This window comes from Cavia porcellus, unplaced genomic scaffold, assembly GCF_034190915.1.
Source record: "Cavia porcellus strain 051 isolate PalLab524CR breed Dunkin Hartley unplaced genomic scaffold, mCavPor4.1 scaffold_9, whole genome shotgun sequence".
Classification (NCBI taxonomy): Eukaryota; Metazoa; Chordata; class Mammalia; order Rodentia; family Caviidae; genus Cavia; species Cavia porcellus.
In genome coordinates, this window is record NW_026947492.1 from 50,500,739 (window position 1) to 50,758,910 (window position 258,172).

General features: G+C 38.0%; 3 protein-coding genes, 3 long non-coding RNA genes, 1 other non-coding gene and 2 pseudogenes across 17 annotated transcripts; 3 read left to right on the forward strand and 6 right to left on the reverse strand.

The window, feature by feature from the left end:
• Positions 1–10,764: 10,764 nt before the first annotated feature.
• On the reverse strand, positions 10,765–10,871 carry LOC111756396 (U6 spliceosomal RNA). Its single transcript, XR_002790880.1, has one exon. It is a non-coding gene; the product is annotated as a U6 spliceosomal RNA (small nuclear RNA).
• A 47,685-nt stretch (positions 10,872–58,556) lies between these two features.
• Positions 58,557–115,878, reverse strand: LOC106027387 (uncharacterized). Of its 5 annotated transcripts, none has more exons than XR_010049813.1 (6): positions 115,690–115,854; positions 79,392–79,511; positions 77,490–77,642; positions 71,593–71,690; positions 69,222–69,276; positions 58,557–60,331 (listed from the first exon to the last, which is right to left on the reverse strand). It is a non-coding gene; the product is annotated as an uncharacterized LOC106027387 (long non-coding RNA). The 5 variants fall into 5 exon arrangements; XR_010049811.1 differs by having other exon boundaries at positions 115,467–115,796; XR_010049814.1 differs by lacking the exon at positions 77,490–77,642.
• On the reverse strand, positions 96,133–115,473 carry LOC134477679 (osteoclast-stimulating factor 1-like; annotated as a pseudogene).
• Positions 115,879–115,922: 44 nt separating the features above from the next.
• Positions 115,923–154,175, forward strand: Ccdc90b (coiled-coil domain containing 90B). 2 transcript variants are annotated; one of them, XM_063256377.1, is made up of 9 exons: positions 115,923–116,110; positions 122,514–122,633; positions 123,763–123,866; positions 127,093–127,194; positions 128,261–128,302; positions 128,390–128,461; positions 128,557–128,610; positions 129,576–129,690; positions 151,517–154,175. In XM_063256377.1, the coding sequence occupies exons 1-9, from the start codon at positions 116,011–116,013 to the stop codon at positions 151,714–151,716; spliced, it is 909 nt and encodes a 302-aa protein (XP_063112447.1). In that variant the 5' UTR covers positions 115,923–116,010; the 3' UTR covers positions 151,717–154,175. The 2 variants fall into 2 exon arrangements, with proteins under 2 accessions (XP_063112447.1, XP_003468567.1); XM_003468519.5 differs by lacking the exon at positions 151,517–154,175 and adding an exon at positions 134,314–134,659.
• On the forward strand, positions 116,177–118,990 carry LOC106027398 (protein SGT1 homolog; annotated as a pseudogene).
• On the reverse strand, positions 138,696–205,178 carry Ankrd42 (ankyrin repeat domain 42). 3 transcript variants are annotated; one of them, XM_005003176.4, is made up of 11 exons: positions 204,158–205,178; positions 200,574–200,737; positions 183,123–183,242; positions 172,841–172,976; positions 164,867–165,067; positions 162,055–162,180; positions 159,538–159,643; positions 154,890–155,065; positions 152,248–152,374; positions 148,912–149,056; positions 138,696–147,299 (listed from the first exon to the last, which is right to left on the reverse strand). In XM_005003176.4, the coding sequence occupies exons 1-11, from the start codon at positions 204,213–204,215 to the stop codon at positions 147,213–147,215; spliced, it is 1,446 nt and encodes a 481-aa protein (XP_005003233.1). In that variant the 5' UTR covers positions 204,216–205,178; the 3' UTR covers positions 138,696–147,212. The 3 variants fall into 3 exon arrangements, with proteins under 3 accessions (XP_005003233.1, XP_063112445.1, XP_063112446.1); XM_063256375.1 differs by lacking the exons at positions 200,574–200,737; positions 204,158–205,178 and adding exons at positions 187,688–187,795; positions 188,719–188,962; XM_063256376.1 differs by lacking the exons at positions 183,123–183,242; positions 200,574–200,737; positions 204,158–205,178 and adding an exon at positions 165,798–165,864 and having other exon boundaries at positions 172,841–172,953.
• A 48-nt stretch (positions 205,179–205,226) lies between these two features.
• Positions 205,227–212,043, forward strand: LOC106027388 (uncharacterized). 3 transcript variants are annotated; one of them, XR_001200985.3, is made up of 5 exons: positions 205,227–205,427; positions 206,953–207,175; positions 207,952–208,142; positions 208,795–208,883; positions 211,633–212,043. It is a non-coding gene; the product is annotated as an uncharacterized LOC106027388 (long non-coding RNA). The 3 variants fall into 3 exon arrangements; XR_010049809.1 differs by having other exon boundaries at positions 205,231–205,700; XR_010049810.1 differs by having other exon boundaries at positions 205,231–205,656.
• On the reverse strand, positions 210,625–235,967 carry Pcf11 (PCF11 cleavage and polyadenylation factor subunit). 2 transcript variants are annotated; one of them, XM_023564606.2, is made up of 16 exons: positions 235,442–235,967; positions 231,668–231,793; positions 229,792–229,980; positions 229,254–229,448; positions 227,260–228,377; positions 226,692–226,872; positions 226,103–226,586; positions 224,009–225,570; positions 222,078–222,177; positions 218,354–218,473; positions 217,655–217,760; positions 214,531–214,714; positions 213,822–213,977; positions 213,329–213,421; positions 212,801–212,836; positions 210,625–211,730 (listed from the first exon to the last, which is right to left on the reverse strand). In XM_023564606.2, the coding sequence occupies exons 1-16, from the start codon at positions 235,631–235,633 to the stop codon at positions 211,518–211,520; spliced, it is 5,055 nt and encodes a 1,684-aa protein (XP_023420374.1). In that variant the 5' UTR covers positions 235,634–235,967; the 3' UTR covers positions 210,625–211,517. The 2 variants fall into 2 exon arrangements, with proteins under 2 accessions (XP_023420374.1, XP_003468569.1); XM_003468521.5 differs by having other exon boundaries at positions 226,496–226,586; positions 235,442–235,966.
• Positions 235,968–253,120: 17,153 nt separating this feature from the next.
• On the reverse strand, positions 253,121–254,267 carry LOC134477561 (uncharacterized). The gene is made up of 2 exons (XR_010049575.1): positions 253,967–254,267; positions 253,121–253,761 (listed from the first exon to the last, which is right to left on the reverse strand). It is a non-coding gene; the product is annotated as an uncharacterized LOC134477561 (long non-coding RNA).
• Positions 254,268–258,172: the final 3,905 nt, after the last annotated feature.

Genomic DNA, 258,172 nt, shown 5'->3' on the forward strand with positions numbered 1-258,172 from the left:
AAAAGAAAATAAAACCCACCCAACAAAACTATGTAAATTATATAGGATTTCAAAACAAGACCACATGGAATTATCAATGGCTACAACCCTCAGAAGGATATTCCCACTAGATGCCACACTGCAGACCGCTATCCTCTGAACCTATGATCAGATCACTGGCCCTAGATCTGCAATGTTAGTGAAACATCAAAGCACCACAGGTATCCAATTGCATTTCACCTCCACAGCTATTATCATAGCCTTTGTTTCTCCAGTTAAACCAGTCACTTTGGGGTGAGGGGTGGATTGATACTTCTTGTTTGCCAGCCCACGCAATAGAAGGGACTGGGATCTGGCTGTTCCCAGTGCACCAGGGGCCCAACCATGGTGCTGGTTCCCAGACTGGGCTTGCTTGCTGGTCTCACCTTTAGTTTTTCAAGTCTCACAAACACCCATAAGAGGTATCATTCCCATTCTACAGATGACAAGGCTAAGGCAAAAAAGAGATGACTGGCCTAAAACTAAATAGAAGAAACAGTTTAAAAAATAATTTAAGATCTTTTTATTAAAATTTCAATGTCTCAACCATTAAAACACTAGCCATCTAGAGATTATTATAATGGTAATAGCTGCCATTTATTGAGACTAATATTTCCAGTGGGCTAGAAAGTTAAGGGTTCCTTAAATATTTTCTCTTGTCTTCACTGCAACCCCATGCAGTAAATATTATTGTTCCCATTTTACAGATTAAGAAACTGAATTCAAACAAGTGAAGGGACTTACACAAGAAAACATAGTATGCTCACTGTGAACTGTTTCTCAGTAGCAGGGCATACTTCTTTTTTTACTTTAATAAATGTAAAACCCCACTGCCTAAGAGTGTGGGGGAGAGAGAGAGACAGAGAGAGACAGAGAGAGAGAGAGAGAGAGAGAGAGAGAGAGAGAGAGAGAGAGAGAAGAAGAAGAAGAAGAAGAAGAAGAAGAAGAAGAAGAAGAAGAAGAAGAAGGAGAAGGAGAAGGAGAAGGAGAAGGAGAAGGAGAAGGAGAAGGAGAAGGAGAAGGAGAAGGAGAAGGAGAAGGAGAAGGAGAAGGAGAAGGAGAAGGGGAGGAGGAGAGAAGGGGGGAAAGGAGGGAGGAGAGGGAAGGGAGAAAAGAGAAGGGAGGGGAGGGAAGGAAAGGAAAGGAGAAAGGAAAAGGAAAAGGAAAGAAATATAATATGATTCTGATGATTCTGGTATAAGAATCATCAGTGGAATTCAGTGGAAATCAGTGAATTTCCACTGAATTTCAACTCAGGCACAGCTGATTCCAAGACCTGAGAATTATTTTAGCTAACACTTAAAATCTTCTCCACAACAAATTCAGACATGTAAAGAATAGCAAAACTGATTTCTCCATACTGGGCTCACCCATAGATTGCTCCACTTAGTACGTCCTCACTTAGCAAACTCAGGCTCTCTCCTGTTTACATCAGATTTTTGGTGCATGTGACCCAACTAACAGCAGCTTAAAGACTGGACATTATTTTTCCTTCTCATGAGAAAGTTACAGAAGCAAGTAGCCAAGGGCAGGCAGGGCCAATTCAGTGTGATAACAACACAGGCTCCAGCCAGCTCTCTCTCCTCTCATCCCTATGATGTGGTCCTTACCCTCAGGGTCCAAGACGTTGCTAGAATTCCAGTCATTATGTCTAAATTCCAAGCAAGAAGATGGAGATAGTGCATTTCTTTTGGTTAAAAGGCTTCCTGAAATTACTATGTAACATATGCCTGCCAGACTCCATTACATGTAGCTGCACCCCTTTACCTGAAAGGAGCTACCAGGCGTGTCATCCTACGGGGCCGGCTGTTACGAGGAGGAAGGGCAGCATGCATGCTAGAGCGGGCAGCTTCCCAACCAGTCACACCACTGCCCGTCAAGGCTCGTTTCAAGCCCTTCCTTCCCTGAAGCCCTTCCTGCCTTCAACACCAAGTCTCACTCTTCTTGGACCCTTTATCACACTTAACAATGTGGCTTTTAGCAAGCATTCTATTAGCTCTTCATTACTTATACACCAAATACCATGGTAGAGATGACAGGTAAATAGAACAGTAAGCCAGACGAAAGGATGTGAGTATGGATATGGATATACAGATATGGATATGGATAAAGACATAGATATATACATGACTATATATGTATATGTGCAGAGGAAAATAAACATATATTTTACATGCAGCAGTCCAGAAAAAGCATAGGCTCTAGAGTTAAACATAATAATTCCAGTCAAATTTCTATGTAAATTAACTTAAGCTGCAAATTCCTAATCTGTAAAATGAAGAACACAACTATACCATCCTAAAAAGGTTATTGTGATAACTACAATAATGCACGTGAAGGCATGCAATATTATGCCAGATATACAGTAATTGTTCATTGTTCATCACAGGCTAATGTGATTTAGTTCAGTGGTACAAGGTAACTGCCTGGTAAGCACAAGGTCATGAGTGCAATCCCCAGTACCAAAAGAAAAAACAATTAGCCACACTTTTACTTTATTCTTGCCAACAATTCTGTGAAATTTATATTATCCTCACATTTAAAAAGCCAAGGTTCATGGAAGTGAAAAAACTTGTCCAGTGCAATAATGCCAGTAATGTTATTACTGAGACATGACCTCAAACCTAACCTCAGAGCCTGAGCTCTTGAGACCCCTGACTTCTGTCCCTTTTCACCTTGCCACATCTATTACATATTTGTGGAGGACTCCAACAAAGACCTCAACCTCCTGTTTGGTACTATGATACAAGGCTGCCAAGGAAAACTCAAAGACAAGATAAAGGTGACATGGGGAACTGGGATAGCCAGTGCTGGAGACAGAAAGACCCCCCAACAGCCAGATCCGCACTATTTACTGGTTGTACAGCCTGTAGACTGGGGTGAGGAGGGCATGTGTGGTTGCTGGGGATAAGATGCTGACTCTGCCAGGGCTTGTAAAGGAGAGAACAAAACATTCTTGTATCAAGAACAGAAGAGACTAGGAATAGGTCATGATTAATGATTAACCATTTCCAAGTAAAATAAACTGCAATTCTGCGGAAAGAACTTGGGAAGTCTGTGTTTCTTCATGTCAGAGCCGGATAGCTCCATGGACCATACCTCTGGTCTGTACTGCAGCCACTGAGGGTGGTGGGATAGTAATCCTCACACTATCCACAGCACACTGAGGTGTTGTGTCATAGCATGATGCACTTCAAACAAGCCAGTTGTGGAATTAAGTCCGAACAGCCTGCACTGCTTACAGCCTGCTCTGAGCATGAAAAACAGGGCAGTCTCCTGCATGTAGTAATATTTCCATAATTGCCTGCTCTAGCAATATGAAATCAACTGTCATTCTGTCTTTTGCTCTAAGGCTTGTCAAAACTTTTATCTCCTCTGCACATTGGCATACAGGGGGAAATATTTTTAATTTTCATGATAAGAATCACTTTTATGTGAAATCCACATAGGGTGAAAAATCTGATTAGAAAGATTTTCTTTAAAAAGAAATTAGCTCAAGGCAGTGTTTTAGACTAGCAGAGAAATGATGAGGAAAACCAGATGCATTAAGCCACTAAGCTGCTCTTCCTTGAGATGAAGTTGCCTACTTGATTTGTTCCAGGTACAAAACAATTTGAGTCACTTTCTTACTCAAGAATGAAGAGGTTTTCATAAGGAATAATACAATTTTTAGAGAAAATCGCCTTTGGAAAGAGGGATTAGGTACTCTCACAGCATTTCTAAAAATTAAGAGAGAGCCTTAGCCACTATAACTGATAACAGAGCAGGCGGGTACTCCCTAGCATGTGTTGGGCTGTGACAGAGGGCAGGTACCGCTTCTTCCTTTGTCCCCTATACTGGGTCCTTTATTGTGGTGCAGTGAGAAAAGCTTCGATTTAAAGTCAAAATCCCTAAGATTTTGTTTTGGACTTCGTAAAATTATTTGCACCATTTGCATTTGCATTTCCATTGGAGTTTGAATGAAATGAAAGAGTTGGAGTAATTGACCATCTAGATCTCTATGAGTTGAAACGATCTTATATAAATCTGGGATTAATTCTGGGCACTTCCAAAGGATTAAGTAATGTAAATTAAATGTTGTAGGTCACATTATAATTTGTTTTGTCTGCTGAGGTTATTTTTCTTTCATCTTTTTTCTCCTTCAAGGAGAATAATATTGCATATTGGTGACAAGTTAATGAGTAGGTTTTTTTCGAATCTAACATCTGTATAGCATTTTACACACTTCAAAACAATTTCACTGTTATTATCTCACCTGGTGTTCTCAATTAACCCCTGAGACTGGAACAATATTGTTAGTACAGTGGAAAAATCATGGAGAATCACAGAGTCTAAGGCCGAATTTTGTCTCAAACCTTTACAAGTTAAGAGAAGTTGAGAAGTTAACTTAATTTTGTGGAGCTTTTCCTTATCTGCAAAACTGGGAAAATGGTAACAATAAAATGAGGTTTTAATATTAGTATCTAATAGCCTGATAACAGGTCTTTTCCCTTTATTTTAGAGAGAAGCACTAGAAAGTTAAAGGATTCTCCTGAAGGTAAGAGCTATGTCCAGGCAACATCAAACTAACAGGAGGTAAGAGATGGATCAAACACGTGACATCTGCAAAAATTATATTTTGGTTTTCTCATATTTTTGTTTGAAATATACATAATGGATTTGTTTAGTATTGAAGGACTGAGAAGAGTGTTAGTCTGCACAGGGAGCCTGGGAACTCTGAAATATCTGGGGAGTCCAACTATTCATCTTCGCATCAAAAGAACACTGATGGAAAATGTGATTTGGGCGGAGTGGGAGTGCTACTAGGTCTTCAGAAAAAAAGGAAGAGAGGGATGAGGAGGAGAGAAGGGTAAGGAAATAGGGAGAGGAGGAGGAGGGTCTTTAGGTTTAGAGCAAGGTCTAGAAGGCTGGGAAACTCATTCAACTTAGGGAGCTGATAGAGTCCATGGGACTGATGGGCTCAGTTCATTCTTCAGTCCCTGGTGTAGTCAGATATCATTGCTGGGTACCAGAGGCAGCAGTACTTGTCTTCCCAGAGCAGTGGCAACAAACCTATGATATGCATATTATGTGCTTTTCTTTTAAAACAAAAGATGTTGGGATGGCACACAACTGTAATTCCATCACTGGGGAGACTGAGACCAGAGGATTAGCAGGAGTTTGAGGCCAGCCTGAGTTACATAGTGAGTTCACAGCCTGCCTGAACTACATAGTGAAACCCTGACTCAAAAAAAAAAGACAAAAGATGTTAATGTATAGCTGTATTTTCTAAACTAAAACCTCAGCATTCAGGTTTAAATGCATTGCTGGCACTTTGCAATAAATAAGGTAAATAAGTGGGTTTGAGGTTTCAGTTTGGGCGCTTGCCTGTAAAAGGTTCACCATCACTGGCTGCAGCATACACAGCAATGACCCAGGAAAGAAATGAATATTCAGAGAGATCAGAAGAGAAAGTGTTTCCCTAATAGCAAAATTATAGAATAGCAAACATAGAGAGATTATATAGCAGAAATTAAAAATCAGTTAGTGGCCTGTGACTATGCTCATGATGCCTGTAACGCAGACTGCTCAACTCAGTTAGCCTTGACTGAATGCGTCCAGCTGTTCCTCCCAGATAACACGTTAAGTCAGCCTGACTGCATCCAGCTGTGATGCCTATGTTTTCCTACCTAGAAAAATATACGTAGTTTTTCCAACTTGCTTCAAGGACTTCATTTCTGGGACAGACTGGCTCAGTTAAGGATGTGTTTCACTCTTTTCTCCACCCAAACCCTCTTCCCTTCTCCCTCCCTTCCAGGGTATTCCTGTCACATGGTAAACAATTCCTTTAGAAGTAAACCTGCTTAAAACTAGTCCACTTGGGGCTCTAAGTTTAGCTCAGTGGCATAAGCGCCTGCCACTGAGGTCATGAGTCCAATCCCCAGTACCCACTCCCCCCCAAAAAATATAGTCTGCTTGACAATACATGACTTAATTCATACAAGCAATCGTGTAATAATCTGCTATCAGCCATGTACTTCCTGCTTGCAAAATGTATTTAAACCCATGGCTAGTGATTTGGAATCCAACTCAGTTGCCTAGCCTGCAGGCATTAATAAACAAGTTGTCTTCCAAACTCCTCAATGCAGAACGCTTTCCTTTTGGTCCAGGGTTTTTCCACAACATTTCTGTCCAGGAAAGTCACATAGGCTTCCCAGAGAAGGTGCTGTGATAACTCAATCTTTATGGTGAGGCTCACGCGGAGATTACCAAACCCACAAGAAGAGAAATCATTCTAGACAGTGAATCCTAAGCATTTAGGAAAATACAACTTACTAGCTAGGGATTTAGAGGGAAAGTAAAGAAGCAGTACTAGAGGAATAGATGGTCATAGTAACATACCAAAGACTTGGGGTAGAACTTGAAATGATATCACACAGGAAGTAAGAAGTAGTCTGTCAGGTTAGATGAGGAAATAATATATCAACTTGGTCTCTGCGACAGATACACTGGCCACCATTCATAAATGGACCTAGGTGGGTTTAGGAGGACCAACTAAAAAACTAATTAATGCAAACTTGGTGAAAATCCTAATCATCAAGATGGCACAATACTTTAATTATTCTACATAAAAATTTTAGAGGGAAATTATTTTATTAATATTTCACTTTTTGCATCAAGGAAGCTATAGTTTTGGCTGAATTTCAAATTAGATTAAATTCTCATTTTATCATTTACTATCTAAGTGAAAATAGTCAAGTTTCTTAAACTGCTTAACTCAATTTCATAATCTGTAAAATGGAAATAATATAGCTTATTTGGGGTAGTTGCTGTGAGATTAGGATAGTATTTATAAAGATCTAACATTCCATAGTCAACTTGAAAAATTATATTATACAAATGTTTTATTTTAATTTGCTACAGTCATCCCTCTAAATGTATTTAAATATGACTTAGATTATACCACCTTTACAAAATCATTTACACATGACATTCCAAAGACATATTTATTTCTTTAAAAGGCACTTGTTAACATCTTCTTCTTAGTTTTCTATCTGTCCCTGTTGTGGTTTAGACTGGAATGTCCCCCCCAAACTTCATGTGTTCAAAAGTGGGGCTTTTGGGAGATGATTAGATCATGGAGCACTGTGCACACTAGTGGATTCATGCAAGTGAGCTCACAGCTGAGCATGCTGTTGGCAGGAGGGTTCTGATTGGAAGATGAGGGTATTACCCAGAAGGGTTTATCTCCTTCCTCCCCTCCCTTCCCCTTTCTCTATCTGCTTCCTGGCTGCCATCTTGTGAGCAGCTTTCCTCATCCAACCCTCCCACTGTACTATTTAGGCCTTAAATCCAGCCAACCAGGACTGTAACTGTGAGACAAAATAAACCTTCCAGTTGTGTCAGGTATTTTGTTGCAGTAATGAGAAAGTGACTAAGGTGGCCCCTAAAGAACAGATTTTAAAATGTTGGGTAGGAGAATGGAGAAGAAAAAATAAGCAGGCAGTTGCTAAATTACTAAATTATATGTTTTGTCTAAATCATTTAAATCATAGAATGACCCTTAAACTTTTTCAATTTGCCTTTGATTTTCCTCCTTATAGTTCTAGTCACCTCAGACAAACCAATTAAACTTCATATCCTTGAAGAATTATGTGTTCCCAGCTCAGCTCACTTAGAATTTCAAATGAGATGCCATATTCTCAGAGAATACTCAATTGTTCTTTTATCAACTCCTGTGATTTCCTAATATCAGTCATTCAGCTGCCTTTATTAGATGATTTCTATTCTTGGTAGGTCATACAAAGAAGATAAAAAAGACAAATCTTTCACATACAGAATTAACAGCCTGGGCTCTTGGCAAAAGTTCCTCTCAAAGGGCTTTTTGTCCCTCACAGGTGAATACCGCCTTATAGTTTAGAAATTACCTTGCAGTCTTAAAATACTTGTAGATCTGTGTGATAATCAGCATTCTGTAAATGAGATGCTGTTATTTAGAAAAGACTTGTGACCTTACTTAGAGGTTTCAGAATTAGTAAGAGACAAAATTGGGGCTTCAACTCAGGTCTCTCTGACTCTGGGTCCTGGTTTTCTAAAACACAGTGACCTGAAAAATGAGCCTAAGAAACTTTAATAAAAAAACAAGTTGTTCCAAATTTATTTAAAGATCTCTGCAACAGATGCAGCTATATAAGCTACAAACTGTATTCTCCAGAAGAAATGAAAGTTGACTTCTTCTCTTACCATGAAATAAAGGCAAGTTTTAAAACATGTCAGTGTTCAGTAACCACAAATGTTTTAAAAACCTAAAAGATGTATTCAGTTAACTCATGTTTACTGAGTGCCCTGCACTTCTGTACACATTGAGAACATGGCAATGAACACAACATCCAAAACCCTTGCCTTTGGGAGGCTGGTATAAGAGAGAAGGATGCACAGAAAACAAAGAACCAAATATCAGTTGTTAACAAATGTTGTTGAGAAAAATAAAATAGGGTGAGGGATTATGGAACATTGGAATGCTGTAATGGTTAACTTTATGGGTCACAGTTAATTTGACAATGTCACAGAGTGTCCCTGTCACAGGGATCAAACATTATTTCCCAGTGTTTCTGGGAGTTTTTCTAGATGGTATTAGCATTTGAATCAATAGACTCAGAAAAGTGCACAGCCTTCACCAAGGTAAATGAGTATAAGCTAACCTGAATAGGAAAAAAAAAAAAAAGAAGAAGAAGAAGATACCCCTTTTTAAGCCTACTTGCCCTCAAACTTAGATTGAATTGTACCATCCACTTTCCTAAGTCTTCAACCTGTAGGCATCAGATCCTGGGAATTCTTAGCACTCATAGTCCTGTGAGCCAATTCCTCATAATAAATCTGTGCTAGTTTAGGTCTAGAATGTCACCCCAAACCCTCATTCCGAGGAGGGGCTTTAGGATGGTGATTGAATCTTGGGGCCCAGGATTTATCAGTGGAATTATCCATGGAGTTCAGAGCTGGGTGTGCAGTTGGGAAGTGAAGTCTGTTATAAAGAAGCAGATCACCGAGGGTATGACCTGGAAGAGTATATCTCCTTCCCAGATCCTCCTTTCTCTCCCTGCTTCCTGACCACCATGACTTGAGCAACTTTCCTCTACAATGCGCCTGCTATGCCATTTCTGCTTTGAAACAAGCTGAACCATAAGCCAAAATAAATCTCTCCCTAAGTTGCATTTGTCAGATATTTTGTCCCATTGACAAGAAAATGGCTAACTTGGACAGAAAGCACTGTTCCCATATGGGCCAGATAATAGGAATATTCTGTACCTGGGTCATGCTACAGTTTAAATCAGGACATCATTTAAGCATTAATGTATGTACAAAATTTTGTTTTGGAATTTTTTTTTATTTTTTCCTAAGTAAATAGTATAAATTTTTTAAAAAAGAAAATGACTAAATCTCTTCAGATATATTTTGTTTCTCCAGAGAACCCTAATATAGATGCTAATGGAAATCAAGAAAGCTCATCAATGGAAAAAACTGAGGAGCTGACATGGATTCAAATCCAGGCTCTATCACATAGTACTTCTGAGTTTCAAGAGCTATTTAATTCACCACTGTAAGCCTCTATTTCTTCATGTCTAAGGCCTCTCAGGATTATTGGAGCACCAAGTAATGAACGCAGTGTCCCTTGCACAAGTAAAGCCTTCAATAAACATCTGTGCCCTGCACTTTTTCCTCCTTAGCATCAATCATCCTGCTCCCCATAGATACTGGCTTTATCAGAGCTCCTTCCCAGCCTACTCTCTCCCTGCTCCCTATAAATAGCTTATCCTCCCCATGGCTTTTTTTATGTTTTCGTATAAAAACATGAAAAAGAAATTTCAAATAGTAATAAGACAAACACCTATGTATATGTCAAATTAACAAATGCCTTAATTTTTAAATAAAAACATTGCAAATAAATTAATATTTATTCCCCTAGTCATATTCATTACTTTCTGTTCTTTCCCCTCAAAGAAAATTATTATGCTGAGTATGTCATTAATTCATCCAGTTTACTACTAATACTTCTACTAATAAGTATAATTTTACAAATTAGCCTATATTCCCCATTTCTGAAATGCAAAAACAACTTCATACAGGTCCAACTACTACTTATATATGAATTCATAAACATATCAAGAGCTATCATATTTTAATGCATATAAATGGCATTCTGTATTTATCATTCTATAGTTTACCACTCAGTATTTTTTGTTTGAGATCCATCTATATTTTTACATATATATGCAGTTCTTTTTAGATCAATATTTATTTAGGCCTCTTCTTTTTAATTTAGATTGTTTCCAGTCACTTTCACTATAAGAGCTATTTGTAGGTACATATAGATACAAAACTTTCTCTAATATATTGGATGGATAAATGAATGGATGGGTGGATATAGGTAAATAAATAAATTAGAATAGCTAAGTTGTAAATTACTGCTATGCAAATTTAAGTCTATGCTTTCTCCATTAGTTAAGTCTCTTATGATTTGGTATTCTGTCTTCTTAATACATTGTATTTTTTCATTCTAAAATTTCTGTATGATTCTTTTTTATACCTACAATTTCTTTAGTGAGAATACCTATCATCTCACTTATTACAATTATACTGGAGGCTGAGGATAGCTCAGTGGTAGAGTATTTACTATGTCTAAGGTCTTTTGTGTTTTATGGAAAAAATACTACATTTTTCTTTAACTATTTTAACACATTTATAATAACTGTTTTTAAAGACTTTGCTAAAAATATGGGATGCTTCACGAATTTGCATGTCATCCTTGCACAGGGGCCATGCTAATCTTCTCTGTATCGTTCCAATTTTAGTATACGTGCTGCCGAAGGGAGCACGACTTTGTCTGCTAAATCCAACATCAGGACCATCTTTTACTGACTTCCCTATAAATCACATTTGCCTGGAAGTTTTTTATAATATTTAATTTTTATATTAAAAGCTTTGTTATATGTCGATGTCCGCTCCCGGCCGGCAGGAAAGACACACGACAAGGTCTGGCGGTGGTCAGGCTTTTCTTTATTCTCTCCTTATACAGTCTGCCCCGAAGCCTCTACCGGTCCGCTCTCCGCGGCTCCTTCCGTGCTTCAGTCTGCCCCGAAGCCTCTACCGGTCCGCTCCCCGCGGCTCCTTTTGTGCTTCAGTCTCTCTCTCTCTCGGGGGTGGAGGCACTGGCTATATATAGGATTAATAGCTAGGCAGACTACCCTGTGAGGCGGGAACTTAGTGGGGTGATAAGAAACAGGTGCCACACAGGCGGGCTCGATGAGAGGGGTAATCTAGCCCAGGCTTTTGTACTTTCCCACAGGCCTCGCAATCACCGCGTCTGATGACTTGACAGTGCCACGGCTCCCAACAGTTATACTTTATAGAAGTTCTTAATTCTGTATCTTCCTATGAATAGTGCAGATTTTTCTTTTGTACAGTAGTGTGACTACTGATCAATCACCTTGAAATTGCATAGGCTTCATTTATGTTTGACTAGTGAATATCTGAGGAAAGCTTAAGGTTTGTAAGCTCTTTTAACTTAGTAGGACCCAGCCTCCAAATTCTGTCTTCCCCGTGGTTCTTGTCATGACTCTAATTTAGGCTTTGTTATGTTGAGTGTAAACTAGACCTTACTCCTAAAATGTGTCTTTCTGGATTCTCACATCCTCAGAATAACTATAAGATTTCCTTCCTGTGGAAGCAATAGTCAGTAGCTAATGGCTCCTAATCATGCTTGACCTTTAATATTTTGTTCCAGTCTCAACTCTATAGCAACTCCTTTGTCAAGTTTTTATATTCTCATTCTGCATAGGCTCAGTTTAAGCCTACGTGAAGGACTCAGACCGATTCATCTACAGATTTCTGGACTCCTACCTCTGCTCTGTTCCCTCCTGTCTCGTGCTCAGGCCCAGAGAATTCAGCTATTTCTGGTGCCTCAAAGTCTGATCTCTGTCATCCCGGTTATGTCTCTATTGGATCGCATGAATCTACAGTCAGAACACCAGCCCAGAGAGATAACCCATGAGACAAGAGGTCACACCCTATGTAATTCTTTCCCTTATGTATTAAAGAAGAAATTGACTTCATAGTCAATTGTCCAATGTTTGAAATTGATGTCCCTGTATAGTATTTTGTTCAGTTTTATGGTTGTTTGTGGTTTGAGGGCTAGCCAATACCAGTTTCTCTGTTATGGAGAAAAGCAGAACTCAAGTAATATCTTTTTTTCTTTGATGAGATAATTTCATAATTATAGAACGGTTACAATATCCATCAGAATTCTCTAGTTTGTCCTAATGTTAATAATTATATAACCAAAGCACAAGTATCAAAACTATTAAACTATTAAAGCACAAGTGTTAAAATTATTAAACTTTAGACATTATTCAGATTGCAACACTGTTCGACTTACGTCACTTTTCTGTTCCAAGATCTCACAAGGATCTCTTATAGCATTTAGTCATCATGTCTCCTTATATGGCATCTTATCTTCAAGTTGTTACAGTGCCTCAAACTCCCTATCTTTTCATAATATTGAGACTTCAGAGCACTGGCCAGTTACTTTGCAGGGCATTCCTCAATTTAGAATTTTTTGATATTTTTTAGGATTATATTGTAGTTATACATTAAAAAGAAGACCATCACAGAGGTGACGCATCCTTTCTAGTGTATTTCTGTCAGTGGGTCCCTAATCTCAAAACATTACTGGTGACATTAAACTTGATCATTTGACTGAGACGGTGGCAGCTAGGTTTCTACACTGTAAAATTACAATTTTATCTTTATAACTAATAAGTATTTAGGGAGATACTTTGAGATTATGCAAATATATTGTTTCTCCTTAAATTTTCAGCCATTTGTTTAGCACCTACTTATGAATAGTGTCTGCAGCCAACGCTGTGCTATTCTAATAGTAATTTTCCATTTCCCTTATTACTTCTATATTAATCAGTAGGAATTCTCTAAGAGAAAAATCATTATTTTTCTCCTGTTTCATTAATAAATTTTTAAAATTTTTATATTGACCAATATAAAAATGGTATATGGTATATGATATATTTTATGGTATATGATATATTTTCAAAAATTGATCAATATATATATTTAATATATCAAACTAATTAAATATATATCATTTATTTTTTAAAGTTTTTTCCAATTAGTTTTTAATCTACTCAAATAATATTGGTATAAATATGATTTTTTGCAAAGGAAAAAGGAACTAAGAAATAATTCTAAGAGAAAAATAAGAGTAAAGAATTCTGTCATTTTCTGAATAGTTTCTACATTAATCACTGATTTGTAATGCCATTTATTATTTATCAACCAGCATTACATATTTTGAGCAGCTTCTGTAGTCCCTCTTCTGTTTTACTGACTGTAAGGAATCTGCAGAACATGTCTGTCAAGAACTCCTTTGCCCACCAGGCATGGTGGTACACACCTGTCATCCAAGCACTCAGGAGGCTGAGGCAGGAGGATCGCTGCAAGTTCAAGGCATACTGAGCTACAAAGTGAGTTCAAGGCCAGCCTGAACTGCATAGTGAGATGTTGTCTTTAAAAAAAAAAAAAAGAACCCCTTTGCTTCTCAATTCTGTGAGTTGATTCACTTTTTGGTGTAACCTCTCTCCTCTGGCTTTTTCTCCTCTGATCTTTAAGATGACATGTTCAATCATGACTCAGTTTCACCTTTTGGCTGAAGTGCTCATAATCAAATAACAAGTGCTTCTGGATCTTTCAGTTCTGATCTCAAGAGAAATGGAAATACTAACTGACCCAATCCATCATAGATTCTTTTAATTTATTAATCATAAATTTTAAGTTAATGCTATTTGGTTAATGATTAGCCTTTTATGTCAAAATTGTGATTTTTAAAGCAAGTCTCTCAAAATTATTTTATGAGTGTACAGTCTCAAATATAGCCTTCAAAAGTAGCAGAATGGGATGAATAAAAGTGTAGACTCTGAAGTCAGCCAGAACTGGATTTGACCCTGTCCCCACCGTATTATGTGTCTTTAACTCTTTCTTCTTCTTTATCAGAAACCTAGGGAATCTACTACACAGTTTCAGAATTAAATATTATATGCAAAATATATATGGTGCTTGGCATTAAATATTAGTATTTATATTATGTAGCAGAATTCTGTTAAGAAGACTCAGATTAATGAACAGATGATTTGTACTTAGCTTTAAAATATTACAGATCTTTCCAAGTCTTGTGATCATCATCTCTTGCAGACTCAAGGCTTATTTTTGCTTGAGCAAATCACTTAATGTTGTTTCACTTTAGGCACAAATATTTATCATAGCCTCTCTGATTGGCAGTTTTAAATAGTGGGGTCCAGTTAGTCCCACAGGCTGGAGTTCACGCCCTTGTATATAACTTCTACCCATCAGTGTGGGTTGAACCTCTGACTTGTTTGTAAACTGTAAACTATAGCAAAAGTGATGGAGATTTGTTTCAAATTTAGGTTACATTTTTGAGCCTAACTTCCTACTTTCCCTCCCATTCATTGTCTCTCTCCTCTTTGTCTCTCCACTCTTGCTCCTCTCACTTCCTCTTCTCCCCTCTTTCCTTCCTCCATGCTTTTCCTCCTCCCTTTCTCTCCACCTGTCACATAGTGATTCCTCTATGAAAAATGGCCCATGATAAGGAATTACAGGAGGCCTCCAGCCACTAGCCAATAAGGAAGGGAAGCCCCTGATTCAACAGCCAATGAATAACAAGATGTTGCCAATGGCCTCATGAGTGTGTTTCCAGAGAATCCTCAAATGGTTCAGGCTTCAGATGGGCCTGGTAGTATACATCTGTTGGAAGGTAAGACAGGAGGATTGTGGCAAGTTCAAGACCAGCCTGGATTACATAGTGAGATTATGTCTCAAAAAAAAGAGAAAAAGAAAAAAATGTACCTTCAGCCAAAACCTTGACCACACACTCATAAGAATCCTAAGTTACCAACGGACCACAGACACTGTGACATAATAAATGTGTGTTGATGTAAGATAAGTTTTATAATAATTTGCTATGCAGCCACAGATAATAAAATTCTCTTCTTTGATCACATTTTTGTTCACGTTTTTAATATGAAAAACCAAACAAATAATTTAATTTTGAGCTAATTAGAATTAATATCTGAAGTGATCAAAATCTTTAGTCATCTAACAAGATCTGTGTGACTCAGAGATGTGTGTGATTCTTAGATTTTAAAAAAAATCTTGAGTCTGAAAATTTTTCATTAGAAATAAAGCATATATTTTAAATAAAAGAAACAAAGGTACATGATTGGAAAGTATGTATAGTTCATGAAAAGAATTAAAAGCAACAGATGTGGGCCTAGGGATTTAGCTCTGTAGCACATGCACCTGCCTGGAAGTCTGAGGTCATGAGTTTGATCCCTGATACCAAAAATAAAAATAAAAGCAACATATGGGCTTGGTAGCACACAACTATAATACCAGCACTCAGGAGGCTGAGGCAAGAGAATCACCATGAGTTCGAGGCCAGTTTGGGTTATGTAAGTGATTTCAAGGCCAACCTGAACTACATAGTGAGAGCTTGTCTCAAAAAAAAAAAAAATGTTTTTCATACTGACCCCAGTATTATTCTCAAGAAATAACGATGATGATTAATACACATTAATACAGATGATTATTAAAAATAAATTCTATAAATTTTCATGTCTTAAGAAACACATAGTCAATGATACAGAGCTACTGCACTTAAAATAATAGTGCAAGATTTTGATGAATTTCACTATCGGTAAACTCCCTCTTGTCAATGAATCCAGATATCTTAATAATTCATCTTCACTGAGTGATGTTCACTGCAGTTGAGACTCATTAAGAAAAGCATATTTTCCATTTAGAAATAGAAGGAAATACAGGGAAGGCGTTAACAGGCCATTAGATGACAAAAAAAAAAGTCTTCAGAATGCTTGTAATCTTTCTTTAAGACTCTGTTTTGTTTTACATATTTCAAAGTAAATCACACTTTTGTCTTATTTGTTTTACTTAGAGAAAAGATTCAGATCTTTAAAAATAAAAAATATTTAAAATTTTCTTAACTCAAAATGTCCCTGTTTTTAAAAACATATTTTAAAATTGGGAGAAATAAAAGAGGTTAACAATACAGAAAACTGAGGGGAAAAGGAGATGATAGTGAACATTATTTAGGTTTCCTGTGTTTTACATACATTATCTCTGAATCTTTGTAGCTTCCTGTGCAGTGATCTTACTGTCCCTGTATTAGTTTGTTAAGGCTGAAACAATGTACCACGAATTAGTGGCTTAATCAGTGCCTTAGTGTTCTCCAAGAAACTAGAAGTTTAAGATCCAGTTATCAGCGGGTTGATTACTTTCTCCTCCCCTGAGAGGTGACCAACTTTTTCTGTGTCCTCACAGTCACAGTATTAGTCTGTTCTCAAATTTCCTCTTCTAATAAGGACATCAATCACATTGGTTAGGGCCCACCCCAGTGACATTTTATTTTAATTATTACTGTAAAGACCTTATCTCTAAATACAGTCACATCTGAGGTACTGGAGTTCAGGACTTCTGTACTTGTATTTGGGCAGGGACACAAAACAGCCCATAATAATTTATACTTTGTAGATGAGAAAAGGGAGGTTCAGAGAAGTTAACTCAGGTCTCAAAACTTATTTTGATGGTAATTATCAGGGCTGAAATGGAATCCAGAACAATTTATCTTCCCACAAAACTAAACTTTCTCCACTAAGAGAAGTTATAAAAGACAAGAAGAATATAATCTGAAGCCTAAAATCAGCTATCAAAAATGACAAATGATTCCAAACACAGGTATTGCCATTTCATTGCAAAATAGATCAAAATTCTTAGTTCAAAAGAAAGCAATCTGGGTTAATTTAAGCAGAAATGAAATTCAGAAGAATGTGGGCCAACTCGTAGACCTGATCGTAAGTTAAGCAACAACGATCAGGAAACAGAACCAAAGAAAGCTGAGCAGCCAGAATGATGGCCAAATCGCTCCCAGTCAGGCTTTGAGAACCACTGTTGCTACACCCTGGTACTAATGCTGGCATGCGGGCATATTACCACTACCTACCCCTGGTACTCCTGTCCCCACCTCTCCAAATTCAGATCTCCATAGCTTCTTTCTTTAACTGGCTTCAGAGTCACAGCCCCAAACTGAAGCATCTGGTTAGCCCATCCTCGGCCGTGTTCCTACCGGGGAGCTGGGAACAGGAGGAGAATCTGCCATGTTAGCTTCCAGTCCAGGAATGAAAGATGAGAATGTGTGGATATAAGACAGCATAAATGTGCCCTGCAGCGACTTGACAAAAGTTTTAGTAATGATCAAAATGGGGATAAAGCAAATTATAGGCCTTCCACACAGAAGAGTACCAGCTTTAATCTTGTAATGACATCAACAACACTGCAAAATATCAGTGGATGAACATGAAAGGAGACCTGAAAGGAGAAAATAATATAGAGGCCAATGCCTATATTTTTAGAAATTATACTAAATTTGTACCCCCAAATCTGAGCGCAAATTTAATACAACACTCTAGAAATGTGTATTTTAGAAGCCATGTAACAAAAAGCACAATCTGTCTTAAGAAAGCAAAACTTACTCACTAGCTGAGTTTTCATTCAACCCAAGTGCTGGGTTCTAGAAATAAAAATATTAGCATAACATAGGCTTTGCTGGCCGAAATATTACAGTCTAATGAGGGGAGTGACTGCGACATCAAGTAGAGATCTCAAGGGCTCTAGATGAAGCCAGACAAAGGAGGGTTCGCAGAGAAAAAGTTCTGTGAGTAACGGGAGCTGCAGAAAGTTCTACCAGGGAGGCAGTGATGAACTGATCCTTTCACACCCATGTGTACTTCAAGGCTATGAAAACCGTAGGGCTTTACCTCTTCTATAAACTAAAAAATAGCTATGCTCCTCCCACCCCACCCCCTGTGAAACCACATGCTGCAACCTGATCCCCAAGGTGAGGCTCTTTGGAAGTGGGGTTTCAGGAGCTGATTGGGTCATGAAGACAGAGCCCTCACGAGTGAGTTCAATGCTGTTATCAAAAGAAACCACATAAAATTCCCTCAGCACTTTCTACTGTAGGAGGCTGTAGTGAGAACACTGCCATCCGTGAAGGAGGAAGCAGGCCCTTGTCAGACCCTGAACATACTAATGTTGTGATCGCCAAAGCCACCCAGTCTATGATAATTTTGCTATAGCAGCCCAAACAACACAACTTCTCTTATCTCATGAAAATGTTCACTTCATGCTTCATGATGTATCAAACAGTGAATCACTGATGGTCAAATCTTTGAAGACTAGAAACAGGTCTAAGCCAAATATTTCACAAGAATATAATTGGTGTTAAGAAATTTTTAAAAATTTTATCCATATATATGGTATCCACAAACATATAACTAATGCATATTAATATTATAAAATGTGTTTTACTGTGGTATTTTCATTCATGAACATGACATATCCATTCCCCACTATTTTCCCTTATGTCCATCCCCCTGTACGGAACTACTTATTCTCTTTCTCTTGTCTAATAGTCTCCTTCCACGAAAACATTTTTTCCAATCAAATGAAACTACAAATACAAATTAATGCTCTTTCCAGGTTTAGAGCTCGATTTTCTTCACTGTAAAATAAATGGTATACCAGTTGATTTCTGAGGTCCCTCCTAGTGCTAACATCCCATGACTCCATTGTACATACAGAATATGCAACTTCTCAGTTCAATTCGAGTCATTCAAGGTTTTGCAAATTAATGGCTTATAAGTTTGTGGATACCAGCTGTTGTCAAATTTTTGGTAGATGGCTTACTTCCTTCTATCTGGAGTGGCTGAAGCTGTCTATAAAATGTCAAAATAACCAATGAGCTCTGTCAAACAGTTCATCTGTGCAATGGAGGGGAGAGCAGTCAAATCCCCAATCTGGAGGAAACAGTCAGTTCTGTCAAAATGCTTACAAGCAGATACAAGTCTCAAAGGGTGGATCTTTACTTTATCAAAGATAAAAGCTCAACGTTTCCACTAATCACAGGAAAAGCAAATTATGGCAAATATGTGTGCCTTGAGATTATTTATGTGAAAGTATTTTGCAGCTACCATGGGCTCAGAGTGTGACTTTCCATATGATTGCTAATTGTGGTGATGCTATAGAAAAATATCTGGGAGAACACACAGCAAACTGTTAACAGCATTTATATTGTCACAGTGAAATTAGACTTTTGTTTCCCTTGTTGCAATTTAAAACAACAAATCTATATTAACTGCATATCAGAAAACTAGTCAGGAGAAAAAGATCAACTAGGTGATCCCTTCTGAGTGCAATACTGTCATTTAAATAATTTTAACACTACTGATGCTAGGCAGGGAGTTGTCTGAAGTCCTGATACTACCATGTACTAACTGGATAGCAATGACCCATTCACCTAAATACCAAGGGCTTTTCATTTACATGTAACATAAGTATAAAGCCCTTCACTGCCCAAAGCCAGTGAAAGAATATGGGAGGTAAATCGGAATACACAAAAGCCTCATACTAACAGGGAATATTGTTGTCTTATTGGATTTTCCCAAAACCTTGATGTTTTTTACTCAATTTCTTATTTCCTATTTATAAATGATACAACAAAGTTATAGGTAGTTTAAGCAGATGGTTTCAGACAAAGCTAATTCCCCTAGAGGTTTATTTTCCTACTTGCAGATTATATACTTATGTTTTATGCATATTCTTGTTGGCTTAGGGCTAGTGTACTACTTGCATATCATTTTATTTTACACTAATAATAAAAGAATGCAACTATAAAAGAAGAAAATCTCAGATAACAAATCTACCGTAAACAAAATAGTTGTCACCATCTTGGGCAGCACAGACAAAAGAATCACCAATCTAAACTCCATTGGAGCCTAAAAAATGTAATATTCCCTGGCTTTGTTTATCTTTATAAAGCAATTAAACAGAAGGTTGAAAAAAAGATGTGAGAAAAGTAGCTCATTTCAAATTAACACAAGCTGTATTCTTTGTGCTCTCACCTCTCTTCCCCTGAGCCCTACTTTAGCTGTGGCCTCTAGAAATTCTGTGAATTATTAACATATGGAGGCTTGTCTCATATTTCACAGTTCTTAAAATGACAGATAGTGCACAGGTTGTCACTGTGAATGGCAGATGCAAAAACTGGGGGCTCAGCTGCCTCCATCACTCAGAAGGGAATTGCTGAGAGGTATTTCTTTACCACTCCAGACGGGCTTGCCAGCTGTTGGACATTGTATTTCCCTTGTTTAAGCCTCTGTTTTCTCATCTTTAGAATAGGTATTGTGATATCTGCTTCACAGATTGGTAAGAATAAATGAAATAGCATGAATATAATAAAATAAAATTAAAAGTAGGTACCTATCACGAGGTTTGGCATTTGGTAGGTGCCCAAAATTTGCTTGCTGCCTTGTGTTGTAAGAGCTGAGTGCCTGGGCTCTGACCCAGCAACCAGGGTTTGAATTCAGGCTCTGCCAATTACTGCTGTGTATCTGACCCACTCCTCTATCCTCCTTCTATTCCTTTAAAGTGTGGAGAGTCAGAGTGTCTATGTCAGTGGTGGCAAACCCATGGCACACGTGCTGCAGCAGCTGTTTCAATCGCTGAAAATGTTTAAAAGCTCGCCATTACTGGTTGACATAAGAGTATAAAATGCTTAACTGTGTTTGGCACTACGAAAGTGTTAGTAAAATAAGTTGCAAAGAGCTCAGATATTATCTCACCTGTGTGTGGGAAACAGGGAAACAGAGGGAACAACCTCAGCCACGGCCACTCAAGGCACACCACTCTTCTTAGCTCCCTCCCTTCCCTCAACTCCGTTTCTGTTTACTCTGGCCCCATCTCACCACTCGCTCCTGTGTCAGCCTCATTGCTCTGTCACCAGCTTCTCTGTGCTTAGCTATGAACTTCTCTGTCAATCATTTTCTTGTCACTGAGACATATCAAACACCCACAATTTAAAGGAGGAAAGATTTATTTTGGCTGATAGTTTCAGTGAATTCAGTCCATGATCTGCTCATCCAACTCAGAAATGGCACGGTAGAAGGTCTTGATTGCATGATGGCGGCCAGGAACCAAGAGAAGAGGACCTGGAGACATGAACACACTTTTTCAGGCCCCAGCCCCAGTGGTCCACTTCCCACCAAGAACTGGCTCCTAGCATCACATTCAGCTACTGAAATTATCGATGGATAAATTCACTGATGAGTATAGTACCCCATCGTCCAACTACTTTTCACATATATGAGGATTTGGGGAGCACATGTTATATCTAAATCGTAATAGCTGCACCTTCTGTGTCCAACTGTGTCCCTTCAGGTTTCTTGGCAGAAAAGGTTGGGATTGGCATCATTACCACCTCATGGCTTCCTCTACCTCAGGTACAGGCCAGGCCACCTCTATAACCAAAGGGCCTCCTTCATGTTCACAGTTAGTTATGACCATGACTACAAAGTTATGTTATTCAAAACCCAAAAATTTTCTGCCTTAGGAAGTTGGTGGTGGAAGTAGTGATAATTAAGTTATTATTTAGTAATAGTAACAAGTTATATTTTTTGTTTTGAAAAGAACAAAACCAGATGAGAAAGAAAACAAAACAGGGTCATTTGAAACAAAAGGATGGACATAGCATGAGATTAAAACTACAATATAAAGTGATCTACAATGGTTACTATGATGTCTCTTGTTATCTTCAATAGAACTGTCTAAATCATCAGGAATAGTAAAATTGAACATAACAGTACATAACAATATCAATAAAAACAAAACATTGGACACATTATAGGACTTCAAAAGCAGGTAATAGTCAAACCAGAATGGGTATCCTAGTGAATCTTGTAGTCTTCAGAGTAGTTGCCTATACTCTCAGACTTGATACTATCAAACATAACAGATTCGATTAAATCAGTCAAAATAATACAGTGATTAACAAACCAGATTTAAATAAGATCAGGCATAATAAGACAGTGTAGGTAATACAGGGTAATAGGCAATTAAATATGGTTACTGTAGTATATCCTGCTATTTTTAGAATAGCTATCTGTGTCTTCAAATCTAGTACAAGTAGATAGACTGGAACATAACCAAACCAAACAGATTGATGAGAATAATATGGGTTTTAAATCATGATGCAATATTAACAATGTCCTCTGCCTTCCTTTATTAGACAATTCCTCCCCTATCACTTTCACAGGATGCATTGCACATTTTGGGTTCCACTAACTCCTTTAGTTTTTAGATTAGGGGGGCAACTCGCTATTTACCTAAGTGGTTCTGAACATTTTTACCCCTGAGCCTGATCTTAAGTTGTATTCCTTTACCTGCAAAAGCCTCCAGGTTTTCCTTCACTATAGCTAAGTAGTTCTCCACTGCACAAAAGTGTCGTGTCGTGCCAACCTATCTGCAACTGCTCGACGAGCTGCCCCTATTTCTCTCTGACTCCCTGTCCATAGAGCATTATTTTCTCATCTTTGACTTTCAGTCCATTAAACCCTTTTTCAGGTTGATTATATTTCATATACAGAGCATCTTGATGGACCCTATCTCCTGATTTTTGCTTTTTGCTTTTTGTTAGTGTATCAAGGCCATCTATATTAGAGATTATAGCCAACCTTCTCTACCTCATCTCTGCTATGCTATTTTTCTGCTGTTGGTTGTCTACTTTTCTCCTTCATTCCACTGTCTGCACTGTTCAATGAAGCCTTTCTGCCACTGTTCCTGAAACCCTGGTGGTTTTTTTTTTCTCTCTCTCTCTCTCTAGAATGTCCTTCAGTATTTTTTGTAGGGTTGGTTTGGTGGTCATGAACTCTCCCAGGTCCTCTTTGTCATAGAAGCATTAATTTTTAGACATAGTTTTTCAGGGTACAATCTGGGTTGGAGGCTATTTTCTTTCAGGGCTTGGAATACTTCACTCCAAGGTCTTCTTGATTTGATGGTTTGTGATGAGAAGTCTACAGTGATTTGATGGGTTTTCCTTTATAGATGATCTGTTTCTTTTCTCTGACAGCTTTTAATATGCTGTTATTGTGATGAATTTCTGGGATCTTGATTATTATATGTCTGAGTGTAGATCTGTTTTAGTTGTAGCTGGCTGGAGGTCTGTATGCCTCATATATCTGAATATCATTTCCTTTTCCTATGCTTGGGAAGTTTTCCATAATTATTTTTGTGAATAGCCTTAGTATTTCATTTGTGTTTACCCCTGTTTCTTCACTCACATTTTTTATTCTTGAGTTATAGATCCTCTTGTCATCTTCTGGTCTTTGTATTGTTACTTCCTGGTTCCTTGTTATTTTTAAGAGATCTTTTTTTCACAGTCACACATTGCAAACTTGTCTTCAAGGTTTGATAGTCTATCTTTAGTTTCTTTCAAGCATTTTTGCCAGCTTTCAATGGAGTTTTTAATTTCCTGGTAATCTCTTTGAATCTGTTTCATGTATTCTAGATTTTTTTACATTCTTCATAGAAGGTTTCCCTCCTTTTTCTGTGTTCCTCCATTCTTCCATCTGTGTCTTCTTGAGGAGTGCTTAGCATTTCTTTTATTTATTGGTCTATAGGAATGCTATGAATTTCTATGTGTTTATTTTGTATCCTGATACTTTGCTTATTTGCTTATTAATCCTAAGCCTTCTGGTAAAGTTTTTGGGATCCTCTATGTAATAATAATTTGATTTATTCCTTTCCTATTCACATTCCTTTTGTTTTGTTTTGTTTTGTTTTCCTCTCACTTAGTTGCTGTAGCTAATGTTTTAAGTACTCTATTGAACAGGAGTGGTGGGATGATGTTAGCAGTGAGTAAGTCATAGTGGTTTTTATTAGTTTAAAGTAAGGTCCAATTTTTATCATGAGTGGATATTGGATTTTGTCAAAGGCTCTTTCTGCATCTATTGAGATGACTGTTATGATTTTTAGCCTTATTTCTGCTTGTGTGATATTACATTTACTAATTTATGTACGTTAAACCATCCTTGTATCCCTGGAATGAAACCAACTTGGTATTAATGTGTGATCTTTTCAGTGACTGTTGAAACAACTACTTTGTTGAGAATTTTTACTTCTATGCCCATTAAGGATACTGGTCTGTAGTTTTCTTCTTTTAAGTTTTTATCCAGTTTTGGTATGAGTAATGATCATCAGGGAATGAATTTGGCAGTGCGCCTTCCCTTTCAATTACATTAAAGAGTTTGAAAAGTACTGGCAATAGCTCTTCACTAAAGTTCTTGTTCAAGTCAATAGTGAATCCACTGGATTCACCCAGCTACAAAAGCAACATTAGAGTGTTCTTAGTTCTATTTATGTTGCAATATGAATTCAACCGGTGTATTCTCCTTCTAATGTTCACACAGCGAGAAACTTTGACTTGCAGGGTATCTAGGAGGACTGCTGGGTCTGGGTTTTTCCTGCACATCCTCATTCTATAGAGTACCACTGAGTCCACAAGGTGACTTTTCTCCTACCAGCTTATCACTTCACACACTGCCCCTGCAACTCACTGAGCCTGGGTCCCCTCCTATGATTTTCTCTCTTGCCTATCAGTACGTGAAGGGGCTTGGGACTCCAGGCGGACCTCAAAACCCACCTCCCCTTTGCAGGCAGCACCCTGCTTGGTTTCAGTGTCACTCCTGCAAGAGTAGCTAGCCATAGGTTGTTGCTTTTATCTCATCATGGGACAGTTTCCCTTGGGGGGGGGCAGGTACAGTTGTAATTGTGCCAGTTCTCGTTCCTTCACTGATTTTCAAAGAGGCTTTGTTGATCTCTGCTACCTTCCGTCCTGGATAGTCCAGGTGCCTTTTTGCTCTCTTCTATAAATTCATGTTGAGTGCAACTTTTCACACTGTCTGGCTGAGCTCCGATACTCCTCCTCACACTCCTCAAAATGTCATTTTCTGGCCCATGAACTCTGTAGTGCCTAGGGCTTGTGGCTGTTAGCAGCCTTTGGCTGGGGACCAGAGCGATCAGTTGTGGGCACCAAATGGAGGGCACAGAACTCCCCAGTGTTTGGGAGAACAATGAAAGAGTGCTTTTACAGTGTGCTGCTGAAATTACTCTTTCTCCCCTGTGTTGCAGATTGCAGCCTGTGACTCCCTGAGGCACAGTTGGCCTTGTGGCTAATTCCAAGGCCCTAATCAGTGCTGTGCCCTTGTTCTTTAGTTGTCCAAGGGCCTGACAGTGCTAGCTCAGTCTCTGTCCTCCAGTTGAGTCTGGAACTCTTTCTCTGATACCCTAATCTGTGAATATTTTGCTAGCTGGATTCTCTCTTCCAGAGGGTCAGGAGAATAGGTAGGAGATAATCACAGGGATCTGGCCATTGCTACAATGTAGCTCCTTCCCTCAAGATGTTAGATCCACTCCTAAGACATGATGTAAAGAGTGCTATAGTCCAGAGGCACCACTTTCTTCTCTAAATCTTGCTAACACTGGATACAATCTGACAAGTCTACTTCAGAGTGGCTCTTCATGTCTGGGTTTGTTTGCTCCCCCTCATTCCTTTGTACCTGCACTTCATGGTGCCTCCTCTGTGCTTTCCTCACATACCTCTGCCTCTAGTCAACCATGATGGGAAATCTCAAGAGCAGACCTCTTAATACTTTTGCACTGGGCATTAAAGTTCAGCATGGATTTTGGAGGGACACAAGCATTTAAACAATAGCAGATGGGAAACCAAGCTCCAGAAGCATGATGAATTGTCTAGTGTAGCAAAACACAGATGAGGACAGGGCTGAAATAAAAATGTATCTGGGGTTGGGGGATCAGGAGAAGAAACAAGAGACAATGAATGCTGATTTACAAGTGAGTGTCCAGAGCATCATAATCACAGCCATCACATTCCTTTATGTCAGCACCTCTGCATTTGCTCCTGTTACCTTTGCCATCTCAAAATTCATATTTTAAACTCCTCCCTCTTCTGTTTTCCCACTGGTCTCACTTAGTGTGCTAAGCCATCAACCTGACTAGACTGTAAATCCCTGAAGGCAGGGTCCTATCTTCCTGGTCTGTTACTGTTTCCTCAGTGTCCAGAGGACCTCTAAAAACAGCAAACTGTGGAATAAGTAAGTAAATGATTAATAATCCAGTGGATTAACAAAGGCTGTACAGGACTTAGGTGGGAGAAAATATCTCAGAAAGGTAGCTGTAGAGTAAGAGTACTCTTATTTGAGGATATGTGCACCAATAATTTATTAGTTAATAAAAAAATTGGGGGAGCAAGTCAGAAAATCATAGGGAGAAAAGTGCCTTTACATAGACTATTTGCCTGCAATAACACTTCTCTAAATCTCTCTTAAAGTCCTATTAACTCAGATTTGGGCTGGGCATGTGGTCTCCTAGAATAAACATTTCATTTTTCATCCTGCATGTAATCACAAAAAAAAGTGCCAGACATTGAGATTTGATAAAAAGTTGCATATGCAACTCTCATTATATCATTGTTTCACCTACATCTTTAATAGCAATTTTGTAAGTTTCTTGCTCTCAAGACTTCCAGAAGAACATGGTGGATAGATAGCAGCAGCTATGGAAGCTCTCTGAGATACCCTGCTTAAAATCCAGGAATGGTGCCGTACAAGGAGTCCTAAGCAAGGGGAGATACACCCTGCCAACCCAAGAATGAACTAAGCTAAGAGAAACCAATGGAAATCCAATCCTGGTGCTATAACAGGAATAGATAAAATCTCAGGATGGAAGCTAGAACCCACGCCACTGGAAGCCACAATTAGAACTTCCTGCTGCTGCTGTGTCCAAATCTGCAGGGGAGGGAGAGAGACACGCGAAAGCTCTGAGAACTGGAATCTGCAAACTGAGTTGAGAGCAGGACTAGCGGGGAGCCCTACATCAACTTGTGGTGAGTGAGCAGAACGGGGACCCTTTCATACAGTAGGAGGCTCCAGCAAAGGACATACTGGGACCGGGCAGACTTGCCAGAACAGGGCACTGCAGTGACATTAATCGCATATTCCCCTCTCAAGCGGGATTGGTGGGGAGTGCCTGGCCTGCATGACGCCACTGATTAAGACCCAGTAGGCTTGCCCAAACCAGGTCCCAGCTCCTGGAGGTGCACCCTAGCAGTGAAGCCTTTGGTAGGTTGAACTGTAGGGGTGGGCCCAGCAGAGGCTGCCCAGGTCTATCTCCCTAGTACACTGCAGTGGGCAGGAACACCTAGCCGGTGGATTCAAACATACTGTAACCGAAAAAGAGAAAAAATTGGGCCTCCTACATTCGCTTGTATGGAAGGAACAAAAAGTATGGGAAGAGGAAGCAATAAGAAAGGGTCCTAAGTTCCCAATCTTGAGAACACTGATCTAGGAAAGGGAAATGCAAAAGAGAATGAAGACAGAAAATATGCAATAGACATAAAGCGATATCTCTGGGACCGCATAGATGAGTTTAAAAATGAAGTATTTAATGAAATAAAGCAAGATATAAGTAGAATAGTTAGAGAAATGCTGAGCACTGCCCAAGAAAAAACAGATCATGGAATGGAAGAACAGAAAAAAAGGGGAGAATTGTTTGATGGAGAAAATAGAGAAAACATAGAATACATGAAGCAGGTTCAAAGAGATTACCAGGAAACTAAAAACTCTATTGAAAGCTGTCATAACAGCTTGAAAGAAACTAAGGATAGATTATCTGAATTAGAGGGCAGATTTGTAATATGGGAGCATGAAATGAAAAATTTTTTAAAAATAACAAGAAAACAAACAGCAATAATACAAAGGCTAGAAGATGATAAGAGGATCTATAACTTAAGAATTAAGAATGTAAAAGAAGAAGCAGGGACACAAACAAATGGACTACAAAAGCTACTCACAGAAATAATCCAAGAGAATTTCCCTAATTTAGCAAAAGGTAAAGATACTCAGATGTATGAGGCATACAGGACCCCAGTCACCTGCAACCCAAACAGAGCTACACCCAGGCATATAATAATTAAAATTCCAGAAATCCAATGTAAGAACAGAATATTAAAAGTCGTCAGAGACAAGAAATAGATCACTTACAAGGGAACACCCATCAGAATTACAGCAGACTTCTTGGCACAAACCATCAAATCACGAAGAGCGTGGGGGAAAGAGCGTGTTATCTATGTTATTGAATTTCAAATTCAAGGTTTTAAAGATAACAACCTCCAGCCAAGATTGATATATCCTGCACAACTGTCCCTAGAAATTGATGGAAAAACAAGGTGCTTCCAGGGTAAAGAGGAACTAGGGGAATTTGCAACCACCAATTCAACTCTACAGAGAATACTGCAGGACATTCTAAAAAAGGAAAATACCAAGACTTCAGAAACAGTGGCAGAGAGGCCACAATGAATGGAGCAGAAAGCAAAATGAAGAAGACAAACTGACAACAAGCAACAGAAAAAGAGCCCAACAGAAATGAGGCAGAGAAGATTGGATGGTAGGAACAGCTATTTTGGAGAAAACAAGACATCATAATGGTTAGTGCTGATTTAGTATCATCTTGCTTTGAAGTCCCATCAAGCTTTTATTCTTCTGTCTCCATCGGTCTTAAGAGATTGTATCTTATTGGATTTTATTATATGTGATAATATAAGCAAAAACTTTTATAGACAAGGAGATTATACAGAAACCATTGTTCATTTTCTGATAGTTGATTTTAAATACCATGTAATACTGTCATTCTCTTGAATGGTTTTACATTGTTTGATATGTTTGGTGCTACAGTATATGAAGTTATACTCAAAGATTTCAAGGAAAGAGACACTATGGTAACTACTTTTATGTCAGGATATCTTGCGGAGAAACACTATTTTGCTTAAATGGTTATGCTTTGACCTGCGCTATTTTGTTGTTATGCCCTCTTTTATCTCAGTCTCCTTTTTAAAAATTATTTACTTTTTTATTGTTATATTTTTAATTAAGGGAAAAATAAAAAAATAGCAGGATACATTATAGTAACCCACTTTGATTTCCTATTAACTTAATTTGAAACCCTGTATAGCCCTCATCATCTTGCTTTGACTGATTTTCCTCTATTCTGCTTTGATTGATAGTACCAAGTTCGAAAGTATAGGCAACAACTGTAAAGACAGTAAGATTCATTATGACGCCCATTCTGGTTGACTATTATCTTCTTTTAAAGTCCTGTAATATCTCCAATGTTTTGATTTTATTCTTTACTATTTTGTTCAATTTTATTATAACTGATGATATAGGCAATTCTTTTTCAGATAGCAAGAGGCAGTATGGTAACCATTGTTGATCACCTTGTATTTTGTTTTTACATTATCTGTTGTGTCCATCCTTTTGATTTGACTGACTCTGTTCTGTTATGTCACATCTGGTTTTACTCTCTTCAAAAAAAGTAATAAGAACTGTGGGAATAATAAAACCCAAAATGTATAATTATCATTGTACAAAAAAAAAGGAAAAGAAAGTGCTCTAAAGAATATAACTGCATATATATTTAAGTGTATAAGATAGATAACCATATTACTGAGTTTTGTTGGGTCATTGAACAAAACTGTTTCCAGTCTCACTGTTTGAAAGTCCACTTTATATGCTTTAATTTTGTAACTTGAACAACTATTTCTGATAATAATATGTAATCTATTAACTAGTGATTTCCTATTGTTTATTTTTTCTGAAATTCTGTATAACTTGTACCCTCTTTCTGTTTTTCTTTCCTTTTCTCCTTAAACAAAAAAGTAACAAAAGTTTCTTGCTCTCATTAAAGCTCTCAAAAATGCAACTCAGTTCATAAACTGTGTCTTATTTCATTGATTTATATAATCCTGTGTGCTAAATTATAAAACTAGAACAAATAATTTAGTATCAAACAGACCTAACTCCTGGTAAGCAATAACTAATAATTTGTAACAAACAACTTAGTGGAAATAAGAGTCTGCTTGCAGACCTCAAGAGTAGTCTTAGCTTAGTAGTCAAGAACTCCACCTCCCATGAGTTTCATCATCCAGAAGATTTACAGAAGAGATAGAGCCCAGATATCTGGGAAGATAGTAGCATGAACATTAGTTCACTGAAAAATGAAGGGCACGGGAATGCATTTGGAATCTTGATGGGGGGCCGGATTGAGTACTATAAATACAGCAGAAGGGATATAGCTTAGCGCAACAGCACCTGCCTGGCAAGCTCAAGGTTGTGAGTTCGATCTCTGGTACCAGAAAAAAATAAAGGAGGTTATTCCTCTCTTTCAGGAAGTTATACTTGCTTAGAGGAGTCATCAGCAGGTAGTGTCACTGTCTGTCACACTATCAATCTGGCCTTTCCCACAAGCTCACTGGTTCCTAAAGTCACTCCCCTGATCTCCTACAGGCTTACTTCCTGCCATCTGGTAGGATGTAGTGGCCACAGGGCTCAATCAGTGCACAACTCCTTATTTACTGGTAGTAATAAGGGAGTTTTGCATTTAACAGAAGCAGGAGGAAGAGTGGGGGCCTCTGGGCTCTTTTCCCAAGGAATACCAAAACTTTGAAAACCATACACGTGTAAGGAAGCATGTTGGGCTTGGCAGCCCCTTCACTTGCAGCAGTGTGCACAAAGAACAGCCTGTGACACCAGGGAAGCTGGCTCTACTCCTTCTGGGACATTTGCCCAAGAAAGGGCAACAGATCTGTTCTGCCCTGGTGGAGAAAAAATGGTGACATAAGAGCCAAGGAAGCTCATGCCTCAACCAAGAGATAAACATACATGCATTTAGAAGATTCTTCTATAAACGTTTGTGGACTAGATAAATCCTATCACTATCCCCATAGATGTATATATCAGCTTGCCATTGAAAGTAATCAACTCTTCTGTGGTCTTCATTAAGATGAGTCACAGTAATTTAATTATGTACTTAGTTGCCCGGGGAAAAACTTAATATTTCAACCTTGATGTCTCCTGCTGAAAGCCCCTCCTTTTTCCACACCAGCTGCACCCTGGCCTAATAAGCAAGCAGCTTCACCGCATCTTGTCATATCACTTCCTGGCCAGCCAAGGCCATCCAGATGTGCAGAGCTGTAAACCTGTCACCTCTGAGTGACTGTCTTTGTTCTGCCCCTGTAACTTAGCTTGCTTGTCTCTTCCTGCCACGAGTCTATTTAAGGCTCTCATACCCCAGGCTTGGGGCTCAGAGTTTGGAGTGCTGAACTCTTCTGAGCCTGTTAGTGTAATGAAGCTTGGTTCCTTTCACTTGGCCAAATGCTGCTCTGTTTCTTAGCATCTAGTAAACCTAAAATTGCTGCAACACTTTCACATAAAACCCAAAGTTCCTTGGCCAGCCATTCTGAGAGACTGAAGTGGAAAGATTCTTGTTCAAGCCCAAACTGTACAACTTAGTGATTTAGCAAGTCCCTGCCTCAAAATGAAAAGGGCTGGAATGTAGCCCCCATACTGGGAGAAAAAAGGTAAGAACTACATCTCAGTATTACATTTCAAGAACCAACATATACATAGATGTTTGTTAATCATGTGAATGAATGAGTAAATAAATAAATGAATGAATGACTATGTAACTTATAGAGCAGTTTTACCAATATCTCACATGGTAGTCACCCAAAACCTTGTCAATTAGGAACAGTAGGTGTTATTTTCCTCTTTTTATGGATGAGAAAGCAACGAGCAACTGCTACAGTCAGTGACAAAACCTTTTCTCAGAACTTCAGTCTCAGATTGGGTTGGGGGATGAGAAGCACCATCTCCTAACATGAGCAAAGAGACAGAGATCTTTGAGTCTCTTTTTCTTATTCAGTGGATGAGGACTCCAGAGCCAAGGTATGAACACACACAAGTTCCTACCTTGTGACCCAAAACGTCCTATTTAGCCCACAGAGCCTCTCTCCGTGTGTCTGGATATCTGTTTACTTGTTTGGATACCGACACTGGCAGAGTGATAGAGAAGGAAATGATTGAAAAAGACAAGGAAAGCTGGAAGCATCGCACCTGGGTCTCTGTCACCTGTGCCAAGCAAAGAGGCCAAGCATTGATCATCCAGCTGCATCGGGCCCTGCTGGGACTCTGGCAGCTGAGGGATACATGAAACCCAGAGGGGCTGAGTGTGTCTTCCTGGAGCCCCTAGCACTTTCATATAGAATTCAAATGGAATTGTTTATCCTCTCTCCATTGCATATAAACTATATTAGCAAATACTTATCCCAGTAACAGGAAAAACATATCCACAATCAGTGCTCTAGCTAGCTCTCATTGCATCTTTTCCACTGCAGTTCACTCTAAATATTTGCTTGTGCAATACAATCATTTGACATGAACTTGTCATCTGTGAAAGGCTCATCTCAACTGCATAGTTACCTGCAGCCTCATGTGCATGCTAACACCTGGGAATGGTGAGCAAGGCAGTTGGCACCTAGAATACTGACAGGCCTCAATCAGCAGGCAGGCTCTGGTAGGGGAGCAGTTGCTGCCAGTCTTGTCCTCCCACATCCTCTTCAAATACCTGGCCTGCTCACAGGGCTGTGGATGTACTCAGATGTTTCTTTGAGACCTGGTCCTGGTCCTGGGGAAGTTTCTGGGACAGCATTCAGGATTTGGCTAATTCAATTACTGGGGCTGTGCAACTGCCTCTGTTTTGCCCCTCATCACCCCAGAAGTTCCTCTTGGTCCCTTCACTTATTTTCCCGTGAATATCCACATATGTCAAGCATTTGACACAACTCACCAGACAAAGTGCACACAAAGTTCTGTCTCCCAGATTGCACCCTATAATAGACACTATTGAGTGCCCAGCAAGCATATCCTTGGTCCACTTCTGAGTCCACCAGCAACTGCAATGCAGTTTCCAGATCACTGAGCTTTGTACATGCATCTTTCTACTTACCCACCGGGGCTTTCTCTAGAACATAATTTTTTTTTCAACCCAGAACTACCAGCCAAGGACTGTTATTAAGGGTCAAGAGTCTAAAAAAACAAGCAAAATCCTCCATTTTCCTCAATTCCAGCTGGGACCATTTTGAAGCCTATTAATTAAAATTTCTTATCCTTTGAGGCTGAGCCCCAGAAGCCAGAGTGAAACTTTCTCACTACAGCACCTCTGATGCCTTTTCCATCTTCTGCCTCTATCTTCCTCAGTTGTAGCCCCTAGATCACCTTCAGAGGAACCACCTGCATACAAGCCTTCATCTCTGTGACAAGCTGTTACTCCAGAAACCTCTTACCAGCTCTAGAGGTTCTCTTGTTAATCATATGGTTCAGTCCCCTTCTCTGGTACTGCACATTTGATTTGCTAGAAGGCTTGGCATTGTGTTTTCCCATAAGAGATGACTCCCTCCAAGGATTGCAAATAATGTAAGTAAGGCACCGAGCACCCAGCACATGATCAATAAATTGATGCAGTTACTAAATAGGCACAAACAGTTCTAGCAGGGAAAAGAATGGATAAACGGAAATGAACAAACTGGATGTTAGGGATGAAGCAGAAATGTCATGACTCGCGCAGGACTATAATCACCAAGGAGTAACGTATTAGCCAAAAATGGTAGACGTACTGCCCTGCAGTCTCCTAAAAGCATAACACACATTACCAGTCAATCACAGGATTCTTTCCTGCTGCAGCAGATATGGCCTCACAAGCTTCACTGCTTTGTTCCAAGTGGTCCTTGTCAACTAAAGGAAGTTGATGTAGATGAAATCTATTTGCTGCGGGAGCCCCAGGGGGAGAACCACCAGCAACTCTTGAGATCTGTGCCAGGGTGAAACTTAGGATGCTGGGAAACTAAGCAAGCAGCCCACCTCCCTGGTAAGCAGCTGTAGTGTGGCAGGCTGCAGAAGCCCCAGCGGGAGAACCACCAGCATCTCCTGAGATTCACACCATGTTGGAACTTAGGACACTGGGAAACCAAACAATCAGACTGCCTCCCTCTTAAGCAAATAGTGAGCCTACCAGTACACAGGTTTAGTACACATCCCACTTGCCCTGCCCCCCCTTTAGCAAATGGGAACCAGAGGTCTGAGCATCTCTTGGGAGGTTGACCATATGTAATATAGCGAATAAAGGGGATTTCCTTCTACCATCTTTTTGAAGGCAAATATTTTTACTACTGTTTTGCTTTATTCTGATTAATGGTACTGTTCTATTCAATATTCTGTTTTTGATAAGTTCTATAATGTTGTATACTTCATTTTATTTTGCTACATGTGATTGAAAGAACTAATGTGATGATAAAGAGATATGCTGTGAAACTATTGCTGTTATCCCAGTAACCTGCTGTGAAGTTCTGTACCAATTTCACTACACTGTCTCAATTGGCTTTGTTCTGTCTTATTCTATTGTATTTTACTACCTTCAAAATAATAAAACAATAGTAATAATAATAATATTTATTAAGGTTATTGGTACCATTTAGATATAAAGAGAGCACCTCAATCATAAGGAATTTGTACCTGTACATGATATATCTTGATTCCTTTTTTCCTATTCCCCTCCCCCCTTAACCCTTCTTCCTCTTCCTACTTACAAAGTTTTGTTTCTTTTCTCATTGTTCTCCTTCCTTCCTACCCCCTATTCCTAGTTCCCCTTTCATTTTGAACAATTTCTTCCTAGTTCAGAATATTATACATTTTGGTGCTTATTTACACTTACAGTTTCTCACAACAGAGAGACAATTCAACATTTATATGTTTGTCCAATTTAAGAGTATGGTCTCAATTCTCACAACAGAGAGACAATTCAACATTTACATGTTTGTCCAATTTATTTAAGAGTATGGTCTCAATTTATTTAAGAGTATGGTCTCTTAGCTATAAATATCTCAAGGTTATCCTTCTTTACAGATGAATAGTACTCCACTGTATAGAAAAACCACATCTTTTTATGCATTCATCAGTTGATGGATATTTGGGTTGTTTCTAAGATTTAGCTATTCCAAACCACAATAATTTTTCAGGGTATACTGACCTAGTAAGGAGGTTGTTTTTTTAGGATCTGAAATACTTCATACCAAGCTCTCCTTGATTTAAGGGGTTGTGTTTTAAAATCTTCAGTTATTCTGATAGGTTTTCCTTTATAGATGATTTGTTTCTTTTCTCTAACAGTTTTTATTATTCTGATTTTGGGGCTGAATTTCTTTGGGCTGAATCAAGATTATTATATATCTTGGGGTACATTTACTTTGGTCAATTATAATTAGAGTTCTACATTCGTCACTGTCTTCATGCTTAATTCTTTTTCCGTGCATGGGAAGTTTTCTGGGAATTACTTATGTGAACAGGCTTTTTATGTCATTTGAACTGACTTCTGCTTTTTTCATTCTGCTATTCTTATTTGTGTCATCTTGCAGTTGTTGGATTGTTTTTGCTTTCATGGTACCTTTCTACTTTTAAGAGCTCCTTCTTTTTGTGATCACTAACCATGGTCCTGTCTTCTAAGTCTGATATTTTGTTTTTACTTTCAGTCAATTTTGTAAACTTTCAATGGAATTTTTAATTTCCTAAATATCAGTTTGAACCTGTTTCATGGATTCCACTTCTTTTCTATGTTGGATACTCATGATTTCTATTATTTTCCTATGCTCCTCTATTTTTTTAATCTGTCTACTTTAAGCTTACTGAGCAAGATCACCATTATGGTCATCCCTTTTTTTGCCTGGGAGATTACTTGTAATCTGATTTTCTCTATAGCCTCATGAATTTATTGGTGTTTTGTTTTTGCTCAATTTATTTTTTAAATTTTATTTAAAGAGAAAAAAGCAAAACAAATAAAAGGATAGAAGTAATACAGAATTTCAAAAAACAAACAGTAAAAATCACTAGTTGATAGATTACATATTGTCATCTTAGAAGTAGTTGTTCAAGTTACAAAATTAAAGTATACAAAGTGGACATTCAAACAGTGAGACTGCAAACAGTTCTGTTCAACAATCTAACAAAAACTTAGCAATATGGTTATCAATCCTGCACACTTAAGCATACATGGAGTTATATCCTTTAGAATACTTTCTTTTCCTCTCTTTTTTACATAACAATTACACATTTTGGGTTTTATTACTCCCACAGTTCTTAACACTTTTTTGAAGAGAATAAAACCAAATGTGACCAAACAAAATAGAGTCAGTCAAAACAAAAGGATGGACATAGTACATGACTTAAAAACAAATACAAGGGGATCAACAATGGTTACCAAAATGCCTCTTGCTATTTCAAAAGAATTGCCCCCCAAAAAAGAATTGCCAATATCATCAGGTATAATAAAATTGAACAAAACAGTACAGAACAAAACCAATAAAAACTGAAAAACTGAAGACATTACAGGACTTCAAAAGAAGATAATAGTCAAACCAGAATAGGTATCATAGTGAATCTTATTGTTTTCAAAGTAGTTGCCTATACCCTTAGACTTGATACTATCAAACAAAGTAGAATAGAATAAAGTCAGTCAAAACAAAACAGTGAAAGCAATATAGGGCTTCAAAACAAGTTATAGGAAATCAAAATTAGTTATAATATCTTTGGAATAGCTGTCCATGCCATCAAATCTAATGCAAGAAAACAAACTGGAACAGAATAAAACCAAACTACACAGAATGATGAAAACAAAATGGATTTCAAATCATGATAAAATATTAACAATGGCCACTGCCTTCCCTTTTTAGATAATTATTCCCCTTTCACTTTCACAGGGTGCATTGGACATTTTGCATCCCAGTAACTCCTTTAGTTTTTAGATTAGGGGGGCAGCCCGCTATTCACCTAAGTGATTCTGAAACTTTTTTATCCCTGAGCATGATCTCAGGTTGTATCCATTTACCTACAAGAGCCTCAAGGTTTCCTTCTTTATAGCTGAGTAGTTTTCCATTGTACAAAAGTGTTATAGCTTTCTAGCCAATCTTCAGCTGATGGGTAAGCTACCCCTCACTTTTATGCGATTCCCTGTCACACAGAGCAGTGTTTTCTCATCTTTGACTTTCAGTCTATAAATCCTCTTTTGGGTAAATTGTATTTCTTATATAGAGCATATTGATAGACCCTATATCCTGATCCTGTGTTTCTTTTTATTATAACCAATAAAAAACAAACTCCAAAATCTATAATTGTTATGTAAAAAAGAGAGGAAAAGAAAGTATTCTAAAGGATATAACTCCATGTATGTTTAAGTGTGCAGGATTGATAACCATATTACTAAGTTTTTGTTAGATTGTTGAACAGAACTGTTTGCAGTCTCACTGTTTGAATGTCCACTTTGTATACTTTAATTTTGTAACTTGAACAATTACTTCTAAGATGACAATATGTAATCTATCAACTAGTGATTTCTTACTGTTTGTTTTTTGTTTTTTATTGGTTATTGGTTTTATTGTATTTCTTATATAGAGCATATTGATAGACCGTATATCCTGATCCTGTGTTTCTTTTTATTGATGAATCAAGACCATCTATATTAGTGATTGTAACCAAGTTTCTCTGCCTCATCTCTGCCATGTTATTTTCTACCATTGCTTGTCTACTTTTCTCCTTCATTCCACTGTCTGCCCACTCAGTGAGCCCTCTCTGCCACTGTTCCTGAAATCATAGTCTTTTTTCTCTTTTCCAGATGTCCTGCAGTATTTTTTGTACGGTTGGTTTGGTGGTCATGAACTCCCCCAGTTCCTCTTTATCATGGAAGTATCTTTTTTTCACCATTAATTTTGAGAGATACTTTTTCAGGGTACATCAGTCTGGGTTGGAGGATATTTTCTTCCAGGTCTCGGAATACTTCACTCCAAGCTCTTCTTGATTTGATGGTTTGTGTAGAGAAGTATGCCATGATTCTGATGGGTTTTCCTTTATAGGTGACCTATTTCTTTTCTCTGACAGCTGTTCTTGTGTTAATTTCTGGGATCTTGATTATTATATGTCTGGGTGTAGATCTATTTTGGTTATAGCTAGCTGGAGCTCTGTATGCCTCATATATCTGAATATCATTTCCTTTTCTTGTGCTTGGAAAGTTCTCTTTAACCATTCCTGCAAATAGACTTTGTATTTCATTTGTGTTTACCCCTGCTTCTACACTCACATTTTTTATTCTTAATTTATAGATCCTCTTGTCATCTTCTAGCCTCTGTATTTTTACTTCCTGGTTCCTCATTATTTTTATGAGATCTTTGCTAGATAGGAAAAGAGGAAGTTAAATTATCATTATTTACAGATGACATAGTACTCTACATAGAAGACCTCCAAAACGCCATTGAAAGACTCCTAGACATCATAAATAAATTCAGCAATGTAGCTGGATACAAAATCAATACTCAAAAATCAATAGCATTCCTATACACTAACAAGAAAATCAATGAGAGAGAAATAAGAGAAGCCACACCCTTTACACTAGCATCCAAAAAATGAAGTACTTAGGAATTAATCTCACAAAAGAAGTAAAACATCTATACAGGGAAAATTATAATACCAATAAAAAATTGAGGAAAATCTCAGAAAATGGAAAGACATCCCTTGTTCATGGATAGGAAGAATAAATATTGTAAAAACATCCATTTCCCAAAACTGTTATAGAAATTTAATGCAATCCCAATGAAAATACCATTAACATACTTCATAGATCTTGAGAAATCACTCCTAACATTCTTCTGGAACCAGAAGAGACCTAGAATAGCAAAGGCAATTCCAAGCAGCAAAGGCAAGGCAGGAGGCATCACAATCTCTAACTTGAAGTTATATTACAAAGCTACTGTAATCAAATCAACATGATACTGGAATAAAAACACACCTGAAGATTAATGGAATAGATTAGAAGATACAACCACAACTACAAATACACTCAACCACCTTATCTTTGATAAAGGGGCCAAACATGTTCACTAGAAGAATGATAGTCTCTTTTCTAAATGGTGCTGGAAAAACTGGCTTTCCATATGCCCAAAACTATAACTAGACCCATGCCTATCACTATGTTAAACTAAAATCTAAATGGCTCAAAGATCTAATTATTAAAGCAGAAACACTAAATCCATTGGAATACAAATTAGGTAAAAAAATCTTGAAGACATAGGGGTAGGTAGAGAATTCATGAACAGGAATCAAAGTGCATGGGAAATATTTCCCAGAATCAATAACTGGGGTCACGATGTATTAAAAAGTTTCTGTATGTCAAAAGAAATCTCCAGCATAGTGAAAAGAAAACCCACAAACTGGGAAAAAAATCTTAATGAACTATTCCTCAGACAAAGGACTTCTGTCTAAAACATATAAAGAATTTTAAAAAATCAGACTCCCAAAATTCAAAGACCAAACCCAAAAATGGGCATCTGAGATGAATGCACAGTACTCAGATGAAGAAATACAAATAGCAAATAAATATATGAAAAAATATTCATCATCATTAGTCATTACAAAAATGTAAATTAAAACAACACTGAGATTCCATCTCACTTCAGAAAGAATGGTCAGGATCAAGAAAACTACCAACAACAGATGCTGGAAAGGCTGTGGGGAAAAAGGAACCCTCCTGCACCATTGATGGGAGTGTAGACTGGTGCAGCCATTGTGGAGGTCAGTCTGGAGATTTCTCAGAAAGTTGAGATTGTAAGTCCTATTTGTTCCAGCTACTCCACTTGTAGGCATATTCCCAGAAGAACTGAAAATTTCATACCACAGTGATATATGTGCACTCATGTTTATAGCAGCACAATTTGTAATAGCCAGATCTTGGAAACAACCTAAGTGTCCATAAACTGAGGAATGGATTTAAAAAGCTGTGGTATTTTTATACAATGGAGTATTACTCAGTATAAAGAATGTTCACATTGAGATACTTATAAATAAATGGACACAACTTGAGACCATACTCATAAGTGAAATAAATCAAACTCACATGTATAAATATCATATATCTCTCTAGTGTAAAAAATGGTAAGAGTACATAAAATTTTATGGTAATCATAATCCCCTATTACATTGCTTTGAAGCCTTATAATGTCTTCATTCATTAGTTGGAATGGTTTTATTCTGGTTTGTTTGATTTTATTATGTGTGATGGTATGAACAGCTATTTTGAAGAAAACAAGACATTATAATAGCCATTGCTGATTTAATATCATCTTGCTTTGAAGTCCTACCATGCTTTTGTTCTTCTGTTTCCATTGGTTCTATCATGTTGTATCTTACTGGGTTTATTATGTGTGATAGTATAAACAAATTTCTTATGGAAAATGAGATAATATAGTAACCTTTGTTCATTTTCTGTTATTTGATTCTGAATGCCTTGTAATACTTTCATTCTCTTGAATGGTTTTATACTATTTTGTCATGTTTGATACTATTGTATGTGAAGTTTTGCTCAACTATCTCTAAGAAAGACATTATGGTAGCTACTGTTAATATTGGGTTGTCTTTTAGTGAAGTATTGTGTTGCTTGCATTGTTCTGTTCTGATCTGCTTTGTTCTGTCCTCTTTTGTCTTAATCTCTTTAAAATAAAAATTTTAAAAACAGATCTTTCCTTTCATGATCACAAGCTGCAAACCTGTCTTCAAGGTTTGATAGTCTATCTTTAGTTTCTTTCAAACATTTTTGCCAGCTTTCAATGAATTTTTAATTTCCTAGTAATCTCTTTGAATCTGTTTCATGTGTTCTAATTTTTTTGTATTCTTCATTGGAAGTTTCCCTCCTTTTTCTATGTTCCTCTATTTTTTCATCTGTGTCTTCTATAGAGGTGCTTAGCAATTCTTTTATTATGTTTCTCATATCTTCTTTTACCTGCAATCGTTTTTCTGTTCTAAGTTCTTTTATAGCTTCATAGTTGCTTCTTTATTTCAGGTGCTGTTGCTTCAAAAACTATGATGTACAACTCCCAATCTCTTCTGTGTTTACATCTTCTGGACCAGTACTGCTTGGATTGGAGGCCAGAGACTGTCTTTTTCTTCTTCTTCTTCTTGTCATGTTCCTGGTTTTTTTCTGGACAAGTGGGTAGCAGGGTCCCTGGCACTTCCTGTATTAGTTATAATTACTCTGAAATATATTGGCTTGGTATTTCTGCTGTTTGCTGCTTTCCCCAATCTGTTGGTGGCTACTGGAATGTAAGTAGAGGCAGGGCAGGCTGGCACCTCCTTTCTTAGCTGGTTAACCACAGGGAGTCTTCACCATGTTAGGTGGGGTTGGTTAGCAATAGCTTTAGGGAAACCTTGGCAGTGGCTATTGGACCACACAGAGGGGCAGGACTCAGTCCAAGCGATTTCCACCAGTCTGCTCCAAGCTAGGAATGGCTGGATAAAGCCACTCCAGGCTTATCCTGCCCAACTCCAAAATGGCACCTGGCCAATCTCCCACTCCTGTGGAAGAACTGAGTCCCACACCCTCATTGCCAGCCAGTGCAGTTCTCTGGTCTGCTGCTCCCCTCTGCCACTGCATCTCCCCACCAAGGCCTTTAAGCTTGCTAGCCACCAGCTTCACTATGCCCATGTGTCTCCGGGTTCCAATAGTGCTTCTGGTATGGTGGTTCCAGTTCTGGTGAAAGCACCGCCAGCTATCGCCTTCTTCTGTTTAAGGTTTTCTTTGTCTTTTTTTTTTTTTTTTATTGTCTCAATGGGCGTCAGTTCTCACTTTCATTTCTTCCTGGGTTGAGGGGCCCCACTTCCTTCCTTCTTGTCTTCTCCAGAATGCTATATTCCAGCATCTGGACTGTTTTTCTCAGAGAGGCTATTTACTCTGCTGCTTACTGTTCCAGCATCTTCCCAGACCTCTCCCATGCATTTATTGTTTAACTTCTGCTATCATTGCAGAAAGTTCAGGTGGGTGGCTTCTGGTCTCCTCTCTCTCTCTTTGTCCCCTGGGTTTGTCCTGGATGGGTTGGAGGCCTGGGGTTGCTTTTTTCTTCTGTATCTTTTCATTTTCTATTTTTAAACTTTCTTTTGTTTTCTGTGTTGATAACTGTAAGTTTCTTATACTGCATAGCTTTATCACTAGTACCAAAGCTTCCTAGGGGATATCTGTTCCTCAAAGCTGTCTTCTAGGTGTAGATGGTTCTTGGTCATTGTGTCTGTCTCAAGATCCTACCTTACCAATTTATTAAGGATGAGATGTTTCCATTTATTTGGCTCAGTACTCGGTCCTTTTGTACTGGACTATGGTGATGGTTATGACCCCAGACAATTAGTTTGTCATACAAGACAGAATAGCTGATTACAATATGTCTGACATCTAGGATAAAGTGGTACAATTATTAATAGCAGTAGCATCAAGTACAGCCTAAAACCTCACAAACCGTGGCAACTATTTGGTATCTTTAACCATAGGGACAAATCTACAGTTATATAACAAAATTCAACATTATTCAGGAACTTGTATACCAAGATTTTTCCCTTACAAGAGTGATTTTGCCCTATTGTGGGGAAATTTAAGAGGGCTAGGTGACAAAACAGAAAGATAATTGAAGAGAAATACAGTAAAAGTAAGGCTAGAGGACCACAGATGATCACCCCAGCTTTGGGAAACTGGAAAAGGGAGCAGGAGAGAGAAAATTAGGGAGAAATCAAGATTACTGAAGCGGATCAGAAAGTCTTAGAGAGAAGGTTCACTCACATGTAAATATCATAAAATCAAAAGAGACAGTTGAGTACATAGAAAGAAGATGAATAGAGCACAATAAGAATAAAGGTAAAGGGATAAATAATCTAAATTTTAAAAAAAAAAACCTATTTGTCTCTGTGTTTCTCTCCCAGTTGCTGTGGCACCCTCAGACTGAGACAGCCCAAGGCTGCTCCCACTGTGTACAGCTGGCTCCTTCTGGTCAGACCAGCTCCACATCCACTGGTACATATCCGTCCTCTCATGACACTTGCTGCTGGGCAGGGTCAGGGGAATGCTGTGGGCTGTCTGTCTTCACTGCACAGAACCAGTCCCACCTTGATCCCCTTTGCTGCAAGGGGAGTGACAACCTTACAGGTCACACAGTGGGTTCTACCAATTTTGCCAACACTGCCACTGTCCTGCCCCCACCACCCCACTGTGGTCTGTAGCCTTACTGCCTCACTGCTTCTGCCACCATGTGGAAGACAGCACAAAGCTACTTGGTCCACTTCAATCTCCTCTCCCGTGGGGGAGTGCCACAGCTGTTTAAATCCCAGCCTCTCGTGGGCTGTAGGGCAGGAAGGGTCATGGATCACCTCCACTGCAGTCCCTAACTTCCCCGTCGTTAGGGATTCTAGTTAGTTAAGGAGCATGATAAAAAAGAAAAGTTGGTGGCCCATTGGTAAGGGAGGGAGCATTGCTGACAAAATTTGTTGCCAAGCTGCTGTGTCCTGCATGTAGAGAAAAGCACAAGAGTCAAGGGGTCTTCTATCCCAAATCTGTCCTATTTGGCTTGAGTTAGACACACTTTTGCAATCAATTCCTTGGTGACTTCCCTGTATAGTGAATCTTGCTTGGCACATGGGCAGCATGCATGCCTCCAGCAACCCTGTGGGCTGGATCACTGTTTTGTACACTCCTGTAACTATGTTTTTTTGATCTACAAATCTCTTCCTTCAGATTGATTTGAGCATTAGGATGTATGTATCAGGAATGTATGTCCCTATTGTTTTTAGTTGATTTTCTGAGTAGCTCCTCTATTCAGCCGGGTTGAATCTTGTACATATGATTGTTTCACGTGCATCTTGTACAGAAATGTGAAGAGTATGTGCCTAAACTGAACAAAGTGAATGCAAGTCAGCAATAAACACTACTTGTCCTCATTCAGCTAATGCCTAGCTGATACTGGAGGCTAGAAGGCCTTGTTTCTAGTCCATTTGTTTCATCTACTTATTAGCCTTGGCCAAGTCACTTGTACTTTTTGTATCTGTTTCATCATCTCCTCCCGTCCAGGCACACTTTTTGGTGTGTGTATGGGGGGTACTAGGGATTGAACTAGGACCTTGGCACTGAGCTGTATTCCTACCCCCTTTTCAAAATCTTTTTAATTTGAGGGTCTTGCTAAATACTTAAATTTCCCAAACTGGGTTAGATCTTAGGATCTTCCTGCTTCGACCCTGCAGAGTGCTGGGATTATAAGTATGTGCCACCATGCTCGGCTTGCTTGCTTCTTTAATTTTTGATTGATTGATTGATGATTGTGCTTGGGTTTGAAGCCAGGGCCTCATTCAGGCTAAGTGTGCAGTCTGTCACTATGCTACATGCCCAGTCTTCAAGAGCACTTAAAAGGAGCTGGCCTAGGGAGAGCTAAATGTATAGATAGCAAAAAGAACCCAAAGTGACACTACTTTCTGGAGGAGCAAGCGACGGCTGCTCCAGTTCCTCAGCATCCTCAGTTCTCTTTACTTGTAAAGCAAAGGAATCACGAGGTGAGGAACAGGCCTCACCATTTCCAGCTCTAAAAGCCACAGAATCTAGGTCTGCTTTCCTAACATTTGGGGACAATTACCACCAACAAAAAAGATAAACCTGAGTGATACAGTTGGTGCTATTTTCAAGTAGGGTAACCTGCCCCAATACACATGAGTAATTAAGAAGAAAAATGTTCCATTCTCTGAGACGTCCCCTGTGGGCACACGGAAGGAAAGGCTTTGAAGAGTGCCTGCTGATCAGAAATACTGAGTGGTTCTCAATGCCTCTAGGAACTTCACTGCATAATCCACATAACAAAACTGTTAATGAAGAAACTGAAAAGGCACCTGGATCCCCAGATAACCCTATCACACAGTATGCTGAATGCTTCCTGCTGAATACAATCTGCCCTCACCACTAAAGGATCACTACAGGAAGGAGGAAAAGTCATTTTCTCTAATTCCATGCGCTTTTTCATTATTATAAAAGTAGTCTGTGTTCCCTGAAGGGAACTTTTAAGCTACAGCACAAAGAGGTCTGGTTGTGGGCCCAAGACCAGGCCCAGGACACCCACCTGATGGGCAGATCCTTTCATATTCCAAAGCCACATTCCTCACTTTTAAAATGTAGCAATGACAGTACCTTGCAGAACTGTTGTGAGGGTCAATTGGACTGTGTGTGCCAGTACATGACACAACATGGTCACTTCCTTTGATGCTAGAAAGGTGCAATGGTTGAGGCTCGGTACCCAGATGCTGCAGTCTAAAAGAACAGTATGGCTTTGCCTCCAGTCACTACAAGATGATGATAAGATCTGCAGCAAGATTCTTAACTGCTGTGCCTCTGCATTATGACCTCCCAAAGGAGGATAAATAATCACTGCCTCATCATGGACTTGGTGATGGGTGTGATGGTCAATGTTAGGTCTCAACTTTACTATATTAAGGAAGATCTGGACACCTAGGGAAGCATTATTCAGGGTGTTCCCAGAGGAGGTCAGCATGGAATGAGTGGAAAAGACCTCCTCTCAATGTGGGTAGCACCATCCAGACAGCCAAAGGCCCAGAAAAAACAAATACAGAAGGCAACTTTGTTATCAGGCCTCCCAACCACATCGAATTAGAACCTGTCTTGAACACGGAAACATCCAGGCCTTTTGGCTTTGGGACTCTAGAATATACACCAGCAGCACCCTCTGCAGATGACCAGACCCTACAGTGGTTCCCTTCACATTGTGAAAGTGAAATCAATTTTTACTTTCACTGCCTCCTCTCTCATCCACCATGTGTTCTCTATGAAAAACTTCCTAGTACATTTCATTGTGATTCAGCCAACGTGGGCTCCATTCATTCATGCCTCTACAAACATAGTTCCCAGCCTGAGAGAAGGGCTGTGTGTTGAATGGGGGTCCAGAAATCATGATGCATTTTGGACATCATGTATTCAGATGCTGGTTGAACTGGGCTAGCCGTGTGCCCTAGCCATAGGACTGTGACTTTGCTGGAAACATAGCAGTAGAGCCCATTGCCATAGCCTGGATTAGGAGGCACCAGGCCAGAAGCTATGTCCAGAATCTGCAGACAAAACCAGAAGCGGCCTCAGTCCAGGGACATTTCAGGCAGATCTGTCTACACCTACAAAGGACAAAGGAAAATGAAAATTGCCATTTAAGCGACTTGACACCACACAAAAAACACACACATACACACAATCAAACAAAAGAATCTGAGGATGAATTAAACAGTAATCATCATGCTTTCTGTTGAATGCAAAAGGCTGCCCTTGAGAGAATCGACTCCCCGTTTGTAATGTAACCCCCCCCCCCGAGCTATAGAACAGAGCTATAAGGAATGTTTCACTCCCTAAACCTTTCCCAGGAGATAATCAGAGCAGGGCAGAAAGGAATGTCTCTGCTAGTCATTAACCACTAGATGTTCTGTTCTCTGTAAAGATAGAGATAAGCAAAAGAATGTACTGCATAAACAGGACCAGGGGGCACCTGGCACTCTAAGGTCAACCCAAGACCCTCGGTCTCCATGGTTACTCAGCCCCAGACCCTCAAATCAGCGTTAGCCAAGTCCTGCGCCGTTCAAAATTAACCAATGCGATTTGCTTCTGTAAACTTGCTTGCCTCCTGCTTGTACCTTTAAAAACCCTGCACAGATTCCCCTCGGGGCCCCTCCGCACACGTTTGCCTGAGGGACCCCATGCGCATGGAAATAAACTTTTTTCCCTCACCAAGAGTTGAGTCCTTGGGGTCTCTTTCCCTGCGGCGTCGGCCCTAACACCCTGTATAACAGAAGAGCCCTGGATGTCCCCTACACAGACTCAAGTTCTTCTCTATCTCCTTACCTGGAAAACAGGATAATACTATCTGCACTATTTCTTTTCTTACTTATTATAAAAAGCAGAATAAGATAATGAGCCTGAAGATCCTGGAAACTGTACGTGCCTGCATATGTTTAAGGAAGATAAAAAGGACTTTTGTAGAAGAAAAAGCAGATGGGGGAAGAAAGATAGGTTAGGGAAGGGGAAAATATGATTAAAATATGTTGTGTGCACATATGAAAGTGTCACATTGAAACCCATTATCCTGTGAAATTAAGATGAGCTAATAAACATGTACTTTTATGCTTCTTTTTAGCTACAAGGTATTCAAGCATCGAGGGCTGCTATTAGCTACATAAGGATACCTATGGCACACCCACCTGCTGATCAGAAATACTGAGTGGTTCTCAATGCCTCTAGGAACTTCACTGCATAATCCACATAACAAAACTCCAGAGTCTGGCACTGTAGGTGCTTCATAAATATCTGATCATTTAAAAACTCGCAGCTACTACCAGCATTTCCATTTTCTTAATCTTTAGGACTCAAGAAAATATTTCCTACAGTAAAGGGGGGAGCATAATTTAGTGAATTCTGCATACCCAGGTTCAAATCTAGACTCAGTCACTTACTAGTTACCTGGGGATAAGACCTCATTTTGCCAAGTGGCTGGGAAGCACACTAATGAGATAATGTGTCAGATTCTTAGTATTTATGATTATGTCTCCAATGCTCTTCTCAACTGAAGAAAGGTCAGAACCTACAGATTCTTTTAAAAAATTATTATTCAATTTTATGAGGGAAACATAAGGCCAAGGTGGCAATCTAACTTGCAAAAGCTAGTCTCAAACGTATGCCTTCTCTCTGGGCCAGCTGGGTATTGGGGAGATGTCATAGCACACACAGGGGCTCAGCAGAGGCCTGTGCTCACTCTTTCCCCAACAGCACATGCTTCCTGCTGCCTCCTTCTGTCTTAGGGATTATAACTATGAGGCTCTTATGTAGCTGTTATTATTTGGGTTCCCCTGATCTACAGATTTCTTTGTAGATATTTGTACCTTAGTAAGAGCAGTTTCCAGTGTTTGGAATAGAATATAAAACCACAAAGTATGGCCATTATCCTTTTAAGAAAATAATTCAACATTTTAATTACCATAATACCCATCTGCTTTTTCTTATTTTTCACCAAGCGGGAAAGAAAAGGAGCAGTTATCCTAGTCTCTCTAAAAAAACTTGGATTTTGCAGAGCTCGCTGTGTTTCCTTTGGAGTGTGCTAATTACATTTATCCAAGCCATGTGCTCCCCATTCCAGTTGAGAAACATCTACACTGAAAAGCTTCTGCTGCAGGAAAGAGCAGATGGGGAACCGGCTGATAAAGGAGGAGCTCCTCTGGGGAAAGGAGCCCGAATGCCAACCACTGAAATTCCTTCTGTGTCTACCAGAGCAGAGAGGTGATGGTGGGAAAGCATGAGCTCAAACCAAGTAGAAACTTATCTAAATACAGCACAAGCGTCTTTTAACAGGACACACAGCCTTGTGATGCCAGGAGATACTGAGGTATTTTAATTGGTTTCTCCTCTTTAAAGGTCCTAGCTGAGACTGATACCCATTTTGAGCAACCTGGTAATCACAGTGATGTTTACTGTTATGCACTAGATGGTCTCTGTTGTTAAATATCTTTGTTCTAAGTCTCACAACAGCCCTATAATCAAGGTATTATGCTTCCCACACTGACAGATGTGCAAAACAAGACTTGAAGAAATATAAGTAATTTAAAAATTAAATTGCTCAAGATTCTACACCTGGTAAGTGGCAGAAGAATCAGAATGCAAACCTGGCTCTGCCTGATTTTGAGGCCTGTGTATGCTTTACATCTACTTCACCCCATTTCTTACAGCCAAGATTGTGCTCTTTCCCAGAGTGCACCACAAGAGAATGCAGCTTCCAATCAGAATGGGAAGTCCAGCTACAAGGGAAAAGTGTAATTAACAGTGTTCAAGGATCATTCCTAGTCTGAAGTTCAAAGACAACAAGACAGCATTTCCATTCATGTGCTCACAATCATCCAAGTCCTGTACAGAGACAACCCTTGACTCTTTCCCTGGTTCCCAACTTAGAGTGGCCTCTGATTCTTTTCTTTGCTACCTCCTCACCTCTGTACCCTATCCTAATGAAAAGAAGAATCTAAGCTTGTGAACTCATCATACACAAACTTTCTGGAAGAGAGAACTCGGCAGGAATGAGCTTCCCTCACCTGGAGGGATGAAGCAATGGTTGATTCCTGTCTGTACTTGGGATGGAGTAACATTTGCTCTAAAAAGGTAATCCAGGTATTCCATCAGAAACGCTATAAAGAAGGTATCATTAACCCCCTTTTACAAACCTCCATTTACAAAGGAAGAAAACTGGAGTACAAAGAGTTAAATAATTTATCCAGACTATAAAGGGCAAAACTAAGATTTTAAGTCCAAGCACTCAAGCTCCAAAGTGCAGATCTTAACCACTGTGTATGGTAAAATGCTTGTTTGCTAATGCAGTGTCTTCTTACCCAGTAGAAACCAGCCTTCAAGAATCCAAAGGGCCAGAGATGGGGATGTAGCTCAGTGGCATAAGCGCCTGCCGCAAACAGTGCAGTCATGAGTTCGATCCCCCATACTGATAAGAAAATATATATATCCAAAGGGCCTGATCAGGATTGCATAACTAAGTGGTAAAGCACTAGCCTAGCATGTGCAAGGCCCAAGGTTCAAGACCAGCGCTGCAAAAAATTAAAACTTAAGAAGGTCCCAAGTAGACAAATTGAGCAATGGGAAATACACAAAGTATAGACCAGCAGTCCTTAAACTGGTCTCCATAGAGCACAAATTTTCAAGGACAAGAGGTATTTAGCAAAGGTATATGGGGCGAGTAGGTTATTGAATTGAGAATTGTTCTAATAAGCAAAATGGCAACTATTTTCAGAGTTTAATGGTAGGACATGCATATTATAAAATCAAGGAGCTCTTTTTATCGGGGGAAGTTATAAAGAGAAATGCAAGGAAGAATAACACACACACACATACACACACACACACACACACACACACACACACACACACACACACGACTTCCTGCATTCCGTTGCCTGGAAGGTAAGGAACTTGACAAAGTGCTATAAACCTCCAGTTCTCAATTCCCCACCCTTACAACATAGAGTGTCAGTTTGGATGATATCTGAACCTGCTTATTGTAGCTAACAGTGGTGATTTATAGATTTCACTATTTTTAAAAATAAATGATAGATAGATAGATAGATAGATAGATAGATAGATAGATAGATAGATGATAGATAGATAGATCTGGCTATTTCGAACAAGGAGATGGTTCCTAGGTATCTACTCTGCCTCAAATCCAAGGAAGCAAATGCATCTTGGCTAATCCTTTAATCTTAAGTAAAAAGAAGCCTTAAAAGTGAGTCAACTGGGTGGTGGCACAGATCTGTAATCTCAGCACTCAGAAGGCTGAAGCAAAAGAATCATGAGTTCTAGGCCAATCTGGGCTACATAATGAGACCGTGTCTCAATCAATCAATATACAAATACACAAAAAGCAAAGCAAACAAAAACAGGAGGCAGGGGAGAGGTTAGCAAGCCAGGAATAACGGAGGTACACATGGCCACTCAAACTATGGAGGAGGCTGCAGCGCTCCCTCTCAGAGACTGAGACTTTAGCTCGCTCCCAGCACCAGAGAGTAACCTGGTGTCCATGAGAACAGGCTGCAGAGAGCTAAAGACATGCTGACATCTTTCCCAGACAGACTCTAGGCCCAATGGTCCTGGGAGCAAGCTATTCTGTATATTTCCATTATACATCACTGCCACATGGAGTATATTTAAATTGTCTTTTTATAATTTTTGATCATGAAAAAGCTGAAGCATACAAAAATTTAGTCAACATTGTAATGAATTTCCATGCATTCATCAACTAAATTCAGTGAGTTCATGGTCAGTCTTGTTTCATTTTGTTCCCCATCTGTATCTCTCTCCATTATATTTCATTTTTATTTTGAGGAGAAAATAATAAAACAGAATTTCAAAACAAGAAAATAGGAAAGTAATAATAAGTAATGCATTGCATTTGTTATCTTCAGAGTAGTTACTCTGGGTACACGATATAGGCATGACATATTGTCCAAACAATATTAACACAACTCTTTCTTTTCAATCAGTTAAGAGAAACTAGCAGTACACTATCTTAACTATCTTGTTTAAATATATTTATTTATATTTTCTTTCATTTTCCCTTCCCTCCTACCTCCTTTCCCGCACTGCAGTTTCTTTTCTTTTGAATAGTTTATTCCCAATTCACAGTATCTATTATAAATTTGGGCTCCTAGTTATTCATTCAGCTTCTCACATTAGCGAGTCTATGATGTTTACACACTTGATGTCTATGATGTAGACACACTTGAGTACGGCCTCAAGTTGCATCCATTTAGCTATAAAAGCGTCATTTATCCTACTTTATGACTGAGTAGTACTCCATTATACAAAAAAACTACATCTTTAAAAATCCATTCCTCAGTTGATGGGCATTTGAGTTGTTTCCAACATTTAGCTATTTCCACTATATTGTTTTTAAGGAAATCCCAAGCATCAAACCATTTCATCACATAATTCTCTCATATGTATTATATATCTCAGAAAGAGGACACTTCTCAGTGTAATCATTGCAATTAAAAAGTTGCAAGTAATTTCTTTATTTTAATTTTTTATTTTAAAGAGATTAAGACAAAAGAGGACATAACAAAGCAGATCAGAGCAGAACAATGAAAGTAACACAGCATTTTACTATAAGAAAACCCATAATTAACAGTAACTTCCATGTCTCTTTCTTTGAAATAGTTGAGCATAGCTTCATATACGATAGTATCAAGCATAACAAAACAGTATAAAATCATTCAAGAGAATGAAAGCATTACAGGGCTTTCAGAACCAAATAACAGAGAATGAACAATGGCTACTATATTATCTCATTTTCCATAGAAAATTTGTTTATAATATCACACATAATAAATTCTGATGATATAACAGGAAAAATTAAAGGCAACAGAAAAACTAAAGTATAGTAGGACTTCAGAGTAAGATGATACTAAATCAGCTCTGGCTATTCTAATGTCTTCTTTTCTTTAAAATAGCTTTTTATACTATCACGGATAATAAAAACAAACAAACTAGGATAAAACCATTCCAACTAATGAATTCAGACATTATAAGTCTTCAGAGCAATGTGATGGGGAATCATGATTACAATAAATTCTTATGTACTCTTACCATTTCTTACACTAGGGAAACTATTCGGTATATATACATTTGAGTTTGATTTATTTTGCTAATGAGTACGGTCTCAAGTTGTGTCCATTTATTTATAAATATCTCAATGTGATCACTCTTTATAGCTGAACAGTACTCCATTGTATAAAAATACCACAGCTTTTTTATCCATTCCTCAGTTGATGGACACTTAGGTTGTTTCCAATATCTGGCTATTACAAATTGTGCTGGTATAAAAATGGGTGCACATATATCACTATGGTATGAAATTTTCAGTTCTTTTGGGAATATGCCTACAAGTGGAGTGGCTGGAACAAATGGGACTTCCAATCCCAACATTCTGAGAAATCTCCACACTGACCTCCACAATGGCTGCACCAGTCTACACTCCCACCAACAGTGCAGGAGAGTTCCTTTTTCCCTACAGCCTCTCCAGCATTTGTTATTGGTAGTTTTCATGATCCTGGCCATTCTTTCAGGAGTGAGATGGAATCTCAGTGTTGTTTTAATTTGTATTTCTCTAATGAGTAATGATGATGAACATTTTTTCGTATATTTATTTGCCATTTGTATTTCTTCATCTGAGAACTGTGTATTTATCTCAGATGCACATTTTTGGATTGGGTCTTTGATGAATTCTGGGGGTCTAATTTTTTTTAATTCTTTATATGTTTTAGACAGAAGTCCTTTGTCTGAGGGACGGTTCACTAAGATTTTTTTCCAGGTTGTGGGTTTTCTTTTCACTATGCTGGAGATTTCTTTTGACATGCAGAAACTTTTTAATAATCCCAGCTATTGGTTCTGGAAAGTATTTCCAGTGCAGTTTGATTCCTATTCATGAACTCTTTATCTACCTCTATCTCTTCAAGATTTTTACCTAAGTTGTCTTCTAACAGATTTAGTGCTTCTGTTTTAATATTCAGATCCTTGATTCATTTAGATTTTAATTTAGTATATGGTGATAGGCATGGATCTAGTTTTAGTTTTCTGTATGTGGAGAGCCAGTTTTTACAGCACAATTTATTAAAGAGACTGTCATTCTTCCAGTGAACATGTTTGACCCCTATACCAAAGATAAGGTGGTTGAGTGTGTTTGTACTTGTGGTTGTATTTTCTAATCTGTTCCATTGATCTTCGGCTCTGTTTTTATTCCAGTATCATCTTGATTTTATTACACTTGTTTTGTAGTATAACTTCAAGTCAGGGATTGTGATGCCTCCTGCCTTGCCTTTGCTGCTTAGAATTGCTTTTGCTATTCTAGGTCTCTTCTGGTTCCAGATGAATTTTAGGATTGATTTCTCTAAATCTATGAGGTATGTTGATGGTATTTTCATTGGGATTGCATTGAATCTCTATAACAGTTTTGGGAGAATGGTCATTTTTATGATATTTATTCTTCCTATCCATGAGCAAGGGATGTCTTTCCATTTTCTGAGATCCTCCTCAATTTCTTTTTTTTAGGGTATTACAATTTTCCCTGAATAGATCTTTTACTTCTTTTGTGAGAGTAATTCCTAAGTATTTCATTTTTTGGTTGCTAGTATGAAGGGTGTGGATTCTCCTATTTCTCTCTCTGTGATTTTGTTGTTAGTGTAAAGGAATGCTATTGATTTCTGAGTATTGATTTTGTATCCAGCTACATTGCTGAATTGATTTATTATATCTAGGAGTCTTTCAATGGAGGTTTGAGGGTCTTCTATGTAGAGAATCACGTCAGCTGCAAATAACGATAATTTAACTTCCTCTTCCTATCTTTACCCCTTTTATTTCTCTCTTGTCTTATTGCTCTGGCTAGTATTTCCAGTACTATGTTAAATGGGAGCAGTGATAAGGGACATCCTTGTCTTGTGCCTGATTTTAAGTTAAAGGCCTTCAGTTTTTGGCCATTTAATATGATGCTGGCTGTAGGTTTGTCATAGATAGCCTTTATCATATGAGGTAAAGACCATCTATTCCAATTTTTTGTAAGGTTCTTACCATGAATGAGTGCTGGACCTTATCAAAAGCTTTTCTGCATCTATAGAGATGATCATGTGATTCTTACTTTTGGCTTTATTGATATAGTGGATTACATTTATTTACTTATGTATGTTGAACCATCCTTGAATGCCTGGGATGAATCCCACTTGGTCATGGTGTATAATCTTCTTGATGATTTGCTGCATCCTGTTGGCCAATACTTTATTGAGGATTTTTAAATCTGTGTTCTATAGGGAGATTGGCCTGTAGTTCTCTTTGTTAGTTAGGTCTTTCTCAGCTTTTGTTACTAGAGTACTATTTGCTTCCAGGAATGATTTAGGAAGAATTCCTTCCCTTTCAATTTAATTGAAGAGTTTGAGGCTTGACAGCATTAAGTCTTCTTTGTAATTCTTGTAGAATTCCACAGTGAATCTGTCAGGGCCTGGGTTCTTCTTTGTAGGTAAGGACTTAATTACATTTTCAATTTCATTAATAGAAATTGGGTTATTCAGCAGTTTTACATCTTCTTGACCCAGCTTTGGTACTTCATATGTTTCTAGGAATCTGTCCATTTCTTCTGTGTTATCGAACCTATAAGAGTAGAAGTTTTTGAAATAGGTGTTGGTGATCTTCTTTATTTCCACAGAGTCTATACTGATTTTGCTTTTTCATTCCTTATTGCATGAATTTGAGATGTTTCTTTCCTCTTTTTTAATAAGGATGGCTAGGCATTTATCAATTTTATTTATTCTTTCAAGGAACCAACTCTTCGATTCATTGACTTTTTTGGATTGTTTTCTTAGTCTCTATTGTATTAATTTCTGCTCTTATTTTTATAATTTCCTCCCTTCTTTTGGCTTTGGGCTTGACTTGCTCTTCTTTTCCTAGATGTTTGAAGTGTAGCAACAGGTTGTTTATTTGTATTCACTCTGCTTTCCTGATGTGGGAACTCAGTGCAATAAATTTTCCTCTGAGGGCTGCTTTCATTGCATCCCATGGATTCGGTAAGTTGTATTTTTATTTTTTATTTTTTTGCTTGTAGGTATTGTTTAATTTCTTCTTTAATTTCCTATGTAACCCACTGATTGCTCAAGAGTGTATTATTCAATTTCCATGTGTTTGTGGGGTTTTTGCAGTTTCTTTTATCATTAATTTCCAGTTTCATGGCGCTACGATCTGATAACATGCATGGAATAATTTCAATTCTTTTGCACTGACTTAAATATATTCTGTGAGCTAGTATATGGTCTATTTTAGAGAATGTCCCATGTGCTGCTGAGAAGAATATATATTCTGATGTTGTTGGATGAAACACTCTGTATATGTCTACCAAGTCCATTTGTTCACAGGTGTGATTCACTGCTGTTATTTCTTTGTTGATTTTCTGTCTGGTTGATCTGTCCCTTGGTGTCAATGGTATGTTAAGGTCTCCTGTTATAATTGTGTTATTGCTAATTTGATTTTTCATTTCTATAAATACTTACTTTGTATAGCTGGGTGCTCTGGAGCTTGGTGCATATATATTTAAGATAGTTATCTCTTCCTCTTTAAGTTTTCCCCTAACCAGATGTAGTGACCTTCTTTATCTCTTAGGATCATTCTTGGTTTAAAGTTCACATTATCTGCTAACAAAATAGCTACCCCTGCTTTTTTTTTTTTTCAGTTCCTCTTGCATGAAGTATTGTTTTCCATCCTTTGACTTTCAGTCTGTGAGTTTCCTTTTGGGTTAGGTTTGATGTTGTTTCTTGATCCATTCTGCCATTCTGTTTCTTTTAATTGGTGAATTGAGACCATTTACATAGATGGTTATAACTGTTATATACTGGCTTATTTTTGACATATTATCTTTCTGCTGTTGCATCTTAATCTTTCCAATCTGTTTAGTTGTCTACCTTGCTTAGTGGTTTTTTCCTATGTGTATCTAGACTGTCTTTCAGTATTCTTTGCAGGGTTGGCTTGGTGTTCATGAAATTCTTCAGCTGTTCTTTGTCATGGAAGTATCTTATTTCTCCATCCATTTTGAAGGACAGTTTTTCAGGGTTCATCAGTCTAGGTTGAAAATCATTTTCCTTTAGGATCTGAAATACTTCACTCCATGCTCTTCTTGACTTCACTGTTTGTGTTGAGAAGTCTGCTGTGATTCTGATAGGCTTTCCTTTATAGGTGATCTGTCTTTTCTCTCTGACAGTTTTTAGTATTCTATTCTTATGTTGGATTTCTGGAATGGTGATTATTATATGCCTGGATGTAGTTTTATTTTGGTTATGGCTATTTGGAGTTCTATATGCTTCACTAATCCTAATGTCAGTTTCCATTCTCATATTTGGGAAATTTTCAGCTATGACTTTTGTGAATAGCCTTTTGATATCATTTGTGTTGTTCCTTTCTTTTGCATTTATCAGTATTAATCTTACATTGTTTTTCTTTGCATCATCTTACAGCTGTTGAATTATTTCTTGATTCCTTGTTTTTTTTAAAAAGATCTTTCCTGCAGGGGGAGAACCAGCAGCAGCTCCTGAGATCCATGCCATGTTGGAACTTATGATGCTGGGAAGCCAAGCAAGCACCTCCCCTTGCTGGTAAGTGGTGACAGTGTGGCAGACTGCAGCCCTTCCAGGGTGAGAACCAGCAGCAGCTCCTGAGATCCACACTATGTTGGAACTTAGGACCCTGGGAAGCCAAGCAAGCACCTTCCCTCCCTGGTAAGCAGTGGCAGTGTGGCAGACTGCAGCCCTTCCAGGGGGAGAACCAGCAGTGTCACCTGAGATCTGCACCATGTTAGAACTTAGGACGCTGTGAAACCAAACAACCAGCCTGCCTCCCTGCTAAGCAATAGTGAACCTACTGATGCATGGCCTAGAGTCAAATATCCCACTTCCCCATCCCCCTTCTCCCCCCCCCCCCCCGCCACCCATTAGCAAATGAGAACCGGAAATCTGGGCATTTCCTGGGAGGTTGACCATAGCAAGTAAGGTGACTTCCTTCTACTATCTCTTTGAAGGCAATTATTTTTATTACTGTTTTGATCTTTTCTGATTAATGGTACAGCTCTATTCAATATTCTGTTTTGATAAGTTCTATAGTGTTCTATATTTCATTTTGATATACGTGATTGAAAGAACAACTATTATAAATATAACAAAATATACTGATACCTATTACTGTTATCCCAGTAACCTGCTGTGAAGTTCTGTACCATTTTCACTGTACGATCTTAGTTGGCTTTATTCTGTCTTGTTCTGTTGTATACTTTCAAAATTAAAAAAAAAAAAGATCTTTCCTTTCCTGTTCACTAGCTGCAATCTTGTCTTTGAGGTCTGAAATTCTATCTTTACTTTCGTTGAGTCGGTTTTGACAACTTTCAATGGAATTTTTGATTTCCTGTATAACTCTTTGAATCTGCTTCATGTATTCTGTTTGTTTCTTAAATTGTTCATCCAGGGATTCTATCTTTTTGTATTGTTCCTCTAATTCTTTAACTGGGCCTTCTTTAGATGTGTTCAGCATCTCTTTCATTACTTTTATCATTTCTTCTTTTACCTGGGAGATTATTTCTATTTTGAATTCCTTTAAAGCTTCCCAGAAATTGCTTCTTTATTTCAGTTGCTATTATTACAGGTATATCAGGTGTATGGCATAAATTTTCTGCTATGTACATGGCTCCTAGGCTTTCTTGGAGGTTTGAGATTGCATTTTTGTCTTTTGTTTTGTCATTTTCCTATGTTTCTGTGTTCCAAGTGTTTTTCTAAGGCTTGGAAAACTGGATGTGTTGCAAATTGTCTCCTATGCCCTAGGCTCCTGGGACTGAATGGAGGTTGCTGAGCGTGGTCCAGTCAGGCCCTCAGGCCCTCCCATGCTGCCTTCAGTGTTCAAGGTAGCTGGGCAGGCACCTTCCCACTGTGGATGATGGGCTAAAGCTCTCCCTGGGCAAAGACCAATGCCCTGGAACTCACTTCACCTGCTCTCAACTCCCATAATTGAAGAAGGTTGCTGGGGGTAATCTACTCAGGCTGCAAAACCTCCCAAGGCTAGTCTAGTGTGGCTGGGCTCTGAGCAGGTCCTTGAGATCTGTGAGCAATGATCTTAACACAATGCCCCAGGCTTGGGATGGCATGTGGACTCACCCCAGGTACCAGCTGAGTTTCCCGGTTCCCAGTTCCAGAGAAGGTTGCTGGGCATGTCCTGGGCAGTCCTGAAACCTGCCAGGCAAGTGCAACCTAGTGTGGCTGGGCTCTGGGCGGGCCGTGAGCTCTAGGAGCAATGATCCTAACATAGTCTCCTGGGCTCTGGATGGAGAGCAGACTCACCCCAGCCGCCAGCTGAGTTTCTGGGTTCCAGGTTCCAGAGAAGGTCACTGGGCATGTCCTGGGCAAGCCTAAAACATGCCAAGCAAGCACAGCCTAGTGTGGCTGGGCTCTGGGCGGGTCCTTGAACTCTGGGAGCGATGATCTTAACACAGTCTCCCGGGCTTTGGATGGGGAGCGGACTCACCCCAGCCACCAGCTGAATTTCCTGGTTCCTGGTTGCAATTTCTTAATTGTCAAATATCATTAAATTTCTAATATGTCATAAATGTCCTATATTGCACTAGGTTTGTGTTGAATAAAGAATCCAACTAACTTCCATCATTTTAATTGGTTAATATATCTCTAAGACTCCCTTAATCTACAGATTCTGCCTCCAACTCAACTTTTTACTTATGATTTATTTTTTTATTTAAAAAAAGTAAAAATGATGATACAGAATTTCAAAACAAAATAATAGAGGATTAACACTGGTTAATATATTGCATATTGTTATCTTTAATGTACAGTTTACTTGTTAAATACAGCGGGTTATTCATTCTATAAGACTACATTTTGGTAATAGAATTTCTATGGTTTATATCCTCTGTATTTCCTATGGTTGGATCTAGAATATTGCCATATTAAGGAAAAATAACCTTTGACAAGTAATTATTTTCTCATTTATATTCTCATCTAATAGAGAGATATTTATTACATAGCTACTAAAAGACAAGACATTAAACATGCAGTAGTAAAACAAGATAATCCTCCTAATTTGTCTAGTATTTAGTAAGTTAGCCCAGACTTCAACAGTTATCAATATAAATATTAAATTACCTCAGATATACATATATATAGAATATATAAAAAGAAAATAAAGGACCTTACTTTTTCAATTTGTCAGTTATTTTTCCTCCTAGATAGTATTTCATTGCATGACTACATGACATTTCCTTTTTTAGCTTTTCTTCCATTGATAGGCTCTTAAATTTCCCAGTATCTTTTGCTGCTGAAGATTATGCTATTAAGAACACAACAGTATGACAGCTTTGTTTGGCAGTGTATTTTAAGACAGATTTTAACATTTTTATTTATTTTTAGTGTAATTACACTGAGGTCAGATAAATGGTCAAAAGCAGTTGACTCCTCTCTCTGAAATTTGATGAACCTTTCTTTGCTCTTATTATGTGGTGACTTTTGAAGATGACACACAGGTATTTGATTTAAATGTTTTATTCGCTGGGTATACAAGTTTCCCATGTTGCATTAGATCAGACAGACAGAAGATTATGGAACTGGAGCCAAGTCTGGCCTGATGCTTGCTTTTGTAAAGTTAAGCTTGAACACAGGCATACTAGTGAATTTAGCTGATTCTCATAGAAAACAGTCTGCCTTCCCTTCATTAGATGAAGCTTTTAATTATATGATTTAAAACTTTGTATTCTATCCTAATTTTAAATTTGTTTAATCTATGTTCCCAATACTGGTATGATTATTTCATACTTCTTCACTTGGGGATATTCCCATTTCTTCTCATAATTCTGACCAATTTTGTTCATATTTTTGGGCCTGGATATCCAAGACCCTTGCTCTTGCCATTCTGCTGTCTTCAGCCACCCACTTTCACGTAGACTTCTTTTAGACATGAGCCATTCATCATTCCCTGTGGCTCCACCTCTAAGAGACAAATGCCAAGCTTTTGAGTGCTTCTCTTTCATCTGACTAGAGAAAAGTATTCAGTAAATGGGAGCTGTCAGCAAAAGACAAACTAGAACATTTCTATGTTCTGCTGGCTAGCTGCTGGCTCTATCTGCAAGCCCAGCCTCCCTCTGACTCCAAACAAATTCTCTCCCTTCTCAAAAAAGATATCTAGTGCTGGCTAGAAGCATGACCATAAAGTCACGAAATGTCAGCGATGTGCTCCACACCGAGCAGAGCTAGCACATCTGGAGAGTGACTGCTGGGATTACCGGAGGGAAGACAATCAGCCACAAATCAGCACATGAGCTTTTTACAGTTGCCAGAGACAAAGCTGGTCTTGGGAAAGACAAGTAAGTCCCACTACAGATGTCGTTGCCTCGCTGAGGACACCAGGAGTGACCCAAATGACTTCGTGGATGATGTGACTCTACTTTGTCCTACTCTTCTCAGGCAGGAAATATATGGATTGGAATCTGTCAAAAATAGGTTAAAAAGTGCATTTTATTTTATGTCAACTATGGTATATAAAATGTGTATACTGCAAATGCTGTGTGCCAGGCAATGAGCAAGCCCGTTACATGCTTTATCTCATTCAAATCTCACAAAAGTTCCCATTCCCAATGAGTAAACTGAGTTCACACAGCCAGTAACTGAGTTACATGATGAGAACAAGTCCCGTACTACCTTCTTTTCAAAAGTGAAGACACTCAGACCTGGAAGAAGGATCACATCAGAGCACAAAGAACTACAGAGCCCAGGGAGTCACCTTGGGAAAGGTACAACCCTTCTGGCAGTGGAAAGAGGAGGAGCAAGAGAACCTACACTACGGTTTTCTTTCTTACTTACTTACTTATTTAGTTACTTGCTTACTTACTTACTTACCTGAGTACTTGTCAGTATTCTGACTGTGTTACACAGTCCATCCTTTTAAAAACAGTCCTGAGGAGGTATTTGATTCTACAGATGAGGAGACTAAGCCTCATAACTTAGCCAGATTGCACAGTTAACCTTTAGGTTAGAACCAGAGTCTGAACTCATCTCACTCTAATTACCTTCCTTTCTACCATGCCATTTCTGAGAAATTACATCCACATGTTAGGGGGAAGGAGGGGGCTTACGTAATCTTTAGGGAGAATACGTTCTTTTTTTTTTTTTTTTATTGGTACCGGGGATCGAACTCATGATTGCCTGCTTGCAAGGCAGGTGCTTATGCTGCTGAGCTAAATCCCCAGCCCGAGAATACGTTCTTATAGAGGATCTGTGGAAAGACTGGCAGCATTTCAATGAGTGGAGATTGGATGGGTGTTACTCTAGACAAGAGACAGCAAAAGCAAAGGCAGAAAAGCTCAGGATGACTGTGGAACAGAGATCCATGGTTGGCATAAGCTTGAGGTACAGGTGGCAGAGAGGAGGCTGGGAACGTGGGCTAACAACTTAAGGAGGACCTTCCCAGGCTTGAACAATATTGATTTCTCTTGGTTTTGGAAGCTGGGAAATCCAGTATCAAGGTGCCAACTGAATTCAGTTCCAGGCAAGGGCTTTCTTCCCTGCACACAGACAACCTCAGTATACCCTTGCCTGGTAGAGATACTGCTACAGTGCCTCTTCTTTTTCTTATAAAGGTATTAATCCCACCATGGGGTCTCTACCATCACAGCCTCACTGAAACCCTAATTTCTGATACCATCACATTAGGAGTTAGAGCCTCAACATCTGAGTTTCCTGGGGATGCCAGGGAACATGGTGAGCATTCAACTGCTAAGAGATGCTAATATAGTACTAGCAATACAATGTGGATGAGGAGCCTGCAATATTATGCTGAGTGAAAGAAGACATGAAAGGTCACACGGTATACTATTCCAGTTTTATGAAGTGTCTAGAATAGGCAAATCCACAGAGGCAAAAAACAGATTCATGATTATCAGGAACAGGAGGCGGGAGAGATAGGGAGGAACTGTTTAATGTGGGTACTGGATTTCCTTTTGGGATGATGAAAATGTTCTAGAAATAGTGGTGATAGTTATATGACCTCTCTAAATGTAGTATCACTGGATTACACACTTTAAAATGGCTAAAAGGGTTTATGTTACATGTATTTTACCACAAAAATTACTATTTATCTTTTTAAAAAGGTGACTGTGGCCCCAGTGTGGTGGCGCACACCTGTAATCCCAGCACATGGAAGGCTGAGGCAGGAGATCACCACAAGTTCAAGGCCAGTATGGGTTACATAGTGAAACGCCATCTCAAAAAAAAGAAAAAAAAAAAAAAGGTGACTACTCTAGAAAAACTTTTTGTAACTGTGTACAAGAGGACATATTTATAATTACTATTTTAGTTACTTTCTTATTCCTGGGATGCAATCCCCAATGACTACAATTTAGAGGAGGAAAGGTTTATTTCCTCTTATATTTCCAGTCTGTGGTCAGACAGAGGGCAGAAACGGCCTGGTGGAAGGGCACGGGTAGAGGAAAGTTGCTCACACCTTGGTAGCAAAGAAAAGGGAGGGGAAGTGGAGGGAGACACAGCCTTCCAGGTCACGCCAGGGCTGCATCACCTCCCACAGCTCTCAGCTTCCAGCAGCCACTGAACACAGCAGGGATCTACTCCGAAGCAGCATCCCCACAACCCTATAACCCTCCAAAAGCCTCTCGTGAGTGCAACAGTTTTAGGGGACACTCCAGACCCAAACTACAACAATTATGAAGTTTAGCTAATAGGAGAAAAGAAGAAATCTATTTCTCTCAGAAGGATAACAAATAAGCAAATTGTGGTTCATTCTTACTCTGTAATACTAAACAACAGTATGTGCATGTTCATAGTATATGAACCCTTAGCCAAAGGTTGGAAACTGTCCAATTACCCATCAGTTGATGAATGGATAAACAAAGTGTGGTAAATCCACCGCCCCACGCCCATCAAGTCTACCCTCCTTTTCCACTCTCCTCCTTTCTCCCCCCTCCACTAAGCACAAGGAGTATGAACATACCCCTGCTTCTCCAAGCTCTGTCTGTTCTCTGCTCCCTGAAAAGTCCTCCCTAGCCACCCCTCAGGCCCAGTGGAGCACACCCCAATGGTGAAGTCCTCCATGGAATGGGCCTGGGAACAGCCTGTGCAGAAAGGGACATTGGGACAGTGAATTCTGGAGTCCTGAGTTTCCAGAGGTCTAGAGGGCTGTTACCCTGTGGAGAGAGGCTTGGACAGAGAACAGTTAAACAGAGCTCTCTGTGTCTTAGAACTCAGGGCAAACCCTGGGTGCTCAGATGCATACTTGGTACTGGATTTAATTAGCCATGGTCCATTGCCCCCAGAAGTTTACAACCTAGGCAATATTATAAGACTTGGAATCTCAGCATGTCAGCCCTGTTGAACATCAGTGAACTTAATGTACTCCCTCTACAGGGCAGATTTTGCAGGCTGATTCAAGGAGCCAGAAATGATGCAGACAGGCTTACAATAGCTGCTAGTTAGTGCCACATGTTGTGCTCCAGCAGTGACCCTTGAGCAGAATTCTGAAAGCTGCACTCCCATGTGGCGCTCAATGGTTACAGCAGTTTTATTTCTGGAAGCAGCCATGTCATTTCTGCCAACACCCAAGCCACCAGTTTGTCACACTCTCTCATATTCCCTGGGTAAAAGTGGCTGAAGCTGAATGATAGGGTCACTCTTGGGCCTTCAGCTTTCTGTGAATCCTCTCCCTATTTACAGAATGGCTTTTTCTCTGCAGCTTCCCATCAGTAAGGACCAACTAGGGCTTCGTGCATCAGAAGTACCCACAGTTGGCCCAATTCTCTGCCCACCCCAAGTCCTCACAAGTTTGGAGAAGGCTTCAAATTGCTTGGTTCCCTCTCTCAAGCATACATATTTGCAAAGACACTGGTCAAGAAAACAAGCAGGATCTCTATATTATTGTAGAGGTATTGAGATATAATACATCATTGAAATATAATAGATTCTACCTCCCTGAATGTCCATAACCCCAAAGTTATAGACAGACATATACTGCATTTTCAGTTCTGCCATCTATAATTATAACCCCTCCCTCACGTATTCCACTGCATTTTACAAAATGCTTTCACACAAATTATTTCTTCTCTGATATGGTTTTTCTAAAATCAGACATTTAGTTGATTAAATATCCTTTATCATAAAATGTAATGCTATAGATTTCTACCTACTGATTTATCTGGACATCAAAATATACTTTCATGGTCATTCTGTTTTAAATGTTTACTTTTGATATGGTTTCTTAATTTATAAATATTTAAATTTTCAATATTTTTAAACTTTCCTTTCCAGTTTCATTTTCATTATCACTTCTCATATCCCTCCTCTTTTCTCCCGAGTTCACTTTAAGAACTTCATTTGAAATGGTTCAGAGGTCTGTGAATGGCAAATTTTCTCAGCTTTTACTTAAAATTGTCTTTTTTCCCTCACCAATGAAATTTTAACTATGTGTAGAATTCTAAATTGACAGTTACTTTTCTCAGCACTTACAAGATATTTATCTTCCTGCCTCCTAACGATAAGTTGCCTAGAGTTTTTTGCTGCCATCAAGAAGTAAGTAATCCATCTCATTAGATATTATAAAGCCGGACAAAACAGTGGAGAACAAGACCAATAAAACTTAGGCATTGTGAACATTACAGGACTTCCAAAGGAGACAATAGTCAAACCAGAATGGGCATCTTTGTGAATCTTATTGCCTTCAAATTAGTTGCCTATACCCTCAAACTTGATACTATCGCACAGAATGGAACAGAGTCTAATCAGTCAAAACAAGATCTTGTAGTTATGTATTATGTGTAACCTTACACTGCTTTGTTTTGTTTTGTGTTTTTCTCTTTTTCCTCTTAAATAAAAAAAAAAAAAAAAAAAAAAAAAAAAAGAAGTAAGTAATCTATTCTTTCTTCTGGTTGTGGTATTTAAGGTTAATCTTTGATGTTCTGCATTTTGACTATGAAGTATCTAGGTGGTGTGTGTGTGTGTGTGTGTGGTGTGCGTGCGTGTGGTGTGCGTGCGTGCGTGCGTGTGTGTGTTTGTGTGTGTGTGTGTGTGTTTAAATAACCCTGGGGATTCACTTTAAATAACGCTGGGGATTCACTTGGCTTGACTCTGAATGATACCTTTGATAAGCTCCAGAAAATTCTCAGTCATTATTTCTTAAATGCTAACCCTTCTCTTTTCCAAGCACTTACTAATCTTCTGCATCTAACCTTCCAATTTATTAATATTTTCATTAGTTACTCCAAGTTTGCTTTTTGATCTTTATTTTCTCTGTGCATATAGATTATATTCAGTTTATACTATGAAAAGTAATATTAAAAACTGGTTTCACCCATGTATTTGCAGTTTTAATGAACATATCTTTCCTTTTTTAGAACTGTAAATAATGTCTTTTCCTCTTGTTATAAACACAACTTAGCACTTTTCAAAAATTTTTACAGTCTTTTTTTTCTCTTAGAGTTTCTTTTTTGTATTTGTTTATTTATCTTTTAAAATGCCTGTAGTCTGACATTATTCTATATTGTAAAATTCTTGGAGCTTTAATTCTCCCGTTTTTAGATCTGTTGGTTCTTGCTCACCTGCTTTCTGGTGGGTTTTTTGGGGGGGGGCGGGGTTTGGTACCAGGAATCAAACTTGACCCCTTGCTTGCAGGCAGGCACCATGCTGCTAAGCCACATCCCCAGCCCTTCCTAGTGGAGTTTTAAGTTAGAGACTTTAAGCTCATTTCCCACTAGGCTTTACCTGGGAGGATTCTGTACAGTTTGGACAAGGAAATATTCCCTATGATGGATGGGATATTTTGCAGCAAAAGGACTCAGAAGCTACCTTAAAGATGCTTCCAGAGTCAGTGTCTCTCATTCATGTTGGAACTTAGGTCACTGAGCAAGAAAACAACACCCTGTCCTCCCTGGTAAAGTGGCCGTGGCGTGAGCAAGCAGCCAGTCAGTGAGCCAGGAAGAGACCCAGTCAGCGTCTCCCACAAGCCTACTGGTGAGGGGGCTGAGAATCAACCATCCCATCCCTCCCCCTCCCTTCCCCCGTTAGCAACTGGGGGCCAGAAGTCTGAGCATCTCTTGGGAGGATGACCCTATGCAATATAGCAAATATGGGGGATTTCCTTCTATCTTCTCTTTGAAGGCAAATATTGTTTTCACTGTTTTACTTTGGTCTGAGTAATTGTTTTGTTCTATTCAATATTTTGTTTTGATAGGTTTTGTAATGTTCTGTTTTTGGTTTGATTTCACTATACCTAACTGACTGGACAACTATTGTGAAGATAATGAGATATACTATGGTACCCATTACTGTTATCCAGGTATCCTACTCTGAAGCTCTATACCAATTTCACTGCACTGTCTTGATTGGCTTTGTTCTGTTGTATTTTTAACCTTCAAAATTTAAAAGAAAGGATCTTTCCACTCAGAAAAACTGGAACAACCTGAGCTTCTATAAGACTAACACCTGTAATTTATGACAATGTATCATATATGTTTAAAGACATGAATCATGATACTTTTAAGAACCTTTATTTTTATACTATTTCTATTAGTCATTTTTGCCTACCCTATGCCAAAACTGTAGTCGATAAGAATTATTACTTTATAGAAGTATTTTAGTTAGCAGATGAATGATAGAATAAGAAATCATTTTGCAACTTCAAATAATATAACCAATCTTCAACGACTGTCAAAGTCACAAAAATGGAAACAAGTAAAAAATAATGTGTGTTCAAATGGAAATACCGAGTCCCACTATGTTACGGTTTAAATAGAGAATATGCCACATGGAGTTGTGGAAGGTGATTGTATTAGGCTAAACCAAGGCACAGCTGAGACTACTGAGGCAGGCAAAGTTGAAGCAATGTGTGAGGACTTTATTGCCAACTGGGTGCAGTCAGGCCAAGGGCAAAAAGACTGCTGGCCCTGAGCAAGGGGTGAGGGCATGTTCTTATACAGGGTTTTAGGTAGGCGAGGCACATACTGCAGTGGGGGGTGCAAATTTTGGGTCTCTGAGTAGGGGGTCTAAGTCTAGTGATGGACAGGGTGTAGCAGATGCTGGCAGGCACAGCATATCTCTTGTGGTTTTTGATGAAACCAACTCTTTGCAAGTTGAGCTATGTGGCAACAGCTGCTGGCTTCCTGTTGAACATCATGCACCCCCAGGTGTGAATAACACACCTCTTTGGGGAATTTTTCTCTCCTAGTTGTGTAGGGGTCTAGTTCAGAGACCTGACAGACTGGATCATGGGACCTCAATACTCATCAGTGGATTGAATGATTGGGTGATTGATTGATTGATTGACTAATGACATCACAGCTAAATGAAGGTGAAGCCTGTCTGGCAGAGGTGTGTCACTGGGCATGTACCTCTGAAGGGTGGATCTCTCTCTCCAGCTCCTCCCTTCTCTCTGCTTCCTGGCTGCCATGAAGTGAGCAGCTTTCCTCCGCATGCCCTTCTGCCATTTCAGCCTTAAAGCCAGCTGACCACTGACTAAAACCCCAAAACTTAAGCCAAATTAAACCTCGCTTCCTTTAATCTGTGGATGTCAGCTATTTTGTCCCAGAATGAGAAAGCTGATAAACCCTGTAATTAGTGTCAAAGTGTAACACACGTTCACTACATAGGAGACTATGGTGACTAGATAATTCAGGTTACTTTTACAAAGCAGTCCATATAAAAAAGGGACAGTCTTTGAGACTGAATCATTTTACTCTAACATGAAACTACACAATTAAAAATATATACAGAGATCCGATATTCTGAAAATTATTTGAGTGCACAAAATTTTAACGCACTTCCTTTATGTGCTTCATGGGTAACAACTGTGTCTATCCATTCATTGAGTAATCAAATGGTGCCCCAAGGCACTTCAATGACAACTTCCTATTATCACTGATTCTGTCCCTACTTATAGAAGTAATCTTAGCCTTAAATGACCTCATACAGATAAACAGATTAAGAAGCTTTAAAATACTATAAACATCAGCTCTTCTTCACTTAAGGATTCATTTTGGGAACAACAAAATAGCATCCAGATTTTCTATGAATCCAATAGTAATGAAACAAGAGCGGTCTATTTCTCAGTCATAAGGGACACAGATGGGAAGTAGCCAGGCCTTTGCTGAGAAATAAAATCAGACTTTCAAAAGAGAAGTTCCTAGAAAAGCTCATTATAAATGTCCTCTATCCTTATTGATAACAATCAATTTTGTTAGCTCCTTCCTATAAATAACGTGGGACCTAAGCATTTTAATTAAAAGTCACTGAATCCTCGATGCCATTTGTTTCTGGTACATTTAGTTCCTGGGCCCTTGTGTGAAAAGGTTGGGATGAAAGGCAGAGTGTTACCATCTGAACGGAAATCAAGCATGAGAACTGATTATAAACCCGGGTGAGCTGGAAATGGAATAAACAGTCACTATCCCCTAAACAGGAAACCACTAATGAGATTTTTTTAACTCAGCATAAATGCCTCCTAAACTGCATGTTAATACATAGCCTCACTGTATATTGGCTTAATTTTCCTGATTCAAAAGGATGTGTTGGCTGGATATGTCCTTGCAAGCTTAATTGTGCTGAGTATCCTACAAGAATGGTTGTATTGAAATACAAATAACAATGCTGTGAGCCATCTTTTATGCCTGCAGTGGCTGAAAGTTGGCATTTCTAAATTATTATTTTTTACTTTCTCTTGTCTTGGCCTTGGGAATATAAAAAAAAAAGGCCAAAACTGATTCCCAGGTCAGACAAACAAATAAATCTGTACTAAACACAAAGTCCTTGCATCAGTGTGACAATGTATTAAGAAACCCCAACAGTCAAACTGTCCTCAGTCAGGACATGGGGTCAACAAGCCTCAGAGTTGACACCAGGTCACTGAAAACACTTTTGGCAATTACATTATCCAGGACAGCATGGCCTACTTTTGACAACTACATCATTTGAGGAGAGAAGTCAGAAGGATCTAAAGGGAGCCCAACAAGGACATACATAAAAGAACACAGAGAAAAGTAAAAGTAAAGTGGGAAAACTGTTTGCTTGGTAGAAATGCAACACAGGAAGTCTACAGCACTTGAAGATATAAGCCTAAACATTTCCTCCTGACACAACAAAATTCTATCCACCAACATGAACTGATAGCCAATTAGACATACTCAGAGCTGATGTGGGTGGGGGGGGATATTTATAAATCATTGTGTCCTTGGTAGTTTTTAGTTAGAACAGCCTTCTTCTAGGATCTTCCAGACTCCAGAATGATAGTAGCTGCTTGATTTTGAATCTCTACCACATATTACTCCCACCTCCACCCAACTCACAGAAAAGCAAAATCAATAGTGACAATAAATAAAACCTCACCTGACTTGGATTTTCAGCATATCTGGAAGACAAAACATGATGACCTTCAAGTTATCTGTAAGTAGAGGGGGAAAATTCTATAGTTATTACTACTTGCTTATCATAGCAAACCAGTAAACTGGGAGACGTTTAAGAAATTTCAGTAAAGAATAAAGAAGAGCAAAGGATTTAGACAAGGCAGAAGCACTTCCAGAAAGTTCAGGTCCAACATCACATGCCAAAATGCTGAATATGGACCTGTCTGACTTCAACAAACACATCTCTTTTTATATGGAAGGAGCCTGAAAGTGTGACACCAGAGGGACAGCCCCAGGAAGAATTGTTTTTGGGGAGACATTATTATTATTATTATTATTATTATTACTATTATTATAGATAGCTAAATGAGAAATATTATAGGCAATCAGACAGGGAAAATTTACAAACAAGCATCATTAAGGTAACGTCAGTGCAAAAGACACATGAGACTGTGGATGGAGGCACATTCCTTAAAAGCCAGACCTCAAGACAAAAGATAAAATGAATATACCTACATACTTTCCCTAGGGATAAACAATAATGATTGATATTCTACATAGGCATCAATCACCTGGCTATGAGGCCAGGAAGAGTGCTGATCCCATCCTTCCCAGACAAGTTCCTTGCTCTTTCCTGTACACTTGCTAGCTTTCCCATTAGATCAATGTTACCTAAACTTATAATCCTAGACTATACTTATAATCTTATTAGTTGACGTAGTTTCATTTCACCTCACACTCACCTCCTAATGTTGCTCTATAAAGCTTTCGCTTAAAAGTGGGGTGCATGACAACCCACTTTCTGGGTCCCCTTCTGTCTCTCCTAGACAGAAGCTTTCTTTCTCCCAAGAAATATTTCCTGCTCTTTGACACAGCCCTGCTCCTCAAGATTTCTCTCCTACTAGGTTGTCCATTCAGCCTATCTGTCAAGCAGAAAAAAACCATAAGAACTGGGGCCCATTTCCCCTTTTTATTTTTTTATAATAACTAAAAGATAGAAATGTAAGGTTTGAATCAGACCTGACTCCCCCAGCCCTCTACCTGCTTGCTAGGAGAGGTACTACTCTCTGCAGGGAACTCAGGTCAGTACAAAAGTTGTCATCAGCAAGCACAGAATGTCATCAAGGAGTTAAGATAGGACAAAGAACTGTGCAGGTCCTGGGGGCATCTAGGGACATCTGGAGACACCCAAAAATTTACACCGGACACTTCAAGAAATGAGGTGCAAGGCTGCCATAGATGTTTATTACAATCTTCCCACCTAATGCCCCCTGCCTTCTCTCCATCCTTGTAAAAGGAGCACATTTCTCTTTGTTCATGACAGATGACCTTATCACTGTCTGCCTGCCTGCACCCAGGCACAATAAATTCCATGCCATGTTGCCTTTACACAAGCCTGGTAGTCTCAGCTGATCTCTCCCCTACCATCAGTATGTTACACTCATAGCTTAACACTTTGTGGAATTATGTTCTGAGCCTCAAAAGTATTCTATGTCATTTCTTCAACTCTACAGTAAGGCACAATTATTCAGATAAATAAAGCCTGTTAAGTAGAAATCTCCTAGATAAGTGTGCAGAAATATCCAGAACCTTAACACAGATTGAGGGAGATAATTTAACAAACAATGTGAAAAAAAAACTCAAGACTCAAGATCAGTGATAGCTGAAATTAAACCATTAGACATTGTTTCATATTGGCTTCACTTGAAGATTTAGGAAAGCTTCTATTTGAGAACTTTCTCAACAGTCTCTTACTTTAAGTACCCTGCCCTTTCACAGTGTGTTTGTAAGCTCCATCCTTCTTAGCTCACTCTGGGTCATCTTCTCATTGTAGTTAAAGACTGATGAGTTGCTTCCTGGTTTGGTCCCACCAGGGTTCTCGCTGAAATTACTAGTCCTTTGAGGTCACCAGAGTAGGTGGTCTGCCTGCCCTCTACCAAGCACTTCTTTACCTCTGCCTATTGTAGAAAACCTTTGACCTTCTGAAATTATAAACAAGCATCATCAAGGTCCTCAATGCTCAAGAGCTACACAATGGCTTCTGGATTCCCTAAAGCACAGACCATAGGGAACTAAGATCTATCATTTAGTCATCTCCCTTAACCATTCCTTGTCTACCATCTTTATACATTATAGACAGAAGTGCCAGCTCAAATTCTGGGCTTCTCTGTGGGATTTACAATGCTTTGGACCATGTGTGAGGGAAGCAAGGCACTAGGTCATGGTTTACATTTAAAGTTTTTATCATTATATCCACCAACCCACACCATCTTCAGTGTCTGATACCACAGAGAGGAGGGAAAGTCATCTGCATGTGAACTTTGCCTCTCACACCATCCTCTCTCACATCTTACATCCAATACCAAGTCTTTGCATTTCCTTTTCCCTCCAGGAAGTAAGTTCCTTATGTCACAGTCTCCTCTTTTCCTCATTTCAAAGTCTTAGTCTCATCCTAAAAGAGAAAACATTAGAAGAAAAGAAACAATTAACAAATCATGAAAATGCAAAAGAGTTATTTAAAGATATTATCTCTGTTATAAACATAAAATATCAAGCCATCCAAGGGGCTTGTGTTAAATACTAATTAAGGTGCCAGAAGGGTTTAGAAGAGTTCCAGGGAAAAGCAATTGTCAGTGCTTAGGTAGTTCAGGAAGGTGACATAAAGTATATGGGCTTTTCAAGCCAGGCTTTGAAAAGTTCATATTACTCAGACAAGCAGGGAAACTGGAGCTGGCATTCCAGGTGGAAAAGTGAGGTGAACAACAAAGTGGCACGTTCACCAGCTTGGATGAACCAAAGGGTTTGTTTAAGGGGAAAATGCAAGAGAAGGTGAGAGAAGGCATTGACACCAGGTTAATGCCGGACTTTGAATGCCAAACTAGACACTATCAGCTGGGCGTGGTGGCGCATGCCTGTAATCCCAGTACTCGGGAGGCTAAGGCAAGTGGATCCTTGCAAGTTTGAGACCAGCCTAGGCTACAAAGTAAGCTCAAGCAGCCTGAACTGCATAGTGAGAACCTGCCTCAAAAAAAAACTAGACACTATCATAAATGCTTCCTTTTACATCCTCAAAAATAACCAGTTGGGTAATAATTCCTGTGTTATCACTATGTACATAAGAACCCAGAAGCTCCAAGAGAGTAAGTGACTTGTGTAAGACCAAACAGCCAGTTACTTGCAAAACCTCTATTTATCAAGTCTGAGTTACCAGATAGATAAGCTTACAGTTGACCAACACTCATCTTCCTGATGGGGAAAGGGCTGCTGTCCATACAGAAGGTATTTTCAGCCTTACATCATACCACAATGATATTTGGATACCCATGTTTATAGCCACATAATTGATAATAGCTAAATCCTCAGAACAGCCCATATGCCCACCAACAGATGAATGGATAAAGAAAATATGATTTTAGGGCCGTGGATTTAGCTCAGTGGCATAAGCGCCTGCCTGGCAAGCACAAGGCTGTGAGTTCAATCCCAAGTACCAAGAAAAAAAAAAGAAAGAAGAAAGAAAATATGGTTTTTATATATAATGGAATATCACTCTGCCATAAAGAAAGACAAACTTGAATCATTTGTAGGTAAATGAATACAATTTAAGACTATAATCTTAAGTGAAATAAACTGGACACACAAGTTTAAATACCATATTGTTTCTCTGATATGAGGAACAAGGGTAAATAAGGAGCATAACAAAGGATAAACACTGGGAAGTAGGAAGGACATGCTCAAATGGGAAGGGGAAAAAATGGAAGGGAAGAAAGAAAAAAGAATGGAAGGAACACCTTAGGAACATTTTTTTTGTAATTGAGAATGGACAGACAGAGGGTTGAAGGGAGAGGAGGAGAATGAGAAAAAAAATTAAGATATATTATATATGGGTAGAAATTCCCTATGATGAATACAATCAATAGTGTATGACAAATATGTACTAATTTAAAAAATAAGAAATAACGAGATGGAAGTAGATGGAATGGAAAAAAAGGATAAAAAAAGAATTACAATGTGTTATGTACATGTACTAATTCCACACAATGAATGTAAACATTACATACTAGTAAAGAAAATTTAAGTTAAAAAAAAGACACTTTAAGACTCACCAACACACACAGTCCCTCTAAGGGCAGTATAAGATTTTTGTCAGTTTGAGCTTCATGTGTATGTTGTAGGCATGATAGATACTATTATTATCAACAATTGAAGCCAAATTTAATTCTCCCCTCAATATCCCCCAGGATGTAGTTAAAATCTTTTCCTGCATGTCACAGGCTCTGAAACCATGACCATGTGAGGTAAAATCATTGCTCTTACAAGCTCCATTCAACTTACTTTGAAATGTTATTAAAAATTTCTCCTGTCAGAGTGCAGATTCTGGAAATGAGACAGGATAAAGAGGCACTGAGGGAATTTATGTGCAATCATTGCTGTAGCCTATGGACAAATTTAAGACAGAGAGCTCAGTGCAGGCAAAGCATCTGTGCAGATGATAAATACGAGGATACAGGAGAACTAACCAGCACCTGGATGGTGGGTTACATGCTCAGAAGGAGCCCAGCTAAAACACACTCCTAATCTCCACTCTACCTTTCAATACCCCTACACTGGATAAGACTCTCAGTGTGATCCTCCTCTTCAGCATCTTCACTTTGAAACTGATACAGATCTAGGAGCCCTTGAGGTGATAACATTCTAAATTTTCCCTAACCTAATTACAGCTAGTACATCACAATTAGGTTAAGTGTATCATCCTTCGATACTAATCAATCTCCTGCCTCGAGGTGTGGATTTTCTATTCACATTTCTATCATTCCCTTGTCAGTACCTATTTTTAGCTTTTTCAGTGGAACTCCTCTCAGAAAATGGGGCCGAATTCTCAATTGACTCTATCTTAATGGACAATATGTTCTCCTTTTTAAAATGCCCATTTATTCATTTTAATCATAACTACAAGAATAAACCCTCACTTCCATGCACCAATGGATTTGAGACAGTGAGCAAAGTGCACTAAATATCAGTAATTTAAACAAATATTCACAGTGAGATTCTGCCTTGGAGTGCCACTTAAAGAAGGGAATTCTAGTCATGAGGGCTTGTGTGAAGACACTGCCGTGCCTGGAGCTCCCTCCAGCTCCCACATTCTGTGAGGCACTCCAGCACACTCAGGTTTGACACAGTGCTGCCTCAGCATTTATTTGTTTTCTGTACTAGACTCTCATGCAAATGAGCCCCTTTCCAATTCATGTCCCCAAGAAAATTCTGAACATTTTGTTCAATAGCTACCACTTGAGTTTCTATTTAATGTCAATTCCTCTGGACAGATGGTCCTCAAAAACATTTCCACATCTTTGGATCTTTGCACATGTTTTATCTTAATGTCCAAGGCACTGCCTTCCAAGAATTTATATCCTAGGAAGCCTTCCATAAATCTCCCCAGAGAAATACAAATATTTCTCTGTGTTCTAATCATACGTTACACATAGAGCAGTTGCTCCTTATCCTCAACTCTGTAGTTTCAACTGGCAATGGCAACAGTCTGAAAATAGTATTAAATAGAAATTTCCAGAAATAATTCAGAAATTTTAAATTGTGTGTCATTCAGGGCAGTGTGATAAAACCTCACAGTGTCATTTTGTACCACCTAATATATAAATTATACAGCTTATCTACACTATATATATGCACTACCCACTCACTAATCACTTTAGTTCATATCCGTCATTAGACTGTCCCACTATTATGGCTTGTATTTAGATATTCCTGCAAAAGCCACATGTGATCATAGGTGGGGCCTTTTGGAGGTGGCTAGATCTAAGGTGCGTGACGCTGGGATTACAGACCAACTGAACGATATAAGTGGTACCTCGCCTAAGGCTGAGTAACATGGATAAGATAGAAGGGACAGAAAGATGGTCTCTGCTTACTACTTTGCTGCTTTGGTGCCTTCCTGCCTTCTGCCCTCCATGAACTGTTTCTCCTCTGTGATACCCCACTGCTATGCCAGCCTGCCTTGAGTCAGACAACTATGAACTGAAACTTCTACAAACTGTGAGCTACAATAAACTTTTCTTCTTTAACTTTGTATTTTGTCTCAGCAAAGAGAAAACTAAGACACCCAGTAACACGGTGTGCACGTTCAAGTAGCTCTTGTATATAATCCTGAATCGTGAGAGTAATGATAGTGTCAATTCAGATATGCCAAAGAGGAGTCAGAATGCTTCCTTTTAGTGAAAAACTAAAGATACAATAAGATCTTTTAAAGAAAGAGGCCATATTTACATACCTTCTCTATAGTATATTGTTATAACTGTTCTAGTATATTGTTGTTGCCATGAATCTCTTACTGTGCCTACTTTGTAAACTTTAACATGGGTATTGTATTATAAGAAAAACACACCATGTGTAGAGTTTGATACTATTTATAGTTTCAGGTATCCACTGAGATCTTAGAACTTCTCCCTTGAGAATAAAGAGGGACTATTATACCATCAACCTTTAAAGTAATCTTCACACTGGATTAGAATTGTTTACAAGTCCATTTCAAGAGATAAGCTGAGATTCGGCACATACAGGATGATATGGCCTGGAGACATCAAGAGATATTGAGGTGCTTGAGAACAGGAGCTGTGTTAGTCAGGATTACCAGGGAAATGGAGGCAATGGAATGTACATAAACAGAAGATCCTTGACTTATGATGGAGTTACATTCCAACAAACTCATTCTAAGTTAAAAATACCATAAGTCAAAAATGAATTTAGCTGAGTGTGGTAGCATGGGCCTGTAATACTAGCACTCCAGGAGGCTAAGGCAAGATCACTTCCAACTCGGAGGCCAGACTGGATTGCGCAGTGAAACCTTGTCTCAAAAAGATGAAAAAAAAATCGAATTTAACACACCTAACCTTCCAAACATCATAGGCGAGCAATTAAGTACACTGATACTGTACACCGTATACTGTGGCAGTTGTTCAATCCTTGTGAGACAGTGTGGCTGATTGGAACCTGCAGCTCACTGCTGCTGCCCATCACTGCATGATAATACTGTACCACGTATTGCCAACCTAGGAAAAGACCATACACCAAAATTCAAAGTAAAATTTCTACTGAATGTGTATCACTTTCACCACTGTGAAGCTGAAAATTTGTATGTTTAATTATCATTAAATCAGAGACTGCATATATGCATAATGGTTGTGTTGATTTATTTTAAGGAACTGGCTCACACAATTTTGAAGACTTGGTGAGTCCAGGTGGAGATTCAGGAAAGAGGTAAAGTTCAAATTCAAAGGTAGTCATCTAACAGAACCCCCTATCGCCCATGAAGTTTCATTCTTTTGCTGGATAGGAATCTTGAACTATTGGATGAGGCCTACTTACATTATGGAGGGCAGTCTGTTTTCCTCTAAGTCTATTGACTGAAATGTAAATCTTATCCAAAAACAGTATCACAGAAATATCTGGGTATGGTGGTTCAGCCAAGCTGACACATAAAATTAACCATAATAGAGAAACTGTCCAATTTGCCTTTGACATTGTTAGCATTGTGCAAAGAATACACGGAGTGTTTATTGAAGGAATTATGTCCAGTGAATATAGAAGCTACACTGGAAACTTGATACATCCAGTCAGTGTGCCTTATACATTTTCTGTTTGTTTATTTCTCATTATAAAAACAAGAAATCCTTAAAAGAGTGGCAATGTTCTATTTAGTGAGTGATGAAAAATATAAACCCTTTGGCAATAATGTTAAGAAAAAAATGCCATGAAAAGAAAAATAATCCTCTGACCTAGACTTAGAAAGTGCTCTTTTCTGGGACTTTTATAGAGCAAAACCACTTTTTATCCCCCAGTGACTAGCACAGTGCTTAGGACATTTTCTAAGGAAAGAATAAGTGGATAGATGGATGGATGAAAATCTGCAGTGAGTACAATCAGGACTATGTGATAAGTATTTTCATCATTCTATCATATCTTTATTTCCCCTAATTACTGATGGTAGCACTGGCATTTAACTGTAAGACTCAGGACATTTCAGAATTCTGCAGTTGCATCCATTACAGTCAGATTGAGTAAGGTGGCTTGTGTATATAGAAGTCAGATGAAGTAAGGGGGCATCAAGTAGAAACTGTGATTAGCTTTTAATGAGGCAGTTTTGAATATCAAGTTGCTTTGCCTTTTCATTAGCAATCTTCATAACTGTTTGATGTTCCCATAAAGTCAAGATTGTAAGCTTGAGATGAATCATTTATACCTTAGTTTCCTGTTGAGTGGAGATTATTAATTGCATCCTTTCTCATCAGGGCTTTCTGAATAACTGCAGCCTTTATTTTTAGCTCATTCTATGTTGCCGGCTTCCATTTCAACAAAGTCCACTTTATTCTTGTCAGGGGATTTGAAGTTAAATCTCAGGCAAAAGAAAGGAAAATCTTAAAAACTGAGTCAACAATCTTGTTGGACAGTTTCAATACTCCAACTGGAAAAAAAAGGTAGCCATGGGGCCTACAAACCCATCCCACAGCCCAGTGAGCCTTTCCTGAGCCGAAGTGAGGAGCCTGCCTTGCAGAAACCTCAACAAGCATTTGTGCTGTGTAGTGCCAAGACACCACCTACCCTATCATTTTCAGATTGTGAGTGCCTGCCCCTAGAGAAGAGTTACCAGTAATAATCTATTTATAATTGCTTTATTTATACTAATTTATAAAGTGTGTGCACTTCTAAGCATGAATATTTCTACTTAAAAGGTACAAAATAGTCATACTAATTATAGCAATAGAGATTAAATAGCTTCTGTTAGTTCATTTCAGGCTTTGCTTCCAAATGAGTTGTGGAGTCAGTTAGTTTTTGGAGTTTAGGGACTATGGGCCTACTCAAAAATTAGTTTTCTATTCTATTTTTGGTGAAGACATTTGGTTAGTTTCCAACTTGAGATACTCTTACCTCAGTTGCCTGTGTTGATGAGATTATAGGCATGTGTCACTGCACATCACTCTTTATAAAATTTCAGTTATCAAGCAAACTCTATTTTGAAAAGAAGAAAACTTCAAAAAATTCAACAGACTAGGAATATTTAACTATCCTGGGAAATGTGGAATTTGAAAGTCTAAGAGGGAACAATCATTTAAAAATAATAAAAATAGCTCCCATTACCTGAGTGTCAACTCTGAACCAGGCCCAGAACAAGATACTTTATAAATAACAACCTAACAAATCCTTGAAAAGCCCAAAATGGTGTGTTTTATAGACACTGCCACTGAGACTCAAGCAATAATTTTACCCGCCCAAAGTTACAAAGATAGTATGTGGAAGACCTAAATTTTTTTTATTCAAAAGTTTTGTTGTTGAGAAAACAAAATGAATGAAAAGTAGTAAAGCTTTAAGAAATCAGATCAAGTTCTCCCTGTTGCAAATCTGCCCAAATATAGTTTTGTAGGGGAATCCCATTCAGTCTCCCACCTACCATGAGCTACTTAAAGGAGCCACTTCACCATCCACAGGTGAAGGAGAGTAAAATAGTAACCTTGCATCTCTGAGGATACATTTCTGAGAAGGATTTCTGATACTTCCTTATAGGTAGAAATCATCTTGTAAAACTTCCAAAGAAACTACTGAACGACAAAACTGCCTTTGACAAAATAATTAGAAGTTATATTATACAGTGAATTTTATTATTAGCACTACACAATAATTCTCCACTCCACTTTCTCTAATACACAATAATAGAATCCTAGAAGGACTTTGTCCAACATTTTAAAGGCAGAAATAAACATTAATATTGAACTGTAATAGCCTGTGCCATAAACAGAAAAATAAACTTTCACTTTCGCTTTTAAAAAAATCCTAAAACATGGTTCAGCAAACCATTTCTGAGTCACAAACCTAAACGAAAATAAGGTATCATCCTATATTAGGACTTTTTAGAAGAAAAAAATCAACAAAATATATACATAGAGAAAGATTTTTTTAAAAAAGAAGTTGTTCACGTGATGGGATGTGAGGGGAGATCCTGGCAAGTCTGAAATCTGGATGGCAGGCCAGCAGGTTAAACACCCAAGGGAGAGTTGACGTAGCAATTCTGAATCTGAATGTAGTGGGAAAGAAGAATTCCTCCTTCTTTATTGGATTTCTATCATTTCTTTTAAGCACTGTCTCTTACCTGAATTGTTAAAACAGCTCCCACAAGTCTCCTTGCCTTGAGTATCATCCTCCTATTCCATTTTAAAACCACTGAATTCATTTGCCATCTGAAAATGCTTCAGTAATTCTTCATTGTTTACTAGAGACAAGACAAACTCACTTGTAACATATATAAAGGCCCTTCATGACTTAATCTTTCCTTACGTATTCAACTCTATCTCCCACCACTTTTTCAAAGTTGTAACTGACAAATACTAAAATAATCATTACTAAATATATGTGATTTGACGTAGGTATACATTATAAAATGAGCCAATCAAGGTAATTAACATTCATCAACTAACCCACTTATTATTACTTGCATATAGATGGTAAGAACATGAAAATATATTCCAGCAATTTTGAAATGTACAATATGTCATTAGTAACACTAGATCCCATTCAGTGCAATCATTAAAATATATTCCCTCAGTCTAACTGAGACTTATTTAGCCCACCAGATCTGGACAGCTACTTGCAGGTGCCCAACGCCCCATGACAAGCTACATGCTGCTTCCTCTGCTTACAGTATCTTGTCCACGGGGAGAATGCCCACTCTTCCATTATCACAACCCAAATGTTTCTTCTTCCCCAATCATGCCCACCTGTTTTAGTTACTTTTCTCTCACTGCTGAGACAAAATAACCGACACCCAAAGTTAAAAGAATTTGTAGATGTTTCAGTCCATAATTATCTGACTCCAGGGCAGGGTTGCATATCAGAAAGGTGACAGTTCATGGTGGCAGAAGACAGCAAAAGCATGAAAAGCAAAAGGGGACAGAAACCTTTCCCTCCCTTACATTGTATGCAGGTTACCCACCCTAGGGTGCATGTAGCACTCACTCTCCCGATCTCAGCATTAGACAATGGACCAATCACAAACTCTAAATTTAGCCACCTCTGAGAAGTCCACCTCCCGTAACTGGATGAGGCTTTCAGGGACAAGCAAACACAGTAACACCACCTTTAACACTTACACTTCCTACAGTACAAACATGTTCTTTTTCTGAGTTTCCATAGTACTCAGCTCACATCAATCACTTTTCATATGTACATTAAAATATATTTATTTACATAGTTATCAGCTTTATGCATATGATCTTATTCAAGAATTGCAGTTTTGTCTTTATTCATCATTTTACTTTCAGATCAAAAGACAAAGCCCAGTGGAGTGCCCACTACTTAGCAAACACCTAATAAAGCTTTGTCATGGTCCTTTTACTTGTTTGTAAATAGATTCTTCTAGACTTAAACTTCTTAAAGAGAATTATTACCTCTCTTGGTTTACCCACTGCTTAACATAATGTCTAGTACATACAAGACATAGAAGATCTATTCCATAACAAGCACTTTAACCATTAAATTTGATCATCTCAATGTCTTTTTCTTGTACTGAAGATTTCAATGAAGTAGAAAGGTTTCTGTTGGTTAATTTTGGCAAACCAACCTTCTATTTTTGTTTGTGTATTTTTTCCTCCCTTCTTCCACCCAGGTTAGGGCTTCACCAATAGTAGATATGTGCTAAACCTGCAATTATACTTGTTGATTAAATGATGAATATGTTTTATATTTGCACATTCTTTTCTATGAACCAGAGCTTTCTTATGTCCAAACCTGTCCCTGACCTTGATGTAGTGAACTGTGGAAAATCAGGCTGAGTAAATCTATCCAATTAGGTCAACTCTGCCCAGGAGAGATGGAGTGCGTGTCTCTTGTGATTATCCTGTACATATCTCGGGAACTCATCTCATGCACCCATACGTTCCATGAGGATTATATTTCTCCCTGATGATCAGATAAAGGATGAGGATGAGAAGAATTAGCAGGAGGAAAGCTACATCTAAAGAAGAGAGCTCCATGGATGTATCTTGGGACTAAAATAAAAATAGAGCTCAATGAGATGAACTAAGTCAAGAGAAGTCATAGTTTCATCTAAAACCAAAATGCAACAGCTGACACTGAACCAGAAAAGTCAGATATCTCTTGGGCAAGCAGCACCTTGTTCTTCACAAGAAACTTGAGTGTTTTCTCCATTTCTTAATAAACATTCTCAAATACTTATGGCTCTTGGATGATAAATAAGAAAGTAGGAAGAGCCACCTTCTCAGAAAGGACTGAAAGTCCAGAGTTGATAGAGATCCAATGCCACTGGTTTCTGATGCTAAATCTCAACCAATTAGATTGATTTGAAAATCAGTATCTTGGGAGATATTAATCATTCCCTTTATCAAAGATAAAATCTTTCTCTACTGATCCTGGGCAAGAAGCTCTCCTAGAAATGATCTAAGATGATTTTCTTTAACTTTCCTATCTCACAAAAACAGTTTTTCATTCAAGAGTTCAGCCTGCATCCTAGCATTTATCTTCATAGTTTACCATTATATTCAAAGAGCTTAAAAGTCATGTAATTCAATCCCAAATTTATAAATAGAGAAACGGAGATTCAGATGTTTCAGAGCCAGACTCAAGTCAAGATACCTGTTTTAATAAAGGACAACCATTCATTTTTATTGTTTCTTCTCCTTTCTTCTTTTATTTTTTCTTGCTTTTCCTTCCTTCCTTCCTTCCTTTAGATTTTTGTAAGTGCTCTACCACTGAGCCATATCCCCATTCCCAACCCCAACAATGTATTTTTGATATTCTACCACATCTTAAAAGATGTTGCAGAGACTAGGCTTTAAAGATCTCCTTCTTATGTATTATAGAACTGTGAACAGGTTACTTTCCTGGTCCTCAAAGTATTGTGTCTAGGCTAGCAGCCTTGACAACAAGCGAGAACTTGTCAGAAGTGAAGAATCCCATGCCTCACCTCTGATCTACTGAATCTGAGATCTCTGATGACTTACTGAATAACCTTGTAATTTGCCTGAAATTTCACAGTTGGTTGTATGGGACAACACTCAAGTCTTATATAGGCCAGTGTTTCCCAACTTGTTAACCAGGTTTATTCTATTATTTAAGCTAATCTCTTTTGATTTGGTTCAAAACTATTCACTCTTATCCTGCCACATGTTACAAATATTTGGTAATTCCTTTTTAAATCTAGCCCTGCCCTTCACCCAGATATTTTCCAATCAGTTCAACCCCATGAACCTCAGAGTCTACCACCTTTGAGTGGGAAGAGGTGAACCAAGTGTGCTATGCTCACTCCATTGAGGGATAGGGCCCCAAAGGGGGCAGCCTTGAATTGTAAGCATCCTGTGATAATAATCATGTAGGTCTTTGTCTCCAAGCAACACAGAGCACAGGGAGTAATTATAGGCTCTTCCTATGGTGCTCAACAATCTACTGTCTCACAAGGACAGCAGGAAAGAATATAATTAATAAGGCTCAGAAAAGCTAAACGATTTTTCCAAAGTTACAAGGCTAGTGAGTAGGGCTGGGACTAGAACCTGAACCACGTATTTTTCCCAGGCATCCTCTCACACACATTAAAAAAGAAAGCTCAGGACAATCATGCCTTTAGCTATTCTTAGAAATGCTCTGATCATCAATGTTTTCATGGGGATAAACTAACGGTCAGCTGAGAACAAGACTGGTACACAAAACCACTGCATCTTGGGAAAGTATGGGAAAAGACAAGATGGCAAAAAACGTAGAAAAAGATGGCCCAAGGGCAAGTATTTCCAACTCTATCTCTTGCTAGAATGAACCAACATATTTGTAAGGGGTTTTTTTTCTTATTTTCAACTGTACTTTTAAATATAAAATTAATATTATACAATATAGTGTATTTTCATATTCTATTTTTCTTATTTCAAAGAAAATAAAATGGAATAGACAGAACAACATTGGATTTCAAAAACAAGACAAAGGAAATCTCCCATAGTCACTGTATCACATATTATTATCCTCTGAATAGATACTCAGACTATCGGCTTTAAGCCCACAAAGTCAATCAAACAATATAGGCATTAAATTGTTGTTTGTTTGGTTTTTTTTTTTTTTTTACTTCAGTAGCCTGTGTACATCTTAGCCTGTGTACCTCTGAATCAGCTGGGGGTGGAAGGGTACTCTTGTTGTCTCCCAGTCCATGCACCAGCTGTCTGGTGTGGGATGGCTTCTTGATTCTTCTGGCCCATGACTGCTGCTGGTTCATGAGAAGGCACACGATGGCTTCCTGGTTCTCATGACCCAAATGGCTGCCAATGGCTCACAGGAGAGCACAGGTTGACTTGGTTCTCCTCACAACCTGCATGGCTGCCACTGGCTCACAGGAGGGTGCATGTTGGCTTCTTGGTTCTCCTCCTAGCCCACAACTTCTGCTGGCTCACAAGAGGGCACAGATTGGCTTCTTGAATCTCCTCCTTGGCCTACTTGGCTACCCTAACTTGTAAAGTCTTTTTGCCTCTGGTCACCGATCAATTGTTCCAGAGGAATGTAAATTTTGTTTCATCAATGGCCAAAATCTTGCTGAACACAGGATAAATTCTCATACAGGTTTGATGAATAAATAATCACTAACTGTGCTAACTCCCAAGCTTGTCGTTCATGAAGTCCATTATACATGCCTTGGTTTTTCTTCCCTGCAATGTCTCCAATATCTCTGTATCCTGTGTCAGTGTGAGGGATGTGAGGGTGGGAGGCCAGACATGGCATCCTGGCCTAGCACAGAGCAAAAGCCCCTTAGGTTCTGAAACAGCAGTTTTAATTAAGCCAACCCAAGCAGTTCTATTGGTCATTCCCCTTAGACATACCAGGTGGATATGTGGCCAGAGCCACACAGACACAAACACACACACACACACAATCAATCAATCAATATCGATTTATTACCATCCATTATAATAAACTTGCCTTAAATGACAGCCCATAAGCCAAATTCTGATCAATCCTGGATATATCTGAGATATCAAAGAATACCAAGTAGTATTCATCTCTCCAACCCTCCCTTTCCATCCCAAGAATCTTTACCCTTATCCCATCCTTTATTACCTTTACCAGAACTTCTACAATGTCTCTTAATCATTCTCCAGGCTTACTGGTCTATAGGCTCTTAGTCCTTCAACCTTCCTGATATCTGTTCAGAGTATCTCCCCCTTCCAATGGTGTCCACGATCCTTGTCTGCCTCTCCAGAATGATTTTTAATCATTCCTCTCAATCATCCTACAGATCAATGGAGTACTCCCCAGAGTACGAGTTCCCCATGTCCCGACTTTTGCTCATGCTGGCCTCTCAAATTCAAGAGTGACCAGGTTAACTATCAAGAAGAATAAACCTGGTTTAAAAACGTTGGGTGACACTGGTCTGTGTAATCCACCTCAGGATTATTGCCAACAGCATAAAAGAACAGAGTGGAAGATTGTATAGCTAAGTTTCCAGGAGAAGCTTTGTTGTGGCTGGTTTTCCTGACATGAACCTGGCTATTCTTATTCTCTTTGGGGCAGCTCTGGTCTTTACCTTGAATGTTATTTCCTGGCTCCAGTGTAGACCCCTCTGCATTCTGGCACAGATCCTTCACCCTGCCAGAAGACATTCTTGCTTTTACCACTGACCCTTGGGCCTTTCCAATGCAGACCATTGATACAGACTTGCATGAGATATTGCCATTGACTCTAGGACTTCAGGTGGACTCGTGTGACACATTTTTGTGGGATTTAAGGCCTCAGCTGGATTGTAGTATATGGACAGATTTGCACTCTTCTGCATTTGAGTGAATATTATAAGACACTCCTATAAATTTATGTATCCTGTGGTAAATCTGTTCTCTTGCAAACCCTGACTATAACACTCAGTTATTTATTATTTCTTCACCAGAAGGACTGCTCATCTTTTAAGGTGCATTTCCATGCACCTTCTTCAAAGGCTCAAAAGTGAAGCAGTTTCTCCTTCTCAATCATCTTTCAGTGTTTCATCTATATCCTGATGATTTATAACTGTCGATGTCCGCTCCCGGCCGGCAGGAAGGACACACGACATAGTCTGGTAGTGGACAACCTTTTCTTTTTATTCTTCTTCTCCGTACAGCCTGCCCTGGGTTCTCCCAGCTGAAGCCTCCTTTGGTCCGCTCCCCGCGGCTCCTTTTGTGCTTCAGTCTGCCCCGAAGCCTCTATCGGTCCGCTCTCCGCGGCTCCTTTTGTGCTTCTACTTCCGGGCTTCTACCTGGCTTCTACTTCCTCCCAGGGGTGGCACCGGTATATATACGGATACAGTGTCCAATCATGTTAAAGTAAGCAAGGCAAGCTGATTGGCTAACATCATCAGTTGCCAGGCAGACTATATTGTTGAGCGGGTTGTTTACGCGGTAAGCAGGAAACTAACATATTCGATGGGAGGGGTAATCTACCTCAGGCCTCACTCTTTACTACAGGCCGCACGTCCGCCAAGTAAGGCGAACTATCACAGACGCGGCTCCCAACATCTCCCCCTATTTTATTTTTTATGAATGTGCGCATCGTAGCCCTTCCTGGACTGGGTGCAGAGGCTTATGCCCTATGCGTAGGCCCACCGTAGGTCCTTGGCTTAGACCCTGGTTGGCCGTCCCATGGTCTGCCAAGGCCCTGAGGCCCTCGTCCTTTTTCTAGGGCCAGGCACAAACTGGACGGAACCTGGATGCACACAAGCTTGCACTCATTTCCTCTCCGTAAAGAAATCCCCTTGGAGAGAAATTTAGACCTGGGCAGCATCTAACAGTCCAGCGGCTTACGTGCAGGATGGGGTAGGGCCTGGCTTAGGTCGAGTCGTGCTGGGGAGGCACGCTCTTACCCGTCATTGACTCATCTACCCTGCTATGTATTGTCACCTTATGGAGGAGAATGAAGGATGCCCGCCATATCTAGACTCGGTCGTGGGCCAATCGAGCAAGCCATGCATATGCCTGAGGATCTTTTTGTCCATTTCGGGCTACCGCTATTTCTATTCATCTTGTTGGTTGGTCTGTGATGGATCTCCAGTAGGGCAGGTCTGATCTTCAGTCGAGGGCTTTGTTGCCCGTGTCAGTCTCTCCGGTATCCACAGTGGTTCTCGTCCCGGTTCCTGTGGGAAAACACAAACCGCGCCTCGGTTCCAGCTGATTACCGGATCCGGGCCCATCCACTGTCCTGTCAGGACATCTTTCCACTTCACCCACCCTTTATGGTTGGGGGAAGGGTTGCAGTGCTCCACAGCTGGGGAGCGATTATCATTATTTAAATTTAAAAAATTGTGTGTGAATAGTGCCATGGATAATCGTGCCTTTGGGGCCAGGCCTTGGCCTACTCCCCCTTTTTGTTTTTGTAAAATTTCTTTGAGGCTTCTATGAGCCCTCTCAATGATTCCTTGACCTTGGGGATTGTATGGGATACCATGTTTTAATTGAACCTCCATCATTTTGCAGAACTCATTGAAAGCTTTGCCTATATAGGCTGGTCCATTATCAGTTTTTAATATCTTTGGTTTGCCCCATGCGGCCCAAGCCGCCAGGCAATGATTGATCACATTAGACACTTTTTCACCTGTTTCTGCTGTTGCAAATATGACGCGAGAACAGGTGTCTGTGGAAACATGAACATATTTAAGAGTCCCAAACTCCTGTATATGTGTGATGTCCATCTGCCAAACATCACCAGGGATCAAACCTCGAGGGTTTACTCCCCCTTTTTGTTTTTTATTTTTTATTTTTATCTTTTTCGTTTTTTTTTTTTTTTTTTTTTTTTATTGGTACCAGGGATCGAACTAACAACTGCACACTTGCAAGGCAGGCGCTTAAGCCGCTGAGCTAAATCCCCAGCCCCTTTTTCCTCGACCGGCGTTTTTCTCAGCCTGCTCGGCAGAGAACTCTGTGTACCAGGCTCGCCAATCCAGGTAACTGCCCGAGGGCAGACAGGCCTTTGCCAGCTGAATCCAGTCCGCGGGGGTGAGGGGCCCAGAAGACAGATTCTCCAGCATGGCAATGGTGTAAGGCGCAGTCGGCCCAAAAGTTGTAACTGCATTTTTAAGTTCTCTAATCTGCTTTATCTCAAAAGGCTCCCATACATTGCGTCCCTGGCCCATAGCTACTTGTACAGGAAATATCTCGTAGGGGTCACTATCCATCCCAGGTGGTGGATGTACCTCATGAAACAAGCGTCTCCCCTGCCAAAGCCACCTGTGAAAATACCGATCCGCCGGCGGCGGAGCATAAAACGGTGGCCGTGATTGGTCGGAGAATGGGGGCCCGTGCATCACTTCCTGTTCTGACGAAAGGGGGGGGGGCTCCCAGGCGGCCGCCTCGTGGCGAGGGATCGCCTCCGGAAACGGCCCCCGAGGTGGGGCGGAAGGCTCTGCCTCCCTCTCGCGCCGGGGCGCACTCAGGAGCTCTCTACTCTTCCGCAGACCCGACTCCTTATGGAGCGACTTAGGCTCCTGACAGCTAGTCTCTTTGGCCTCCCTGCCATTCAACTTTCCCTCGTCCTCGGAGTCAGACGACTCCGAGGCTAGAGCCCCGTCCTCCTCCTTAGCATCCTTGTTCCCCTTGACAGACACCTCTCGGGAGCTCCCTGACTGGGCCTGCTCAGATACCCTGCATACTTTTGTAAGCTCTTGAGAGCTTTCTCCACAACCACCCTCGCTCTTAGTGCCGCTACCTAACATGTTTCCCATTTTTTAATATGTTACTCACCGCGTGAGGCCCAAAAATCCGCCACTTACGCGTGAGCCTGAGGGGAGTCTAAAAGCCCTGTAGGTGCGCGCCACCCAGAGCCCAGGCTTATCCCCAACTCACCTGTCTCGCAGCTCTGTACTGGAGCGTTGTCCACTGTCACGTCTCGGGGGTGATCAGTCCCCGGGCGGGCCTCCAAATGTCGATGTCCGCTCCCGGCCGGCAGGAAGGACACACGACATAGTCTGGTAGTGGACAACCTTTTCTTTTTATTTTTCTTCTCCGTACAGCCTGCCCTGGGTTCTCCCAGCTGAAGCCTCCTTTGGTCCGCTCCCCGCGGCTCCTTTTGTGCTTCAGTCTGCCCCGAAGCCTCTATCGGTCCGCTCTCCGCGGCTCCTTTTGTGCTTCTACTTCCGGGCTTCTACCTGGCTTCTACTTCCTCCCAGGGGTGGCACCGGTATATATACGGATACAGTGTCCAATCATGTTAAAGTAAGCAAGGCAAGCTGATTGGCTAACATCATCAGTTGCCAGGCAGACTATATTGTTGAGCGGGTTGTTTACGCGGTAAGCAGGAAACTAACATATTCGATGGGAGGGGTAATCTACCTCAGGCCTCACTCTTTACTACAGGCCGCACGTCCGCCAAGTAAGGCGAACTATCACAGACGCGGCTCCCAACATATAACCACTGACTACTTGTGTCTTCCCCTATTTGTAAACTCTTCTAAGATGAATATGGAGGATTATTCAATCTTTGGACATCTTTGAATATCCCATGCCTATCATAGTATCTGTTCTAGATACACAAAAGTATACTCATTTCCACTGAAAGAGAAACAGGGGATTGTCCAAATCTCTAGGGAACTCAGAAACTATTAAAAGAGCTATTAAAACATGTTGTATGTTGGTAAGAACTACTTAAAGTTAAAGAATAACTACATAAGAATATTAAAACCTATTAAAATTTTAGAATGCAAGATAGCAATATTTTCATTATTTTCAATGTGTAAACTCTTTGACTCAGCCATTCTACATCTAGAGATTCTCTTTATAGAAACTTTCACATAGGTGCACTGAGAAATACCACAAGAATGTTTGGCATAACTTTATTAATGGCAAAACAAAAAACAGTTACAACCTACATATCCATTAATAGGAACACCAGTTAAAAGAAAAACATTATGCCGATGTTATCTAGTATCACTCAGTTGCTGTTATCATTTGGACTCAGAATGTCTCCCATAGGCTCATGTGTTAAAAGCCTGGTCTTCAGCCCATAGTGCTATTGGGAAGTGGTAAAACCTTAAGAGGTAGAGCCTAGTGGAAGGAAATTTAGTCACTGAGGGTATCCTTGAAAGGGATATTGGAACCCAAGCGCTCTTTTGTCTTTCTTTTTGTTTTCTGACTACCATGAAGTGAGCAATATGCTCTGCCATATGTACTCCCTCATCACAGGCCTAAAAGCAACAAAGTTGGCCAATTATAGACCGAAACCTCTAAAACTCAAACTGGAACATTCTTCTTCATAAGTTGATTTTTTCAGGCGTCTTGTTACAGTAACACAAAGCTTACTAACAGAGTAACCAAGAAGAATGAAACAAATCTATACATACTTTATTAATCCATTTCCACTGCCATAATAAAATTACTGTGACTGGCTACTTTTCAAGGAAAAGAAGTTTATTTACTTTACAGACTGGAAAACAGAAAATCCAAATAGCATAGTACCATTTCTGGCCACGACTCTACAACAGATGAAATCGTGACAGAAATATGTTCAAGAGGGAAGGATCACATAACAACACAAAGCCAAAGGGACAAGGGAAAGACATCTCTCAAGAACCAACCATGATCCCATTAGAACTATACCAATTCCTTGAGAGGACAGTGACCTTGAAGACCTCATTACTTCCCACTAAGCTCTTGCTCTCAAGGGTTTCTCCATCTCTCAGTATAACTGCACTGGGGACCACACTTCCAACACCTGAAAGTTTGAGAGCCACATTCCAATATCCAAGCCACAGCATGAGCTACCTCAGACAGGTGTTCAAAGATAGAAAACCAAGAGAAACATCAAGTCATAGTACAATGGACAGGAAATGCTCCAGACATCAACTGTGGTTATCTTTAGGGCATAGAATTAGAGAATGATTCATTCCAAACACTCTTTGTACTTTTTTATTTCTAACCAACCAATACATTTATAAAACACATGCACTTTTTAAAAAGTAGAAGCTACCTCCCAAATGCCCTTGCACACACTCTGCCCAGCTTCTGTTTTGGAGGCTGGGAATGATACATCTCGGGCCAGCCACAAACTAGAAAAGCTACAGCCTGCTTTTCTGAAGATGCTCCATATGGTAGGCATAGTTCTAATAGCTGCTCTTTCCCAGATGCCAATCATACCCCTCCTCAGGAGATCCAAACAGGCAGAGAAGGGAACAGGTAGGAGGGAAAACTCTGACATCGAAAGCTGCCTCTGCCTCTCTCTCTGTCTCTGTAAGGATGCCTTGTCAAGCTCAAAATTAGAACGGAAGTGAAAGGCAAGAATATCAATTAACTGCAAAAGTAGCATCCCTCATCCTCTCTTCCAATGGCATCCTAGGTCCTGGGCAGGGTGCCCACCAGCATATAATTCTGCAACACAGCCTGGCCTGTCTGGAGCTGTTTGTTAAAGTCAAATAGGGATACAACTTCTTGAAAAAATTCCATGAATTAGCATATTGCCTAATCTTTTTATCTGGATGAGTGGCCATTCTGGGGTTTTTGGTTTTTGATTTTTGTTTTTGTACCAGGATCAAACTCATGACCTCACACTTGCCAGGTAGGTAGCTTGTGCTACTAAGCTAAATCTCCAGCCCCTATATTATGGTTTTAAGTGATGGAGAATGGCACCAGAGTACAACTGTCACCAGCTTTCCTCTCATTAAAGAACGCCTGGTGTCATCAATATTTCAGAATCTGATGTAAAAGTTCTAAGCTAAGTGAGTCCTTCCCTCCCTCTTACTATGTAAGTTCTAGCATGTAAGCTGGACTAATGCATCTGTGGTAAATAAAACTAACCCTAATCATGCTATATTATTGGCTCTAGTAATGCCATTATTGTTATTAGTGATATAACAACTCAATAAAAAAATCTTAACTGTATGTTAAGTACTATACCAAATGCTTTGTATGCATTATCTCACTTTAAAACAATCCTCTAGTAAGTACTATTATTCTGGTTTTACAAATGAAAACACTGATGGTTTATCAGATCACTTTCACAACATTACTAAACTTGTAAGTAGTTATACCTAGAGTAACTTAGAACCATTCTTAACCACTCTACTACAGTGGTTTGCACAGTAGGCTCTTGGGATTCATGAGGGATATATCAACAGGAAACCAAAGCATTACACTACTGACAAACTTTCTTTCCCCCTTAAAATCCTATAAAAATACAGGAAAGATATTTTGAAAAAATATATTAAAACAACATTAGAGGTAGTATACTTCATTGGATAAGTACATAGACAGTGGAGCCAGACTATCTAAATTCAAATCTTGGCTTTCTACCATCTACCAGTTGTGCGACCTTGGACAAATTGTTTAACTTTTCTATGCTTCAATTCATTAAAATTCAATTCATTAAAATGGGTTGTTCTGGGAGTTAGAAGAGTTAATATAACAGACACATTTTTGATTACTGCTGTGAAAAATTACCACCAACTTAGTGGTTTAAAACAATACAAATTGGGGACTCTGGAGAACATGGCGGACAGACAACAGCAACTACTGAACGCTCTCTAAAGGCTCGGCTCAGAGGCCAGGAATGATGCGGACTAAGGAGATACGAACCAGTAGAGATATGCTCTGCTGACTCAGGAACAAACTGGGCTGAGAGAATCCAACTTGGAATACAGTCCTGGCGCTAAAATAGGAACAGAAAAATCTCGGTGTGGAGGCTCGACTCCGCGCCATTGGAAACCGCGGTTTGGATTTCCCGCCACGCGGCGGCCGGCTACCTCCACAGCGGCTCAGCAAGGAGAGACGCGACCGCCGAGCTCGGGAACGGAGTCGGAAACGCGACGGACAGGAAGGAAGGCTGACTGGAGGCGAGGTGAGCGAGGAACTGACTCCCTACCGCAGTCTGACTCCAGCGGAGGATTTTCTGGGCGCGGGCAGTCCTGTAAGAGCAGGGCGCGGCGGCAACTGCAGCCGCACGGTTCCCTCTCAGACGGGATTGGTGAAAGGTGCCTGGCCGGAGGGACGCTGCTCGCAGACCCCCTAGGCTGGCCTAGCCCAGATCCCAGAGCCTGACGGTGGCCCGGAGGAGCGACCGACTTCCGCGTAGGCTGCCTCCTCCGCAACTCCCTGGGGCGCAGCAGTGAGCTGGAACAACTAGCCAGCGCAATTCGATCAAGCTGTAGCTGACAGGCAGGGAAGCCGGGCCTCCTGTGTAAGATTACATTTCATAATGAACAGAAAATATGGGGAAGGGAAGCAACAAAAAAGGCTCCTCGACCCCCAATCCTGAGAATCAGGCAATAGTGGACACTGTACCAATATACATTAAGCGCCATTTAGAGAGCCTCATAGACCAATTCAGGAATGAAGTTATCAATGACCTGAAGCTAGAAGTATGCAGAATAGTTAGAGAAATGCTAAGCACCACCCAGGAAAAAGCAGATGGTGGAGTGGAAGAACAGAAAAAGAGGGGAGAATTGCTTGATGGAGAAAACAGAGAAAGCATGGAGTATGTGAAGCAGGTGCAAAGGGACTATCAAGAAATCAAGAAGTCTACCCAAGACTGGCATAACAGCTTGAAAGAAACTAAGGACAGACTATCTGAATTGGAGGGCAGACTTGAAACATGGGAGAATGAAATGAAAAACTTCTTAAAAATAACAAAGAAACACACAGCAATAATACAAAGACAAGAAGATGATAAGAGGAGCCATAACTTAAGGATTAAGAACATAAAAGAAGAAGTAGGGACACAAACAAGTGAACTACAAAAGCTACTCACAGAAATAATCCAGGAGAATTTTCCTAATTTAGCAAAAGGTAAAGATACTCAAATGTATGAGGCATACAGGACCCCAGCTACCTACAACCCTAACAGAGAAACACCCAGACATATAATAATAAAAATTCCAGAAATTCAATACAAGAACAGAATATTAAAAGCTGTAAGAGACAAGAAACAGATCACTTACAAGGGAAGACCCATCAAAATTACAGCAGATTTCTCTTCACAAACCATCAAATCACGAAGAGCATGGGGAGAAATAATTCAAGCTTTGAAAGATAATAATCTACAGCCAAGATTGAGATATCCTGCACAACTGTCCCTGGAAATTGATGGAAAAACGAGGAGCTTCCAAGATAAAGAGGAACTGGGGGAATTTGCAACCACCAATTCAACCCTACAGAAAGTATTGCAGGATATTCTAAAAAAAGAAAAATACAAAGAACCCAGAAATAGGGGCGGGGAGGCCACAACGAATAGAGCAGAGAACAAAACGAAGAAGACAAACTGACAGCTACTGACAGAAAAAGAGCTCAACAGAAATGAGACAGAGAAGATTGGATGATAGGAACAGCTTTTTTTGGAGAAAATGACATCTTAATAGGTAATGCTGACTTCCGGGAGAACATGGCGGACAGATAACAGCAACTACCGGAGGCTCTCTGAAAACTAGGCTCAGAAGCCAGGTATGGTGCGGACTAAAGAGACATAAGCAGGTGGAGTTATGCTCTGCTGACTCAGGAACGAACTCGGCTGAGAGAAACCAACTTGGAATGCAGTCCTGGTGCTAAAACAGGAACAGAAAAGCCTCGCTGCTGAGGCTGGACCCCACGCCATTTGGGTTTCCCGCCGCGCGGTGGCTGGCTGCCTCTACGTCGGCTCGGCAAGGAGAGAGACGCACGGAAACTCTGAGAACGGGAGTCTGTGAACGGAGTTGAAAACAGGACAGGCAGGGAGGCATGTTCTGACTTGTGGCAAGGTGAGTGAGAGAAACTGACACTCCACCACAGTTTGACTCCAGCGGACTTTCTGGGCCCGGGCAGTCCTGTGGGAGCAGGGCGCGCTGGCGACTCCAGCCACACATTCCCCTGTCGGGCGGGATTGGTGAAAAGTGCCTGGCCTGCGTGACGCTGCCGGCGGACCCCGTAGGCTGGCCCAACCCAGATCCCAGAGCCTGACGGAGGTCGGGAGGGGCGGGCCCCCGCGTAGGCTGCCTGGTGTGCAGCAGTGAGTGGAAACACCTAACCGGCACAATTCGATCAGGCTGTGGCTGACAGAGAGAGAAGCTAGGCCTCTCATATAAGCTTGCATATATAAGGAACAGAGAATATGGGAAGAGGCAGCAACAAGAAAGGCTCCTCGGCCCCCAATTCTGAGAAACAGGCAATAACAGACACCGCACCATTACACATAAGGCGCCATATAGAGAGCCTCATAGACCAATTCAGGAATGAAGTTATCAATGACCTGAAGCTAGAAGTATGCAAAATAGTTAGAGAAATACTAAGCACCACCCAAGAAAAAACAGATGGTGGAATGGAAGAACAGAAAAAGAGGGGAGAAGTGTTTGATGGAGAAAACAGAGAAAGCATAGAATACGTGAAGCAGGTTCAAAGGGACTACCAAGAAACTAAGAAGTCTATCGAAGACTGGCATAACAGCTTGAAAGAAACTAAGGACAGACTATCTGAACTGGAGGGCAGAATTGTAATATGGGAGAATGAAATGAAAAACTTCTTAAAAATAACAAAGAAACAAACAGCAATAATACAAAGACAAGAAGATGATAAGAGGAGCCATAACTTAAGGATTAAGAACATAAAAGAAGAAGTAGGGACACAAACAAATGAACTACAAAAGCTACTCACAGAAATAATCCAGGAGAATTTTCCTAATTTAGCAAAAGGTAAAGATACTCAGATGTATGAGGCATACAGGACCCCAGCTACCTACAACCCAAACAGAGCAACACCCAGGCATATAATAATAAAAATTCCAGAAATTCAATACAAGAACAGAATATTAAAAGCTGTCAGAGACAAGAAGCAGACCACTTACAAGGGAGCACCCATCAGAATTACAGCAGATTTCTCTGCACAAACCATCAAATCACGAAGAGCTTGGGGGGAAATAATTCAAGCTTTGAAAGATAATAATCTCCAGCCAAGATTGAGATATCCTGCACAACTGTCCCTCGAAATTGATGGAAAAACAAGGTGCTTCCAGGATAAAGAGGAACTGGGGGAATTTGCAACCACCAATTCAACTCTACAGAGAGTATTGCAGGATATTCTAAAAAAAGAAAAATACAAAGAATCCAGAAATAATGGAGGCCACAACGAATGGAGCAGAGAACAAAGTGAAGAAGACAAACTGACAGCTACTGACAGAATAAGAGCTCAACAGAAATGAGGCAGAGAAGATTGGATGATAGGAACAGCTATTTTGGAGAAAATGACATCTTAATAGGTAATACTGATTTAGTATCATCTTGTTTTGAAGTCTCATCTAGCTTTTGTCCTTCTGTCTCCAATGGTCCAAATAGGTTGTATCTTACTGGATTTTATTATGTATGATAGTATAAGCAAAAACCTTTTAAAGACAAGGAGATTATACAGAAACCATTGTTCATTTTCTGTTAGTTGATTCTAAATACTCTGTAATGCTGTCATTCTCTTGAATGGTTTTACATTGTTTTGATATACTTAATGCTACAGTATACGAAGTTGTACTCAAGGATTTCAAGGAAAGAGATAATATGGTAACTACTTTTAGGTCAGGATTATCAGGTGGTGAAACACTATTCTGCTTAAATGGTTATGTTTTGATCTGTGCTGTTTCGTTGTTATGCCCTCTTTTATCTCAATCTCCACTCCATTATTTACTTTTTTATTTTTATCCTTTTAATTAAAGGAAAAAAATAGCAGGATATATTATAGTAACCCACTTTGACTTTCCATTACCTCGATTTAAAGCCCTGTATTACTCTCACCATCTGGTTTTTAACTGATGTTCCCCCATTCTGTTTTGCTGGATAGTATCAGGTTCGAAAATTTAGGCATCAGCTGTGAAGATAATGAGATTCATTATAACGCCCATTCTCATTGACTTTTATCTATTTTTGAAGACCTACAATGTCTCCAATGTTTTGGTTTTGTCGGTTTTATTCTTTACAGTTTTGTTCAATTGTATTGTAACTAACAATATAGGCAATTCTATTAGAGATAGCGGGAGGCATTATGGTAACCATTGTTGATCACCTTGTATTATGTTTTCACATTATCTATTATGTCCACCCTTTTGACTTGACCGATTCTGTTCTGTTATGTCACATTTGGTTTTACTCTCTTCCAAAAAAGTAATAAGAACCATGGGAGCAATGAAACCCAAAATGTGTAATAGTCATTGTACAAAAGAGAGGAAAAGAAAGTGCTCTGTACTATATAACTGCATGTATATTTAAGTGTATAAGATAGAAAATGATATCACAGAGTTTTATTGGATCATTGAACAGAACTGTTTTCAGTATCATTGATGGAATGTCCACTTTACAAGCTTTAATTTTGTGACTTGAACAATTATTTCTAAGATGACAATATGTAATCCATTAACTAGTAATTTCCTACTGTTCATTTTTTTTTCTGCAAATCTGTATAACTTGTACCCTTTCTCTGCTTTTTTTTCTTTTCTCCTTAAATAAAATTAAAAAAAAAAAAAAAAAAAAAACTCCAGCACTAAAGGAAAAAAAAAAAAAAAATAGGTAATGCTGATTTAGTACCATCTTGTTTTGAAGTCTCATCTAGCTTTTGTTCTTCTGTCTCCAATGGTCTAAACAGGTTGTAGCTTATTAGATTTTGTTATGTACGATAGTATAAGAAAAAACCTTTTAAAGACAAGGAGATTATACAGAGACCATTGTTCATTTTCTGTTAGTCGATTCTAAATACTCTATAATGCTGTCATTCTCTTAAATGGATTTACATTGTTTTGATATACTTAATGCTACAGTATATGAAGTTGTACTCAAGGACTTCAGGGAGGGAGTCAATATGGTAACCATTTTTGGGTCAGGATTAGCTGGTGGTGAAACACTATTCTGCTTAAATGGTTATGTTTTGATCTGCCCTGTTTCGCTGTTATGCCCTCTTTTTTTCTCAATCTCCACTCCATTATTTACTTTTTTATTTTTATCCATTTAATTACAGGGAAAAATATAGCAGGATATAATATAGTAACCCACTTTGACTTTCTATTATCTCGATTTGAAGCCCTGTATTACTCTCACCATCTTGTTTTTGACTGAGGTTCCTATATTCTGTTTTGCTGGATAGTATCAGGTTCGAAAGTTTAGGCATCAGCTGAGAAGATAATGAGATTCATTATAACGCCCATTCTCGTTGACTTTTACCTACTTTTGAAGACCTACAATATCTCCAATGTTTTGGTTTTGTCGGTTTTATTTACGGTTTTGTTCAATTGTATTACAACTAATGATATAGGCAATTCTATTAGAAATAGCGGGAGGCATTATGGTAACCATTGTTGATCACCTTGTATTATGTTTTTTATATTATCTATTATGTCCACCCTTTTGACTTGACCGATTCTGTTCTGTTATGTCACATTTGGTTTTACTCTCTTCCAAAAAAGCAACAAGAACTGTGGGAGCAATGAAACCCAAAATGTGTAATAGTCACTGTACAAAAGAGAGGAAAAGAAAGTGCTCTAAACTATATAACTGCATGTATATTTAAAAGTATAAGATAGAAAATGATATCACAGAGTTTTATTGGATCATTGAACAGAACTGTTTGCAGTATCATTGTTGGAATGTCCACTCTACAAGCTTTAATTTTGTGACTTGAACAATTATTTCTAAGATGGCAATATGTAATCCATTAACTAGTGATTTCCTACTGCGCATTTTTTTATTCTGTAAACCTGTATAACTTGTACCCCTTCACTGTTTTTTTTCTTTCTTTTCTTTTCTCCTTAAATAAAAATTAAAAAAAAAAAAAACAATACAAATTGATTACTTCATAATTTGGAGAATCAGAATCTGCAACTGAACCCTCTGGGCTAATGTCAAAGGCCACTATTCCTTTTAGGGGCTCTATGGAAAATGTAGTTTTTTGCTCTTTCCTGTTTGTAGAGGCTACTTGCGGTCCATCCTCAAAGCTAGAATCCCTTCACTCTCACCTCTGCTTCCCTGATCACATCCTTTTCTGACTCACATTCTCTTACTTCATCCTTCCCCCTACAAATATTCATAGTCTCACAGGAATAATCCAGTTCATTTCTAGATCCTACACATACATGTAGTCATTTTTTCTACACAAAGTACAGTAACATACTCATAGGTTCAGGGATTAGGATATAGATATCACTAAGGTCATCATTCTATGCAATCTCTCTCTCTCTCTCTCATATACACACACACATACACACACACACACACACACACACACACACAGAGGAAAGATTAACCTGAGCAAATCAGAACTTTGGGGAATTCCTGAAACATAGAAAATGAATAGAATCATATTGGTGAATATAACCATAGCTCAGAATCCAATGAGAAAATTATTGGGTTAAGTTCTAAGGGAGCCCCTACCTTAGAGACATAAGACCTAAGAGGTAGATCATAAAACTGACTACTTAATCAAAAAACTTCAATAGTTCCTATCTCTTTTAAGAAGACAGCAGAGTTCACCTAGTGAGATGAGAGTGATGTAACAGTTTGGGTGAATGATAAGCTATCAGTACAAGCATATGACCAACACTTTCTGTGTCTCCCAACACCTTCACAAAAGGAGAAAGCACAATCCACATTTTAAAAATCTCACAAACCAACTATCATATATAAATATGGATACTAATCAAGAATCTTCAACAGTTGAGTAAAGCAATACCTGTAAAGATTTAGGACTAAATCCAACTAACAAAAACTAATACCTAGCCAGATGTGGTGGCACACACCTGTAATCCCAGCTGTGAGTTCAATAGCACCCTGAGCTACAAAGTGAGTTCAAAGTCAGCCTGAACTGCATAGTGAGACTCTGTCTCAAAAAAACAAAAAATAAAATAACTAATACCTAAAAGGGAAGCAGAAGAAAACGTCACATACTTAAGGTTCATAATTAATTACTATCTTTACAGATATCTAAAGACATTATTTTTGAAAAAAAAGAAGAAACAAAAGACACTAAAATAAATAAAATCAGACACTGATAACAATGAGATCAAGAAAATATATATTGTAGGGGCTGGGGATTTAGCTCAGCGGCATAAGCACCTGCCTTGCAAACAGGCAGTCGTGAGTTCGATCCCTGGTACCAATGAAAAGGAAAAAGACCAAAAAAAAAAAAAAAAAAAAAAAAAAGAAAATATATATTGAGTTGAAAATCTTAAAATATCTTTTAAATTACTTTTACATTAAGCCAGGGATGGCAGTACGTGTTGGCAATCCCAGCACTTGGAGGGTGAGCCAGGAGGATTAACACTAGTTTGAGTCCACTCTGGCTACATAGTGAGTTGAAGACCAGCCTAAACTACACATCATACAACTCAGGCTCATACCAGATAGCTCTTCAATAAATTCCTCATCTCCTCACACTACCTTCCGTAGGTAGGAGGCTGACAGGCAGGACTTTGCAACTGCTGGTGGCACTGTAGAGATGTGGGAAAGTCAAGGCAGCCACCATTAACTTAGTGCTTGTATCTAGCAAGACAACCACTCACAGCCCAGATAGGAACTCAGGTTTGAACCCAGAGCTTCTGCAGAGTTATCAATGAGACAAACTAAATGAAGTAGGACCAATTTGCACTCTGTTGTTATAAACAAAGCTCAATTGTGCACACTGCCTTGATATTTAAGTAATATCCTCTTCGGCATTTCTTCCTGGGATGACTGCCTACCCATCTTACGTCCTTCAGAAAGGACTCCCAGCCTCACTTATTTGTTCACAGCCTCAATATCCTGACACATTAAAGTTTCTACGAGAATCAACTCTTTTGATTCCTTTGTGTCCCTATTTAAATTTTTAAATGCTTTATTACTAAATTTTCTCCTCTTCCACCTGTTCACATACTTTATCTGAGAGACAACCTGCTACAGAGTATTAACCTGGAAAATGGGAACCCGAAAACTAAAACATAAACTAAGAATCTAGATAAAGCTAAAAAATAATTTCAGTCACCCTCTAGATATATTAGGGAAAAAATTTGTGGAGTCAACACAGTTGGACAAGTTAACTTTTTTTTAAGTTTCTTAAAATGTTTATTTTTGTCAGAATAGCTGACAATTTTCTGCTAAGTATTTTGGTCTATTATTGTGATATGCATTTTCCATTTTGAAAAACCCATTCAAAAATATCCCAATGCTTGAAGTCAATAATGTTAACTAAAAAAACCATCCTGATATTTTTTTAAAGAAAAAAATGTTATAAGTGCCTACCTGGCAAGTGTATAGTTGTAAGTTCAATTCCCGGTACCAAAAAAAAAAAAAAAGTTTAAAATTCCTTTGATAAATAGAAATAATCTCTTCTCTTTCTACTCTGAAAAACATAAAAGCATTCTATACAGCAAGTATCAGTCACTTATTGGCAAACCAAAAGCAAAAATCAGTCATTCATACATTCTACTTGAACCCAGTGCATATACATCTTTTTTTTTTTTTAACAGTAATCAATACTCTCTAGCAAAAAACAAAAAAAGTTCAAGGTTTTGTAATGGCAAAAGCAAAAGCTACTGCTTTAGTTCTCAAAGCTCCAGAAGGACATTAACCCGAGTCTTCATCAAGATGGTCCTCACATTGCTTAATCATCAAACTGCATCTGTTCCCTGCTTGTTTTTTAGGAGCATTGCACAGGAAACTTTGGTGGCCACGTCCAAGGCCAACTTCTTCTCCTGGTTCCACAAGTCTCTTCTATCGCCTTCACCAGAAGCAGCTGGACAATATCTGCGTAACCCTTTCAAGCAGCAGTGTGCAAAGCTGTGTCCCCTAAGTTGTTCTGTTGGTTCAGTTCAATATTTGGCTGAGTAAATAGCACTTCTACTATATCTTTGTGACTGCCGTGACAAGCGTAGTACAAGGCAGTGCTTCTCGCTTTGTCTAGGCCATTACTGCCTCTGGACTGTCCAGACACTCCTCAGCCAGCTCAAGTTGCCTCTTCAGCAGCATCATGCAACAGATTGCTATCAGATTCTGCCCACTCAGCATACAGCCACTTCGAATTAGTCCCACCCTGCCTTTGGAGGTTCCTTCCCATCAACTGCTATGATTCATGTCAGTAATGTAGATAATCTCACCTTCCTTGCAGTACAATTCATCTGGAGTTCTGGGCTCTTTGCCATTTCTGTATGAAAGACTTTAACTTGCCCTGGTTTAACAGGTTTGGGGGGCAGCTTCAACATCTCACTTGTTAGACCAGCAGCAAACCCTCACAGACACCTCATACAGAAATCCTAGCAAGGACCCTATCTGCTCTTGGCTGCCTGCACCTCCGTCTGTCCTGCATCGGTATGACACGGGCAACTCTGGCTACTCCCAGTGCAGATGCAGGCAGAGAGCATCTCAGCCAACAAGCCAACTTCCAAGTGCTGTCTAGCTCTAAGAATCTTTGAGACAATGGCTTTTGGTCGTAGATGAAATTTAACATTCTTGCAGGACCTCCTTTCCTCACTGCCAAGTGCTGCTCCTTGTCCTGCAGTGGTACAGTTGCAGAGGGGGCCACTGCAAGGTTCCTTTAGACTGTCAGTATTCAAAGGGCAGGGACTGTGTCTCTCTTAGCTCAGGTTCTATATACAGTAGGTTCTCAAGAAAATACTTCCTTAAGAATAAACAAGTGTGTCTCTTCATATATCATCCATACCCTAATTGGTTTGGAAACAACCTTCCTGTGGCAGCTGCAGGGAACTGGCTTGTCTAGCCTAGTCTGTGGCATTTTATACAGAAATGGCAAAACATAATTTTCCAAACTTCATGTCACCCATGAAGACTGATTGTGATTTAGTTTCTCTAATCAGATGCATTAGTCTGACATGTAAATTGAAAACTGAGCTACATGGGGAAAGAGACACAGCATGAGGCATTGACTATTTCACACAGAGGAGAGTGGAACGGACTTGGTTCCAGAGTCAAGGAAGAGCCACGGCAGCAGCTTCTTTATATGGCAGCCTCCTGATTTGGGCAAAGGCAGCAATTCCAGTATGATTTCTAGGAGCTGTTCCTGGAACCCTTATTTAGTTTCTGTGTTCTTAGCTCTCCCAAAAATTAAGTGAGCCATAATGCTTTTTCATAAAGCCTTTCTGCTCAGCCAGATAGAATGGATTCTATTATTTCTAACTGAAGGTCCTGATAACCCCTAAAGCCTCTCAGATTGTTCTGTGCCTTTTGAAACTACTCTTCAGGTCAGAGATTTAACTCAGTGGCTCAAGCACTTGCCTGGTAAGTGCAAGGTCATGAGTTCAATACCCAGTTCCCCACCCCCAAAAAGATACTGTTCCTCAAACTTAAAACTCCCACACTCTTCATCATGACTCTGGTTTGCTTAAGCTGAGCCATGTGAGTCCTTGCTGTTATGGAGCTTACAGTATAATGAGGCAACTAATTGTGTAACAAAATAATACATAGATCAGAGACAGGAAATCTGAGATATTTTGAGTGAAGATACTTACATTACTTGAAGATTTTAAACTGGAGATACTCACGTTTCAAGAAGATCACTTGGAAACCAATATATTTCTTTCTTCTAACAGGACTGGTCCCCTATGCCTTCTTCACTCTAATCCTTCATAATGCTCTCCTGTCTTCTCAAAGTCTTACCCATCCTCCATGGCTCAGCTAAATGCCACCTGTACCACCATACCTTCAATCACTATAGACTGCTCCTCTTCTATATAGTAAACCCTTGACATTTACAGACTTAACAGTCTCCATTTTTGTGACCATTTTCTAACAACCCTAAAAGTCCAAGACATGGTCCTATTTGGACTCTAGTTGAAGTCAGAATTTGAATCACAGCTACTATGAGGTTGCTATCTAGAAAAATATCACTGAACAAAGAGGGTGGCTGAGAAGGTTTGGTTATCAATGAAGCCATGGAGGATAAGATAGAATAACGGGGCTTCTTATTTCCACATTCATCTTTATTCCGCCTTTATAGAGCATAATGGATAGACAGGGTCTAGGATGTAGTTTCTAACTCCAGCAGGAGGATTTAGGACATAAAGAGGTGCAAGCCAGGCCCTGTGAAAGGGAGAGGAGGAAGGCTGTATAGGAGAATAGCCAGGGACAAGGAAGCAGGGCTACAGTAGGGCCTGATAGGGGCCAAGACGCAGGCATCAGTTCTCATCAGGCAGGAGCTGGAGCTCGTAGGCCACAGAACTGGCCAGGCATCTGGCCTGGCCTTGCTACATCTACTGAGGGATCCTCACAGAGTCACACTATCTCCCTTATGTTTTTCCTTAATTCCGTGGAGGGCATATGAAGTTACAGAGGATATCTTAAAGGAAGAGGTCCCAAAAGCCTCCACAAATTTCCCCAACAAGGTGACCAGGACTCAGAGAGTGCCTCCCTCAGAGCACCTGTCACCTCAGGAGTTGGGATCCTGACTCTTCCCCTAGTAGACGCCAGACGCCTAGTGGTCCTTGTATCCATAGATGGAATCAAAGATCAATGCTGAGCAAGAATAGCACTTGTCCCTTGCTCATACTGGTTAAGCCAAGAATGAAATCAAACTAAAGTGTTCTGTGAGCTTTTTCGCCTCAGGTTTATATACTTGGAACCAGAGAAAATTCAATCTCTAGTAGCTGAAGTCAAATGTAATACTTCAGAGGTAGAAGAGCTCATTTTCTTACCAACTGGAAAGCGACAGTCTGCAACTGAATAATACGAATAATAGTAACAAGAGCTAAGACTTTCAAGCACTTCCTACTTACTCACAGGCACTATGCCAAGCCCTCTATGCACATTAACTCATTTAGTCCTCACAACAGCCCCAAGAGATAAATGATACAAACAACCTCGCTTGCAGATGAGGAAACTGGGGCACAACAAGGTTAAGCAATCTGTTCAATGTCACACAGCTAGTAAACAACAGTAGTTGTCTGGTCCCAGAGGCTACCGTCTCAACCATTACTCTATCCCTTGTAGAGCTGGCAGGCAGAAGAGAATAAAACTGACAGACGGCAAGAGGCCTGTTATGTTCAAGCCACTATACCAACCATCCCGGAAGCCGGACCGCATCTATAACTATGCCGCCATGTGTCACTGAGGATGGAGCATGTGTAAACAAAATACATTGGCTCACAAGGTCAGTTTCTGTCACTAGCTGCTAAATAGTGCCTGAAAAGATATTATCTCCCCAGCATGTCTGATGTCCATGGTCTCTGTTTCCTCTTCCCATTTCCATTATACAATCAGAATGAGATTTAAATTCCAAATAAAATTGTATCTTTTTAAAAATACATTTTATTAGTGCATGCTAATTTTATAAAACAGTGGGTTTTGATGTGGCATTTTCATATCTGCATATAATGTATTTTCATCACATCAATCCTCACATTACCCTTCCTATCACCTTTTTCCCTTCCCCTTGTCTAATAACTGTCCCCCTTCTGTCGTGTCATCTCTCTTATTCAGATTCCATATACTGAGAAAAACTTGCAATATTACTTTTTTCTGAGTCTGCCTTATTTCACTTTAACATCATGATCTCCAGTTCCATTTATTTTCCTAAAAATGACAGTTTTGTTCTTTGTTATAGTTGAATAATATTCCATTGTGTATATATAACATATTTTCTTAATCTACTCATCAACTGATAGACAGCTAGTCTGATTCCATACTTTGGCTATATAAATTGTGCCATAATAAACACAGGTATGCAGGTATCCTTATACTTGGGTGACTTTAATTCCTTTAGGTATATTACAAGGACTGATATAGGGCCGGGGATTTAGCTCAGCAGCATAAGCACCTGCCTGGCAAGCACAAAGTCATAAATTCAATCCCCAGTACCGCAAAAAAAAACACAAGGATTGGTATAGTCCGATTACATGGTAGTTCTAAGTTTTTTGAGGGATCTCCATACTGATTTTCACAATGGCTGTGTTAGTTTACATTCCACCAACAGTGTAGAAGGGTTCCTTTTCCCATCTGCATCCTACCCAAAATTTTTTTCTGTATTCTTAATAACAACCATTTTGATTGGGGTGAGATGGAATCTCAATATAGTTTTGATTTACATTTCCTGGATGGTTAAAGATATTGAATGAAATCAGCGTTTTAAAGACACAATTATCCTCCTAGAGATCTTGGAGAAATTCCAAACTTCTCTGTGTGACATACAAATTCCTTCAGTCTAATTTCTATTGCATTTCTTGCTATTCTCGTATCCCTGCCCCTTCCAGTGTGCTACAACTAGAGAAAGAAAATAAATTCCTGAACTCTCCTGAGCTCTCCTCCCTACCACCATTTAGTCTAAGCTCTCCACAGCTGTTCAGAAGTGGCTTTCAAGATTGGCATCTGCTTTGGTTCTAGCTTGCTACTCTGACAGATTTTTCTTATTCCCTCTCTAGAAGTAGAAAATTCTAAAGCTCACGATCTAGCATACCCACAAAGGTCTGCTTACCTGGCTGACTCTCACACATTACCATATCACTGGGGTCCATTGCATTTCAACTAGCTGGAATCCTGCTACCTAGCTGAAAAGCCACATGAGAAAATGCCTTGCACAGTGCCTGGAACATTGTTATTGCTCAGTGATATTCTCCTTCCTTTTTCCCTCTCTTTTTCTCCTGGTGACCCTGTTATTAAAGGGCTAGTGTCCTTACCTGTGTCTGTAAGAGCATCTAGGGCCAAACTTTCCATTTCATTTCCCGTGTGGTGTATCTGAGAACTATCAAACCTCTTTTCCAAGTACAAGGATCTGACAACAAGAACACTGAGTCAATGTGGGAGCTACTGAGGGGTCTAGCTCTGTAGATGAAGATGGATATTGAAAGGGGCCAACAATGAAGAGAGCAGAGCTCCAGAGGTTCACAAGTCAGCAGGCCAAATAGGGCCTGCCCACATAGCACCTTTCTCTGACCCTGTTTTCACTATAAAAAGAACTAGCTCAAAGCAAGCAGTTCTGAAAGTACCACTCCACCTTCATAGCAATTCTATTTGTGTCAGCAGAAGAAAAAGGGCTGGAGCATCCCATTTCTCTACAATTGGAACAATTATCCCTTAAATGTGATAATTATAGTTTGATCATTTTGTAGGCAAAGGAAAAACTGTTTCCAAGATTCACTCCTCCTTGTTAGAACTTTCTGTGAAGAAACTGCTTTTGTTCCAGGGCAACAGACTTCATATTTTACTGCCAGATATGAATGTCTTCTAGTGCCTACCTTCCCAAAGGGAGAAAAATTCTGAAATTTTTTTGTAACATGCAGCTAAACTTAAAGGTAAACCGAGGCACATGTCTGGATAACCTAAATCAGGAGGACTAAGACCCTCTGTATATGCCCATCAACTCAAGAGCTGGCTATTTTATGAGACACCATACTGGCATTTTGGCATCTACTTGAGGTAACAATATAGTTTCTCTATCAAAGCCTGGAATACTAAATAAAACTATATTCAGACTTGGCATTTTGTGTCACAATCTGTATAACTGGTCTGCTCATTCTGGATGATCTTTAGTTTGGAATCTTACAATGGCTGCAAAAAGTTGAGAATAAACAAACTCAAACTGTGAACTCAATATAAATTACTGTAAAAATCATTTAAGCATATGTATACATAAAACCAAGTGTAACCATCACAGTAGGGTAGGAGGATATATTTAGCAGTGATGAAACCTTTGATCCCTGGCTAAGTTGTGTATGTCTATAGATATATACATTTCTGCCCCGTTCCTGTCTAGACAGTCTTCCCTGGTCTCCTGCTTTTGCATCAAGATCCTTCTCTAAGCTCCCACAGGGCTCCTGTCCTGCAATCAATCTTTAATAGCTATCTTGCCAGGCATGGTGGCGCACACTTGTAATTCCAGCACTCTAGAGGCTGAGGCAGGAGGATCATTGCAAGTTTGAGACCAGCCTGGATTACACAGTGAGCTCAAAACCAGCCTGAACTGCATAGTGAGGCCCTGTCTCAAAAAGACAAATAAAAAAATAGCTATCTTCTAGTTTTGAAAATATTTATCTTTCCATCTGTAATAGTTCTAAGTTCACGCCTTAATTGCTGATTGGGTCACTACATATTCTATTGTCTTAGTGCCTGGAATTCCTAATACACCAATCAAAAATCCACGTAAGGCACAAAGAGATTCACAGTCCTGCTAACATTTCTGTAGCTGCTGTGGAACTAGCTGCACAGTGTTATGTCTTCCTCAGGCTTCTAGAGAGAAAAACACCACTTCCAGATGAAGTGCCACATTCAAGATACTCTCACGCTATCCAGAGGTCCTCCAGCCTGGGCCACTTCTGGTGACTCACAAACACCCTCCCTCTACCCTCAATCTAGAGCAGCTTCGAGTGTTCATCTCTCCACTGCTAATTCTCTTGTGCAGTTTATACATGTAATAATAAGAACTGGAGAGCATATCCTTTGTCATCTGCAGGTCTTCCACATACAAACATCATCCTTTTCACATGAAACTCTCCATCTGTTTCCTATTACATAGCCTCAGGCTGTATAATGTGGCTCTGCCATATAGCCAGCTGTCAGTCAAATAGGGTGACAAATTTAAATGGAGCCAACCAGAGTCCGTCGCTTCCCTGGCAATTAGAACAAAATGATTCCAGACTCAGCTGGTTGCTCTCATGTACAGGAGAGATATACAAACACAGGTGCCATGCATAGCTATCTGTACCCCATACACTGAGTTTCAGGGGAAAAAAACATAAAGAAATAAGGCAATAGACACAGACAGAAGTAGGACAAGAGACAGAGTTCTGGTTCGCAGAACATTCCAAGTACCATCTCCAATCTTTCCTGAGACCCTGCTGCAGTACTGTCTTTGTATTACCTGAGTCACCCTTATAAACTATTTTATATTTACCTCCTATGACTTATTCACTTACCAAAAAAATTCCTTATAAACGCTATGTTGCTTATTGTGAAAAATTCTACAACAAAAGCTTGCTAGTCATTTCTCCAAAAGCTTAACAACACAGCTGATAATAGCAGCACTGAAAGTCTTGAGAAAGGCTGCATGATGTTCTTTGGGGTCAAATATTCAAAGCTTCAAATCCCACCTCTAGAAGCTGTATGGCACTGAACAAGTTCTTTAACCTTGCAGGCTTCAACTTGCACATCTGTAAAATGGGGATGATTATTTCTGCTATGCAGTGTTGTCCTAGACATTAGCACTAAAATACTAAAAGTGCCTAGCACTTGCCTTGGCACATGGAATACACATGATAAGATAAAGCTTCTATTTCTTTAAGTCCTTATTTCAGAGTTTGCCACAGGAAGGTAAATATAGTTAGCAAATCTGTTTTAAAAGTTTCCAAAAATAGAGCTGAAAACATAGATATTATATAACTAACAAAAGGCTGGTTTAACTTATTACCAACATGAACTTCTACCCCCAATAGGATCAAATTTAAGAAAATGGACCTTTCCTCAAAAAGATAAACCCAGACAAGCATGGTGGCACATGCCTACAATCCCAGCACTTGGGAGACTAAGGCAGGAGAATTGCTGCAAGTTTGTGGTCAGCCTGAGTGATATAGTGAGTTCAAGCCAGCCTGAACTACATAGTGAGACCCTATCTCAATAAAGGACCAAACAAAGTTAAACATAGAATTACCATATTGTCCTGCAATTTCACACCTAAATACCCGAAGAACTGAAAAATGATACCCAATCTATGTATACAACCATGTTCGCAGCAGCCCAATTCATAATAGTGAAAAAATAAAAGCAGTCTATCAATAAGTGGCTGGATAAACAAACTGTGATATAGGAAAAAAAAGCAATAAAACACTGATACATGCTACAACACAGATAAACACTTGAAATATATGCTAAGTGAAAGAAGCTATATATAAAGTGTAATGTGCTATATGGTCCAATTTATATAAAATATTCAGAATAGGTAAATTCATAGAGATGGAATTAGAGTGATATTAGCCAGAAGTTATGGGGAAGAGAGAAAAAGAAAAACCTGCTTAATAGGTAGGGGTTTACTTTAAAGTAATCAAAATACTTTAGAATTAGAGGTGGTAGCAGTACAATATTGTGAATGTAGTACTAAATATTACTGAACTGCTTTAAAATGGTATATTTCATGTGAATTTCACCTCTATGAAAATTTTACAGAAACAGGCTTGAGAACAAGGAGCAAACAATAATAAAAAATACCTCCTCAATAGTAAGAACTGAGAAGAGGGAAAGGATGGCAAGACTAAAATCAGTCTCCCTGTATTCTCCCTTGTGGGTTCAGAGGTCATCTCCAGAATCTGAAGTAATCAGTGGAAAACTCCTAGGTAATCAGTGGAGCAGGATGAGTATGACTTAGGAGCTGCACCTCGGTCACTAAACAGTCAGCTTCTCCAGCTAAGTCTCAACCTCTCCCTACTACAAATTCAGAAGACTGCTTCACAGGGCTGTCATGAGGCGCAAGACAAACAGCAAATACACAGTTACTCATTATTCATCATAAAAATGCAGATTTCCATGTAGTTTAGGGATCAAATCCCAGCTTATTTGTTGTGTGTGCCAGGTTACTTAATTTCTTTAAATCTTAAAAAAATTCTCTAGATCTTGTTTTCACGTCTACTTATCTTAAGGATTATTGTAAGGATTGCAAATAATGTTAAGTAAGGCACCGAGCACTCAGTACATGATCAGTAAATTGATGCAATTACTAAATAGGCACGAACAGTTCTAGCAGGGAAAGGAATGGATAAACGGAAATGAACAAACTGGATGTTAGGGATGAAGCAGAAATGCAGGACTGTAATCACCAAAGAGTAACGTATTAGCCAAAAATGGTAGACGTACTGCCCTGCAGTCTCCTAAAAGCATAACACACATTACCAGTCAATCACAGTATTCTTTCCTGCTGCAGCAGATATGGCCTCACAAGCTTCACTGCTTTGTTCCAAGTAGTCCTTGTCAACTAAAGGAAGTTGATGTAAATGAAACCTATTTGCCATCCCTGGATGTTTTTTGTCTACAACAAACAAACAAACAAACAAACAAACAAACAAAAAGATGCGAAACAGCTTCTTGGGTGATGAAAAATACATACCCCTAAGAGTACATATGAGTTAATGATTTATGTCTAATACTCAGTGAACATAAACACTGGAAAGAACAGAAGTGATTTCTTTGCATAACATGAAGCATGTTTAATTCTGAGTCCCACCACTTGCACTGGAACCTAGGACAAGTCATTTTAGCTTTCTTAATGGGAATTAAGAAAGAAATGGGAAAGCAGTTTCCCATTTATGAAAGAGAAGCAAGGATACACAGCTCATGAAGACACTGAGCAGCTCATACAAGCTATTATATACGAACAAGCTCCAAAGATATCTAAATCAACACCTATATTTCAAGCAGTACCTATGTATCACCTTTTGGAGATGGAGAACATATCCCATCTTGGAGGGATGTAAAGGATACCAACCATAATGAGGGTTTGGTGAAATTTTCCAGCTTCCCTATATCCCAGTGCAGAAACTGGGTTCCAAAGTTGAGATCCCAAAACTCTAATTCCCAGGCCGGTTCCTGGGGGTCCAACTTAGACAACCAGCATAATGAGGAAGTCTCTCTGTTCAAGCATTCTGAATTAAATCTATAGTCGCTGTTAGACGAAAAGTTATCCCAGTTAAGGAAGGAGGGAATCTCTATAAGATGACCCAGGTCAGTTCTAGGACAGTGCACCTAGGTGAAATATGTGGTCCTGACTATGAAGAGAAAAGCTCATACAGGAGGACTGAGCAGATAAAGCCTGCCACCCCCAAGGGTACTGGGCTCCAGTGGTTCTTACAGAAAGAGTAAAAGTAATCCCAAGGGTTGACCCACCTTTTCCAACCTCATTTTTGAATCTACCCTCAACCCAGTTTCAGCTCTTTCTCTCTGTACCCATGTGAACCAGACTCTCTCACATATACTTCCCAGCTTTTGCAAGCACTAACCCCATCTGTGCAAAACATGCTCCACAACTCATCCATCAAACCCATTTAATTAAACTACCTTATTTATCCCTCCAAAGTAAATCCTTCCCAATGCTCCCTGTTTAGGGGTAGTACAGTCCTATCTTATTCATCCTCATGGCAGTCTGTACTTCCCACTGTCAAAGTATTTATGATAGCAACCTGAGGACATTATTTTATCTTATATCCATATCTTCATGGCCTACCACAGAGTGCAGCACCACAAATCAAGCTCAGCATAGATTCTTTGGAAAAATAAATGAATAATCAATGCAAGACAGTAAGATACCATCTAGCGTTGCAAGTATTTTGACAGGTTACTTTTTTCTTTAATCAATCTTTCGCTGATTCATTTTAATTGTCAAATTTGTAGTTGAATGTCATTGTTGGCCTCTTATTACAATCATGAAAAAGTTTTTCCCAGATTTGCAGAAAGCAGACAGTGGTGGTCATCAATAAGACACACACACACACACACACACACACACACAGAGTGATATTAACATAAAACTACCCAAGCTTTTGCAGCAATGGGCTCCTCTGACTTGGATTACATGAAATCTTTTTTTTTTTTTTTGACAAAGAAAATATTTATTCTCAAATTTAAACCATTCACTTTTTCTTACTTTAAATATCAACGTTGGTTATTGTAATATTATTGTACAAAAATGCACAATAGAATTGTAGCTATTGAGACAGATGAGCAAACACTGACAAAAGTTTTGCATTTTCATATAAATATTATTCTTAATAAGAAATCAAGAGTAGGAAATACCCAGTATTAACATTAACTTGTCTGATCTGAAATGTAGCAAGTGTATAAAAGTATAAAAACAAGTTAGTTCCATAGCTGGGGATTTAGCTCAGCAGCACAAGAACCTTCCTGGCAAGCATGAAATCATGAGTTTGATACTGAATACCCAAAAGAGTCAGTTTCACTTAAGATGTGGGAACACAAAACATACAGAATGCCTGCCAGCCAACCTAGGTTACAAAATGAACAATTTTTTAATATCTAAAGAAGTACTACATAACTTCCATTACCAAATAATCAGGATAGTGACCTGCAAATCACTAAATGATTTGCAACCACTAAAGAGAGGCAAATGTTAAGAATAGGAGCAGCAGCAGCAGTTTCCATTTATTGAGCATTGCATTTTAAGAGCAATACAGTACTTCACCTTTACCTTGGAGGTTAAAAAAAAAAGAGCAATACAGTATTTACTATTTATTATTATATGAGAGGCCTCAGGTTGAATATAACAAATTTTATCCTGTTAATCTTTACAATCTTACTGGTGTAGTCCTAATGTCTAATAACATTATAAGCCACAAAGTTTGCCATATAACATGTTTATAACCCTTTATTAGTGAATGAATCCTTATAGAAGCAAAATATATAACTCAGGCTCTTAACTCTGTTAAATAATAAAATTATGATGGCCCAAGACAGCATAAAAATAAATAAATTTGGAGAAAGATAATGAGAGAAAACAAGTAAAAAAATGTAAGGTGGAAAAATGCCTAATTTTTATAGGCTGCAAATAATAGCCAGCTGCAATGAATTTTTGGTGTACCATTAAGGATAAATGAAAACACTGAATACTTTGACCAAAGATTCAATCAGATAGCTACCAGGAAAAGAAATTACATGTATTAAATAATTCTTAAGTTTCACCTAAGATAAGTAAAATTTTGCCGCATTTTTATATATAGACTTCCATTAAAGAATTTGATATACCAAAAAATAAATTAACTAATTACAGAAAAAAGTGAAGCATACAGGAAATCTTTAAAATCTGCTTCAGATATAAAACAAACAACTGCTCTCAACTCTTTTCCAAACACTCCCCCTGGTGGCAAGAACTCCAAGAAAAGGAAGGAAGAAAATCAAACCCTTAGGGTCCAATGGGGTCTGCTTCATAATGCTTGTCACCTGCTTTAAAAAATACATTGGGATTCCTCTCTATCACCTCAGGGACAAATGTCAGAAGTCCAAGATGCATCCTCTTTCTGGAAGCGACCTGATCTACAATCACAATGCTAGTGGATTCTGGCCATTTTATGCAATTGCAAGAAACCTGGGTTCCTAGGCCCTTAGGCATCAGAAACAGCTATTGAATTCTTGGGCATTTCAAATGCCTAAAGAAACTGAGTCATTACTAAAGATGAAACTCAAACCCCACCAAAAAAATTGGCAAGAATCTTTGCCTTTGGAAGAAATTTATCAATTTAAAAAGAATCAGCACTACTTTTCTCTCACACTAGTTGTAGTTGTATTAGTTATTTTTCAAACTGCTGAGACAAAATACCCAACACTCAAAGGAAAAAAGATTTATTTCAGCTCAGTTTGTAGCCATTTCAGTCCAAAGATGGATGGCTCCGAGGCAGGTTGGTATGGCAGACAGACAATGCAGAGGACAGAGTTCATGGCAGGCAGGAGGCAGCAAAACAGCAAATCAGCAGCCACCGCGGCCCCCTTGGTAAACGTATTTACCAAAGGACTGCTATGGGCCAGGTATGACACTAAGTGATACACACACAGCAAAAGGTGTTATAAACTTGATCTAGAATATTCCCCAAAAGTCTCTTGTATTCAAAGGCGACGGTTTTGGAGGGTGAGTAGATCATAGGAGCACTACACTCATCTGTGGTTGATCCGCAGAATTCAGAGCTGAATGGGTTCTGTTAGGAGGTGGTGCTGGTGGAAAAAAGGCAACCACTGGGGCATGGCCTAGAAGGTATGTTTCCCTTCATGGCTTCTCCCTTCTCTCTGCTTCTTGACCACCAAGAAATGAGCACCATTCCTTTTCTAGATCCTTCTACTATACCCTTTCTAACTTAGAACCAGCTAAAAATGAACCGAAATTGTGTATCAAATAGACCTCTTCTGTTTTAAATTGTGAGTGTTGAGTATTTTTTCCAAGTGACACGAAAGTGACTAACACAAGTGTGGCCTCTACCATAATGATGGATACAAATAATCTCAGCAACCTGGGAAAACTCAGTTACTGCAGGTGCCCATAACAGTGGTACCCACTCTTCCCATAACTGTATATATGTGTGATGGGTGAGAGATCCAAAGGATATGAAGGAATAGGCTAGGAGGAAAAGGGGCTCTAAGCTGAGAAAGCACCATATGCAAAGGCCATGCATAGGAAGGAACAAGGAGATGAGAAAAGTGTGCTTCCTTAAGACAACCATCTTCTGGACCTCTTGCCTTATACTGTCTCCTTAACAGAAACTTTCTAAAATATGTGTGAATTCTATCACTTCCTGGTAATTATGACAAAAGTGTTTCACCCTTAAATGAACTAAAGGATTATTTTTTAACATTTACATAACACTAATGTATTAAGGTTTTTTTGTGGAAGGCTATTAGTAATTTTGTTCTAGTTTCTCAGTTATAGTATAAGTTCTTGGTGAGCAGAAATCCTACTAATCTTTATATATCCTAGCAGAAATCTTTGCATGTAGAAAGTCAAAGAATATTTATATATTTTCCTGTCTCTAAAATTATAGTTCAAAATACTCAATGACTGCATATTATTTCAACTTGTAACATTTCTGTTATCAAATGACTTTTAGAAGTGTTTAGATAGTTCCAATTTTTCACAAGTATCATTATAATAATTATGTTTTTAAAAGCTTAGGTACATTATCAACTAGTGATCTTAATTTTTTTTAAATTCTGTGTTATTTCTACTCTTTTTTCTGTTTTGCTTTTTTTCTCTAAATAAAAAAATCTTAGGTACATACGTGATTATTTTAAGATAGTTTCTTAGAAATAAAACTCTAATCAGTGACCTTTTAGAGCTTCATATAAACTGCTTTCCGTACATATGTTGTATTACTCACACTTCTGCAGGAGTGTGAACACCTCTAATTGCGTATCTGCTAACATTGAGAACTATTATTTTTCAAATCTGTAATAGTTAAAGATGGAACACCCTTTTTTGCTTCTCTGCCTATTATACATCCCAATTTTTAAAACACCCATTTATATTTTCTTACAAGAATTGTCTTTTAAAGCACTTGCTGGAAGGAGTCAAGTTTCCTTCTCCTTTTAAAATGTCTCAGTGCTTACTTAGGCATGATGGCACAAGACTGTGATCCCAGCACTGAGGCGGAAGGATCGGTGGGCATTTGATACCTGCCTGGGCTACAAAGTGAGTTCAAGGCCAGCCTGAATGGATAGTGAAACCCTGTCTCCAGAAAAAAAGAAAAAAAAAAAAGTCTTAGTGCTTAGAATACTGCTTATTAAGTAAATGACTTAAAAACTTAATATATGTACATTAAAAACCGTAAGTGACTCACAACGTACCGATTTAGTGTGTACTTTAGGATTTATAGTAAACTCCCTTTACTTTGAAAAGTGGAACTCTTAGTCCTCCACTGCAGCAGATAGCGAAGCAGCAGCAAGCGAAAGCGCAAGCTTGCGCTGCCAACAGGACTCTGCACTTCCGCCCTCCCCAGAATGCCCAGCGGCGAGGACTCAGTTCCCGGGTTGCGGCGCGGCGCTCGGAGTCCGGTCTCCACAGACCTACCGCGAATAGACACAGGCTTTCCGAAGGGAGCCTGCTTTGGGGCTGTACCTCATGCCGGGAAACGTTCTTCAGGACCCCGCTTCCCTGGGGCGGTAAAGGCGTACGCTGGTTGGGAAGGGTTGGTGGGAGAAGCGAAATGGCTTTGAACCATGCCTGTGGCCTGTGTTAAGAGCCAATTTGGCCTGCGCTGCACGGGGTCTTGGGTCAGCCCCGAAACTACATTTCCCGGCATCCTCATGGTAGTGGAACTACCTTACCCAAAATCCTAAGCACAGTGTCGCCCGCCTTCCGCTTCCTCCTGCCCATCGGAAGGCTGAGAACATGAGGAGTCGCTGGGCTTGGCGCCTTCTGCGCTCCGATGGCACCACGGGCCGCTGGGTTTCAACTCCGCGCGGGCGTTTCTCGCCGGCTCTGCGGAGAGGTGAGGCAAAGCGTCCTGCCACCAGTGCCCCAGTACTGCCTAGGGAGACGATTCCGGTGGGTCGTGATGGAGGCGCGAAGGCGTCACGCCCTCCCCGGACCACGCTTCGCTGGCTACCCGAGGACCGCCTCCCTAAGCCTCCGTGGTTTGCCCTGGGGACCCGGGCAGAGTAAGAGGCCTGGGGAGAGAACTACTTTCCTTTTTGAAGAGCAAACCTTTAAAGGTCCCGGATTTAGCTCTTGGCTTCTTCCGAGTCCTTTTTATCCGTCATGTGAGGCCAGTAATCTCAGGTCTGCCGAACCAAGCATTCTATGTGGGTGTCTTCATTTATTTGTTGCCTGTTCAGATTTAGACTGATACTTAATTCTGCTCAGCAGTCCAGGCACATTGGTCGTATCACACATTTCAGATTAGATCGGCTTTATTCCTGGCTGTTAATCCTAAATCCTCTGCAATCACTTAGTAACCTACAGGTATTCAGTAAACCCAGACATAATCTCTCCCCATCCACATTATTCGTACTGTTTTGCTAATTGTTTCATTTTATTCACAGTCTAGACTGCACTTACTGATCCTCCATTTGTAAGGTTGCTCTTTAGCTGTCAGGATCAACCACAAGATCCGGTTACATGTTTAGGTGCTCAGCACACATGCAAATTGTGATGGGCTGTACAAAAACAGCTTACATTTTATTTTGAACATTCGGAAATCATCCAGATCTCAATCTATCATTGCAAACTTTTGGAGATGTATTTTGTTTATTCAAATGTAAATATAAAATGGCCAGAGGTGATGGTTTACCCCTGTAATCCCAGTATTTGGGGGGGGCCTAGGCAGAAAGATTGCCTAAGTTCAAGACCAGCTTAAACTACATAGATCCAGTCCCCTAAAAAAGATGAACATTTTTAGAGAACCTTAAAATATGTATCATACTGGAAAATACATCACTGTAAGTATTAGATATTTTAATACTTTAAAATACTTATTGAATCAAAAACCTTAAGTCTCCCCTATGACTTAGTGACCTCCTCACTGAACAAGGATTGAATATTGTATGCTAGTAGTTTAAACTTGCCAAATAGTAACAGTAACCAAGGAATGTGATCTCTGACCCATGGAAAGAGCTTACTTATCAACCAGTCCCAGTTCCCTTTATTAAAGGTAAATGAATGAAGATGTAGGACAGCAGTGTGATTTTTTTTTTTCCTTTCCTAAATTTTATACCCAGTAGCACTATATTCCTAGCTTATTACTACTTCTCAAACTTAGCAGATCAGAACCAGTGTGTTTTTTAAAATACAGATTTTCAAGTCTTATCCTGGAAGTTCCGAGTTAGTTTACAAGGGTGGGGCTGAGGTATCTCTGTTTTAGTTTATACAAATCTTGGTAATTCTGATGCACCTAGCACAGCACATGTCAGGTTAATATGTAAAAGAATATATGTTGTAATACCTTGTTTTAGGATTCTTGACAAATAACCAGCCATGTTACTAAAGTATTTCAGCTATAAGTTAAAAGTAAATTTATATAAAACTTGGAAGTTCGATTTAATAGAGATACTATTTTACATGTTTTCAAAAGTAGAACGGTGGCAGCAGTGGAGCTGGTAACTGTGGTGGCAGTGTCTCAGGCCACTGTAGCAGTAATTTAGGAATGGTGCCCAGTGGTTTGTCCAGAGCTTCTCAGATAGTCTGATTGATGAGGACCCCCAGGCAGCCTTAAAGGAGCCAACTAAAGCTTTGGAACAGAAACCAGAGGTGTTACTGTCAAAGAGTGTACTGTCACTTTCTCCTTGAGAATTTCAGTTGACGATGTTGCTGATGCAAAAAATTCTCTCAAACTCAACCTCAATGATACCACTTCTGAGCTGAAAAAAGGGATATGTGAATACCATGGAAAAAACTATGCTGCTGCTCTAGAAACTTACAGGACAGAACTTAGATCATGCAGATGCTAATTTTATTGTCTGGATTAAAAGAGGTCAAGAAGCACAGAATGGATCCGAATTTGAGGCGAGGACTTAGAAATCAAGTATGACTGATATCAAACAGTCTCAAGTAATTATAACACGATTAAGAATGTTCAGAAGAATGATGTAAATGTGGAATTTTCAGAAACGGAAACTTTTTTCTGGAGAAGATTACAATTTGAAACAGATTGCTTCATCCTGTAATACCAGAACAGAGCACATTTAAAGTACTTTCAACAAAAGAATGAAATTAAAAAAGCCAGAGGCTGTAAGACGGGAAAAGCTAGAGAGACAAGGGGATGTGCTATGTCCAAACAGTTCATAGCAGATGTAAAGAACCTATATCCATCATCATCTCATTATACAGGAAATTGGGGTAAATTGGTTGGCGAGATCAAAGAAGATTGAGGGGTTGGAGGGACATGCAGCTTTAAACAAATTATTTGAGCAGATCTATTCAGATGGCTCTTATGAAGTCAAATGTTCCATGAACAAATCATTATTGGGATCTGGTGGTACAGTTTTGAGCACCAACTGGTCTGCTGTAGGTGAAAGGTAAAAGTCGAAATCAACCCTCTTGATGATATGGAATGGGAAAAATACTAAATTAATTTGCTGTCACCAAAAAAGTAAAATGTCTTTTCCAGCAAAGGGCACAGCATGGGGCAAGATAGGCCAGTTCAAATCCAGTATGCCAAATTACAGCTTTTAAACTGGTTAAGTCTTAAAACTGAGTTTCTCACTCTAAAGATACACATACACACATAGTATCAAAGAATCAAAATATGTAACATTGAAAGGAAGGTTTGGGACTTTACACAGATGTTTAAGTTTGGGAAACAAGGTAGTAAGAACATTCCACCTTGAGATGAAAACACTGTTGCCATCTCTTTTTTTTTCTTTCTTTTTTTGTGCAGGGAATGGAACTCAGGACTTTGAGCTCACCAGAAAGGCACTGCATTGCTGAGCTATATTCTCAGCCCCTCTTCCTTCTAATATGCCTGCAAATACTCATTTTTAAGGAGTTCCAGTAAGTCAGCATGGTCATAGGATGTCAGGATAGTGAGCATGACACCCAAAGAAGACTGAACACAGTCCCCCACCCTGTCCTGCCAGAAAGAGTCTCAGCACCTACCTTACTAAGAATTTTGAAGTAACACATGAATACTTGAGGACACATGAGGAATAAATAAATGTTCCACATATCCTAAAGTAGTCTCACCTCTTCTCAAGCCCATGGTACATAAAGAGTAAGATGGGAAAAGCAAAGACATCCCGTACTTTTGGTGAATTTTGATCATTCTGTTTGTGTTATCTGGATAATTTTAAAATAGTTTTAGAGCCAGCACTTGGAAGGCAGGAGAGTCATTTTAAGTGTGAAGCTGGCCCGGACTACCCAGTGAGTTTAAGGTTAGCCTGAACTGTACAGTGAAACCCTGTCTCAGAAAGACCAAAAAAAAAAAAAGGTTTTATAAAGAGCTGCTCTTGTCAGGTGTGGTGGTGCACATCTGTAATTCTAGTACTCAAGAGGCTGAGGTAGTTGGGTCTCACAAGTTTGTGGCCAACTTGAGGTATATAACAAGACCCTGTCTCTAAAAAATAAAATGCCACTTTTGTTCCACTATTTTCCAAGAGGGGCAGATGGTCCTTTATTTTCCCTCATGGGAATATATATATATATATATATATATATATATATATATATATATTTATATCAGACATGATAGTGCACACCTGTAATCTTCTGTAGAGACTGAGGCAGGAGGATCATTTGATACCAGTTTAGCCTGAGCAACAGTAAAGTATTTCAAATGAAACAAAACCTTTTTTTATTGCAATATGCATAATGCCAAACACTGCCTTTCACTCAACAGTAGGAGCATCTGGAATTGGATTAAGTGTTAGTGATTCAATGATGCACAAGAACAGATGTGCCTAATCTTAATGACTTTGTGATTAGCTCAAGAATCAAATATTAAATATTTTAGGCTTTGTGAGACATGGTCAATTACAACTACTTACTCTACTTTTGTAACATAAAAGTGACCCTAGATATCCATAAATAAACAAGCAGTGTTCAATAAAACTATCCAGATTTTTTTGTTTTTTGTTTTTTTAGCTAAACCTATTTAGAAAAAGGTGGTAGCCTGAAGGTAATAGTTGAATGACAGTAGTCTATTAAGGAAGTAATTAAGAGTCATATAAGTGTGTAAATCCTGAGGGATGTTGCAAAAGAATATTACACAGTACACTAAAGCAGAAACAACTTAAAAGCAAGTCTGGGCAAGCTGGACTGAACTGTGAAGGATAAATATGAGCAAACAAAGAAAAAGCTTCCTGAACAGGAACTGAGCAAAAGTCCTTAAAAAAAGAAAACATGTTTGTGAAATTAAAATCAGAGAGCCCATAAAAATAGAGGACCATTAGCTCAACAGCATAAGCGCCTGTGCGGCAAGCACAAGGTCACAAGTTCAATCCCCAATACAAAAAGAAATAGAGGGCCAGAGACCATAGTGAGACTTGAGGGGAGTTATACTCTGCAAAGATTTGTTGGTAGTATTAGGATATTTGCTTCCTTAACCCAAATTTAATAGAAAGCTGATCTTTGTGAGCTGTTCAATGTTAAGTCAGGAGAAATACTAATGTATCTGTATATGAGACCATAAGATCTGAGACAAATCACTTAACTTTGAGCCTCAATCTTCCTCATACATAGAATTTTAATAACTGAATAAGAGGTATGAAAACGGTAAAATATCTTCTATTACTGATTTTCTCTAAACACCAAATAAAAGAATGGACTTCTAGCTGACCATGGTGGCATACACCTGTAATTGCAGCACTCAGGAGGCTAAGGTAGGAGAATCAGTGGGTGTTCAAGGCCAGTCTGAACTACATAATGAAACACTGTCTCGAAAAGATTTTAAAATGAATGAATGAATGAACTTTTTATCAGGAATAGAAAACTAAAGATACCAAAGCATTGCTCCTCATGTAATTGTTACTGGAACTTCTAGTGAAATCTGTACCTTTTTCCTCTCATTTTTCGTTTTCTCTCCGATTTAAGGTCTGACTTTGACAAAGGCAAATCTTTTAATCCTTTTAGATGCCACTTAAGCCAAAAAGAATGCTAGCATTGTACTAATATGTGCTTTTTATATTATCTATTATGTCCACCCTTTTGACTTGACCGATTCTGTTCTATTATGTCACATTTGGTTTTACTCTCTTCCAAAAAAGCAACAAGAACCGTGGGAGCAATGAAACCCAAAATGTGTAATAGTCACTGTACAAAAGAGAGGAAAAGAAAGTGCTCTAAACTATATAACTGCATGTATATTTAAAAGTATAAGATAGAAAATGATATCACAGAGTTTTATTGGATCATTGAACAGAACTGTTTGCAGTATCATTGGTGGAATGTCCACTCTACAAGCTTTAATTTTGTGACTTGAACAATTATTTCTAAGATGGCAATATGTAATCCATTAACTAGTGATTTCCTACTGCGCATTTTTTTATTCTGTAAATCTGTATAACTTGTACCCCTTCACTGTTTTTTTTTTCTTTCTTTTCTTTTCTCCTTAAATAAAAATTAAAAAAAAAAAAAAAGAAGTTACTCCACCTTTATAACTGCTTCTTCTAATCTCTTCAAATAGAATTTTTTAATAAAATTGTACCTCATTTGAATTTAGAGCTGATGCTTAGATTATTTAGCATCTATTTTCTGCAGAGCTGAGAACTGTGTAGGAAGTAAACTGTGTGAACATGTAAGAGACAGGATCATGGAAAGCTACTTTGGGTGAAAATACAGGTGTAAAGCTTTCATAGCTCTATGAGTTAGGGAGTTTCTGCTCTCTAGTAATGAGATAGTGAAGTCCAAAACATTTTATATATATCATATTGTGAATTCAGATCAACTTTAAATATTGCACATTTTGCTGTTTCTAATATATAATTAGCACATTAATTGAACAGATTAATGGGATTCACTGTGACATTTCCATGCATGCATATATAGTCATATGGGACCCTAGTGCACCTCTGCTCCTCCCTTGGCATGGTTCCCTTCCCTAGGAGTCCCACTAGTTGGACTCTTAATATTTCTGAATATTGAAAGAATAAAGTATTAAGCATTTGCTGTGTACAGAATAATGCCTGAGACTTTCCAGATAAAAATGGGGCTCAATGGGCCAGAGATTTAGCTCAGTGGTAATAAGCGCCTGCCTGGCAAGCACAGGATCATTAGTTCATTCCCCAGTACCAAAAAGGGGGGGGGGTGGCTCAAAGGAATGAATTTGTGTGAGATTACAGAAATTAAGAAGAGCTAGAACTGTATATAAATGGATGGGAAAAAATGTTTTAGAACCAAAGTGCAATACCTCAGTTAGTTATTACAAGAAAAAAGAACCCAGTGTTTTCTTTTCCTTTCAGATTTCTTGACCACCACAAGCAAAGGAGGATATGATAGCAGGCCAGTGGACATAACTCCTTTAGAACAAAGGAAATTAACTTTTGATACTCATGCATTGGTTCAAGATTTAGAAACTCATGGTAAGAAAAATGAGTACTACTTTTTATTTTTCAAGGAAAAAATAACTAAAACAAAATTTGAAAACACATCAATGAGGGGGCAACAATAGGAGTACTACTTCTTGAAAGAAGAAAATTAATTACATTCCTAATACCCACTCAAGAGAGTATTGCTATTATGAACAATTAAGGAGTAACTATTTAAATAGAAGTGCCATCCATACAATGGAATATTTCACAGCCCTTAAAAATTGTTTGCTTGAAGAATATAAGAAATGCTCAAGATATGTTAATAAAAAACATTGTATAAAATTATATGTGCAGAATGATTCCAATTAAGTAAAAATAACTAAGGTGATAGTGAGCTCTGGAAGTAAAGATATTCAAGAATTAAACCAAAATATAAGCACAAAATATCATTCCAATGATAATTTGTGATATGACAAGAACAGGAATGATGATTAATAAAACAATGGTAATTAGAGACATATACATGAATTTAGCATATAATAAGGAAAGTGTTACAAAATAGGGAAACAAATAGTTGTTAAATGTAACAAATATAATGATTTAAACAGTCATTAAATATAAATGATGTGATAAATGACTATCCATTGAAAAAACAGATCCCTTACTGAAATTCCAGATAGATAAAAAGCTAAATAATTAGAATTTCTAGGAATCAATTAAAAAAAATTCAGCAGTTTGATAGAAAAGTGGGCAAAGAGCTAAGCATGATGATGCATACCTATAATCCCAGCACCCTGGGAGGCTGAAACAGGAAGATAACAAGTTTGAGCCCACTCTGGGCAATTTAACAACTTAGTAAGATTCTGTCTGAAGAAAAAAAAAGACCCTGGAATGTGGCTCAGCATGAAAGCCCACAGGTTCACAACCCATACCAAAAGAAATAAATAAAACACTAGTAATACCCAATGTTTCTATAGGTGTGTGAAGTATATCAGTAATTAAAATGACGGAATAATTTTAGAGAGCAGCAGCATTATCTATCAGTTTTTAATGTTACTGTCTTTTTCAGACGGTATAAGAATCAAATGTCCAGGAAAGTGGAAAGTTATTCTAGCTACCCTGATAAGGATGTGCAATGTTTTATATTTTTAAAATATAAATACTTATTTGTGGTTTATAGGATTTGACAAAGCACAAGCGGAAACAATTGTATCAGCATTAACCACTTTGTCAAATGTCAGCCTGGACACTATCTATAAGGAGATGGTCACTCAAGCACAACAGGTAGTACATTCATGTTTGTCACTTCTGACAGTTTCATTAGATGTTCTTTTTCAAGGAATGGGGGTGGGGATGAGAAGAAAAAGGAAGGGAAGCCAGGAAAGGAAAGACCCTTAATAAAGTCAATAGCTACAGAAATTTAAGAATTTTTGGAATAGTCTTAGTAAAATTATGGTCATGGAACAGAATTTTGCCATACCTTTCATTGTATGAGATAGTAACAGATTGTTAGTAAAATAACTTCTTCTCCCTGGAAAACCCATGACAGTTGAAGAGCTACTCTTTCTTTCACATGACCCATTTTACTGCTGTCTTTTGCCTGTTGTGATTCATGGAAAGGACTGTGGTTGGGAAGATCTCAGAAACTGCTTCGCTAAGATTAAAAACTGGATATATAAATCCTTAAAGTCAATCAACACATTTACAAAGAAGATGTAAAAGGCACAGTGCTGCTAATTTTCATTGTGTAATCTAACAACTTCGAAAAGTAGGCAGAACTCTAGTTTGCCACTGAAGATAGGCTGAGAGAGATTGGGTAATTTGCAAGAGATTTCACATTGTTGTGATATGGACAAAAAGCAGTAATTGTATATAAAGGACAGAATAAGCTAACTAAACTTGACTAGAATAATTCATGTCTGTTATGAAATATCTGCTTAAAAATGTTTTCTTCCTATGCTTATTTTTTATTTTAAATTTTCAAATTAAGGTTTCCTCATATAAATATTTCAAAGTACAAAAGAAAAACTAGGATTCCTTGCATAAAACTAGAATTTGTTGTATAAAATGTCATCACTTTCAGCATCAAAAGCTTTTAAAGATATTTAAAGATTATCTCTAATTAGATATTTTAAAGACTCATCCCCTATATTTAACTTACCTTTAAATTTGTGTATGCATTATTTTAGCTTAACTTCTTCAGTCATACTAGATAAGTAAATCCACTAAGGAAAAAGCAAAGCATTTAATTAATTCTCCCAAAGTTCTGATCTAGTCTCAAATAGTTGCATAAAAACTACTGACCTTTTCAGTACTTTACTCTTAAAATTTTAGGCTTGAGGAATCTTTATGCTACCATGACCTTTAATCCTATGTATAAAATGTATAAAATACAGGTATAGATGTAGAGTATCACTATTAAACTTTTGTTTTTTTTTTTATTATTATTACTGGTGTGTGAGGTTAAATTCCCATTCCATTCTTGACTAACTCCATTACAGTCCCATCTCCAATCAGAAGTGGTGGCACACGCCTGTAATTCCAGCACTTGGGAGGCTGAGACAAGAAGGATCTCAGAGAGTTTGAGGCCACTCACGACTACCTGTTGAGTTCAAGGACAGTCTGAACTACAGAGTGAAACCCTGTCTCAAAAAAAAAAACAGTCTAGGATAGTCTAAGGCACAATGATGTCTTTTTAAGGATGGAGCTAAGGCCAAGACTAGCAGGAAAACAAGCTACCTATTTGATCACTTTGGAAGAGGCTGAATTCTGCTCAATCTCTGATGGCTCCATAAGTTACAACAATCATTAGAAATTTTTTAAAACTTAACATTCTAAGAATCATACAGTAAGTTTGCCTAATGATTGATTATATCTTTCCATTTAAAGTTTTGAGGATAGATACCTGTGCTGTATCATAGGTTTTTTGATTCACAAGCTGTATTTAAAAGAACCATGAAGTTTTTTGTTTTTGTTTTTGTTTTTTTTGTAAAGAAAGGAAAAGGCTCTTAAGTCAGACCTAATGGCACAAGTCTGTAATACCAGCACTCTATGAGCCTGAGCCAGGAGGATCATAAGTTTGAGCTTAGCCTAGAAAACTTAGTGAGACCCTATCACAAAAAAAAAAAAAAAAAGCTGAGAATATAGCTCCCTGAGAAGGCCTGTGTTCAAGGTTCCATATTCAGTACCAACACACACATACACATACACACACACACACACACACACACACACACACAAAAGCTATTAGAACCACACTGTACAGTCTCTTACTTTCAAAGGCTCAGTCTCCACAAGAAATCTGAAATTATATTTGCAACTCTTTCCTATGTAGTTTCAGGCATAAAAATGTGTAGTTTCATAGAATTCCTTTATAATGATACTTAGGGGGAACAGACTGCTAGCCACATTTATATAACTTCTCAGCTAATTCTCATAAACATTCCATGCGGAACTAGATAAAAGAAATTGAACCTAGGCTGAGGCAGGAGGATTGCTATGAGTTCGAGGCCAGCCTGGGCTGCAACGTGAGTTCAAAGCCAGGCTGAATTTCATAGTGAAACTCTGTCTGAAAAAGACAAAAACAAGACTGAACCTGTCTCAATAATATGTGAGGGTTAGGAAAAACATAAATGTTATGGATGTCTGCTACACACAGTTAAAAACATTGTATTATGATAGGATTAGTAATTACCTCAAAACTTGCTCTGCATCAGAATTTTGAAATTAGAGGCTGTTCTGCTTCACCTGTTAGCTTCCCTAATTCCCTAATGTAACAAGAGCTAACAGTTAGTTATTGGCTGTTAACCATGTGCTGAAAAACTGTTTTAAGCATTATAAGTATGTACATTATCTCATTTAATCTTCAAAACACCTCTGTACAGTGTAGGTATTGTTGTTGATTACACTTCACAAGTGAGGAGACCAAATAATTTATATAACTTGTCCAAAGTCTTAGAGCAGTGACAAAGTTTAGATTCAGATCTAGACAGCCTAACTCCACACTCAACGCTTTTAAACTCTGCTTTAAAAGAATGTCTCACCTTAAAGGTTGTTTTTGGAGGTGTGTGCATTCTAGTTCTTTTGAAGACTAAGAAATTGTTCTTGCCTCTGTTACTTATTATGGTTGAGGAATTCCTAGGGTCTGAGTAAGTATTTTATTGGGATTCTTCCCAAATGACCTAGACTTTTATTTCTCTTCCTATACGAAAATATTTTTTCTTAATTGAATCTCATTTTTATTTTAGTATTTACTATATGTAAGTTTCATTTTTTACTTCATCAAGCAACATATTTTATACTGTTTTTTCTTTTCCAATCAGATTTTATTGGTACATTTTAGATCTACATAATGATCACATTCATCACAGAGAATTTGTACCTGTACATGATAACTTACTTCTTTTTTCCCTCTATTATACTGTCTTGACATTATCTAAATTTTATGAAAAGAATCCAAAAATAAAAGGGTGACATTATATAAATCACAGATTGATTTTTGTTTTTTCAGGAAATAACAGTTCAACAGCTAATGGCTCATTTGGATTCTATCAGGAAAGATATGGTCATCCTAGAAAAAAGTGAATTTGCAAATCTGAGAGCAGAGAATGAGGTGACATAGATTTTAATTTATTACTTATAACTGATCTTACAAGTATGCTACTTGGTGAATAAGATAGTAAGACCAAATAACTGCATGTGGTTACTAATAAAACAGTTAACTAGTTTAACCATTCCTAATTTTTTTTTTTCGGTCTTTTTTGTTTTTATCGGTACCAGGGATCGAACTCACGACTGCCTTCTTGCAAGGCAGGCACTTATGCCACTAAGCTAAATCCCCAGACCCACCATTCCTAATTTTTATGTGTAAATCACATATTTTTTATATACTGAAGAATAAGACTTATATTGTATAAATGTAAAAATCACACAAAAGGGAAAATCTGTGAGCTCTATATAGTATATAAAATTTGTATCATAAACCAGGCATGGTGGGTATATCTATGATCTCAGCAGTCTGTAGACTAACACAAGAAGATTTAAAGTTCATGTAACTTAAGTATTTGGCAAGATCCTGTCTCAAAATAAAAAATTAAAAGAGTTAGGAATGTAGTGTAGCTCAGTGCACAAACCTTGGGTTCAATCCCCAGTGTACCAAAAACAAATTTTTCTATAGCTAATCATATAATGTTTGCAAAGCTGAAAATAATGGTTTTTCCATTGTATTTGAGCCTATACTAATTATCTTTGTCACTTAAGAGAAAAATGTGTTTCCATAATTAAATCAGAAATTTAAGATGTTATTCACATAAATACAGCTTAAATATTTTTAAAATATAGCTTAAATATTTTTAATTTCAGAAAATCAAATAATTTTAAAGAATAACAAAGCAAATGCTTTGTCTAATGTTTTCTTCATAAGAATTTTTTTCTGAATTTAATGCCTGTTCTTTTAGCTATTTTTAGATTCTGTAATAGAGATCCTTAAAAGGCCCAAAATGTGCTAATCTTTTAAGTTTTTAAGAAAATTATAGGACCGGTATTTAGCACATAAGTACAGCATAAGTACATGCCTGGCAAGCATAAGATTGTAAGTTTAATCCCTAGTACCAAATAAATAATATCATAATAGATATTTTTGCTTAGTGTTAATTGCCTGTGATCTTTCTTATACCTAGAAAATGAAAATTGAGTTAGATCAAGTTAAACAACAACTGATAGTAAGTAAAAGTTTTCTGCTTACTAATTTCAGAACATTTCATGTGACGTGATCAATTACTTAAAATTTTTTTCATTTTTTTGTAAAGCATGAAACCAGCCGAATCAGAGCAGATAATAAACTGGACATCAACCTGGAAAGGAGCAGAGTAACAGATATGGTAGTTTGCTTCTTAAATGTGCTTTCTTGATTACTTGCTCCTTTTTGATTCTTTTTAATCTTTTTTATAACTTCTTGCTGTTTCATATTCTTTAGTTTACAGATCAAGAAAAGCAACTTATGGAAGCAACCACAGAATTTACCAGAAAGGTAAGATAGCATGTAGAACTTTCTCTTCCATACATCCTTGTTTGTGTGTCAGTTTATAATCTGAATTTAAGTCCTGCAGCATCCATAGTTCCCTTACAGGTATTATAGTTAGCCAGCACTTCTGGGGAGGCTGCTCCCAAGTAGATGGTTATATGTGAACTGTGATCCTTGGAATAAGAATCAAGCTTTCCACATAGCTTACTTTTTAAAAAACTGTTTAAGAGCCATTTGGCTTTTTAATATCTTGCTTAGTATTTAACAAAAGAAAAGCTCATGTTTGTCATATTAAAGGTCCTCTTCTCTTATTGGCCAGAGAAAAGAGGTAAACAAGGGAATCAGAGTTTTCACAATTGATTTGTTAGCTCCATCTCCTACACATTCAGTGATGTCCCTCGGGGACATTTGCCAACTCCTTTTACTACTGGTCCCAGTTCATACTATAAAATGGGTGAGTTTTTTTCTTTTGCCAAATGTTTTGTTTTGTTTTGTTTTGTTTTTGGCACCCAGTGTCAAACTCACAACCTTGTGCTTGCCAGGCAGGCACTTAAGCCACTGAGCTAAATCCCAGCCCCTTGCCAAATATGTTTAAAGCTTAAACATAACATTTGAAGGAACTTACAAACATAAAGTGATAGTTCAGGAATTATAGAAAATATTGCATAATTTTTCATCTTATTTATTTAGGTCTCAAATATCTTATGAAACTTAGTAGAATATACCCAGTATGTGATTATCCTAAGCAGTTACGTCTAAATATAAAAATTGGAAGAATGTAATTTTTCAGTTTGCAATGTTTCTTTAGTATTTTTAATACAATTTTGCTTTTACTGCTTTTCTTCAATAAACCCACCCAATGTAGTCTGAAATGTGCACTTAGCACTTAAGTGAGGGTTTCTAATGTAAATGTTTTTGACAATAATACATAGGCGAACATTCATTCTTATATTTATCCTTATTTACTACAGGATACCCAAATCAAAAGTGTTATTTCAGAGACCAGTAATAAAATTGACGCTGAAATTGCTTCCTTAAAAACACTAATGGAGTCTAACAAACTTGAGACAATTCGTTATCTCGCAGGTAAGACTATCAGAGAAAGGAAGTGCTGTCATTTAATTTTCAGACTTGTTATTTCCTGCCTCTCAAGGTAACCATGCAGGTACAGGGGGAAAAGGAGCTTAACGAGGTTCCTTTAGTCTGTCCCTACAGTATGTGGAAAAAGTTCCAGTCTCAAGATACAAATTTACCAGTCAACTCAGCAACTCAGAAAAAGCATATGAAAATCAGAAACATATATAAACTGTTGTACAAAGTGATGCAAGAATAAACTAAGTGTTCCATAATGAAAAACAAATTCAGCACTGGAGATCAGACTCAGAGTATCATATAAGCTAGGCCACTGCTCTACCACTAAGAAACATCCCAGCCCTTATTTTTATTTTGAGACACAGTCTTGCTAAGCTATAAAGTTGAACTTGAAGCTGGGCTCCTCCTGCCTCAGCCTCCTGAGTACCTGGGATTTATGGGCACGCACTACCAAAAATTTTTCTTTTTACTGCATATGTACCTCTAAGGATTTAAATGAGGTTAAGAAAAAGGTCTAAAACATAGCAAGCAGAGGGAAGTGGGAAATATCCCACTGAATCATCTAAGCACGGATACTACTGAAAAATTAGATTTGTCACTCCTCTGCAGTCATCTGCCCTATAAATTGTAGGCACCCAGTGAGTTAGAAACAATGCAATAGTCAAGTGGCATTTATCCTCCCTTTTTATAAAAGTAATATATTTTGTATAAATCAAAATCAGTAAAAGCCTTCCAAACCCCTCCAATGTATATTTATAAAGGCAATCTTTTCCTCTATATATAAATATTAGATTATAACATTATGGTTCACTCTACAACTAGCTTTTCAGTTTATTTTCTTTTTTTTGTTTCTGTTTTTTTGAGACGGTCCATGCTGGCCTCATACTTGCAACAATTCTCCTGCCTCAGCCTCTCAAGTCTTAGGATTACAAGTGTATACTACCATGCTTATCTCCACAACTTTTGAAAATATAACTAAATGTCTTAACCCTTTCAATATCAATACTTATATTGACTTTTTTATTAGATAGAATAGTATTCCAATGTATAAAAATGCCTGTTTTAACTTTCTACTAACAAGCATTCTACTAATTTTTCATATACATGTATACATCATTATACCCTTCAGCTACTATTTATATATAAAAAGTTGTGCATATTTAAAATCAGATCAAAAAGAGGCATATTTTGAATTTGTGTATTAATGAACTATAATCCAAAATAAAATTGCTGATCTATCTTTCCCTGGTTGTCTGGGCAATCATCATGGTTATTGGAGTAGCAGGAGAGTTGAAAAATTAGTTCCAACTTTCAGCTGATGCATATCTTCTTCCTGTCTTCAAAAAGAAAGCTCAGTTTTTATCTTTTAAAAATTAGGTTTCTGTTTAAGATTTATTTATAGAGAGAATTGTAAGATTAAAACAAGTTTTGCAAACTTTTACTCTAACCAATCTCTGGAACTAGCGACCTTCAGTTCAATTCTAATGCCCAGGGAAATTTCAAAACATTGCAGCTTGAAGTATTTATTCCCTGTTTTAAGATCAGTTCCAAAGCAACACAAGTTAAGGAGGGCTTCAAATTCCGCTGAGCTTCCTTCAAAATATTTACCTAAAGAATCAATATTTGGTTAACAACAAAATCTCCTTTATCCTCAGTTTGAAGATAGTGAGGATCTCTAGAAAGGTTTCCTTGAGCAGGGTATACCAGGTACAACCTAACAGATTTAGTTTCAGTAGCAAAAAAAGTTAGCAAGTTAGTCATTGTTTAGAAAAAATACTTTCTGAAGTCCTCCTCCTCATCTTTTTCATGAAGGATTTGGAAACAACAATACTGATGTGCTTTTCTTTCCACATCCTTCTCCAAATTCTTCTTCATACTGCTTTTTTAAGAAAGCCTTTTAGAAAGCCAGAATGTTGAACAGTTGGGAAGACAGTGTCCTAATTGAATGGATTTATTAGTTCACTAATACCTAAAATGTTGTCATTTATCCAAGACTCACATACTAAATTCAATCATGGATGGGTAGGGACTGCTGTCAAAGATCTTATATTTCATTGGAAGAAAAAAAATCCTTATCAAATTATGTCTTGGTTATTTTGCTTATTTGGTGTCTCAGCATGTATCAGTCACTGTCTTAGTTTTAGGTGTTGTATAATCAACTTGAACCAGCTTAGACATTAGAAGAAGTATTTTGGCTTACTGTGGAACTGTGGAGATGAATCTTTATATAATATCTCTGAATATTTGCCTCACTTTCTCATACTTCCTCCATGAATTAGAAACATCACCACCTCTTTAGACTCATATCATTACACTTTCACCAACTAAGAGAGATTTACCTCTTTCCTTGGTTCCAGTTTTAAAAAGCTCAGGGAAGTAATCTGAATGTTCTGTCTTGGATCATTACCAAGAAGATGACAATTGTAAGATAATGGCAATTTCTGTTCAAATCCTTTTTGCCTAATATTCTATTTTTGGAATGGCACACAACAATGCAACAAGATAAAAAACATTTCTTTTCAAATTCTTGTCCTTGAATTTTCTAGGTTAACAAATTAATTTCATGCAAAAATTGAAAAAACTGTACAAATAGGTTAATGCGAAAGATTCTGTTTTAGGAAGAATGCTTAAAATGTATCAAGCACATATTTATCTTAAGTATTTTACATACATATAGGATGTCTCCTAAACAGGCCATAAAAAATAAACAGCAAATTTAAAAGCAATTTACAGAGGGGTTGGGGATTTAGCTCAGCGGCATAAGCACCTGCCTTGCAAGCAGGCAGTCGTGAGTTTGATCCTCGGTACCGATAAAAAAGAAAAATGTGTAATTAAAAAGCAATTTACAGTTGCTTCATAGTAACCTTAATGACAAGAAAAAATAAAAGCTGGAAGAGAAACAGCATAGAAACAATTGTGTTATGTAATCTTATAAAGGAATAAAATACTTCCCTCATAATAAACAGATGTCCATTTAGTAGTCTAAAACTCTAACTCATAAGTTAACAAAGGACATAACTACCTAAATAGCACTATAGGGCTCAAAAATTGATAAATCAGATTGAGTCCTACAAGTGTCACAGGATAATAGAGCTTTGACATCAGATACACTTAAGTCTTATACCACTTGCTAGTGATAAAACGTTGGGCTTGTTGCCCCTTCTGTCAGTGGGAATCCTACCACCAATCCCATTGGGTTTTAATTAAGATGAGCCAGGTATGATGGTACATGCCTGTGATCGCAGCATTTGGGAGACAGCAAGAGGATAGTCACAATTCAATTAATTCAAGGCCAAGCTAGAATGAATACATAGAAATGCTCAAAAAAAACTTTGTAATTTTTTAAATTACAATTAAATAAGGTAATGTATGTGATTGCCCACCACACTAACAAGCCACCTGATGCATGATAAATAGTAGCAGATCTAGTAAACTAATAGATAATTTCCCAGGGGCAATAAAACAAGACACTTGATTATGCTATTTTCTCTATGTGTCTTAAAAGAAGCCTAATCTCATTTCTTAAAATTGAAGGAATGATCTTATCATTAAATGAGTTTCATTAAGTAGTAAAATCAAATGGGATTATAGTTAAGACATATATTGTAATTTAGATAGCTATACTTTACCTAATTTCTTTATTTTTTAGTCCTAAAAGTTCATCTCTTATCTCAGATTTTCCATTTTAAAAATGTTTTTGTAGCTGTTTAAACTGATTGGAGACAAGAGAGTCCCTAAAAAGCCTCACACAAATCTAACTTGTTAAAGCTGAAAGAACAGATAGATTTTCTACCTAAAATAATGTTACACAGAGACCAGCTGGTATATTAGCTAAAAGCCTTATGCTTTTTCTGACTTTTATTCTAACTCTTTGCTTTTTAAAATTTTTCATTAAATTCCCATTTTTTAAATAATTCTAAAAGTTTTTTAAAGAGATGGGGGTCTTGTTATGTTGTTACATAATGTTTAATAAAAGAAAAATTTTCATTTATAAGATAAAAGCCAGGTATGGTGCACACTTGTCATCCTAGCTATTTGGAAAGCTGATACAGGAGAGTCACAAATTCAAGTCCACTCTGGGCAGCTCAGTGAGATGTCATCTCAAAATAAAATTTTTTTTAAAAAGATCTAGGGATGTAGCTTTGGACATTTGCCTACCATGTTCAAGACCTTGGGTTCAATTCTCAGTACCACCAAAAGAGAAAGAAAAAGAAATTAGAAAAAGAAATGTTAATAATGAATTTAAGTACTTTTATATATTTTGCCTTATCTGTATTTTAAAAGTATTTTCATTCATTTTTGGAGCCAGGGATAGAACTCATGACCTTTCACTTACCAGGCAGGCACTTATACCACTGAGCTAAATCCCTGGCCCCTTATTTTCATCCTTATTGTGTCTTAAAATACAGGACACGTGTAAGAAGAATTAACATAAATTATGCCCTTTCTGTCTTTAGTTTAGTTTTCTAGGAAATGAAAAACATAGAGTATAAAATCTATTTCCTTTGTTTATAGCTCTACATTTAATGTGAAAGTAATATTATTCCATTATTCTCAACAAAATGACCACAAATGCATGAACTGTAATGTTGTTTCTTCTTTTGCTTTTTTCCATAGCCTCAGTGTTTACTTGCCTGGCAATAGCTTTGGGATTTTACAGATTCTGGAAGTAGGACTAATGCTGCCACCATTGCTGCTAATGACGTCTTAGGACATTACAAGAGATTTTTTTCAGCACTGTCAATTGCTGAAGAAACTTATTACAGGATTATTCAAAGTGTATACGGACTAGAGAAGTGTTTCAGGTATTTCACCTTGATGTATGTTGAAAAGCTGTCATCCAAAACTTGGTTTGAGATGAAGCAGCATTCACTCTAAGTTTTTGATAGTTCATACAAATGGAACCAGAATTTTCTTGTGTTTGGACAACTTTATAAATAAAATTTTGTTGATATCTGCTGCAGATTTGAAAACTATTCCCTGGTCTGTACACTTACAGATTTGATTTTCCTGAGAGCTACTGCACAGTTAACCTTTTGTAAAGGTAAAATAAAAGGTGAGGACAACAGTGATGCTAGGGGAAGGGACAGAGGCAGTGCCTGAAGCAGTGGCAGAACCCATACTGGTAAAGGCAGCAGGCTCAGAGAGATGAGTCTGGGCTTGGGGCATGCAGCTAGGGTCCCAGAAGATGGCAGCAGCAGTGATGGAGATCCCACACAAGGTGTCACCTGAGCCGGGCACCCTTGCAGAAGCTGAAGCCAGCACCAAGGACTCTGCCCCCAGCCAACAGGCATGTCAAGGCATGTCATGTCATTCTTGTTGAATGAGGATATCGTGCCCAAGGGGGTGAAACCTAAAGCATCTGGAGACATGCAGTCTGTGTCCATAGCACTCCCAAGTTTAGCCACCTGCACTCAAAAGAATACTCCAAAAGGCTGCTGTGGCCCAGATTGGTTTCTAGGCTATCATTAAATTTTACTCAGCAAATGATGCTCAAGAGCCTAGAAGGCTTTCAAGAGGAAGCCACTTTCCCAGAACTACCCAGTAAAAGACCAATGTCATCCCTTAAGAAAAGGAAGTTGGCCCCAAAGCCTGCTATTCAGAAGGCTTTGTCAGATGCATTTCAGAAACTTCCCATTATGATTTGGGTATCCTGTGAGTCTCTGCCTACTGGAAAAGCTGTCTGAGTGGAAAAGTTCTCAGTAGTAGAAAATGGACTGGACCACCATAGCCACCATCCCAGAAAGCAAGAGCTTATGATTTCTACCAGGACCCCCCACCATACACACACACACAGAGGGCTGCTGATCTTTATGGGGCTGCTTCCAGCATCCCTCTGGAGTCCAGGCTTTCTCTCTAAAGTAGTTACCTCAAGAGCTCCTTCCTGGGGTCATAGACTATATACATCCATAAACCGAGTGGCTGCTTTAATCAGAAAAAGCCCTGTTGAGCTGGGAGTGGTGGTACACACCTCTAATCCTGGCCCTCAGGAAGTTGAGGCAGGAGGCTTGCCATGAGTTTGAGAGAAGCCTGTACTACATAGCAAGACCCCATCTCAAAAAAACAAAGGCCTCCTAGCAAATGTAACTCTCATTTCCTAATACCCTGGTGATACAGCTACAGCCACCTTCTGTGACTCTGGATGGAATTCAGGTCTCCTGTATGGTAAGAGAAGGTTCAGGCTTCCCACTAGGTTCTAGAGTGGGTGGTCGTCTTCTCTTCCCCTGACTCCTGCCCCTTCTGTTCACTCTGGGCTTCTGTGGTCTTATTGATGAACGTCTCACTTTTTCTCTGGTCCATGTCCCATTCCACCTGGAACACAACTTGCTGCTGAGCTGCTTCATCAGGAGGCCTGTACTGGAGATGAGCTTGCTGCAGGCCAGTAGCATATAGGTCTCAGAGCAGTAAGTTTTCAAAGTTCAGATAGCATGAGAAAGCCTTCTCAGGTCAGTCTTGGGGGTGAGAGGATGATTGATTTAGCCGAGCTTCAAACTGACCACCTGGCGAGGACACAATGGGGAAATGAAATTTTTGGGCTGGGGGTCAGTGTCCATGGGGGTACTTCCGTTGTGTCACTATCTGGTTGTCAGTTGATACTAAGTTGAATATATCGCCCACAGCAGTGTCTGCAGCAGAAATAGTGGCTGCTGCAAAATCTTTCTTTCAAAAGCATCTTCTGAAGTTTGGTTTTCTACAGGAGTGATTTCTACAGAAGGAGCATATAATTTGGACAAAGAATTCTGAACACACACATCTCTTGATATAAAGAACCCTCATGAGGGGAAACTGTGAGGCTGCTCATAGCTGAGACCAGAGAACTCTGAAAGCTTTAGTCTACTGCATACATTTTCCTTTGTGAGACTATTCATTCTGGTTGGCCTAGAGTGTTCATGGGGTACAAAAGCGTGAGTTTATAAAAGACTGTAGTGACTTTTTCTGGAGTGTTATACAGGTTTAGTTACCTTGGTGTTTTTAAATTTAGCATCTGCATGTTCTAAACACAAAATGCCTGTCGGGGCTTTGGCAGGGATAGGAGATCTGCCCAATGAGGGAACGTACAGGGAGGACGTAATGGCTGCCTTCTGTTCCTAGGTGGAAGGAGTTTCTGGCCAAGTTCCTGGGTTTGCACACAAGGCTACTCTCCACCCCTGCGCTGGGTCTGCTGAAGCTTCTTTCTGCTGCAGTACTTTCCATGGGTGGCTGGGTGCTCTTTTTCTTCCTGTTTCTGCATTGTTTTCAGGAGCTTTTTCCAAGTGCCCTTTGGGCCCTTGAGAACCCTATCTACTGTCTGAAGCTGTCTTTTTCCACAGTGATCGTCTGCTAGGCAATTTTCCTGTGCTTGAGTACTTGTCTATTTCATTGGAGAGACTGGCATATAAATTTGAGACAGTAGAGGCCGTGATATAGCTCAGCAGCACAGCACCTGCCTGGCAAGTACAAGGTCTTTAGTTCAGTTCCCAGTACCATAAATAAGTAAGTAAATAAATAAATAAATAAAATGAATTTAAAACTAAAGAGGCTGGATTATGAGGCTGGGCTTGGTAGCACACACGTCTGATCTCAGCACTCAGGAGGCTGAGGCAGGAGGATTTCTGTGAGTTTGAGGCCAGCCTGGGCTACATACATAATGAGCTCATGGCCAAAACTACATAGGGAGACCCTGTCTTAAAAAAAAAATGAGTTTACACGTGGTGATACACACCTATAATCCCAACACTCTGGGAGATTGAGGCAGAAAGAGTACATGTTTGAACACAGCCTAGCCAAATTAACCCTGTCTCAAAAAAAATCAAACATGCCTGAAAGAAAAGGCCCTGGATTTGATTCCCATTACTGCAAAATAATAATAATATAAAAGAAAACTGAAGCAACAGTATAGGATGTGGTCACCCTCAAATCAACTACTGATTGTAACTCTGAGAAATACCATCTATCATTAAATATGTGACAACAAACATTTTTATCAACCACCTATTTTTCATAGCTATTCTCTTAGGTAGGTAGTATTACCCTCATTTTACAGCTTAAGAAACAAGCTTAATGAAGTTACTCAAGCTTAAGAAATAAGGTTAGTGAGTTGCTCAAAGTCACCTAGCAAATAAGTCACATAGACCCCAGTTGTTTTGTTTTGGATTTTTTGGTACTGGAAATCATGACCTCATACTTGCCAGGCAGGCACTGTGCCACTCAGCTATATCCCCAGTCCTGTTTTATTTTATTTTTTTTGGGGGGGGGACAGGGTCTCATTTTGTAATTCAGACTAATCTTGAATTCACTATGTAGCCCAGCTAGTCTCAAACTCACAGTAATATTCCTGCCTCAGCCTTCAGAGTGCTGGGATTATGTGTATATCACTATGCCTGGTGACCCCAGTCTTTAACTCCAAATCTCACACTCTTCCTCAGTAAATTAATCGTCTCCAATTTGAATAGTATTTCTCAAAAAATAGACAATCTACTGTCATAAAAACAGAAGAATATATGCCTCTCTGAAATACCTTTTTCACTTTTATATGTTTGATTAACCCCGAATGACAGTAATATATGTGATTTTAAAATAAATATAATTTAGGAATTGTGTTACAATTTTAATATAGCTATCATAACAAGACCCAGAATAGTGACTTAAGTAAGATACAGACTTAGTTCTCTTTTATAATCTAGTGTAAGCATTCTCAGTACTAATATTCTAGTCTGGGCTGCCAAGGTGATTTCTTATTCTACTACCCTCCTAGCTCTTGGTATTGCCCTCATTGACAGAGTCCTGTGACTCACCACATCCACATTCCACATGAAGAAAGGGGCAGGCAGTGGGCAAGCCCTTTCTATGTAGGGTCATGATCCCAAGTGTAACACTGTCTTTGCTCACATCATATTGGTCACAACTTAGTTTCTTAGCTGCAAGAAAAGCTGAAAGTTAGTCTTTAACCTGAGAGCCGCAACTCCAGGCACATCCTGTAAGTATACAAGAGAACAGATGTTGAAGGACAACCAGGGGACTTCTGCCGCAAGATACATGCTTTTATTACAACTTTCTAGTATTTTATAGCTCACTGGTACAGAAAGAAATGGACAGACAGAGATCAGAGGCAGAGAGAGACCAGGACAACTATAATAAACTGATTCCAGGGTTGGAATTAACTTTAGCATCTTAAGTTAGAGGCGGAAAAAAAGTTAGAGAAAAAAATAAGGTTGTGTGCAGTCCTAAAAGATTGATTTGGATTCTAGCAGTGGTTAGGAAAATGAAGACAACTTTCATTGCCAACTCCAGATCATTGTGTAATCCAAGGTACCACTACCCAATCTTTGTCTATAAAATCCTACCTTGTATTGATGTTGACAGAGTTAAGAAGTGGTAAAGGATACGACACAGAGCTCACCCAAAGTAAGTACCCAGAAAATATCATTACTATAGACTAAAGACTTTTGGAAACTTCAAAGACACTAACAATAGTGAATATAAAGGGTTATTGAAAGGATAGCTAAGCTTTTTTAACACTTGCTTATGGACCTTTGGCCAACCTAAACTGGGCTCAGCAATTGAATGCACTTTCAACTAGTGCTGATGGTATTAGATTTAAAATAGCCCTTAGGGATGTTGGAACTTAGGGCACTGGGAAACCAAGCAACCCGCTGGCCTCCCTGGTAAGCAGCCTGGCTTGAGCAAGCAGTGGCCAACCAGGGAGAGAACCAGCCAGCATCTCCTGAAATCCATACCATATTGAAACTTAGGGTGCTGGGAAACCAAGCAACCAGCTCATCTTCCTGGTAAGCAGCCATGGCTCAAGCAAGCAGTGACCACCCCAGGGAGAGAACCAGCCAGTGTCTTCTGAGATCCACACCATATTGGAACTTAGGGTGCTAGGAAACAAAGCAACCCGCTTGCCTCCCAGGTAAACAGCCATGCCTACCGTCGGGGGCTGAGAATCAAGCATCCTTTCCTCCCCTTCCCCCACTAGCAAATGGGAGCGAGAGGTCTGAGCGTCTCTTGGGAGGCTGAACATATGCAATATAGCAAATAGGGGGTATTTTCTTCTACCATCTCTTTGAAGGTAAATATTGTTATCACTGTTTTGCTTGGTTCTGATTAATTGTATTACTCTATTGAATATTCTGTTTTGATAAGCTCTATAATGTTCTGTATTTGGTTTGATTTTGTTATACCTGATTGAAAGAACAACTATTTTGAAGATAATAAGATATACTATGGTACCTATTACTGTTATCCTGGTAACCTGCTGTGACATTCTGTACCAATTTCACTGCACTGTCTAAATTGGCTTTGTTCTGTCTTGTTCTATTGTATTTTACTACCTTCAAAATAATTTTAAAAAATTTTAAATAGCCTTTAGGGCCTGGAATATAGCTCAGTGTCACAGTGCCTGCCTAGCAAGCATGAGGTTCTGAGCTCAATTTCTGATACCAAATAAATAAAAATAGCCTTTAGCATCCTTAAGAAGTGTATGTGAGGATCCTGAGGGTGGGCAGCCAGGTGAATGATGAGAAAGCTCCCTCCAGTGAACCCCAAAGCTAGCAATCAGATTTTCAGGAAAAGGGTTCTACACAGCTGCCCCAAAAAAGTTACAAATCTTTGCTAGCTCAGGACAAGAAGGGAAAATCAGAAGTATAAATCAAACTGAATTGAAACATAAGCTATTTTTGACCAGCGAAAAACAACTAATGTTTTAGGGGAGAAATAATTAAACCATATGTTTCTTATTCTGTCCAGTCTGTCTCTGATCTATATTCTTTTCTTATAAAGCTTATAAACCTTTAGAAGAAAGGTTAAGTTCTGAAGCCGATTATTAACATGGGCATTTAAAATTTTTTTATTTTGTTTAAAGAAAGAAAAGAAAATTAAAAAACAAAGTAGAAAAATGAGAAAAAAGAATACAAATTCAAAAAAATTAACATCATAAAATCTCTAATTGATATATTACATATTGTCATCCTAAAATAGTTGCTAAAGTTACACAATCAAAGCATAAAAAGTGGCTAGACACTCAAACATTGACAGTGCAAGCTCTTCTGTTCAATGATCTAATAGAAATTTAGTAATATTGTCATCTATCTTACACACTATAGATACCATTATATCTTTTAGAGCACTTTCCTTATCTTTCATTTTTACAATATTTAAATATTGTATTTACAATATCTATTATATCTATCACAAATTGTGCTGCTATGAACATGGTGTACATATATCACTATGACATGACCTTTTCAATTTTTCTGGGAAAATACCCAGGAGGGGAAACTAGGATTGAATGGAACTTCCAATCCTACTTTTTTGAGGAATCTCTATACTTATTTCCACAGTGGTTGCACCAGTCTGCACTCCCACCAACAGTGGAATAGTGTTCCTTTTTCCCCGCATCCTTGCCAACATTTTTATTAGTTAATTTCTTGATGGCAGCTATTCTTTCTCAATGCTGTTTTAATTTGCATTTCTTGAATGACCAGTGATGGTGAACATTTCTTCATTTATTTATTTGCCATTTGTGTATCTTCACCTGAGAACTGTGTGTTCATCTCAGATGCCCATTTTTTCATGGTCTTTGAATTTGGGGGCCATGATTTTTCAATTCTTTACATGTTCTGGATATAAGTCCTTTGTCCAAGGGGTTGCTGGCTAAAATCCTTTCCCATTCTGTGGGTTTTCTTCTCATTTTTGGTGATTTAAGTGCAAAAACTTTTTAGTAATATGACATCCCAGTTGTTGATTCTTTTAAGTATTTCCCATGTAGTTCGTGTTTTATTCATGAATTCTCTCCCTACCCCTATGTCTCCCAAGATTTTTATCTACCTTGTCTTCCAGTAGATTTAGTGTTTCTGTTTTAATATTTAGATCCTTGATTCATTTTTACTTTGGTTTAGTGTATGGTGATAGGCATGGATCTATTTTCAATCTTTGGCATGTGGAAAGCCAATTTTTCCAATACCATTTATTAAAGAGGCTATCTTTTTTCCAATGAACATGTTTAGTCCCTTTGTCAGATATAAGGTGGCTGAGTATCTTTGTAGTAGTGTTTGCATCTTCTAATCTGTTTGATTAGATTAGATTAATCCATTGATCCTCAGGTCTATTTCTTTGCCAATACCATGCTGATTTTTATTACTGTGGCTTTGTAGTACAGTTTCAAGTCAGGAATTGAGATTCCTCTTGTCTTGCCTTTGTTGCCCAGAATTGCTTTTGCTATTAGGCTTCTTCTATTTCCAGATGAATTTTAGGACTATTTTCTCTAAATCTGTAAGGTATGTTAATGATATTTTGATTGGGATTACATTGAATCTGTATAACAGTTTTGGGAGTATGGCCATTTTCACAATGTTGGTTCTTCCTAACCAAGAGCAAGGAAGATCCTTCCATTTTCTAATATACTCTTCAATCTCTTTTTTTATAGTAGTATAATTTTCAGCATTTAGGTCTTTTACATTCTTGGTTAGATTGATTCCTAGGTGTTTCATTTTTTCAGATGTTATTGTGAAAGGTGGTATTTCTATAATTTCTCTCTCGTGGAATTTTTTTGTTTATGAGAATGCTATTGATTTTTGAGTGTTAACTTTGTATCCAGCTATGCTGTTGAATTTATTACCTCTAGTAGTCTTTTAATGGAGCTTTTGAGTTCTTCTATGTAGAGTATCATGTCATCTGCAAATAATGATAATTTAACTTCTTCCTCCTATTTTCATTCCTTTTATTTCTCCCTCTTGTCTGATTGCTCTGGCTACTATCTCCAGAACTATATTGAATAGGAGTGGTGATAGCGGACATCCTTGTCTTGTTCCTGATTTTAGAGTGAAGGCTTTCAGTTTTGTCCATTTAGTATGACGTTGGCTGATGGTTTGTCATGAATAGCCTTTATGAGATTGATGTACATACCATATATTCCAAGTTTCTGTAGGGTTTTTATCATAAAAAGGTGGTAGACTTTATCAAAAGCTTTTTCTGTGTCTATTGAGATGATCATGTGATTTTTATTTTTGGCTCTATTGATGTGGTGTATTACATTTGTTGATTTATGTATATTGAACCATCCCTGGAATCCTGGAATAAATCCCACTTGGTTGTGGTGAATAATCTTCTTGATGATTTGTTGCATTCTATTTGCAATTTTTTTATATAATCTTTGCATCTGAGACTATCTATAGTTCTCCTTTTTGGTTGGGTCTTTCTCTGGTTTTGGGATCAGAGTGATACTTGCCTCCAAGAATCAGTTAGAGAAGACTGCTTCTCTTTCAATTTCATTGAAGAGTTTAAGGCATACTGGCATTAAATCTTCTCTAAATTTCTTATAAAATTCAGCCATGAATCCATCTGGACCTGGGCTTTCCTTTGTTGTTTAAGTTTTTAATCACGTTTTTTATTTCAGTAGCTGATATTGGGTTATTCAAAATCGCTGTATCTTCTTGATTGAGCTTTGGTAGTTCAAAATGGTCCTAGAAATCTGTCCATTTCCTCTGTGTTTTCCACCCTGAGTAGAGATTTTCAAAGTAGATGTCTGTGATCTTTTGAATTTTCATGGGATCTGTAGTAATTTCCTTCTTTTCAGTCCTTATTGTATGGATTTGAGTTTTTTTCTTTTTTTTATAAGGTTGGCCAGGGGTTTATCAATTTTATTTTCTCAAAAACATAGCTCCTGATTTATTAATTCTTTGTATTTTTTTAGTTTAGCTGGGGATTTAGCTCAGCAGCTTAAGCATCTGCCTTGCAAGCACGCAGTCATGAGTCGATCCCCAGTACCAATAAAAAAAAAAAATGAATATTTTTTTAGTTTCAATTGCATTCATTTCTGCTCTAATCTTTACAATTTTCTCTCTTCTATGAGCATTGGGTCTGACTTGCTTTTCCTTTTCTAGAAGCTTGAGATGTAGCATTACGTTGTGTTCATTCCATTTTCCTGATGTGTTTATTTATTGCTATATATTTCCCTCTTAGGACTGCTTTCATTGCATCCCATAGATAACAGTATGTTGTATCTGCATTTTCATTGTATTATTTCTCCTTTAATTTCATCTGTAACCCACTGGTTATTCAGAAGATTAGTATTTAATTTCCATGCATTTATGCTGGTTTTGCAGGGTTTCTGCCATTGATTTCTCATTGTAGTGCGCTATGATCAGATATTATGCATAGGATCTTTTTGCTCCCTTTGCATTTAGTTAAGAATGCTTCATGGGTTAATATATGGTCTATTTTGGAGAATGTCCCACGTGCAGCGGAGAAGAATGTATATTCTGATGTGGTTGGGTGGAACACTCTATAAACATCCATTAAGTCCATTCACTCACAGGTATGATTCAGTTCTGTTACTTCTTTGCTGAATTTTTGTCTAGTTGATCTATCTCTTTGTGACAATGGGGTGTTAAGGTCTCCTATTACAGTTGTGTTCTTGTGTATTTGGTTTTTTATGTCCATTAGTATTTGTCTTATATAGTTGGGTATTCCTGTATTTGGTGCATATGTATTTATAATTGTTAGTTCTTCCTCTTGTAGTTGTTTTCTTACAGGTAAGTAGCCTTCTTTATCTCTTTTAATCCTTTTAGGTTTAAAGTTCACTTTGTCTGCAAACAAAATAGCTATCTCTGCATTTTTCTGGGGTCTTGTTGCATGGAATACTATTTTTGCATCCTTTGACTTTTAATCTGTGAGTTTCTTTTTGAGTCAGATGTGTTTCTTGTATACAGCATATTGTGGGATCCTGTTTCTTGACCCCTTCTGTCAACCTGTTTCTTTTGATAGGTAAATTGAGCCCATTTACATTTATGGATATCACTGATATGTACTGGCTTGACTTTGCCATGCTGTGTTCCTATTGCTGGTTTCCTGCTTCTCTCCCTTGTTTAATTTTTGTCCAGCCTGGTGGTTTCTTTCTGTTATTGTTCTGGAGATTATAGTCATTTTTATCTCTATCTAGTATGTTTTTCAATACTCTTTCTAGGGTTGGTTTGGTGGACATGAATTCCTTCAGGTGTTCATTGTCATGGAAGTATCTTGTTTTGCCATTAAATCTGAAAGACTGTTTTTCTGGGTACACCAGTCTGGGTTCAAAGTTGTTTTCTTTTAGGGCTTGAAATACTTCCACTCCAAGCTTGTCTTAACTTCAAGATTTGTGATGAAAAGTCTACCGTGAGTCTAATAGGCTTTCCTTGATAGGTACGTTTTGTCTTTTTTTTAACAGCTTTTAGTATTCTCTTTTATGCTGTATGTCTGGAATCTTAATTATTATATGTCTGGGTGTAGATTTATGTTGGTTGTAACTGTTTGGCATTCTGTATGCCTCACTTATTTGTATATCAGTTTTTTTCTCCATGTTTGGGAAATTTTTGCTATTACTTCTATGAGTAGTTTCGTTAGGTCATTTGCATTGACTCCTGCATCTTCACTGATGCCTATTGGTCTTTTATTGTTTCTCTTGGCATCGTCTTGACGCTGCCGGATTGTCATTTCATGCTGCTTTGTTGTTTTTATAAGTTCTACCCTTTCATGATCACTGTGATCCTGTTCTCAAGGTATGAAATTCTATCCTCAGCTTCATTTAAATAGTTTTGCCAGCTTTCAATAGAATTTTTTGTTTCTTGGATATCTCTTTGAATTTGTCTCCTGGATTTTGCTTGTTTTCTGCATCATTCATTCAGTTTCAATTTCCCACGCTCTTGTATTTTTTTTTTTTATCTATTTCTTCCCTAGCTATGTTGAGCAACTCATCTAACTAAGGTTGTTATTTCTGTCTTTACATAAGGTATTATTTCTAATTTGATTTCCTCTATAGCCTCATGGATTTGTTTCTTTACATCATTTGCTATCTTTTCAGAGATTTCTGGTGTATGACTTTTAGAGTCCTCTATTTCAATGTTGTCTATACTTGGTCCTAAAGGACTAGATGTTAGAGATTGCATTTTGCCTTTTTGTTTTGTCATTTTCACCTTTTGGGAAAATATTTGGTCTTTCAATCCCAACTGTCTCAACTGTGTGTAGTATGAATTTTAGGGTCCTACTGTGTGGTTGATATTTGTCCAATTGCTGAGTACCACAATGAAGAGGGGAGCCAGTCACCTGAATTCCTCCTGCAGGGCCTGTTGGGTGAATCCTGTATTCTTTCTGGGCTAACTAGCCTAGAAGTATTGATGTAGGTCAACTCTTAGTTCCTGCTGTTGCTATGTCTTCAGGTTGTTGCAGGTCACCAGATCTCCCTGTCTATAGTGTTTGTGTCAACTGAGGACCTACTGTGTCACTGGAGGTCTCATAAGCTCTTTTAATTTTCTCCAAGCTGGGGGGGAGGGGGTATTGGCACACTCCTCAACCTGTCTGATGTTCTCTGTGTGGAGGAGAGGATTACCCACTCTCTTGAGAGGTTCATCAAGGTCTTACAGTTGGAGGGAGTTTCACTTCCGCTCCTATTTACCTACTGAGGACCTCTATTTTAGGGGCAAACTCACCACACTGACTGGTGCCTGCTGAGGTCTTCTGTTTGGGTGAGAGGTTCTTAAGTCTCATATCCAGCCAGCACAGTAATCCACTGTAGTCCAAGGTTTTGGGAGAAGGGACTGTATCCAAAGATCAACTGCAGTACTAGGTCAAGGGGGGGGGGTTCCCAAGGGATGGGGCTGCAGCAGTGATCAGGGCGTGTGGGCCAAGGGGTGGGCCTGCAGCAGCAGTCCAAGGTGGCTCAGTGGTACCAGGGGTGTCCCAGGTGTTCCTGGCTGAGGGGTGCACCCAGTGGTGACAATCCGAGGTAGCTAGGTCATGCTGGGTGTGGCGCAGGTGTTCCCGGCCAAGGGGTGGGCCCAATGGCAGCAGTCCAAGGTGGCTAGGCCATGCTGGGTCTGCCCAGGTGTTCTCAGCTGAGGGGTTGGCCCAGCCTACATGGACATTTTTAGCAAGCACATTTTTTAAATGAGATTTTCCTTTTATGTAAAACGGTTGCCACAGTAAAGTTGTTTTTTTCTAAAATTTACTGGTCTTTATATTTTCTCCCAAGACTAGATGTATTTAAAGTTAAATAATCAGAAAAAAGCAAAAATTTTATAACTTATGCACATTAGCAGAGGTTACTCTGAAAAGTGAGACAAATAATATATTCCTATCATGGAGCCAAAACAGAATTTTTACTAATTTTTAACATCTAGAACTAGATAACTGGATTAGACTATACCATCTATATTTTATAATTTATGTGAATACTTGCAAAATCCTCTTCATTTGCTATATAGACATATCAGAGTAAACTGGAAGTGTACTGGAAGGGACTGTACTCCATATTATTAACTGCACTGGGCCATCCCACTTTTCTTCTGTTGGATTTGAGCCCTAAACATGCCCATTAGATTTGTCCTTTGGCCAGTGAAGTTTAATGAAAGGTACTTTCTGCAACCAGATTTGAAAAATTTAAGGTAAAGATAGCAAAATCTAATTGTACATGTAGAGCTAACTATGTTTACCCTTTTATAGATTTATATACATTTAATTTTTACAATGAAAGGAAGATCAAACATTTAAAGTTACTTCATTGATTAGCACCTTCTTACAAACATCCCCCCAGAAGACATCTTTTTCTTCACTTGCCTCTTCTCTTTGCTGGACTCACCTGAGTCATCTTCCTATAAACAAGAAAAAGGGTCAAATAAAATTTTCATGCTAAAGACACATTTTCACCTTTCTGCATTGTCTCTTCAAAAGAAAACAACCACACCAAGTATTTTCAGGTCTGATTAAATTTATCTTAGGATTTTATATAAATTCTCAAACCTGAAGTGTTAAAAGCTTTATACTGTCCTGAATCATAAGACAGGAGGCTCCTTGAAAAATCATTCAGTCCTATCTCTATATCATACATGTCCAAACACCTTAATATTTCTGCTTCTATCTTACACTAATATTTTACAACACACTGCTAACTGAAATGCAAATTATTTCAAAGTGTTTATTAAAATACCAGTGTTCAGTTTTTGCAAAATAAAAATAAACAGGAAATTTTTGTTACAGATAAAATGGAGTGCACAGGTCTAGAATACAATTCATCTCTAATAACTGAACAAAAACCTCTCTGGAAAGAAAATATGAACCATATCTGAATCCCCACCCTGCATCACAAGCTGTCCAGGGGGCCACATATGGCCATCTTTACTTGCAGAGAATGATGAGAGTTCAAGCTTCCCCCAGTACTCTTTCTGCCTATCTACTTTGAGACTAGAATGCCTGAAATACAAATACCACTTCAGGTTTTTTGCTGTCACTTTTGCTGTTTTCTGTACTTGTTCTTTGTAGCTGTTCATTCTCGATTTATTTTTAGCTTTTTTCTTTTGTGTATTCTTTTATCTATGTATTTTCTAAATCAATATTCTGAATTCCAAATTCATAATCCCTGTTATAAAAAGAGCCAAGACTACAGAACCAAAAGGCTAGAGACTGCATACTGATCCCGATATTCTAGCTGTGTGAATTCAGTCAAGTGACTTAACCCCTTCAAGACTGGGTTGCTTCATGGGAGTAGATCAAATGGCATACAATAAGATAACATGAGAGCACTTTGTAGAGTGACAGTGTTACACAAAAGTTTATATTACTCAATGAACTGGGAAAAGCATATTAGGACAACTTCTATGCTGGCTCCTTTCTACTCTTAAAACTGCTCTTTGCAGGAGCTAAAGCTTTTCAAAGTGAATTCCATTCGATGTTCTTTAGAATATCAAAATTTTCATACCCTCTAGCTGTCTTAGAATTGTTATTGATTACTCTGCTAATAAAAAATGTTTTCTTCTTGGGGCTGGAGGTGTAACTTACTGGTAGACCCCTTGCCTACAGTGCATAAGGTCTTAGGTTTGATACCCAACACTGCAAAAAAATGTTTCCCTTATATAGTACAATAATTACAATAACACTTACTATATACTTATAAACCAAGCTATGTTCTAACCACAATAAATACATTAATGTGAAGAATGTGCAAGGAGAGAAAAGGTTACAAGTCTAGATATTCTTTAATCCTACATGTGTAGACATAGATATATTCTTTAATCCTGTCATTGGCTCAAAAAAGTATAAAGCGTCTCCAGCTTATAAGGAAAGCACAAGGAGGTTAGGTGATTTAACCAGCTCAAAAAATTACAGCCAGGATGCAAACAGAAATAGCTCTAACTCAAAGCTTATACTATTAGCTACTCTTAAATACTACTATTTCTTGAGAAAAATAATTGTATTAAGGATACCAACCATAGCCACTGAGTTAGGGGCCTGAATTTTCTCTATTGTTTCTTTGAGACGATCTACTTCTGCTCGATACTCATCTAGTTGACATTCTAATTTTTCTCTGCGTAGTCGTTCATATTCTAGCTGGCCTTGCAGCTCTTTGATGATCCTGTCAAAAAAATTTTTGCAATCAATTTCCAATGTCAACTAACAATTTTTTTGGTCATAGTAGAAAGTACTGTATCCATATGTTGTATTCAAGGCAAATAAAATGAAGGAAATACTTAACAACTATATCTTAAGGGTGTAATATGAACCAGCTTTGATCTAAGTACTAAGGACAGTGACAAAAGGCCAAAATATGACCTCTTTACCTTAGGAATGAAGACAGGCCAATAGTAAAAAAATAAGTAAAATATAACATAGTGTGTTGGAAGGTGCAAATCCTAAGAGCGAAAAACAAATAAAGAAAGAAAGTGATATAAAATGTTGTAGATCAGACTAACACTTCATATATGGAGCTAGGGAAGTATTTACTGAGCAGGGGAGTCTAAGCAAAGTCCTGAACTAAAAAAGAGAGATGAACATTTAGATATCAGGGAAGAATATTCCAGATTCAGTGAACAACGGCAAAGGCCCTGAGACTGAAGAATGTCTGGTGAAATACAAGAAAACCACAGGGAAAGGTCACATAAGTGATAGTAAGGATTTAGCTTTCACTGTGAGTGAAACTGGAAACCAATGGAGGGTTTGAGCAGAGAAATAGCATGATCTTACTTATGTTTTAATATGACCACTCTATATGGTGTGTTGAGAACAGACCACATGGTAAAGGGTAGGGTCTAGGGTACAAGGACAGAAATCTGGGAGATTATTGGAAGAATGTTACAATAATCCAAGTGGGGCTTGTAACAATAATCCCAGCATTGTGGGAATCTGAAGCAGGAAGAACAAATGTTCAAGCCCAGCCTATGTAAATTAGTGACGCAGCAAGATCTTGTCTCAAAAGAAAAAAACTAAAAGGTTGGAGATGTTGTTCAATGTGAAGGCTCTAAGCTTGTATCACACACACACACACACACACACACACACACACAAACACAAACTAAATCTAGACAAAAAGTGCTAACTTGAGTCAGGGATTTTATCTGCCATATAGCTGGGTGGTGACAGGCACAGAATTCCAAAAGCATGCTGGATTGGGGTCAGGTGCTAAGAAGGGCAGTCTAAGAGTATGCAATAGTAGTTCTGGTACAGATATACGGAGCGATAAGGAAGAGGAATGTCGACGATGGAAGCCTGGAAGTTCAGCATGTAAGAAGGGAAAATCAGGATAGAGTAATACAATTGTATTTTGTTGTATTATGAGTCTGATCTAATGGGTAACAACAAAAAATCAAAGAATATCCCTCAAATCAGTATGTATCTACTTTTCTGTACAACTATATTTATGATCAGGAGTTTTACCCAAAGAGTAAATGTTTTAAGACGTGCTTAACACAAAGTGGAGACCAACAGGGAAAAATTAAAGCTCACTCAGAATGCAATTTAAATCATGCAGTCCTACCCGATATGAAGGCACATTCTGGTGCAAAGGTTAACACAATTTTTAAATTCTTTTTTAATAATCAGTTCGAAAATCATGTTAAGAGCTAGGAGTACAGCTCAGTGGTGAAGTACTTGCCTGTAGTACACAAGGCTTTCAGTTTGGTCCCCAGTGCCACATATGCACACACACTTATATTGAATACCATTTCACTCTGACAGACTATTCTGTGACCATTAGAGTGAAAGTTCCTTTAAGGATTGTTAAAATCATATTGTTAAACAGGTTGGCGTCACAGACAGCCTCAAATTCTGGCTATACCTCTCCTCTTACTATTCCATTTGTTAACTTGTTACTTAGCCTCTATATTAAGTCTTGGTTTCCAAATCTACAGAATGTTATAATAGCTCAAGGGGTTGTGAAATTTACATGGGTTATGTTGCTTATTGAGTGACCAGCAGACAGTAGTGTTCAGAATATTGGTTATATAGAAATCAGCAGTAGTGGTAGTATAGTGATCTGCTTTAGAAGAGAGCCAAGGAAACTGAAATTTTATAAGAAATAATTGCTCTACTATGAAGAGCTTTTCTAGATTACAAAGGTTCTAAGAATTTTCAATTAGAATCTTCAGGCAAGGCCAATAATAAAAGTATTCTACATCTCAAACCACTTTAAATACTATGAGGCAGTGGATGGCTGCCTACATGATGCTATTTCCAAGAAGACCACTCATTTTTTTCCAGTGTTCTGCAGCAACTTCCCAGTATTTAAAATTACAGTAGGAGACAGAATGTTTTAGACCAAGGTTTTGTCTTCTGCTTAAATATACAAGTTATCCATCCATGGAAGTAGTACGTGTTAATATTTAGATATTACTCTGATTATATTTAGTGGACCTTTCATTGAGGCTAGTTTAAAAGGAGGAGGAAAGGGAAACAGGAGCTTTTAAGGGTATGAAGGAAAGAGACACAAGCAAAGGAAAGGGCATGGAAAGCACAGTAGGAGAAAGGGAATCCATATGCCATTCTCTTTAGAGATATGCATCTGAGCTAAATTAGAAATCTCATTTTCTTTTCTCTCTAGAAAGCAGACGCACAGGTATAGAGGCAGTAGAAGAGAAGAAGCACATGAATCGTCTAGTCCAGCAGCCACTAATTAATCAGAGGAGTACCAGATATCCAAGGAGCCAACCTTGGGTGGAGCAAGTAAATGGAGAAACAGTAAACAACTGCTCGCAGCCTCCAGGCACAAGAGCACTCTCTCATGGGTGCTACAGTCAGTGAGCCAGGAGTGGCTCTCAGATTCTTTGAGTGTGCAGTTCATTCTGATGGGAATGTTAAAACACTGTCATTTGTGCTGGCTGAAAGCTCAACATAGCTGTGGTCTCAAAAAATCTCAATTCCTTAAGGAGCGTCAGTTTTGCAAGATGAAGACAGTTCTGCACATTGGCTGCACAACCATGTGAATGTATTTAACACTACTGAGTTAAACACTTAACATGGCTAAGAAGGTAAAATAATGCATTTTACCACAATTTTTAAAAAAAGAATCTTAAATCTTCCATCTAGGAGCTTTGATGGATCCTAATATGCTTGATGAGATGAAAGAACAAGTTGCTGGGGGCTGGGGATTTAGCTCAGCGGCATAAGCACCTGCCTTGCAAGCAGGCGGTCGTGAGTTCGATCCCTGGTACCGATAAAAATGAAAAAGACAAAAAAAAAAAAAAAAAAAAAAAGAACAAGTTGCTAATCAAAAAATTTTCATATGGTATTCAGAAAGGTACCTAAATACAAATTCAGTGTTAAGGACATTACTTTTCAGACTCAAGCTGTTCTTTCTTCTGCTTTAGATCCTCTTCTGTTATCCCACCCAAATGTTTGTAGTTGCTCTCAGCAATTTCCAGTAGGTGTCTCAATTCTATAATCTTCTTATAAGCTCTCACTGCAAGACAGTTGAATAAGAACCTAATTTAGATAGATAACATGTTCTCAGGGTACTAATCCTCTCATACATTTTCTCCTCCTAGAGCCACTGTCTCTGTGGTTGAGTAGGAAGCTGGAGAGCAGCATATATTACACATAAAAGGATAAATATTGTTAATAGAATATTTGAAGGAACAAGCAATGATATACCTAAGTAGGAGATTCTTCCCCTTCTACTAGGGCAAGTATCAACTTATGATAACTATTAACACTATGAACAATGTTTAAAGAAAACCAGCAGTGTATTAGGACTAGTGCTATATAATAGGATCATATATTATCTACAGTATGTTATAAATTTTCCAAAAAGTTAAATATGCATGACTAATTTTAAATAAACCAGAATTCAGCCTCAAGTTTTGTGATTAGTTACTTGTATATCTATGCAAAAAGAAAAACTCTACTAGAGGATAGTTGAAGGAAAAAGTATGTTGAAAGATTTTTCGAGCTATTCTCCAACTGTCAAAATTGTTTTCCATCCTTTTGGCTGTGGTTCTCAATGAGAGCTGATTTTACCACTCAAGGGACAACTGGCAATATCTAGAGATATTTTTTGCTTTTCACAACTCAGAATGAGGAAGAAAAGGACAGGCAACTGGAATCTAGTCAGCAGAGGCTCAGGATATTACTAAACATTTTATAATGGACAGGAACCCCTCCCCCTCAAAACAAAAATAATTTTCTGGAACAAAATATCAAGAGTAAAAAAGTTGAGAAATTCTGCTTCCAAGGACCAAGATAACAAATTACAGCCTCTTCTTCCTAACATATACCATTCTGATTGATCTGCCAAGATGTTAGAGCTACAAATTCCAAACTACAGCTGCCAAAATCAACTGAGGTATATTAAATAAAATATACTGAACTCTATTTCATACCTACAAATTCAGGCATCTATGGTTAATAAAATCTCCTCAGATAATCCTGTGGGATAAACAGAACCACCACACATGATAAAAGCCATATTTGAAAAAGTTATAGCTATTTAGCTTGCAATATTTGAAAGGATATGTTTTCAAAGACCTGTTCTTGAGGTTCACAGAGGTAAAAGCTAGCATTAACTGGGATTAACTTCAGGATGACAGATTTCAACTGAATAAAGGGCAAAATTTGCAACAAAAATAATAACTATCATATTTATAAAATGCATGATGTGTAAGACACTACACTAAATACTTTGCACATTTAAATCCTCATAGAAACTGTCAAAAAGAAAATGACCTTCCTTGTTACTGGACGTACTAATTGAATGGAGGTTAGATGACATGTAACAGCAATCTAGAACAAGTAGTTAAACCTCAGATAGTTATAGGACTCTGTGATGCCATAGCCTTAAACCTAATTCACAAAAAACTTCCCTGAACTGAAGCTCATTTCCAGGAATATCTAGAATGTCAAAAAATCCAACCAGTCCTTTGTAGCTGCTCTAGCAAAATACTAGTATCCCAAGAAGGTATCATCTAGTCCTTTGATTTCTTTTCCTCTAAAAAAAATTAAATTTGGATAATAATACAGCACATGACTTGCTATAATACTATCCCTTCACTGACTGCAAGCACCCCCAACTGGGCATTAGTGATCTTCATTGTATACAAAAGGTGCTAAGAGCTCATTTCTATGGAGCATACCACAGAAACAAGTGTTAGCATGTTGTTAGTCCCTTCTGAAACAATCTTTTGAAATTTCTTTGTTTTCTGACAATGGTCTCTTCATAAATATCTCCTAAAATAATTCCAGAATAAATAAATTCTACAAGACCATGTTCTGTAGTTCTAAATCCTTCATTCTCAAAGAATCTCTAAGAAACCAAAGCACAAACAATTAAAAAATAAACTGGTCACCATCAAGGATCACATGCATACTCCCAGGAAAGGCCTGTCCCAGTCACTCTGCCTTATCACTGTGGTGTTCCCAACATGAAGGAGCAGATTGTTACAAACTGACCGGGAAGGGCCTGAGACCCTCACAAATCAGTGATCCTGTGAGATCCTCATGATATTGCACAAGAACATTTTGTGATGGGTAATAAAACCTTGAGGAGCCTTAAGTCCAAAGGACTTGCTCCTGATCTCTCTGAGGATCTATATCACTTACATATTTAAGAAAGCATAGTGAGGGCTGGGGATATAGCTCAGTGGCACAAGTGCCTGCCTGGCAAGTGCAAGGTCCTGAGTTCAAATTCCAATATTAAAAATGAAAAAGGATGCTTGCCACTCAGGAAGAAAGCATCTTGAGAGAAATAAGAATGATAAGGATGCCAAGTTCTGTCTGATTCTCATCTAGACTCACCAATTGGCTCAATACTGTAAGACCAAGCGGGTCCTCCTCACCAAACTGGACATATGAGTCATCCACAGCCTCTGGCCTGGTGGCATAAATTTGTCTATGTACTAAAGCAATAAAATGATCATTTAACTAAAAATAAATACAATACAAACAATATAACACAATACAATATGAGGCAACATACTTACTTCTGGCATCGGTTTTATCCGACTCACTCAGACATAAATCTTCCTTAGCATCAGTGCTTCCCTCCACACCATGCCTCATAAAAAACTTCATATCATTTTCATCTATTTCATTCTCATCATCTATATCATATTTCTGTGCCCCTTCTAACAGTTTTACTGCTGCCAAATGGGCAAATCTGTAGAAAAGAATCAAAACTTAATGATATCCACAATCTTCAAATTTAACCTGCAGATTATACTTAGGCAGTTCTACTCTGAATGCTCTTCCATGAATCTACCTATCATGCAAGAAGCAAATCTGCACCTAAGGCTCAGTGACAATTTAGCATTAATTCGGCTATGTGGGAAACTTAAAGCATTACTGGACCCTAAAATTCCATTTTACAGGCCTGATTCCATTTTTTACAGGCCATAAAAAATCCACTAGGAGAGGAAATCTAATACCAGAAGAATTATTTGGTGTGCCCCTGAACAGAGGTACTCATTGGAACATGGAGCCCAGGACCACCCTATATGATGCTTGATATGTACTATTCTTATTAGCCTAATTTAAGTGGTAGAACTAGTTCTGGTTCCAGTTATCCTTAGGGCTAACTACAGCATTCGTCCCTTTAACCCAACCCAAAGCACTTGTAAAAAAAGATTCTCAAAATTTCACTAGAAAAATGCAAATTAAAATCGTAATGAGGTACCATGGCATATCTACTCAAATTATGAAATTCAAAAAACTTGACAATACCAAATGCTGGTGAGAATGACAACAACAGAAATTCTTATCCATGGCTGATGGGAATGCAAACTGACAAGGCCACATTGGAAGGCACTTTGCAGTTCTTTATAAAGTTAAGATATACACTGAACATCTGGTCCAGCAAGTTTATTTCTAAGTATTTACCAAAGGAATTGAAAACTTAGTTTTCAGCCTGTGGTTCAGTAAGTTTTACTTCTACATTGTTCAATACATTAAATGCATTGTACAAGTTCATAGTCTAACAGTAATAGACTATGCTATAAAGCCTAGCTATGTGGTAAGCTAATTCACCTAAATTTGTACAAGTACGTTCTATGATATTTGCACTACACTGAAATCACCAATCTCAGAACATATCACCACATTAAGCAACACTTATCTGTACATACTGTATGATTCTGGTTTTATAAAACTCTAGAAAATGCAAACTAATCTATGGAGACAAAATCAGATCCGCATTTGCTTGGGGAAAGGACACTAGGGAATGAGAGAGACAATGAAGTGGCAGATAAAGACTTTTAGAAGTAATGAATATGTTCACTATATTTACTTATATTAATGATTTCATAGGTTTCTACATTCAAAAATATACTATTTTGTATTGTACAAATATGTGCATTTTACTACATCAACTATACCTTAATACTGTTGTGGTTTTTTAAAATAAAAATAGATGAGCTGATAATGATTCCAGGTATGTGGAACAATAAAACCACACTAAAAGCATCAAAGTAATTTCACAGACAAAACTTTAAGGAACATGAGCTCACAAACACAATTTGTCCAGCAATTCAGAGAATCACTAGGCCCAAGCATCAGGGCAAACATCACAGACACTGCTTTAAATTCAAGTAGTTCTAAACCACAAATAGCCAATAATTATTTTAAATGTTCAGGATAAATATTACTTCAAAAATAGTTTTCTTCCGTGAGCACTTTCTAAATTCTATCCCTCTGCAGCTTCTTTCATAACTCTAGCATCATCTGTGTTAGTGTTACCCCATGTTTCCCCTTCCCCATACCCAGTCTACAGATAGGAGGGCTTGCTTGTGGTGCTTATCTTCCATCCTTGTTATACTTTATACACACTACGTTATAGGATACAATGATTATAATGACTAAGAACCTTTGTATTTCTGTCTCTGAACAAGGTAATGACCTCCCTGATAACAAGAGCTAATCTGAATTCTAATCATGGAAGAACCATGTCATGGTTTATATCAGTGGCACCCAGGCCTCATGCGTTTGCATTATGCATCTGTGATTGGTTCATTGTATAGTGCTTGGATTGATGGTGTCAGTGCTATACCCACATAGGGGTGGAGCCAGGATGTGATGGCATGTCTTGCTCTCTTGGTGGTTTCCACCTTGCTGTTTGCAGCTGCCATGAAGTGCGGCTCCGCCATGCCACCCTGCTTTGAAGCCAACTGAGTATGGACTGAAACCTCCAAAAAACTGTAAGAAATAAACCTTTCCTTTCCCAACTTTGGGCATCAGGTGTTTTGTCTTAGTGATCAGTAAAAAGTAACTAAGACAGAATTTGGTACAGAGGAGTGGGGTCGTTTGCTGTGACTCTATCTGACCATGTTTCTCGAGAGGCTTTGGAAAGGCTTGTGGGCAGAGTTTGGAAAGGTTCTGAAATGTCACCTGGATGCATAGAGCTGGAGCAGCTTAGACTGTTCTGTAGAGAAGATTCTGGTCAGAACTCAGAAGACCAGAACACCGACTGAAAGCCTCATGGTAAAGACCAGGCTTTGGAGGTTTCTGCTGGGAAGAAGGACTGCACTGGTTGTTGGACTCCCCATGATGTGTGTTACGGCTTGGCAGAAAGTTTTGCTCCTGCCCAGAGACTTTGCCTGAGACTGAGACAAAGGGCAATGGACTGATTAACCTGGAAAAGGAAATTTCAAGGCAGTCAAATGTTGAGGCTGTGGCATGACTATTGTTGGGGGCTTTTAAAAGCCAGCTTTATGTTGCAAATCAAGAGCAAAGAGCTCAGCAGGATAATTTACAATACTGTGAGTTTGGCCAGAAGGAAAACTCCAAAAAGCTATGGATTATAAAGATGGAGTTGAGACTTCAATTGCTGAGACGAAACAGAGAGATAAGAAAGATGGCCCCGGCGTATCCCAGGAAGCAGTGGGTCACCACCCTTTGCAGCCTCAAAACTGAAAAGTGAAAGAATTTTTCTCAGAGGAGAAAGCTGCAGCACACTATGCTCCAGAATAGCGATGGAGGCCACATGAGGTTCCAGAATGGCAGCAACATAGAGAAGCTTTTCTTTACAATCAGTTTCACAGAGCGCAATGATCCAGGCAATCGAACCCTACAGCCAAGAGAGAAAAAAGCCTGGCTACTACTCCAGATGGCAGCAAACCTTGGTGGCATTCACATGGTGCTGATTTTAGGTGCAAGGAAAATGCACAAATTCTGAGGGTAAGACAGCTTCCACCTCAATTGCAAAGGGCCTAGGTGGCTAAGCAGTGTATCCCTGAGAGGGAAATTTGTAAAGATGTAAGGGTGAAGCCAAAGATGCAGTGGAGACCTCAGAAGTTTGGAAAAGCCAGGAACAGGTGATCCACGGAAAGCTGCAAAAAGTGAGCAGAGAGGATTTAAGAGAAAAGTTGTGGGAGCTGAAATCCCTGGAAGTGCCATGGGGGTGGAATCACCCAAGCCTTTTGGAGCTTGCAACCAGACTGCTTCAAATGCTGAGCATGAAACTCTAGGACTTAATGTTTGCCCCCCTGGATGTTGAACTTGCTTTATTTCCAATGCTTTATATTCCCCTGTTTGTAACTTTTGGAATGGTAATGTTTATCTTGTACCTTTGCATTTCAGAAATGTTTAACCTTGTTTCATTTGTACAACGGGTTACAGTTAAGAGTTTGCCATAGATCTTGGCAGAGACTTGGGATTTGGACTGTTCAGCAATGCTGAAACTATTAGGACTTTGGCAACTCTTGGAGATGGACTAAATGTCTTTGGTATAAAGGATGTATATGAGTTCTGGGGGCCAGGGGTGGAATGTCATGGTTTATGTTGGTGGCCTCCAGGCCTCATGTATTTGCATTGTGCATTTGTAATTGGTTCATTGTCTAGCGCTTGGATTGGGGGTATGAGTGCTACACTGGCCTAGGGGTGGAGCCAGGATGCAATGTAATGGCAGGAAGAAGGTATGTCTCACTGTCTTGCGGGTTTCTGCCTTGTTGTTTGCAGCTGCCATGAACTGTGGCCCTGCCATGCCACCCTGCCTTGCAGCCATTTGAGTATGGCCTGAAACCTCCAAAAACTGTAAGAAATAAACCTTTCGTTTCCCAACTTTGGGCATCAGGTATTGTCACAGCAACGAGTAAAAAGTAACTAAGACAAACCAGCACTAGTAGATAGAAAGTTGAAGCAAAAGACAAATGAGCAAACAGATGTGGATTAAATATCACTTGAGGACTTGACCTGAATGAGTTGGTGGTGCTTTAATTCAGATGTAAATCCCCAAATATTTTAAAACCCTTATGATTGCTTTTAGCTATCAATGTTGATAATTCCTTTTTATCAAGTGCTACAGGCATCAAAGAGGAATGACTCATTGTTAAACACAGGTTTGATCACTACGAAACACTTAGCATTCCTCAGCCCTGGCTCCCTTAAATGTTAGTCATTGTAACAACTTTCTCCTCATTTCTAAGTGGTCCTACCCCCAGGAAAGGAGACAAATTCTACCTCCATTTGAGATTTTGGAGAGAAGAACTGATACAATGTCAAATGCCAATTCAGTTTGAATATTATGATTGCATTAGCTTTAATTGAATACTCTAAAATTCCATTATATTTCTGAGTACAGGATAGTTATGTCAAACTTTATAAACAAGAGTGAGGAGCAAAGCAGACAGTTGTCTATACCTCTTAGCCACATCACTGGGTCTCTCCCCTGCTTTGTTGGTGATATTATTGTCAGCTCCCATTTTTATTAGCCACTGCAAACACTCCATGTGGCCTTGTCCAGCAGCTGTTAAGAAAAGGGGGTAAGGGAGACAGAAAAGATATGCACAAAAGAAAATTGCTATTAATAATTACTTTCTAAAAGTTTGGGTACTACAATTATAGACTATTACATAGGATATTATAAGTATTATTTCTTGCATTATTATATAGGGTATTGAAAGTATTTCTTGCAGTAAGAAAAGTAGGTTACTTTTACTTATTCATTCATCTGACAAATACTTAATGAAATATCTACTTTTTTTATTAATTGAGTTTATTGGCACTTTTAGGTACAATGATAACCCTCATGATAGGGAGTTTTTACCTATACATGATATAACTTGATTCTTTTTTCCCAACCCCTTTGCCTCCCTTCAACCCCTCTTCTCCTTATTTACAAAAGCTTTGTTTCCAATTTTTCCTTCTTTTCTCATTTTTTTCATTTCCCTTCCTTCCTTTCGCCCTCCCTGCTCCCTACGTCCCCTTTCCATTGGAACATTTTCTTCCCATTTTACAATATCTATTATACATTTTGGTCCTTATTTACACTTTTATGTTTGCCCAATTTAGTATGCATCCATATATACATCAAAAATCTTGCTTCTGCATTTGTTGTGTGTATATGTACACATGACTGTATAATACACACACATATATAAATATATAGTCATTATTCTGACTGTTATGTAGAGACCGTGGGCCTATATACAGGGAGAAAACTAGGGGAAAGGGCTCATTGAGCTTTATGTTAAAAATTCAGTTTTGACCTCTGCAGCCACAGTCTAAAAGACAAAAGCAGCTATGACAAAGTGGATGCCCTGGGTTCAATACCCTGCACAAGGAAGGAAGGGAGGTAGGGAGGGAGAGAGGGGGAGAAAGAGAGAAAAAGGAAGGAAGGCAGGCAGGCAGGCAGGCAGAGGTGACAGACATGATCTAGAAATTCCCAGGTAATGCAATTAACATAAGAATTGCAAACTTTTCCTTTACTTAATCTATAAACCAAAACTACCTTTCCATAAGGCCGCCACTCAAAATATTATCCTCCACCAAAGGTCAAGAAAAAGTCCCAAAACCAGAAAACAATCCAAAATTAGGGTAAAAGACAAGCCAGGAAACCAATCAGTTTCCAGAAGCCTTCAAGGATCTCAGTGAAAAGAAGCTATAGACTAGAATAGACAATCAATTCACTTCAAATTCTCCCTACTCATCAGGAGTAGCTGTCCAGCATCTCTCTTTCTCCTTCCCCATCTCCTAGTAAGACGTCTTTTATCTTAAAATACTTTTTGCTCTTTCCTGATGCTGAATTTAGCTCTGCAGGGAGCTGCGTTCCAGCAGAACAGTGACTTGCTCTCCACTCCTGGGCAGTGTCACGTGATGTGGAGGACGGCCCCTTCCGAATGGGACATTTAACAACTCAGACTTTACAGCTTCTTAAGCCACACTTAATGACATAAACTACACTTTTGTAGATTTTATATTTTATATGGATTAAACAAAGTTTAACAAGATAAAAACATAAGGAGGAAATAATATACAGTTTGGGAACTGTCAGAAGTTGATTCCAAATAAAGTTCAATTCAGGCCCATGGCTGTATTAACAAGTCTATGACCTTTCTTCTCTAAGAGTTTTGAGATTCACACAACACCAGATTATGAAGAAACTCAACACCATCACAAATGAGGTAGAATGCAAACTTTAACCACAAGCTTTAAATATTTGCTTTTGATTTTTTTAAAGGAAAACTAAAAAGTATAATTCCTAGAGTCTCAATACTGAGCCAAAGTCTGACTTACAAACATGGAAAATCTAACGAATACAGAATTCTATATAGAAAGGAGAAAAAGAGACATCTTAAAAACATGTTCAAATCTAATAAAGTTCATTGATCATTTTTGCGAAATTAAAAACATTTTCTTAGCAGTCTAAAGAAAACAATTCTATAAATTTTTCATCTCAACATGAACAGGTCATTTTTAAAAATTTCATTCTAAGAAACTTCACAGCAGTGTGTTTCCCATCTTCACTAATGTAAATTCTGTTGGAATTATCCACATATGTGACAATGTATAAATGTCTGGCACCATTAAAAAGCATTATACCACCTGAATTGAAAATAAGGTATTCTATATACCATGTAAGATAGACTGATATCCACTAGGGCATCAGAAAAAAAGTTTCATGCTCTCATGTATTTCACGTATTTGTACTTTTAAAGGTGAATAACTCAGCAGCAATTTAGCTGAATTGAAAATGCATTTGGTGTACACCTGTAATCCCAACTCTTAAGAGGCTGAGACAGGAAGACTGCTGCAAATTAGGCTAGCCTGTACTACACAATGAGTTCAAGGCCAACCATAGCGAGACCCTGCCTTAAAAAAACATACATGCATACATATATTTAAAAAACTGAAAATGAAACAAATATTACAGCTCACCTTTATGCATCAGAGTTGATCCATTATCATCACGCTCATTAAAGTTGATTATGCCATCTTCTAATAATGTCTTAAGCATTTCCAAATTACCCTTACAGGCAGCCACATGACCCGGAAATGCTAACACTATGAATAAGAAAATTCAGCATTTCAGTAAATACATGAATTTATTCTTTTCTTACCTTAATCTATCAACAATTGTCATTTTAATAAATTATATTCTTATACAGTTGCTCTTTGAAAGGATACCATAATCAAAGTGAAAGAGAAAATATTTGTATCAGTTAAAAATAAAATTAAATCACTAGAATCAAAAATCTATAGAAATTCCAGTTAGGACTTCTGTGAAAATGGTAGAGTGGTGAGCAGCACAAAAAGAACCTCTCCAAGTTTTGGTGTCCAAACCCTGGAATATAGCAACATGAGGAAGAGAAAGAGGGAAAAGGTGGGTCCCCTGGACACAGGAAGGATCTGAACTGAGACTTCAAACTCATAGAGATCAATAATTCAGGAATTCAGGAAACAAGAAAACCATGGGTGATGGCCTTACCAGATAGGGAGAAACAGTAAGAAAGCAATGCAGTCCTCACCCACCAGGCGCCATCAGAGGCCCTACTGGCTGCTGGGAAGAGAGAGCAAGGAAGCAATGCAGACCCCACCCTGTGCATGGTGGAGGCCGTCAGCTGGGTAGAAGCACCAAGGAACCACCTGTGCCCCGCCCCAAGTAGTCAGACGTGACCCAGGCTGAGATGATAGTAACTGAAGCAGGGAAACAACCTGACATTTACTTGTCTGTTTGACTTTGCCAGCCTGGGGCTGGTTGTCTGGGCACTATTTAGAGATTAACAATATACAATATAGTAACAATGTGGATCACGGCTTTATTCCTTTTTACTCTTCTGTTTTACTCTCTTAAAAATTACAAAAAGAGAGAGAGAGACACAGACAGGCAAACAGACAGAGAAAGAAAGAAACTGACAGGTGCAATAGCACATGCCTATAATCCCAGCACTCAGGAAGCTGAGGCAGAATTGCCTAATTTGAACTTACTGTGATTGCTACACAGTACATTCAAGGCCAGTCTGAACTATATAGCAAGACTGACTCAAAAAATATATATATATATTATATATATATATATATAAATATATATATATATGTATAATACACACACACATACATATATATGGGGGAATTCAAATTATTTACAATGGAATACTTCTCAGACATAAAGGATAAACTTCAGATACTTCTAGGTAAATGGAGGCACCTTGAGACCTCTTAAGTAAAATAAATCGAACATACATGTGTAAATACTACATTGTTTCTTTGGTGTGAGAAACTAAAATATTAAATAAGTACCAACATATATAACAAATATTATAAAATAGGAAGAAAATGTTCAAATGACAAGGGGAACTAGGGGAAGGGGAAAGGAAGGAAGAAAGAGAAAAGAAAAAATGAGAAAAGGAAGGGAAAATGGAGACAAAGCTTTGTAAATGAAGAGGGAAAGGGGTTGAAAGAAAGGTAGAGAAATGGGGAAAAAGAACAAGATATTTTGTGTACAGGCACAAATTCTTATGATGAATGTGATCATTATATATATTTAAAATGCACAAATAAACCTAATTAATTAAAAAAGAAATTCAAATTATTTAGAAAAGTTACAGAATGAATTTTTCTTTTGTATCTTTTTTGTGCTTTGTGCTTATTTTTATCTCTTATTTTGTAAAGAAAGTGATTTTTTGTTACCAGAAATTGAACTAACAAGCTCTTGCTTGCCAGGCAGGTGATGTACCACAGAGCTATAGGCCCAGCCCAAGAATGCATTTTTTTTTCCATTTATCTTTTTTTCCCCTCCAAATCCATTTTATTTCAAGAAAAATAACCAAAAAAAGAAGAAAGAGGAGGATGAGAAGAAGAAGAAAAAAACCTATAACAAAATTTCAAAACATGTCCGTCAGGAGGTAACAATGGTACATTGCACATTGTCATTCACAAATCATTCAGAGCACAAAACATCTGAAAAATGTAGTTTTAAAGAGAGAAAAACACAGGTAGATAGACGATTTCAATACTATATATTCTTTTATATATAACAGAATGATAAATCTAAAATAATATTCTACTTGTAAGAAGAAAAAAGAAGTAATGGTATTATAGAAAGAGATCCAGGGTCGGGAATTTAGCTCAGCAGCATAAGCATCTGCCTGGCAAGCCATGAGGTTGAGAGTTTGATCCCCAGTACCAAAAAAAAAAAAAAAAAAAAAAAAAAAAAAGAGAGAGAGAGAGATAGAACACTTCAATTCTACTAGCTTATATTAATGCTCTATGTGTTAATATCTGTACATTTTTGTCTAAAATATGTCATAACGGCCGGGGATTTAGCTCAGCGGCATAAGTGTCAGCCTGGTGAGCGTGAGGTCATGAGTTCCATCCCCAGTACCCCCCCCAAAAAAAAAGGAAATAAAATAAAATATTTCATAATGAAGAATCTAGAATATGTGGAATATATAATGAATTTTAATGGAACTTTCCCTTTAAAGTTCTTTGTTTTGGCGGGCCTGGTGGCATAAGCCTGTAATCGCAGCACTCGGAAGGCTGAGCAGGAGGATCATTGTGAGTTCAAGACCAGCCTGGGTTACAAAGTGAACTCAAAGCCAGGCTGAACTGCATAGCAAGACCTTGTCTCAAAACACCAAAGAAAAAAAGTAGTTCTTTGTTTTCCTATACCAATATCTTACTTATTATTTTATTATTATTATTATTATTATCGCATTACATGCTAGTTCATTTCAGCTTAGTGACTTACTTTCCTGATCTTCTGGGTTATTTCCTCCCCATGCTGCCCTTTGGATAAACTGTATAATATTGTGCTTAAAGAACCTCTGGGCCAAGTCCACCACATTCTCTCCATTGTCATTGAAGGCTTTTAAAGCTTCTGTGCCATTGCTCATTCTACTGAGTAGGAATTTAAAACAGTGAAGGTGGCCTTCCATGGCTGCCAAATGAACTATAGGTAACAGAAAAAAAAGAATTTAATGTTAAAATTGAAAGAAAAGTAACTTGACAAAGAACAAATTAGCTCTATTTCTCACAGGGAGATGACCATCCTACCCCATATAACAGCCTTGCCCTGAGCAAGGAGAACGGACCATGCTCCCATCCTGTGCCCCCACAGCCAGTCTTTTGTAACACCAAAACAGGGACCTACTTCTTAAATGACTATATTTAGCATGACTGTATAGAGACCAGTTAACAGCCACCTAAAAAGTAGGACCCCAAAAATTATCTTAGAAAGTGAAATCCCAGTTATGTACCTTAAAATTACAGAGAAAAATAGTTACTATACAAATAAATAAAAATTTAATATTTGGGGGAAAGTACAATAAACCAAAAAGTTACTATGTAAAAGCATGATTATTTTATCACTATACAGTATATTTGTCACTCTTTGCACTATTTTTATTATAAACACAGACTACGTCAAAATTAAGCATACATACTAAATACATCATTTCTACCTTAAATTGTTGAAAATATCCAGAAGATATTTTCATAGTCATAAACAACTAAAGTTCAGTATGGACAGGAAGTTTTTTTCTTAGACAGAAATTTTCTCTGAGAATATACAGATCAGAGGTAGAACTACAACCCAAACCCTTCTAAAAAAAAATGAATGCTCAGTGTGCTAGTGCACACCTATAATCCCAGCATTCAGGAAGCTGAGGCAGAAAACTCACCATGAGTTCAAGGCCACCCATGGCTCCATAGCAAGTTCAAGCCCAACCTGAACTACAAAGAAAGACCCTGTTTCAAAAAACAAAACAACAAGAAGGAATGGTTGTGAGGCAGTGATTACAAAGGCCAACAAAGTCTTTATACCTCTGACTTTTGGAGGAAGTTAAGTTCATATGCTATACAGACCTTAACTATAGAGAAGGCAGTTCTCATGTGGCCATGCAAATCAGGAGAAAGAAGTCCCAAAATTCACATATTGGTCAGCTTTTCTGTTGCTGAGACCAAATGCCTCACAGCCACAACTTAAAGGAGGAAATGATTTAATCCATGGTCAGTGTCATGCTTTGGGCCTAGATGTCTCCCCAAAGCCCCATGTGGTCATAGGTGGGACTTTGTCAGAGGTGGCTGGATCTAGTGTGTGTGACACAATGTGAGAGAAGATGTTTGCCAGCTGTCCCTCAGACAAAGGATTACTATTGGAAACATATTAAAAGAACTCAATCAGTTCTCATAGAGTTAAAGACCCAATCCAAACATAGACATCTGAGATGAATATATACTTCTTAAATGAAGAAATATAAATAGCAAATAAATATGTGAAAAGATGTTCAACCTCACTGGTCATTTGAGAGATGCAAACTAAAACACTGACCACGTCACCCCAGAAAGAATGAATATTATCAAGAAAATAAGCAATAAAAATGCTAGAGAGGCTGTGGGGGTTCCCTAAGGAACCCTTCTCCACTGTTGGTGGGAATGCAGACTGGTGCAACCACTGTGGAAATCAGTATGGAGAGTCCTCAAAAAACTAAGATTGGAGGTCCCACTGAACCCAACTATTCCTTTTCTGGGTATCTTCCCAAAAGAATTAAAACCATCATACCATAGTTATATATGTGCACCCATGTTTATAGCAGCACAGTTTATAATAGATTTTAGAAACAATCTTAATGCCCACTGACTAAGGAATGGATAAAAAGATGTGTTTTTTTTATACAATGGAGTACAACTCAGCCATAAAGAATGATAAACTAGACACTTTTATAGGTAAATGGATGCAACTTGAAAATATTCATACAGTGAAATAAGACACATATGTAAACATTGTATTGGTTCATTAGTGTGACAAGCTGAAAGAACAAACATATGTATATGTGTATGTATATGTACATAAAAATAATTAAGATAGTTATACTATTGATTTCTCTGAGTTTGCTGAAGAGAAAGATTTGTGCTAATATTGTTCAGACAACTGAATACAGATGTCTTATGCTCTTGGTGAAAGATTTGGGGATGACAGTGTGCAAGGTATTGTTGCCTCCTAGCTGACATGTTTTGAAATTTTGTTGTAGCTTTTTTTCTCTTCTTCTTTCTTTTTATCCTTGAATAAAATGGATTTGAAAAAAATACACAATGGTAACCACTTTTGATCACCTGGTATTCTATTTTTGCATCATGTACTATGCCCATCCTTCTGTTCTGACTCTGTTTTGCCCAGTCACGTTTGGTTTTATTCTCTTCAAAAAAAGTAATAAGAACTGTGGGAGTAATAAAACCCAAAAAGTGTAATTGTTATTGTAAAAAAGAGAGGAAAGGAAGGAGGACTAAGGGATATAACTGCATGTATGTTTGAGTGTGTAGGATGGAAAACCATATTTCTGAGCTTTTGTTGTATCATTGAACGGAACTGTCTCCAATCTCACTGTATGAATGTCCACTTTATATGCTTTAATTTTATAATTTGGACAACTGTTTCTAAGAAGACAATATGTAACCTATTAACTAGTGATTTCTTACTGTATATTTTTTTCTTGAAATTCTGTATTACTTGTACCCTTTTACTGCTTTGTTTATGTCCTTTCTTTTTTCTCTTTAAATAAAAAAAAAATAGTGCGTGACACTGAAATTCATTCATGGTGCAATGCTAGCATCAAGGGCACTAGGATTAAGAGTGTGAGTGCTACCCATCCTAAGTAGCCTAGATGAGATATAAGGGTTAGAAAGAGCTGTGGTCCCTTCCATGTTGCTTTGCTACCTGCTGCCTGCTGTGAACTGTTTCTCCTCTGTGATGCTTGTCTGCCATGCCACCCTGCCTTGAAGCCACACAATTATAGACTGAAACCTCTACAAACTGTAAGCTAAGTAAACCTATGCCCCTTTAACTTTGGAGGTTGAGTATTTTGTCCCCAGTAATGCGAGAAAAGTAACTATGACAGTCAGCTAGCTATAAGGGAGGAATATCATGGTGGGATAGGGGCGTGATAGTACAAACCTGCTCAGTTCATGGCAGCCAGGAAGCAGAGCACAGGGAGGATCACAAGCAGAGAGACACTCCTTGAATGCTCAGCCACAGTGACCCACCTCCCATGGGCCCTACCTCTGAGCAGCACAGGTAGCTGTGAACATCACTGGAGTAATCACTAATGAGTATATCATGCCCCATGATCAAAATCACCTCTCATCAATCTCTTAATCCAGGCAAACTGGTGATTAATATTAGCTGGCATAGTTCAGAAGCTGGACTATAGGTGCATGTCATGCTATCCTAGGTCAGCTGAACTGTAAGTGCATACCATGCTATCCTAGATCATGCTATCCTGTCCTCCTCCCACAGTAAATCTTCCTCTGAAAATACAGGCTTCTCTGATTGCTAACATATATGCTGGAATTCCAACATATATGCTGGAATGTGCTGTTGTTGTTTGGAGTGTTTTGTTGTTGGTGGTCTTTTTGAGACAGGGTTTCACCATGCAGTTCAGCCTTCAACTCACTTTGTAGCCAGACTGGCCTCAAACTCAGTGGTCCTCCTGCCTCACCTCCAACTGCAAAGATTGCACTACTACACCAGGCTGTATGTCTTACAGACGTTTCTAACTTAAATGTTAAAAACTAAAGTCCTCATCCTCCTTGTATATATTTTCCTTATATAATCTTCTGCATCTTAGTCAACAGAAAATCTATTCCATGTTTCTCATCAAAACCCTGGAGCCATCCTTAGTTCCTCTTTCATTTTTTTCAATTTTATTTTAGTTAGTTGTTTTGGGGGTTATTTCATTTGTTTTGTTGTTTTTGAGAGAGTGTCTCACTATGTATTCCAGGCTGGCCTTGCACTCACTATGTAGCCCAAGCTGGTGTAAAACTCATGGTGATCCTCCTGCCTCAGCCTCCCAAGTACTGGGATTACAGCTGTATGCCACCACACCTAGATTTTTTTTATTGTTTATTTCATCGACTCTTCTATCATCCCCTTAGGTAACATAGCGAATTCCACTGGTTCCTTAAAAGATATAGGTAGAATTCAGTTAGGTTCTCACTCTCTGCTGCCTCTTAAACTACACCACACTACACTAATCCAACCCAAATAGTAGCCTAACTATTAGGCTGCTGACTGCTCTCCCTCTTTCTTGCCTTGCTACCCACACAGCCTCACCGCAGTGAATCACACGACAGTGTTAGGTGAGGTGGCACCACTCTTACCTCCAACCTCCCAAGGTCAGTTCCTCCTTAGACACAGCTCTTACCCTTCACTCCCTTCCAACCACGCTGACCTGCTGCTGTTCCCACACGCCATGCACATACTTGCTGCACACCTGCTGGTACCTAGTCCCGAAACATTCTTCACCCAGGAGGTCTTCTTCAGACTTAGCTCCTCAACTCCTTCAGTCTTTACCCAACTCTCACTTCCTCAGTGAAGGCTTTCCTCAGCCCTCATTTGAAATTTCTACCTCTCTAATATTTGCTACTGCTCTTTGCTACATTATATTTACCCAGACAGATAGCCCCATGTGATCATTATCTATCTCTTCCCTCACCACCACATGAAAGCAAGGACTTGTTACTTTCCATGCTTATCCGAAGAACTTCCAAGTGGACTGCCACCCAGGAGGACTCAATAAATATACGTTAATTAGTATTTTTGAGACAAGTTTGAATACAAGAAGTCTAGTCCTGGGTCACATTCTTTTTTTCCTTTTTTCAGTTTTTTGAGACATGGTCTTGCTGTATAATTCAGGCTGCCCCTGAACTCACTATGTAGCCCATGCTGGCCTCAAACTTGCAACAATCCTCCTGCCTCAGCCTCCAAAGTGCTGGGATCACAGGTATGTACTACCATGGAGGTCACATTCTTAACCTATACATTGCACTATTAGAAAATATACTTTATACTATAAATTAACTGACCACATCGTTCTGCTGTTCTGTAATGCGTCATCCCCCTCACCTTAGTGACTTGTGTGCTATGTCAACTTTTGTTCCCCTTGTAAGAGACAAATGATGCTGTCTCAACCATTGTTCCCTTCACGAGAGACAAATGTTCCTGGAATTGGCAGACCAAGGGCTATGAATTGGCTAACCACCCACTGCAAAATGCCTCTGATCTCAAGCAAAGGGGAACAAAGGCCCACCTTGTTTCTGTTTCTCATCACTATGTACTTAATGATCAATAAGCTAATCATAAATGAACTATAAAAATCAGTCAAAACTCTAACTCAGTTGCATAGCTTTGCAAATTCCATCTGCACTGTGTCGCTGGGCCAGCTAAAATAAAAGCGCTTCTTTAAAAAAAGACATCTTGCCCCGTTTGTCATCTTGAGGTCTTGCCCCATTTTTCATCATGGGGCCCTGTTTTTTGAGTAGAGTACAACATATACCTTATATGGTTGTAGAATTATTACATAGATTTAAAGAAACAGATTTTTTTGAGTGGACAATGAAAGAAATGATCAGGTGTGTTTGAAACTGACTCTTGCCATGTGTTGCACACAAAAGATGTGTGCAACAGCCTTTTGTAGGTGGCTTGCAGATCTAAATGAGAAATTAAAATAATAAAATTTCTAGCATAAAACAATGTCTTCACAATCACAGAATATGGAAGTTTCTTTTGAACAAGAGATAAGATAGCACTACCTACAACAGGATGACATTAACATAAATGCCATAAAATATGATGACCATATTTCTGAGTTTTTGTTGGATCATTCAACAGAACTGTTTGCAGTCTCACTGTTTGAATGTCCACTTTATATGCTTTAATTTTGTAACTTGAACAACTATTTCTAAGATGACAATATGTAATCTATTAACTAGTGATTTTCTACTGTTTATTTTTCTTTAAATTCTGTATCACTTGTACCCTTTTCTATTTTTTTTCTTTTTCTCCTTAAATAAAATTTTTAAAAAAGAAAAGGGGACTGGGGGGTGGCCAAATAATGATAAAATGGAAACAAAACTTTGTAAATAAAAAGGAGAAGAGGAGTTGAAGAGAGAGGAGGGCAATGGAGAAAGAAAGAGGAATCACGATATATCATGTAAAGGTACAAATTTCTTATAATGTATGTGATGTTTAGTATCCTTAGTCATCAAGGTAACTGCAAATTAAAGTACAAGGAGATATCACTCTACAGTCATCAGAATAATTAAAACTAAAAAACTAAATAAATTAAATAAATACTAGGAACAAGCAATAACTTTTAAAACACTGCTTCTGGTGTGTGTATTGGTACAACCAGTTTGGAAAAGCAAAATAAGGTGGATAGAAAAAATACTTGTGCATTATTTTATAGAGTTCAAAAGTGACAAGAGGGCTGGGGATTTACCTCAGCAGGCCTAAGTGCCTACCTTGCAAGCGTGTAGTCATGAGTTCAGTCCCCAATACTAATTTTTTAAAAAGTGAGAAGAAAATGCTTTTTATATTGGAATTTAGTAGTCAATTTCAGAGGGTAAAAGTAACTGACATGAGGAAGACTTTTGGGTGCTAATGATATTCTATTCTTAATCTGAATGATGATTACAGAATAGTGTTTATGAAAATTCATTGAGCTTTGCATTTGGTTTGGAAACTTCAATATGCAAGTTATGCTTCAATTTAAAGTTTTGGTTTTATAAAGTGAACACAGTAAAAACTAAAAAAGAGAAGAATGGAAGCAAAATAAAATCACTTCCAGAGCCAGGCATGGTGGTGCATGCCTGTAATCCCAGCAATCGGGCAGAGACAGGAGGATTAATATGAGTTTGAGACCAGCCTGGTTTACAAAGGACACTCAACACCAACCCAAACTGCATAGCGAGACCCTATTTCAAAAAGACAAAAAAAATTTTTTTTAAAATCACTACCAGATACACCAGAAAAAATGAGAGCTCATATGAAAAAATCTTTACCAAAGGAACATGAAAATACGTACTTCAGAAAGAAGCACAACCATGCCAGATGACAGTGTGAAGAAACAGAAGATGTAGCAAGGGAGGGGGATCCAAGTTACAAAGGAACAGCAAGCCAAGCCAAGGAACCAAGGCTACACTGGGAGCCAGGCCTTCTGCACAGCAAAAGAATTTGATTAGACCTGTTCACATTATTCATCTCACATGTTCTTAAAATTAAGAAGTCACTCAAGCATTATTTCCATTCCTGTCTCACGTGATCCATCCCTCACTGAATTTTTTTTTTCTTTTTAAAACAGGATTTGGATTTGCAGTTTGAGCTGCCCTTGAACTCACTTTGTAGCCCAGGTTAGTCTTGAACTCAAAACAATCCTGCTGTCTCCGCCTCTGGAGTACTGGGATTAAGGTGTGCGCCACCACAACCAGCTTTCCTCTCTGAATTTCTACAGCGCTTCTTTAAGTGTTCAGAGTCTAAGTTTCAACAAGTCAGCCAACTGTGGGTTAGACAACTGCAGTAGCAAATTACTCAAATACACTAGTGTCTTCTTTTATATTACTTAAAAGATGTTTAAAGTTATCGGTGGAGAAGAAGGGTATTAAGTTACAAATTAAGAACCCAAGACAGCAGATGAAAGAAAAGTTGCTGAGAAGAGCAAATGTATGCTTTATTTTGCCATTTTATCTTTAACTGATATAGTTCTAGAGGAAAAAAAGCAATCATGAGGGTGCATAACATCAGAATAATACCAAAATGTTCATGACAACGTATTTACTATTTTAGTTTTGCACAAAGTTACTAAAATGAAGATGATTTAAATTTATTAAACATAATCAAACAGTTAAACTACATTAAGGAAAAAGTAAAATGTTTGTTTCTGTAGAATACCTGGAAGATTTCCATTGTAGTCCACATCTTCAATACCACATCCCCATTTGACAAGAAGTTGTAAACAGCCAAGTCGTCCATGAAAAGCTGCATAATGTACAGGTTTCCACTCCCTCTTATCATTCACACTGGGATCCTAGAAGCAACAGTCATAAGGATTTGTTTCATTCCATTTTTTAAGGGAAAATTCTAAGTCTAGTAGTTGAATACTATGAATGAAAATTAGAGGCTATTTTCAAAACCATATAGCAAACACTAAGTATAGTAAAAAATTTATTCTAACCACTTACTTGAAAATGAGATAATAAGATATTAGCAAAAATTTACCCCCCCCAAATTTTTGAGACAAGGCCTTGCTATGTAGTTAAGACTGGCCTTACACTCATTATGCAGACAAAGCTAACTCATGGCAGTGCTCCTGCCCCAGCCTGCTGAGTGCTGGGATTATAGAAATATGCCAGGACAGAACCATTCCTAGTTAAAACATCCTTTTTAAAAAAAACATAAATTAGTCATATAAAATAATTTTTAAAAAGAAGGTTGGAGGGGAATGGTTCTAGGAATCAAACTCAGGACCTTGTGCTTGCCAAGTAGGCACCGTGCCACCAAGCTATATCCCCAACCTCTAAAAAGAAATTTAAACTGGTCATTTTACTAGTCATAACTTCTACTGGACATCCTAGAGGCTGAGGCACAAGTTCAAAGCCAGTGTGAACTAGATAGCAAGATCCTGCCTCAACAACAAAAAAAAGTTCTTCACCAGTAAAATAACAAAGATAGACTTAAATGATCAAATCATATCATTGAGAACATAAGGGATATAACTCAGTGGCACAAGTGCCTGCCTGGGAAGCACAAGGTCCTGAATCAATACTTCATACAAAAAAACCCAAAAAACAAAAAAAGACTTAATGACAAAATATTTAATACACTTTTCAGTTTTTGTCTAGCTATAGAAACACCAACTCTGATCATAATGTATTGTTATAAGAAATTATTTCTTTTAAGTAAATTTATTTTTTATGTGTGCCAAGGATCAAACTCATGACTCCATGCTTGCCAGGCACGCATTTAAAGTTATTTCTTGACAACAAGCCATTGTTACAAAAAGTTATTTCTCTGGGAAATATTAAAAATAAATTTCAGAGCAACTTTCTTTCAATCCGAGAGCTGAGGCTGCAAGGGGAGTTCCAGAGCACTGGGTACAGGCATGGGAGAGTTTAAGACCATCACTCCCAGTGGATAAGTGCCTGCCCAGCTTCTTGAAACACTGGACTAGGCTCAAGAGTTTTGCTGGACCTAATTGGGCCATGTCCAGCGATCTTCTTCAATCCAGTGAGCTGAGGGCACACAAGGTGAATTCCAGTGCATCACCACTAGCCCAGGGAGAGCTTTGGACCATGACCCACATTGGTTAGGAGCCCACACAGCTTCCTAGAACACTGGAGGTGGCAAGGGAGGAACTGCAAGCCTGATTGGACCATGCTCAAGACAGGAAAGGAAAGATCTTTTAAAAATAATAAGGAATCAGGAAATAACAATTCAACAGCTGAAGTATGATGAAAAGAAGACAACATGAGATTGACAGGGATAAAAGAAAAAGAAAGGGACAACATAAATGACATCAAGAGGCTATTTACAGAAATAACAGCTGAAAATTTCCCAAACATGAAAATGGAAACTGACATATGGATTAGTAAAGCATAAAGTACTCCAAATAACCATAACAAAATAAAACTGCACCCAAGCATAATAATCACAGTCCCAGAAATACAACATAAAAACAGAATATTAAAAGCTGTTAGAGAGAAAAGAGAGATCATCTATAAAGGAAAAGTTATCACAATCACAGCAGACTTCTCAACACAAACAATGAAGTCAAGAAGAGCATGGAACAAAGTATTTCAGATCTTAAAGGAAAATGACTTCCAACCTAGACTGATGTACCCTGAAAAACTGACCTTCAAAATGGATAGAGAAATAAGATACTTCCATGACAAAGAGCAGCTGAAGAACTTCATGATCACCAAACCAACCCTGCAAAGAATACTGAAAGGCAGTCTAGATACACATACAAAAAAAACGCTAAACAAGGCAGACAATTAAACAGAATGGAAAGATAAAGATGCAACAGCAGAAAGATAATATGTCAACAATAAATCAACATACAATAGTTATAACCATTAACGTAAATGGCCTCAACTCACCAATTAAACAAACAGAATGGCAGAATGGATCAAGAAACAACATCCCGCCACAGGCTGTTTACAAGAAACCCATTTAACCCAAAAGGAAACTTATAGACTGGAAGTCAAAGGATGGAAAACAATACTTCATGCAATAGGAACCCCCCAAAAAGTGGGGGTAGCTATTCTGTTTGCAGACAATGTGAACTTCAAACCAAGAATGATCTAAAGAGATAGGAAGGTCACTACACACTAGTTAGGGGATAACTTCAAGAGGAAGAGATAACAATCTGAAATATATATGCACCAAATTCCAGAGCACCTACGCATGCAAAGCAAGTATTAGTAGAAATGAAAAATCAAATTAGGAATAACACAATTAAACAAGAGACCTTAACACACCATTGACACCAAGGGACAGATCAACCAGACAGAAAATCAGCAAAGAAATAACAGAACTGAATCACACCTGTGAACAAATGGCCTTGATAGACATATATAGAGTGTTCCATCCAACAACATCTGAATATACATTCTTCTCAGCAGTACATGGGACATTCTCTAAAATAGACCATATACTAGCCCACAGAACATATTTAAATAAATGCAAAAGAACTGAAATTGTCTCATGCATGTTATCAGATCATAGCACCATGAAACTAGAAATTAATGATAAAAGAAACTGGAAAACCGCACAAATACATGGAAATTGAATAATAATCAATCAGTGGGTCATACAGGAAATTAAAGAAGAAATTAAACAATACCTACAAGCAAATGAAAATATAAATACAACCTATCAGAATCTGTGGGATGCAATGAAAGCAGTCTTCAGAGGAAAATTTATTGCACTGAGATCCAACATCAGGAAAACAGAATGAACACAAATAAATAACCTGATGCTATACCTCAAACATATAGTAAAAGAAGAGCAAGTCTAGCCCAAAGCCAAAAGATGGAAAGAAATTATAAAAATCAGAGGAGAAATTAATGCAAGAGAGACTAAGAAAACAATCGAAAGAATCAATGAATCAAAGAGTTGGTTCTTTGAAAGAATAAATAAAATTGATAAGGCCCTAGTCAACCTTATTTTAAAAAGAAAGAAAAAACTCAAATTTATGCAATAAAGAATAAAGGTGAAATCCACAGACTCTGTGGAAATGCAGAATCTCATCAACACCTATTTCAAAAACTTCTCTCATAGGTCTGATAACACAGAACAAATGGACAGATTCCTAGAAACATATAAAGTACCAAAGCTGGGTGAAAAAGATGTAAAACTGAATAACTGAAAAACTGAAAGCCGAATAACCCAATTTCTATTAATGAAATTGAAAATGTGATTAAGTCCTTACCAACAAAGAAGAGGCCAGGCCCAGATGGATTCACTGCAAATTTCTACAAGAAATACATAGAAGACTTAATGCTGACAGTCCTTAAACTTTTCAATGAAATCAAAGGGAAGCAGTTCTTCCTAAGTCAATCCTGGAAGCAAATATTACTCCAGTACCAAAACCTGAGAAAGACCCAACTAAAAAAGAGGTCAATCTCCCAAATGAACACAAATGCAAAAATTCTCAATAAAATATTGGCAAACAGGATGCATCAAATCATCAAGAAGATTATACACCACAACCAGTTGGGATTCATGCAGGGATGGTTCAACATACGTAAATCAATAAATGTAATCCACCATATCAATAAGAGCCAAAAGTTAGAATCACATGATCATTTCTATAGACACAGAAAAAGCTTTTGATACAGTCCAACACTCATTCATAATAAGAACCTTTCTGAAAATTGGAAGAGATGGTCTTAAGTCAATTTGATAAAGATTATCTATGACAAACCAACAGCCAGCATCATATTAAATGGCCAAAAACTGATAGTCTTTACCTTAAAATCAGGCACAAGACAAGGATGTTCTTTATCATCACTTCTATTCAACATAGTACTGGAAATACTAGCCAGAGAAATTAGACAAGAGAGAGAAATAAAAGGAGTAAAGATAGGAAAAGAGGAAGTTAAATTATCATTATTTGCGGATGACATGATACTCTACATAGAAGACCACCAAAACTCCATTGAAAGACTCCTAGATGTAATAAATCAATTCAGCATTGTAGCTAGATACAAAGTCAATACTCAAAAATCAATAGCATTCCTGTATACTAACAACAAAATCAATGAGAGAGAAATAAGAGAAGCCACACCCTTCACACTACATCCAAAAAAAATGAAATACTTAGGAATTAATCTCACAGGGCTAGGGATTTAGCTCAGCAGCATAAAAGCCTGCTTTGCAAGCCGCTCAGTCGTGAATTCCATCCAGTAGCAATTTTTTAAAAAGGAATTAATCTCATGAAAGAAGTAAAAGATCTATTCAGGGAAAACTGTAATACCTTGAAGAAAGAAATCGAAGAGGATCTCAGAAAATGGAAAGATATCCTTTGTTTGTGGATAGGAAGAATAAATATTGTGAAAACGACCATTTTCCCAAAACTGTTACACAGATTCAATGCAATCCAAGTGAAAATACCACTAACATACTTCATAAATCTAGAGAAATCACTCCTAAAATTCATCTGGAACCAGAAGAGACCTACAATAGCAAAGGCAATTCTAAGCAGCAAAAGGCAAGGCTGGAGGCATCACAATCCCTGACTTGAAGTTACACTACAAAGCTACTGTAATCAAATCAACATGGTACTGGAATAAAAACACATCTCAAGATCAATGGAATAGATTACAAGATATAACCAGAACTACAAACACATTCAACCACCTTATCTTTGATAAAGGGGCCAAACATGTTCATGGGAACAACAGTCTCTTTTATAAATGGTGTTGGAAAAACTGGCTCTCCATATGCCAAAAACTGAAACTAGACCTATGCCTATCACCACGTACTAAGCTAAAATCTAAATGGATCAAAAATCTGAATATTAAAACAGAAACACTAAATCTATTGGATGACAATTTAGCTATCTTGAAGACATAGGATAGGTAGAGAATTTGTGAACAGAAATCAAACCACATGGGAAATACATCCTAGAATCAATAACTGGGATGATATCTTATTAAAGAGTTTCAGCATGTTGAAAGAAATCTCCAGCACAGTGAAAAGAAAACCCACAAACTGGGAAAAAAATCTTAGTGAACGGTCCTTCAGACAAAGGACTTCTGCCTGGAACATACAAAAAATTTAAGAAAAATCAGACCCCTGAAATTCAAAGACCCAATCCAAAAATGGGCATCTGAGATGAATACACAGAGCTCTCAGATGAAGAAATACAAATGGCAAGTAAATACATGAAAAAATGTTCAGCATCAGTAGTCATTAGAGAAATGCAAATTAAAACAACACTGAGATTCCATCTCACTCCAGAAAGAACAGCCAGGATCAAGAAAACTACCAACAACAAATGCTGGAGAGGCTGTAGGGACAAAGGAACTCTCCTGCATTGTAGGTGGGAGTGTAGACTGGTGCAACCACTGTGGAGATCAGTCTGGAGATTCCTCAAAAAGCTGGGATTGCAAGTCCCATTTGACCCAGCTATTCCACTTCTAGGCATTTCCCCAAAGAACTGATAACATCATACCACAGTGATATATGTCCACCTATGTTTATAGCAGTAGTATTTTCATACAATGGAGTACAACTCAGCTATAAAGAATGATCACATTGAGATATTTATAGATAAATGGACACAACTTGAGACCATACTCACAAGTGAAATAAATCAAACTCACATGTATAAATACCATATAGTCTCCCTAGTATAAGAAATGGTCAGACTGCATAAGCATTTATGGTAATCATGATTCCCCATTACACTGCTTTGAAGATTTACAATGTTTTCATTCATTAGTTGGAATGGTTACATCCTGGTTTGTTTGATTTTATTGTCTGTGATGGTATGAACAGCTATTTTGAAGAAAACAAGACATTATAATAGCCAATGTTGATTTAATATCATCTTGCCTTTAAGTTCTACTATGCTTTTGTTCTTCTGTTTCCATTGATTCTATCATGTTGTGTCTTACTGGATTTTAATATGTGTGATAGCATAAACAAATTTTTTTAAATTTTATTTAAGGAAAAAAAGAAGACAAAACAGAAAAAGGGTACAAGGTATACAGAATTTTAAAAAAAAACAGTAGGAAATCACTAGTTAATAGATTACATATTGCCATTTTAGAAGTAGTTGTTCAAGTTACAAAATTAAAGCATATAAAGTAGACTTTCAAACAGTCAGACTGCAAACAGTTGTGTTCAATGATCCAACAAAACTCAGTAATATGGTTATCTATCTTATACACTTAAATATACATGCAGTTATATCCTTTAGAGCACTTTCTTTTCCTCTCTTTTGTACAATGACAATTACACATTTTGGGTTTTATTACTCCCACAGTTCTTAATACTTTTTTTTGAAGAGAATAAAACCAAATGTGACATAACAGGACAGAGTCAGTCAAATCAAAAGGATGGACCCAATACATAATGTAAAAACAAAATACAAGATGATCAACAATGGTTACCATACTGCCTCTTGCTATATTAAAAAGAATTGCCTATATCATTAGTTATAATAAAATTGAACAAAACAGTAAAGAATAAAACCAAAACATTGGAGACATTACAGGAAGTCAAAAGAAGATAATAGTCAACCAGAATGGGCATCATAATGAATCTTATTGTCTTCACAGTTGTTGCCTATACTTTCGAACTTGGTAACTATCAAGCAAAGCAGAATAGGGGAAAATCAGCCAAAACAAGATGGTGAGAGCAATACAGGGTTTCAAATCAAGTTAATAGGAAATAAAAGTGGGTTACTATAATATATCCTGTTATTTTTTATTTTTCCCTTAATTAAAAAGATAAAAATAAAAAAGTAAATAATTTTTAAAAAGGAGATGGAGATAGAAGAGGGCATAACAACAAGCCAGTGCAGGTCAAAACATAACCATTTAAGCAAAACAGTGTTTCACCACAAGATATCCTGACATAAAAGTAGTTACCATAGTGCCTCTTTCCTTGAAATCTTTGAGTATAACTTCGTATACTGTAGCACTAAGCATATCAAGACAATGTAAAACCGTTCAAGAGAATGTCAGTATCACAGGGTACCTAGAACCAACTAACAAAAAATGAGCAACGGTTTCTGTATTATCTCCTTGTCTAAGTTTTTATTTATATTATCACATATAATAAAATCCAATAAAATGCAACATGTTAAGACCGATGGAGACAGAAGAATAAAAGCTTGATGGGACTTCAAAACAAGATGATACTAAATCAGCACTAGCTATTATGATGTCTTGTTTTCCCCAAAATAGCTGTTCCTACCATCTAACCTTCTCTGCCTCATTTCTGTTGAGCTTTTTTTCTGTTGTTAGTTGTCAGTTTGTATTCTTCATCTCGCTTTCTGCTCCATTCATTGTGACCTCTCTGCCACTGTTTCTGGAATCTTGGTATTTTTCTCTTTTAGAATATCCTGCAGTATTCTCTGTAGAGTTGAATTGGTGGTTGCAAATTCCCCCAGCTCCTCTTTATCCTGGAAGCGCCTTGTTTTTTCATCAATTTCTAGGGACAGTTGTGCAGGATATATCAATCTTGGCTGGAGGTTATTATCTTTCAAAGCTTGAATTATTTCCCCCCCATGCTCTTCGTGATTTGATGGTTTGTGCCGAGAAGTCTGCTGTAATTCTGATGGGTGTTCCCTTGTAAGTGATCTGTTTCTTGTCTCTGATGGCTTTTAATATTCTGTTCTTATATTGGATTTCTGGAATTTTGATTGTTATATGTGTGAGTGTAGCTCTGTTTGAGTTGTAGGTGGCTGGGGTCCTGTATGCCTCATACATCTGAGTATCTTTACCTTTTGCTAAATTAGGGAAATTCTCCTGGATTATTTCTGTTTTTTGTAGTTCATTTGTTTGTGTCCCTACTTCTTCTTTTATGTTCTTAATTCTTAAGTTATAGATCGTTATATCATCTTCTAGCCTTTGTATTACTGATGTTTGTTTTCTTGTTATTTTTAAGAAGTTTTTCATTTCATGCTCCCACATTACAAATCTGCCCTCCAGTTCAGATAATCTATCCTTAGTTTCTTTCAAGCTGTTATGCCAGCTTTTGATGGAGTTTTTAGTTTCCTGGTAATCTCTTTGAGCCTGCTTCACATATTCTATATTTTCTCTATTTTCTCCATCAAACAATTCTCCCTTTTTTTCTGTTCTTCCATTCTACCATCTGTTTTTTCTTGAGAGGTGCTTAGCATTTCTCTAACTATTCTACTTATATCTTACTTTATTTCGTTAAATACTTCACTTTTGAACTTGTCTATGAGGCTCCAGAGATATCACTTTATGTCTATTGGTGCCGTGCCTGATATCGCATTTTTCTGTCCTCATTCTCCTTTGCATTTACCTTTCCTAGATCAGTGTTCTCAGGATTGGGGACTGAGGACCCTTTCTTGTTGCTCCCTCTTCCCATACTTTTTGTTCCTTCCATAGAAGCGTATAGAGGAGGCCCAGTTTTTTTCTTTGTCGGTTACAGTTTGTTTGAATTGTGCTGGCTAGGTGTTCCCACCCACTGTAGTGTACTAGGGAGACACAGACCTGGGCAGCTTCTGCTGGGCCTGATCCTCCAGGTCAGTCAACCTACTTTAAGGCTTCACTGCTAGGGTGCACTGCCAGGTGCTGGGACTGGTTTGGGCTAGCCTACTGTGTCTTAGTCTGTGGCATCACCCAGGCCAAGTGCTCCGCACCAATCCCGCTTGAGAGGGGAATATGCAACTAAAGTCATTGCAATGTCCTATTCTGGCTTGTCTGCTGGGTCCCAGAATGTACTCTTTTGGAGACTCGTAGTCTATGGAAGGGACCCGTTCCTGTCACTCACCACAGGTTGATGCAGGGCTCCCCGCCAGTCCTGCTTTCAACTCCATTCGCTGATTCCCACTCTCCAAGCTTTCATGGGTCTCTCTCCCTGTTATGCCCGTTTGCACACAGAGTGGCAGCAGGAAATTGAAATCGCGGCTTCCAGAAGCACGGGTTCCACCTTCTGTGCTGAGATTTTATCTGTTCCGGTTATAGCACCAGGATTGCATTTCCAGTTTGTTTCTCTCAGCTTAGTTCATTCCTGGGTTTGTAGGGTATTATCTCCCCTTGCTTAGGACGCCTCGCACCACACCATTCCTGGATTCTAAGCTGGTTATCTCAGAGAGCCTCCATAGCTGCTGTTATCTATCTGCTGTGTTCTCCCATAAACAAATTTTTTATGGAAAATGAGATAATATAGTATCCATTGTGCATTTTCTGTTATTTGGTTCTGAATGCCCTATAATACTTTCATTCTCTTGAATGGTTTTATACTATTTTGTTATGTGTGATTCTATTGTATGTGAAAGTATGCTAAACTATTTCAAAGAAAGAGACATTATGGTAACTACTGTTAATACACTGTTAATGTCTTGTGGTGAAGTGCCATGTTGCTTACATTGTTCTGCTCTGATCTGCTTTGTTATGTCCTCTTTTGTCTTAATCTCTTTAAAATAAAATAAAATAAAAAATTTTTAAAAATATATTTCAATAAATAAAATTTTGTGGAAATAACTTCCTAAACTGTACAAAATAAGATGTTCAAAAGAAATACATTTGTAGACAAACAGAATTTTATATAGATTTACATGAGCCAGGGATTTAGCTCAGTGGCATAAGCACATGCCTGGCAGGCATGAGGTCATGAGTTCGATCCACAGTACCCCCCCCCCAAAATTTACAACCACCTAGTTAAAATGTGTTTAAAAGATTAGTAATCTTCCCAGTTAGACTATGACCAGGTGCACATTCATGAGTGCACAAATACACATCCAAAGTATGAAATACATTGTACCACTAAACCACTTAGGAGGTGATATTTATTTGAATAATTTCTCCCATATTTACAAGCTAAAAGGAAAAATTAAATTGTTTTCCCAGAGTCATGCAGAGATTTTAAAAGTCAAGACGAGATCATTAGTTTACCAACCACCTGATTACACATTATTTACCTCTACATAATTATACACTATCACATATTAACAAGCATCCCTCACCACTCCACTTCTGAGCATTGTTTGTAAAGTGAAAGAATGACCATGACTTGCAGCAAGGTGTAAAGGAGTACATCCACGATCATCTTGAGTTGTCAGATCTGCTCCATTGATTATAAGAGCCTAAAAATAGAGAAATGGGAATGAGTTTGAGTACAAATATTAAATTATGACTATAGATAGAAAAGTAAGAAATTGATTAACCTGTAACTAAATTATTATTTATGTCCTTATATATGTGCTACATGAGACAATCTTAGTGAATCTTTTTTTTTTTTACAGTGTCACTATTTAGCTCAGGCTGGCCTTGAACTCACTGTAGCACAGGCTAGCTTTCAACTCACAGAGATCCTCCTGTTTCAGCCTCCTGAGTTCTGGGATTCAGGTATGCACCATCATGCCCAGCTAGCTAATTCTAATAAAATATGTGATGCCTTTTTCACATGTTGTAAAAGATGTTTGTGGTACCTGATTTTACAGTCCAATTTAAGCATAGATACACAATTTCTAAGGCACAGTTTTCAAAACAGATTAATAACCACTAAGATAAATAATTCATTGCTGAACTAGTAAAAGAAACATAAACTTTCAGTATTTCAAAAGCATAATCTTTTATTAACTGGGCTTTGAACTCAATAAAGAGTTTAATTATTAAAGGGCTCTAAGCTCCAGATTAAGCTGCTAAGGTTTCACCTGAATTCCAATGGCCTAGTTTCTGTGTATGTATTATATCATATACACCACACAATGTATATAAAATATACAGAGTAACAGACTTAAAGGAATTATTTGTCCCAATCAAAATTTCAGCAATTTAAGAACATGAACAAATACTTAAAAGTTTATATAGGTAGACAAAAGATCCAAAATATCAAACACAATACTGATGGAAAAGAACAAACCCAGAGGACTGATACTATCCAACTTTAAGACTCACTAACAGGTGACAATAATCAAAATAGTAAGATATTGACCAAAATATACATATATATCAATGGAACAGAATGGAGTCCAGAAATAGACTCAAATGTAGTTTAACAAGAATAAAAGAGTTAAATGGAGAAAAATGAGTATTTCAATAAATGTTACTGTAATGATTGGACATTCAGTCATAAAAGCAATGAATTTCCAGGAGCAGTGGTGCATGCCTATAATCCCAGCACTCAGGAGGGTGTAGCAAGAATATCACTGTATTTCAGGCCAGCCTGGGCTACATAAGCAAGTTCAAGGTCAGCCTGCACTACATGATGAGACCCTGTCTCAACAAAACAAAATAACAAAATGATGATTCTATACACAGATCTCACACTCTTTTAAAAAATGGGTCCCATGCATAAATGCAAAATGCCAAAACTAAGAAAGGTAGATGAGCTAAAAGAACAGCCAGTATTGGGACCTCTCTAAAAGGATTCTACAACTCTGGTGAGTCACTCAGCATCCCAAGCAGGGTGATTGTTGGACCCCTGAGAACAGGAGTTAACTAGTGCACATTGTCCTAAAAAGAGTGTCACAGCCAGGCACAGTGGCACACACCTGTAATCAGAGCACTCAGTAGGCTGTGATGGAGGATCACTATGAGTGTGAGGTCAGCCTGGCCTATATAGTGAGTTCAAGACCAGCTTGAACTACACAGCAAGACCATATATTAAGGAGTGTGTGTGTGTATAATAATTTTTATATATTTATATATAGTATATATAATATATAGAGTATAAACTATGAGATATATACTAAATATATATATATATATATATAATTTAAAAATTAAAAAAGGAGGGTCACAAAAGAGGAGACTGTCCCCATGCTTCCAAGGGAAGCTATGCGGTCAAGCAAAGACCATGATCCATCCTGGCAAATGACACAACTAGTAGAGAAAAAACTGGAAGAACTAAGTAAGAGAGGCTCTGCTCACAATCCCAATGAGGAATAAGGGTCCATGAGGACCCTTAACTGACCTTAACAAATAGACAGATTTTCTTTCAATTTTTATTTTTTATTAGTGTATGTTTTCACTATATAGTGATCACATTCCTCATGGGGAGTTGGTACATGTATATAACACATCTCAATTCTTTCTTCATTCCCTTCTTCCCTATACTTCCCCCATATCTCTTGGTCCCCTTCCCATTTGCAAAAGATCTATCTCCCTATTTCCCATTGTTCGTCTTTCATTTTTCTCTCTAGTTATATCTTAGGTCTCTTATATAACAGAAATCATACTATATTTAAGCTTGTATCTGACTTATTTCACAGGGGTCTAACTCTTTCCCAGCAGGACAGTATAACTAAAGGAAAAATAAGATATTTAAAGAGTCATAAAAATATTAAGCCAAAAACTAAGCTAGATATAAAAGGAGAAATCCAAACACTGCATTGGTCTCTACTGACAGTCTCCAGCTGCACTTGTAACTTACAGTCATAAAGCATTGATTCCCAGTCTTACTAGCTCTTCCAAAAGTGTATCCTTCAGCCTCTCTTAATATAGTCCCATTATATTATTCTATCGCACTTTTAAATGCCCCTCAGATAAAGACGTAGCTTATCAAATAGTTATGAATATATATAAAATAAGAATTGTAATATAAACATACTTTGTAAGTTTGTATATGTATAAAATAAGAATTGTAATATACACGTTTGGCATATAAAGTAAGAATTGTAATATACACGTTTGGCATATAAACTAACTTTGTAGGTTTATATAATCTAGAGACAGTCACTATAAAAGGTCTTTAGGTCTACAAAATAGAGGCCAGATACAAGTTCTGACTCCTTAGACAGAGGACTAATACCAAGTATAAAAAACTCAAAAAAAAATTAGACTCCCCAAAATAAAAGATCTACCCAAAAAATGGGTAAATACAAAGAACAGACATTTCTCTGAAGAATTACAAATGGTCAATAAATACATGAAAAAAATTCACCATCTCTGGTCATTAGAGAAATGAAAAATAAAACAAAATTGAGATTCTATCTCACTTGAGAAAGAATGGCTATCATAAAAAAAAATCAAATCAAATACTGGTGAGGCTATGAGGGGAAAAGGAACCCTTCTACAATGTTCATGGGAAGGTAAGCTAGTACAACCATTATGGAAATTAGTATGGGGATTCCTCAGAAGACTAAAACTAGAAGTTCCATTCAATCCAGCTATTCCCCTTTAGGTATCTTCTTAAGAGTTAAAGACATAATACTACAGATATATATACCTGTTGTGGCATAATTCGTAACACATAAATCTTGGAAGTGGCCTATATGTGCAATGGCAGATGAATGAAGAAAACGTGGTATTTATACACAATGGAGTACTGTTTTGCCTTAAAGAAAGACAAACTTGAATCATGTAGAAGAAAATGGATACACCTTGAGTCCATACTTTGAAGTAAAATAAATGACATACACAAACTTAAATACTGCACAGTTTCTCTTATATGAAAGACCTATAATATAAATGTAGAGCAAACTAAAAGATGGATAGTAGGAAGTAGGGAAATAGATCTTTTGCAAATGGAAAGGACCAAGAGATGGAAGGAGGAGGGGACAGTAGGGAAAGGGGATGAAAAATGAAGTGACATGTTATTCACATGTGCCAACTGCCCACAAGGAATGTAATCATTACGTACTGTAAACGTATTAATAAAAAATAATATTTGAAGAAAAACAGAGACTGCAAATATACAAACTGGAAAGTTAATAAATAGGAGAAATTTATTTCACACAGTTCTAGTTGCTTAAGTCCCAGATCAAAGGGCTAGTAGAGTCTATGTCTGATAATGGCCTTTTCCACATAAACAGAAACTTTTCACTGCATCCTCAGATGAAAAGACTAACTAGCTTTCTGAGGTCTCTCTAATATTTTTTAAATTTCTTTTTCTCTTTTTGAGACAGTGTCTCACTATGCAGTTCGGGCTGGCTTTGAATTCATTCTATAGCCCAGGACAGCCCCAAGCTCACAACAAGCCTACTGCCTTGGCCTCCCAAGAGTTCAGATTACAGATGTGTGCCACATCTGGCTCTGAGGTCTTTTTCTATAAAGGAATTAGTCATATTACGACTTACTAACCTCCCCAAAGTGCCTAGTCCCTAATAACATCACCTTGGGGGTTAGGATTTCAACATATTTGTTTTGGGAGACTGTGAACATTTAGACTACAGCAGCACACTACAAAGCAGATAGTCTGGACACGACTGTGGTGTCTCTCAAAATAACCCTAGTATTCAATTAATTAAGAAATTCAAGGGGCTGGGGATTTAGCTCAGCGGCATAAGCGCCTGCCTTGCAAGCAGGCAGTCATGAGTTCGATCCCCGGTACTGATAAAAAGGAAAAAGACAAAAAAAAAAAAAAAAAAAAAAAAAAGAAATTCAAGGACTTCTGGTCTCATATCATTTGTTTAAATGTAGAGTTGGTATCAAAATCTGCAAACTGGAGTTTAGTAAGTTCTTATTTAGACAATAAAATTACATCTATTGGGTCACAGAATCACAGCAATAGCCCAACAGAACTATGCTAACAAAACTGAGCTCACTTGAATTAAAAAATAAAAAGAGTAGCCAAAGTTGTTATTACCTGCATACAAGCATCTTGACCCCTGATTGCAGCTATGTGAGCTGCTGTCCAACCTCTTGTAGTTACTTGTGTAATATCAGCTCCATGCCAGAGTAACCAATGAAGACACTGTTAAGAAAATGACCACATTAAAAAGTCATAAAGTAAATGTCTTTAGCAATTTTATAACTTTTAAATTCAGTCTATTATCATGAAATTCTCACTACACCTTGAGAAAGGGGCTAAGCATAGGGGGAAAAAAATCACAGTGCCATGGTAGCCAAAATTGAGCCTGCTGAGTAAAAAACAGGGAGCAGTATGAACTATGGCAAATTAGAAGCCACATTCCTTATGTGATGCAGGCACTACTCAATTACAGGCAGTTGTGAGAAAGCCAAATAATATCTGTGAGCCAAAAGGATTTAAGGACTGCCAGTCTGCAATTTCTAGTACAGATTTTTTTCTTTAACTTAATACATGGGGTCTCACTGTGTTGCCTAAGCTGACAGATAACTCCTTAGGTTCAAAGGATCTCCCTGTCTCAGCCTCCCCGGTAGCGGAGACTATAAGCACATGCCACTGTGCCTGCCTATACTATAAATCTGTAAATGGATCTAGAAGCTTTTATGCCAGAATAAACTCTGTTACTTGGCTGATACTCTTTTTAAAAATAAGTGATAAAAAATAAATAAAATTGGGCTGGGGATTTAGCTCAGTGGCATAAGTGCCTGCCTTGCAAGCATGCGGTCATGAGTTTGATCCCTAGTACCGATAAAAAAAATAAAAATAAATAAAATTTTAAAAAAAATTTTTTTTGTCTTTTTCATTTTTATCGGTACCGGGGATCAAACTCATAACCGCCTGCTTGCAAGGCAGGTGCTTATGCCACTGAGCTAAATTCCCAGCCCCCAAAATGTTTTTAAATAAAAAAATAAGTCACTTATTTCTTTAAAAAAAAAAAAAAAAAGTGGGGAGACTGCCAGGAAGACGGTCAAATGGTAACAAAGAAACAGCCTCTCCAAGATTTGGTGCCCAGATGCTGGAATACCAACCTGAGGAAGAGAAGTAGAACAGTGGGTCCCTAGGACCCAGCAAGGATCTGAAGCTAGAATTGAAACTCACAGCGAGAGGAAAGAGAGAGATCTGAATGCAGAAGGAGGTAGCAAACAGCATTTATTCCCTGAGCTTTGGCTCAGGGAGCAAAAGAGAGCAGTGGAAACAGCAGACTGCAGTGATTAGTGAGTTATTCAGGTTCATATATCCCCCTGGAGAGGGCAAGTGGCTGGTAGCCATCTTGGATAGGGGCCAATTGAGTCTGAACTCAAAGCAGCTGCAGACTGGCTCCATCTAGCGGCTCCCAGTATCAGAGTTAAGCAGAATTAAGTACAAGTCTGCAAGACTTCAAAGAGCCCAGTAACCTAGTTCAACCCCAACAGGAGGCACATGGAGTGTTGTTTCAGGTGGGACAAATCAGATTCCAGCCTCACAATCAGAAACCAGCCTGAACTTTTGGGGACCTAAAGGTTTAGTATTGCTGGGATAATTACTGTGTCACCATAAATTTACAGCTGGTTTGCGGGGATTAATCAACACTGATCTCGGTCTGTCTGCCCACTCTGCCTCCAAGTGACAGCAGAGACATCATGTCTTAAAGTGGATATCTGTATTTCTTCTTTTCTTATCTTACTTTTCTTTTTCCTTGATTGTTTGTTCTTGTTTTTATATGAGTAAACACTGTTTCTAGTTTTTTGTTTTTGTTCTGATCTCTTTTTGTTTTTATTTCTTCCTTCTCTCTTTCCCTATTTTTATTCCACTAGTCTCCCAAAGATTGCATAATCTTCCTTTGGCCTCTGGCCTTGCTTCTAATCTCTTCCTCTTCTTTTATTTCTGTTTTTCCCTACCCCTTCTAAACTTTCTACCCTGAGAGTAAAATGGCCATAAGGCAAGTTTACTGTATACAATTTTCTGATTCATTTTAGATTATGTTGCATAATGACTAAAGCTACTTCATCCTGTGAAAGGTAGCAAATTAAATTTCCCCAGTTTGTCATTCTCTAAGCTGCTACAGTTTGATACTACAGTTACTGCTGATTATGCTGCATTAGCCAAACTGACATAATTGTTCTAATCAATTGTTGTTCTTGGTAGGCCAGACCAAGATTGCCCAAGAGTCATAAGTAATGCTATAGGCCAGTGCCAAATAACCAGAGGCTAGGCCAAATAGAAAGCAAATTCTCACCCCAAACAAATTGAAGAGGTAGGATCTTTCAACAAACTCAAAACCCAAAAGCCAACTACATAGGGAAAACACCACTGAGAAGGAATAATTGCCGAAGGACTCTAAATACAAGCAATAAAGCTGCCTGCCATGAGCAGTTTACAAACATCAACCCAGGAATTGAACTAAAACATACACACACACACACACACACACACACACACACACAGAGATAAATAAAATGAGAAGACATTTAAGCAAGATGCAACCCCAGCCATCCAGCTCACCAAAGGCAAACCCAGGGGCAATGAGGTAGAACAATTGGAAGCCACTGATCTGGTCTCTCTAAAGTGGTAACAGCAGAAGTAACAAATCAGATGACTGAAGCTCTAAAAAGAAATCAAATCAGAAATAATTTTTCAAATAACTACAAGGATTGTGATTATTAATGAAAGGCATCGTTAGTGATTCTACAGCAAATAACAGATTATAAAAATTAGAAGAGCTTAGAAAACTCATGGAAACCATGAATACTCAATATTGGAAAGAAATGGAATCCATAAAATAAATCCAGATACCCAGGAGATTACAACTTTCATTGAAAATATACACAGCAGAATGAGCATAAGGAGAACAGAATATTCGATATAGAACACAGGACTGTAGTTAGTGATAATGAAAAGAAAGATTTATTTTCTTTCCTTTCCTTTCTTTTTTTTTTTTTTTTTTTTTTTTTTTGTCTTTTTGAGACAGGATTTCACCACAGAGTTTGGGCTGGCCTTGAACTCACTTTCTAGCCAACGGTGGCCTCAAATTCAGTGATTCACCCGCCTCAGCCTCCCAACTGCTGACATTACAGGCATGTGCCACCACACCCAGCAGGAAAGATTTCTTAAAAATAGCAAAGGTCCATGAGAAATCAATCTAGCATCTACTAGAAGATGCAAAGAATAATAACAAGATTGATCAAAGTAACCATGAAGACTATTTCTCAAAATTAATGGAGAAATAAGATACTTCCATGACAAACACCACCTGAGGAAATTCATGACCAACAAGCCAATATTCCAAAATGTTCTAAAAGATATTCTAGAAAGACATCATGAGGTCTAAAACTCCATGAACCCCCAAAGAATGAATTCCTCAAGAAAGGCAAGTAATTAAACATAAGGGGTAAAACAGAGATCCAACAACAGGAAAGTAATATGACAAGGATGAGTCAATATATATCAGTCATAATCCTCAATGTAAATGGTCTCAATTCACCAATCAAGAGAAACATACTGACAGAATGGATCAAGAAACAATATGCTGCGTACCAAAAAACACATTTAAAAAATTTTTTTTTATTTTAAAGAGATTAAGACAAGAAAGGACATAACAAAGCAGATCAGAACACAACAATGTAAGCAACACAGTATTTAACCACAAGACAACATATAATTAACAGTAACTACGATACGTCTGTTTCTTTGAAATAGTTGAGCATAATTTCATATACAATAGTATCAGACAAAATAGTATAAAACCATTCAAGAGAATGAAAGTCTTACAGGGCATTCAGAAGCAAATAACAGAGAATAAACAATGGCTACTATATTATCTCATTTTCCATAAAAACGTTGTTTATACTATCACACATAATAAAATCCAATAAGATACAGTATGATAAACCAATGAAAACAGAAGAACAAAAGTATGATGGGACTTCAAAGCAAGATGATATTAAATCAGTACTGGCTATTATAATACCTTGTTTTCTTAAAAACAGCTGTTCATACTATCATAGATAATCAAATTAAACAAATCAGGATAAGATCATTCCAACTCATGAAGGAAAACATCATAAGGCTTCAAAGCAAAGTAATGGGGAATCGTGATTACCATAAACTCTTATGTACTTTTATCATTTCTAACATTAGGGAGACTATACAGTATTTATACATGTGAGTTGGATTTATTTCGCTTATGAGTATGGTCTCAAGTTGTGTCCTTTTATTTATAAATATCTCAATGTGATCATTCTTTACAGCTGAGTAGTACTCCATTGTATAAAAATACCACAACTTTTTTACCCATTCCTCAGTTGATGGGCACTTAAATGTTTCCAAGATCTGGCTATTACAAATTGTGTTGCTCTAAACATGGGTGCTCATATATCACTGTGGTATGATGTTTTCAATTCTTCTGGGAATATGCCTAGAAGTGGAATAGCTGGGTCAAATGGGACTTGCAATCCCAGCTTTCTGAGGTATCTCCAGGCTGATCTCCACAGTAGTTGTACCAGTCTATACTCCCACCTGCAGTGCAGGAGAGTTCCTTTTTCCCCACAGCTTCTCCAGCATTTGTTGTCGGTTTTCTTGATCCTGGCCATTCTTTCTGGAGTGAGATGGAATCTCAGTGTTGTTTTAATTTGCATTTCTCTAATGACCAATGATGATGAACATTTTTTCATGTATTTATTTCACATTTGTATTTCTTCATCTGAGAACTGTGGATTCATCTCAGATCCCATTTTTGGGCTGGGTCTTTGAATTTCAGGGGTCTGATTTTTTTTAATTCTTTATAAGTTTTAGACAGAAGTCCTCTGTCCGAGGGACAGTTCACTAAGATTTTTTTCCCAGTTTGTGGGTTTTCTTTTTACTATGCTGAAGATTTCTTTTGACATGCAAAAACTTTTTAATAAGATGTGCCCACAGTTATTGAGTCTGGGAAGTATTTCCCATGTGGTTTGATTCCTGCTCATGAATTCCCTACCAATTCTCTACCTACCCCTGTGGCTTCAAGATTTTTACCTAATTTGTCTTCCAATAGATTTAGTGCTTCTGTTTTAATATTCAGATTTTTGATCCATTTAGATTTTAGTTTAGTACATGGTGATAGGCATGGGTCTAGTTTTAGTTTTTGGCATATGGAGAGCCAGTTTTTCCAGCACCATTTATTAAAGAGTTGTTCTTCCAGTGAACATATTTGGCCCCTTTATCAAAGATAAGGTGGTTGAGTGTGTTGGTGGTTGTGGCTGTATCTTCTAATCTATTCCATTGATTTTCAGATGGGTTTTTATTCCAGTACCGTGTTGATTTTATTACAGTAGCTTTGTAGTATAACTTTAAGTCAGGCATTGTGATGCCTCCCGCCTTGCTGCTTAGAATTGCCTTTGCTATTCTAGGTCTCTTCTGGTTCCAGAAAATTTTAGGAGGGACTTCTCTAGATCTATGAGGTATGTTCATGGTATTTTGATTGGGATTGCACTGAATCTGTATAATAGTTTGGAAGAATTCCATTTTCACAATATTTATTCCTCCTATGAACAATGGATATCTTTCCATTTTCTGAGATCCTCTTCAATTTCTTTTTCAGGGTATTATAATTTTCCCTGTATAGATCGTTTACTTCTTTCATGAGATTAATTCCTAAGTATTTCATTTTTTTGTATGCTGGTGGGAAGAGTAGGGTTTCTCTTATTTCTGTCACAGTGATTTTGTTGTTAGTGTACAGGAATGCTATTGACTTTTGAGTACTGACTTTGTCACATTGCTGAATTTATTTATTACATCTAGTAGTATTTCAATGAAGTTTTGGGGGTCTTGTATGTAGAGTATCATGTCATCTACAAATAATGATAATTTAACTTCCTCTTTTCCTATCTTTCCCCTTTTATTTCTCTCTCTTGTCTAATTGTTCTGGCTAGTATTTCCAGTACCGTTTTGAATGGTAATAAGGGACATCCTTGTCTTATTTTAAGGAAAAGGTCTTCAATTTTTGGCCATTTAATATGATGCTGGCTGTTGGTTTGTCATAGATGGCCTTTATCATATTGAGGTAAAGATCACAATTTCCATTTTCTATAACGTTCTTATCATGAATGAGTGTTGGACCTTATCAAAAGCTTTTTCTGCATCTATAGAAATGATCATGTGATTCTTACTTTTGGCTTTATTGATATGGTGGATTACATGTATTGATTTACATATGTTGAACCATCTCTGCATGCCTAGGATGAATCCCACTTGGTTGTGGTGTATAATTTTCTTGATGATTTGGTGCATCCTGTTTGCCAATATTTCATTGAGGATTTTTGCATCTGTGTTCATTAGGGAGCTTGGCCTGTAGTTCTCCTTTTTAGTTGGCTCTTTCTCAGGTTTTGGTACTAGAGTAATATTTGTTTCCAGGAATGACTTAGGAAGAATTGCTTCCCTTTGATTTCACTGAAAAGTTTGAGGAGTGTCAGCATTAAGTCTTCTTTGTATTTCTTGTAGAATTCTGCAGGGCCTTGTAAAATCTGTCTGGGCCTGGGCTCTTCTTTGTAGATAAGGACTTAATTACATTTTCAATTTCATTAATAGATATCGGGTTATTCAGCAGTTTTACATCTTCTTGATGTAAAACTTTGGTACTTTGGTACAGCTTTGGTACTTCATATGTTTCTAGGAATCTGTCAGTCTCTTCTGTATGATCAAACCTATGAGAGCAGAGGTTTTTGAAATAGATGTTAATGATCTTCTGTATTTCCACACAGTCTGGAGTAATTTCGCATTTTTCATTCCTTATTGCATGAATTTGAGCTTTTTCTTCCCTTTTTAAAATTAGGTTGGCTAAGGGCTTATCAATTTTATTTATTCTTTCAAAGAACCAACTCTTGGATTCACTGATTCTTTGGATTTTTTCTTAGTCTCTTTTGCATTAATTTCTGCTCTGATTTTTATAATTTCCTCTTCTTTTGGCTTTGGGCTTGACTTGCTCTTCTTTTTCTAGATGTTTGAGGTGTAGCATCAGGTTGTTTATTTGTATTCATTCTATTTTCCTGATGTGGGAACTCAGTGCAATAAATTTTCCTCTGAGGATTGCTTTCACTGCATCCCACAGATTCCGGTAAGTTGTATTTGTATTTTTGTTTGCTTGTAGGTATTGTTTAAATTCTTCTTTAATTTCCTCTGTGACCTACTGATTGCTCAAGAGTGTATTATTCAATTTCCATGCATTTGTGGGGGTTCTGCAGTTTCTTTTATCATTAATTTCTAGTTTTATGGTGCTATCATCTGACAACATGCATGGGACAATTTCAATTCTTTTGCATTTATTTAAATATATTCTGTGGGCTAGTATATGGTCTATTTTAGAGAACGTGCCATGTACTGCTGAAAAGTATGTATATTCTGATGTTATTGGATGGAACACTCTGTATATGTCTATAAAGGCCATTTGTTCACAGATGTGATTCACTTGTTATTTCTTTGCTGATTTTCTGTCTGGTTGATCTGTCCCTTGGTGTCAATGGTGTATTAAGGTCTCTTGTTATAATTATGTTATTCCTAATTTGATTTTTCATTTCTACTAATACTTGCTTTGTATAGCTGGGTGCTCTGGAATTTGGCGCATATATATTTAATATTGTTATCTCTTCCTCTTGAAGTTTTCCTCTGACCTGTATGTAGTGACTTTATCTCTTAAGATCATTCTTGGTTTGAAGTTCACATTGTCTGCAAACAGAATAACTAACCCCACTTTTTTTTCAGTTCCTGTTGCATGAAGTAATGTTTCCCATTACTTCATTCCCAGTAATGTTTGTTGAAGTAATGTTCCCCATCCTTTGACTTTCAGTCATGAGCTTCCTTTTGGGTTAGATGGGTTTCTTATAGACAAAATATGGTTGGATGTTGTTTCCTGACCCATTCTGATAGTCTGTTTCTTTTAATTGGTGAATTGAGACCATTTACATTAATGGTTATAACTGTTATATATTGGTTAATTATTGTCATGTTATCTTTCTGCTCTTGCATCTTTATCTTTCCATCCTGTTTAATTGTCTGCCTTGCTTAGTGGTTTTTTCCTATGTGTATCTAAACTGTTTTTTAGTATTTTTTGCAGGGTTGGCTTGTTGATCATGAAGTTATTCAGCTGTTTTTGTCATGGAAGTATATTATTTCTCCATCCTTTTTTTTTTTTTTTTTTTTTTTTGGTCTTTTTCCTTTTTATCGGTACCGGGGATCAAACTCATGACTGCCTGCTTGCAAGGCAGGCGCTTATGCCGCTGAGCTAAATCCTCAGCCCCTCTTCATCCATTTTGAAGGACAGTTTTGCATGGTATATCAGTCTGGGCTGGAAATCATTTTCTTTTAGGATCTGAAATACTTCACTCCATGCTCTTCTTGATTTCATTGTTTGTGTGGAGAAGTTTGCTGTGATTCTGATAGGTTTTTCTTTATAGGTGATCTGTCTTTTCTCTCTAACAGCTTTTAATATTTTGTTCTTATGTTGGATTTCTGGAATGAGGGTTATTATATGCTTAGGCGTAGTTTTATTTTGGTTATGGCTATTTGGAGTTCTATATGCTTCACTAACCCTAATGTTAGTTACCATTCTCATGTTTGGGAAATTTTCAGCTATTACTTCTGTAAATAGCCTCTTGATACCATTTGTGTTGTCCCCTTCTTTCCCATTTATCCCTATCAATCTTATGTTGTTTTTCTTTGCATCATCTTGCAGCTGTTGAATTGTTATTTCCTGATTCCTTGTTTTTTTTTTAAAGATCTTTCCTTTCCTGTTTACCAGCTACAATCTTGTCTTCGAGGTCTGAAATTCTATCTTCACTTTCGTTGAGTTGGTTTTGACAACTTTGAATTGAATTTTTGATTTCCTGTATCTCTTTGAATCTGCTTCATGTATTCTGTTTGTTTCTTATATTTTCATCCAGGGATTCTATATTTTTGTTTTGTTCCTCTAATTTTTAGTTGTGTCTTCTTTAGATGTGTTCAGCATCTCTTTATTTCTTTTATCGTTTCTTCTTTTACCTTGGAGAGTATTTCTAGTTTGAATTCCTTTAAAGCTTCCCAGAAATTGCTTCTTTACTTCAGTTGCTATTACTTTAGGTATTTCAGGTGTATGGCTTATATTTTCTTCTATGTACATGGCTCCTAGGCTTTCTTGGGATGGGCTAGAGGTTTGAGGTTGCATTTTGGTCTTTTGTTTTGTCATTTTCCTATATTTCTGTGTTTTAAATGTTGTTGCAAGGCTTCTCCTGGACATGTTGGATATTGTCTCCTATACCCTCAGAACCTGGGATTGAATGGAGGTTGCTGAGCATGATCCAGTCAGGCCTACAGGACCTCCTGTGCCACCTCCAGTGTTCCAGGAAGCTGGGTGGGCACCTAACCACTGTGAATGATGGTCCAAAGCTCTCCCCAGGCAATGACCAATGGGCTGGAACTCACTTCACGTTCTCTCAACTCCCCTAATTGAAGAAGGTCACTGGGTGTAATCTAGTTGGGCCACAAAACCTCCCAAGCCTGTTCTAGTGTGGCTGGAAGCTGGGTAGGTCCTTGACCATTGTGAGCAATGATCTTAAACTCTCCCAGGGCACGGGATAGTGAGCAGAAACTGACCTCCAGCAGCCCAGTTCCTTTCTCTGGCAGCACAGTTCCCCAGATTGAAAGAAGGTCACTGGGCATGGTCCAGGCAGATCTGAAACCTGCAGAGCCTAGTCTAGTGTGGCTGGAAGCTGAATGTGTCCTTGACCACCAAGATGGTCTTAAACTCTCCTGGGGCTCAGGATGATGAGCAGGAACTCATCCCTGCCAGGATCCCAGTTCCCTCCTCTGGTAGCATAGTTCCCCAAACTGAAAGATGGTCACTGGGCATGGTCCAGGCAGGCCCGAAACCTGCAGAGCCCAGTCTAGTGTGGCTGGAAGCCACACTAGTGTGGCTGGGTACTTCAGAGTAGAACTTATAACAACATAGTAGAACTTATAATTGGACACAATGAAAACAATTGGACACAATGACCACTGGGAGCGATCATCTTAAAACTTTCCAGGATTTGTTGCAAGGCTTGGGATGGTGAGCAAGAAGTTACCCCTGCCAGCAGCCCAGTTCCCTCAAAAAACACATTTAATTCGAAATTTATAGACTGAAAGTCAAAGGATAGAAAACAATACTCTATGTGACAAGAACCCAGAAGAAAGCAGGGATAGCTATTCTATTTTCAGACAAAATGGATTTCAAGCCAAGATTAAGAGAAAGACAAAGAAGCTCATCACATCTTAGTAAAGGGAACAATATAAGAGGAAGTGATAATAACTGTAAATATATATGCACTAAATGAAAGCACACACAAATATATAAAACAAATAATAATGCACATGAAAAATCAAATAAGCACTAATACAACTTCAGTGGAATACTGCAATGCCCCACTGTCACAAATAGAACAATTAGACAAAAAGTCAATAAATATCAGGACTGAACCAAATTTTTGAACAAATGGACTGAGTAGATGTCTAAAGAATGTTTCATCCTGCAACATCAGAATACACATTCTTCTCAGCTTCACCAGGGGCATTCTCCAAAATAGATCACAAAGTAGCTCATAGAACATGCTTAAATAAATGCAAAGGATTTGAACTTGCCCCATGCACATTATCAGACCATAGTGCAAGGAAACTGGAAATCAATGACAATAGAGACCACAAAAATTTCATAAAGAATGGGAATTAAATCATACTCTCCTGAACAATCAATAGGTCAGGGATGAAATTTAAAAAGAAATTGAAGTTTCTGCAATTAAACAGTAACACTAGTGCAACACAGTAGAACTTATAATTGAACACAATGAAAAAAAACCTACAGGGGAAATTTATACTGATGACTTCTCATAATGGAAAAAGACAGTGAGCTTTAAAACACCTAGGGCCAAGGGTTTACCTCAGCGGCACAAGCGCCTGCGGGGCAAGCGTGAATTAGATCCCCCGTACAAAAAAAAAAAAAACCCTAATATTGAAGTTCAAGCATTTAGAAACATGAGAACAAGTAAATCCAAAGCTCACACAAGGGAAGAAATCATAAAGATCAGAACAGAAAATAATGCAATGGACACTAAGAAAATAATACAAAGAATCAATGAAACAAAGTTGATTCTTTGAAAGATTAAATAAAATTGAAAAACTCTTAGCCAATCTTATAAAAAAAAGGAAAGATAAGACTCAAATCCATGTAAGTAGGAATGAAAAGAGTAAAGTCACAACAGATCCTGCAGAAAGATCATCAATACCTACACTTCAAGAACCTGTATGTAACAAGATGGAAAACAAAGAAGAAATAGGAAGATTCCTAGATACATACGAAGTACCAAGCTGAGTCAAGAAGATATGAAAATTTTAATAAACTAATATTGATCAGTGAAATTGAAGATGTAATTAAAAACCTACCAACAAAGAAAAGCCCAGACCCTAACAGATTCAATATTGAATTCTACAAGAAATTTACAGAAGACCTAATGCTGCTACTTTTCAAACTCTTTAATGAAATTGAAAAGGAAGCAGTGGTGCTTCAAAAGTCATTCCTGGAAGTAAGCATTACCCTGATACCAAAACCACAGAAGGATCCAACAAAAAAAAAGAAGAAGAAGAAGAAAACTACAGGCAAATCTCCCCAAACAACATAGATGCAAAAATCCTCAATAAGAAACTAGCAAACAAATGCAGCAAGTCATCAAGAAGATTATACACCATGATCAATTAGGATTCATTCTAGGATGTAGATATGGTTCAGTATATGCAAATCAATAAGTGTAACTGGTTATATACCATATTAACACACCTAAACACAAAGATCCATGATCATCTCAATAGACAAAAGAAAAATCATTTGACAAAGTCCAACACCATTCAGAATTTTTAAAAACCTATAGAAAATTGGAATAGATGGTCTTTATCTTAATCTAATAAAAGCTATCTATGACAAACCAACACCCAACATTGTACTAAATAGAGAAAAAGTGAAAGCTTTCACTGTAAAATCAGAAACAAGACAAAGGTGTCCATTGTCACCACTCTTATTTAATATAGTTCAGGAAACATTTGCAGGAGCAATAGACAAGAGAAAGAAAGAAAAGAAATAAGGATAGGAAAGTTAAATTATCATTATTTGCAGACAACATGATACTCTATATAGGAAAAAACCAAAATCTCTACCAAAAGACTTCTATATGTAATAACCAAATCCAGTAATGTACCTGCATACAAAATCAACACTCAAAAATCAGTAGCATTCCTGTACACAAACAACACACTCACTGAGAGAAATTAGGTTTCTGTTTGGATGCTCCCACATACACAAGCCACATACAATCATGGACCCAGCTGAGTCTGTCATTCCTGATTAGTTTGTTGTCTGGCACTGGGATTGGTGGTGTGAGTGCTGCACTCACCCAGGGGTGGAGCCAGCATACAGTGTAAGGACAGGGAATAAGGTGTTTCTTTCCTCTTCTGCTCTGTTCGCATTTTGCTGTTTGGGGTGGCCACTAATGCCTGCCCTGCTATGCCATCCTGTCTTGTGGCAGCTGAGTATGGACTGAAAACTCCAAAACTGCAAGAAATAAATTTTCCCTTGTTTCATTTTGTGCATCAAGTATTTTGTCTCAACAATGAAAGAAAAGTAACCAAGACAGAGGCTGAGCCAGGAGGATTGTAAACTCCAGGCAAGCCTGAACTACACCATGAAACTCACGAAAAACAAGCAAACAAGCATACAAACATTAGCCTAGGAAAAGAGAACACCCAAATATCAGAATGAACTAAAAAGAAAAATATTTGTAGTATTTGTTACATTTATAAAACTACTATATGTTAAATTTATTAAACTACTATATAAGTGTAAACTTCTGTTAGTTTAGTAATGTGGAAAATTTCTTACCTCCAGACTTCCAGAATGTGCTGCCCAGTGTAGAGGGGTAAATTTATGGAGAACATCAACTTCATTAATGTTGGCACCACGTTCCACTATCTCCGAAAGCTGCTGTATTTCTCCAGCTCGTACTGCATCATGGATGCTACCAAGATTCACCTTCTTCCTAGAACCTATTAATGAATTAAATTGCTTAAATAGAACTATGAAAAAAGACTACAGCAATGATTTAAGAGAAAGCACAAAATCATTTCAGATTTCCAAACAATTTGTTCCAAGATATTTCCAATTAGCATCTTAACTAGACTGTCTAGTTTTAGTTCTGATATGTAAAAGATCATGAATATTGACACACTCATCCTTAAAAAGAAAAAACTCAGTATTTTTAAAGCCAACAACTTTTTCAGACTCCCACTAAAAATTGAGGTCTCTTGGCAAATTTCCATCCCAAATCTGGAGAGGCAAACACAGACAAATGTAGTCAAGTTCATCTTACCTGGAGCAAAAACTTCTGGAGCCATAAACTGGTAGAAGCACCAGAATGGTAATTTTGATTTTTTAGAATTTTTTTTTATCTTAAAGAGAATAAAACAAAACAAAACAACAGAACAAAGCAGATCAGATCAAAACAATGCAAGCAACACAGGATTTCAAAACAAGACAACAGGAAATCAACAGTGGTTACCATAATGTCTCTTGTTTTCTTTGAAACAACTGTCCAGATCTTCACATACAATCAACTCAAACAAGACAAAATTGTATAAAACAAATCAAAACATAACAATGAAAGCATTACAGGCCTTCAGAAAATCAACAATAGCTACCATAATGCCTCTTGTTCTCTTCAAAATAGCTGTCCTTACCTTCACACATATTGAAATTAAATAATACAAAACAGACTACAATCAACAAAATAAAGAATAAAAGCATTATTGGACTTCAAAAGATGATGGGAAATCAGCAATGACTGATTTTCTTCAAACCATAATGTCTGGTTTTCTTCAAAGTAGCTATTCATACCATCACACGTAATAAAATCAATTCTTGTAAACTCTGTAGAAGTTCAAGGCATGTATAAACCTATACATGTACATCTACCTTTTCTGTATTAGAGGGAAAGACAAAACATAACAAAACAAATTAGGAGAAAAGAAAAAAAAGAGACAAATAACAATAACAAAGAGCCCAAAACAAAGACAATAAAGGCTTTCGGACCAACGTGATAAGGAACATAACTAAGGTTGTTATTTTGCATAGTTATCTTTTAAAAAGTTACTCAGATTACCAGATAGAAACATACAAAATTGATCTAATCCTATGAATGTTAACTGTTTTGTTCTAAGAACTAATAGAATTAGTAGCACAATCATCTTAGTTATCTTAAGTGGGTATACACAAATTTATCTCTTTCTTCTTTTTCCTTCCTTCTTTTCTCCTTTTTCCTGAGTTATCTTTTCCTCCAGTAATTCTGATTATTTATCCAAGCTGAGTACAACTAAACTAAAATAGGAAACTTCCAGTGCCTGTAGTCTCAGGAAGCCTACACTTTGATACATTTTACCTCCAGAAACCCCATCAAGATATCAACCAAAAAAGCCAAAAAATAACAGCTCATGTCTTTTGCAAGGGTCTGGAATATTAACCAAAAACTCACATCACATACACAGATAGTTTAACAATATTTTTCTTATCATTCTAATTCAAATATCTTACAGTGTAGAGGATCTCCTGGGCGATTGTCCTTGTATAAAGAGCAATTACCTCCACTTTGGTTAAATCTGGCCCTATCTTATGTATGGAGCTGGCTAAGCTATTTCCTTTTCCCTTACAGGGTCTCTAAGCAATGTAAATAGGGCTAGCTGAAGTTCTGATACATAATCTTTGAAGCTAGACACAGTCACTGTTTCTCCATCTCAGTGTCTACCTAAATGGTTGAGCCCAGTGCTCAGTGCTCCAGAGCTGTTGACTGGGTTTAAGCCTCAAGACAGAAGGCTATGACTTCCCAGAGCACAAAAGTTTGCACATCAGAACTGAAGCACTGCTGGCTGAATTAAATGCTACCTCGATTGTGTTATGCAGATTAGTCTTTCTGCACATCCTTCTCTGTGCATATTGCAGAGGGGCTTTCTTGCTTCCTCACTAGCCCAGCTCACAGTATTCATGTGATTTCCACCCATCTCCCAGTCACTCAACCTCTAGCAAGTCCCTTCATCACAAACTAATTAAATCTGAGTTAGGCTCAGGGTCAAGGCCCTTTTTTCCGATGAACCTTCTAATGCGCCAGACTCTGAACCCCTTGACCCCCATAATTACAAATACATCTTAGTTTCTTTATTCTTGCCATGGTTTGCACTGGAGGTAGTAGATTGGAATTAACTCGCTAGAATTTCAGTAACATTTCAATGGTATTACAAACATAAACTTCTCAGACTATGATGAGGACAGGAAAAGGGACTTCTATATTACAGTAAGGAAGGAAGGACAGGTAATATTTTGGTTCATATACTCCAGTGGTTTACATGTTATAATTTTTTAAGAGTAATACTGGGGAATAGGAATAGCTCTAGTGAGACAGGACTGGTCCAAAATGGTTTGCCCTATTGTTTATAATTTAATATTACAAATAACAGGAGTACACTGTCAGGCTTACTGACATGTACTCATGAAATATTTTAATGTGCCTGTGAACCCAAAGCAGTAAGATATCTAAGCATGAACACTTACTGAAGGAGGAAGAAGGGATAGTTTAATGCAAGCATTCCCTAAACATCAACAAACAAAGACAAGAAAAAAATGATTCCCTGGTGCAAGTTACCTTGAAAACAAGTCAGAAATATTTCTAGAAAATGATCTATGCAAATGTACTACTCTGTGTGTGTATGTGTGTGGGTCCGTCCTCTTGCTGCAATCAATATGTTAATTTATTTCCTTTTTTAGCTTTCTTCTTACCTCTTCTTGATTCCTGGAGCTCTGTTTTTCTCCTCAGAACTAGTTTCTCCTTTGGTACCCTGAGTTTTTTCACTTACAGAATCACATGACAGACAAGAATGTGCAGATACTTCTGTTTCTCTCTCTTTTTCTTTTAGTTATAGGATCTATATTGCTCACACTTTGGGGTTCAAGCAATCTTCCTGCCTCAGCCTCCCAAGTAGCTGAGATGAGCCATATGCCACTCTACCTGATAGAATGTCAATTTCTTAAAGGATAGAATCATATTATACTAAGATCACATCTTATACCGAAATAGCATATATGTATTCAAAACTCAGCAAAATAGTACATATTCAAAAATCCTTCCTGAGTTATGAATCAGGCACTATGATAGCACAATAGAAAATAAGACGGATTCAATACACTTTCTTTACACTAACACTTTAGAATCCACTTGAATAAATACAACAGAAAAAAACTGCTATGTATGTTGGCACAGGCCTGTAACCCCAGCATTTGGGAGGCTGATGGAAGAGAACTTTTGGGAGTTCAAGGTCAGCCTGGGATACCTAGTGAGTTCAAGGACTGCCTGAACTACATGCCAAGACCTTGTCTCAAAAAGACAACAACAACAACAAGGGCCAAAAAACAACGAAACTCACATGAGTCTGTAGTCTCCCTACAGGTAGTGGAGGGGCCCGAACTGGCCACCCCAGGCATGGTGAGCCGGGCTGAGTCCAGATCCCTGCTGCGGCGTCTGTCTTCGCTCACTTTCACCCATGAGCCACTGCAGCGGCAGCGGCAGCCTTCATCGTCGTTCCCAGGACAGGGGCCACAGTTTCCCCTCCTTGCTCCTTCCCTGGAGCCCCTGAAACAAGACTCTTCGTCTTCACTCGCTCTCTCCCAGAAACCTGGGAGACGGCGGCCGGCGTCTTCGCTGACACTCAGTCCAGAGGAGTCGCTGGCCGCGTAGCCACGGTCTTCACTTAGTCCGTCCCAAGAATTACAGTGGCAGTCGCTGCCATCGACGCTCTCTCCCTCCAAAGAACCACTGAGGTGGCAGCTGCAGTTGTCAGCGACTCCTTTTGCGCAGTCACTGATCCGGAGGCCTTGGACTTCCCTGACTCTGTGCCAAGAGCCAGAGGGGTGCAGGACGCGGTCTTTTCTGACTGCTACCCCGGAGTCGCTAGTTTGTGAGCCAGTGACTTCACATAAATCCACGTCACTGCTGCAGAAGCCGCGGTCTCCCTTCTCCCTCACCGAAGAGCTGCTGTAACAGTGGCCACCATGTCCTCTGACTCTCTCGTGAGCTTCACTGCAGTGGTGGTCTACGTCGTCACTGAGTCTTCTCGAGTCCTTGCAGGAAAAACTGTCTTCACTTACTCTTCCTGGAGAAACGCTGCAGAGGCAGGTGTCGCCTTCACGTTTTCTTTCCTTGTCGTCGCTACAAAAATATTCCTGGTCTTCCTTAATTTCTTCCCAGTATTCGTCCTCGCGATGAAAGTGTCTGCCGATTATCTTCCACACAACGTGGCTAGTGTGGCGGCCGCCGGCTTGGTTTACTGTTTCCCACGAGTCGCTGTGGCAGCGGCCGCCATCGAGAGATACCCAGTCCTTTAGGTCGCTTGCCAGCGTCCCAGCCCACCTAGGGGGAGTGGTGGCGAGACCGTTCCCTTGGAAACGAGTAAACTTCCAGCGTCATTCGGTCATTTCCGGTTCCTCGCAGGTTACGTCACTTCCTGCTTCCTTCCTGTCCTTTTACCTTTTTCGAGGCTTCGCCCCTAGAGCCATGGGACTCTGGTGTGGACCGGTTTTCTGTGAGATTTTGATCCTTCTCACAAGATCCTATCTAAGCCTGTGTCTGGAACAGCCTGTCATCGACCTCGCCCTCTATCGCTCAGCGACCTAAATGGAGGCCCCAGGACTGAATGCGTAGGTGACCTGTGTGGCGCGGGCCGGGCGGGGCCTTTTCGTCCTTGAAAAACCTGGTATACTTTTTGACTGCTGTTTGGAAGAATAGCCCTGTTCTCGCCCTGTCATCTTACAAATATAGAAAAAGACCTAAAAGAGAAGTTGGCAGCTGCACCCTCAGTCGTTACTGAGTGGTTACTAGTACCAGGCTCTTTGATAATCGCTTGTTAGGGGTTATCCCATTTTACAGGTAAAGACTCAAACTATCAGTAATTTGCTATTGTCAAACGTCAGGTAAGTTGTAAAACGAGATAAAAAACACACATCATTAGTCAAAAGACTACTTCAGGTCTACTGACTTAATAACCAAAGTTTCTTCACTGTAATAGTTTCAACAATTTGGCCCAAATCTTTCTCTCCGACCCTATTGTGTAACATATTCTTACAATTCATTGTTTATTGTAAATCTAATCTATCACGTTTTGTCCTAGCAGCTGCAAATACAGAAAGCAGTAAGAATTGTGTCCTCTGAGACATTCCCTCCGAAGCTGTTTTTTCCCCACCCTTTATTACCCTGCCACACAAATATACTTTTCCATATCATTCTGTCTTTGCAAATGCTGTTCCTTCCAGGAACCCCCCTCCACCACCCGTTTTGTTCTGTACGTTAGGAATTTCTTTGATTGTACCTCTTTTCTATTGAGGTATAGTAAGTTGCCTTTCTTTACCATAGTCTTTTGTATTGAGTCTGTAAGCGTTACTGAGTTTGTAAGATCAGTGTGGCACTAACTGTTTTATAGTAATTTGTTAGTATAATTCTTACTATAACCTGGAATAGATATTATTCCTTTTTTCAGAAAAGTTTCCTGAAAGTTACGCAGCTAGTACCTGAATCAGCATTCCAATGTAGGTACTTAAGTTTTGTTGTATGTGCTCCACCTTAACTAGAATAGTTATCACATTGTAGTGTGGCACTAACTGTTTTATAGTAATTTGTTAGTATAATTCTTACTATAACCTGGAATAGATATTATTCCTTTTTTCAGAAAAGTTTCCTGAAAGTTACGCAGCTAGTACCTGAATCAGCATTCCAATGTAGGTACTTAAGTTTTGTTGTATGTGCTCCACCTTAACTAGAATAGTTATCACATTGTACTATAGATGCCTATTTAACAATTGATTCTCACTTCCTGACCACATACCCTAAGGATTTGGAGCTTCTGGAAGGTAGGTGTTCTGAATTAATTCATCTTGGCATTTCTGATATCTAGAGTATTTACTTCAAGGGAAGGGCTTAATAGCTGTTGTGAACAACTCAGTTGGTAGGTTGATCAGTTGGTTATCCAGTGGATGAACCGATAGGTGGACGATGAAATTTTTTACCATTGGAAGGGAATTTGGGATTGTTCATTCCAAGCTCATTTTTAGAAGGAGCAACTGAGATACTAATAATCTTTATTGAGTTATAAAAATAGACCAGTTTCTACGATAAATGATTTGCACATAATTTCAAATTTAATCTTTACTGTTATTTTTGTTTTTACAGATGAACAGTTCATATTTGACCAAGATCACATAATAGATGGGGAATTGGAACCTTCCATGACTGGCTTCAAATTAATGTAGTCTTTGTAGTTACTTACATAATAATGATCAAAGCAATTTTGCTATGTAGAGTGGGTAAACTCACTGAGGGAGGAAAGCAACACATGAAAAATGTGAGGCAATATGGCAGGAAAGATCAGCAAAGAAAACAAGTAAAAAAACAGGTAAAATTAAATTTTCCATTTCCAAAATAAAAAGAATGGAAAAAGCAAAAGTTAATGTAATAGACAATAACATTGATCATAGTAATATCTGGTATTTGGTAAAGAAAACAGACACAGCAAATCCAAGAAAGTAGAGAAAAAATATTGGAAACAATTTATTACAGATTAGGAGACAGTAAATCAAAAATGAATTATGTAGCCTTTTACTAATAACCTTAAAAATTGACTTGATAATTTTTAGAAAAATGTAAATTTCAAAATTTGGCTTAAGAATTAAAAAAAAATCTTAAACTGATAATCATGAAAGAATGTCCTAAAGTAGGGTATCCTTCTCAAAAATCATCAGGAACATACATAAAGGATAGAATGTTTCCAAACTCTACCTTTCTCAAAAATTTAAATACATATTACTTGTGAGGCTGTGTGTGTTTGTAAAGGCTTCAAAAAAATGTGCAAATATATGTACTTTGATAGTCATAACTTTGTAACTGATTTTAATTTTGAATATTCACCCGTAAAAGTTTTGCTAAGTAAAATTAGTTACAAAATATAACTGCTAGAAATACAATTCTACAGGCAATAATATGCCTGGATTACAGGCATATTTATGGATTACAGTGAAAACAGTACAAATAATACATGTACAATTAACTCAGCAATTATTTTGTAAAAGAATCATAAGTTTGGAAAAGATCTTTTGGCTAACCATTGGTTACAGAACAAGAAGATGTGACTTTTCATATCTGTATTATTTTTTTGTTTGCTTTAATCCTAAGTAAAAATGTAGAAGAAAAGAGAATCATACCATCACACAAAGCAAAAGAAGATATTTTCAAAGAATAGGGGAGTAAGAAGGATCAAAAGACTTAAGAAAAACATTGATTCGGGCAGAGTCATTGATATATTCAGGAGAGCAATTTTAATAAAATGATCAAGATGCAAAAACCAGATTGCACAGGATTTCAAGGTAAGTGATTGACTATAAAAGAAGCTTCTTGAAGTGCAGAATTCCAAAGAGAACCATTTGTGAGTAGGAGGCTTTGGTTTCAATTAGTAAAAGTGGCTAGACTTTTCCCCGTTTTTCAAAAAATGAGGTGGTGATGTTTTGAGAAAGTCATTCTGTTGCCGGAGGTGCCTTCAAACTGCCTTTCAAGTAGCTAGAACTACAGGTGCATACCCTGTCCCCCAGCTCTGCCCATGTAGTCTCAATCTTCCCTCTAAGGCATTCTCTTTAGTGCCCACCTCCAAACCTGGGCTAATCCATGGATACTTTTGTTTCAAATTTCTTATTTTTCCTTAATTGCCCAATAGAGTACTCATTTCCACTGGTTGGGGTTAGGAAAGAACTTCCAACTTCACGAAAATTTAGGACATTCCTGACAGTGTCCTTTTGATTTTCTATTTTCAGTTTGCGTCCTTGATCAGCTACATCTTTCCTCTTCCAGGCATCTTTAAATGCCTTCTTAAGATTTTCCTGAATATTCTTTATGAACCTTTTTTAGGACTTTTGTTTGGTACTAAAATTAAGTATAACAATGTATAATTTTCTATTGTAAGGTGAGCTGTTACAAGTGATTCTTTCAGTAAATACCATCTTTTTCTTCCCCATTTATTTTTAGCCGAATTCCAGGGAGATTGCTTTGTATTTTCCAGATCAAAATTGGAAGCTTTAAAAACAAAAATTACATTAAGTGCAGGACACAGCAAAGTAAGTATAAATTTAATGAAATTCCTACATTCCTTACATTCTCATAAACATCACTTAATCCAAAAGATAATGACCCATCGTCTTTGAGGCTTCATTTAGCCTTCCTTGTTGCACTTTCCAGAGTTGGTTACTAGTTCTAGTTCCCAGTTCTATGTGGGGCTTAAGTCAAATTTTGATTCGTAGATTGACTCTGGAACATTTTACTGTAGAACATCTTAAAATGTTTGAGGTTGCTGCAAGAAGCAACTAAATGAGAAACCCTTGAGATGAGGAATTTCTTAACATTCCCTTAAGTAGTTCTAATGCATAGCCAAATTTATGTAGGTTTACATCATTAACCCACATCTAACATTCTATCTCAAAGATAAAATAGCAGTTAAACTATCTTAATTCCAACTGTAAATACCAGTTACCCTCAGAAGCAGCACTGGCTCCTGTACTCCTGATACCATCTTATTTCATCAGCCTCTGACATCTCTCTTCTCCAAGGTTCCTCAGTATTTTGGCTAAATTTTATAACTCATGCTGTTTCATTACTTATCATTCACACTGCCCATTGCACCTGCCCTGAGCATCTATATCAAACTGTTCTTGGGTTATTAGGGAATCTTTCTTAAGCTTATCATTTTTTTTCTACTTTGTTGATTAGTGTTTAATTTTTTTTTTTTGCATTGCTATTTTTCTATTACTTTTTTTAAAATCACGTTTCTTTAGGTCTTTACCTTCCTACAGGCTTTTTATTCCCTAAGGAACGTCCTTAACCCTCTTTTCACTCTTTGAATACTTTTTGTAGGCATTTATAAACAGGTAAGGTTTCACCAGAAAAATGTCCAGCAGAAAATTTTGCCTATTGGATTCATCTTTTTAATGCAGTGTTTTTGTGTAGTCTCAAACCCAGTAAAGATTCACCAATTTTATTACTAGGCCTTTCTCCAACATTTAATAATCTCTTTAAAATGTGTTATTCTTAGAAAAAAGTTTTTTTTTTTTTTAATTTTTTGAGACAGGGTTTCACTATGTAGCCCAGGCTGGCCTTGAACTCACAGTGATTCTCCTTCCTCAGCCTCCCAAGTGCTGGGATTACAGGCATGCACCACCACACCCGGCAGAAAAAGCCTCTTCAATGAACAAAAATGTCCACTTTTGTTTAAAATGTCTAGTGGCAGTTCTGGTCATCATGACCAAAACAGTTCGTAATCATTCAAAATTACCAGTGTCAGCAGTGTAAAAGTCCCTTTTTTTCAAAACATGAGCTGTTTCATACCATTCCATTTGCTGTTAATTCTCCAGTTACCCTTCCTGTCATTATGAACTCCACAACTAGTTATAGGACGAGACTGAGGTATCACCTCTGTAAAGTCTTCCTTAACTGACCACTACAGGTTGGTATGGCAATTTCTATCTTAAGCCTTTTATCTTTAGATCTCCCATTAAAATAAAGCTAGGTTCAAATTATTGTACAGCTAACCTTGGTGGCTACGTTTTATCTAGAAAGTGGATTAATCATGGTACGTACCATGATTTCTTAAGTACCAGGGAAAATATAAAGTCTGCTAGTGCCAAGCATATAGTGTTTAGTAAATTATGCCTGTGTTTTATAGATTTGCCTCCAGCAGATGACAGAAAAGATTAGAGTCTTTTCTGTGAGAATGCCTGCTTATGTCATAACAAGTACCACACTAACACTTCTAAGAAACAGGTAAAATCAAGTCACTCAAGAAACAGACATACAAACTGGAAGTTTCTTTATCATTCTATTTATTACATGTTTGAATATTAACATCTCATGGTATCCATCTAATCAAATCAAAACCAACAAAGGAAAAAAGGTTAACCATGTTTCAAGTGAACATTCTTACAGATTCCCCTGTAACTTAAAATAGAAATATGTTCATCTGCATTAAATCACTTGACAATTTTAAAAATATCTTTTAAAAAAAATCACCTTTAGTACTTAAATATATTTGTTAATTGCTTGATGGCAGCAGTGTCCAAGTTCAATGAAAGTTGCTTCATTAGATTATTTGCAAAAATGGACATCTAGATGGTTCTCTATAGCTGAAGATACATATCTATATATGTGTATGCAAAAATGGCCTATTTTTTAAATTTTTCAAATCTGGCTTTTCTGCTAGAAAAGTCCTACAGTGTTCTCTCACCATCCCCTCTTGAAGGATAAAACTACCTTCATACATTGCTTCTTTAATCATGGAAAGCTACTAGAAAAAAAAAAACTTACGTTGAGGTTGCTGTTCAGTTCCATTTTCACCCAATAAAAAGTACAGAAACAGTCTTTATTTGATGGTGTGCATAAATATTACACTCCATGTATAGCAAAAATATTTTTTATTTATAATTTACAGTTTGACAAGTGAAAATCGTACATTTTTACACATACAATTTCATTTCATTAAATTTGCACACATCTACAGAACTTTCACACAACAAGCACCTGAAACTGTGCAGGCAGTAGGAAATGCAAATACTAAAATGTATTTATTATCCAAATTATAGCTGAAGGCCCTGCCTCAGCTAGACAATTTATACAGATATGTCTATATATACATAAAAAAATCTTCACCCTCTATATCCAACAGCAGCTTTGTTTAAAAAGAAAAACCTTTCTCATTTTATTTAAACTGACTCAACTGTATCATTTTCTGTTTTAATTTCAGTTGATGTTATGCTTTCCTCTGTACAAGCTGGTGGGGTATCAATTTGTTCTTCCTTAACTTTTGGACTTTCACAGGGTTCCTGCAACTCGTTTTTTACAATGTTCAACATAATGTTCAAAGGATTTTCAACTGGTGTCTTGCTGGGAGATGGTGTACAATCAAATGAAGATGTCTACAAAATGAAAATGCCTATGAGTACTGATGAAAAGTTCTAAGTTACCACATGAAAGGACATACGGTTTTCTATGACCCTTGTCTGAGCAAAGACATACAACAAATTAACACACATGCTTTCTTACAAGACATGCCACAAAGGCAGTCAATTAATAAAAAATGCAACATTCAGTACATTTCAGCAAGTAGCCATGACACTTAAGAGCTGAGTTACAAGTATATACACCAAAAGAAATTGATTAGAAAAGCTTTTATATGTAAACCCTGCAGAAATGGCAACCCTTAGAAATATTCTGAGTTTTCTGTCATAATTTTGATTATGAGATTTTTTTATCTCCACAAACCATCATAGGAAACACTGTCTTTTTTGGATAACCTCGAAATACCTCCCCAAACCACTTTTCAAACCCGGTGTCTTCTAACAATCACTGTGTTCCACTGTTTGTTTCTTAAAACACTCAACCTATGAATATGACAAGGTTTAGGGAGTTTCTTCCTTTCTAGTAGTGGGGACTGAACCCATAAAATGCTGAACTATAAACTCAGCCCTATTTTGAGAGTAAGTTTCCCAGGCTGGCCTCTTAATTATCACACCTCAATCCCCTATTAGCTGGGATTAACAGCTAACTGAACCATCATACGAAGCAACAATTTAAAATTTTAAGGGCACAAGACATGTCTTTCTCAGATTTTATATATAGTCATCTAAAAAGTATTCCCCTAGTAGATGGCTAAATCAAGTAAATGAGGGGGAAAAAAAAGCATTTAATATTTTTCAGTTCTAGAAATCAATTCCTATCATTCTTCAGTTTTCCACATTTCTCCAGGCATCATATTCTACTAAAAAAAAATCAATATTCAAGTGAACGAACACTAAAAATACTTCAAAATTTAATTTGCCCATCACATAAGATGGCAGATTGCTGGTGTTATCCTAACACCAGTATTCAGTAAACAACTGCTACATCAAAACATAGAAAAAGCTCAATATATTAACAGTAGCATTGTTCTGATGTCAAAGTAACTGAAAATAATATAAATGAGGAATACAGTAGCCAAAGAACTTACATTTTGATAATCTTCATAACATGATGGATGATAAATCTAAAGCAATAAGGAAAAAAAAGTAAGTACCTTTTCACATGTATTTCTAATGGACAATTCTGAAATGATTTTTTCTTTTAAAATTTAAGCCAGAAGACTAGACTTTGCAAAGGTGATAAAAGTTTATCACAAAAGAGCTAAAATCAATATATGGAGTATGAAAACTCATTAAATTTGCTCTGTACATTTTAAGTAATATAACATGATGTGCTATCAAGACAGTAACAGTTTTGATGATGGAAGCATAAAATTCAAAACTATGGTTGGGCAGAGCAAAGATTCCAAACAAGTCAAATTCAGCAGTAATTATGCTACCTGCTATGTAAGTATATATAGCCAGGTGGTTGCTAAAGTTTCTCAAAACTTAATTATTCTATGACTAAAATCTAATGCCTTATTGGCCACAAAAAAAAATTATACTCTTTCAAAACGGTAAACCAACAAAAAAATTTACCTTCACACTTACATGAAAAGTAAAAAACTAAGAATTACCTTTCCGTCCACTCTAATAGCATTTTTTAAGTGCCATTCCTCCTCCTCTTCATCCCAGTACTGTTCAAATTGTTCTTGGCAGATTTCACAACTCTAAGAACCACATAAAAGAAAATTACGTAACAGAACACACTTAATCCCAGTAAAATAAAAGTAAACACTAGTTGAGTAAGAAATTTTAGAATGTACAAGTTTAAATAATACTCAATATACAACACAGATACAAAGATCTTAGGACTGTCAAACTTCTGGAAAAAACAGTGAACATTTCACCACAGTTGGTCACTGGTATTTGAAAGAAATATAAAATAATATGTAATTATTTACTGAAAAATACTCCCAAAATAGCCAGGCATAGTAGCATACACCTGTATTCCCAGCACTCAGCAGGCTGAGCCAGGAAGATCTTTTGTGAGTTCCAGGCCAGCCTGAATTGCATAGTAAGACCTTGTCTCATAAAAACAAAAAAAAAATTTAAACACTACTCTCTTACCTCAACTGCTCCAGCTGGTCCAGCAGGTACACTTTGAAACTCCTTTTCTTTAGCAGCCTCCTGAGTTTTGAGCACAACTTCTTCATGTGCCTTTTCAAAAAACTGGCTCTTTGCACGTTCTTCCAGGTCAGCTATCTCCTCAAATTCTATCCAGTCCTTAAAATAAGTTGATTTATAAAGAACATTTTCATTTATTCTAAACCTATTTTTCTTCAGTAGAACGCAATTTAAAGGTAATGGTTCATTCTTCTATAGTATGCTCTAATATTTAAAATTATACTTTCTCTTTTGGCCCTATGGAGCCAATAATGAACAATTAAGTTTTTTTTTTTTTTTTTTTTTTTTTGGTCTTTTTTGTTTTTATCGGTATCAGGGATCAAACTCACGACTCACGACTGCCTGCTTGCAAGGCAGGTGCTTATGCCGCTGAGCTAAATCCCCAGCCCCAACAATTAAGATTTTAATGTTAATTTTCCACTAACTCTTAAGTTACAACTGTAGATAAACATTATGTACAGTTTGTTATGAAAAAATTTCAATAACTGAAACTTGGAATTTTGAAACCAGAACAAGTTTGTGTACTACTAGTATAGTCTAAACAACAAACACATACTTTTTAGTCATGAAAATTCACATTAATTCACTATACCTTTAGAGAAAGATAAAACTGAAGGCTAAAAGATAGTTCAAAACCATATGGATTACTTACAGTTAAACTGTAGTACCAACGTCTATGAGTGACTTTTCTGCTAACATCTTTCTCAGTTCTATTTTGTCGATAATGCCAGTCCAAGTGATCTGCATATACATCTGTCTGTGATGTTGTAAACCTCATTCCACAAGAGTAACACTGAATACCAGTGTACAGCCGGTTTATAACGCTGTCATAACGTCTATTTTGAAAAAGAAATGACTTTTAGTTTTGATAACATGGCTTAATAGATTTTTTAAAAATAAATTACAAATAGTAAAGTTTTAACATGTGGCAAACCAAAAAGATCTGCCTGAAGCAGTTAATACCAGAGAATTGATATTATTATCTCGTGTATCTGTGACCCTTTTTCCTTAACTTTGTTGAATCATGGAACCTACCTGGATAGGCTTGTCCCCTACTAACTAACTTCTGGCTAAAAATGGAAGAATCCTATGCTGGCCAAGGCAATAATAACTGACCTATTTTTAGCTTGGAGTATATATCAAGATAGACATTGGCAGAACAGTTGAATTTCACCCCTCTAGATCTTCGAAAGTCTGGATAATTCAACTGCTCCATTCTTGCTCTAACAGCAATAATATATTATAGTAATATGGGTGAAGTACATGAACAAATAATGCAATTGTTAACCCTTGAGGAGAGAATAAAGGAAAACTCAAGACATTGGTACTCTGCATCCCAACAAACACATATTTGTGATACTGAATAATGATTTAATGAAGAAAAAGTTTATTGTAACTACATGGAAGGAGTCGGTAGGTACTAAAAGATGAGCTAGGTACAGTGATACAGCCTGTGGTCTCAGCTATTCAGGAGGCTGACAGGATCACTTCAGTCCAGGAGTTCAGTGCAACCCTGGACAAGCGGGGTTTAAGGGGCCAGGGATTTAGCTCAATGGTGTAGGTGCCTGCCTGGCAAGGGCAAGGTCATGAGTTCAATCCCTCCCCCTTCAAAAAAGGGAAGGGGGATGGGGAGACCTAGTGATGTAGCTCAATAGTAGAACACTTGACTGGAAGGCAAAGGTCCCAAGATTCCTACAACTATTAAAAATGAAAAGGTAAAAACTAAAGCTAAAACTTCACTTTTAAGAGTCTAAAAATAATCCAGCAGAAAATACACATTTTAAGAAATAAAAGTTAATCTCAAAAAAGAATAGTTTATAAAATATTTTTAAAAAATCAGTTGCTTCTAGGGGACAAAATTATATAAAGAATAGTTTCAGGAAAAGGGAATTCCATTGGAATTCCAGCCTTTATTATAAGCCTTTAAATATGTAAAACTATTACTAAGGAAAATAACGTTTTAAAAATTATAAAACCCATTTAGCTAATTTTCCATAAAATACAAGAATAGTATAAATCTATATACTAGAAGACAGCTTTAAGTGTCTTGAATAAGTATAACAGGCAATACTAACATTTAAAAATAATGTGCAAAATACTGACAGTGTGAGACTTGTAGGCAGTTATATTTTCTTGGTTTATCCGGTGTTATCCACAAAGAGTTGTATGGGAGACAACTCTAGTGACTTCCCTTGAATGCAAAACAATTACTGCAGCTTTGATTATTTGGAGACATTTTATTATACTGATATGTAGAGAGCTGGATATATTTTTTTTTTCTGTCTTTAACTGGCTCTAAGCATTACAAATAAGGCTAGTCAGGTATTGGTATATTATCTCTAAAGTCAACAGACAGTTTCCTCACATAATGTTCTTGGTGTAAAGGATATGAACACAGCTGGCTGTTAGAGCTAATAGCTCTGGGAATGTCAACTGGATAGGAACCTTAATAAGATAAAAGAGACTATGACTCCCTAGGGTACAAGAGTTTGCACCAAAGCCACAGCCTCCCGAAAAAATTCAGTTGCTACCTTAATAAGTTGTATAAATTGATCCTTCTGCATATCTTTATCTCTTTAGAGATAAACTTTATCTCTTTATTTACAGAGATGCCTTTCTTCTACCTGGCTAGCCATCCTCACTGTCACTCATCCCTGAGCCACCGCCCTACCTTCACAAGATAATAAATTCTAGGAGAGGCCTAAGATCAGGCCTAGGAGAGGCCTTTGTCCACACATACACAAGGGGATTGGCCTTAGGACCCCTTGGCTGCCCTTAAGTTAGAATATGTCTTATTGTTTTTACTCTGGTTGTGGGTTGTATTGGTGGTGGTAGATAAAAATTAACTTGCTGGGATTCCAATGACGTCTCAATGGGATTACAAATATAACCTTTTTGATTGTGAGGAAAACTAAAAAGAAGATTATAATACTTGGATGACTATACACAGTATTTGAGATTATAATAAATTAGTTCCAGGAGGTGCATAAATAACAAAGTCTGCTGATAGCCAAGCCCTTTATATAAGGTAGCATAGAGCTGGCGATATAGTTCAGCTGCACAGCGCCTGCCTGGTAAGTGCGAGATTGTGAGTTCAATTCCCAGTGCCAAAAAACAAAAAAAAAATGAAATAAAATGGCACAGTATTTGCATATAACCTATGTATATCTTCGTATGTATTTTAAATCACCTCTATTTATGATACCAAATACAATTCACATGCTCTGTGAATAACTGTGATGATGTATTATTTAAAGACTAATAAGGAAAAGTCTGTGTATACTGAGTACAAACACTACTTTAAAAAAATACTTTCAACGCAATTGGTTAAAACCAGGAATGTGAAAACTGGTTATTAAAGACTCTATTTCTTAAGTTTCTATAATGATCATAATGCTATATATAGAAACTGGTTTTTTTCTGAAAATTTTTCAATGCTGGGCTATCAAACTTCATTTCTGAACTTTAGAAGTATAATACAGAAAAATAACAGAAAATAAAGATAAGGAAAACAAAAATGACATCAATATTTAAACTCCTTATATTTTCTGTCCAAAATCGATATAAAAATAGAAATGTTGGTGTGGCTTTTTGACCTAAGTACCTTGTATAGGAGACGTATTTTAAGAAGAGATTTTAAAAATTAGCTTCCTAAAGATTATGCATGTTTTACCATTTGAAAAAACAGATTTCCTAAATTTTAGAACAGTAAAAGGGATAAAAATCAAACAACATTTACAAGTCAATCTCGTTTTAAAGAAAATTAGAATACATACTGTTTCAATTCTTCAATTGTAAAATTAGTAAGGTCTGGAACATCCTGATCTTCATTCTGATCTTCCTCCTCATCAGGGGGAGGCTGAGCAGCAACTTCATTTACCTCTTCAAATTGAGAAGACAGAGAAAATTGCTCAATACCATTCTTTATATAGGAATGCTAAACTGTTATATAAGCATAGAGAAACCCACCCAGTCTATTCAGTACTTTTGAAGTCTTTACTGGCACCAAGGAACCTAATGTAACTACTTATTGTTTTATTTCTCCAATATCCAAATAATCTAAAACAATGTAGAATACTGTAAAAAACCTACACACAACATTTGCAAGAAAGTTAACCAAATGTTCAGCATAAGGGTAAAATTTACAAAGTTTAAAAGTATGTCAGAGCCATGCATGATGGTGCATGCCTATAATTCCAGCACTCTCAGAAGCCAAGGCAAGAGAATTGCAAGTTGAAACCCACACTAGGCAACTAAGTAAGAACCTGACTTGAAATAAAAAATACACAGGGCTAGAAGGTAGCTCAGTTCAAAAGCCTTATGTTCAATTCCCTGTACCCCCCCCACAATGTCATTATAAATCAATTATATTTGGTTTTCAAATAAGAGGATTCAGTGCAATATAACTTTCTAGTATCACAAAATGCAACTCTAATGAGCCTTACTGACATTAAATATTTAAAAACCATACTTACGTGTTGTGGCAGAATCAGGCTGGGATAATTTGAGAATTCCTGTTTTTAGCAGTTTTGAAAACAATTCATTTACATCCACCTGACTGAGATGATTATCAGGATATGCCTTAGGAAGTGCACCTTTAAAAAAATAACATTCTGAAAGTCAAGGTAGATTAGGACTGAAAGGTATATATTATACTAACCATTTTTCAGGTTTCTTCAGGATGTTCTACCAACAATAAATATGACAGAATCTTAAGTTAACTGTTTATTTAGGTCAACAAATCCATACCCCTTGAGAAATTATTCCCAGGACATATATTGAAAACCAGTAGTACTATAGACACATTCATGTGCATATATAATCTAAAAAATGAGCACTGCCCACTGTTATCTAATGAATTCCAAGCTGAAGAAAAGATACAGAAGAAAGCCTCACATTCCCTTCTGCACAACACAGCCCCAAGCTCAGATTCAACTTTCCACCATTCTAATTCTCTACTTACCTAATCACATAGGAGAGAAAGTAATCTTACACAAGCAAAGTGACATATGTCACTGCTTAGCACAAATATCTAGGGACAAAAGCCAAAGTAGAAAAAGTACTCCCAACTCCATTGCTCCCTCCCCTAATTATACAAAGTAACTGAGGCACTAAGATGAGTCTTGAAGCTCTGAGTATGCCTGCCACTATGAACTCTGCTGAATTACTGCCCTTGCAAAGCAGCTCAAGTTACTTTGAAACCAGCATCAAGCTTATTAAAGCTCAACTACCAAAACAAAAACTGAGGTATTATAGTTCAGTGATAGAATGTTTGCTTAGCATCCTTAATGCCCTGGGTTGTAACCCCAACAACACACACAAAAATAAATAAATACATGTAGTATTTTAATGTATTTGCTTGTCAATATATATATGTGCCTATGCCTCCAGAAAAATTCTCAATGACTAAATTTTCCTTTTAATGGCAGAACTTTAATTCCCATCCATGATATTTATAATCCCTACCCTTAACCTTACATACTCTGTACATGGACTCTAAGATCTGTTCAAATTAAATGAAGCCAGGCATGGTGGCACACGCCTGTAATATAAGCACTTGAGAGGCAGAGGCATGAAGATCACCATCATTAAGTTTGAGGCCAGTCTAGGTTACACATAGTTCAAAGTGAGCCTGAACTACATAGGAAGACGCTGTCTCAAAAAAAAAAAAAACTATAAATGAGTAAATCAACCCCAAAAGTTAATCAATTACAACAGCATTCCACACACTAACATTCCGTTCCAATTAGCTACTTATATGTCTAAGAGGGATAATCAATTACTCAAAATCGACAGGCAACCAAGTTTATTAAGAGCTTAAACTAGAGCTGGAGGCTGGAGGTGTAGGCTCAGTGGTAAAGCAATTGCCTAGCATACATGAGGTCCTGGTTCTAATGTTCAGCAGTGCAAAAAAAAAAAAAAAAAAAAAACCAGAGCTTGATTGTGGGGACCACAATCAAGTTGCTTATCTGTGCCTCAGTTTCTCCTGCCTGTAAAATAGTAATAATTTCTATGTAAGGTTGTCATAAGGATTAAATGAAGTTTTATAAGGCACTAATGTATCTGGCACTATCTACCATTTGATGTGGGTAGGTTGTTTGCAGTACTAGGGAATGAAACCAGGGTCTTTGCACTGACCTACGACTCTGGCCTGCATTTATGTATATATGTATGTATGTATGTATGTATTTATGTATTTATTTATTTATGAGATAGCATCTCTGGTTGACCCAACTTGCTATCCTCCTGCCTCAGCCTCCTCAGAATACTAGGATTACAAGCATGCAGTATGGCTGGCTTATATATAATATACAAGCAAATTAATCAATACATCTCCTACACTAAAAACTTCTTTAAAGATTAGATCTTATTTAAATTCCTCTTAGAACAATGCCCAGCATCTGTAAATGATCAATTCATGCTTTAAAGAGTAAATGAATATGGGAAAATGATAGATTCACTTTCAGATTAGAATAGAAACCTTGAGAGAAGCTGAAGATAGCCCTAAACACTATTCATACAATTTGTAAATAGAACTTGAAAAAGGAAAATGTAACCTAACTTCCAATATTCCCAGCCCCGGGTAATGAAATGTGATTTCCTCCATCACACTTCTATACCCCATATTTATCCATGTATACCTCAATATTGTATAAGAAAAATGAAAACTTGCAGTGTTTGCACATCATAGGTTATACCAATGGTGCACAAATGCTGCAAATTTTCATGTTATATTCCACACAAAAAACTGGTTTCTAAAGGAAAATACATTAATACATTAATTAATAGTTAAATAAATTCATGTTATATTCCACACAAAAAACTGGTTTCTAAAGGAAAATACATCAATACATTAATTAATAATCAATTAAATAAATTCATGTTATATTCCACACAAAAAACTAGTTACTAAAGGAAAATACATTATTTCTAAAGGAAATACAGCATTTCCAAGTTAAAAAGTATTTTTATATAGTATACAACACATTTGATTCTCTTTTTTAAAAAAATTCCTGGACAAATACTATCATCTCCTATCCACAAAGTAAACAACTGAAAAGCAAGGACACTTGCTTGTACCCTGCCTACCTAATAAAGTAGAGAGTAGAGATAGATTCTAATGCTGGCTTTTTTACTTTTATTTTTTTGTTTGTTTTTTGTCTTTTTGAGACAGGGTCTCGCTGTGCAGTTCAGGCTGGCCTTGAGTTCACTTTGTAACCCAGGCTGGTTTCGAACTTACAACAATCCTCCTGCCTCAGTCTCCCAAGTGCTAGGATGACTGGAGTGTACCACCATGCCTGGCTGGTCTTCTAACTTTAGATCCTTTCCTTCCCTTTTTATATATCCTCATTGTCCATCTAGAAATTAAAAGCAAACAGCTTTCATACTGAATGAATTCTGAGCTGACGCAATTAACAAACGAATGCATGAATAATAATATTAGCTAGGACTTCCATAATTAATTCAGAAGTTTTAAAGAACTCCCTAAATAAAAAAGAAAAAAGAGCTCCCTAAATTTGTAAACTGAATAACTTCCAGCAACACAAAAAGTATGCCAGTGAAAACATTTTTAATGATTTAGAAAATAAAACAAACCTTACTAATATTTGGTTCTGAGTACATTAACTTTGCTGTTAATGTGAAAAATTAACATAACTTTCCACTTGCCATATATTAAAACTAAAATTAGTTTTGAAAGTCCTCTTGTCCATTATTAGTTAAGACTCACCCCATGGTACCAACATGATCATTAGGGGACCTGACTAAGAAATCACAAGGTTTTTTTCTTTAATTTCAGTGACCACAAATCATGAATCTATTAATTTTATAAGATAGTAACTCTAGTATTTATTTAATGTTTACTGGATCGTAACAAATGTAGACATACAAATCAACTGAAATTTCTAAGATTTATCATTTACATATTCTATCTTACCACAAATATCTACCCCTCATCCCAGCTTCCAGTTGATTTCCTGGCCTCTATAAATCAAGCTAACCTCTAGCTATGAACAGGGTCTCTGTAAATACTTACCAACAATGTAAATGAACTCAGAAGGCATTAAAAATTTCTCAGCCATATTAAATTTCTCCAAACTGACTATTTCCTCTCAGAAAGTATCATTTGTAGCTGAAACAATTGACTGCTTAACAAAATGATAACTATATTTTGCACAAAATAATATTCAGATTACATACCTGAAGGATTCTGAACAAATGCTCCAGGATTTTGTGGATGAACTGGTAAAAATTGCTGCCCTTGGCCAAATGCTACTGGCTGAGCAACACCAGTCAGAACCTGTAAGATAAACCCTAACTTTGAGAATATCCTTTCTAAATATTAAGTAACATGTTAAATTATAATCACATGAAAACACTCACAGATATCATTATGGGCCTAGTTTCTATAATAAAGATTTAAAAGATAATCTGACCGAGTCATTTCACTTCTAGATCTTCTACAATCAGCAATACCCTTATCTATTTCAGAGTCATAAAGAATTAAGAATGAGTTGAAATTTTGACAAATGTAAGATACCATGCAAAAATAAGGTAGTCATCAATCGCCTGTGTGACATTATAAAGATCAGTTCACATTGTGAGTACAGTCCCTTATTTTACAAAAAGAAATGACATCCAGCAATACAACCTGAATACAACTTTAGGGACTAGCTATCAAGTTGAATCCCTAGCCTCTTTCCAGTCGTCTGTGTTAATTAGTAATCTGAACTGTAGATGATCATCCTGTTCAGCTATCAGTTTTGGATAAGATCATGACTGGACATAAAGTAAACTTTGTAAAAAGCATCAAAGAGAATGTTGGGGGGGGGATATATATATATATACATATATGTATACATGTGTACATATATGTATATATATATATCCCCCCCCCAACCTGCCTATGGCCCTGGTTTCAATTCTCAACACTACAAAATAAAAAAAATTTTGGAAAAAGAATAAAGCTGGGCATAATGGCCCATACCAGCAATTCCAGCACTTGAGAAGCTGATGCAAGAGAATGGTCAGCCTGGACTACATAGTGAGATCCTGTCTCAAAAACCTACCAGAGTTTTGTTCAATGTAGAAGTACTATTTAATATGCCAAGTCCCATTCTAGAGTGCTTCCCAATAACTATCATTTCTTTTAAGACATACAACAGAGTAAATCTAACAGGCAAATTTTTCTTTTTTTCCCTCAAATTACTGCTAGATATGAACAGAACACTATTTTCTGTCAATACTGATAACAATGTATTTTAAAGATTTTTTACTCTTATTTTACATTTTCTTCTATGTAACAGTGCTACTATAAAATTAATGTCTTGAGAAAATATTAGCACCAGAAAAAAGATAAATGTAGCTCAGGAGAATTTTAGCAGACAAATAAAAGCAGTCACTCAAATATTAACTGAATTACAAAATTACAATACACTGCTTTAAGTTTAATATGCATCTTTAGATATATTCAAAACAAGTATAAATGATGCAAATGGATGACTATGTTCAGGTACCAGAGTTAGTATCAAGCCACTGTATTTGACTAGATTGGGAAGGTGGTCAAAGTAGGAAGAAAAAACAAAAGCAGAATAACAGCTATTATAAGCATGGATTAAAAAAACAAAACATGGATAATTTTATTTTCTCATTTGTTTAAGGTTAAGAAAGTTCTTAAGAAATAGTCTACTTTATAGCATATTAGTGTTTAATACTTGTCCAATGTAGCAGTTTATGAAATCCAACTATATACTTCACAAGCTTTAAAACAAAAAAGCAATGAAAACCTTGTATGTGTATGCGTATGTATGTGTGTATATACAACAGACAGTGGTGAGGAAGACTTTAGAAAAGTGGGTGACTAACTCGGTTATTTCTTCCATCTTTTAAGAGCTGAAATCAGTTTTGGATTTAATCTGCTAATTTCATTCCACAGCGTCAATTCATTCTCCTAGATTTTTAAAACACAATAACCTCCTTCAGTAACTACATTTTCTTTAGAAAGAAAAAAAAAAAACTTTCTAATCTATATAATAAAGTTATTGTCTGCAAACCTAACTCAAACCCTAGAAACATTAAAAAGAAAAAAACTTATCTGCATAACATACCAATTTAGAATAACCACAACCTACCTGCTGAGATGCTTGAATATTTCCAACTTGCATTGGAGCAGGTAAATTGCCAAAGTTTCCAAATTGAGAATTCTGAAGGTTCTTTTCATCAAAATAGTGTCCAGAAGCTCTGTTAAGGGGATTTGAAAAATTCTGGTTTCCAGGGCCATGTGGTCCATTAAAATTTGGTCCTTGAGGTGAATCAAATATTTGTTCATGTCTTTGGAACTGCAGTCCTTGGGATGGGGTATTAAAAGCATTGCCAGGTGAATCATTATATGGACCAGTCTGATTGAAAGATACTGATTCAAGCCTCTGTGAAGGATGATTGTCAAATCGTGTGCCTTGTAGACCAAGAGGAATATCAAACCTTGATGCTTGCTGGTGTTGTGGACCATCAAATCTTTGAGGTATACCATCAAATCTTGGTTGAACTTGCTGTCCAGGTGGTCCATCAAACCTCTGAGGGCCTGGTTGACCAGTTCTTTCAAATCGAGGACCTGGCTGGCCATGTAACCCATCAAATCTTGGCAAGAGTGATGGCTGACCTGGCTGCCCATCAAACCTTAAAGCATGACAACCTTCAAATCTTGGACCACCTTGACCTAGAGGCCCTTCAATTCTCAGGCCACCTCCTGGTACAGGACCCTCAAACCTCATTCCACCTCCTTGTTGTACTAAAGGTCCTTCAAACCTAATCCCAACCCCTGGCTGACCATGTGGACCATCAAATCTCAGGTTCCCACCAAGTTGATTATGCTGTCCTTCAAATCTCAAACCACCTACTGACTGCCCATGTGGGCCCTCAAACCTCATCCCAACTCCTTGCTGTAGCAAAGGCCCCTCAAATCTGATCCCACCTCCTGGTTGACCATGAGGTCCATCAAACCTAATTGCAGCCCCTGATGGACCATGACCCCCTTCAAATCTAAGACCACCTACAGGCTGACCTCGGGGATTATCAAATCTAAGACCACCCACAGGTTGACCATGAGGTCCCTCAAATCTTAGACTACCCACAGGTTGACCACGATGTCCTTCAAACCTGAGACCACCAGCAGGCTGGCCCCCTGGTCCTTCAAATCGCAAACCACCTGCAGATCCTTCAAACCTCATACCAGGGGAACCTTCAAACCGAAAACCTCCTCCTCCTGCTTGGCCAATTGGTCCCTCAAACCGCAGAGGCGCTCCTACTGGTCCTGGAGGACCTTCAAATCTCAAAGGACATCCCCCTCCTAGCTGACCTTGTGGTCCTTCAAATCTCAAAGGGCCTCCTCCCCCCATCTGGCCAGGTGACCCATCAAACCGAAGAGAACCTGGTGCAGGAGGTCCATCAATTCTAGGGCTTAATTTATTAGGTCCTTCAAAAATCATCTTGGTTGGGCCATCTCTTGATACCGATGGCCTACTAGGTCCATCAAATAATGGTCTGTCTTCAGCTAAAGCTGTAAGTCGTTGATTTGTATCAAGGCCAGCAAATCTTGATGCTGGACTGTCTACAAATGGTTTATCTGAATCTTCGTATCTAGGTCGCTTAAGTGGAAAACGATCATTGAACGGAGACCTCTGCTCTTCTCGCACACCTTTTAAAAAGAAAAAAATATTTTCACTGAATTTGAGTTTATATCAAATTATCTTAAAGATTTTACATTCAGCTAAATGTTTACACAGATTAAAAAAAAACTATCTCACTATATTAGCAGGAAGGAAAGAGACAGACATTATGCAGAAAGATGCCCTCTCAATTCAGACACATCTAGGTTAAAAAAAATCCCCATCCTATTAACTTGTTGTTTGAGAGCAAGTTATTTAACTTCTCTAGTTTTGTTTCCTATCTGTAAAATGAGGACAATATATAATTGGGTAGGTTGAAAGAATTAAATAAAATTACGTATTTTAAAAAAAAAAAGAAAAAAAACCTTCTGAAGTCCCTGACAAATAACTGTCCTTTCGTAGCTCCCTTTTCTTTCCATAGGGGAAAATAAAACACAACAAAACAAACATGAAGAAAAAAAAAATAATCTGCACAGCAATAAAATCCATCCCCACTTAGCTTGTTCACTTTCCCTTCACTTCTGTGATTCAATAGGCATAATCTAATTTAACTTTTTCTACCTTTAGCAGAGACTTGCTCGTCATGTCTTCTCCGGCCCTCATGGGGTGAAAGATTCTCAGCATAAGTACGACTCCCAGATATAGGAGAAAGACGTCTTGCTCTTTCACTAAATTGTTCTTTTCTGTCAAACTGTGCTCCACTATTCCTACTTGCATGTTTACTTTTGGATGGCTCACATTCTATTCCAGACAACAAGGCATCAGTCAAAGGGTAGTCAAAAATATCAGGATCTAAAAGATCAAGTCTCGGAAATGAATGCTGAACCTGTGTCCTTTTCAGTTTTGCTTTATGTTCATAGTAGGTTAATTCAGCATCAGATAAAAGAGGTTTCTTTTTTAATCCACCTTTATTTTCTTCTGTAGGGCTATCCCGTACATTGCATCTATGTTTACCTTCTTGATACTGAAATAGCTGACGAATTTGATGTACAACAACAAGGAACTCATCCTGTGTAATTTCACCAGATGCTAAACGTTCACTCGCCTGCATAGGGATAATAAAAGACAAAGTAAAATATATTAAATTTAAGAAGTACTACAAAAAAAGACAAGACAATAATGACTACAAGGGATTAATTGCAGTAACTACCTTTTGAAGTAATTCTCTTTTGCTTGCAAGGGTTAATTCTTTAGGAATCTGAAGATTGGCATCTACACTTAATCGATGCTGCTGCTTTGGGGCTCGAGGTGACAAGATTCCTTTAGTGCTTGACCAGCTCTCCCTATGCCTTAGATGAGGAGATTTACCATGTTCATCCCCCTGCTGTAAACTGAAACCACAAATGCAGTATGTTATTTTCAAGTGTCTTCTTTTAAATTCTCAAGACCATATTTAAAAATCCCTTTCAAAGGACCCATCTAAAATAGACATAATGAACCATGAAAAGTAAACACATACAAAAGGAAATGAGGTTATGAATTCTAATTTTTCCATGACCTGGACTGCAGCCTTAATAGGTTAGTAAACGTTTCTAAACTTTAGTTTCCTTATCTGTAAAATGGGAATAATGGAGTTTAAAGCATACGGTTGTTAAGAATTAAGACAGCAGAACAAAGTAGTAATTATAACACCCAAGAAATATTTTCTAATTTTTAAATTAACACTATCTTTAAAACAGACACTTTATTGTACTTGAACAAAAATGTTAACATCATACCTTTTATTTTCTTCCCAACCAGATTTCCATCTTTTGGTAGACTTAGAACTTTGCCAATTTTCTATATTCTCCTTTGGTTCAGAGCCCAATTTTGTAGAATGCTGACTTGCAATCTCTTGTGGTCGTTCCTCTTCAGTCTTTTTCATCCGTCTTGGATCTCGAACATCCTGTTTAGTACTTCTTTTAGCACTTCTTTCTTCCCTGGAAGGTGGTGTAAACTCTTCCATATGTGACTGCTTAACTCCTGACTGGCGAATCTTCCCAGCTTTAGGTATCAAAGTTGGAGACATACTTCTTTGTCTTCGTTTGGGTGACCGCCTATCTCTTCTCTTTGGGGAATGTATAATTGGTGACCGAGACTTGGGTGATCTCGACCTTGAACGTTTTCTAGTACTGGATCTCCCAGGTTTTGTTCCCTGTTTCTCTGATTCTTCTGTTATTGTATCCTGTTTTTGTACGACACCATTTATGATTTTATTTCTACTTCCAATCAGTCTGTGTTCAGATGATTTCATGTGCTCATCCTTATCCTTTTTTTCGGTAGTTTTTCTCTTTTCTTTTATATCATCGTCTTTGCAATCAGTCTTATCCTGAAGATGTTTTTTTAATCTTGGATCTCTCTTGTTCATATCAGACAACCTCACACTTTCAGATTCTTGACTTTTCAAGTCTTTTGTGTGGGACAATTTGTTTTTCAAGGGTGATGGTGATTTAGATTTAGATTTAGATTTAGAATCTAATTGGTCAAGTTCTTTCTTGATTACTTTTTCACCTGATTTACTTTTTTCTTGCTTGGATGAGTTCAGTTTTTCAGAAGGTACAGCTTTACTTGTCTTATTATCAGACTGATTCAATGTGTTCATCAGGAATTCTTTTCTGTGACTTTGATCTTTTCCATGAGAAGAATGTTGGCTCATTCTGTTAAGACGGGGATCTCGGTTAGTTCCTTTCAGATCCTGAATTTGTAAGGATGGACCTGGACGGTTTTTCTCAGGTTGCACAGGAACCTGATGGGGAGCTTTAACTGTCATAGCAGGAATTTGTGAAACATGTAATTTGGATGGTGCAGATCCAGGACCTAAGTTGGATGTCTCAGGCTGAACACCAAGAGAAACTGCCTGAAATAAAAAATGTTCATCTTAATACTATAAAACATGCATTTCATTTCCATTTCTTGACATGCAGAATACAAAGCTTTATTTAAATCTCTTTACTCAATACTGCATTTATAATGAACATTTCCAGTATATAAGTATAAAATAAAGAAAGTTAGTTCTTTAGTGGTTCCTTACTTCTTACTAGTCCTTGCTTTTTTCTTTCACATTATCTCTAGATAGAATTAGGGGAGAGGCAGCCTCTTTCTTCCTAATTATGTATTTAAGAGTCTAAAGCTAGACATACTAAAGAAACTGCCAAATAACTACACTCTAGCAATTAAACTGTCATGAATGTAGTTTCTCCCAAAATAGAACTGTTAATAAACTTGTAAAATCCTGTACTTTCTTCCTCCTGACCCTCAAAGAAGTTCATGATCTTAATGTAAGATTATGCATAAAAACATACACATATGTGCCTCCAGGTTTCCTTAATTTTTCATGGCTTTCCTTTTTGCAAACTGCTAGAAACAACTCCTTTGCCCATTATAGTACTATAGTATACTATAGTAAGTAAAAACCTTCATCATAACAGAACTATCATCTTGGGACTAAAACATTAAATCCACACTAACAGTTAAACAAAACTAAGATGCTACTTCATAAGACCCCATCTAATGAAAAATATTTGGAAGAAATATTATACAATATGTAATCAAATGAGTTTTACAATAAGGATAGAAAAATTTGGTCTAATAAATGCATTACAGTTCACAGTCTAACAGAAAAATTATCAATAAAATTATCATGTTAATACAATTTAAACACAAAATATTTCTTTGTGGAAGACAAATTTAAAATACTTAGTATATATTTATATACTAAATCTCTACTACTTACCAGTTGTGCCTTAGCTTGCTCTAGCTCCAACTCTAGCTTTTTCTGCTGAAGTTCTAGCAACTGTTTTTGTTTTGCCAGCAGCTGCTGCCTTATTAGTTGTTCTTGGGTAAGATTCTTCTGTATATCAGGAACAATTGGGGGAGTGGAGATGCTGGGGGAACTGACCACTGTGCCAGGAGTCGAAGGCTCATCAGGCTACAAGAAAAAAATACTTTTGTTAAGAAAAATATACTATGGTTTAAAAGGAAGCTAAGGGCTAACTAAAAATTACCAGCTTAACTTATAATACCATCCAGTCACAGCCTATCGTGCTTAAAAAGCACAGAAAACTTTTCAGAAATTTAAAACTCAAAATACATGTTAATAATAACAATATATTCTTAAATTAAAAATCTAAATATATGTACTTTTACTACTACTTTTTCAAGCCAATCTGAATGTAGGATATTTTATTTTTGCCTTTGGCAAGAAATTTTGGAGCAGTTAAAATGATAGTTAAAAACATTAGTATTTATATAGCATTCATATTAAAACTTACCGATTTATTTAAAAATTTGGGATTCACATGGATGCTGGATGTATTCACATTGGGGGGTAAAGGTTTAATAGGCCAAGCAGGATCTAATGAATTGACTCTTACATCCAGGGCATAAAGTTTCTTCAAAGGGAATATTTCATCCCATGTAGAACGTAATTTAAATAAACTTTTTCTAGTATTTTCATCCACCTAGAACAACAGAAGAATTCTATGGCTTGTTAAGTTACTATAAAATGTTTTATGTAAGTATAAAGCTATATAAATCTGTTTTACTTCACATATATTAGTAACTATATTACTGGCCATTTGGAAATATATACAACAGTAATAATATATTAAAGGTATTTTTGTTTTACAAATGTTAATTTATCCTTGAAATTTTCGGACAAAAAAATTAGTTATTGTCCTTCAAGGAAGGAATTAGGCAAGTCTTTGAATATTTAAAAGTAAAAAAGTCTCCATTTTTTTAGGCCTTGGCATAATATTCCTAGCATTATGCTCATTCTAGACAAAAATATAAACTAGAAAATGGCTCACCTGATGACTTAATTTTTATCTTAGTTGTACAAAGTTAAAATTAGGATAAATATGGCTAGCAACCATGAAAAACCAATTTGTGGTATGGAAGGTGCCCAAATAGTTTAAAATCACAAAATCTTAACCACTAATAAGCTTTAGTCACATAACTTATCTGCTCACATTTGTGATGAATACAGCAATTTCTTTAAAAGTGAAAACCTAGTGCTTGGGAAAACCATTACATTTTTACCTTTAGGACAATAAAATTTTAACTGTGTTCGTATCTTCAGCTAATTTATTAACTCTAATGTCACTTTTACCAACTGTAGTTAATATCAATTTAAAAAGTCAGTATAGATGATACCAGACAACCAAATAACATACTGAAACAAACCAGGTTAAGCTCCCCCAGATTCCTTAAACCAAAATTGGCCTCCCAAGACTAGACTCAGGTAAGCAGTAGCTAAGAGTTACAAATACACTAACAGTACTTCTTAATGCTACCTAATATTGCTTTTCAAATTTCTTCTGTATGTACTACTTTCCTCTGGCAACTTCAAGTAGCAACTATACACTTTCTAGTAAGTAAAACCTAATATTGAAATTTTCCTTTAGAGGCATCCTGTTAAGTGCCTTTTTGCTCAGTGTAAACTATGAAGTCTAACAGGGCAGAGAATTACCTCAACAGAATTCCAAAACTTCCTCCAGACAATACTATTACCTATCTTCCAGATACAATGTTATGGGACAAATTTCAATCCCTAGTTTTCGAAACTTAGAAGCTTTCTTCTAACCACAAAGAGAGGGAAACAAGTATTTCCAAAATAACAAGTATTTCCAAGGTAATTAATTGGTCCACCATCCATATACCTACAACACTGGTCTAGAACTTAAAAGTAACAAAAGAAAAAAAACGTGGCTGGGGGGAGATCAGCGGATTCAGTCATCACAGACTGACACAAGCTGGAGGAACATGCTTTTCTTTCTAACACTAGAAATTTAAACACTGAAATCCTAAGTACTCTGACAGTTTTCTTTTTGTCCATACACTAGGAGTAAAACAGATCTACAAATGACCAATATTCAGTTTGTCAAAAAGCACAATTCTAAAAGTGAAGAAAAGCATAATATATTTTTGAATGAATAACACAAAATTTTAGGATCTATTTTAAAGGTCCCACATGAAAAAAAAAAAAGGTCCCACATGAAACATTTTGACATGTTTTTGGCAATACTGCTTGACAATATATGTCCAAGAAAGTAAAATATTTCACCACCCAAGAAAACCCAACACAAGTCAAGTATTTATTTAATCAGGAAGTTTTAAAAAATCAATTACGTCTAAATGCATATATACCTTTTCAAATACACAAATAAATGTTGCAACTAGATTTTTAGTAAAGGCAGTGAGATACTCTCTTCCAACGTTTTTCACAATGGAATCCATAAGGTACATAACCGGAAGCTTCTCTGAGGAAGGAGCCTGAGGTAATAAAAAGAAACTGAGAAGTTTAGTATAATGAATTACCACCAGAGAATTACTTTTAAAAGTGAGGTTTTAAACTTACAATACAGACCTCTATTTTTGGTCGTTCTAAGAATTTTGCATTATTATGAAATATACATTAATGAAACTTAAGGTGTTCAATCTCTTATGGTCTTTAGTTGGGCACAAAAAGTTTAGGACTATCAGAAAGAAAAACCATAATCACTAGTGACTCATTTAACACTCAATGTAATTTCAGGTACATACGATTAAGGGAAAAAAAGCTGCTTTAAGTGACAATAAAAACAGAAAGAAAAATACTATAATCCAAGTGGTAGCTTCTGGACCCACATTAACTTATAATGAAGTACCTAGACTCAATGAGTTAAAAATCTCTGGTAGAAATCCTAATTCCAAAGGCATATTTCATGTTAAAATCTATGAGCTTTTGTTACCTGTAAAATTATTAGTTCTTTATAGTCCAAATGAGCAAAAATTAAATACACTTCATGGGTAAAAGCAATGTCAAGACACTTAAAACTTGCACATGAACATGCAGGAAAGTGCAAGTTAGTTACTGATACAAGAAAAACTGGATGGAGCAGTCGCCGAGTCATGTAAACCAGGTTGAACTTGACTCTGGAAACATGGATTTGTCCTGAAGATTGTCTTCACAGCATGGACTCTCCGCCGAAATAATTTTCCTTTGATATGCACAAACCAGAGGTCTACATTTGTGCAGAGCCAGTGTGGTGTGGCTGATAAAAGGCAGCCCTTTCCAATGTAATGTTGCCCCAAGTTCAACTGCAGTGCCTACCCACCACAGGCTTTTAGAAGGCACAGCAAGCTTCCAGAAAGCAGCAGGTTCACAGACTTGTTGAGGAGCATTAACATATACCACATAAACTGTTAACTCTGACTCCACAGGAGCATCCATGATTTTAAAAACAAAAACTCAAAAGGTTTCCCCATTTACCCACCCCATGTGTATGAGAACCTTAACCCTGACCACCACTTACCCACAGCTATCTGTAGCTATGGCAGCCTCACATTTCTGGAGTACACAATGCCATCATACTTCACACAAAACCAATTGCCCATACAAGTGTGGAAATGCTCTTGCTTCTGATAACACCTTTACAACCAAAGTTGGCTAAGAAAACCTTTGAATAACTATATGAGAAATTTAAGATGCTACCTAATAAAAAGGGTTCACAAGGCCACTGAATGTGGGTACACTATTAATTGCCTACATGTCAACGTTTTATTACTGTGTCTTTACCTTACCATGTCTTGTTTTATACCATTTACGTCCATTATTGCACTTAGGAAGATAAACAGGCTCTCTTTCAACACCAAACCCTGTTCAGTAAGCTAGTTTTTGTATTGGTACAAGTGAAGTCTTTTGATGTAATACTCCTTTTCACTACTGCTACTTTATGGTTAAGATTCAAGTTAGGTGTGAATCCTTAAGTTTAGTAATGCTGAACTGCTCAAGAATAAGGACACAAAACATTCACCTCCAGAAACACAAAACCAAGCCAGTTTGCTACCAAATGACGGAAAGCCCTCCCCTCACCCTCAATTCCCACCCAAAGTTCCCCCAAAGTTGACTTTTACATCTTTTCCTCAGTCTTGCTTTACAAAAGTAACCAGGAAACATGTGCCCAAAAAAATTTCCAGTCTTTCACCAGCAAATAGTCCACCTATTTTCACCACTCTGTGTATCGAATACACTAATACAAGTTTTATGTGGTCACTATATTCAGCAGTTTTCAGCTCTCGAAGATCTTCTGGATTCATTAAAAACCGCAAGGACACTGTTCTGTGAGTGACAACCTGAGCTAATATTAGGTGCTGTGGAGTACTAATACCCAAGATAGGAGGTAATTAGATTTTAAAAATTAATGTTATTCTCTTAAAAATGCAAGTAATGTTTTTTTAAAGGCATTTACTGTCAAGCCATCAAAAAGGCAAAAAAAAAAAAAAACCCTAAGTTTTCACGTCCAACATGTTTGGGGGGGGCAATAAAATAGATGTTGAATATGAGGAACACTTCCTTTCTCAATCTCTTAATTTAGAAAAAAAGACAATAGCTGTTTCACAGACATTCACAGGCAAAGGTGAAGACTTGTATTTTAACTGCCAAAATGCACGCAATAAACTTCTTGAGCCGTCAAAAAAAGTTTTTTAAAAACTTGCTTCTCCCCCCTCTTTAAAGTATGAAAGTAGCACCTGAAACCGTGTATCTTGTGAACAGATTACCCAAAAAAGAGTGGATGGAACCTAAAGAAGAATGAACCCAAGTCACTTAAAGACTTTTGTTTAAAACACACAACCACGTAGATAAAAATAAATCTTGGAAACAAATTCTACACCTTACAAAGGTAAATAAAAAAGACAAATACATATTTTATATGTTTTATTCACAAATTTTATAATACCAGTCACACATTTCAAAACCATTTATTAGAGTCAGACCACTCAATTTTTACACTAGACAGAAACCGTCTCTAAACAATATATTGGTGGTTGTTGTTAAAGTGGCCTTTTAAAAGGGGTTCACTCTGCTAAAAGGAGGCTCATCCTGATAATTGCAATCACTAACAACTAGAAAAAACTAAACCATAAGTACAAGCTTGAAAACTAACTTAAAACGTTAATACTGGGAAGCCATTCAAAACTCATTGTTACTAAGTTTAACAGTAACTTTACTTAAATGACATATCACTCCCACAATGAATCCATAGAAGAGGAAGACTACAGGGAAATGTAAGGTGGCAGAGGACCACTTCTGTTAAGGGACGAAGGAAAGCAAGCCTTCACTATCAGGGAAGGGAGAGAAAAAGAGAAAAGGAAGAGGAGGAGGGGTTGAACTTTTCAGAGAAACTACAAGTACTTGTTACCCACTGGGCCAGTTCTCCACCTACAGGTTGGATAAGATCTCTCAACCCCCACAACCCCACCCCAGCCGAATTTCCCGTATTTTGGGGGCAAATGAAACCCTCCAATAGGAGAATAAAAGTTTAGTCTAGCCGCCCCCACCTCAAAATGGGGCTGACGGGTGTGAGCAGCTGCCTGGCTGGCAGGGAATGGATTCTCCTCTCTTCCCTTTCGCATCATGTGCTTTGCAGGCGCCATGTTGGGCTCCTAACAGGCCGCTGCTCCACTCGGGGCCAAGTCCCTACACCCACCCACCAACAGCTCGCTCCCAGGTCCCCCTTCACCACCTTCCAACCCACAGAGCAAAATTCCCCAAAGGGTTCTGGGGGAGACGGGCAAGTCACTCCCCACCTTCCCAAGGGCTTCAAATGGTTTAACTCTCTTCCCCAAACCACAAACTGCCTTTAAGTCTCCCCCACCCGAAAGGGCTCTATTCAAAGCGTGATTGTCGGGACGTACAATGCGATGGCCTAAATAGGGAGCTGATGAGCGGAAATGGGGCTCCACCCTCGGCCTCCCCACTCCCTCCCCAGGAGAGGCCCACGCTCGAAGCCTGGGCCCACGACCTAGCCGGAGTTGGGGGGTCGGGGGTTGGAGACAAGGGACGCTGTCCCCTTTCGGATGGAAGCGAGACCTGGGATGAGGCTGACACTAAAATCAGGGAGTATTAGAAGAATAGGAGGCTGCGGGGTGTATAAAAACCTTGGCGGTTTGGGCCTCGATGAGAGAGACGATCTCCTTGGCGAAGGGCAGGTTCTCCTCTGCTAGAATGGTCAGCATATTGATGTGCGGTTTGCTATTGAAGGTCAGGTCTTCCAGCGATGACTGATAATCCCGACAGGCGTCCTCCCGGGCCCCGGCAGCACCGGCCTCGGCCGGCGTCTGCTCTGACATTGCGCCGCGGCCCCCCTCCGAGGTCCGCCGCAGCTGAAGCTGAAGCCGCTCTCGACACCCCGCCTCCCTTCCGACTCCGCTGCCTCTCCCCTGGTCTCCCGCGGCTCCGGCTTCACCACATGCTGACCGCGGAGGGGGGTTGGGGGACGACACAGGGGGAACCACGGGTATGAAACGCCGCCGTCTCACGGGTGATCTCCGTCCACTTCCAGCCGCCACTGAAGCTTCTTTCTCCAGACACAAAATGGCGGCGACAGCGAAGACTCCAGCTCCGAAAATGTCTGTGTTCCCAACCGCTGCGTCGTGCGAAATGAACTAGGGGAGGGGAAATGTGCGGTTTCGGGGCGGGGCCGTTGATAAACTCAAATGTGATTGGCTCCCCCTGCACGCCACGAGCCCCGCCCCCGCCCTTCCGCAGGGCGTCCTAGCGCCGCCTTCTTCTCCAGCCCCTACCGGAGCTTTTGCAACCCCTAAAGCATGGCGTAAAAGACGACGCTTCTGATTGGTGGGTTCATAAGGGGACTGTTCGGTCATTTGTTACCATAACAACCCACTTAGGGAAGCCAATAGGGTTGGAGAAAGCCGTTCCCGGACCAACCCAACCAGGTTAAGAAGCAAGCTCAGCCGTTTCATTTTCGTCCCTCCCTCTGCAGTCCCCTAGCCACTGAACAGCGCGGTCTGTCATCCTCCCTTCTCCTGGCCTCCACCTTAGGGTGGGAGCCGAGGGAGGGGGAGGGGTGGCGAAGGCCCCTCTCCATGGGTCAGGTGCTCCGGAGGGAGCCTGGGCGGGCCCTTAAGCTAGGCGAGCTGTCCCCTCGGGAACTGAAGAGGGAGGGAGACGTCTGGAGTACCCGGAACCGACGGCAGAGTTGCCGGGGAGTCAGCTTCGGCTCCGTTTCCCACACTTAAAAACACGTAGCCCGACTCGCTGGAGTCGAATCCCTAGGAAAAAGCCTTAATTTAGAGTTCGTGTGAAAGGTTTTTCCCTAAGGGCATGGAGATTGTTTGGGAAGCACACTCAGATCTCCTTAGGGCGTTTTACAAACAGCCACTCCAGGCCCCGGAGCGCCCCTCTGGATCTTCGCACTGGAAAACAGCCTTAGAATTTACTGAGACACAGGAAAAAATACACGCGCTACGTATTTATTTCTTCGGAGACTCTTTCCTCAGGTTTCTAAAATCTATTCGCAAGCTAGAAATTACGTCCCCAAAACACAACAAAGCAAATAGTTCTACCGTGGAGCTGCGATATTACGCAAACTAAATGTACATTTTTCACTGGCTAAATATATTATCCTAAATACAAGCTTAAAACCACGAATTACATAAAATTCGCTTCACCATTACCCTGGTAGGTAAATAGGCACCATAGAAATACTTTGTTCCTCAGAAAAGTGCTCATAAGTTGTTCTTTGTTATAGATCAAAGAACATTATCGTTTCTTCTGTTTTGTTTTTTAGCAGTCTTATTGAAGTATATCTGATGTATGATAAATTGCAACAAGGTTAAGTTTTGACAAGTTTTCATTTGTTCTTAGCATAATAGGGCATGTAAGTGAAAAATAAAACCTAAGGAACACAGCTTTTCTTCTCTCATTTGAAGATAACATTATTGAATAGTAGGTGCTCATGATCTCAATAGTCGCATCCTAGTGTTAGTGGTAATGTTTAGACCTAATAAATACAGTTAAGTAACGTTCGAAGTTATTTTCTAGAGAGAAATGCCAGGGTGAAATAGTTCTCTGATAGTTACCTTGTAATTTTAAAACTAAATTTAGTCACTAAACTTCGCGTTTAATTCTTTTATAATCTTTTAACAACATGAACTCTAAAAATTACAAAGTCTTTGAAGCTCTGATGTGGCTTCTACTGTGTCCCTCCAAGGCGGTACAGAGTAAACAATATTTCTTACATATCCTATTATGCACAGAGGTCTTGAAAAAACTCCAGTGACTAAGCAATCAAATCGTATGTTATACACAGCAACAAGATAACTTTTTTCCCCCTTAAATACTCAGCACAACACAAACTAGATTTTTTAAATTGGCTATGTTATTTAAATCTACAAATGAATGCACACAACATCTGCTATGAGTTTTCAGTGCCGGTTCTTTGGGCACAGTGTACATTTGACTCCATTAACATTAAGCCCCATTGATCTGCTTATCTCTATAGTGCTACCAGCAGTAGTGAACATGACAGACCCCCAGCCGCCCGGCCTCTGGCCTTCAGGAAGTTTGCGGTGCAATCATAGCCTCGGGGAATAATAAAAAAATGACTGCATCTGACCAGAAAACAGTGGAGGGCCCAATGATTGTTTCAGTAATCAAACCCACTGGTGGTTATTTCCAAAGAATATAAAATCTCGTTGATTTTGAGTAAAATAACTAGACCTTCCCTTGTCTCACAGAGCATTCACAAAAGGAGGTAATTCTTCCTTTAAAAAAGAAAGAAGAATCTTTAAAATAAATTTTAAAAAAGAAAAACTTCTAGATACTAATTGTTGATGAAAAAACAAAAAGAGTATGCAGTAAATAAAAACAAAGATTGAAATGTAAATATTAACATAGAAAATAGGAAGCAAATAAAAATTGAAAAGCAAATTCTTTAAAAACAGTTTGAGGGCCAGGGATGCAGCTCAGTAGCATAGCACCTGCCTGGCAAACACAAGATCCTGAGTTTGATTCCTGATACTCAAAAAAATAAAAACAAATAGTATCACTGCCAACAGAATTTGTCCTCTATAAATAATATATGGGTATAATACATACTTTTATATATGTATATATGCTTCTTGAAAACATGTACAAGCTCCCTACCCATTTAAACATTGTTATTTGCATGTTTTATAGTCACAACTCTAATGCATGCTTATGCCAAAGAATTCAAATACAAGCTGAGGGGGGTTGTGCATGTCTGCAGTGCCAGCAGTCTGTGAGGAAGCAGCAGGAGGTTCTGGGCAACTTAGCAAGACTGTCTCAAAATTAAAAAATTAAAAAGGGCTAGGCATGTAGCTCACGGCAAAAGCCCTGCATTCAGTTCCCAGTACTGAAAAAAAAAAAAAAATACAAGCATGTGAATAAAAACTGAAAATCTTCACTCTACCCTTAACCACAATGTAACCACTGGTCATGATTTAATGTGCTTTCTTAATTCTTTTTTAAATGAACATACACACAATGTATATAGCTTTTTTCCAAAAATGGAAAAAAAATATATATATATGTATATATGTATATGTATCTTTTTTTGAGACAGGATCTCAAAAAACTTGCTGGTTTTTTTTCTTTTGAAACACAGTCTTGCTTTGTAGTTCAGACTAGCCTTAAACTCTTCATGTACTTTAGGTTAGCCTTAAACTTTCTCGGTGATCCTCCTGCCTCATTTGAGTGCTGAAATTATAGGCATGTGCCATCAGACCATCATAACTTGTTTTTTAAATTCAAGGGGTATCATGGACATCCTTTCATTCCTATGATTATTGGTTTTTGAACAGTTCTAATGCTATACAATTGAAAAGATTTGTTGTTTTTTGTTTTGTTTTGTTTTGATAGAGCTCACTGTGAAGTGCAGGCTGGCCTTGAAGTTGATTTATAGCTCAGGCTGGCCTCAAACTCACAGCAAACCTCTTGCCTCAACCTGCTGAGTGCTGGAATTACAGGCGTGTACCACCACACCCAACTATGAAAGCATGTGTTTAGTTGGGCATGGTGGCGTATGCCTATTACCCCAGCATTTGGGAGGCTGAGTCAGGAGGATTGCTTTGTGTTTGAGGCCAATTTGGGCTACATAGTGAGTTCAGGGCCAGTCTGAACTACATAGCAACACCCTGTCTCAAAAAAACCAAAAACTAAAAAAAAAAAAATTTTAATAAGTGTTACCATTTAGAAAGATAGTCAGCACAAGGGTTGTATTAGTCTAGTGTTGGCTCTAAACTTGGCATGTAGCAAATATTAAACAAATATTTGTTACTGGGCTTGGTTTCACATGCCTTTAATCTCACAGTTTGGGAGGCTGAGGCAGGAAAATAACCTCAAATATGAAACCAGCCTGGGCCACTGAGACCCTGACTCTAAAATTAATAATAATAATAATTAATAAAATTATTATGTGTTGACCAATCTAGACCTTATAATTTCAGTTTTCATCTTGCTTGTCCATTACCAAATACCACCATATCAGAAAGTCCAGTACAACATTAGTCAAAAACCTCAGACAGAAGCTGGACCTGATGCTATGAAATTTAGAGATAAAAGATCATCAGAATGTGAGCCTGACTGACAATTTAAATAACGTGATCACTATGTCCAGAAACCCAGGTCATAGTCCTACAGATTAGAAACTACTTTTTTGGGCTGGGGGTTTAGCTCAGCAGCATAAGCGCCTGCCTTGCAAGCATGCAGCTGTGAGTTCCATCCCCGGTATCTATAAAAAAAAGAAAGAAAAGAAACTATTTTTTTTCTTTTCACTTTATGAGACAGTGTTTCTCTATGAAGTTCAGACTGGCTTTAAACTCTCTTTGTAGCTCAGGCTGGCCTCAAACTCAGAACAATCCTCCTGATTCAGCCTCCCAAATGCTGGGATTACAGGCATGTGCCACTATGCCCAGCTAAACCGTAACATTTAAGAACAGTGTTTTCATGGTTGGGCGTGGTGATGCACACCTGTTATTCCAGCACTCCACAGGTTGAGGCAAGAGATTTGCTGTGAGTTTGAGGCCAGCCTGAGCTTTATAATCAACTTCAAGGCCAGCCTGCACTACACAGAGAGACCCTGTCTCAAAACAAAACAAAACAAAACAATAAACGCTTTCAATTTGGCCTAGAAATTACATTTTTTCCATCGTTCAAAAAGCTTTTTTATTTTATTAGTACGCATTTGCAGTATGCGTGGTTTACAAATTATCTTGGGGAGAGGGACAACTTGTTTCTTTGTTTAATCCCCTTCACCTTTCAGAAAGTACATTTTTGCCAGGAACCTTTCCAGAAAAGGTTTCAGAAAAATGTATTTTCAGAAAAAATATTATTTAATGAATATTTCTTACTTTTAAATTTTGCTCCCATATATTTATCTTAAACATTTGACATTTTATCCAACTATCGATAGAAAAAAAACAAAAGGAATATGCAATAAATGAAAACAAACAGAAACCCTCCAAAATACGGTTTCATACTATCTAATAATACATACTACTCTCTACGCCCTCTCTGTATTGCTTTCTTAGAAACACACTAAAAAACTCAAACTAAAAAATACTTCCAAAATACGATTTGATAATAAATTATTTTCCTTTCATCCTTTCGCTTACCTGCCCCTGTGCACAAAGAGCTCACCGCTGGGCTGAGGTGAGCAGAGCAATGAAACAACCACTGCGCGGGGTGACAGGAGCCCTGAGAGAAGGGCGCGAGGCCAGCTCCGGAATCAGCCTGGGCTGGGCGTGGGCGCCAGCAGCGTCCTGGAGAGCTGATGGCTGGCAAGTTCCAAAAGCAAACATGAATAACGAGGTGAAAAGAGAAAAGAGAATTTTGGACACAGACAGCGGGTGAATCCAGGTTGTTTGTTTGTTTGATTGTTTGTCTTGGTACCAGGGATCAAACTCACAGCCTTTCACTTGCCAGGCAGGTGCTTGTGCCGCTGAGCTATATCTCTGGCCCTGAATCCAGGTTTTGAAGAACCAAAGTACATTCAATTTGGAAGATCTTGAAGAAAAAAAAAAAAAAAAGAATCCCACAAACTGACAAGTACAAAATCATGTAACCTGTGCAAGTGAGGTTTCATTGGTTTGTCTGTGTATATCTGACTATTCAAAGAGAACTATTCAAAAAAAGAATTTATTTTTTTCAAATCCATTTTATTAAGGGTAAAAAGAAAAGAAACGAGAAGGAAAAAAAGCTACAACAAAATTTCAAAACAGGTCAATCGGGCAACAATGGTACATCCATTGTGCATTGCCATCCCCAAATCATTCATTAAGAGCACAAGACATTTGCAAACAATACCAGCACAAATCCTTCTCTTCAGTGAACTCAGAGAAATCAGTAGTGTGACTGTCTTAACTATTTTGATATACATTTAATGATACATAATACATGTTTTTTCTTTCAGCTTGTCACACTAATGAACAATACAATGTTTATACTTGTGTCTTATTTATTTCACTAATGAGGATGCTCTCAAGTTGCATCCATTTACCTATAAAAGTGTCCAGTTTATCATTCTTTATGGCTGAGTAATACTTCATTATATTAAAAATACCACATCTTTTTTATCCATTCCTCAGTCAATGGGCATTTGTTTCCAAGATCTGGCTGTTATAAACTGTACTGCTATAAATGTGGATGCACATATATCACTGTGGTATGATTTTTTAATTCTTTTGGGAAGATACCCAGGAGAGCAATAGCTAAATTGAATGAGACCTCCAATCCTAGTTTTTTTGAGGAATCTCCACATTGATTTCCATAGTGGTTGCACCAGTCTGCATTCCCACCAATAGTGGAAAAGAGTTCTTTTTCCTGACAGCCCCTCCAGCATTTTTTATTGCTTGACTTCTTGATAATAGCCATTCTTTCTAGGATGACATGAAATCTCAGTGTTGTTTTAATTTGCATCTCTCAAATGACCAGTGAGTGATGTTGAACATTTTTTCACATATTTATTTGCTGTCTTTATTTCTTCATCTGAGAAGTATGTATTCATCTCAGATGCCCATTTTTAGATTGGGTCTTTGAATCTGGGAGGACTGATTTTTTTTGAGTTCTGTATATGTTCTCAATAGTAATCCTTTGTCTGAGGAACAGCTGGCAAACATTTTCTCCCACATTGTGGGCTGTCTCTTCACTCTGTTGGTGGTTTCTCTTGCTGTGTGAAAGCTTTCAATAGGGTGAGATCCCAGTTGTTGATTCTTTGTGAGAGTTCCTGTGCAGTCAAAGAAAGAATTTAAAACAGATCAAAAAGTGTATGTGTAGGAGAATGGATAAGGTTGCCAATTCACATTTTGAGTTTTTATTGTAGGGACCAGTAGTCTATAGAAGGATTTTTAAAGAATAGTGATTTATGTGTCCAAAAGATCATTTTGGCAATGTCACCTTTGGTAAAACAAACAAATCTTATGTCTTGAAAAAGAAGGTTTTCTGTTTTGTGTGCTTAAGTAAGAAATAGCGATTCTTCATCAAAAGTTGGGGTACAGCCTAAGTTTCATGGGGGGAAAAAGTGTGACTCAGAGAACCGGGAAGGTAGCTCAGCAGTCAAGCACTTGCCTAGTACCTGACAGAGGCTGAGGTGGATCCCTAACTCCAGGAGGGGTGGAAACAGGGTAGATATACATCATAATGGGGCCCTTTGTTGTTTTCTGGTTGTTTTCTTAAGGTTGCTGAGTTTCTTTTACATGGCTGTGATGGTTTAAGTGGTGTTATTTTGTTTTTTGTTTGACTTCAGGACCCCCTTCTACCCTGAGAGCTACAAGTATTTAGAATACTTTTTTTTTTTTTTAAAGAATACTCTGTCTTTTTTAAAGGCACCAAGAAGTTTATTCTGTACTGCTTGTAGAACAACCTCTAAGATTTATTGTTAAGTGGAAAAAAATAAAAGCAAATTACAAAATGCTGTACATAGTATCCCAGCACTGCATTCGTTTTTTAAAAATGAGAGAAAAAAGTTACCTGTGTATAAACAGATGCTCTTTTGTATGTACATGTAATATCACAAGAAAAATATACAAAACAAAAAACTGTAATAATAACCTCTGCATCAGTCAACCAGGAGACAGTATAAGAAAAAATCTTTTTCACTCACTTTCCTTTGTTATCTTGGGAAATATCTACCCCATGTAAGCACTAGCTAATCAAAATTTAGGATTAAATTTGTGAGGCTTTTCATTGTTTTTGTTTCTGAGATAGGGTCTCACGTTGTAGCGCAGGGTATCCGTGAACTCACTAAGTAGGCCAGACTGGCCTTGAATTTGCAGTGATCCTGCTGCCTCAGAGCCACCATCAAACGCAACAGCTGGGATTACCACTGTGTGCCACCACACCTGGGCCAAAATTTCAGTGATCTTTTTGCCTCAGCCTTGTGAGAACTGGGATTATAGGTTATGCCACCATGCCAGCTAAAATTAAATTTATTCTTAAAGAAAGAAAGTTTAGGGGGCTGGGGATTTAGCTCAGTGGCTTAAGTGCCTGCCTTGCAAGCAGGCAGTTGTGATTTCGATCCCTGGTACCGATTAAAAAAAAGGAAAAAGACAAAAAAAAGAAGAAGAAGAAGAAGAAGAAGAAGAAGAAGAAAAAGAAGAAGAAGAAGAAGAAGAAGAAGAAGAAGAAGAAGAAGAAGAAGAAGAAGAAGAAGAAGAAGAAGAAAGAAAAAAAGAAAGAAAGAAACTTTGGGCTGAGCATGGTGACACACATCTGTAATACCAGCACCCAGGAGGCTGAGGCAGGATGACTGCTGCAAATTAGAGACCAACCTGGGCTACAAAGTCAATTCAAGGCCAGCCTGAACTTCATAACAAAACCCTGTCTCAAACAGAAAAAAGAAAAGAAAGGAAAGAAATGTCATATAATCTTTTTCCACATGCTAGCAGATATTCAATAAAATATTGAGATAGAATTAGGGTAGACTTCTATTAGGATAGAATCATTATTTTGGAAGTTTATTATTTATTGTTTCTTTGAGACAGTGTTTTGCTATGTACTTCAAACCAGCATTGACTTCACTATGTGCCCTCAGACTTGCACTTGTATCCTCCTGACTCAGCCTAACAAATGCTGGGAGTACAAGTGTGCATCACCATGCCTGGCTAGAAGCTGTTCAAAAGGAAAATCTTGGGGCTGGGGATTTAGCTCAGCGTCATAAGTGCCTTCCTTGCAAGTGTGCAGTCATGAGTTTGATCCCTGGTACTGATAAAAATGAAAAAGACAAAAAAAAGGGAAATCTTTTATTTCTAATGCACACACTGTTATTAAACTACCTTAGAATTGAGTATACAAAATCAAAAAATTCTTGTTATTGTAGTTATTCTAAATCTTATTACCAGAATGATCATAGCAACTAGAAGATGACTGTAGAGAAGCTAAAAAGTAATGTCCAGTTCAGTGAGGCTTAGTAGATAAGCTACAGATACCTGAAGGTGAATTGCAAAATCTCATAGAGCCAAATAAGCATAGCCTTAAAGGGTTTAATACTATCCATAGGCTTGAAAGAGTTTTTGATACTAGTCAGTTAACTTTAAATTGTCAACAACTTACAGTGAGGATCGGTTATTTCCTCACTCTTGGGTCTGCGACTGGCTGTGGCTCTGTGGTGCTTGGCTGCAATTCCTGGTTCCTGACTTGCAGCTGCTGATTAGCGTCAGTCAAGATCTGCATATTTCCTGCCTCTCCTTGGACCAGGGCCTACCTGAGACATACTCTTCTCATGAAGGGTCACTGGAGTCTAAAACACCAAGTGAAAACATAAGATGCCCCTTGAGGTTGTGTCCTTTAGCTGGCACATTGACAAATTTCGGGCAATATTACATTGAGCAAAACAAGAAACAAGGCCAAACATGTCATAGTTGGGAGTAGGAAAAATGTACTCTGCCTCTAGTGCAGGCCGTATGGTAAGGACATTGTTATAGTTTGTGTTTAGGTGTCCCCCCAGAGCCTAATGCACTTTTTTTAGTTTTAATTTTTTAAATAGGGTCTTGATATATATGTAGCACAGGCTGGGCTCATACTCCTCCTGAGTGCTGCCCAGCATCCTGCACTTTCAGATGGAGCTTTTTTGGAGGTAGCTTAATCTAGAGTTTGTGATTGATTCATAGTTTAGTGCTAGAATTAAGGGTACTGGAATTCAGGTTGGGTGATTGCTGGATCAGTACACTGGATTGACACAATAGTCTGGATAAGATTAGAAGGACAGAAAGAGATTTGTTTCTCTCTCTCTCCTTTCTTATTGCTTTTGTTGTTTTCTGCTACCATGAATGATTGCTCCACTATCTCGCGCTACTCTGCCTTGGAGCCAGCCAATTATGAAGGTTTTTGGTACCAGGGATGAATTTACAACTTTGTGCTTGCCAGGCAGGGCTTCTGCTCCTGAACTAAATCTCCTACCCAAGCCAGCCAGTTATGGACTGGAACCTTTACATACTGTCAGCTAAATAAATCTTTCCCTCTTTAACTTTGGATGTTGGATATTTGGTTTTAGCAATGAGAAAAAAATAACTAACACAGAAATAGACAAAGAATTCCAGTGCTGCTGGGTGTGGTGGCACATGCCTGTAATCCTAGCACTTGGGATGTTGAAGCAGGCCAGATCACTGCAAGTTCAAGGCCAGCCTAAACTACATAAGTGAGTTCAAGGTCAAAAAATGTATAGCAAGACCATGTCTCAATAAAGAAAAATAAAATGGAATTCTAGTACCAAGTCATTTAGCATTGGTAACAATTCAATCTACCATATCATTTTAAAAAAGCTAAGTGTGCTCTTTAACTGAATGATTAAGGTCATATGCTGCCCAAGATACAAAAACTCTGGCTCCTAAGCAACCTTGTTTGCTGATCCATAACTGTGGTTTTCCTGGATTAGCATAGATGGGCACGATGAAGTAGTTGGCAGAATCTGGGTATATTTGGTATTCTGAATCCTCTTTGGAGGAGAAAGGAACAAGACAGTGACTACAGCAAGATTTTCTGTCGGGAGGAGCTACACTCAGCCCTGGTGCCAGCTGGCTCCTCAACCTTCGGCTTAGTTGACTGTGGCAGGTCAAGGTGCCCTCGCCAGCAAATATCGAGGTTTCATGAAAGATCCAGTCCTAGTTTTCTGGTGAGTGTGTGGCAGAGCATAACAGGAAAGCAAGATCTGGCTGGCAAACATAGGATTTGTAGTGCATAGGGCTCAACATGCTGCTAGGAGAATGTTCTCTCTTGCATACAGAATCTGTCTTTCCTGCAAAACATTTGAACCAAGGATGAAACAAAACTAATTAAAGATGCAGCACATCTAGGAGAGCTCAACTGCTGACTGAATCAGGTGCTCAGCGCCTTATCCTTCAGCTGACAAAAAAAGTACGTGGAGTTGATGGGTGAATGGATTCTAGTCTCTGGAGTTGTTTATCAAAATTGGTCATGCATCAATTACAAGTTGAGAGACATGATAAGAAGAAGACTGTGACCCAGAACCATGAGGAAAAAAGAAACAGATGACCCAACTCTTAGATTAATGTACAAGGATCTGAATAAGCTATTACAAATACATTAAAGAAATTTGAGAAAGGGTGAATGAATGAATGAAGAAAGGATTTCAGTAGAGAAATGAATCTCTTCTAAAGAAAGGAAGGAGAAAGAAAAAAAGAAAGGAAAGGAGGGAAGGGATGGGGGAGGGAAGAAAATGGAAGCTCTAAAAATAAAAGAAAGCAGGGGGAGGGAAGGAAGCCAAGTTTTTTCTTTTTTTCCCTTTGAATAAATGTCACTTTTTGAGGCCAAAAAAAGAGAAAGAAACCTAAAATTTGGCCAGGTATAATAGCACATGCCTGCAATCTCAACACTCAGGAGACTGAGGCAGGAGGATTTCCATGAGTTGAAGGCCAGCCAGGGTTACATAGTGAGTTCAAGGCCTGCCTGAACTACATGGCGAGATACTGTCTCAAAAAACTTCAAAAAGAGAAAGAAAAAGATAACTCAGAGCCAGAGCACATCTACAATCCCAGCTACTAAGGAGGCTGAGACAGGAAAATCACAAGTTTGAGGCCTAACTGAGCAATTTAGCAAGACCCAGTCTCAAAAAAAAAAAAAAAAAAAACCACTAAAAAAAGTTGTTTTAAGACTGTCTTTGGCTATGTATCCTAGGCTGACCTTGAACTCATGGCAAATCCTCTGCTTCAGCTTCCCAAGTGCTGGGATTACTAGTATATGCAGTCATGCCAGGCTCAAAACAAATTTTATAAAAAATTTAGCTCAGTGATACAGAGAGACCCTAGATTCAAACTCTAGTACTGGCAAAAAAAAGTAAACTTCTAGCTATTATGTTACAGTCACCTTAATTAGATATGTGAGATCATTTGGTGTAGCTGGTAGAGACTTTAGAAATAAGTTCGTTTCATCAGCAACATATTAAATCTCAGCTTTTATGTGAATCATTTTCTCAGAGGAATTATGTCTGTTTCTTCACAGTGATGCATATTTTGTCTTTTGCCAAAAATGTGTTGAATGCACAGTCTTTGGAACTGTGACCTCTTATCTATGTTAACATTTAAAACATTTCTGAGAAATTTCTATAACAACAAAACAAATGCATGCGCTTCCAGACACGGTTGTGCATGCTGCAATTCTAGCACTTGGAAGGCTGAAGCAGTAGGATCACAGCAAGTTCAAAGCCAGCCTGGACCACATAGTGAAATTCTGTTTCACAAAACAAAAAAACAAACAAAAGCATGGACATGTTTCAGACGATTTTGACTTAAAAAAAAAAAAAAACAAAAAACAAAAAACTGCTCCTTATGATCTCAGAGGAACCAGGGTTTTCATTTATTTATTCCTTAGTCATTTATTCCTATTCTAGTTATTCCTTCATTTGATTTAAAATGCAAGTTTATTACTGTTTTAGTTCTACTATCCGTGTGTGTGTGTGTGTGTGTGTGTGTGTGTGTGTGTGTGTGTGTTTGAGGCAGGGTCTCTATGCAGTTCAGGCTCGCCTTGAGCTTATTTTGTGCCTACGCTGGTCTTGAACTCACAATGATACTCCTGCCTCAGCCTTCCAAGTACAGACATAAGCCACCACACCCAGCTAGTTCTACCATCCTTGAAATGCTTTTACTCTCCCTGCCATAAACAAAAAGCCTCAGTGACCAAAGTCCCTAAGAAACAGCTGTCTGTGAAACAGAACTGTTAACACCATAATTCAGGTAATCTACATTGTGCCTTGTGTAATATACTCAAAGAAGACCAGTTGCATTTGATGTGGTAGTATTATTTAAATAAAGCAGATATTAGATCAGTTTTTAAAATACTATTTGTAATTTTGGAGCATTTTAAAGAATCTTATAATCCTCAATTTCAAGTGAGTAAGTAAACACCAAGCACAGCAGAGTGCACTTCTAGTCCCAGCTCTCAGCTCAGGAGCTTGAGTCAGGAAGATCTTGAGCCCAGGAATTTGGGGCCTCCCTTGGAAAGTAATGAGATCTTGTGTTTTAAGAAAAAAAAATGAAATTGAGTATGGTGCTGTAGTTGATTTTAGACATACAAAATTATCTCACTGTCTATAAATAGTAATACTATATTTAAAAAGAACTTTAAAACTTGGAAAAATTTTGCTTATGAGGTTAAGAATTTAAAGTGCTTGAAGCAGGGCATCATGGTGCATGCCTATAATTCCAGCACTCTGGGAGCCAGAGGTAAAAGAATCATGAGTTCAAGCTCAGCCCAGGAAATTTAGCAACTTAGCAAGACTCTGTTTCAAAATAATAAAAAAAGAGGGTGAGTCTGGGAATATAGCTGTGTAAAGGCTCTAGCTTTAATCTCCAGTACTGCAAAAAATGAATGAATGAACAAATAAATAAAGTACTTCAAAGAAAATAGAATGTATCTGTTATAGTTTATATCCAGATGTCTCACAAAAGCCTAATGTGTGCATAGGTAAGGCTTTTAGGAGGTGGCTGGATCATGGTGTGTGATACTGGATTATGGGTGTGTGATAACTAGATCACTGACTGGTTTAGTGCAGTTGTGGGTGATGGAATTACTGAAAACCGAATCCCCACCCTGAGTGTGGGTGGCACCAAGCAATAGGCCTGTAGCCTGGAGGGAATATAAAAGGAAGGAAGGAAGGAAGGAAGGAAGGAAGGAAGGAAGGAAGGAAGGAAGGAAGGCAGGCAGGCAGGCAGGCAGGCAGGCAGGCAGGCAGGCAGGCTCGCTCCCTGCTTTCTGTCTCCGGCCTCGCCTGCTGCCCACTGTTTCTCCTCTGCCCCCACCATGCCACAGTGCGTTGGCATCAGCTAACTATGGACCGAAACTTCTACAAACTGAGGTAAAATAAGCCTTTCTTCCTTTAACTTGTGAGTGTCAGGTATTTTGTCCTAGCAATGAGAAAGTAAAGGAATTTTGAATTTATAAATAAATTTAAGGTTTAAGGAAAGTGAGTTAATTAAGTTGCAAATAGGTTTAATTGATGAAAAGTTACGTGGAACTGATTCAATACTAATCAGGTAATTTTTAATATTTTCTAGGTATACCCATAGTATCATCTATGATTATTTTAATTCAATTATAATGAAAACCCAATTTCTTCAGTTGTCATTTTAAGATATGGAATATTAGTTTTTAAAAATGCATGCAGTCTATTTTAAGTTTAAATGCTACATAGCAATTAAAAATATATATCAATGAGGTCCATTGTTAAATCAGATTAGACAATAAAAGATATCTATGATTTTCTTCTAAATGAATATGTTAATCTTTTGTTTAAATCCAATAGCCAGCCTGTGACAAATCTTGAACTGTATTCTTGACAGTTGGTTATTTTCTTGAAATCATCACAAAACTTACAGAAATGAAACAACATTCTATGGGTTTTTCCTTTCTCTACTCTGCAGCCGCAGCCTTCACTCAAAACAGCTACAGCAACAAACTTAAACCCTCCTGTGACTTCTCAACTTTCTCACGATGAAATCACAAATCCTGCAAGATAGCCCTGCCTACCATTTAAGCTCAGAAAGCCAGTTTTCCTCTGTTCACTGTGTTCTAGCCACGTGAATCTTTTAGCCCTACCAAACTCTACGCTGCTTCCTTTTTGGGGGATTTAGCAAGGCCACCCTGTCTGCTTGGACAGCGTTACCCAGCATTCAGTTTTAATTCTTAGAAAAAACTTAAAAGAAATCATCATCTCTTGGTCTTTGGTTGTTCAGGCAAACCTCACTCATCCCCACTGAGATATATTTTAGCTGTTCATTGTCTTTTACTATTATAAACAATGGCTCAATTAGCACCTTTGAACACTATAATATATGACAATAGAAGCCTTCAGCGTAGCACTGTATTCCCTTGGCCCTGGGTGTTTTGTTAAGCGCGGTGAGCTCTTCACTGCAGGCACCTGAGGCCTCAGGTTTCCTCAGTGGAAGAGAGTTGAGTCCCCACAAGAGTAGGGCATTAGGGTATTAGCACCCCTTCATCAAAAGCCGACTACCCATGACATGACAGGGAGGAGTTGGAGAATGACTACCCCATTCTTTGGGTAAGACATTTGGGAGGCAGATGTTTCACTGACTCCTTGTATAGAACTGAGTCCCAGTGGACCACAGCAACGGACTGTTAATTAATTTTCCACCCTGAACAGCCTTCCTTTCCCTGTCTCATGTCAACCCTGTGATTCTTGGTCTTGGTCCAAATAAACCATTTATACTCAGTGCTTCCTCTCAGGAAGAAACCCAAACTAAAACACTGTATTTGCTTACTTAGAGCTATTCAATGAATTACTAATGTAGAATTGTGAGTTGAAGGGGTAAATATTTAAAATTTTAACTAATAATGTCAAGTGGCTCTCCAAAAAAGCTAATATTGCAATGGCAAACAGAAACACCAAAACAACACGCAGGATTTGAAAGTAGATTTATTTAACGTCGGATAGGCATTGACAGGGAATCAAGTGTCCCTCAAAATATCAGGTCTTGAAAGCCCAGGGAGGGAGGTTTTGAGGGGTTGCAAGGCGGAGCTACAGAGGCTGAGTACTTGGCTGTATTTGATTGGCTCTTACAATATGAAACATAGTGCCAAGCTATGCAACAGAGTAATTGGTCATTTCTAAGAAACAGAAGTAACTGGAGCTGCAACAGAAACTGTCTCCTGGACAACTGAAGTGTACTGGGGGGGGGGGGTGGATTCTCTGCTACAGTATCAAGAATGCATATTTAGCAAGGGCTACTTAATTTATTTTTATTTATTTACTTATTTATTTATTGGTACCGGGGATCAAACTTATGACCTCGCACTTGCCAGGCAAGCACGTGGGCCGCTGAGCTAAATCCTTGGCTCCCATTTAAAATTTTTAACATATATCTTACTCTAGACAATTTGAGATTATATTTCTAAAGGTGAGCTACTCCTAGCCAACTTTTAACTAGCATATTTGGTAACTTGCTAAGAGAAAACAATGGAGTCAGGTAAACTCAGAATCTCACATCTCACTTTTAAATTTATGTGTTAATCTTATTTGTTAGTTATGTAACCTGACAAGTAATTAAGATTTCTGAGTATCATTTTCTATGTCTAAAACAAATATAAATGCTCATAGACTTTTTTTTTTTTTTGGACGGATAACTATGATGATGCATTAAAAAAAAGAAAGAAAAAAGAAATCACAGTGTCTGGTAAGTTATAAGAACACAAAATGATACTTATTGTTGTTACTGTAGAGAAAAAACGACAATCATATTCATATCCAAGAAAATACTCAAGTATCACTGAATTGAATTCTTTAATCTACGCTGTTACCATACAGATCAAATGACAGGAAAGCTAAAAAAATGCTGAAAAATGTGTTGCTACCTGTCCTCCAATTGGTTAAGCCTCATTTGTTTTAAAGCTGGCTAGTTGCGTGTTACTCTTCCTGTTCTTTTTAAAGATCAACATTTTGAGGCCGTTTTAAACTTTACTCAGTGTGAAACTGCCACTTCTTCCATTCTGCTTGCAGCTACCCCACTAAACCGGCAGTCCTAGCCTCACTTTTTTCTTTTCTTTTCTTTCCTTTCCTTTCCTTTCCTTTCCTTTCCTTTCCTTTCCTTTCCTTTCCTTTCCTTTCCTTTCTCTCTCTCTCTCTCTCTCTCTCTCTCTCTCTCTCTCTCTCTCTCTCTCTCTCTCTCTCTCTCTTTTCCTTCTGTATCTACCTAGAGATGGAGTCTTGCTTTGTTTCTCAGGTTGGTCTGTGAGACCAACCTGTAATGATCCCTGATCCTCCTGCCTCAGCCTCCTGAGTAGCTGGAATTACAAGTGTACACCAGCGTGACTAGCTCTGGATCGCCCTCAGTCAGTGTCCGTTTGGCTAGTGGTTTGAGCACTGTGACACAGTCAGATCAGGGCTGGAAATTTAGTTTTGAACTGAATGATTTTTTTCAAATATTCAGTTATTTTGAAATAGATGTTTGTGGATGGTTGCATTTTTATATGCTCATTACATTTTATATGCTCATTTTTATATGCTCATTCCTTCTTCAGATTTTTATTGAATACCTATGATAAAATTAGCAATTGCTACTATGGTGAACAAGACATACACATCCTATTTTCATGGAGTTACAACCTTCAAAATACACAAAGGACTGATGTGATTTAATATTTATGCTTTTTCCAACAATGGTGGTGCATGTCTGTAATCCCAGCACTTGGGAGGCTGATGCAAGAGAATAGCTGTGAGTTCAAGGCAGCCTGGGCTACATAATGAGTTTGAAACTAGCCTGGACTATATAGTGAGATCTTGTCTCTAATAAATAAATAAATACATAAATAAATAAAATTGTGCTTAAGAGTTGTGCAAGACTCTTATTAGGAATGAACTTACAAATTAGACAAATTGTGTTTTAAACTTTCTCTCCAGATTTTTCATTTTAAAAGTACAATCACTTTTGCTATGGAGAAGTACCAAGAATCACAAGTTTCCCAACAGCCCTCTCAAATAGAAGAGGATGAAGTATAAGATTTTTACTTTAGAACCAGTCACATCACTACATGATCTAATTAAATCATATCAATATGCGAGAAAGATGCTCTTTTATTTAGAAAAAAGAATTGAGATTCCAGTAGGGGGATAATCTTGCCAAAGTCTATTACTAACGAATGCCATCACTGTGATGAGAGCCCGGCGCTTCCTGCTTGTTGCTTTGGGAGGTGGCTGGACCAGGCTGCGTGATCATGGGTGGGACAGGAGGAAGGCGGGCTGACTGCTGGGTGCTTTGTATTTCCCCTCGTGCAGTATGATATACTTGTTCACATACATTCAGTTAGCATTCGTTCTTGCCTTCCTTCTCTTCCAGGAAATTAGGAAGCATGTTTGCATATCATTAACCTTTGCGGTTCCACAATCTAACACAATGCTTACAACGCAGTTGTAGGACCTTGAGAAACGTCCAGCTGAGTTGAGATGGCTCTTGAAAACTGTATGGAAGCACGACTGAAAAAGAACAAGAGAAAAGCGTTGCAGGTGAAGGCAAGCGCGGAGGCAAAGGTGCAGAAGTGACACTGACTGCGGCGTGGGGGTGGAGGCGCCTCTGCAGAGCAGGCGCAGAAAATCTGAAGAACTGAATGCCAGGGCGGAGCACTATGGGGGTGGGGACCCGTGATCTGGGAAGGAAGATCACCGAATCTCGAAAGGTAACCTGATAGTAGAGGCCTCTTAGAAGAAATGGGGCCCGCCAGTCACAGCAGTCCTGGAAACCCAAGCTGCTGGAGGCGCACTGGAGACATGAGTAACACGTTGGTGCGCAGCCGTCCAGAGGAGTTCTGAGCCAGCCTTCGCCTCCTCGGGGCTGCTAGACTGCATTCCAGAGTGACTTAATGATCCTCACACTCCATTTGATCCCAAGTATATCTGTAGAGGAGGCCCAAGAAAACATCTCGAGTGCGTGGAGTAGCCGGATTAGAAAGCACTTCTCTCATTTTTTTCTTCCCCACTAAATGCTGACTCCCCATTGGCTGAAGGGCCGCGTTCTCCAGCCTACTGGAGTCACTCACGGAGAGACTCGAGGACTGGGGAACAATAAAATTTCACACTGTTTCTCACCATACAAAGAAAAGGCCAGTGTGGTGGCACACGCCTGTAATCCTAGCACTCTGAGGCGGAGGCAGAACAGTCACAAATTCCTGCCAGCCTGGCCAGTGTAGTGACTTTTGGAGACCTTGTCTCAAAAAAATAAATAGATAAAAAATAAAAAAGGCTAGAGATGTACCTCAGTGCAGAAGTTCTGGGTTTATCAACAGTACTGGGAGATGACGATGATGATGATAGCAATAATAATAATAATAATAATAATAATAATAATAAACACGATTTTAAGAGGCCAATAGGGAAGTTTTCCACATGCTGGAATCATTTAGCCTGGGTTTTCATCACAAAGAAGCCTTAGGATTTGGCTGCAATTTAGTATGGAATTTTCAGGAGTTAAGGAAATACCTTGTCCCAAGTATCATCTTTAAACAAAGTGTATGAATCCCTCTAGTGAGCTACTTTAGGGTGAAAGATGAATTCCAGGTACAGGATCTCAAATGTTGAAAGCTGCCTTGCTCACAGAGGACGTTTCAAGATGAAAGAGAACAGACCAAAACCACAGCTTGGTGATGTTGGTCCCTAGAGAATGGGAGGAAATTTTGGGGGGATGATTGTCTTTAAAAAGATAAAGTCTCTTTTGGGCAATTTTAAGTTTTTTTCTTGCATGAAACCTGAGCAGTTTAGTTTATGAAGGGGTTTTGCCCATACCTGTTCACTGGATCCTCACAGTAGGTCTGTGTGGCCCATCACTAATAGGTGAGAGGCTAAGTCCAATGAGACTTAGACAACCGGAGAGGAAGTTTCAGGATTGGAGCTAGAATTCACCTTGTCGTTTCCCTAGTGCAGTACAGCAGTTTTCCTTCCCTAAACATGTAATTTGAAAATGTCTTTATGATTATTTCTCATTAGTAGATTCAAATCAGAGCCTCAGACCTATCATCTTCAAATAACGGCAAACATAAGGTGAGGCTGACCGTGACCCAGGTGCTAAGTTACATTCTGAAAAATACAGAGATAAATAAGTTATAGACTTTAACCTTCTGGTCCCAGAATCGCATGTCATCTGCTAAGAGTTAAATAGTCAACTAAAGTTGGATATAGAGTTGAACAGAGACCAATTTAGAGTGAGCATGGTTCCATGTGCCTATAGGCAGTCCTAGTTTCTTGGGAGGTGGAAGCAGAAGGATGTGTTAAACCCAGGGATTAAGGGCAGCTTGGTCAACATAGACTTTGGGAAGGAAGAAGGAAGGAAGGAAGGAAGGAAGGAAGGAAGGAAGGAAGGAAGGAAGGAAGGAAGGAAGGAAGGGGAGATGAAAGAAAAATCAGTTCTCTTTGTAGTGACTAGAGAGTAGGCTCTGGGGAAAAGTAATGATTAAAGCTTTAGCTGTGTACATGTATAATCATTGTATTATCTCACTAGTGTGAGAAGCTGAAAGAAACAACATATGTATATGAACATATATGTACGTAGAAAATGTAGTTAAGATAGTTATACTACTGATTTCTCTGACTTCACTGAAGAGAAAGATTTGTGCTGATATTATTTGGACAATTGAATGCAGATATCTTATGCTGGGGGTAAATGATTTGGGGATGACAATGCACAATATCAGTATTATTGATGTCCCCTGATTGACCTATTTTGAAATTTTGTTTCATTTTTTTTCCTCTTTGAAATAAAATGGATTTTTAAAAAACTTGGCTGTGTAAAAGTAGGAGTGTGACTGGTAGATGAGGGTGAAACAATAGCTCATGCAGACATATGAAGTGTGAAGTAGCTGGATCACAGGAGGAGAGAGAGAGACAGAGAGACTGACTTCCTGCTCTTTCAATCAGCATTACCCACTTGTGCACTTTGCAGCCACATACTATTCATTTGTTTTTCATTCATTTAGCAAATATTTATTGAGCCTCTGCTATATAAGAAACTCTATTCTAGAGGCTGGAATTACAATAAAGTAAGTAAAGTCCTTGCCTTTAAAAAGTCTCGTGGGAGGAAACGAGCTATAAAAAATACATTAGGAGGTGTTAAGGGTAAATAGGTATCTAACACCGCATAGGAAATCAGCTCCAGAAATACATTATTTATGATTAATTTGGCTATATGTAACAAAAATCCAATGTAACCGAGACTTACACAATATTTGGTTTATTTATCATGTAATCGAAGGCAGTTCTGCAAGTTACCAAGTTGTCAGAGACCAAAACTCTTAAGCTTTGTTCCACTCTCCTTGGGGTGGATGCTGGAGCCCAGGGGTTACAGCAGCATCTACACAGCAAGAGGGAGGAAAGAAGAATGGCCTTTTAAAAGGGTTGTATAAAAACAAAGTCAGATGCAGTTTCTACTTACTTGTTGCTCTTCCTAGTCACAAGGGAAACTTGAGAAATAGGCTTTTGGGAGTTTTGTTGTTGTTTACTTTTAGAGCTGTGTAGCCATAAAAGTGGGCATTCTGTTTTCCTCTCTCTCTCTCTCTCTCTCTCTCTCTCTCTCTCTCTCTCTCTCTCTCTCTCTCTCCTTTTGTTGTTGTTTCATGAGACAGGTTCTCACTATGTAGGTCAGACCACCCTTGAACTCACTATGTAATCCAGACTAGTTTCAAACTCTGATCCTCAGCCTCAGCCTCCCAAGTGCTGGGATTACGGCGTGTACCCCACCACACCCTGCTCATTGTTTCCGAAGAAGTGAAAGATGAATATTTGAAAGTGTAATAATAGTCAAAATCCCAAGAGGCACCAGCTGGTACACTCAAATTAGGGAAGGTTTATTTGTGAATGGACTATTGTAAAGGTGTGTGTGTCAGAGTCTCACAAAGCACAGAGCAGTGACTGGGGGCCAGTGGTGGTTACTGTTAAGAATCTAAGGTCCAGAGGGGCAGGAGAGTGAGGGTTTCAGAATCCAAGACAGAAATGTACATTTGGTTGCCTCCACGGAGACTCAGACTTTGGCTGAAGGACTCAAAGCCAATCAGAAGTAGCTGTTTAGGAAAGAACCAAAGGGACTAAATACTCTGACTTCCCTCTGCTCTCGCCAAGGCTTTCTTTTATTCTATCCTATTTGGAAGCCAGAAGGCTGGAAAGTCCCCCTGTGAGCTGAGAGAAGAGGGAGGCATAGATCTGTAAACACGTGGCGCAGAAGGTGGTGAACAGTGTCAGTTGCAGGCACAGGTCTGGGAAATCCAGATTCTCCTTCTCTCCTCGTGTTTTGCACCTCGTCCTTTTTCTCTTGTAAATTTTCTTCTTGCTTCTTTCTTCTTTCGTGCTCCCATATCTTCTCCCTGCCCTCTCTGAAACTGCTCTTGTAATTCTTCCTGATTCAGAGTCTATCTTTTCAAGAAGCAACATTTCTTAACATTATACCCAGCTTCTGGATCCAGCACAAAACACTGCAAAACTGTCTTCAGGGAGTACACTCCCACTTCTATTTCTGTCTCAGGAACAGGATAATCCAACTTCACAAAAATTCACAAAATCTCAAGTATTGAGAGTTCATGAATAATGAGGAAAATTTGCTTTAAGGATCATCGCCAAATATGCATCATTTCAGAGATTGTTGTCATCCATTTTTGACTTGCTATGTTTTTTCTCAGTTTGCTATTGATTGGCATATCCTGCTGTTCTCTCTTAGTGGAATAATTTAATTCCAGTTGTCAACTAATCATTTAAAAAAACTTCCTGAAGCTTAACAATCACTGCCTTGATGTTCCTGGGTGAAGGCACACATGATTAATTTAATAAATAAACCTTGGGAACAATGTAGTCAACCCTGGCATAGTATCTCATTAGCAGATAACATCGCTGAATGTGGAGTAACCATAAA

Excerpts from the sequence above, each read along its gene's own strand:
- Ccdc90b (XM_063256377.1), top strand. The coding sequence starts at position 116,011 with ATGAGGAGTCGCTGGGCTTGGCGCCTTCTGCGCTCCGATGGCACCACG. Across the intron at positions 122,634-123,762 it reads TCAAGATTTAGAAACTCATG|GATTTGACAAAGCACAAGCG; the intron begins GTAAGAAAAATG and ends TGTGGTTTATAG. Across the intron at positions 128,462-128,556 it reads GGAGCAGAGTAACAGATATG|TTTACAGATCAAGAAAAGCA; the intron begins GTAGTTTGCTTC and ends CATATTCTTTAG.
- Ankrd42 (XM_005003176.4), bottom strand. The coding sequence starts at position 204,215 with ATGCCTGGGGTGGCCAGTTCGGGCCCCTCCACTACCTGTAGGGAGACT. Across the intron at positions 172,977-183,122 it reads CAATGCTCAGAAGTGGAGTG|GATCCCAGTGTGAATGATAA; the intron begins GTGAGGGATGCT and ends TGTTGCTTCTAG. Across the intron at positions 165,068-172,840 it reads CTACAATGGAAATCTTCCAG|TTCATTTGGCAGCCATGGAA; the intron begins GTATTCTACAGA and ends TGTTACCTATAG.
- Pcf11 (XM_023564606.2), bottom strand. The coding sequence starts at position 235,633 with ATGTCAGAGCAGACGCCGGCCGAGGCCGGTGCTGCCGGGGCCCGGGAG. Across the intron at positions 226,873-227,259 it reads GGTTGGGAAGAAAATAAAAG|TTTACAGCAGGGGGATGAAC; the intron begins GTATGATGTTAA and ends TTGTGGTTTCAG. Across the intron at positions 217,761-218,353 it reads GCCTGATTCTGCCACAACAC|AGGTAAATGAAGTTGCTGCT; the intron begins GTAAGTATGGTT and ends CTCAATTTGAAG.